The 209,028-nt window shown below is 41.8% G+C and overlaps 1 protein-coding gene, 2 long non-coding RNA genes and 1 pseudogene across 6 annotated transcripts; 3 read left to right on the plus strand and 1 right to left on the minus strand.

The window, feature by feature from the left end:
* Window positions 1–6,553: 6,553 nt before the first annotated feature.
* On the minus strand, window positions 6,554–173,467 carry CNTLN (centlein). 3 transcript variants are annotated; one of them, XR_014152056.1, is made up of 27 exons: window positions 173,303–173,467; window positions 158,019–158,107; window positions 145,963–146,047; window positions 138,258–138,392; window positions 137,445–137,624; window positions 131,832–131,965; window positions 125,021–125,183; window positions 118,967–119,158; window positions 109,329–109,502; window positions 105,497–105,622; window positions 103,963–104,084; window positions 98,887–99,012; window positions 84,445–84,545; window positions 79,325–79,416; window positions 74,080–74,621; window positions 71,077–71,248; window positions 69,429–69,501; window positions 67,564–67,781; window positions 46,696–46,887; window positions 42,195–42,292; window positions 40,272–40,398; window positions 38,726–38,863; window positions 36,311–36,496; window positions 19,858–20,052; window positions 18,218–18,295; window positions 9,980–10,204; window positions 6,554–7,640 (listed from the first exon to the last, which is right to left on the minus strand). XR_014152056.1 is itself a non-coding variant. In XM_081844811.1 (26 exons), the coding sequence occupies exons 1-26, from the start codon at window positions 173,420–173,422 to the stop codon at window positions 7,539–7,541; spliced, it is 3,960 nt and encodes a 1,319-aa protein (XP_081700937.1). In that variant the 5' UTR covers window positions 173,423–173,466; the 3' UTR covers window positions 6,554–7,538. The 3 variants fall into 3 exon arrangements, 2 of the variants coding, with proteins under 2 accessions (XP_081700937.1, XP_081700938.1); XM_081844811.1 differs by lacking the exon at window positions 9,980–10,204 and having other exon boundaries at window positions 173,303–173,466; XM_081844812.1 differs by lacking the exons at window positions 9,980–10,204; window positions 109,329–109,502 and having other exon boundaries at window positions 173,303–173,466.
* Window positions 7,651–9,521, plus strand: LOC309332645. The gene is made up of 2 exons (XR_014152279.1): window positions 7,651–8,287; window positions 8,333–9,521. It is a non-coding gene; the product is annotated as an uncharacterized lncRNA (long non-coding RNA).
* Window positions 173,468–174,902: 1,435 nt separating the features above from the next.
* On the plus strand, window positions 174,903–176,111 carry LOC309332664 (PSME3-interacting protein-like; annotated as a pseudogene). Its single transcript has 2 exons — window positions 174,903–175,274; window positions 175,544–176,111. The product of its transcript is annotated as a PSME3-interacting protein-like (transcript).
* A 29,221-nt stretch (window positions 176,112–205,332) lies between these two features.
* On the plus strand, window positions 205,333–206,168 carry LOC309332037. The gene is made up of 2 exons (XR_014152049.1): window positions 205,333–205,888; window positions 206,088–206,168. It is a non-coding gene; the product is annotated as an uncharacterized lncRNA (long non-coding RNA).
* Window positions 206,169–209,028: the final 2,860 nt, after the last annotated feature.

A 209,028-nucleotide genomic window follows, 5' to 3' on the forward strand; every position in this document is an offset into this window, starting at 1 on the left:
CAGGGAATGCCAGTCAATTCACTAAATGGAGACAGGATCACACTGAACAAATAAGTGATCAGTATGGGCAGATTGCAGTCTAAACCGCTGCGTACTGGTCAAGCCAGAATTATTCAGTTACCGGGCAATTCTTCATTTTGTACATATTGAGGAGGGAAAATATTTTAATTTTCCATTTATTTTTGCTTCCATTCCTCCTGCCTATTGCACGTTGGTTTGTTTTAAAAGAAAGAAAAAACATGATGTATTTGCGTGATACAACCAAGCATTGCGGGGGGGGCGGGGGGAATGACAACAATGAAGACATAAAAAAACATTTTTTCCACATTAAAACTGTTTTACTGAAAAAGCTCACAGGAAGTACTAAAAGTCGTTTTTGTGTAAAGTTTATTTACGGCAGGTGGGAACTTTCCTTCCACTAGGTGGAGCATCAGGAACACTTAATAGAAGATAGATTCAGCCAGGAAGCCCCCATTGTCTATATAAAGTAAGAGGACATTTTCTTTGAATTATTCTCCAGTTTCCTTGGTTATGTTTGGGGAGGTGTACATAAAATGTGCATTTAAAAACCTGTGCTATCCAATGCCATTTAAAATTGTGCTGTATTTCTTGGGTTGTTTCCTTTTTTATTATGTATTTTGTTTTGTTTTTTATATTGTGATTTTACATTGTAACCACCCCAAGACCTGTGGGTATAGGGCGGTATGCAAAATTAATAAATAATGCAAAATAATGAAATAATGATACACACAAAAATTAAAACCTTAAGAATCTGCTAGGCTCTATAAATCTTATTTGGTCATTTAATTGTCACAAAGAAGCAGCTAGCAGCAACCTGATCCAGCTAGGCCATAAGCAGGTCAGAATACTTATCTCTAAATTCAGGAAGAACGGCATGTGCAACATATGCAAACAATGTTATTCATACATTTCCGCCCCGTTCAGAAGGAGGGGCTTCAGTGGTTGTTGACTGCACCAATCACTTCTTCACAGTGCCATTTTGTATGTGTCCACTCAGAAGTAGATCTCATAAGAATTTAATCATCGCTTCCTGCTCCACACCTTCCTGGTAATCTCCTTAACAGTGGAAAATACATGACTCTAAATGAGGTGTGAGGAACCTTTGGTCCTCCTGCTGCTGATGAACTGCAACTCCTATCTGCCTCGGCGCAGGGATGATGAGAATAATAATAATTATTATTTATTATTTGTACCCTGCCCATCTGGCTGGGTTTCCCCAGCCACTCTGGGCAGCTTCCAACAAAGATTAAAAATACATTAAAATGTCACACATTAAAAACTTCCCTAAACAGGGCTGCCTTCAGATGTCTTCTAAAAGTCATTTAGTTGTTTATTTCCCTGACATCTGGCGGGAGGGTGTTCTACAGGGAGGGCTCCACTACTGAGAAGGCCCTCTGCCTGGTTCCCTGTAGCTTTGTTTCTCACAGTGAGGGAACTGCCAGAAGTCCCCTGGCGCTGGACCTTAGTGTCCGGGCTGAACAATGGGGGTGGAGACTTTCCTTCAGGTATGTTGGAAGATTGTGAAGCTCCTTGACATCTGGCAGGAGACGGGTGCCACCACCGAGAAGGCCCTCTGCCTGATTCCCTGTAGCTTTGCTTCTTGCAGTGAGGGAACCGCCAGAAGGCCCTTGGCGCTGGACCTCAGTGTCCAGATAGAATGAAGTGTAGTTCAGCAACAGCTGGGAGCCCAAAGCTTCCTCACATGATGTTTAGAGTGGAAAACTTGTCTGTGAAGAATTCAAATGGTATTGTACAAGAACAAAGGGACTTGGCTGTGTTTTTTAACAGGCAGTAGCTGTTACTCTCAAACATCTCAGCTTCTTCATTGATGGCTTCACATAATATGAGAGAACCCCAGTCCTCTCCCTAGCTTGTTGCATGTGGGACAGCATACCCTCCAACATTTCTCCAATGAAAATATGGACTTCCTATTCCATAATAATAATGATGATGATAATTTTATTATTTATACCCTGCCCACCTGACCAGGTTGCCCCAGCTACTCTGGGTGGCTTCCAACATCTATAAAAACATAATAAAACATGAAACTTTTTTTTAAAAAAACTTCCCTATACAGGGCTGCCTTCAGATTTCTTCTAAAGGTTGCAGAGTGACTTATCTCCTTTGCTCGGGGTTTGCAAAACTCTATACCCTCCAACATTTCTCCGATGAAAATAGGGATGTCCTAAGGAAAAGCAGGACATTCTGGGATCAAATCAGAAACCTGGATGGCTTCTGTAAATCCAGGACTAGTACAGTTGCTGGAAAATAGAGCCACTTGCGAGGGTCTGTGACAGGACTCTGGTACGGGCAGAGGAGGTCTCCTTTATTGTGCTGAGATATCAACCAGGAAAAAGCTTATACTTGCCCTGAAACTTGGCTTGACATGGGAGACCTTTCAATTCTTGATGAACTTGGAGGTAGAGATCTCTGTGCTGCTGGACATCTTGACCAGGGCAGGAGTAACTGCCAGAGGGTGAAGGGGCAGTTGCCTTCACAAGTACATTTGTGGAAGCTTGGTTGACTGATTGAACCAGAGGTGGCTGTTCTCACAATAAACACACTATTACAAGGAACAACAGGTTGTACCCAGCTCAGTTTTTCTTAAGAGTAGACTCAGCTGAAATGAATGGATCCAAGTTAGTCACATCCATTAATTTAAATGGGTCTACTCTGAGAATGACTAAAATTGGCTGCAATGCTTTCTTATTAGATCAATGGCTACTTGCCAATGAGTAATAAGGAATAACTGCTCAAATAATTATTATTAATTTTAAAAAAGAAAATGACATTGATACTATTTACTACAAACTAAGCTTTATTACTCATCTCATTTTCAAAAGTCTCAGAATTAATAGCCAGATACAATTTAGCGCAACCTGACAATTTAGAAACATTCAGTGCTGCTAAATGAATTGGTGATGCAGGAACATAACATTCACAAAGGGTATTAATTTGTTTTGTTTATAAACAAATTAGATTGGTTTATAAATGGATTCTCATTACTTCTTCCTTTGGCTGGAACCTTTTTTTTTCATTTCACTAAAATGAAATTTGCACAAAGCTAATGCAAAACATAAGACTCCAGAGAGAGAGAGAGAGAGAGAGAGAGAGAGAGAGAGAGAGAGAGAGAGAATATCTAATATCTAAGGATACGCACAGCACTTGGATAATTGGCATTATCAATAAGCCAGGATTTGTGTAAGAACAGTTTATACTGTATAGTATTAATTATTGCCTCTTTAGTCCATACCCACTGACAAAACTAATTCATTAATCAGTACAAGGCTGAGGCTAAAGAAAGTTGTAGAATCTTCACTAATGGATTTTTAAGAGAAGTTCAGAAGCTGTCAGAGATGCTCTGGCCAAAGGATATTCTGTTTGAGGACAGGAAGTTAAAAGCTGGCAATCCTGCCTTGAAGTTGCATTTTCCTGTAAAAAAATGAGACGAATGAACTGGTCTTGCTTAAATCCAACAAAGGTGGGGAATTTAAGCCAAGGATGGTAAACTTGCACTCCTCCAAATTGTTGGATCCTCCCCCTTGGACATGCCAGCTGTGGCTGATAATTCAGCAGCATCTGAAGGGTCACAGATTCCTCATCCACGGTTTCAGCTGTTCAGCCACTCCACCTGACAATTTCTTCAAGCTGTAAGCTCTGTTGCTGTGTGTAGTCAAAGGCATTTGCTCTAATTCTTCTGCTGCTACTGTAATTTAATGATCTTTCCTATGATCCCTGGGATTCCAATTCATTTTAAACTATTATTAGGGCTGGGCGATATCTGGTTTTCAACATCGCAATATACTGATACATCACAATGTCTGAAATGTCAATGTCAATGTCAAAATGTCAATGTCTGATGGAGCTACGAAGAGGCATTGGCTGACTTTCCTGGTTTTTTCCACGATGTGAGGTTTGCATAGCAAATACACAATTTGTGATATATTGCCAGGCCGAGAATTATGAAAGTGATATCACGATAAGGACTTCAAACCCATTTTGGATGATATGTCACCCAGCTCTAGTTTTAATGTATGAATTCAGGCATACTCTAATGCAACAGACCATAAGATAAGCTCCCAGGAGCCTTTTAGAGTAGGGATTCCTAAACTGTGGTTTGTGGATCACTGGTTGTCTGTGAGCTTCATTCAGATGGTTCATGGTATGTTCATTAAATAGCTGAAAATCAAATAACGCCAAGTACAGTGCATTGTGTGGGATGCGGGTGGCACTGTGGGTTAAACCACAGAGCCTAGGACTTGCCGATCAGAAGGTTGGCGGTTCGACGGGCTGAGCTCCCGTTGCTCGGTCCCTGCTCCTGCCAATCTAGCAGTTGGAAAGCACGTCAAAGTGCAAGTAGATCAATAGGTACTGTTCCGGCGGGAAGGTAAACGGCATTTCTGTGCGCAGCTCTGGTTCACCAGAAGCGGCTTAGTCATGCTAGCCACATGACCTGGAAGCTGTACGCCGGCTCCCTCGGCCAATAAAGTGAGATGAGCGCCACAACCCCAGTCGGTCATGACTAAACCTAATGGTCAGGGGTCCCTTTACCTTTACAGTGCATTGCAGTTTCTACAACTGGCAGAAAAACCATTAAATGGCTCACCAAGACCCTTAGCAATTTTCAAGTAGTTCACGGGGTAAGAAAAAGTTGGGGTGGCACCATTCTAGAGTTTTAGATCTATGATTGCAATCCTTCTAACGAATGGTCTACATGTTCAGCTAAATTATGTGGTGTGCCTGTTTCAGACTGCTTACCAGCTCATGGAAAAGCCTAGGCCAATTATTTGTTTCCAGTGTGCTAGCTGGAATCTATGCACAGGATTCAGATATGCAATCTCCCACTTCAGTGTAACAAGATTTTACTGAACATGCAGCTCAACTCTTAGATCCAACAGCAGATTTACAGTCCTCCTTTATAGAAGAGGTTGGGGGGGGGGTTACAGCTGTTCATCTTGCATCTCTCGATGGGTCTCCTTTTTTTCTCCATACTTTTTCAAAGTATGTCAGGAGGGAAGCAAACTTTTTTGGCCCAGAATTTATAATAATCCAAAGACAATATTTTCCCGCACTTTGTGGAGGAGCCTAGAATCAATCCGAAAAAGGATCAATTGGGAAAAATTTATAAGCAATGAGGAGGAAGGGGAGGAAAGTAAATCAGAGGATTGGTCTGCATTCTAGGTGAGGCCATCATTCAGGTGTGGAAATAATGAGAGGCGATGCACAAAGTACCTGTAAAAATGCAGCTTGCTCCAAAGTTATTTCAGCCACTCAACAAAAATATTGGAGACAACCGGAAATGTGAAAAGTGGTGGGTTGGGGTGAGGAAATGTTGATTTATTTATTTTTACAAGCAAGTGTAGATAGATGTTTGTACTAGTTCTAGCTTTATGGGAAAGTTGTGATTGGGTATGATCAGAGAATTTCCCATCATGCTATTCTTATACTCTTTTTACTGAGTATAAACTTAATTAAATAGCAGGTGTGATAACACATTAAACCGTCTGAAGGGTGTGCAGGTATTTCACATCAGTTCAGGCTTCGTGGCTTACAGGGTTAACTTCAGATAAGCTTAAGCACTCAAAACATATGTCTGCTCAATTTTCTACGCCACAACAAATAAGATCCAAAAAAATTATGCAGTGCTGAACAGCATTTATGGTTACGAAATTCAGTCTCTCTTTTTAAACCAGACAATAAAATTCATCTGTAGAAATAGAATCGTGTATGCAGCTGTTTATAAGTGTTCTGATGTTGTTCTAATTAAATAATTGAATGGGTGGCCCCATTCTTCCGTGCCAAACTCCTTGAAGAAAATACCAAGTGTTAAACCTGGAACTTCCGTTGACCAACCAACCAATAAGGCACACCACTGTTCATTTCCTTGAGCATATCTTCAAAGGCATTTTAAAAGAAAATACTTTATATGGAAGACTAGAACAAGTTGTCAAGCAGTCTTCAGAATCTTGTTCACACAGAAGCAATTTACCAGTAGCTGAATATTTTGTCTGTGCTCTAAGAATGTACCTTTGTTCTAAAGGGATCATCTTCTTTAGGAAATAATCGAACGGGTCTTTAAATATTATTGTAGTTGTGTGGGAGGCATTTTTTCTTGACCCAGCCACGGGTGTGCTATTGATGGCATGGGTCTCTAACATGGAATTTATTTCATGCCATGTGCTCTCCTGATTCCATGGGAAACAGCTCCCACATAACTAAGAGACCCTTTTAAGCACCTGTCCACAGTTGTAATCCCCTAAATCAGGGGTCGCCAATGTGGTGAGATGCCCCAGCCAGAATGGCCAGTGGTCAGGGAGCTAGAAGTTGTAGCTCAAACCATATGGAAGGTCCCACATTTGCTATCCTTGTCCTAAAGGTGTAAGGTTAATACGTGCTCATCTATGCACCTCTATTTTCAAGCCTATTACTGATAGTTCTATTATTACAAAACGTTACTACAGCTATGTGTGTGAGAGAGACAGAGGGACGGAGAAACGAAGAGAAACATAATTTTTCAGGGATTTCCTAGATAAAAAGTTCAACTCAAAATCATTTATTCAAACAAAATGTTTCTTAAATACAATTAAATACATTGCACACTTAATGCACTCTTTCACAGTAAAAAAACAAAACGAACAAACAATAGGAAGCACATGTTTGCTGAATGGTCCCTAAAAATGCTTCATTAACCATGCCTTGTATTCTTTTTGTTGTTGTTTCACATAAAAAGAGAATTTAGAAGCTGTCTATTAGGTTAGTCATAATCGAGGGTTTTCAAAGGACACTAACTTCAGTTTTAATGAATTATATTAAAATTTGTACTCCTGCTTTTCTGAATGTATGGCACAGTTGCCTAGGGGGTTTCCTGTGAACACACCATTCAAATGATCAGGAGCTGCGCAAGAAAAGAAGCTGCTCAAGTTCCTAATGGATTGTGCTTGGCAATGCCAGTTGTGTGATGCAGCCTCTACCATTTTTGGACTACAACTCCAGGCATGTTTGCTGGGAACTGCTCTTAAGACGACCTCTGCAACTGCATCTTGCTTTATCCAGACTTTCTACTGGCAAAATAAATTTTAATTTTAATTGCTTGAAGGCAATCTCTCTGCAAAATGCTTACACTATTTCCATTGGACTTGGGAGCATAACCAGTGTCAAATGGCTCTGCAGCTAATGCTTAGAAATGTGTTTGTGTAGAAGGTGGCTAGCAAACAAGAAGGGAGATCTACAGCCAAATCTTACGCCTGTTTACTTAGAAGACTCATTGACGGCAAGGTTGCCAATGGCTGCTTCACACTTAATGAGAACAGGTACGTTTGCTATGTCTACACTGGTGGGTATCTTTCCTTTTCATATTTGCTGTACTTTTTTGTGAATGCAGCAAATGCACCTGCTGCGACAGATTGTGAACTGGTCGTTAGTATGAGCCAAAATCGGGAGCGGAGTCAAAGTGCAAAACCAAAAACAGGAGGGGGAAGAGTCCCCTTTCTCTCTTTCAAGATTCTGTTCAACAACACCTAGGTCATTTGTTTCACAAGAGAACTGTATTCTTCCGCCAGTTTTTTCTGCTCATTTAGTTTTTCCAGCACTGCATCCATTAAATACGAAGCAAAAGGAAACTGAAAGAGAAGCAGAGTAAGAAAAATGATCAGCGAAGCCTATATTTTTCTTCAGCTAGAAAACATTTACTAAGTGTTCTGAAGCCATTAGATTTCACTTAGTTCTGACACTGGCACACTTGCCCACGTCCGTTCTCTCCTAAAACGGATCCTCCTGATTAGTGTGTGTAACTGTTCCTTATCATAAAAATGATAAAAGAGCAGAATAAAATGAAAAAAGATAAACGCCTTATTGAACAATTCATGGTTTACTGACCATGTTAATGATGTAATCTGCAATACCAGCAGCTCTGTCATTTATCTTCAATCAGCTGATCAATATGAGGTTACAGTCATCTCTGGGGCACTTATAAGTAGACGCAGCACTGCATGCTGACTGCTCTCAGGAGAGGGAGAGAGGGAGCTATCAATACAGCTCCTCGGGCCGGAGGCAAATGCTTTCAGAGGCATCCAGTGAAACTTTGGGGACTAAATGCAGGGGGGGGGGAATCCCTTCACAGATCAGGATTCTATTGGGAAACGTAAGCATAAAGGAAACTTCGGGGTGGGCGCAGGACAAGCTTGCACTGACTTTATTTATACTTTACGGTCAAAGTTAGAAAAACAACATTATTCACAGGATGGCTGTAATTCTCAAGAAAGCCTTCGTCACATGGCAAGTCAGCAGTCTTAGTCAGTGTCCTTAGAGCAAGTCAGCAGTCTAAGTCAGTGTCCTTAGAGCAGTGGTGTCCAAACTTTTTTCAAAGAGGGCCAGATCTGATGAAGGGCCCTGAGGGCCAAACCAAAGGGCCAACCAAAGTTGTTAACCTTTTTTAGGATTGAAGTTGTTGAGCTTTTTTTTAGGATTTTACTCCAAAGTTGTTGAGCTTTGTTTAAGGTTGAAGTTGTTGAGGTATTTTTAGGATTTTGCCCCAGGAGATAAACTGCCACAGGGGCCAAATTAAACAGACCGGCAGGCCGGATTAGGCCCCCAAAAAGGTCTTTAGTCATGACTGCCTTAGAGCAACAGTCCACAGCGGAAAGGAAATGTTTTTCACCACGTGAATGGGTTGCTTGTGAGCATCTAAATCTACACCAATTCTGTGAGCTCACTATGATGTTGAGAAGGAAGAAAGTGATTTCCCCAGCAGGCCACGCAACAGGTGTGAAATCTTGTGCTAAGTCTGGAAAAAGCCTTTCAGTTGCAGAAGGACTCCTGAGGATCCAACCTTTTCTGGCCCCAAAGGCTATGAACCTCAACAAAGTGGGCCAGGTTTCTGGTAAGAGCTAGAAACGGTAACTAGCAAATATGGCAAAAGTGACACCAGGGGCTGGATTTGAAATGCTCAAGCATGAGCCTAGGTCAAGGTAGATGCAGCATGTAATGACAGGTGGACATATCAAGCATATTAAGTCATTCTGTTGAGAAGGTTGGGTTTGGTCGACAGATAACACTCAGCAGTTAGTACTGTTCAACAAACAGAAGCACTAGCAGAAGACTTCACTCAACACAGACTTAGCACAAGCATCTTCTTGAGAGGTTTTGCAAGTCCTTGTGCAACACTTTGTACCAGCAGACGCTGTGGAAAATATTTCACAATGTCTTGTGCTAACAGAAGCACTCCACTGAATTTCACTTCTTTTTCACAAAGGTTTTGTGCTAAGTCAGAGGAAGTCTTTTCATTTGCAGATGAGGGCTTCTGCTTGCACCTGTGGAACCAACCCATGGTACCTGAAGATTGCTAACCTCAACAAAATAGGCTAGGTTGGCAAAGGGGTTTGCTTAGAAATCCCTATAGATGCAGAGGTATTCCCACAATGGGGGGTTTAAGACCTTTCCTTCGCTGCAGGCCACACATCCAAGTGGACCAATATCAGAAATAAGGATATGCAAGTTTGTTTGTTTTTTAAAGAAGTTTTCTTCTCCAGTTAAGTATTCATAGATGAATTAAGAACAAGAAAAAGTTGTATGTGGGGACATAAGCAAATGACTAACTCAAACAATCACAGATGAGAAAAATAAATTAATACAGAGAAAAACACATCAACATGTGTGCAGTTTATACACTGGTGTTAAGGTTTCTTGTGCCAAAGAATACTGAGCCAGTGGGAATCATGGAATGCAGTTCACATGTGACTTTGTAAATATCATTTCCCTACATTATGCTTTCCCCCTCTTCATGTAGTTATGTATAGGGTAACCGCCATCCTTTCCATTCTTCAAAGTTTCTCAGACCTGTCTGTCACCACCCAGACCACATTTGCTTTTCAGGCATCTTTATTTTTTCCTAATAACACTCCCCTTTAGATGAATGGATTACTTTACCACTGTCTTGGGCTCATATCATTCTATATTTTACCTGCTGTTCACTACATTCTAAGGCTCCTTTGTCACTGTAAAATGATTTTTAAGGAGGTGTTTCTATCTTAATCATTCAGTGCAATCAAGGATAAGAAAGCTTGAAATGTTGCAGATGTCTTGCACATTTATCAGCTTCTGGGAATGTGTCCATGTTCTTATCTGGCTCTCTTTATAGACATACATTCCACACTGCATCTTTGCAGTCTTCATCTTCAGTGGAGGCCTGCCAGATTTTTATTAATGGGTTAGTAAATATACAGATTTCCTCTGTGTGTTCATAATTCCTGAACAAAAAGAGCTCACCCTACAGAATCCTATCAATGGGGCCCAAATGTTTACTCTCTCTCATAGGAAGCTACATTATAGTACAAGCCCTTTTAGCTCAGTAGCAGAGGCTGGGGGGGCGGGGTTTCCAGTATGTGTGACATCACGTGTATGACCCGCATGCCTTGGGAACGGCTCAGGAGGCTGGAGGAACCAGCCAATGAACCTGCATTGTGCATGTCACATCACACACGCACAACATACACGGGGCACCTGGAGATTGTGGGGGCCTGGCCCCTTCAAACACATATTGAGGTGCCTTTGGCCCCCTAGAGTTGGCATGCCTGCTTCGTATGCATAGTGTAGGGGAAGCAGGCCATGAATAAAAACCAGGCCATAACTTTATTGATTAGGGTCAAATGTGTTTGGTGTGGGCACTGGGCATGTATCCAATGACCAACCAGCTCAGGTGCAAGTTGATTGACAGCTGGGGTTGACGAATATTAGGGCTCCCCCACAGTGCTTCTGGTGGAACCCCAATCAGTCAGTGGCCTATCAGCTTCCAAGCATCACCCTACCTGCATATATGATTTTTTAATTGACAATAGTTACAGATTATCCTGCCTGCAAGCTTGCCATCTACGATATGGGGCACTGAAGGCAAGAGCCACCAATTCAGGTTGCATAAATCAAAGAGATATGGCTCTTAAACAGCTGTTTGAATGGAAGGACCAGGCTGAATGTTGGTGGGCCCAGAGTTCATATATTTTATGACTTAGGCCTGGTCTCTACCCAGGGCATTTACAATGAAGGAATAAAAATGTGTATTCCTGTGGCAGGGAGTGACAAATTTTATAAGATGCAGCCAATGTTCCTGCAGCCAATCGGAAGCCGTGGAAGCACCGTCCGACGTTTGGGTTCCAAAGAACGTTCACAAACCAGAACACTCACTTCTGGGTTTGCAGCGTTCAGGAGTCAAAACGTTCGACTCACAAGGCGTTCAGAATCCAAGGTACGACTGTATATATATTCACCCTCTCCACCTACCATAAGCAAACACACACTTCTTTGGTTGAGGTGACAGAATGTAAAGGTTAGGCCTCTCACTCTGGTCCTTTGCTGCCCCCACTTCCCCTGCAGTTTGCCCACTTTAAGATGTTTGACAGATTAATTTGATGCAGGACAGGTTGATTTAGAGTCCGCTAGCTTTGGCAAAGAATAGTTTTCAGAGTTTCCCATTTGAATTAAAATTTTAAGTCAGTACAGTGGTACCTCAGGTTACAGACGCTTCAGGTTATACACGCTTCTGGTTATAGACTCCGCTAACCCAGAAATAGTACCTCGGGTTAAGAACTTTGCTTCAGGGTGAGAACAAAAATCGTGCGGCGGCAGCGGGAGGCCCCATTAGCTAAAGTGGTACCTCAGGTTAAGAACAGTTTCAGGTTAAGAACGGACCTCCAGAACAAATTAAGTTCTTAACCCAAAAGGAAATATCCCTTTCCTATACAGTTGCATGGCCTGACAGGGTCTGTCAAGATGGTATGCATATCTCCACTGCGATACCTTGTGCCTCACACTACAACCTGTTTATTCAGCTAATTTTGTGTGATGCAACGTTCAGTTGCTTTTCATAAGCCACATCACTGCAGAGCTCATATTACCTTATTGAAAAGACAACCCTGAGCAACAGAAAACAGTTTTACCAAAGTTTGTGATCGCTTTGAAGGGAACAGGGGTGGTGTTGTGTGCTGGGTGATGCCGATTCTTCACGAGCTGCCTATTGTACAGATTTCAGCTGCCTTTAATGTAAGGATACTAGAAGCTTTGCTCTCTGAGGGTTTCAAGAGAGCAAGGCCTCGTGAGAAAGGAGGCAGACATCAGAGAAGTAACTCTGCTAGCAAATGTCTCCAGGGACAGGGAAGTCCCGTGAAACAGCTCAAAGGGCAGCTACAACTAGGGGGCAATTTTTAATTTAACTGGCCCCCTCCCAATCTTTGATCTTATGAACTGTTTTGCTTACATTAAGCATTGGTGGTAGTAAGAAAAATGGCAGGTTTGGTACATAATAAAAAAACTCACATGACCCAATTCCAACAGTCATAGATTACAGTAAGCAAAGAAAGAAAAATGGAAGATTCATATGAAGTGGTCCTTAAAGATCCAGCAATGTTTGGTGTCTGATAAGACACTGCACTATGCTATGGATTTCCCATTTGTTATGGCAGGGGGGAACAGCAAACAGAAAGGAAAGAGTCACACAGGGAGTGCCGCCATGTTTGTGCAAAGCGACAGGGTCACTATGGGTATTACTGATATGTATGTATTTTCGTAAAATGTATATACCACTTGATGGTAGAAACACGCGCCCCCCCCCCCCCAATTCTTGCCACAGATCTGCCCTGCACCACTTTGCCTCCACCCTGCCCCTGACTTGGCAGAAGCAAGGGTTGACATTTGGTCCTCTTAACACACATAAAGAGCCTCTTAATTAGAGTGATGGCATTTTAGGCAAAGCAAGAATATTGGTCAGCCCTTTAACAGGTGACCTTTAGCTTCTGCTGCAAGGTAAGTTCTGCAGCGCTGAAGCAAGGGGAAAGGGCTTAAGCAGTGGACCATCTGTGATTTGGCTGCTGTGTCCTGGCTCCTGCATCTCAGCCAGGCATTATATTGCCAAACCCAAATATTTATTTACAAGTCAGCCTTGCAAATATCAATGGTTTAAATAGAAGCCGGGTTCTTTCATTAGGTTCTCATCCTCAGCACACAGTGCTATATTACACACACACACCCTGCCGCCCCCAAAGCGTCTCTTCAACAACAAGGGCTTACAAATACATATTTTCACTTTTTAAAGGACAGAAGTGAGACTATATAAAGGGTTACTTTGATTATGGATAGCTGGAGAAATGTACGTTGGACATTGTATATACGTAGGTATGCCACGTAATAGATCTCCTAACCAAGTCTTTCTCCATAAACTCTGTGTGCATCTGTGCCATGGGAGGTCATTGATTACTCTGCATTCCCTGTGCTTTAAGAAATGTTATGCATTGGAGGGACCCATTCATTTTTTCTTTCCTTCCCCAAGGCTTTCTGAGCTATATGGATACGTGTTTCCATTCCAGCTTGAAATTATAAAAACGATGTGACTTTAAGAATTGGTTCCAGTTTGCTTTTTCCCCTCTTCCTATTTTCCTTTTGCGTCATATCCTTTGGTTCATAAGCCTTTTCGGCAGGCTTCTTTTGACTATAGGTAAGCCGCTCTTGGAGACTTTTCAACAGAAGAGCAGGGCAGAAAGCCATTAAACCAGGGATGCAGAACTTTTCTCCAGCCAGATGTTGCTGAAGGCCAACTCCCATCAGCACTGGTGAGCAGGACCAATGGCAAGGATGATGGGGTTTGCAGTTCACCAACATCAGGAGGACCAAAGGTATTGTAAGTGATCCATAGATACTTTGGTGATGAAAGGCGCAGTCCTTACTGAAGGTCCAGTAGGAGGCTATAGGATTCTGCGGAAGCCCTGCTACACTGGTGGAAAGCAAGAAGCACCATTACTGTGACACTCCAGATATGCCAGTGGAATGTGGAGCTGGCCAAGGGAATGGCAGTAGAAGTGCTGTCGTTGGCTGAGACATTGGGACTGAGGATGCTGCAATGTCATCCTGCATTCAGTGTGCATGGGGATAGAGGCATGTGCGTGTCCCAATGCATGGATGGCATGCGCTGATGCCAGCAGAGACCCTGATTGAAGGCTTCTGGCAATGTATCCGGGGACGTTGTGGGTGCCTCTGTTGTGTTTATTCCACCGTCATATGTTCCGGTTGTATTTCCTTGGCCTCATACGAAGGTCCATGCTTCCTCTCCTCTCCTGGGCGAAACATGGTAGCCATTCCGCTAGCATATGTCGCCCCTGCACCCCCAACACGGGTAATGCGAGGATAGGATTGCTCCGTAGAAAGACTCTAATAGCCCATTAGGTGAAACAAGAGCTCGCTGGAAGCTTTCTCTCCACTCTGCCTGTAATCTCACTCATATGGGCCGGGGGGGAGGGAATCACTTTATGCAGATATATTTGTTCAGCAACTGCCCAGAGATATTATATTTGTTAATCAGCAACATTATTGATGATTTCCTTAGGCAGAAAAGATCCCGTCCCCTTTAGGTATCAGCAATACAGGAAACACAGGTGGAGATGCAACATCTACGAGGTGTGCCCCGGTTTACGACGCCTCTCTGGGGGAATCTTTAAATGACAATAAAGAACAACCAGTGCTCACCATGAAACTGCTCCCTCCCAAATTCTAATGTAGTACTAAAACGGTGCATGTCAGCAATAAAAATAAAACGTCTATGACATTTTAAATGTTATCATACTGTCACAGTGGAATAAAATTAGCTTGAAAAATGATCCAAAGGGATGTGATGTTGTTCATTTATGTATAACAGCAACAGCAGCAGTTTCCCTGTGTTCATAAAGGTTTCTCCATTAAATTTACCTCCAGTCAATAATTAGGAGTCCACAAATAAACCTAGGCAATTAAATCAATACTGTTGGGCAATTATGTTCTAGAGGCCAGGCTCAATGGCACAAGAAGACACTATATCAAACTTCGGTATTAAGTGATCTCATGTACTTTGCTGCAAGACATTCTGCGAGGGGGTGGGGAGGAAGTGGGGGTGGGGGGGAAGGTGGCCCAGCAGATCACAAAACGGACGTAAACATCTTGGATGGGAAATGCAAATGACACAAGAGGGCTCTAACTTTTCCAAGCTTATTGGCCTCCACAGAACGGGCAGGAGTTTTCATGTCAGCCTGGCTCCACAAAACTGGGCGGGTGCCTGCGGTACTGGTCCGCTGAGAGAAGGAGTATTCAATATCTTCTATGTGCACCTGCAACATATGATACTATCCTCACTTTCACAGGTACATGCCAAAAAGGCAGCTATCTGGCTTAGGCTTGTGAAGTTTTGTTGTGATTTAGGGTTGCCTTCCATTTTCTTCCATCGTCTTCCATCGTCAATGCTTCCATGTAGGACATCACATGTTCACTGGCACGCTTGAGGAACAAACGTTATGTTTGTTCTGCTATTTCTAAACATGCTGGGAAGCCATGGCAAAAAGACAGAACAAGGGCCATTGTAAATCCACAGTCAACTTTTGGAGCCCGTAGTTGGGAGTTCGAAGCCATGTGCTTCCCACTTGGTGGTGGTGCGAAATGAGCACAAGTATGATCTGAATCATCTCCAAAGGCTGCAATTCTCAACACACTTATGTGGGAGTAAGCTCTGAACTCAATGGGGCTTGCTTCCAAAGAAATAGCATTGTGCTATAAACGACATGAAGTCCCACTGGATTCAGGAAAGATCCTGCCTTTTCAAAATATGTGGATTCCAGCCGGAAACCTAAAACTTTGCCTAACTAAGTTATGCACTAATGGCCAGGTGAGAAGTTCAAAAGGAGGATACAGAAAACATTTTTTTTTTTTTGTATTTGATCTTTCTATCATATAGACTGGCAGAGGCACAGTTCTGGAGAACTTTTAACTATGGTTAAGAGTTTTTGAGACTACCACCTTCCCTCTTTTGTCTTCCCCAGATATTGTGTTACGTCAGCATTACTGTTAACTGGAGCCCCTGCTTAACTACAGTTTCAGATCCTGCTTATGATAGAAGCCTGCTTAGCATTGATAATGGCAAACATCAGTGACAGTAACACTTAGCCAGGGTTAAGGTGGTCAGAGGAAGGATGGCAGAATTTGTGCCACAAAGGAAGAAAGGAAGCAATGAGCAAAAGGGAAAGTATAGAGTGAGTTCTCAGTTGTGTCATCAGCTCCCAGTCTCTTAACCACAGTTAATGTATCACCAGAATTACATAGGCACCAACCCCATAAAACGGTTGCCTGATTCACACTTCCTATTGACTAGATATTTGCATTTCTGGGATTTTTGGGCAATGAAAGTATTGGCGCTCCTTTAACCTTTTGATAATAAATTAAATACCAGCCAGTCAATAAATAAATATCAGCCATCACTGTAACACTGGATTTTAAGTTTTGATCTCATTTATGGTGAAAATTTTTGCTGCTTTTAACTGGGTGCACAGATTGAAAGCTATTTCCACAAGTCTCCCAAACTGTTTTAAACACCCCCCTTTTCACTTTCTGAAGAGAAATCGCATGTGCATTTTACGACATTTGTGCAATAAATACTGCCATACATCTGTCATAAACAGACTCTTCTCTTCGTAGGACAGTTTCTCCCTGGATTAGGGAGACACATTAGCAGAACTGGGAGGATAAATATACTACACAGGAAAGAAGTTTCAAAACCCAGTTTATGTTGTCAGCCATCTTGAAACAAAAGCTGGCTATGACTAGAAAAGCAGGGCTCTCACCTGCCAATAAGCTGCCCTTGATCACTTACAAGAGGGGAGCATCCCAGCAGACTTGTGTGTGTATTAAAAAAAAAAAAGACTTGAAAGAGAAGAAAAAGTATCACACAGGTCACAGCGGCAGTCTCAATGGACCCCTCAGGGATTTCAGCTAGTCTCAGCCTTGTCATCCTCTATGCAGCCTTCCACTCTGCCCAGAAAATGTCGATAGGAAAATGTTTGAGGGGCCTCTGGTGGAAATTTTTTCATTCTTTCTGCATTGACAGGATGCCAAATCAATATTTACTTCCCACTAACAAGCTGCTTGAGGTCTCAGTAGAAAATATTGTAGAGAATGCGGGAAGACACGGTAATAAACAGCTGTCTGGCTGTGAGGAAAACATGAATTGACTGGAAACAGGTCCATAGTAAAAGGTCACAGAAACCCATGAACTCCTCAGGTGTCCATATCAACTACTAACTTTAAAGGCACATGATAAAAAAAATAATCTCTTTTTCCTAAGACGTATGAGGGAACAGATCCTTTTCTCTCCACCATGGATATAGATAGACTCAATAATTTAATTAATACGTTTGCCGAGATGTAGGCTTGTCTCCCTAGATGTTCTATTTTCCATATGTATCATTAGCTCAAACAAATATGGTGTTAACCTTTCCTCCATCTCATGCGAAGTCTCAAAAGCTTAAGAGAAAAGGATGTTTAGGAAACACCCTTGAAAATTTTCAATAGATTTTATTTTTTGTAAAAAGATACTGAAATGCGTTTTAATTAAATCTGTACTTGAACCTCTCAGACTTAGGTGAACTCTGCCTAAGGTATTTAACTTCCTTTCTTTCCCCAAAACGTAAGGAGGAATGGTTCACTTGGGGCTGAATTTAGCTAGGGTTGACATTTTCTTCCAGCCCCTCCGCCTGTCTTCCTTTGCTGTATTCACCAAGTGGCTTCTCACCTTGCAGGTGCCACTAGGAGTGGGGAGCAAGGTGACATCACAGGAGGCCACGTGAGATGTGCACTGATCACCGCTTTTGGCTTGGTCAATGCATCTTCCCATTGGAAAATAGGAAATCCAAATAGGGACCTCCACCTGGCATCATTATTATCAATGATTTCTCTGTAGGAAGGGCTCCCGGTAGGTGAGTGAGAAGCAGAGCTTTTGGACCAACCAGCCATTTCCTTGGAAGAGAAGCACTCTGTTTCTTACTCAGATAACGGGCTCCTCTCCCACCAGGAATTGGGAAATCACTCCAGATCTACCATGCAAATAGCCTTTGAAGAAGTTCTCCTTTTTCAATAGAAAGGATCCCCATAAATACAGGAAGGAGGTAAATGAGACTCCCACACTCTTTTGGCCTTCTTCACACTGGGAACTGAACTCTCCCCATCTTAGCTGTCAAAGGTGGGTGATAACAAGAGTGTTCTCTCCCATAGCTGAGGAAGTCAGCAAGTGTAGCATACCGGTATATTTTCTGGACAATATTGTGTAAAAACCGCATCTTTCCGGTAGATAAGCAATTGCATGCCATGAAATAAACAAATTATAGCCATGGTTATACTTGATGATATAGCAAAAACCAAGCACCTGTCCTTCAAGAAGCTTCTGTAAGTAGCCCATCCATTCTTTGTCGCTTTCATATTCCATTTTCATCTGTTGTGTTTCCTAAAAACACACACCAAAATAAATAAATATTGATGATGAAGAAGAAGAATTTGGATTTGCTATCCCACTTTATCACTACCCTAAGGAGTCTCAAAGCGGCTAACATTCTCCTTTCCCTTCCTCCCCCACAACAAACACTCTGTGAGGTGAGTGGGGCTGAGAGACTTCAGAGAAGTGTGACTAGCCCAAGCTGCATGTGGAGGAGCCGGGAAGCGAACCCAGTTCACTAGATTACGAGTCTACCACTCTTAACCATTACACTACACTGGTGCACAACAATTCCTCTATTACAGGGTGCAGAAGTTGGGGTCTGCCACCCCTTGTCAGCCAGATCACCCTGTCTACTAGCAGCAACATTTAAAGGGATATAAGAAGTAGAGAAAGAAGACTTTTCTGTCCCAGGCAATATCGAGCAGGGCTTTCTTCAATGCAGTCCCAACCCTCAGTATAGCTCCACCGTGTTGTTAACTTGGAAGTCAGGTCTGTGGCTTCTCAAGGCACAAATGGTGGACCTCCACAGCTGATGAGTCAGTGGTTACAGAACTTCTATCACAAAACATGTGGCTTTTGGAGCTAAGCATGGGGGATGCATTTGAGGGACAACTCCAAACTCCCCAAGGATCTGTGGAATAAGTTCTTTTAAACCTTGCCCATTTATTCACGAGCGGTTCACCCTTCCCAATAGATTTAGCCCACATCCCAAAAATACTGAAGTACTGTTTCTGGGGGAGATGGACGGGTAGGTGGGGGGGGGCCTCCCTGGTCCTGAATGGGATGACTGTGCCCCTAAAGGACCAGGTGTGCAGCCTGGGGGTGTTATTTTGGACTCAATTCTGTCCAAGGAGGCAAAGATCAATTCTGTGTCTGGAGTGCCATACTTACTACTGGGGGAATAGTTTACTTGGAATTGGAGGGTATGAAATATGTTGCATTTAAATTGTCACTCATTTCTGAGTGGTGGCAGGCAAGAAAAAACTAGGGAAGGGCCAGAGCACAGTGATCAAGAAAACATGCAGAAGGGCCCAAATTGAGGCTACAATCCATTACTGGAAGTAAACTGCATGCAAAGACGGGTTCGAGCAGATGAAAACAATAGTGGGTCCAATGATCAAGAAGGCAGTTTCCGCATGTGCTGTGGAGGGAAATGAGGGGCAGATGGGGCTTGTCAACCTGGAAAACTCTGGTCCTCAGCCTCTGCTATGCTCTTTCATGAGAAAGGCTTCCGGAAGAAACCCCAATGAAAAATCTGTACCCGCTGCCTTGAGGGACATCTTAGGGACAAGAAAAGGCAACAACCCAATACATACATAGAATCTTAGAATCTTAGCTAAAGAATCCATGACACACACCCAGTCTAATCTTGTTATTGCACTGGTGGAGCCTTATGGTGAAGGGTGGGTAAGAAATCAGAAGAGGAGGAAGAAGAAGAGAAAGAGGAGAATAATTTTATAGAGTCTAAGTGACACTGCTACAGCCCACTGAGTTAAATGGAGCTATGCCAATCCACACCAGCAAAAGACGCGGCTTCCTTTTAGCAAAACCAGGTGTTATTGGTAGCTTACCTCATCATCCTCAACATCAAGTAAATTGTCTAAATCAGTCTTTGAAATGTTAAGGATAGATGCTGCCACGTGCTGGGCTCGGTAAACAGACGCTTTGGAAACGCTGTTGCATTTTTTGTTTTCTTGCATTTTTTTAGTACATCTGATTCGCGTTCTCATCTCTTTCACACTAGATTGCAACTCTGTGGCCAAACTCTAAGGAAAGTGAAATAAAGAAATAAATGATCAGTACATTTCCAGATCACCTTTCAACGCCTTTGGTCTTCATATTGGCACATCACAAATGCTTTAAGGCATGGCTGCAGTTGGGGTAGAAGTCATAATCAAAAGAAAGTAGGCTGCACATGACATATAGGTATGTAACTGCACAAGCACACGTGTGTAATCGATAAACACCCCATTTGTTTGGCATATGTATGTTAATAACATCCCTAGAATAGAACAGAGCAGAGTTCTGGAATGACTTTGGACAAAGTTTGATGTGTTGAACAAGACAGTTCTACAAATAATCCACCCTATTTATTGTTTTAAAAGAACCTCAACATGAGAAACCACATGAGGTAATCAAGTTAAAAATAACAAAACCCTGCCTACAGTCCCCAAAAGCTGCCACAGCTGTTATCCTCTTTTGAATTTGCCTGAATATTAGACCCGTGTTTTGCTCTAGATGTTAAACTTTGGTTCCACAACGGGGTTAATGGTGCATACCTACTCATTCAATAGGATGAGTTCAATTGAGTTAGTTAGGATTTACTCCCATTTAAATAGATTGGCAGCCTAAAACCTGCAATAGCACCTAAGAAAAGATAATGCATCATAAACATGCACATCAAATGCCAGATGTTGCCTCATTGGAGCAAGCTTCTATTAGTGATAAGATTCATACAGTTGTTCATGAGTAAACAACAACAACAACATGGAATTTATTTTGAAATGAAGTTAAAAATTCAGGCGACACAAAAGGAAGAACACATGTAACAATACAAGAAGATCACTGATCATAGTCCTTGTTGTTGTTTAGTCGTTTAGTCATGTCCGACTCTTTGTGATCCCATGGACCAGAGCACTCCAGGCACTCCTATTTTCCACTGCCTCCCGCAGTTTGGTCAAACTCATGCTGGTAGCTTCGAGAACACTGTCCAACCATCTCGTCCTCTGTCGTCCCCTTCTCCTTGTGTCCTCCATCTTTCCCAACATCAGGGTCTTTTCTGGGGAGTCTTCTCTTCTCATGAGGTGGCCAAAGTACTGGAGCCTCAGCTTCAGGATCTGTCCTTCCAGGAAGCACTCAGGGCTGATTTCCTTCAGAATGGAGAGGTTTGATCTTCTTGCAGTCCATGGGACTCTCAAGAGTCTACTCCAGCACCATAATTCAAAAGCATCATAGTCCTTAGCCATCATTAAATTTTAGTACTCCAAAAATCCTAGTGTATCTTCACATGTTGAGACATTGGCAATAATGTTTGTTTGTTAAAGTCAGATTTAAGAAAGAATATGAAAAACAAAGCAAGACGAAAAGGGGACATGGAAGACACACACATATGGACAGCTTCAGACCAAAAAGTATATAGCACACTGGATACGGCCACATCATATGCCTCAACAAGCGCTTTTCAGCATTACCTCTCCAGCATCTATCTGTATTAGACTGCCTTCTGGTACAGGAATTGCAGATTCCAGTATCTCTTCCTTTCCATCTCCAATACCACCATTTCACAGGGAGTCCAGGGCTTCAGCAGCATGTCATCAAAGAAGTCCAGAAGAGCAATCAGGAGTCCACTGGATTTCATTCAGACTCCAGGGATGCAACCCCCTTGCCAGTGACATTCCAAATCCCACCAGGGAATGGTCCACCCTGACAATGGGTTTATTACAATCCACTGACCAACAGACCAGTGACCAACAGATCCTTGGTTTGTTGCAAAGACTTGTGCAAGGTTGTGTCTCATCACATGGATTGGGTCCTTGATAAGCTGAGACAGGCCCAATACCAGAAACAAACCCTTAAAACCAGTCCAGCGTAGATTGGCTTCCTGGTGAGAGTAATATGTTATTTCATACCCTCCAACCTTTCTCTGGTGAAAATAGGGACTTCTTTTTCTTTTTCTTCTTCTTCTTCTTATACCCCACCAACCTGACTGGATTGCCCCAGCCACTCTGGGCAGCTTCCAACATATATAAAAGCATAATAAAACATTAAGCATTTTAAAAAAACCTTCCCTATACAGGTCTGCCTTCAGATATCTTCTTAAAGATGTATAGTTACTTATCACCTTGGCTTGGGGGCCGCATAACTCCATACCCTCCAACATTTCTCTAATGAAAACAGGGGCATCCTAAGGAAAAGTGGGACATTCCGGGATCAAATCAGAAACCAGGGCGGCTTCTGTAAATCCGGGACTGTCCCTGGAAAATAAGGACACACTGTTCTTCGTGTAGCACTGTCTGGAATAGAAAGGGGGCAAAGCTATGGTCCCGTTACAATTCACTACATGCTATGGGCCTTCTGGGCCCATCGACGTCATCAAGGCCGCACTGCAAACTTCCAGCCTCCAACACTGAAAGTAAGAAACTAGAGAGAGGATTTGCCTCCAGGGATAAAGAGATGCATAATGTTGCTTCTGTTGCTAGATCTATAGCACTGGAGGGCAATGCTGCAATCCAGCACATTGATTTCAATTGTTCTTAAGCACCTCTAACTGAATACTGGATTGCAGCCCAAATGGCTAATCAGCAGGCAGGACTTTAATAACTCGTACTCCACTGATGTTTTTGTTTTCCCCTGTGCTGGATTCTCATGGTAACCGTAAAACTATCCCTAGTGTTCCCCGACCATCAGTGCCACAAGGGAAGCATTGCAGTTTTGAATATGTTTTTAATTTTGGTAGCAAATAATTAAATGGCAAAGAGCTTGAAGTTTTTACAATGAAGGCGCACATATGTTTTAGAGGCTCATGATCTATTTTCCCACTAGAGTACTACAGAAGATAGAATTCCCCCTGTGAAAACTCACCAACCCAATCCTTCTTAAGTAGCTAATAAGTTCAATGCTGAGTATGTAAGGGAATGATCAAACAGTTTCACCAGCAGCACTAGCTCATACTGGTTTGATGGAAAAGAGAGAGAACTACATAAATAACGGTGAATTTCTGCGCAGCTTTAGAGAGATCACACCTGAAATATTCAGTCGGCCTTAAACAGCTGGCATTCAGACATGATCAAAACAAAAGTATTATCTGTCAGCTGAAAGCAATGGCTTAGCATTGGCAGCAAATGAGAGCCAAAGTCTGATTAAAGAACGAGTAAGTGGTTTATGAAAAAGATTTAAGCAGAAAGGTGGAAGAATATGGTAGAATAGAGAAAGGGGAGTCACCACACACAATAATTCAGTGAACATCCAGCAGTTTCCCACTAATTCAATTGTAAACAGCTCTGAGAACATGGCTGATACGGAGGGGTATACACTTTCTTGAAATAAATAACTGTGCAAGATAGCAGACTATTTTTGCTATCTGTGATTTCTTTTTCAAATAAATATGTCAATAAGCACAGGAACAGCTTGGAGGTCTTCTGTAGCACCATTCCAAGCACAGGAGCCAACTGCAGGGAGCCGTGGCTGCTTGGGCACCCACAATAATCTAATTGTGAGGGTCAGGCACCCACAAAGTCAATGAGCAAAGCCAGCAGGTGGCAGTGGCACTGCCTCAGAGAGAGAAGAAATTCAGCTCTGTCCTCCACAGCCAGCCGGTGAGGCACCATTTCTGGGTTAGGGGCTTGGACGCTGAGACAGAGTCTCTCTGCCTCCGAGTGTGAGCCCCTCCCCACAGAAAAGGGTGCTTCGCTTGGCTGTGGAGAGTAGGAGGAAGAGGAACGGCTGCCGCAAGGCAGACATGCGACATCACATGCACTATGTGCAGGCATGTGCTTGTCACATCACACGTTCGTGTTACGACAGCGGGAACCCACAATCTTGAGGGCGAGATGGCTCCCCTGGTTCCAAGAGTAGCCATGGCTAAGGAAAACACGACCATCAACATTGCCAGTCGAGCGTCTGCATTGCTACACATGACAGAAAAACAGGCTTATGAGGGGGACTACTTACAGAACCCACAGGATGGAGCACCACTGAAATGCACCATTTCATATTTCAGGGTACACAGAGGGATTTGGAATAAAGGGTGAAAGAGTAACCAAGTTCCAAATCTTTGTTCCTGCATGCATTCAAGTTTAATGTGTCATAAAGGATGGTGTTCCATTACGTATTGCTCAGAGTAAACCCATTGGCATTAACTGATGCAAATTAACCAGGCTCATTAATTTTAGTGGGTCTACTCCGAGTAACATTAAGGGGGAATACCACTGAAAACATCTGTATTGCCCCTCAGGCCATCAGCAGTTGTGCTCTCTACTGCCTTCAAGAGCCAAATGGAAGGTGCCCTTTGAGGCAAGTTTCCTAGCACTTTTTCAGACTGGTTCTTCTCTGCTGGATGGTCCAATTTCAACAGAGCACTAGTTGCAAAAAATATAAATAAAAATAAATAAATAATAGCAAGAGCTTTTGACATGCATACACTTAGCACTGTTTATAACAGTAATCACTTTATTTATGGATGCTGTGAGCTAGCCAGAAGTAAGATGATAATAATTGTTTGCGGTCTATAATAGGGGAGGGGGTGACACTCACTCTAAATGTCACTCTTGGGATAGAGGGAGAAAAGATGGGAACGCAGCCTGAAGCTGGAAAACTCAAGAGAGCTACACTAATTTTTATTTCCTGCCACATGTAGTAGGTGGTCATTCTACAGACATTTTTTATTATTATTGAAAAGAACCAAACTGGACATTTTAGGGGGGAAACCTCATAGGCTTCATTTCCCAGTGGTTTCATAAAAGAGCAACAGAGAATCACTGGCTATACTGTTAGCCACTAAAATGACTGACCATGCAGATTATCTTATTCTAAGATGTGACATGTAGAATATGAGTAATACACAAAATTTGAAAGCTATACAAAGTTAGGATGATGCTATTTGCTCACTGACCTTAGGATTGACCTTAGGAGTATGAAACAAACAAGGATTGATCAATGAAGTTCTCCACTTGGGTGCCAAATCAGAGTTTGGTGATTGGGAGCGTCCATTGACTTATTACCTCCCATTTCCACGTCTTATGTTTTCGCCAGTCATAGTTTGCCATGACATCTACATTGGCAAAGTAGAATTAGCACAGTGTCTTCAAATAATGATTTTGAAACGAGTTTACAAACTTACAATTTGCCAGCTCAGATGTGGCAGCAAAATATGGGTAGCAAAAATCAGGAAGTGGAAGAGGAAATCCAAACACAAGGGAAAGAGGGAAGGAGTGTGAGCCCCAGGGAAGGACCCAGTTGCCAAACCACCATTGATTTGAACCATGGAGTTTAGAACACAGACTAACGGGCTTTTTTGCTCAGTACATTTTCTTCCCTAATAATGTATGTGTACAGAAAAACTGAATGAATGCCTCCCTTGTACAAAGCATGGAACCACATATAAAATTGATTACAGTATTATGAAGCATGGTTACTGGTGTGCTGAGCAAAGCACTCTAATTTCAAGCCTTTGGTTTATTCAAAACATGTTCTTCAGGGAGGAGTTGTAAACCTATTTGAAACATATCTAAAGAGATTTCTCTAATTCTGAAAATCCATTTCTTATTTCCCTTTACTCATTTCACAATCTGAGATTTGGGTAATCTGAAATCAATAGTTACAAAAGACTACTCCTATGGTAATTTTCCTACTACGTCTTGAGAACAGCTTATTTCTTTGATATTTTTGCAGTTTGTCAGCAGTTCACTATGGGCTGAAGAAGACAAAAGACAGCAGAAAACGGAGATCAGCAAACGGAAAGAGCAAGGCAGTGTTCTGATGAATTAATGGAAAACTAATGGAAATCTCTTCATTTATTTTAACATAGTCTCTTGTCTCTGAGAAACTTGTAGACCTGGATGAAACATCTTTGATTTTTTTTTTGCTCATGCATGCATTGATAAATGAGAGGATATCATTCTGTGGATATTGGGGCATGTTAAGGGTCTAGCCTGCATATTTCAATTTCTATCCCCCCCAAAACCCCTAAGTTTAGCTGTAATGAGGATCCCAAAGGGACACCAGGGCTTGAAATTGGAACTCAAACTGAGGCTGGGACCTTGGCCCGAGGCTGTGTACCCTCAGATCTCAGAGTTCTTCTTAAATCCAGAAAATCCAGAAGAGAAGGTTAAAGGAAAAGCACCCTCTGGTTGGTAGGCAATGTGGAGCCCTTGGCTTGGTCAGGCCTAGTGTAAGTACCAGGAACCTACAGTTATGCATTTCACTGGTAAACAAAGCAATACCTCTCAAACTCTAGCATCTAACTTAAAACCTCTACATTTAAATTTTTGAGCATATTTCTACTGTAGTCAGTACCCATCAAACTTTCCTTAAAGCATTTCAGCTCCCAAGAATCTTAAATGTCCTCAAAGACCTAGAAATAAAGGTCACACTTTTACTGACCTTATTTGATATTCTCTCAGAAAATACATTTTGAGCATTAGCTAAAGTCTGCTAACATTTTTGTTCAGCTTTGTCAGTCTGAGCTTTGATCTACTGGCAAATAATAAATTAAGAACCACTAGTCTTGTTCAGTGCTTGGAGAACAGCACTAAAACTGTTGGTACTGCAGGCAGCGGAGTATTTGTATAGCTAGTATACTATCCCCCGCCAGGTTACGGTTGAATGGCAAAGGTTTTGCGATTTTAGTAAGACATAAAACTCTACAAAAATATGTGGAAATAAATAAACAAACAAACAAACAAACAAACAAATAAATAAATAAATAAAATTTATACCCTGCCCTCCCCAGCCCCAATATAAATTACAATAAAACATAATGGGGGGGGGGAGTTAATTAAAATACGGCTTAAAATACGGCTTAAAATGCAACTTAAAATGCAGCCTCATTTTAGTAGTAGCCCATAAATCAAGACCATAAAGGGAGGAAACATCAGATACCGTATTTTTTGCCCTATAGGACGCACCGGCCCATAGGACGCACCTAGATTTGGGGGGGGGGGGAATAAAGGAAAAAAAATTATTTCCCCTCCCAGGCGCGGGGCTGGGGCGGGGGAAGCCCGAGCTTCCCCCGCCCCCAGAGCGGGTCGGACAGCGCAGGCAAAGGTGAGTGCATTTTCGCCATCGCTCTGGGAGCTTGCGCGGCTGGGGGCGGGGGAAGCCTGAGAACGGGTCCCAGCCCCCAGAACGGGTCCCAGAGCGATGGCGAAGCTGCGCGCAGCTTTGGCATCGCTCTGGGAGCTTGCCGGGCTGGGGGGATAGCTTCCTGAAGCCTGGAGAGCAAGAGGGGTCGGTGCGCACCAACCCCTCTCACTCTCCAGGCTTCAGCGAAAGCCTGCATTCGCCCCATAGGACGCACACACATTTCCCCTTCATTTTTGGAGGGAGAAAAGTGCGTCCTATAGGGCGAAAAATACGGTATTCACCCAAGCCAGCTATCCATGCTGGTCCTACATGGGCCAGCAAAAAAGCCAAGGGAAAATTTACATGACAAATCCCATACAAGGGGTCAGAGTGAGTCCAAGCCGAAGGCCAGGCGGAACAGCTCCGTCTTGCAGGCCCTGCAGAAAGATGTCAAATCCCGCAGTGCCCTGGTCTCTTGTGACAGAGTGTTCCACCAAGTCGGGGCCAATGCTGAAAAGGCCCTGGCCCTAGTTGAGACTAATCTAACCTCCTTGAGGCTTGGGACCTCCAAAGTATTGTTATTTATGGACCTTAAGGTCCCCTGCGGGGGATACCAGGAGAGGTGGTCCCGTAGGTACATGGGTCCAAGGCCGCATAGGGCTTTAAAGGTCCAAGCCAGCACCTGACCCTGTACTCCACTGGGAGCCAGTGCAGTTGGTAAAGCCTAATCCAGTTTTGCAAATGGTTCTGGGTGCTTTGAACTGAAGCATGCTTAAGCCTTACACTACTCAGTTCCAGAGCTTCAGCAGCATAATATTCAGAAAGAAACATGAAAATACTGTTTTTTAAAAAATGTCTAGGCCGTCTTCCTGAATAATAATAATATTCAGGGTGATTTACAATTTCAAAAAAAAAACCAGAAAGATGACCAAATCAGCAACAGAACATGCAAGAAGTTCAAGAACTAAAACCCTGATCTTCCAGGGTTCTTAACTGTGCAGGGAGCTCACCTGGGTAGAGCAGGCTGCAGAAGAGGTGTGTGTGTGTGTGTGTGTGTGTGTGCGCGCGCCAGGGACACCAATGGAAAAGTGTGGGAGGAGCCACTGTCCCTAATCTCCCCCTCACATGTTGGTAATCACAGGGTGGGGGGGGGATTGAATGACTAGGACTAGAGATCCAATGCTTAATGCTGGTAGTTACCTATATCTTTCTGTCAGGATTAGCATGGGTATGCTCAAAAAACCGTGAATTAAATAACTAGCGTCAAGATTTCACAAAATTCAGCTGGTATTGTCAAAATTCACCACATTTTGGACACACCCTGTAACGTAAGTTTGCTGAACTATACCACTGGGTAAAATAAGAAATCTTATCACAAAGCCCATGGATACATTTTTAAAATGTTATATATCCTATCTGTAATTCTGGAAATGGTGACTGTTAGAGGTATCGGTTGGTTGCTCGAGAGCAATCAGGCAATATGCCTCAGAAGTGTGTTCTAAAGCTTTCTTATTAGTGATAAAAACCTTTAAAATGCAGAGCGCCTGTATTCCGTGTCTTGCTCATTTACTGGCAAAATCTGAGAGTGGGCGGTCCTTAAACCTTCCCCAGCAGAGTAGTTTCTTGACGCCCAGTCTGTGCCTCCCCTCTCTGCACGGAAGCTTTCTGCACAAGGAAGACTTGGGTAACGGGGGACCTCCCTCCTCCCCATTTTCCTCAGGCATGGTGTCCTGGCACCGCCTTGCCTCCTCCACCCCCTGCATCTCCTCTCCACTACAGGTGGGGCTACTGAGGAAGTGCTGCTTCCCGCGATCTTCGGGGGCTCTCTGTAATCCATCCGGCTTTTCCCCTCTCGCCCCTGAACCAATGGCAGTTCCCTAACATTGACCAAATTATGTTTTGTCATCTCTGAGAGCCAGAAAAAGAAAAGATTCAAAAATTAAAGGTAGCCATGTTGACCCATAAGAAAATTTCAAAACCCCAAGTTTGAGCCAGTGCCTTGTGATGCCCCTCTCAAGACCACTTATGGGGATCCCCCTTCAGGTTATGGATCCAGTATCATACGTCCCCCCTGCCCAGTCATTTTCCTGACCTGTGGATGACCTGCATTCTCCTGACAGTCCCTTGACACATAATGTCTGATCATTGGACATTGGCTGGTGTCGAAGATTGATAATACCAAGCTAGATGGACCAATGGCTTGACTCAATATTAGGAAGCTTTCTTCTTCTTAGCAAGAAAAAACTCTCATTTTTGTTATCAATATTTAGATATGGTGGTGATTTAGTAGACCTGAACTTCACAGTATAGCACAGTCTCTGTCTTCACAATCAGCAGAAAAAAGCATCTCCTTGAAGAGATTTCCATATTTTCTTTTGCCAAAATAGAACTGGTTGCACGTACCATACTGGTTCTATGTGCTTGCCCTCTTGCCAAAACAATCTTGAACATCTATCATATACTGTATAGAAATAACTATGTGATTGTACCCAAAAGGCATTTGAAGAGCCAGAACAAATAGTTTCCCTATGCCAGCTCTGGATCAGCACACTACGTTGCTATATCGCAGCAACTCTTTAAAACAAAATGTGCTTCTATATTAGTTATGTGAATCAGGTCTATAGACACTTGCCTTTTCAGAATTATATGAGCAGCTGCTGGAAAGATGCTGCCCACTGCCATTTGGCTGCCATATATATATATATATATATATATATATATATATGCTTTCGTAGATTTTCACGGGTACAGGAATGCAGGTTTTGGTGTCCTCGGGTGTCTTCCCGTGTAAAAGTTGGCACTACAGATAAAATTAGCAAAATCCTCCATAAACACAATATCAAAACAGCCTTTTGCACCAACCAAAAAATAGCCAATATCCTCAGAAACCCCAAGGATAAAATCCAGTTGGAAAACCAAGGGATCTATGAAATACCCTGCAAAGTCTGCCCAGCCACGTACATTGGACAAACAAACAGACGAATAAATGCACGTATCGCAGAACACAAGAATGCCGTCAAAAAAAGAAGAAAAAACTTCCTCTCTTTTCCAACACATGAAAGAAACAGGACACGAAATTAATTTTGCAGATTCCAAATTGCTCTTTAACACGGAACATCACCACAAGAGAATAATCATGGAAGCCATCGAGATAGAGAAACACCCTCACAACATGAACAAGCGTGACGACACATCCCGCTTGCCAGACATCTGGAAATTAGCCCTCCCCACAAAAACTGACACCAGATCCAGAGGCACACAGAACGCCAACACCAATCAACCACACCAGACCCAAACCCAGACCCTCTCCACAGATGAATTACAGACACCATCCAGTAGCCAATCCATGGTGGCACCTCCGGATGCTGCACCCCCCTGCAATCCCTACACAGATCTGGCTGACACAAGCCACAAAACCACAGCTCGCCCCTATACACGAAGCCAAGCCAGAGCACAACTAAGTACAGTACAGCCATCTTCTCATGAAAACTCTTCACAAAGTTCAAGAGGTCAAGACACAAAGACTTTAGCAACTAATCCACACCTAATGACCCACCTAAGTGGTACTCAGGATATCACTCAAGAAATCACTCAAGATATCTCTCAAGTAATTAAGGAACAAAAGAAGAAAAGGCACACTAGCCTGGGAACTTCCTCTCTGCCCAGAACATTGGAGGCTATACACCACACCCCCTCTACAGTATTTATAGGAACTCAAACACTGAGATCCTGCTCTGTTCCAGTAACAAGAAGCCGAAAGCACCAGCCTGAAGATGACGAGTGAGACCTCGTCGAAACGTCGCCTAGACACCCCAACTTTTACACGGGAAGACACCCGAGGACACCAAAACCTGCATATATATATATATATATATATATTCTAAATTTCAACATAGGCTGAAAGATTTTCAAAGATTATAAATACAGTAGTATCCAGACACAGTTTGTATACTGTAATATTGAAACCCCCAAGGAAATGTGCTATCTGTGTCCAAATCATAAATGGAGCCTAATTTCCAGCACAGCAGAAGTTTTCAATTTTTCATCTGGAGCGATACAGAGTCTGTCCAGCATCTACATTATAGCTCCTGGTGTACTGTACGTATTTCTTACCATATGCTAACGCAAAACAGTGAGAATTCAGATATTCACTTCATTCATTAAAATCCAGATAGCCTATTATTTTCCCCTTGCACTCTAATAGATATTCACTGTCACCATCCAGGCTTCTGATTCAATTTGCCTAAATCCCATCTGAAGAGTAATCCTGATGGAGAATTAATTTAATCACCAATTTCTTCTCAGAACCATCAACTGTGGCTGTTTCTTAATACAAGCATCGGCGCCTGACCTGCCACCAAACGGAAGCCTGGTGAATAGAAAATAGTCAGCGAATCATATACATCAAGATTTTCCAGAGGCATCGTGAAAATGCTCCCATGAGCCACTTGTGGTAGTCTTCTAAAGAAGCCAGCCTATTGACCTTCACATGTTTGAACTATAGCACCACGGACAGCAGTGTGGGGAAGGCTGTTCTAGCACATATGAAAGTGTTTAAATTAAAAACTATTCTGATTTTGTTATCACACATATTATGGATGTCCACAGACTGGCAACCTCACTGCCTGGCGACAGTGGTGCAAATGCATCATACTGGATTTTTTTTCCAAATCTGAACTAAAATTACAACTGTAAGATTGAGCTAAAATGGACCAAAAAGTTCAGTCTTTGCTTTCAAACTGCTCCAACATTAAGCTTGTTTCCTGCAACCAAAAGCCTTAATACAAGGAATGGTGCTTCTAACCAAAATTGTATTATAACATCTATCCAGCCACAGCAGAGAAGCCAGGAAATCTTAGTTATCATCAGGCTACATCCTATTTAACCAGTATATTACTCACATAGTTCTAGGGCTCTGATCCTAAACATTTTCCCTGGAAATAGGTCCCACTGAACTCAGTGGGGCTTACTCTGAGTAGACATATTTCAGATTGCATGAATGTAGTCCCAGAGCAATAATTAAATCAAGATCTATAAAGTATGAAAAATTCAGCTTGTTAATTAAATGGTCGAGTATTTGGGGCATTTCTGCAGTATCTGCTGATATCAAATACCAATACGAAGCCCTCCACTTGTAAAACATTACAAAAGCTGCTTTATTTCCACCAGTCATACAATATAAATATGTTATATTAAACTTCTACTATAAATACCAAAACTGATATGAACATGTAGATGAAAACATCCCACATCCTTAAAGGAGATATTTGATTGAAATTACTATCAAACAAGTTTTCATTTTTTTAAAGAAAGCCTTTCACACATCCCATATTCTCCAGTATTCCCCTTCAAGTTCAAAATCTCCCAAACGTATCTACTGGTGCAGACATAGCTGACAAGAATCCAAGTTTCCTGTAGATAAATATGATGGCTGAAAGTAACTCAAGGCTGAAGGCTTTGGGGTTGACAGTACCGCGAACAAACGGATCAGATCACTCAAATGAAGAGAGAGAAAAGGTGAAAGCAGTATGGACAGCTGCTTGGCCAATAACCTGGGGACACATACTCTTATCTGTAGGATTGGGGTGACGGGCGGCTGAACTGAGCGCGTTGTAGCAAAGAAAAGGGCAGCAGTGTCTACAGTGAGCAAGATCTATAATGCAAAGTAAAGGCATAATGCAAATTACGATCAAACCGAGAAATGGTACCGTGTTTTGTACTGATGCAGCCCTTACAGTGCTGAAGGTCAAAAGCCAAGGTACGTTCGTACGCCTGGTGTACACTTCAAATGCAGAATGTGTGAAAAGGGTCTCTGTCATTCACTTGAAGATACAGCTGTCTCATAATAAGCGCCGATACAGGAGGGAGAGACATATCAAAGTGGAAAAGGGAAGAGCAGGGCGAGAATAGAAGAAAAACTGGCAGTTTCCTAGAGGGAGAGGGTAGAGATGGCGCAGAGTATACTTCAAAGAAGGAGGTGGTGCCTGGGGGAGGGGCACAGGTACTGCCTCATTGTGCTAACTTAATTTCCCTATGTGTGGTTTTAGTGGGAAATGTTTAAGAAGTAGTTTTTATGTGCAGTATATAGTGCTACTGATACCGGAGGAAGAATCTCAGCTGTTATTTTTTGGTAACACACTGTGTTTAAAAATGGGTTTCAGAGGACTCTCCTTGCATAAATATTTAGCACCTAGGTGAATTCAAGTCAATAATGGCTACTCTGCTCATCATCAATATCTGATTTCCAGACCACATCTTTGTCTTCTTGCAATTTATCTACCAGGCACAATAGATTAACAGTTTTCAACAAAATTATACTATCAAAAGCATATTGACCTGGGTTTTGTTTATTATGAGGTTTGTAACTGTGTACGTTTTAAGATTGTCACAGCACAAATATGTAGAAAAAGGCAGTACTCACAAATGACAAAAATGTGTGAAGCTGCTGATTCCTTGCAACAGTTAACCATGTAAAGGTGTAACCATATAACAGCATTTCAAGGGTATAATCTAAGGCGTTGGGAAGTCATTTGACATGTTGCCATTGTTAAACAAATGGGAGCCAGAAATCCCAGATGACCAACCTCAAATCACCTGAAGATCTCCCAGTAGATCCCAATAGACCCTTTGCCCACCCCTGCTATATATAGTAATAGAAAACTCATTCTATGAAGGTGGATTTGTATGTAGGCAAAATGACACTACACAAATGGAAGGCAGGAACACATCTGCAGAAATAAAATTTTAAAAAATCTGTAGGAAGCGAGGGGAAACGAAAGGATGAAAAGGCACAAAAACAGCTTAGTTAGGATTCAGCAGGCTTCATAGGTATGGAATGCTGACTGGCTATTAATTTTTTGTGCCAAGATTGGGAGAGAGATGCAAGCCTTGTTTGTAATAGAACAACCCTGGGGAAAGGGTTGTGCAAGGCTAGAACCTTGAACAAGAGCATTCTATGCTACAATAGGGTTCCATATTTCAAGAAGTAAAAATCCAGACACAAAAGTTGTTGAGCTTTTTCCCTCCGGATGCAAATTTCACCATTTCAATTGGCATTTCAATATGGCAACCCTATGCTACAACATTCTCTATACTGCTAAAGTAACATGCAGCAGAGCTCAGTATCTGAATAGTGTAGAGAGGATCTGCACCAGTGCTGCACATGACTACTTGCAGCTGGCACTGGCCTAGAAGATCACAGAATCATATGAGTTGGAAGGGACCATGGGGATCATCTAGTCCAAGCCCCTGTAATGCAGGAATCTTTCACCCAGTGTGGGGTTCGAACCTACAGCCCTGAGATTAAGAGTCTCATTATCTACCAACTGAGCTATCACTCAGGAGATATCCATACAATGTAGAAGAGCAACATGAAAAGCAATGAGTCTTGTGACCCCTTAAAGATTAAATACCTGTATCATGGTTGCAAGCTTCCGGGCACTACAGGTGCTGCATGCATTGTTATACTAAGTTGGTAGGTATGTTTATGCATGAGTGCCGTGTTAAAAATGTAAACAGATATGAAATGCCCAAAAATACAGATTGTGAGAAGCATGCAAAACTAGAAAGCAGTGTTGAGGAGTAACAGATATTCTGGCACTGGTACATTCCTAAACACACATAGTGGATAATACAAAATACTACGGGGAAGATGCCATAGGGGCAAGATGCAGTATGGGAAAGGTGACCTGGGGATGCTGTTTCAAGCAGGCTCCCTAACCATTTTATTATGTAGAATAGGACCTTGGAGTTGATTTCTGTGTGTTCAGTTTGAAGGGATCAATATATGCATGTGGTGAGGTCCTTGACTTTCAAAATTAGTGTTATCTCTGACATGATAACTTTGGAGCAATGCTCCCCTGATCTTGTTTGGTCTACTTCTCACAAATTGTGCTCAGCTAGAAAAGTCCTGTTACTATAAGCTCATTCCGTTGCATTTTGTGCAGCCACAGTCCAAAGCACAGCAAAATGTGCTTAAGTTCCGATGAAATCCATCAGTTCTAGGTGTGCATAGCAGACGAGAACTGTGCCCTGACCATTTTAATACATGCAACGACACATCTTTTGAGATAGCGTGCTTCCTCTTCTTCCTCTGAAAGCTACTCAGCTGTTTTTAGGTGCCGTGTGCTTGACTGTGTTTATTACTGACTATCCAAAGTAGTAATTAGCTTGTTAGGTTGTCAGCAAGCAAGTTAATTTCATTTAGTCTTTATTAATTTCACTCCTGCTGGCAATTTCTTTTTAGCTACCTTTGCTCTTGACAACTTGGCAGTGATCTTCTATTCAACAGAGGGAGGATACATAACTATGATATTTTGGAGATGGCACTTATTTGGAAAGGTCTATTAAATTAAATTTAAAATGTTGATAGAGAAAACAGGATGTTCTATTCCAGATTCATAACAGGTTAAGTCAAAGCAAAAGAAGCCCTATGACATTTATCTTACTTTACTGTGACCCACCTTCATAGATACTGCTGTTGCTATTAGTTCTGCGGGGGGGGGGGGGGGGGAGAGACAGCATCTGCACATGCCCTTTTCTGGCCTGCACAGCTAACAACCACTTTTTAGCAGAAGGCAATTTACCTTGGAGAAACTACCTGGGAGAAAAGGATTAAACAACACCTTGCAAATCAAGCCCTCCCCCAACCTTCATACACACCCCTCCCTTAATAGGACTGCTAATTAGCAAAACAAAATTCAGTGGACATCCTGTTCACAGATCTTCTGTCTGGTTGTGCTGTCTGGACATCACTTTGTGCTCAGGAGAAATTGGACAGTCACCAAAGGTTATGAAACAACAGCTTTGTCCATCTTTGTTCACAAGAGGAGAGGTGGTTTTTTAAATATATACATATTTAGGGGGAAGAGGAGTGGGATGGCAGTCTGGAAACCAATCTGAGGGAGGGTCCCAGGGGCTTGATCTGGATGCTGAGCCAGAAGAAAACTTCATCCTGGCAACAGTGGATGCCCCAAGTGCAGAGGCAGAGATGGCACCATTGGCCCGTCTCACCTTCTGCTAGAAGGACAATAGGAAAACCCTGAAGTCTGGAGTCCACAGGAATATTTGCATTAAATTAGTATGATGTAGGTCAGCCTTCCCCAACCCAGTGCCCTCCAGATGTTGGAATAGTACTTCTGTCATCCCTAAGCACTGGAGGGCACATCTGGAGGGCACTAGGTTGGGGAAAGCTGACCTAAGGCATGTCACTAAACCAAAAGACAAATTTTAAAAATGCCGAACCTTCACAAAGGTAACGAACTCTTCCACCTTGTCATTGGACATCATCAATTTTTTCTGCAGTACTTCGAGTGCCTGTTCACTTTGCTTTGCCAAGCCATGAAGTTGCTGAGAGGCAGTGGTTTCGAGTTCTGTCATGGCACATTCCGCCTCAGCCATTTTAGCTTCTAGATTGGCGAGTTTAAGCTCCTGAAATAAAGCCACATGAAAATGATACTGGTATACTTTTTACTCAAGAGCAAAATACCCCAAAGTGAGTCAATCAAGCCATGAGAGGGATTGCGAGTTTTGTGGATACATAGTGAGTCCACAAAGTCCATTGTGTCCCCTTTCTAGGAAGATTCCCTGTAGGGACCACAACTTGGTTCCTTCACCCTTAGAGTGGGGGCATTCTTAGTTCTTGTCTGATTTCATGAGGAGTTGGGATACTGCACAGTTAGAAGCTAGAGCAAGAACAAGAACATAAGTTAAAAACTGTATTCAGCTTCCTTTACCATGTTCATTTCTGTCTTCTTCCAGTGTCACATATCTATAAAGGTACCTTTGCTTGATTTGCTTTAGGTTACATTGATTTTGTACATTACTCTCTCCCAACGGAGCAGCCTGCTACCCTCTCCCATGTCCCCACCATTCTTCCTCAGCTGTTTGGGGTTAAACAAACTCAGAGAAAGGATCTATGTATTGGTGTGTCATACCTGGCTTAAACCTAAGTGCTGTTTCCTTTGGACTGTATCACACATCTGTGGATTTTCTACCACCGAGTGCCTTGGGCTCAATGAAGCCATTGCTGTCCTAATATGGGCTCAGGGTACGTCCTGTCCATAATATGAATGTAGGGTTTTTGACCCAGTAGGAGACAAGAGTAAGCTTTGAGTTCATACATGGCCTTCGTTCCATCTTTCTTTCCCCCTTTTTCCTAGGTACCAACCCATAAGACAAGGGGAGGCAGCAAGATCCACAGAGGCAGCAGATATGGAATGCATTGCCCCCCCCTGCTGCTGCTGCTGCTGCTGCTGCTGCTACCACTCCTTGGAGGCTGGGTCTGTGGACTTATTAAGCCCCACCCAATGGCACCTCTGCAATGACCTTTTGCTCCTCCCATCCTTGCTCCCGATGTAGAATTTTACCCCCCCCCCCCCCGTTCCTGATATACATCTTCCCTTACCTGTTCTCCCCTGGTGAGGGAGTGCCATTGTGCGGTTTGCCACAGGTGCCAAAACGCCTTGGGCCAGCCCAACTAGGTAATAGGTAATAAGTAAGGTGGGACGCAGGTGGCGCTGTGGGTTAAACCGCACAGCCTAGGACTTGCCGATCAGAAGGTTGGCGGTTCGAATCCCTGTGGCGGGGTGAGCTCCCATTGCTCTGTCCCTGCTCCTGCCAACCTAGCTGTTCAAAAGCACGTCAAAGTGCAAGTAGATAAATGGGAAGGCTCCGGCGGGAAGGCAAACGCCGTTTCCGTGTGCTGCTCTGGTTCGCCAGAAGCAGCTTAGTCATGCTGGCCACATGACCCGGAAGCTGTACGCTGGCTCCCTCGGCCAATAAAGCGAGATGAGCGCCGCAACCCCAGAGTCGGCCGCGACTCGACCTAATGGTCAGGGGTCCCTTTACCTTTAAGGTGGGAACAGGAATAACACTTAAAACCTCTGTCTCTACCTAAGCTAAAAGAACAACATGAATAGAAAACCAATGGAGAACCAAAGATATGCTTTCTACATAGAGCAGGGATGGGGAACCTATGGTCCTTCATATGTTGTTGGACTGCTGTAATTCCTGACGAGTCCACTTCTCCCCCAGCTTCCCAACATTGCATGTTGTTGGTGCTCTCCAGGGTGGGGAGGCATGGGGAACTTGGCACTGTGCGGTGTTGGGAAGCCCATCTGCCACTATTGCCATTGTGGCCCTGAACAGCGTCAGATTGTGCTCACACTGTGTTTGGGAGCCAGGAGAACAGTAGTGTCCCCCCACACCAGACCCTACAGGTTTCTCATCCCTGACCGAAAGATAATGATGGTGGGCACCACAGGAGCATGTTTCACATATTCCCTGACTGCCCCAACCAGAAGTTTCAGTCCTTGCTTCTTAAATTGCACAGGAAAAATGCAGCTCCGCTGAACCCATTTTAGGGTGCTACAAACAGGGGCATATTGAATTTCATTACCTAGGCTAATAGCACAGAACATCATACTGTGATTCGTTTAATTCATCTTCAAATATGAATTTTGCCATTACATTCATATCTTGTAAAGGCTCCAAGTCCAAGAGAATAAAGACCACAGAGATACCGCAATGGGTAGAGTGAAAATGCAGAGTTGCTGACCTCACCACTCTTTTCCTTTCGGTAATAAACACTGTACATGAAAAGGTTAGGTAGAAATTAAATATTCTGTGTTTAATCCAAAACAATCTGTAACCATGTACCTTTTTCTCCAGCTCCTCCTTAGCTTTGCGATTCATCTGCTCATATTGTGCCTTTTCTTTTGTAGCTACATTAAGCCTTTGCTTTAGTGAATCAATCGACGTTTTTTTGTTTGAACAATCTTCCGTCAATGACTTTACCTGAAGTAAATAGGTAAACAGAGAATAACTGTTATTAGGGAAAACATTTGCATCATTTCGAGGGGAAACCTAAAACCTTTTGCCAAAATAACAACTACATTTAATTGTAAACATTTCTTTTGCCAGTTTAGGTGAAAAGGCCAGCAGCTCTCTTTCAGCTGCTCCTGCAGGGACTGTATCCCATGGAAATCAATAGAACTTATTCACACATAACTGGCTACAGAGCTGCAAGTTTGTAGTTATTACAAAATTCATAGCATTTAGCAAGTAGACAGATATAAGCATGCAGAAAGTATAGCTACATGGAGAATTAGTGCTTTCAGGTTTTGATGGAAACAAATATTAACCACACAACCCTTCTGTTAGTATCCAGCACCTATAGATTTTGTTTGGATCAGCCTTCCTCAAACAACTGTAAAGGAAATGTATTCAAGTTCTATGCAATCTATGGTATGCAGATACTTTCTCTCCCTGAAATCAAAACATGCAAGATTTAATATCACAGCTCTTCAAAACATTGATTTTTCTAAAACAGAAACAAAATCAAGGATTCATTTTGCACCTTCCTGGTGTGATTTCCTCTCAACCCCAACCCCCCTCTTTTTGGCTGATGATTTCTTAATGACATCTTATCTCTGACATGGAGGGCAAGAGAGTAATTCTCTCTGGAACTGACAAGTGCTTAATGGCTGCCGGTGCAGGCTAGTTTCAGAGCAACGCAGCCAGCACCTGATTTTAAAGAGAATCAAAGTAGGGCTCGCCTCGAAAACTATTTCTGCTCTGAGGTTGTACAGTGTGAAGCCTCAGGGGTTCCTCCATGTGAGCCCTGTTTGCTGGGAATAAAAGGGTGCTGGGCAGATAGCGTAAGGAAGGCGCTATTTCACTTCTCGTCCCTTTAAGCATCTGCAAAATGCATTAAATATTTAGGGAGAAAACAACTTGCAGAATAGCATAAAATGGAATCATTAAATATATAACAGCGAAAAGGATAACATGTCACTGTTATTATAAAGCTAATTGAAATGTAATCTTTTCTTTCTGCTAGAAGTTAGATAGAACAAACACATATTTCACATATCAGGGATTTGAGCTGCATTTTTTTTTTTAAATTAACAAGCATAAGAAAAGCCAGCTTCACTATATACCATATGTACACAGCAAACCTTTCATTCTCACATTAAATTATTTTACTGTTTAGATAGCACAAATGTGCTCTATGTATGAATGGAATTATCACGACTGCTGCAATTAATCAATGAAATCTGATAGCATTTCTAAGTGGATACAAATGCAACACTTTTTTAAAAACAAACAAACAAAACCTCCCCAACGGTGTTAATATTTTGATTTTTGTATGTGATGCTCATTTTGGAGGAGGGGGATTAAACACACACAAAACAAGACATACCTTTTCTTCAAGAGTTTGTAGTTTTTCATTAAAGCTTTTTTCTTTTTCCTGATTTGCTTTCATGCGCAGCTTCCAATCTTCTATTAAATTTCTTTTCATACTTAGGTCTCTCTCCATTCGAGAAATCCTTCAAATAAGGTGGAATGCAATATCCACAGAATTAGGAAACATTAATACTGTGTGCTTATTTTGAATAATTAAAATGTATGACTCTGATGAGTGCTAATCTTTGTACATTTTGCCAGTGCAAAGGAGTTGAAAATCCATTGCATTTTTCTACACATATAAAGATACAAGAGATAAATTGTGAACTCTGTGGACTTCTGAATTGCAAGCACAACATTATTATACCAGCAATGCAAATACACAGCACTTCCTACAGTTAATCATACTAAGGTGAGCATACAATTATGAGCAAAGGGAAAGCAGAATATTGCATTATTTTGGTGTAGGCTGACAAAGTGAAGAAGAGGAAGAATGTAATTTACTAAAGTATCAATTTAAAAGTGCAAATATGTGGACTGCCCAGCCTGATTATACACCTTTATTTAGGATGTAGAAAGCTTCATAACAATAAAAAGGAAGGAATTAAAATATGTCTGTGGGTAATATCTCTGGAAAATCAATACACTGATTTCAAAGACAGCATTGCTTTCACACATAGCATCTCTGAAGGAAATGCAAACTTTTCCGTAGCAAATCTGTGGCAAAGGAATTTTAAAAACTGCTGATTGGGTGATATGTGAAACAAACAGGATGCCTATTTCCTTATTACTTGAAACTGTTTTCTTATGGTCACAATACTTTATCCAAATAAATCAAATCAGTATGTTGAATATACAGAATACATTGTTGTTGATATCATGTCACATAAAATCAGCAAGAAAATTATGGCATAATAAAAAAGGATAGAAGGAATTTACATTTGAATGGTCACCTAACAGTGTACTGGGAGCAGTCAAGCAGATCACCTCCAGCAAAGCACATTCAGTATTTACTATATAAAATAATGGTAGGGCACAGTCTTATCTAAAATCTAAAAAATGGAGGTGCTGGGTTCTTTAGGTGCATCTTAAGGCATTAATCAATGAAATATGCATTCCATGAATGCATTTTAAACATACTCCCATCTTAAAGGTGAAGGAACCACGTCAATAAAATATTTTTAATTTCCAAGATCACACATTAGTAGGTAACAGGTTTACTCATTTGGAGGTGTTTCTGTGACTTTAATATTTGACTAGATAATCAATCTGCAAATCTATAGTATGCACTTCTGGAATAAACCAGCATAGTTAAAATACAGTGTTATGTATGTAAAATAAATGAGATGTGGTTTTCAAAGTTAATGTTTTTCAGAGTTAAAACGGCAATCCTATAATAAACACTTACCTGGGAGTCAGCCCCACTGAACACAATGGGATGTATTTCTGAGTAAACAGGAATAGGGTTGCAGAGTTAACAAACATAAAAATGAATAAGCCTAACTGCCCTTTTGCACCTTTTACAGATGTAAAACTGGAGATTTAATCCTGTTTAAGCATCTAAACCTTGACTTGTCTTTAAGCCCTTAGGCATTTGTATTTGAAAGATTGCTTTTAGCTATGGTGAGGCAATCATTTAGATTTACATCAAGGGATAAGCAAGCCCACTCTGCAATCTGAAATGTGACTGTTGATACTCTTTTTGCTATACAGAAATTATAGTCAGTTAAGAACTCATCAGTTTTTGTCTTCTGCTTTTAAAGTCATCAGCATGGACTGCTGCAATAGTTTGAAATAGGCATCATAAAGGAAAAAAAGAAACTGGATGGAAAATATCACTTCCAGAAAAATGTCTCTACTTGATCCAAAATTCTGTTAAGTAATTACATTTCTGCCACTGGGGGGAACCAGACACAATGGAGAAGCAAAGTGAACCTACTTTTCCTGTAGTTCCCGCATCTGTTCTTCTTTTCGCTGGACTTCATATTTCAAAGATTTAATGGTTGATGACTGTTTAGTGATTTCATTATTTGCATTCTAGATTGAATAAAATATTTATTAAAGCCTCAATAGTGTAGATTTAGAATTATCGAAAGTATAACTCATAATGATCTTGTTTCAAACAAAAAAAATTACTGTATAATAGTTTATAGTCTATTTTGATCACTATTAAACAATCATTAGTGTACATCACAGCACAAAAGAATATCTCTTACAGCTTTTGCGCTTAGAAATTCTGCCCTTTAGAAACACTTTGCTAATGTTTCACACTGCTGACTTTATAACCACTAAATGCTTATTTATCAGGGCCAGCCCAGAGGTAGATACATCCCATCTTATTTGGCAGAAAAAATATTAAACTCTTACGATCGGCTTACAGAAATTTTCCATCAACTGTGTTTCCTCAAAGGATAGGCTTGGGAAACAAAAGGCATATGTCTGAGAGACCTGTGCTTCTTCTCAGCCTTTTGATCTTCAAGATTTGCATGAGACCTATGAGAAACATTACGTAGGAGCAGGAGTTGATCGTACAGATTTTTGGTCTGTTGTCCCATGTCCTCCTTAGGAGTAGTCACACAGGACACCAGCATCTGGTTCACTTCCTCTACTGTTACTATTTTCACCACCAACACATCAGAATTTTAGCAGCCTAAACAAGGATGTCCATAGACCTTGTCTTGTCTATGTATACTACTCGGAAGTAGACAGCACAACTCACTGTACACAGATGATCATACGGCCTTAAATCAGTTATTTTAGGCAATTCTGGTGGGAAAGGGAATGTCACAAAAAGAAACCTCTCAGCCGTTTGAAATAATCCTACCATATTTTCCAGAGTGATCAACAGCTAAAATTGGTGGCATGGAACTGCAACAATTAACTTTCATTTCAGAGTATTTCAGAGTAAATGGCATTCTCTTCTCCTCCACTTTTCAGGGCAGAAGTGGGAGATGAATTCACCGTAGGTGTGCATTCCTATTTGCAAGTTCAGCCCTTGTTCTGGCCTGGGGAATTTACACATTAGGTGTAAAACTGTGAGCGAAGAGATGGGATAGGCAGTAAAGCCAAACTCTGCTGGAATGTCTCCTGCTCATTGCAGCCTTCTAACTCCCATTAACATTAATGGGAGCCTTGCACATAGTATTCTTCCCCTCAAGGGAAGTATAGACTCTGATGGGTAGAGTATGGGGTAAACTGCAGTTATATTGAGCAGCCTCTTCTGCACTACTACACCCTTTTACTCACTGGCTTAAAAATAAAATGATAGTTGTTCCTCTAATTAAAATCCAATAATACTGGCAACCCACAGCGCCTTGAAATTCCGACATTTTCTCATGGCAGGGACTATAACGATCCAGTTTTAACATTCATATAATGAAATAAAAATTAAAAGCAGGTTTGCGAAGGATTCAGACGCAACTTGGTAAAGCATGCCAGGAAGTTGAACCTCTAATTACTTTTTTCTTTTTTTAAAAAAAAAATTAAGGCTGGCTCTGCATGTTCATAAACACAATCATACTGTAAGGGATGAAAAATAATGTCTAGTTTATACTCCTGAGCCACAAAAAGAATGCAAGTCATAATTCTTGCGTTACAGCGCACTTCAACAGGAGCTTTCTCTGGGTAAGGAAAAAGATTTTTCAGAACAGAGCTGCAGTCATTTATTACATTTACCCCCCCAAAAAAGGGGGGGGAGTGAAATGTTTTCATGTGGTCAAAGCATGCCTAGGATTCCAGCAGTTCTGCATTGGGCATGTCACCCCAACCTGAAATATATGAAGTTTAACCTGAGAGTAGTTAAAATGATAGATGGCAGCAGAATAATAACTGAAGTTCCTTAGGCCAACTTGTGCAGCATGACCTTCATTAAGGGTGAAGTGCAACACGCCGTCAGAGGCGTTTACATGTGCCAAGTGAAAGTGGACACTTGTGCGGAACGTGGGCCTCTGCAAAGAGCTACACAGCAGGGCTTGTGTCCGAGGGGGAAAGTCACCACTTCCTGTGGAAAACAACGCTGCAAAGAAGGGGAAAGGAAATGAAGCAAATCTCTTCCAGCAGTGATTGGGTAGGAGTGTTAAGATGCAGGAAGCCTGGTTCTCAAAAACCACTTATTGTGTGGTTAGACTTTGGAATTTGGAAAAGGGGGGAAAAAAGATACATGAATAAGGTACAATCTCGGACTATTTATTCTAAACCTTGCAGGGAAAACCGAGACACGTGCACAAACGATGATGGTTTTATAACAGGTTCCCAAGAAGTCAGATGCATCGTATAAGTTTATTGCGTTGCTAATAGCTTTCTTAAAATTCTCTTTGCTAAAGTTGTTGGGACAATGCAGGACACACTGAGGGGTATATTAAGAAGCCACACGGTTAATATGTAAACTTTGATATGTGGGTAGCCGTAGCAAATCATCATGTTGTGTTTTTCCATACTGCAGCAAGCTTCCAGGTGTATCCCTTGTAACTGCTTGAAAAGCAAGGCAGTCTTATGAACAATGGGCTATAGTAGGAAGCCATGTGGTGTAGGGAACAGAGTGATAGACTAGGACTGGGAAAATTCCCAACTCAGCCATGAACCTTACTGGTTGATTTGGCACCAGTCAGCATCTCTCAAACCAGCCTACCTCCTAGGGCTGTGGTGAGGATTTTTATTTTTATTTTATTTTTTGAAGGGGAGACAAAATATATGCTGCCTTGAGTGAACTTAAGGAAAGGCAGTATATAAATGCAATAAATAATAAAACAATGTTGACTTTGGAAAAGCACTGGGATACTTGATTAGGGTTTCCATGAGTAAGTACTGAGAGACTAAGGTAGGGTTCCACTAAAATCTGCTTAACTAAATCAGGAATTAGATTCAGGTAGGTAGCCGTGTTGGTCTGATGCGCGCGCGCGCGCGCTCTCTCTCTCTCTCTCTCTCTATATATATATTGTCCAGTAGCATCTTAGAGACCAACTAAGTTTGTTCTTGGTATAAGCTTTCGTATCTGAAGAAGTGTGCATGCACACGAAGGCTTATACCAAGAACAAACTTGTTTTATTTTTTTATATAAATCAGGGATGCCAACGCACAGTGCTATGAAGGTTAATTTGGCTCCAATTAAATATTTCATTATCCGCCATTCATGAGATAGGAAAATAACATACGAAAATTCACTACTTTGAAATAGTCTGTCCACAAAGATGAAACCATGGGCTTTCCCCTCCAGCCTACCCCAGGGTTTTTCCTTTTACCAAGAGGAGTCGTCTTGCTCTATCGGAATCCGAATTTTAGTATGTTATTTTCTGGGACCTGTGCATAGTACGGAAGCACTTCTGTGGCCGTCCGGTGCTGGGCTCCCCACCCCTCTCCCTCCCTGCCTTTTGCTCAGCACTGGGAAGACAAGAACGTAACTTTGTCCTGTCTGCCCTGCCAACGGCTACTGGGGATAGTCTAGGTCCTATTGGAATCCAGCTCACATGAGCCCCAGCCAGCAAGGACAGCAGTCAGAGATTATCAGAGCTGCGGTGCGACAACAGTATGGGAGGGGCACCATGTTGGTTACTCCTATCCTATCCAATTCCAGCTATTCTGCAATCTCATCTTGTAGCTGCTAATACAATGCCTATTCCATGTTGCTATCAACATTCAAATATCACAAAACCTTCAGCCTGCATGTACTCTTCCTTTCTGTGTCTCCAACCTGTGCTCTCTATGTACTTTTTGATATTGCCAATGTTTCCATTAAGATTAACCTCCATACTGCAATTCTAACTCCCTCCAAGAAGTCAGGGATGCAAAATAATCATTGTGATAAATGTGATTGGTGGAGTCATGCTGGTTTTTTTAAATGTTCACCAATACTGTTGAAAGTCGATAGCATTTTCTAATTAGGCTTGAGGCTTTCCCAGAAACATTAGAAAGACTTTCAGACAGGTGTTCCAGAAAGGAAGTTGTTTCTGGAAGTGGGCAGCAACAGAGGGTTGAAGAGAATATGACTACAGGGACCTCTTTCTTCTAGATTCTATTTTCATACTGTCCCAAAATGCAGGGAGGTCACTATCCTCTCAAACAGCTGTAATGGTGATTTATATCCTTCATAGGACACATATATCCAGTGAATATAGCAATTTTAAATCTCACTTCTTATACTGTAAGGACTGGAATCATATGATTTGTCTTAAACACAGCCTAACACTTTCAACAAGCCAGATTTAATCATAGTCCTGAATCTGATTTATTTTCTCTAATCTTTGAACAGATGAAGCGAGCCAGTTCAATTTCATCTGACTGAATGTTAAGTTATTCTTATTTAATTATGGTTGTGTGACCATCATTTAATAGCAAATTTACCTAAGCCGCAAGATGCATTTTATTTTTGGTCTTTCAGCGCTTGATACTCTCTTTAGGATATAAAAGTGCAAATTTCATAATAATTTCATAACGTGGACTGTCACCTTCAGTTTACACTGCAGCTGCTTCATTTCCAAATCTACATTCTTTAATGGAGTTGCTGGTGTCATTCCAGTAGGGCCAGATGTCACAGGAGACAGACCCTCTCTCACTTTCATAGACTGGGTCAGGTGGTCCAACTTCCCTTGTAAATCAGATTTTTCTCGCTGCAACTCAGTCAGGTTGGACGTCAGTGTCTGTTTTCCAAAGAAAGTAATAATAGCGACAGTTGTGTTCAATATGCAATAGAGACCAACGTGCTGTATAATTTTACAGTTTAGCATTACGAAACACAACATATGCACCGTGCATTGTCCAAATTGCAAATGGGTTGACTAATTTCACAGGTTGCAAAACAGACACAACCATATTAAAGAGGAAGAGAGAAAGGAGACAGGCTGCCTTTAGTGATATTTGCCCATCAAAGGGGAGAGGAAAATGATGCTTTAAAGAATATTTAATACTGTTCCCCACTGCCACTGATATTCCTTGTGATGTGTATGTGAAAACAGTGAAATGTTCTCAGATTTCACTTTATGTAGGAAATGTGGATTGAATGTAATGGCCGCTGGAATAAGTTCACATGAATATTCTATTGACAAATGCTATGGAGCAGTGTGCTTTGACTTATTAGGTTTGTAGGACTTGTGGAGGTTAAAGCAAAATAGACCATATGCACTGCAGAACTTCTGTTTGGCTGGTCTTTATGTTGTTGCTTCTTCCGTTCCTCATGTACACACAAGAGCCAGGAAACCACAAATTCCATAACCTTGACCCTGGGGCTGATGTAGTTAACTGGTAAAAGCCAAGCTGGAGCATGACAAGATAGCAGATGTTAGTTGTTTATTCCACTGGGTAGGTCTTACCACCCAACACTGCAGCCAAAATGCTTCTCATTTAGCAACATAAATGTTAAGTCCAATTAGCAGATGAGGCTTGTTAGGGATTTAGTTCATATGAATAGCAAGCAAATAAACTATTTCAGTCTTACTGAACTTGACTGACAACGGATCAGGAGCATTTATGCGATGTGAAATGGTGCTGCAGTGTGTGTCTTAAAATGTTAAAATGAAGGTATTCAGTATTTACCTTAATTTTGCTATGCTGTGGAATATAGGAACATGTTTTATTCTGTAATAGCTGGAATAATCTTTTACCAGTCTGTAGTCAGCAGAAAGCCACCAAGCTTTTAATGGCATAACAGCCGAAGGCTCCTTAAGAGCTCAACAATAGTACTATTTTAATATTCCAAAGATGCTTATAATATGGTAGTTTAACATAAGGAACAATTAGACAAAATGGTATTGCAATCTCTCAGAGGAGCAAAAAACTTCCCTTGTGAAGACTCCCAATTAGACACTGCAAAAGATGCTACCATTTAAAACAGCTAGCTGTAGCTACTTTATATTTTGTACTGAAATAAGGAGATAAGAAACAGATACACTATAATGTTAATCTGAAGGTAGAAGGCAGGAAATAGAAGAAAGGACTTAGGAGGCATGCACAAAGCAAAGAATGTAGACAGGAAAAGGGAACATTAAAAAAAGAATTGGAAGGAAATATTGGGGCGTTATTAAAACAGACAATGAGCCGCCCCAGAGAAAAATTGGGAGGCAGTGGGTTTGCCCAACATATATTTTCTCCACAAAGCCTTAAGACTCATGTATTCATTTCTTGCTCCTTTTCATTGATGTCTTCACTAAATTTGCCATGTCTCTCGCCTTAAAAACATCAGGACACCTGATAATGTTCATATTTTATCATTTAAATAATTTGTGTGTGTGCGCATGTGTGTATATCTCCTGTTCTCTACTACTGAACCTGAAAGACTAGAAGAAGATGGGGAATCACAGGGCTCGTTTAAAAGAGGGCAGTGCTTTCTTTTGAGCTGAATAATTTTACTGTGGGGTTGGTGGAGGTGTGTGTACAATATATGATCAACACAAACCAGAGCTATATGGTATTTATTTTTAATTCAGTGAGGTGGAAAGACACGCAGATAAATTATAGTATGTCTGGTGTCAGACGTGTTGTGCCGGCTGGGGTACTTTGCTCACCTTTGGTCCCCACCCTCATTCAGCTCTCTCACCTGTGGCTCCTAGAAGCTGTCAGCATGTGACAGCAGCCACACACACCGGGAATGGCTTCAGCAGGCTGGCTAACCCAGGTGAAGGTCGCTGATGGGTCTCAAACCCAGTGAGTTAGGGAGTTCCCCTGCATGCAAAGATAGGGTCCGGTTGATTGACCCATAGTGGGTCTAACAGCACGTTCTGTAGAGGGAAGTGAGTAGCAGATGGCACTCATCAACAATGAAAGGGAGCCCATCTAGGAGAAGGAAAACCCTGATCCTAAACCTCTCTGCCTTGTGGGATATCTTCAGAAGAAGAAAAGGCAAATGCGTAAACCCTACACAAATCTGGAGTGGTCACTGAGACTGTTGCATGACACTTTGTACGCCTCCTTCCACCAACTCCTGCAGCCAAGCTGGTGCCAAATGTATTGTTCTGCTTTCCTTTGAACGACATCAGTGAGGCCGAGATGGGGGTCTTGTCATTTGGGCAGCCTAGAATCTCCATACACAATGCCCTGGCTTGAGCCCTGGTGGGTCACTTCAGTAGTTTGACTTCACCCCCAGAGGCGCACTCTCAAGACAGATGGATGCCAACAACAATTCACACTCTATTTTACTTTGTATGATCCTGTGTATATGACATACACCATGTTGGCTGGAGTCGATAGGAGCTGTAGTCTGGGGGCACCAGGTTGGAGAAGGGTAACATACACATAATTATATTGAAAGCAACGAAGACAATAACTATCAATTGTAAAAGAAACCAACTTTTCCCTAAAAGCTTTAAGCAACAAAACCACAGTTGTTTAAAATGAGACTGAAAAACATTGAAACTTAACCTATACTCTAGTCACCCCAAAAGCCTATCCAAACGTCAATACCATAATTTACTTATTGAGACATTCAGTGGCCCAGATGCATCAAAGTGAGTCTCAACAAGGCTTCTTCAACCTTGGGTCTACACATGTGCTTGGATCAGAACCCCAGCTATCTCTAATAATTTTGGCTGGAGCTGATGGGAGGTCCACATGCTCCTCTGAGAACCACTGAAGACATCTCATTAATTATGTCCATGTACCAAGGACAGATCGTGAAGCTGAGGCTCCAATACTTTGGCCACCTCATGAGAAGAGAAGACTCCCTGGAAAAGACCCTGATGTTGGGAAAGATGGAGGACACAAGGAGAAGGGGACGACAGAGGACGAGATGATTGGACAGTGTTCTCAAAGCTACTAACATGAGTTTGACCAAACTGTGGGAGGCAGTGGAAGACAGGAGTGCCTGTTGTGCTCTGGTCCATGGGGTCACAAAGAGTTGGACACAACTAAACGACTAAACAACAACAACAACCAAGTTCCAAAGCTAGGGGAGCAAAGAGAAGGAGTGTCATAGGCTGTTCTCCAGTATGGAAGTCTCTCCCAGTATAAACCTTCCAGAGCATACAACCTACTTGTCTAAGCTAGCCTTTACAGCTCAAGAGTCAAGAAAGCTTGGGGAAACTTCACTGCATTTGAATATATTTTATTATGTTCTGATGGTGTTTGCTTTTGTAATCTGCTCTGAGCCTTTGAGAAAGGACAGGTTGTAGATCTAGAATCACAGAGTTGAGGCGCCGTCTGTTCAGATCTGTTACTCTAGATCTAGTCTTCCCTATCTCAAGGGCTCTGGACAGGTAACAAAAGCACCTTCCAGAAGAATTGGAACTAAATATATAAATAGCTATCGATTTATAGTAAAAATGATCTTCATGTCTACCCTATTTATATAAACTTGTAATAGCATTAAAATAGACCCTTCATATAGAACATACCTTGGGAATACTCTTTTAGCACTTAATGATAGGTCTTGTTATAATTTAGATTAGACAAAGAAAGGACTGGCACGTTAGTATTAAAAAAATAGTAGGGGGTGGTAGCTGAGGGCTTCTGCTTAATCAAGATAATCAAGATACACTTCTTTGCTGATCTGATGAACTCAGTAGATAATAGCAAAAGCCAGCAGATGTATGGATAAGCTGACTGAAGTTAGTGTAAACAGCATGCATTATTCCAAAAACTCTCTAGGTAACTGGCAGCAGGTTAGGATAGCAGCTGTAGACAAAAAAACATCCAATTTCTTTTCTGTAGATATATTTTTAATAGTGATCCTCAGAGGATTTTAATTACCTGTGTGTGTGTTTTATATTGTCCAGGAGCAACAGCAAAACCATAATTAAGGTACTAGAATTTAAATTGGAGACAGTGATATTATTAAGTAAAATGCCTTAAAAACGGACTCGATGCAGTAATGCTTTGTAAAAAGCTTCTGCATAACCGAGTATGTCTGTAGGGTTTTCTTGTATATCAGCCTCTCCTCTAAGCTCTCAAGTGAACTATTTTACCAAAGACTTCACCCCTAGAAGAAAGGCTTTAGCTTTGAATCATATCTTTGTGTAGTAGATTACATTGCTGTTTATATCATATTCTAAGAAACGCTGGAGAAAAATAATTTAACCAAATGCCACATTCTGCGTCATGCACCCCTATTCTGACACCTTTATGAAAATAATTGTCTGAAATGGAAAATTGTAAGTTTTTTTTAAAAAAGGAACATAAGAAAAGCTCTGCTTGGATCAGGCCAAAGCATAGGGCTGTCTAGTCTTGCAGTCACAGTGGCCACTCATGGAAAGCCCACAAGCAGAATCTGAGCTTGCGTCAGGTGGTCCTGTCCAACCATTTAGGCTCAGGACCACAATACCCCAAGGACCGCCTCTCTCCATATGAACCTACCCGGACCCCGAGATCCATCATTTGAGGCCCTTCTTCGTGTGCCACCTCCACGAGAGGTCCAGAAGGTCTGGCAACACAAGAACAGGCTTTTTCTGCAGTGGCTCCCGGTTTATGGAATGCTCTCCCCAGGGAGGCTCGCCGGGCGCCTTCATTATACACCTTTAGGAGCAAGGCAAAACGTTCCTCTTTAACCAGGCCTTTGGCTGGTTGACATCCAATCCCCTTTTAAAAGGTGGTGTGGAGGGGGGATTATTGGGTGGTTTTTTGTTTTTGTTTTTATTATGTATTTTGCATTTTTATACTGTGATTTTATGTTGTATACCATGTGTGGGAATAGGACAGTATACAAATAATAAACACAATAATTTATGCTTTAGTCTCATTGAAACTAATGAAACAAATCACCCAAACCACATAAGCTATCCAGAGGGCACCATGCTGCCTACCCCTGCTCTAAGGTATGTTTCATCTTTACAATGATAATACATTTACCAACACACTAAAAGCAATGTATTACAGGGAGAGTTCGGGGAGGTCATTGCACCTAAGTTGTTATTTGATCAAAGCGCTCCATCTGTAGTTGTAGACTCCAGCATTATGCGACTGAAAGCAGAACGCACCACTTTAAAACGTTTAGCTAACTTAGTGTATGTTATGAAATTCCCATCAACATCTGAGCATATTCCAATGCTGAGAGTGTAATTTCTCTGGTCATTCGATTTTCCTCCAGAGATTATCCTACTGACTCCTCCAGCATCACTTATACCCAGTCCTCTCTAGTTGACATCGCAGCTGGGATCATCTGTGCGGCATACGAATGGAATGCCAAAGAGGAACTGAGAGACTGAAAGTAGTTTTTATGGGGACAGGAAGGATGCAAGGCAGGCTGGAATGGTTAAGTGTTGCGGCAGTTATAAATTTACACAGAACTCTGCAAAATTATAGCACCAAATGGGACTAGGTAAGTATACCCATGGTCTTCTATTTCTTGCAGATTTGGAGCTTCATATAGGTAAAATATTTATGAAAAACAACAGATGTGGAACATCAGGCCACTCCTGCCTTCAGATAAGAGGCTATAATAATTTAATAACTTGGAATTCCAAGATGCATATTTTTTTTCATACAAGGAAAGGAAAGAAAGGAAGTCTTTCTTCTACCACATAACTACATGGAGAAAAATGGAAATGAGAAATGGCCACCTTGTCAGATAAGACGGACAGAGCAGGGAGGGAAAGAATATCCTTAGTTGCTCAGTTTCGTTAAGAGCTGCCAAGATTACACATTTATAAACTATTTCCAGATAGTTACTGAAAGATAACAGTGTATTTCGCAAAATGTCAAGCAAATGAAGGTAATGCAGAGGACTTTTTAACGAGTACTTTAGCTAGTTGCTAGACTTCATCAGCCTTTAGAGACCATTAAGTACCCTTTGGTTAATTGGCCAGTGGTAGATTAATCTTTTATTCCAGCAGCACTGTTTTAACACCCCTTGCACTCTGTCAGAGTAGCAGCTGAATGACAAAATAATATTGTGCATGAATAATAAGCAGAAAAGTTAAATTAACATTTCATATTTCATATGCCATACCTGTATGTCAGCGAGAGAAAAACTTTATTTTCAAGTCCCTGACATTCAACTCTTTTTTTAAAGCAATCCAATGTTGACATCTCATTGAGTTGAATCTTCCTAATTACTGCTAATTGCCTATCAAGATTTTGCTCCCCTTGAAGTTCAGTTGTCTAGTATAAATGAACACTGCTCTAGCGCATGCTGCATAGACAGCCATGACACTTGAGGTGTGCTACATTATTATGAGGTCATACTAAATATGGTTTGCAATTAACAAAGCAGCTTTTAAAGATGCTTAAAGGTACCGAAAATGCCAATCTCTAATGAAGTGTTTAAACTACATCCCAACAGAGAAATAGAGGTATGTTCCTGTTGATAATACTGCTTTTTGCCTAAAAAAAATAAAATCATTTGTAAGTATTTTTTCCTGCCAATGGGATTCACACTGTAGTTTCAGTTCAAAAGATCACACTAACGCGTTTTAAGGAAGATTTTGCAAACTGTCACCTCATGTGCGGAAATTAAATGCTGAAACTTATGACAAATCCTGTTATTATTATGTTCTTATATATAATAAAAGTCTCAATTTGGCAACACATCAAAAAATGTGTTAAGCAGGCCACCAACTGAAGATGACCCATCTAAAGAAGTCATCCATTAAGAAAATAATCCTGAAATTATCTCTCAAAGCGTCTCGCCTCTCTCCCTGCTTTTCAAATAGGGCCAAATCAAGTTCTTGATCACAACTTCATATAGTAGGGCACTGAAGGGAAGTTTAGGAATGGCAGAGCGAACTAATGTACGGCATTAATACATTTATGTATGTTCCACGAATGTGCAAACTTGTAGTTTTAAAAATCAAAACACTGTGTGTACACTTATGAACTGCTTCTGAGTGTTAGCAGAAAGGAACATCAATAAACTAACAAACTAATTAATGTAATAAAACTAATTGTAAGTTGCTGATTACCAGAGATAAATATAAATTAAACCAGTATCCCATAGAGCTAGAATTCTTTCAGATGAACTGGGCCAATGAATTCATCATAGCTACTGTGAACTGTTTACTTGAATGCACAACTGACTAGGGGCACAAGGCTCTTATGCTCCTTTTAAGAGGGCCTTTTCGGTAGTGGTGCCCACCCTGTGGAATGCCCTCCCATCAGATGTCAAGGAAATAAAACAACCATCTTTTAGAAGACACCTGAAGGCAGCCCTGTTTAGGGAAGTTTTTAATGTTTGATGTTTTATTGTGCTTTTAATTCTGTTGGGAGCTGCTCAGAGTAGCTGGGGAAACCCAGCCAGATGGACAGGGTATAAATAATAAATTTATCATTATTATTGGTTAGAATTTATGTAACTATATAAATCTGGCTATAGACATTATTGTATTTATCTAATGAATACATTTCCTGTAATCCAAGTACAGGCAACCCCCAAATTGTGCAGGGGTTGTGTTCTGGGTGATCATGAGTGATCATGCCCACCTCATTATGCTCCCATTCTACCTTCTTCTAGGTCCAAAAGGACCCACCCATTAGCGGTCACATGACAATTGGACACACCTAAAATGGTTGCTGCCTGTAGATGTATAATCACACATTTGGTTCTGGCTTATTGAGTGAACTTTTATAGTATCTTTTATACAAAACCAAATATGTACACTTATGTGAACACAGGCAAATGCGATACCTTTAAGCTCACCGTCCATTATAAGGTCAAAATCCTGTTGTAGGCACCAATGTGCCACTTAGGCATGACACGAGAGGATATCTTTGGATGTTACATTACAGTTCAGTTGCCCTACCGTTGCTGCTCACACCAAATATTGGAGGAAGGAAAACAACAGGTTCAGAATGGCAAAATTAGGTTAGCACGTCTCAAAGTAGAGGCTGGCTTTACTACGTTATTATCCAGCATCTTGCCACATCTAAGTGCTGTAAATGAAGTACTTATATGAGAGCCAGTCAGGGAATTTCACAGCCCCTACAGCTCATTACAAATTTAACAGCAGCAATGCTCAGTATTGATATGTTTCAGGTAACACACAAATATACTCATTGTGGAATGGGCGTTGGATACTTCCATCTGTTTTCCACATAGCTAACAAAAATATGGAGAAACAGACATTAACGTAATAGTAACATAATATTAAAGGTTTTTTAAAAATTGCTTCTGATTATTTAAATGGAATGTAACCAAAGTATATAGTCTTCGAAATGACTTTTTACATGCATAAAAAAAAGGGGATGCTGAAAATTCATTTGAAGCATTAAGTTCTCTTTTAGGAGTGGAAGCAGCATTTTCTCTAAACTCTTCTTGTGCAATGAGTACAATAGAAAAATACACAATATTCCCCCCCCCTTTTTTTTTTGCTTCCGTGCAGCTCAGGCATTTCACTGCCTTCTTCTTCAGCTGTAATAACGTTACACTGCATGGAATGTAGGAAGCTGTCTCCTATCAATGGCCCACGAAGCTCAGAATTATAGGTATTTACTTACTGGCATGAATCCTGTACCCTTTAGCCAAAAAGCCTCTCAAAGCAGCTTACAGAACAGTGGTCTCTCCTAAATTTACCTGGAAATGCTGGGAATTCAGCCTGAGATCTTTTGAAATGAAAAACGTCGTGTTCTAGGACTGAGCTATTGTTAATTTTCTCAATAATGTTTAACACAAGTAAACGTATACATACTACTGAGAAATCATGATAATAATAACACCTCTGGACAAAGGTAAGTGACTATTAACTGCTGGAGAAAGTACAAAGCTCTATATATCTTTGACTTTCATTCATACTAAAATGATGAGAATAAAACAGGATACCAAGCCACATAAGATGTTCTGGATGACATTTCTGCTACCATTATCCTGAAATCTGTGACTGTTCAATAAAAATGCTTTGAGACTTTACTTCTGAGGTCACCAATCCCATCAAACCTGTAAACACAAGTGCAAATTAAAATGGACACAATCATTTTCTTGTTAATTCTGCATCTGTTGTTCTCACTTTTAAAGGACTCCTGTTTATCCAACAGCTTGAGGAAGCCATTTAAATTTTTCACCCGTCTCCTGCAATGTGGAAAGGCCTGCGACAGTAAGCAGAATCTCACCAGGGCTAATAGGGAGGGAAGCCAGGCACACTTCCACTGGCAAATTATAGTTGCCAATCCTGGCCACAATATTGTTGTCAAACTCCACCTGTGCCTTCAGTTACCAGGCTTTTCAAGATTGTACTCTGGCTCAGTGCTGATGAGCCATTTGGCTCTGAGCTACAGAATTAACTCTCTGAGCAACTTAGCCTGCTCCCCGCTGAGTGCTTACATTGTCAATCTTTATCTCCTATCAAAGAGAGGGCCTGCCTAAATGGTTCTATGAACACTTCATGTGCCGAACTACATTCAGGCTGGGAGGGTACTCTTTATGGACTTGGCAGGGGATTTGATGGTGGGAGGAAATCACTCAGCAATGGATAAAAATCACTGCATGCACCGAAGTGCTATGATACAGTTTAGAAAACATCCGTACAGGCCAAACTAATGGCGCTCAAGTAACGACCAAGGGTGGAGGCTGTGTGCAAGCCAATCAAATCTTTCCCAAGCCATAAACTCACTAAGGGGGAAGGAAGAATACTCAGTGTCCAATATTCAATACATGGATAATAAGGCTTACTTATTGTACAGGGTTGTTGTAGTGATTAAGACGACAGAGGTGAAACACTGCAAATTATTGAAAAGTGTTATAACAACATACGGATTAAAAATTTGGCAAGTTTTAATTAGTAACGATAGTAATATTAAATGGAATTGTAATCAAACTTAAAAAATGATTGTTTTCTGCCAATTTCCCACTACTCAGGTTTTCGTTTATTAATATCAGTTGTGGCACATGGTCACATATTTGCGGCTTCAGTCGTTTGAATATTGGTAAGTTTGTTTGAAAAGTTTGTCTATTTTTTATAAAAAGCCAGAGCAAATGCTAGTTAGCAAAATCCACATTTGGGTGGCATATTCATTAGGCAACTAAAATGTTACAAAGTAGTGTGCCCACCTTGAAGCTTTCCTGAACACTTCTTCAGGGTAGATTGGGTTTTCAATTTTTAATTTTTAAAAAACAGGGGGAGGAGACAGCTTATGCTGAAGGATGTTTGAACCATGGCTTCCCTCAAAGAATCTTGGAGACTGTAGTTTGTTTGGGGTGTTGGGAATTGTAGTTCTTTGAGGAGTAGACTATTGTTCCCAGGATTCTATGTGTGAAAGAGGAACCATGGGAGGAAGCAGGCAGTCCAATGAAGCTACTAGGTGCCATGCAGGTTCCAGGTTGCACACCTAGAAGTGATGGAAAGAAGCATACAATAGTTGATCACCTACATTTAATCTCTGACTTTGTGTATACAAAGTTTTCTCTGTATTCCTGTTTATCACTTACCAATTAATTTATATACCAGTCATATGCTTATATAGCTTCTTAACAGTTTAAAACTATAAATAAAATCCAAATATAGAGCATCCCTAATATACAATGAATAAGCTAGTTAAAAAGAATGACAAAACACTTAAAACACTTAAAAGCAGTTTAAACAATAAGATCAGAAGATCTTAGAAGTGTGTTTTCAGCAGCCGACAGAATGCCAATAGTGATGGGCCTCTCATATTACAGCACAGAGGGCACTCCACAACACTGGCGCCACCAGTAAAAGAAGCCTACCACCATGTTACTGAAAACTGATCATCATCATCATACAGCTGTGGCAAATCTAACTGGGTACCATTTGCTGATCCCACTGCCCTTATCAGGCAGTTGAGAGAAATATAGTTTTCTATCTGGTCCAGTTGATTTAGGGCTGGCTCAGTGGCTGATAGGCAGCCAGTGGTGATCCCTCAGCACAGCCAGGATATGTGCCCAATGATGAGCATCCCTCACCACAGTTCCTTAGGTATTATCTGGGTTTTATATTTTCAAAAACAGAGGACCAGCCACTGCATGCTTCTTCTTCCCAGCTAGATTTATTTACCACCTTCTGGTCTGATGAATATTTCCAGCAACCTCAAAAGCTAATGCCCTATTAGTAACATTTTGGTTGTCTCAATCAAGGTACAGTGGTGCCCCGCAAGACGGAAAGCCTGCTAGACGAAAGGGTTTTCCGTTTTGGAGGCGCTTCGCAAAACGAATTTCCCTATGGGCTTGCTTCGCAAGATGAAAATGTCTTGCGAGTTCCTGCGGGGTTCCCCCCCCCTTTTCCTAAGCCCTAAGCCGCTTATCAGCTGATCTGCTGATAAGCCGCTTATCTGCTGATCCGCTAAAAGCCGCTAAACCGCTAATAGCGCTAATCCGCTAAGCTGTCAATGGGCTTGCTTCCAAGACGAAAAAACCGCTATACGAAGAGCCTCACAGAACGGATTAATTTTGTCTTGCGAGGCACCACTGTATTGCCCTAATGTGGAATTTGAAATTTTTATTCCAAGCCTTTGCTTCTTATTAGTTAACAAAAACTTGTTTCACATTTGATTTGACAGTTTAGTTTCTTGGAAAAAAAATCTGTACATTCTAAAATAAATAATTCAGTTATTTTTGAAATGCATACCAAAACATTTTGAAAACATGTACAGTGCAGGATTTTTTTTTTTGGATGGTATTACCATGAGATCAAAGCCATAGATTTTGTGACCACAGTGCATGTTGAGATTTTAATGAGACAGGCTCTCTCTCTTTCCCTCTCTCCCTCTCTCCCACACACCTCTAGGTGAACTGAGACTAGCAAGGGAATTCCTACAGGGAATATAAGCAGATTCTTTTATTCTGTGATGTATGAGAACTATCAATTTGCTACAAACAGAACAGAAATTATTGACTTGTGTTGTTCAGATCACATTTACTGACTTAAAATATTCTGATCCCAAGTGCATTTGAAAACAGAGTGGAAAAATAGTATGACTTTATTGGACAGGGTATTTCAAATGATAATCATACTTCTCTGAAACATAATATAAAAACCGCAGCCATTGGGTTAACAAATATCACTCGCCTGAGCTAGAATATAGGACATAGGGATAAGACAGTCACGTCCAATTCCACATAGATTCTCAGCTTGGATCCTGTTTTTTGCCCAGTTTACCTTACGAACATGATCCAAGTGACATTTCACAAATTCCTGGATAAATGTTGCTACACTCTGCCAGCAGAGAGACAGGCTGTGTCATGTACAGATCAATAATAGCACCGTGTTTCATCAGCCTCAAAATCAAAAGTGCTTCATCTGGCAAAAGCCATAGCCCTTGAGAACCCGACATATATATACTAAATATCCTACTAGGATTGTCCGCTATGCAGGCTGCCAAGTCAAAGTAAAAACAATTCAGGGGGTAGACAATGAAAAATTATATAAATAGGACTTTTCAGTTGTTATCACCAGAGTTGTACAAAGGAAAATCACAAACTAGCTGCCGAAAAGAAAAGCTGTTTTTCAGTTCTTAGCATAAATACTTTTGGAAAAGTTAACTGCTAGCATGAGGTGCTTTGTCCAGAAAATAAACTGTCCTGTTGAGTATGAAGGCCACAAACACTAAAAGGCATTCATTGGGCTATGGTAGTACATAGAAAAAATATCAGACCCCATATAGGAAAGTAAAAATTAAAAACACCTAGTGTAACATTTTATCAGAGTACAGTATTTAGGCAGGGCTTAGCTTCTCAAGTTACAGAATCTTGGAAAGCCCAGTTGGCAAGTCCATCAGTTCTTGGAAAGCTTTCAATAAACGCAACTGAGGAGACAACTAAGAATGGGGGCAAATGGCCATCTAGCTGCACTTGACGAAGGCAGGAGCAAACTGAATCCTGGGAGCCCTACATCAATCTGTGGGCAGAGCCAACATCCAATCTGCTGGCCTTTAGTTGTAAAGGTAAAGGTAAAGGTACCCCTGCCCGTTCGGGCCAGTCTTGCCAGACTCTAGGGTTGTGCGCTCATCTCACTCTATAGGCCGGGAGCCAGCGCTGTCCGCAGACACTTCCGGGTCACGTGGCCAGCGTGACAAGCTGCATCTGGCGAGCCAGCGCAGCACACGGAACGCCGTTTACCTTCCCGCTGGTAAGCGGTCCCTATTTATCTACTTGCACCCGGAGGTGCTTTCGAACTGCTAGGTGGGCAGGCGCTGGGACCGAAAGACGGGAGCTCACCCCGCCGCGGGGATTCGAACCGCCGACCATGCGATCGGCAAGTCCTAGGCGCTGGCGTTTTACCCACAGCGCCACCCGCATCCCTGCCTTTAGTTGTAGGAATGAGGAAATCACATGGGCTTCATTTTTGGTATAAAAAACAACAAGAAGAAACAAGAAGCAACAAAAATGCCTTACAATTTTGTTTCTACATGTTTCCATGCAAAATGAAGCTAACAGTCTTATTTGTGAAACAGAAACTGAGAACTAATTTTACAAATTTTTTGGTAGATGCGATTTTGAGCCAGCAGAAATGTATTCAGTACTCTGGCTACAATCCAGAATGACATACACACACACACTTGAAATATTTATTTCAGAAAATGTACCTGAACCTATATCAAATGCAAATATATTGACACAAATTGTGCACAGAAAGCAGGGAATGGCCTCAAAGCATTCCGACCGCACTTCGTTTTCAGAGAGCTACAGATTTTTTTTGATGGGTTGGAGATATTCTGAATTTCTTGGCAGTCACCAACACTGGCTATTGAATATAGTTGATACAGAAAGAACTTGAGTACTGAACCCTGCAAAGGAAAAGCCAACTTGTACCCACTTTGTGTCTCTTCTGTGAGTCTCACACACCAAGTAAAGGCAAAAGCCCTCTTCACAACAGTGGAGAAAAGATCTTAGGAAATGTTTCCTACCCCAGTATGCAAATATAAAGGAATTTATAAGTTTTCTAGAATGTGCAAACAGTTTCCATCCAGGAGACATTTGCTTCTCATCTTAGATTGTTTTAGTTTAAGTTTAGATGAGTTAAATTGTATCTATACAGGACAACTGCTTTTGTGTCTGGAATGCACACAGACAAGTTGTATGTAACTACAGAAGCAATTAAAAGCTTTTAAAAAGTGACTTTTGTACATGCTAAAGGTTTATCTAGGACATAGGCAATGTTGATGGTTTTAACTCCTGTTATCAGCGAGTAATTAGAATAATAAGAGATACAAATGACTGGTTCTAGAACACAATTTAGGAGTAGCACTCTCTAATCCTATGATTCAGGGATCTAGAAGGACTATTTCCTTTCTAGAAAACAAAGATGGGGAACACTGATTCTTCCAGACTTCCAGACACCATTTGCTTTTTCTTTCATGTGAGAGAAATCATTATTGAAAACAAAAATAAATAGAATATTCTAAAAATAACTAGTGCTTGGAGGAACGCTTATAAATATTACCAGTTTTAGCAGAACGCTTAAAGCGATTAAGAAATGGTACAAGTATTAAGTTACATATTATCAGCATTATGAAGTATTATGTGACACCCAGAAATTGTATATATTAAAGGAAGAGTTCTGTGTTATAAACCACTACCAAGAAAACAAAACAAAAACAAAATAAGGGATTTTTGTTGCACTGGAATGAATCACGACTGAAAACTTGTAATACAATTATAGCAAAATCATGCCATATGTACAAGAAAAAACTGATATACTATAGTTTGTATTAAGTTTGCAACTAAAAGGAGAGGGCTGTGTACAGTTTTAAACTCCCGATATTTAAATAAAAGAATATAAAGCACATACCTAACGGGCTCGTTGGAAATGGGACTTTCAAGTGCTGAACATCAGCTGAATTGGGCCCCTTACTTTATGCCAAAGAAATCCACAGGGATGTGCCTTTGTTTTCTAGGAAGGCTATGCACCAGTATTTGAATACCAGCACTCCCTCTTTGAGGATAATTCACTTGCCTTGCCACATTATACCTTTTTAGCATCTAGCATCTATCAACATTCAGTTTGCATTACAATGAATATAAGCACTCAGACAGGTCTGATTCATGCCAAACAGCTGCTGTAATTTATGAATAAGCCGCATTTCCAACATGCAGCCTATGTAAGTTCATTAATAATGGACGACTTTTTAAATAGCAATCCTGCTTTAGAGATCAGTAGAACATAAAAGGCATTTTGTTTGATCGCGGAAACACAAACCTACGGAAAGGAAAAATCTCCTACTGTATTGTGCCCTTGTACTTTTAAAAATATGTATGTCACAAAATGAAAAGAGTTACTAATTAGTATCATAACGCTGAAATGGAACCCCAAAAAAGGTCACCCAGACCCGGTCACCAAGGGACCACCCACCCACTAGCCAGAGAGCAATCCAATAATTATAATTTTATTATTTATACCCTGGCCATCTGACTGGCTCGCCCCAACCACTCTGGGCAGCTTCCAGCATATAAAAAAAGTAATAAAACATCAAACATTAACAACTTCCCTATAGAGGGCTGCCTTCTGGTGTGTTCTAAAGGTTGTATAGCTACTTATCTCCTTGATGTCTCATGGGAGGGCATTCCACATGGAGGGTGACACCAGGGAGAAGGCCCTCTGCCTGGTTCCCTGTATGGAAACCACCAGAAGGCCCTTGGAGCTGGACCTCAGTTTCCGGGCCAAATGACGGAGTGGGGACACTCTTCAGGTATACAGGGCTGAGGCTGTTGAGGGCTTTAAAGGTAATCTCCAACACAATGCCACCCACATAAGCAGAGAGTGCTGAACACAATAAAAGCGTTTGGGGCAAACAGCTTCAGATGGCTTCTACCAGACCTGTGCTCTTCCAGATATCGTTAGGCTCCAACTCCCATCAACCCCAGCCAGCATGTCCCAATGTCTGGAATGATACAAGAATCCCTGCACGCCCATGGAAATCGGCCAGACCTTGATAAAAAATAATAATTCCACACTGTAGACAACTGTATGCGTAGAAATCAGCTTCAACATGTGCAGCCCCATAGCCTAAATCTGCATAGTTTCTGCCTGGATTCTGTTTTTCATTCACCCTGTGTGATAGATACTAGGGCAGCCTTTCTCAACCTGTGGGTCCCCAGATGTTGTTGAACTACAACTCCCATCACCCCTAGCTAGCAAGGCAGAGCTCAGGGATGATGGGAGTTGTAGTCCAACAACATCTGGTGACCCGCAGGTTGAGAACCACTGTAGGGTGTTATGGAATGACAGGAACTGGTATACATTATTATTGTTCTTATTTATTAAATTTGTATACTGCTCTATACCCACAGGTCTCAGGTCAGTTCTCAACATAAAAGTGCAATATAAAATACACATAATAAAAATAAAAACAAGAACAACCCAATAATCCCCCTATACACATTTTAAAAGGGCATTGTATGTCAATCAACCAAGACCTGGTTAAAGAGGAACATTTTTGCCTGGCAACTATAGGTGTATAATGAAGGCACCAGGCGAGTCTCACTGGGAAGAGCATTCCACAAATGGGGAGCCACTGCAGAAAAGGTCCGTTCTCTTGTTGCCATCCTCTGGACCTCTCATGGAGGAGGCACACGGAAAAAGGGCTTAGGGTCCAGCTAGGGGAGAGACAGTGAATGAGATTGAGTTGTGAAACTGGGTTTTCTGTGAGATATAGCTGAGAGAGCAGAGAGAAAAGGAATGACTAGAATGGAATTGATGGCAGGGCTTTTGCTTCTGTGAATTCAATTTAAGTGTTTGACAATGATACAAGTAACTCAGTCTCTTCTAAAGACGTACCAAGTTAAAGCATAAGTTACCTCCCTTAAGCCAACAAAGCTCTGAAATGCTAAGGAGGTTTTCAGTGCAAAACACAGAAAGCACTGAACAACAAAGATTTTCTTTTACAAATTACTAGCATCACTAGAACTCCTTAAGAAACGCCTGCAGTCGTTTTTGAAATGCTACTGGAGGAATTCTTTAGGCTGAAACGCAGCAATCCCAAGCAGAGGCTTTAAGGAGAAACAACAGTTACACATCTGTAAGAGGAGCTGCTTCACAGCCTTTGTGTACTGCTGCCCAAAGGAGCTGCAAACAGTTGCCTGGCAGGTTGCAAGTCTGTTCCCTTTTTTTAAAGCCTGGCCTCTTCAGATGAGAAGGGTTTGCTCAGCTACTCAGTCCTTTTCAGATGTCAAAGGCAACCCATAAAACAATCCGATTACTCCTGTGGAGCCACTTCTGTAGCACTATGGGAATGGGAGCAAAGGATTCTGGGTAACTCTGTCGTGGGGGGGCTTTGTAATTGGGTCGCTACATTTAAAAGGCAATGATTACTGACTTAAATTACAGTATGGCAGTTTTGCATTGTATCTTGCTTCCCTTGCGCCTCTATGAGTTTTTGCTATGCTAATGATATATCTTACCCATGTATAATTGTCATTACCCTAGTACGTACAGCAGAGGATGTCTTAATCTGAGAAGACATCTGGTGATGGAAATTCCAGCACTGCCATTAGACACAGGGGGTGTAAGGGAAAAAACAAGCTTTTAAAAAGAGTTTCCCTGAATTTTGCCAATAATTCTTCCATGACATTTTTCTAAGGAACTCCTGAAATATCAGATCCCATCACTTCCACATTAAGTAACAACTCCAGCTGTGATTTCTACACACTGAGTGGAAAGCCTAACTACTTTACTCACAAACAGAAGGTCTTGTTTCAGTACTTATGATGAGTCTCGGAAACTGTATACCAAATCCCAAATGTGCAGTCACCCTGCGGTAATTTTGCTGGAAAATATGGGGGGCAAGGTTTTCATTGCAAAGATAACACAATATGGGCTCTGGAATCCTACAGATAATTCATGTAACTAAGAGAAAATATTAAATCCAACATACATATTATGAGATAGTTACAAAAATGCACTGTGTGTGATGGGGGGGGGGGGATGAATCTAGCCATCCAGGAAACAGACGCCAGCCAATCCTCGGGTTGCAGGAACTGTAAAATCAGTCTCGAAAATGAACATCTGGAACATTTACATCTTAAATCTAGAGCTGATCTTATACGACCAGAGTCCATGGGGATGATGATAAAGTACTGACTGAATGAACACCTGTTTGTGTTGATTTACATACCTTTTTCTTCAGTTTCATTCAGTCAAAAGGTTATCTTGTCTACGCATACTATGTTAACAAAAGCTTATTGTCAGAGCCACCCCTTGGTCCCAGCTCACAAAGGACCAACGCCCGGCTGTAGTTATGTACAAAAGTCTTTATTGAAGTTCAGTTTCCATTTCAAAGCCGCAGCATGCCGCTCTACGTCTTAAAGTCTAGACCGGCGAAGTCCCGTCTGAGTCTCCGCCCCCCCTGACACCAGTTTAAGACTCTAGCCTTGCCCCACCTCTTCCTTCGCTCCTTCCTCCTCTGGGCCCTCCTGCCCGCTGGGGTTTCATCCTTTCTGGACTCTTCTGACGCTGACCCCCCTGATTCTTGCCCCTCCTTCTGGCGGGCTTTAGGACCTGGTTCCCTATCCGGGCTACCTGCTGTGCCGCTCGCCTGTACATTTGAACTTGGCGCGCGCGCCCAGCCGGTAACCTTCCTCTCGACCGTTCCCTCGCTCTCCGATGGAGGCGTGGTCAACCCTGACTCATCTTCTCTCGCTGGTGGCGAATACGCTGGCCCTGATACCTGGGGCCCTTCCCCCCCACTATGCTCTGGTGGGGAAGCTGGTCCTGATTTCCAACTGCTGCTCTGGGAGTCCCCGCTGGCCCCTTGCTTCTGGGGGTGTCCCCCTTGGGGCCCCCCTTGCCCTGGCCATCGGCGCCCCCTTCTGTGAATCTTCCGATTCGCTGGAGAGGCTCATGGAATCTCTCAGGCTACTGTCCTCTTCTCCTATGCTGCCCTCAGATTGCTCCCCCTCGCTCTCCATCTCCTCCCCCGCTGCGTCCCTGACACTTATGTACTGGGCTGCGTTTGATCCAGGGTCATGAATTAGGTATACAAAGAATGTTACATTAACAAGTTTTTATGATGTATAAGCAGGGGTGGGGGTTTTTTTTGAGCTAAGAGCAACTTTCCCTACAGCTACTAACACCCACAATTTTAAACCCGTCCAGATCATTCCAGTGGCTTGTATTTTCACTTCCATCCTATCCTGCTTTGCAGCCTATAGATGCCAAAAACCATCTACATCCATTAAAATATTACGTGGGTGGGCAGTAAGCATGACAGCATGTCATTAAAGGATAATAGCATAAGAAAATATCTGCTGTTGTCCACAAACTTTTGTAATCAATAGATGCCAAAGATCATCTACATCTATTACAACATTTCCAGAGTGAATTGTAAGTGTAACATCACATCATAAAAAGCACATGTCAGTATCTCCTGCTGCCCACTAAGTTACTACATTACCACTCAGTGACCTAGTTCTCATATCACACTAAGCCAAACCTTGGCTTGGCACCAATGCACACAATCTTGGAAAGAAGCTTGCAACTTTCTTTGCTGATCCTAGCCAAGATTTGGCTTGGTGTATCACTGGAACCTAGACTCATGAGCTATAACTAAAGTTTGCCCATTGATTTACAGCTCGTGGATTGTTTGGGAAAGCTAACCAGCCAATTTCTTGATCATCGGCAGTACTAAAAATGTGTTTTTTCTATCACTTGGTCTTTTGAAACCCAAAGCTACCTCTAAAATGCATATGTGCCTGCAGTGACTACAGCGATGTTTTACCTCCTTAATTTTCACTGGAAGGTAGCCGAAACCTCTTCTTAAAGTGATTTCTCCTTTGGTAGCACTAATAGAGCACGTTAAGCATAACTGGTTGAAATCAGAAAATTAAAATTGGATGCTGAGATTTGGCACATAACTTGTATAGATATTTTGCCCAACTTTCTGCAACAGTTTTATCTCTCTCTTTTTTGGCTTGGAGAGAATTACTTTTTCTTGAAACCTGTGTCTAGTGTGTTTGTTAGTAAAGGCAGCAAGGAAAAAATGTGTGTGACTATTTTTACATGTGGTTTAGTTTCCATATTTTCTCAAAAGTTACCTTTCAAAAACTCTGGTCACCTAGGGGAGGAGAAAGGATGAAGAAATCTGAAAACACATTTGCCAAAATCCAGTTCTACCTGTCCTCAGAAGCCCTAAGTAGGCAAGGAGAATTTCTAGGCTTTGATCACATGCCAACACAGTCTTTTGCGGTTAGGTACATTACTTATGGCTTTCAATTAACATAACATCAGAAGATCGCTCAGGAGGAATATGCCAATATGAGCACTACCTGTATTCCTTTACCACAAGACAAACAAGTGTCAGGTAGGTGTCCATATTTTTTGATGCTTGGCACGGATAGCTAAATGGAATCTCCACATTCAGAAGTATAATGTACCTTTGTGAATTTCACAATACCAGTGTCATGCACCCACAGGTATCTCTGAATTCAGATAGATAGGTAAACAGATGTATATGATTAATTTGGCCACCAAACTTTGGTTTTCTTGCATGTCGAGACTACAGTGCACCATTACCTGAATAGTTTGCTTGCTGGCCTGAAGTCTTTGTTCAACAAGATGCAGCTGGGATGTTAATTTTTTATTTGTTTCCCTGGACGTTTTGAGAGATGACATGACTGTCTTTTTCGAATTCTGAAGAATGGCTAACTGCTGCTGTAAGGATGTAATCCGTCCCCTGAGTGAAATGGCACAGCCAGGTTTCTGACCCACGATACTTCTCTTCTCTCTGTTTACTAAATATTGGTCACAGAGATCAACAATTAATTTGATGGTTTCCATTGACCTTTGATGAAATGGTCATCCTCTCGTCACACTTTAATGCCTCACAACTAAACATTCTTTAGAATCAAGTCCTAATCAAGCCCACTTTTCTAGTTGAGACAATGCAGGATTTAGTATACAGTACTACTATGTCGAGGGACGCGGGTGGCACTGTGGGTTAAACCACAGAGCCTAGAACTTGCCAATCAGAAGGTCGGTGGTTCGAATCCGTGTGACGGGGTGAGCTCCCGTTGCTCGGTCCCAGCTCTTGCCAACCTAGCAGTTTGAAAGCATTTCAAAGTGCAAGTAGATAAATAGGTACCACTCCGGCGGGAAGGTAAACGGCGTTTCCGTGCGCTGCTCTGGTTCGCCAGAAGTGGCTTAGTCATGCCGGCCACATGACCCAGAAGCTGTACGCTGACTCCCTCGGCCAATAAAGCGAGATGACTGGACCTAATGGTCAGGGGTCCCTTTACCTTTACTTACTACTATGTGGGCATTAAATGCATGCTAGATGCTGTGCGCATGACTGATAGAAGACTATTTAAAAGTAACGTATGACAAGTGAAGAGGGTGTGTCTTCAAATTTCTCTCTTTGCAAATTTGAAAGGACATTGGTTATCATAGTAGAGACACCAGGCGGAGCAGGCCAGACGTTATTGTTTGATTTTGGATCAGACTGCGCTGAAGGAAATGCCCTCCGAGGTCCTAAACTCTGAGTCAATCTTCTTGACCTGCAAAAGCAACTCCAGAGAGTACTGGCTGTGCGCCCCCACCTCAGGATACAAGGCAGACATGAAGAATACTGCACTCTCCCAGTTAAGAATTTGTCCAGAATTTGACCATCTCCAACACCTTTCTTACTTCAACTGAATACCATAGGTAAAGGTAAAGGGACCCCTGACCATTAGGTCCAGTCGTGGCCGACTCTGGGGTTGCGGCGCTCATCTCGCTTTATTGGCCGAGGGAGCCGGCGTACAGCTTCCGGGTCATATGGCCAGCAGGACTAAGCCCCTTCTGGCGAACCAGAGCAGTACACGGAAACACCGTTTATCTTCCCGCCGGAGCGGTACCCATTTATCTACTTGCACTTTTGACGTGCTTTCAAACTGCTAGGTTGGCAGGAGCTGGGACCAAACAACGAGAGCTCATCCCGTCACGAGGATTCGAACCGCCGACCTTCTCATCAGCAAGTCCTAGGCTCTGTGGTTTAACCCAAAGCGCCACCCATACTTTTCCCAAATACTTGGGATTAGGTCATAAGACTGTACAAAATTCAGCACTAATGCAGTCATGAATTTGCTCATCCAGTTATCAGTGTGTTCTAAATTTGTTTTTATTTAGGGTGATTTAGGCTTCTGGTAAATAAGTAAAGGACAGCGGTTTGGTACTGCATGGACCACAGAAGGTGGTCTGTACTGTTCTGTTACTGCTCAAAACCCTGCTAATGTTCATGAACAGAAATAAGTTACAGAAATTGGCCTCAGATACCAGGAACAGGAGAAAAATACATGCATACGTGATATTTAACTGGCTTAGTTTACATTAAAAGTCACTCTACACAAATATTAGAGTGCAATGATAATAGGATGATAAATTTTACTTTATAAGAATTTTACCTTTACTTGGGATGAGAGCTGAATGCAAGATCTTCTTTCTGTGGAAAGGAACTACTTCTGTTTCTTTCTTTTGCTAGAGTCACCAAAAAAACAACAACATGTACAGAATAGTAGAGCATGTGGCTATACATGAGATAATTGGGTATTTTAAAAAGCTACAAATCAGCAAAGGAGGACACCTTCACCCTGGTGTGGCTTCCCTTTATCACACATACAGCACAACTAAACAATTACCTATCCCCCACAACATAATACAAATCAATATGGATAATGTGGCCCTAGCAAAACAACAACAACAACAACCCATACCATCAAACCACACTGTAACAAACTGAATGCAACCAACCAAATTCTGGACTCTCTAATCTCTTGCAATGCCTATCTATCTATGTACATATGCACACAAATAACCTACCCTCGTGATGCTGACACGAAAACCCTGCACAAACACTATGCACTAGGACGAAAGATCATTATCCCCCTACCTCCCTCGCTCCTTCTCTCTCTCTCTCTCTCTCTCTCTCTCTCTCTCTCTCTCTCTCCTCTCTCTTTCCCCCCAACAGCACAATATGACAATAGTGTCTTATACCAAATGTGAATGAACTATGAAATAGACTCTATGAAAGTGGAGGTGCTAGATGCACTTTTACTTGTTTATTTGTTTGTTTTGTAACACAAGGAAACAATTAATAAAAACTATTTTTGTTTAAAAAGGTACAGATTATCCTTCCCTTTGTAAATCAACAAGAGACTAATCAACAATGTAGAAAGTGAATCACTTCCCGTATTTACTGAACTCTGAATACATAAAGATTGGGATTGTGCATGTGCTGCTTAGTAAGGTGAGAGCAGTAAGAATACAGGAGTGGTCAATCGCACCCTGCATAACTGGAAGGCTGCTCTGTGAAGGAGAACAAACTTTGGGAATTCACCCGGGCAATCACTCAGACAGACCATCAAAATATACCTTAATGCAGATCAAGGCATCTTCCCAAACACACTTTATTATGATAAGAAACATTGCGAGATACCAAACAAAAAGTTCTCTGTGGAACACATATCTGAAATGCCAATGCAAATCTCATTCAGCTCAATCATGGCTCCTACTAGAACAGCATTTAACAGCTGTATATCAGGGTTCATATAAACTAAGCTCTCTTTGGACAACAAATAACGGTGTGAAGGGTGCACTGCCTGATGAGCCAAGCAGGAACACCTGGTAGCTACACAGATGCAAACAGGATTTGCAGTGACACTGTGAAAACAAAGAGATCCATGTTGTGAGTGACTTTAAAGAAATAGTTGCCACACAGCACAGGTTTCATACAGGGCTACTATACTTGTGACTGATTGCAAGATCTGTTGCAGAGGTAAGTAAATGCTTAGGATGTGATTTTCAGCTGCTGCACCAGTGCAATGTCACACAACACTAACAATATTTGATAACAGAGTGGCTGTTTAGCCAGCTTGTTCATGCCTTATCAGACTTGTGATGTTACCACTTCCTCAGAGTTTGATCCCCTGCCAATCTGTTAACATATCTTAAGAGGAACCACGATGTACAAGACAAATGCATTTGATCACGATTAAATATTTGTCACATACATTGAAGAGCAGCATGGTTAAATGTGCTCAAGTCCATTTTTACCTTTTTGTAGCATATTTTGCTTGGGCCTTCTAAATGCACACTGTTTGGAGGCATGCAATTATCTTCCACCTTATTTTGTTCCTGTTGGTCATTTTTGTCTGTCAGTGGAGTATGCTGTGCTCTTTTTGCAGTTATTGTCCCCAGATTCTCAGAAACTGGTATTTCAGAGTCACTATGAAGACCAGATTTGGAAACATTAGAACACTGGGATTTAATGATCTCCAATTATCCAATAAAGCAGAAAATAAGGCAACCACATAATGATCTAGAAAAAAACAAACACACAAACTAAAGTGCTATTATTATTATTATTATTATTATTATTATTATTATTATTAATACCCCACATATCAGGCTGGGTTTCCCCAGCCACTCTGGGCAGCTTACAGCATATCTAAAAACATAAAACATCAAGCATTAAAAAGGGCTGCCTTCAGATGTCCTCTAAAAGTTGTGTAATTCTTTATCTCCTTGACATCTGAAGGGAGGGTTTTCCAAAGGGAGGGCACCACTACTGAGAAGGCCCTCTGCCTGGCTCCGTGACTTCACTTCTCGCAGTGAGGGAACCAGCAGAAGACCCTCAGAGGACCTTAATCCTCCAAACCTTCACCCCATACCCTGAAATTTAGAGAAAGAAGTTATAGGAAGTACTGACTAGAAGAATGTAATTTCATCATCTTTATTTTGATCCCTTTTAAAATGTAATGGATGCTTCCTGCTTAAGGAAAGGGAATGGACAAAGGAAACAGCAGCCAGAAATCCCAACAACTGCTCTGATTCCATGCATTAGTTGCCCAGGACTCTGGGGGCCACTTATCACTTGACCCTTGGATGTTGCAACCGTATCTAAAGATCCAGAATAGAATAATTGTTCTGTTTTTCTTTAAGGAAATATGTGTATTGGGAAAATTCTGAGAAGCCATTAATTCTCTCCTCTAGACAGGGTTATGCATAGTTCAGACATTACATTTTCACTGGCATAGGCGTGACATTTCTGCATAGGCCACATGTGGCCTTGCTTGTCCCCAAATCTGTGGGAGAACTTTCCCCCCGAATTCAGAAAGAACCTAATGGTAACCATATAAAGGGCATAGGATCATTGATAAATATGAAAAGCAACGGTGCCCAGCTTACTTTGAGGTGACTTAAAGAATATGCCGACTGAAAGCCTTCAGTGATGGCAAGGGAGAACTTAATCTCAAACTTTTAAAACTGAATTAAGCTTCATCTGATTGCCTCTAAGGATACATGTGCCTAGTATGTTGTTGTTGTTTTTTGTATCCTGAGAGCGCTGATTTCGCATATCTGAATAAAGCAGATTTAGATTGTTGGTGCTTTGGACTACAATACACATTATCCCTGACCACTCACCATGCAGACTGAGGCTGATGGGAACTGTAATCCCAAACAACAAGATGAGATCAGGGTGGAGAAACTGGTATAAGACAACATGGATGACCTAACTCAATCCATGACAGCTTCCTAAGCCCTTAACATTATATACACAAAGACATACACACACACATGATCAAATACTTGAGATAAAAAGAAACCTCCAAAATATCCAAAGTTTCCATCATGGCCAAAACTACTTACTACCAAACAGTATTATGTTTCCGTGATATTGCCACCTTTAGTAGTGGAAGTTGAAAATGACCACTCCTCCTGTTGTGGAAGGAATGTGAAAGCTACAAAATTTATAGTCCTCCATATATTGCTGGACTCTAACTTCCATCATCCTTAAGCATTGGTAATGGTGGCTGGGGCTGATGGGAACTAGAGTCCAATAACTTTTGGCGGGCCGTGGGTTCCCCACCCACATCTAAACTCTTAAACATCTTATAAAGATAATGTGCAAATTGTTACAAAGGATCTTCAATTATTATTGGTTAAGACAAGCATCACATGACCTGGAAGATCCTTTGTTGTACCTATTTTTAAAATGGACGTTTCTTATTGCAGACTTATTCTGCACACATTTGGTTCATTTGATGAATACAAATAACTGTCCAAAACCAACTTTCCATAACTGCAGATTTACAAATGTACTATACAATTCAGGTTGAACATAAAAAGGGGTGTGATAAATTTGTTTTATTTTACAACATTCATAAGATTAAAAAACACACACCACACAAAACCCCCACAAATGAACATGAGCTAACCCCTTTCAGGAATACTGGGAAATATTCAAGGCATTATTCTCATGTGCAAATGGCAAGTTCTGAAAGTTGGATGATGCACATTATATGTATGAAATGAAATCAAGTGGGAAGCTGAGGAACTTTGCACCCATTGGCCTCTTACAACCTATGGAAACATCCTGAAGTGGCTTCATTTCAGGATCGGAAATAGCATTTGCTAAGGACTGTTTCTAAGCACCTATGCAGTTATACTTACCTTTACAGAACTGATTTTTCAAACATCATTCAATTAAAGTTAGTACAATGACTGCACATAAAACATACATGAAATAATTAGTGTGGATGATCCTTAATTTAAAGGACGTTAAACAGCTTGTAGACATCTGGTTGCAAGCTGAAATGGGTCATTCAAAATTTATCTAACTAAATTAAGGGGAGAAAATGTTTCTACTCCCGGGTCGGCATGTCACAAGATAACTAAACCGACTTCGCAAGGCTTGCCTGGGAATCCTTAGCTGTCAGTGGTGAATATGCAAAGGGCCAGCAAATTAAATCAACCTGCCAAACTGTCAATTTCAAGCCTCATGACTGCATGAAAATAGCATCACTGGAAGAAATCAAGCATCGCCTTCTTTTGGGTTTCCTGGCACCTACTCAAATACTCGTGCAGTTGTGGCTAATTTTGCATGCAAATTTCAGTCAATAAACTCAGAACAAGACCTCCCAAGATATTTCAAAGGCTCTGACAGTATTTTTTCTGAATACCAAATCGACAGTAGTTAAAATTCAATCTCTATTTGCTAGTACTTTACATATGCACAGTGTCCCCTCTACAGAGCGAAGTTAATGAGAGCCGTACCTGCTTTCACTCACATCCTCCCAGCCGTCCTTATTGAAGTTCTCAAATACACCGCTCATAACCTTGATGGACTGATTGAGAAGAGACTGGTGATATCCCACTAAGCCTTTCTTCTTCCCTGTTTTCAACTTAACTTTGGCACTTCTACTCTTACACAGACATTGCCTGCAGGATGCCTCCGCATTGGCCATGGAAGGCACTGTCCTTGCTCTGTCCAGCGAACTCTGCAATTGCCTCACTTGACTCAGTAGATCCTTGTTTTCATCTCTCAGCGAGTTTGCTTCTGCCAATTGCCTCTTCAAAGAGGCAACCTCTCTCTCTAGCCCATCTATCAGTAGCAGCAGGTCTGCTTTGTCCTGCTGGACTTCTTTGATTTGTTTCAGTAGCATCTCCAGCTCCTTCTCACTGGCCTCTGCTTCTTCGTTCTGCTGTTTGAGCAATCCTTTCAGATCACTGTTACCTTTCGTTAACTCTTTGTTGATTTCCTTCAATCTCCTTGATTCTCTCTCGAAACTCTTTAGCCTCCTTTCCAGTTCCAAAACCTAAATACAACAGCAAAAAAATAATAAAAAAATTCAGTTTTAACCTTTCAGACAGCAGTCAGTCTAGCAATTATGTCTTAATGTCCTATATACTCTCTATGAAAACAAAATTGCATCCAATGCAAGGGCAAAAGCTATTTAAAGTACCTAATCGAAAAATAATTCCAAGGTAGTGCAGATGAATGCATTTGAACTGCAATAATACATCTGTTATACAAAGGGCAGATGGTAAAAGGAAGTTAACATTCCCAACAAAGTGACACAGAAGTCTAAATATAGTCAGAGACTTTCAGCACAATCTTATACATGTCTGCTCAGATGGAAGTCCCATTGAGTTCAGTAGGGCATACTCCCAGGTAAGTGGGAACGGAATTGCAGTCAGGGGTGCCAACTTGAATAAAATATGGGAGGAGCAGGTAAGCCTGCCCTGCATAATCACCATTTGAATAATCACACACAATTTGAATGGCAACGTCCATCAGCTCTGGGAGTGTGCCCTCAAATATTTTATTGGGGGGGCTGAAGAGACCTCGGCCCTTAGAAGCAATATACTGCCTGGACACTGTAATGGGTTGTATATAGACTAACAGTAGACAGGAACGTGGGATGGGTTTTCCCTCGATTATGGAACTCCCTCCCTAGGGAGATTAAATTAACCCTTTCATTGCTCAGCTTCTGGATGACAGTAAAGAGATTTTTCTTCTTTTTTTAATAATAGCCTCTTTAGTCTTGTTGAGGTATAATTGCTCAACATTCAATTTTTGTTTTCTTAGTTATATTTCTTCTTTTTAAAATTGCTTTCACGTCTGCTTTATACACAACCTTGAGAGCCGTGTGTCCAAAAGTTATCCAGGATATCAGACATTATTAAACTTTAAAATAAATTCTGCACATTAAATTCAGACTGAGCTACACTGTCACAAGAAATAATATTTATAATTTCAGTTATTTTGATGCTTATAAACTTAATACAATGGTACCTCGGGTTACATACGCTTCAGGTTACATACACTTCAGGTTACAGACTCCGCTAACCCAGAAATAGTACCTCGGGTTAAGAACTTTGCTTCAGGATGAGAACAGAAATTGTGCTGCGGTGGCGTGGCAGCAGCAGGAGGCCCCTTTAGCTAAAGTGGTGCTTCAGGTTAAGAACAGTTTCAGGTTAAGAACGGACCTCCGGAACAAATTAAGTATTTAACCTGAGGTACCACTGTAGCTTCATTCAGATCTTTATCTGAATGTTCTTCAGCCAACCGTGGTCCCTGGAGTTGAATGTGACCAACTTTTAAAGGCTGGGTGCAGACTGGAGTCAAGCCTGCACCACTACAGTCCTCTCCCAAGCCCTGCCCACCCAGTGAGCCCAGTATTGCTCCCTGGGGATTGAGCCTGCCGCGTTGGGATGGCAACAGCTGCCCACCCCAAGCCATTATTCACATCAGTAGTGTGGTGGCCCTGCGTTCTCCACCCCTGCCCTTTTGACGATGACAGTGGTTACTGCCCGTCACTTATCAGGAATCTTAACTGCACAGGGAAGAGTGTAAGAACATTCCATGAAATGCATTGACAGGTGTGTCCCCCCCCCAATACCTTTTGGGTGAACATGGGGAAATCTGGAGTAAAGATGAGTGAGGCTGGGGGAAATCCCCAGTCACAACTGTAATGAAAATGATACTTCTGCATGGTCATAGCAGACCAATGCAGGGCAACCTTGGCCTATTAAATCCTTCATTATTATTTTTCAGAAATACAGACAAAACAGTTAGTGGTTCTGCCAGGATATTGCTTGAATGAATAAACCTCACCATCAAATTTGTCATTTTGGTGCACGAGCCAAGTGAATACTGTTAGCGTCAGAGCATTTAAACTTGCATAGGTGGTGTGTATTGATACAATTCTGGTTTCAATTAAAATCAAGATTGAAGTGGAAATCAGGGATGTTACTCTGACCAATTGTCAGTGCTTTTGAGGCTAAAAGAAGTGGCACTCTGCCTGAGTCCAGTTGGAGTACTGTCATTTATTACTGAAAATAGTTGGATGATGTTCCAGAAGGAATTGCTACAGCTCTCAGCTCTAGTTACTCCCCACCATAAGCCAGCTACAATTGCAGCAAATAGCAATGAAACACCACCCTGTATATCTGGGTAGTACATACACTATGGAGTTAGTGCCAGAGCTGAAGCCAGTCTGATAATAATTTACGTCAAATTATCCTCCATCATAAAGCCCTCCTATGTAAGATGCTTGCTGCCTTTTAGTTTTGTAAAACAGATTCTTCTTTATTTGGTGCAGGACTAGATCATTTACAATAGTTGAAAGGAAACAATGAATGTCTTCAAGGTTTATACCCTAAGGTCTCATGATAACACCTTTAATCCACAGAGATGGAATTTAGAGTGTACCTGGCAAACAAAATTACTCTGAAACACAGGTGATTGGTGTGACATCCTCTACTGTATCGCTCAAATTATTTCAATTACTCACTCTACCTTAAGATAAATGAATGTGAGCATTTCCTGTTCTGTGTTATTATTTTAACATGATGTTTGTCATTCAGTAATAACGAGATGACAGCCTTCATTACCTGACCATATGGCAAGTGTTAGAAGTATATGCAATCACATCATCTGCTGTAAATTACTGTACTTCCTACAAGCTAATTCACAAATATAAGATAAATGGACATAGCTATCCTGATATTAAGTCACAAGGTCTCGCCTATTCAGTTCAAGCATACTGTTAAAACTTCAGTTTAAGCAGCTCAAGAAATGGGGATGGAAAAGTGGAAAGACACTTTTAAATATATTTTTGGAGCAAACATATGGTAAAGCACAGCCTCCTAAGTGAGCAGCTGTTAACAAAATGAACTACTTAATATCAGTTCTAGAGGTGTGGAGGCTCAGGAAGAAACAGAAACATTTCACACCCTTTATCCCAGGCCTTCCCATTTCTTGCACCTCATCCAAATAGTTTGTTCCTCAGGGGCTGCCAACATGGTTTTCTGGGGCCAGTACATTGTATATGAATTAGGCCCTCCGCCCACTTGCAAAAAAAAGGGGGGGGGTAAGTCTGCATAAAATTTGCATATGATTTGTGTCATATCCAACTTGTGTGCACATGTGGATGGGGTGAACGGCCCCCAAATGGGTCACAAACAACTAAGAAGACAGAAGGTTGGTGGGTCAAGCTGTTCCCATAATTCTACTGCCCTACTAGCAAAGGCTTGACCTGCTTAATTTCCGCCTGCCATGCATCTGTTAAAGGCATAAGAGTGCAGTTGTCCCCCAAGAATTTGGTTTCCTGAGCTGAAAACTGGTTACGTCAATATACATCTTTCATCAGTTAATTTATGCTGGAAATATTTACTTCAATATAACACCAGGTGTGGTATTGTAGATTGCTGGGGCAGGTATCTAAAAAGGATTAAGATCTGCAGCAACCAAGGTGCAGATAAATTCTAGATTAAACTGTCAAATAGAAAGCACTATATTCTAAGAGCGATTGTGGTCATTTCTTCATGTTTCATAAGAAATACGCTAATGTTATCATCACCGATGAAACAGCCTTTAATTGTTGGCTTTGGTTTTTAGCAAAAAGATTTGAGCCTCTGACATAACTATGATTTGAAAGTTTAGACGAGCAGCAACAACCCAACAATTCCCCTCTTTCCTCCCCTCACGCTGTGGGCGGTAAACCAAGTAATATACACCACGCTGCTATGTTGATGCTACAATCCTCTTGTGCAGTCAGAGAATAACTTTGGAAAAATTTAGTTTCAGTTCAGTGGTGGTTGTGTTCAACCCAGGAATTGTGTTTTACACTAACCATCACCAGTTTCAAAATATGTCAACTTCGGCCATGGGTTACAAAGCTGGCTTGTTTAAACTACAAAGTTAATGTAAAACATGACCCCTAGTTTGGTCAGAATTAAAAGGCATATTTAAGGGAAACAAAGTCACTGTCCTAGCTGTGCAAAAGCAGGGGAGAGTGAACTTGAGGATGACTGCAGTGTGTGCACAGCACTAAACCATGGTTTACTGCAGCATACAAACTGGGCCAATGAGAAGCCTATATACAGAGGGGTACATTGGGCTCTTGGAAGCCTTTGATGATTTCATCCATTTATTTTTCACATGTTTCCTTCATGCAATATACCAATGTGCCTCTGGCCCCATACATGATTTGTGAATCAGCAAACCAGTGGCATCATCTTAGAGGTACCACATATAGGCATAAAACCAATTACATTGGGTTTTTTTAAAAAAAAAATAGCACTATTTTGCACTGTGAACTTACACACTTATGCATACACAACCGAGTCTTGAAATTGTCCTTTCTGCAAGTATAAAAAGCCATTGGGGTGTAGTATTTACGTGCTGTACTATACAAAAGCAAACCGCGGCACACAAAATGTTTACTAAAGCTTCATAAAACAAAGAAATGCTTCCATTTACAACTAGATCTTCCCTGTCTCTTTAAATACATTTTAAAATTTTTCGTCCCCTCTACAAGAGACACACATATATTTTCCACAAGCATTGATTTCTGACACAATTTTGGCAGTTAGGGTTATTTTGAATTATGGGTGGTAATTAAAAAAAAGAACACATGACTTACATTCATCAGTTCTGTCTTTTAACTTATGATCCCTTACACTGAAATTGAGATTTAACTTGCTGGACTCAATATCTTACAGATTAGGGTACCTTCAGTAATGTCTGTGCTGGTATTTCTTTCACATTCTTCTTTGGAGTACTGTTCTTGACCCCATCCTCTTCACCAAGTCTAAAGAGCAGCTCTGGAAGGGGAAATAAATAATATATTTTGACACCTAATATCCTAGTAAAACAATACCAAGGCATTTTAAGGATATGGGTCCATTGGCTTCCCAATTATGAATAATGTGGTCTATTTTCTCGTCAAGCCATTTGGTCAGCCTCAAAAGAGTGACCTTTTTTTAAAGTCTTATGCTGTATAATTATTAATCCTTGTAGCATCACCATGTTTTCCCCCCCAGTACAAGCTTTTCAAAGGTACAATAGATGTGCAGGTTAAAGATGCTGTACTTTTATTCCCATCTTCATTCTTTTATAGACTATTCCCTCTGTGCCATAAAAGGCAAATTCACAAGTCTTTTTATCTACACAGTCACTAGCAGTTTTGTTCTCTGGGTCTTATCCCCTGCCAGGAGGATCAGAGTGATTGGCGAACAAAGCAAACAGAAACAGAATTAGGGTGGACGGAACTTTAAACTCCCTTTCTTGTAAGGTGAAAGATCAAGTACTTTACAGGATAAGTCGCACATGCCATTCCAGTGAAATGCTGGAGATTCATAGCAATTAGAAACTCCAGCAACCAACTGGTGACCCATCATTCTATTCACCACTCTGAAGATCATCCACACGCTTGATGGTTTCCCTCAACTGTACCTCCTCCTCGCTCTAGCCCCAAAGTTGAAAACTCAAAACCTATTTTTTGTCACATACTAACCATTGTTTATAAAAGTAAAAACATGCGTTTCAAATAGGCAATCTGGAACCCGCCTTGAAAACACGCCCCGCTGCTCCATCTGATAAGCCAATTCTGCGGCCCAGTTCCAACCATTTCCATCACATCATTCCAATGCCTTTTCGGCGGTTTGTGCTGGATATATTCATGACCACATGGGCAGAAACTCACTCACACAACTAGCCAGTGTGGTGTAGTGGTTAAGAGCAGTGGACTCGTAATCTGGTGAACCTGGTTCGCTTCCCTGCTCCTCCACATGCAACTGCTGGGTGACCTTGGGCCAGTCACACTTCTCTGAAGTCTCTCAGCCTCACTCACCTCACAGAGTGTTTGTTGTGGGAGAGGAAGGGAAAGGAGATTGTTAGCCGCTCCTTAGGGTAGTGATAAAGCGGGATATCAAATCCAAACTCTTCTTCTTCTTAGCTTGCCCAAAGGACCAAATCATAGAATTGCAGAGTTGGAAGAGACCCCAATAATCATCTAGTCCAACCCCCTGCAAATGCAGGAGTCTCAGCTAAAAAATTCATGACCGATGGCCACCCAACCTCTGTTTATAAACCTCCAAGGAAGGAGAGTACACCACCTCCCGTGGGAGACTTTTCCACTGTCAAATGGCTTTTACTGTCAAAAAGTATTTCCTGATGTTTAGTCGGAATCTCCTTTCTTGTAACTTGAAGCCATTGGTTCGAGTCCTACCCTCCAGAGCAGGAGAAAACAAGCTTGCTCCTTCTTCCATGTGACAGCCCTTGAGGTATTTCAAGATGGCTACTTAATGAATGCAGCATGAAATCACGGTTTGCGTGTCTGAATGGTTCACTCCAGACCAGTCCTTCTCTCCCAAAATATGCAGTGATGCACCCCTTCCAATTGTCCATTCCCATATTTAAATTAAATTCATCAAGTGCCCATTAGCCAAGGGCACAGAAAGTATGTTTGTGTGCATATACTAAGCCACAGCTGTGCTTTTAACTGTGAACTGAGCTTTTTAAAAAATGTTATATAAAGGAAATGGATTGCAGCAAAACTGCTCAAATGTTGCAAAAATATTTTTAGGGTAAACAAGACGTGCATCCTCGGAGAATAATATCCACTATACCGGCTAAAGGTTTGCTTTAGAACCGTCATTCAAAAGTAAAGCAGACATGGCAGGTCACTTAAGAACTTTCAATTCACAAACAAAGGAGGAGCAGAAGAAAAGCCTGCTACTCTCTGTAGGTTAGCAATCCTCTTGGCATAAACAGTGACTAACAAGTTTGTTAGAGAGAATTAGATCTTTCTTTTGTCTTTGGAACATGTCATGGCCAATTAAAACTTCTGTATTCACAAAATAAATGGAGCACCAGTCTAAAGATAATAGAAGCTGAAAAAAGTAAAATTGTGCAGCTGGGGAATATGTACCTTTACCTTGATATTAATCTATCAGCTCCCATGTTAGTTCCAAGGCTAGTCCCTCAGCACAGTGGTACTGCATACATTTGCTACTTCCTTTAAGTAACATGCAATGGTAACACATAGAGGCTTTTCATCTTTTTCTAAATATTCACTCATTTGAATGTCAATTGTAGCTTTTACATCAACATTTACTTTTGAGGAAGTTTTTTGTTTTGTTTCTAATAATAAACTGGTCAAAGCACTCAGCGTTAAACCTTATAACATGATTAGATATATGAAGTACAACTACTGAATATAAGACTTACACGCACTGAAAACAAAGGTGATTTAAATATCTTTTTTTTCCGGTGATCCCGAATTTAGGAAAGCCACAATGCAACAAATGAGAGAGAGAGAGAGGGGGGGGGGAGTTACAAAGGTTCATTGCTACCAAGCAAAGTATGCAGAATTCACTCTAGATTCAGGTGTCGATTGTGAGGTTAACTGACACAACACTGACTAAATGTCCAGATTACAGTTAAAATTAAGCCAGAGCCGGCAGTGTATCTCCAGTCCCTCAGAGGAATGCTGCAGTCCCTCCAAGTGTCCCGGTTTTCCAGGAACAGCGGATATAAGCCACACCTGTAAATAAGCTGCACCTTTAAAAATCAATAGGAAAAAAGAAAAATAGATATTCCCCTACACTTCTGGACTGCCTCCTGGCGGGGGGGGGGGAGGGGGGAGCCATGCCACTTTGCTGGCAGCCTTCCCCCCTTCCCCCTTCTTTCCAGCGGCTTAGGGGAGGCTTGGGAGCGGCAGGTGGGCTGTGCGCCATTGCCCTGTGCTCCCGGTGGGGCTCCCCACCCCCCGCATAGGGAAGTTTGTTAATGTTTAATGTTTTATGATGTTTTTATATATGTTGGAAGCAACCCAGAGTGGCTGGGGCAAGCCAGTCCGATGGGCGGGGTATAGGGAGTAAAATTGTTGTTGTTCTATAGGACAACCCTATTTTCATTGCAGTAATGTTGGAGGATATGGTCTCCCATTCCAGGCCCCAGCCAGTCTGGAAATGGAACCTCAGAATACTAGGATGAATAACAATAACAATAATTTTATTATTTGTACCCCACCCATCGGACTGGCTTGCCCCAGCCACTCTGGGTTTGGAGTGTTCAAAGTTTTGGGCTGCGCACATCCACAGGGATGTTGCTTTCCCCCCACCAAGGGATTCTGCTTCTGCACTCTAAGCTAGAGGGTCAAAATGTGCCAACGTAGAAAAAGAAAAAAGATAATGGCAAGTATTTATGGGAGGCAACGTGACTCCTTAGATGGCTTTAAAAGAGGACTAGACAAATTCAAGGCTATCGATGACTACCAGCTACAATGGCTATGTTCTACCTCTACTACCAGAGGCATAATAATAATAATAATAATAATAATAATAATAATAATAATAATTTATTATTTATACCCCGCCCATCTGTCTGGGTTTCCCCAGCCACTCTGGCGGCTTCCAACACAATATTAAAATACAGTAATGCATCAAACATTAAAAGCTTCCCTAAACAGGGCTGCCTTCAGATGTCGTCTAAAAGTCTGGTAGTTGTTGTTCTCTTTAACATCTGGTGGGAGGACGTTCTACAGGGCGGGTGCCACCACCGAGAAGGCCCTCTGCCTGGTTCCCTGTAACTTGGCTTCTCACAGGGAGGGAACTGCCAGAAGGCCCTCAGCGCTGGACCTCAGTGTCCAGGCAGAACGATGGGGGTGGAGATGCTCCTTCAGGTATACTGGACCAAGGCCGTTTAGGGCTTTCAAGGTCAGCACCAACACTTTGAATTGTGCTTGGAAACGTACTGGGAGCCAGTGTAGGTCTTTCAAGACCGGTGTTATCATGGGAAAAGCAGGAGGCGAGAGTGCTGTCACACACATGCCCTGCTTTTAGGCTGCCCACAGATACCTGGTCAACCAGTGTGAGAACAGGATGCTAGACTAGATGGGCCACTGGCCTGATTCAGCAGACTCTCCTAACGTTCTTATGGTTGGAAACCAAATCCCCTTAACAGCTATGCAAACACTTCTTTTGGATCCCAGATGCCAGCCTTTTTTTTAAAAAAAAGCAAGCACTGAAATGCATGATTATGGTAATCACAATAATTTGAAGTTAAATTCAATTAATGCAATAGGGCACACATTAGAGCCAATGCCTTTATGACTTAATTATGGTAGAGTGCCATTTTAGGAGAACTGTGACTCATTTCTTACTTATTGAAGAGCTTCACAACAAAGAAAGCACTTGAAGCAATGTATATCTGAAGTGACTGACATAACTGACACAGACAAGTTGCTAGATGCAAGAGGGACAACTGCCATAGATATGGTTTGATAGGCCATTTCTTATATCTATGTATGTGATCCTCATGATTAAAAAGGGAGAAGCTGAAAAATTATTACAACAGCAAACCTCTGCGTAAGTAAACTGAGGGAAATTTATTACATTTCTTCTAAGAAGCTCAGGGCAGCTGTTTAGCTTTGTGACCTCCCTGGCAATTCTGACATCATACCAAGCTATAGTTATCACCAATTGTGGTTTTTGAATTATGGTTTCGCCAGCCAGCGTTTTAAGAAGCTTAAGTATGTTTTCAAGTAATTTGTGAATTGACAAACCAGTTTGCATTTGGCTGGCAAACCAGCATCAGAGGCCATGATTTTAATAGTGTTTGAGAATACAGTTTGGTGTGATGTCTGAATTAACACATCATAATTATACAGCCATCGCTCTGTTTCCCACTGCAACTGTACCATGGGGCCTAGAATGAACCTATGAAGCTGAGCGTTGCGAGGACAGAAAAGAAAAGCACAGAAACAGATCTAAAACTCTGGTTTGGGTTATAAACTATAATTAGCACGACACATGGTTTGTTTGACATTATGGCTGAAATAAGCCTACCTTCTCTTTCTTGTTGCAGGCATATATTCAGTTCTTGTATTGTAGCTTTATCCCTAGATGCATACACTTTCATCTGATCCAATTCTTCCTCTAAATTCAGTCTAGAAAAACACACACAAGAACTGAGCGCACAGCAGAAAGAATGTGGGGTGAGTAAGTCAAAGAGACATACTCTACAAAAACATGGCACTTAAAATACTGAAAACTTTTATACTGAATTTCAGAAAACACATATCAGCACTTGTGTTACCTGTATTTACGCGAATCTAATGTACCATTGAATTGAATGCGTACCTCAATTTTCAAATCTTTGAAATCAAAGAAGTATTTGCTGGCAAATGTAAATGTACTGTCAAATCTAACGTGCACCCTAATTTCCACAACATAATTTGGCCAAAAAAGCACATTACATTTGAGTAAATATGGTAACTTTTAACACTAGTATGTTATGAGCAGTCCTGCTCCAGCACAGTACGATCAGCAAGAGAATCTATTGTTCCATTTCTAGTCTCTTTAATTGAAAACATGTACATACATCCACTCTCACGTTTAGCTACAATGCCAACTTTTGGGGAAATCAGTAATCAAATCACAACCACGTAAGAAAAGAAGAGATTTGTAAAATAGAAAGCATTGTCACAACGGTCTGTATTTGATTTGATTTTCTTGAAATGCAATATACTCTCTTATTATGATGTTATGCTTTCAAGTTTGAGTATTTGCCCATTGACAGATTTCACAGCAAATGAAAAAATTAACTAGACGGTACTGGAATAACTGTGACGCTGGTACTCTCAAGCTCTGCCAGTGAACAACACAGCCCTTATAAATGCAGATCTCTTTTTCTTTCCTGTGTGTGCTGGTTTCTGCTTCCATTGTAAGTAATCAGGGTTTCAGCTAGAAATAGCTTCCTCCTATGATGAGTCAAAGTCCCATCAAGTCATCTGTCCAGCAGCAGATAGCTCAGTTGGTAGTAGAGCACGAGTCTCTTAATCCCAGGGTTGTGGGTTCGAGCCTCGTGTTGGGTGAAAGATTCCTGCATTGCACGGGGTTGGACTAGATGATCTCTGTGGTCCCTTCCAACTCTACAGTTCTATGATTCTATATGAGAAGAACTGTGTGGCAGGAGCAGCCCTGTCCTCTCAGCGTAGAAACCTCTTCTTCCCGAAAAATAGCAGTGCATTACACTAAAACTATTTTAATTATATCCCTTGCATTTGAAGAATATTACCAACCAGCATTTAGCTAAATTAAACCAGGACACAGAAAACGGGGGGGGGGGGGGGGGAGAACGGGACTAAAAATTCCAGCCTAAAAAAATTACAAATAAGTAGGAAACAGAATAATTGTCTTTATGAAGACATCATAATGATTACAGATTAACCAATTATCATGACCTTAGGCAAAGTACCAGGGATACATGCAATAACCAGAGGCATTTATGTAAAATCTTATACACAAAGCACCTGAAGCACATAAGCAATTCCAGGAGGATACATCAGAAAACTTTTTAGATCACTCCTTACAACTTCTCTATGATCCGTCCTTATGAAATAGGTTTCATTTCATTTCATTTTGCATTGTCTTGGATCAGGTGACAACTCTGATCCTATATTCTGTAAGCAGTGCTGTTTCTCTAGAAAAAGAGGTGCCGGAGCTCACCATGAACATCTCCGTCATTCTCTTAGCATGGCAATGGGGCCCACCTGAGAGGTGCCAGAACTGAGCTCCTGTAGGCTCCGGCTGAAAAAAAGCCCTGTCTGTAAGATATTTTACTACACATAATTGCTGACCCTTTAGATGAAGGGGTGTACATAATTTTTCAAACAACCATTCAAACAAAATCATACAGATATAATCATCAAAATCCTACAGATATATTCATCAGAGAGCTAGGATTGGCTGCACTTCTCATTTAAGAATACATTTAGTGGTAAACTCATTTCCCCCTGCATTTTGTGTGAAACAACCCTTCAGTGAGGAGGGTTTAACTTCCACCAAAATAAAAATCTTCAGTCCTGCGAAACACGATAATTGAAGCTTTGCAGCCATCCATTTTTGCCTGAAAAACATTGTAAAAATCAGGATTCAATAGGACATTAACAGATTGGAAATCAGGGCTAAATCTAAGAAAATGAATCTCTATAGGGACAAATGTAAGGTTCTGCACTTAAGCAGGAAAATCAGCTGCACAAATATAAGATGGGGGACACCTGGACTGCCAGTAGTACAAATGATAAGGGATTTTAGTAGACTACAAGTTTACATGAGTCAGGAGTGTGATGCAGCAGCAAAAAAAGCCAATCCTATTCTAGGCTGCATCAACATAAGTATAGTGTTTCGATCAAGGGAAGTAATAGTACTGCTCTGTTCTGCCTCGGTCAGACCATATCTGGAATAATGTGTCCAATTCTGCTGACCACAATTTAAGAAGGTTATTGGCAAGCTGAAAACGTGTGCAAAGGAGGGTGACCAAGATGATCAAGAGTCTGGAAACCAAGCCTTATGAGGTACAATTGAGGGAATTGAGTATTTTTAGCCTGGTAAAGAGAAGACTGAGAGGCGATATGATTTTGTTTAGTCGTTTAGTCATATCTGACTCTTTGTGACCCCATGGACCAGAGCACAACAGGCACTCCTGTCTTCCACTGCCTCTCACAGCTTGGTCACTTCGAGAACACTGTCCAACCATCTCGTCCTCTGTCGTCCCCTTCTCATTGTGTCCTCCATCTTTCCCAACATCAGGGTCTTTTCCAGGGAGTCTTCTCTTCTCATGAGGTGGCCAAAGTCTTGGAGCCTCAGCTTCACGATCAGTCCTTCCAGTGAGCAATCAGGTTTGATTTCCTTCAGAATGGATAGGTTTGATCTTCTTGCAGTCCATGGGACTCTCAAGAGTCTCCTCCAGCACCATAATTCAAAAGCATCAAGGCTGTCCCATGAAGGATGGAGCAAGCTTGTTTTCTCCTGCTCCAGAGGCTAGGACCCAAACTAATGGATTCAAGTTACAAGAAAGGAGATTTTGACTAAACACCAGGAAGAACTTTCTGACAGCAAGAGCTGTTCGACAGTGGAACAGATTCCCATGAGAGGTGGTGGACTCTCCTTCCTTGGAGGTTTTTAAGCAAAGATTTGATGGTGATCTGTCATGGGTGCTTTAGCTGAGATTTAGTTGCATTGCAGAGGATTGAACTAGATGCCTTTGGGGTCCCTTCCAACACTACAATTCTATGATTCTATGATTTTCATTAAAAATCTTAATGGATTTTCAAATATATAGTTATGTAATGTTTGGCAGAAGAATAGTCCAAAGGGGTGTGCTGTAATTAAAATGGCATTCCATGCATATTTGTCCAGCTTGCCAGAATATGGAAAACAGCTGCAGTGTAGAAAAGTGACACCCCAAGTCAGAATTGCAAAAAGGGAACATAGAAAAATCTACTTTTCCTATTGTATGATATCCTTCTGATACATATGTAGATAATTCCACTATTAAGAAGTTAGTTCCCCAAAAGTATAGGAATACACTTCTGCTTCTGAATGTCACTGATCTTTTACTATTTATTTAAAGTATTTATGAATCACCCGTATTCATAGATTTCTAAGCGATTTAAATAAAATATAAAATAACTCGCATCATAAAATAAAACAGCAGAATATTAAAAGTGACTGGATAAAATTAACATTCTGGAAAGGCTGGCTGAAATATAAAAATGCTTTCGCAGCACGTCGAAATCCATACAACGCTGGCGTCTGCCTCATCTCCACTGGGAGAGTGTTCCATAATGCAGGGGCTACTGCGCTCAATGCTCTCTTCTGAGCAAGCTTAGAGAAATTTAATTTCTGGGGGCATTAGGCACCTGAAGAAGCTGGGCCTCTGATTATCTCAGGGATCTAGGTGACCTACAGCGGGTGAGGTGCTCATTAATATACCACGGTACCAAGTTGTTCAGGGCTTTGTTCACTGGTACTAGCTTGAGGTGTGAGGAGGGTGAGGAGACTCCTCATGGGCGATGGGTTGCGATGGGCTTGCTCGCAGGCGAGAATGTGGAGCAGATGGGGCGGGGACTTAATTAGCCTTCCAAATCAGAAGTGGAAGGCTGGGCAGCTGCGTCTGCAGAGAGAACATCAGTGCAGCTCATGAGCACATACCTAGTGTGACCGGTGGTTATTTTGTGGTTTTGCTTGTTTTATATTATAAATTGTTTTATATTAGGGACGCGGGTGGCGCTGTGGGTTAAACCACAGAGCCTAGGACTTGCTGATCAGAAGGTTGGAGGTTCGAATCCCTGCGACGGGGTGAGCTCCCATTGCTCGGTCCCTGCTCCTGCCAACCTAGCAGTTCAAAAGCACGTCAAAGTGCAAGTAGATAAATAGGTACCACTCCGGCAGGAAGATAAACGGTGTTTCCGTGCGCTGCTCTGGTTCGCCAGAAGCGGCTTAGACATGTTGGCCACATGACCCGGAAGCTGTTCGCCGGCTCCCTCGGCCAGTAAAGCAAGATGAGTGCCGCAACCCCAGAGTTGGCCATGACTGGACCTAATGGTCAGGGGTCCCTTTTACCTTGTTTTATATTGTTTTGATTAATTGTATTTATTGCACTCTTATTGCATATCCTGGTCCGACAGCATATAGGCAGGCAATGCAGATCCTGCAGCAAGCTGTTGAAAACCTGCACCTGTCTGCAATTGAGCCACAACATTCTGTATCAGATGGAGCTTCCAGGGCACAGCAAAGGTAGCCCCACATAAAACAGACTGCAGTAATCAAGTCTGGAGGCTATCCATAATCACCTGCTGCAGAATCTTGTACAGTTAGACTTTGTTTGAGGGGAGGGGCTTGGTAGCCATATTTGCTTCCCATGTACAAATGATGTTGATAACACTGATCCTTTATCCTGTATACTGCTACCTGTTCTTTCAATGCTTCTCAAACACGGGATAAAAGCATGCTTCTCAAACACGGGATAAAAGCATGATAAAATATTTAATAAAAACTGCATTTAAAAACTGCATTTAAAAAGATGAATGTGACTACTGTTAATCCTAGACAGAATTTATGCCACTGCTGGTCTACTCATACAAAGCTGAAGGTTCCTGTTCAATGCTTCTAACTGGCCCTGTTCCTCCTCCCTTTCGACATAAGTCCTTTGTATAACATAGCCACCATAGCACAGCCAATAACAATTGGTTCACTAGGAACTCATTAACTAGGGCTGGGCGATATCTGGCTTTCAACGTCGTGACAGATTACCAGCTAAACATCACGATATACCGATATATCATATTGTCTGAAATAAGGATGGAGCTCAGTGGAGGCATTGGTTGGCTTCATGCTTTTTCCCACTTGGTGATTTTTGCATCACACACACACACACACACACACACACCATGATTCGTGATATATTGCCAGGTCAAAATTATGAAACTGATATCATGATTTAACTTCTAACTGGTATTGGACGATATAGTGATAGATTGCCCAACCCTATCAATAGTCTGTTTGTGCTACCTGACAGTAACTGAAAAAACACGAAAGGCTGATGGGCAGCCTTTATTTATTTATTTTTCAGGTAGCATGAGGGGCTGGAAGTACTGAGGAGCATGGCCAATAGCTGCCTCTTCACAAATAAATAGCATGATTCATGTTGGTACGTGACTTGCTGTGGCGCATCATAATTTCTTTATGCCCCTTGACGGAAAAGCAAAGACCCCACAACACATTACTTAAAATACTATGGTGTCAGCCTAGTGGCTCATAGGATTATCACTTAGTTGCATAAACCAGAACAATTGTCATACTAAAGTGCTTTTCATCATGACCCAATGAACCAGAAATATTCTTTCACTTGCTGTGAGGAATGCTGTTATGTGAATATAGGAGTGTTACTAGGGAAATAAAGCTGCTTTTTGTTATTAAGAAAAAGGAAACCTAACACCAATTTTTCCTCAACGAATCCCTGTAAAACTGCTGAAAAACCTGCCCTTTAATTCTGCTGTCAATACAGATGTCATAAATTAAGGCTGAAGAAAACAACATGGCTCAATGTTCTCTTATTCTACTTCGCCAATATCCCCACCCTGCCAGTCTTTAAAGTTGTAAGATCTGAAATAAGCTTGAACCAGATCTGACTTCTTAAGCAGTCAAATACTAGTATGACAAAAGTTTTCCCGTTGCTCCTCCAATGTTAAGATTCAGGTACATCTGCTTGCAATAAGGGCAAGATATGCTCTTTCAAAAGGTCTGTATATTTGTGTGTCAACTGACAGCTTTGGGAGGCGAGAGCAAATCTTGGAGCAGGTGTTTGATCTAGCCTGTGTGAGAAAGCAAAAAACCATTACATACATTGGGGGATAAGGCTGCCAAAAGAGTGTAAAGCAAAAAAAGAGAGAGAAGTACAAGCATTACTTACATTTTAGTCATGTTCGTGCTACAGAGAATGATTTATTGAATTCCTTGGCCAATTTGGACTATCTGAAAGTGATTGCAGTTTGATAACTATCAGCTAGCCAAGGACAGCTGTTCAGCATTTTCTGGATCTTCCAACCAGGGTTAGGTGAATAGCCATTGCAAGCACATCAAGTTTCAGATCGTTGAAATGCCCAAATAAGGCATATCATAGAAACAAATGGTGCCTGGATGTGCATCTGTTTGAATTCTTAATGTCTTTCCTGGATATTTTTTTTCCAATTAATGACCGAGAAACATTTGCATGTTCACAATCGTGAACTGGGCCAGTTCACGGTTTGCAGCAGCAGCAAACTATGGTTGGGCATTACATAAGTGAACCTTGAGCTTGTGCACGCCTCCTTCCAGCCCCACCACACTTTGTGCTCTGATTCTTTTAAAGATTTCTCGAGTGTCAGCTGGAAGTGAAACATTGAAGAGTGAGAGTGAATTGGCACGCCTGAGCCTATTATAGCTGATTAGTATCACGGGGAGGGAATAGCCGGCTGGCACCCTAAATAAGAGCACTTCTGCTAGTGATTGAGATACAAAGCAACATTTTGTTGCAAGTCCCATTTGTTTCAAATGTACAGTGGAACCTTGGTTCCCGAACGGCTTAGTTGCCGAACAAATCGGCTCCCACAACCCTGCAAACCCGTTAAGTGTTCCAATTTGCGAACATTTTTCAGAAGCCGAACATCCGACGCAGCTTCCGCTTGAGTGTAGGAAGCTCCTGCAGCCAATCGGAAGCCGCGCCTTGGTTTTCGAACAGTTTCGGGAGTCGAATGGACTCTCGGAATGGATTACATTTGAGATCCAAGGTACCACTGCAAAGTATGATTTGTCCAAAACTGGCAACAAAATGTTGTGTTTTATCTAGGTATTTGGTTAAACTGCATCTTTTAATTGTCCTCATTACCTTATGATGACAGAATGCTAATTTGCTGTTTATTGAAAGTGTTTATAGGATTTTGTGGTTTTTACATATTGTCCCTCCACACCGCCCCCCCCCCCCGTTTATCTTTGGTACTTTGTTCTCAGCTCTTGGATTTAAAAAGCTGAACAAAGAGTAGCCTATATATACTGTAAGTAAATAAATAAGCACATTTTAATCTGCCATTCCTAGGGTTAATTGGCTCTTGGGAGTCCCTTCAAACATATCTGTGTGAGTTGGGAAGATGACAGCATAGAAAGCAATTCTGCCATCCCAACTGCCTGCCTATTGCATCACCAGAGCAATGTTGGAGGGGACCATGCGACTCAAGCAACTCCCATGTTGCAAAGGTAGCTTCTGAATGAAGCCTGGGCTCAGTCCTAACAAAAAAAGAAAAGGGAAGAAGGGAGTTTGCATTTTATCGCTGCCTTCCCTCTGTCATAAAACACAACCTTGACTCCCTTTGAGTGAGTTAGTCAGTGATAAATCATATTAATAAGTTCTCCCAACCACAAATTGTATGCGAGGAGTATTACATTCCTCCTCATTATTTCAATTTGAGAAAGGAGGTTATTGGGCAGCATGTAGGTATTAATCCACTTAAGGACCTGCATAGAGGGAAAGTGACTGAAGCTCAGAACGCCTTAATTTTTAATAACAGTCAGCATTATTAAAAATAATTTAATGTAACAGGCCTATCTCTATTAACCTCTGTGAAACACCTTATTTAGATAATCATTGCCTCATTTGTACATAAACTTTTTCATAGGAGACACATCCCTTCCAGGCCCTCGAGAACCTTTGGCAAATCTAAAAGCACAATAAAATTACAAAATCAATCAGAGCAGCAGCGGTTCTCCTTCTCTGGCTCCCAAACATCTCTCATATTGATCACCAGCCAGAAGATCCAATAAAATAGCCGCTCCCTTTCCACATCACATTCCCCCCCCCCAAATAAAAATTCCAGTCTCATCTGTAGCAGCCTTTCTTCAAAACGCTGCTTAACTAAATGGGCTTCTATAAATGCCTGGAAGGTAAGAAGAGGAGGAGGAGGAGGAGGAGGAGAGGCCACAACAAGCTAACACAGAAAGGATGTTGACAGAATTCTAATTACGGAAACAAGGCATTGATATGGCCACTTAAAGTTAAATTCTGGTGCTATTTCCCTGGTATGTGCTCTTGGAAGAATAGCTGCAAGAAAAATGACCCAATTAGAGACAAGAAACCAAGAGTTAGTTCACCTGGGCCTTTTCTCATTCCGACGAAAAGTCCCAACTCATCCTTCCTCACACTCAAATGTGCAGAGTGTTGGTGTGTGTTTTATTCTGTTTTTAGTTTATCTCTGCTGTTAATTTTTTGATATGTTTTAGGCAGCTGTTCATTTCATTCTTTTTGTGAAGCACTTTTGAGTTGTTGGGGGGGGGTTTACAACCAAGCGGTGTATAAATTTTATGAAATAAATTTATAATAAATAAAGGTAGTGTATAAATTGTGGCACAGGGACCTAGCCCATGACAGTTTCTGTGCCCACGGCAGCCTTTTTCCCCATCTGCCCCAGACCTGCTTAACTGCTTTTTAAAAAAAGGATGTTGAGAGATTTTAGCAACACAATCCTACAACTTGTCCAAAGTAAGTCCCACCGATGTACATCACAGTGCTAAACATGTCTACTCAAAGTAAGCCATATTGAACTCAATGGGGTTTACTCCAAGGTAAATAGGATTGAGGTTGCAGCCTTACTTCCAGAAAAGTAAGTACAGGAACAGGATACTGGAAGAAACCAGATTCAGAACAGGCTATGTATCAGACAAATAAATTGCCCTGTTCAGTAGCTCTGGGGTCCTTTATAGGAAGGTCACGGGTATAAATCTAATAAATAAATAAAAATTATAAATAAAACACACCATCAACACTTTTAAGGACATCATAAACTATAATTCTGTTGCAGCTGTGTTCATGCTAGATGTGTACAACAGAGGGGGCAGGCACACCTGCTGCTGCTGAAAGCCATAAAATCACTCAGGTTGCATGCTGCAAACATAGACACACCATCAACCAATGCACAGTGTCTGAGCTGGGCAGCAGTGAGACAGAGGCAGAAAAGGCAGCTCTAGTCATTCACAACATTTGTGCATTGGCCAAAAAGATCATTTGCCAATCACAGCTTTGACTTTATTCGCCAGCTATAAACCTGTAGTATGCTGATACATTTTTTAAAAAAACGATAATTAAAATTACTTGCTTTTAACACTTCTTGTTGATAATTTTAATGTTTCTTATAAAAAAAAATCAAGTAGTACAAAAATGTTGTTAAATAATAGTAATAATAATGCCTCATTGTGGCATATGATGTGAGAATGTCCAGTGATATATTCATTTTGGTCTGAAGTTGTTGTCCATATTAATGTTGTCCTGGTGAAATCCTTTATCTTTCATGTACTTTTAAACTACATTATTCCAGTATGGGGATTAATGGAAGGACAACCAAAGGGTATTTCATGAACCCTTTTATAGTTGCTAAGAGAGTTCTACGTTGCACATGGAAGGGTAAATACCTGCCATGGAAGGGTCTGAGGACCTCACCGCCTTTGCCACATTTGAACACATTTCTTATAAATGTCAGCTTCATGTGGATACCTATCTGGACATTTATTTGACACATATCAATTTATATGTTTAAATTAAGATGGCTGTATCAATACTTATTGTATTCTTTAATGTGAGCTAATGGGTTTCCCCACATTGCCTACCTCTTTCTCTGTTCTTTTTGCTTGCTTTGCTAAATTTGTTAATAAAGGAGGGGTGGTGACTACAGATGCCGACGATAGTGGTGCAACTGGTCTGAAGACGGTGTACACTGTACAGTTCATTTAAAATTGTTGTAGACACGAGGATTTATACAAAAATCTCGAGAAGAACATCTAAAGTATAGTTCTTAGAATAGATGTGCTTTTTTAAAAAAAAGTGGCTGTAAAGATATGCAGCATAAAATGTACTTTAGTTCACATGCACTTATGTCTCAAATTAGGGAAGAATAGACGTGGGTTTGGATGCCAAGAAAGGTACAATCAATTAGCCCAATAAGAGCATCAAGTTCCATGTAGAAGCATAATCCCAAAGAAGTGTGGAAGCAGTCATAAGTGTGGGATCAGCAAATTTAGGGCTTTTCTTCCATGAGTGATCAAGGACAAAGCTTTTGATGCAGATTACATTAATACACTGCCATCCCTTCTACCTGGGAAGAAAAGGAGATGAAATACTTTACCCATGATCGTGTGTGCGTGGCTACACTGCGAATGTAACCGAATTCCTAGTAGCTATTGACAATTCTTCTTCTTCTTCTTCTTCTTCTTCTTCTTCTTCTTCTTCTTCTTCTTCTTCTATTGCAGCTCACAGTTCTTTTTCAGAAGAGCTAGTGGCTACGCTAACTGCCGTAGTGTTATTTAAAATATGTATCTATGGCATAAGTGTCAGCAACTGAAGGAAACATCTTTGCCACCATCGTTGCATCTACAAAATAGCACCCAGTAGATTTTCTCTGGAGGCAAAAGGTGGAATTGGATTCTTTAAATCCAGAGCCACAGGAAGATCCTTGTCTCGTGAGATGAGGTTGATGTTTACTGTACCCCTGTGCTAATGGATCTGTTTCAACCGCTATGCCATCTAAAGCAGATAGTGAACTGTGCTATACATTTCACCTACAAGAAGCCTTAGTTTGAAGTAATCAAAGAAAGGCTGCTACAATAATTGCTTTTGCTAAGATGGAGAAAGGAAGAAATACGACAATTTCATCCTTTTACCCCCGATAGAATAAATGTTTCAGAGGCACACAGTGGAACTCCTGACCACTTCCCCATTAGAATGCCTTTTTAAAAATCATCTCCTGTCCTCATGCACATGATCATCATATTTATATCCCACTGCTAAACTTTTGCTCCCAGAACAGCTCACAACAGTATGAAACAAATAAACAGGTCCGTGCATCTGAACAGGTCATCAGCCAAACACTACCAATAAGATGAAAGAAGGAGAGCTCCTTCCATCAGCTCAGCACCTCCTAAACTGTTTTCCATTCCACTTGGTCATTTTAAGAGCTACTATTTAACTTTAAGAACTGGTGCCTGAGTGTACCTTTTTTTGCTCTTTCCTCCTTGTCGTGTCTGTGTATGTGTGTGATGCCTTTTAGAATGTAAGCATGCAGGCAGAGACTGCCTTGTTTTAATTGCTTGTGTGTAAGCCCCCTTGGGAGGTGATTTAGCTGAAGACTGGGGTACAAATGCTCTATCTTAATTAATTACTATTTTGCCATGTGTTGTGTTAAAGGTCTGCTGAGTGTGTCCTGCATAGTAGTTTCTTTCCCTGGAATGTGAATCATCACAGGATGCATGCGATAGGGGGCTTTATCACAAACAGCGTACCTGATCAATTCTTTACATTCCATACAAGAACTAACAAGACAAGCTATATAAAATCTGTGGGGGTGGGGAGCCTTTAAGGAACATTAGTTGACCATTTAGTCATAGAATACTTAGATAACCATGCCTGGTACTGAGACATCTTGGACACAGTGCTACACTTAATGAATTGGGCATCTGTACTAACTGCAAATGTAAACCAGTAAGCGTCTGTTGTTAGAGCAAAGGGGAAAACATTTGCCTGTCACCTCTCAATATCTTTATTTTAGAAAATGATCTTTATTGTGTTCTCCCCCCCCCCCCTTCAGCTGACTCTCTAGCAGACATAGGCAACTTTTTAAATACAAACTATCAGCAGATGCCATTGACTAAAAACATTACTGATGTAATATGTACATCAGAGAAGACTGGTACAGTCTTACATCTTACCCAATTTTTCTGCTGGTGATACTGATGTTCTAAGAACATGGCTTTATCACTTGAAGCCTTCACAGGAAACGTAAGAAAAAGACCAGTAGGACCAGTCAATTTATGATCTTCCTTGTCACTGAACAGCATTTGCTTCAAATCAGAGGTAGATTCGATGACTTTGAAGATAAAGCATTTGAAAAATGAGCAGCTCCTTTTTTGCAAATCTATCACAGCACAGTTCATAATCAGAACTTTGTATAAGTCTTTTAAGCTTTATTTATTTCTTCCAGTATTCTATCCTTAACAAACCCCAGTCCATTTAATATTGCTTTTTCCTTGAAGACCAAGGTTACAAGGAAGCTCAAATGTGGACTGAACTGGGACAGGTTTTTACAACACTACACTATGTTAATTGGCCTCCCAAAACAGAGTAATCAATATTTTTTATTTTATTTTATTTTTTGCAAATGGCCACTGTTGATAATGCAATTAGCACCATCTGTACTTTTTTGCATTTTATTTCACTTCGTTTCTTTTGTGATCTCAGTGTTTATGTTTCTCCTTCTCCCAACCATGCAAACCTCATAAGACAGGATAACACTTCCTGAATCTGATGAAGTCGACTGACGTCTGTGAAAGCTTATGCCATAATAAATGTGTTCAACTTTAAGGAAGGAGAGGATGGGGAAGTTTGGTTGCACTCATGGAAGTTGTTCGGAGCAGGCAATTGTTTGATTGTTAGATACAAACCCCTGTTATATTTGCTTCAACCAACTAACATGACTATCTTTCTGGAAAAAGCACTACCTATGTTTCTTCCCATAGCGTTTTCCTAAGATGTCAGAATAATGCTGAAATGCAACTGGCCAGTGTAGCGTCTAGTGCTTGGAACAATCGAGTAGAATCAGAATTCTAAAACACAGCAAGATGCAGTAAAAAAATTGTAAAGAAGATCTCCAGCTTTCAGAAGTTCTATGGTAGAATCCCATATGCTACTATCTTTATGTGATGATACAAAAACCTATGATGCCAGTAAATGTGTCAGAAAATCATTATCCAAGCGATCATAGTGTCATATATATATTTTTAAGTGGCCAACACAGACAGAACCAAAAATAGCTTGCACTATGGATACAGCAGTATTTTTGTAGTTCCAACAGTGAAGTTTTAAAGGTAGGCCCTTCAGCATTTTACTACCAAGATAGTCACTGGCTTTTGCCGCAATAAAACTTGACTTGACTTGACTTGACTACCAAGATAATATTCTAGATGTTCTATCAATGCAGGCACACTTCTGACAAATTTGCTGAAGTCTCAAAAGAACAGGGGGGGAAAACCTTCAGAGTTTTAAGCACACTCAATGCTAAACAACAAAATCAACTTGACAAAAGACATTTTAAAACATAATTAAAAGAATAATTATGCAATCCCTACCAACTCCCTTTTTTCTAGTATGAAAGGGAAATGCTCTTACTTTACCAGGGTGAGTGTAATAGTCTATGAATTATAAGATCAAAGAGGCAAACTGTATGTTTTCTAAAGTAAGAATTCCTTCTCCAAGTTTTACACTTACCACAGCTAAAAGAGCTGTGTGAAGGGATCAGTACTAAACCCAAAGGACAGGCTGTGCATGGCAAGAAAGAGAGCAACTCCCTCATGCCTTTCGCAGGTCACTACGAAGGACCATGTTAGCAGATCCACTCCAGACCCTTAACAGGCAGCTCTGCTGCTACCAGTAATTAGCTTGGACAGCTCTGGCTCCAAGAGTAGCAGCAAGGCTACACCATAATGAGCTCAGCTGGGATTAGCAGGACAGGGCAGGGAACCAAGAGAGCTGAGGCATTCTGCATTGCGTATGTATCAAGGAGATCAAACAAGGATGGCTGGCTAGGTTATCCCCTCACCACCTCATTCCAAAAATGAAGCACGGCAGTGTGTAAAATACAGGCTAATGAAGAGCGACACCTCCAACAGATGAGAGCCACATTAATTAACACAATCCCTAGATCATGTAATACAGTTTCTGTTAGTGCTAGCAAACTTGTTGTCACTGATTTAAAAGGAGGGGTGGGAGGTGAATGGCGCATTCCTCTCTGTTTCTAGGAGAGGAAGATGATTTAATTTTGGTATTTGAAAGGAATTCCTTCGTGTAGCCTTCAAACCCCAACGAGAAGAAGATTTAGCAAACTAGCAGCACGTTTCTCAATGTATATGTATTTTAAAAAGAAAGAAACTCACTTTTCAATCAAGAGCTTTTTGTGTTCCTTTTTGAAATACGCCAGCTCGTTCCACACAGCATCAGAATCTTCTTGACACAGCTGCCGGGGATGAGAACGCTCTGTTCCATTTTTACCGCTTCCAGGCCTGTATTTAAACAAACAATGACAACAACAAAATCTATAAAATAAATTATTTTAAATGTCTCTGAAAAGTGTAATGTCCCAGCACTTGACATGTAATGGCATTACTGAAACATAGCCCCAAAATTTTCACGTCAAGAAACTGAAATTTCCGTTAACTAATTTCAGAAGGATAAACTGCTGATGTGGCACTAGAGTTCAGAAATGGTGTGTGTCAAACTGCAACGTTCGCCTTCGTTTGCACAGTCAGCAGGGAGAAAGTGAAAGGTAGAGATGTCAGACACGTCTCAGAGAAAGGTGAGGAGCCACCAATTCTCCCAGCACCCAGTGTCAACTGATCCTTAAGTAGCACAAACACTTGATCTGAAGGAAGTAGCTAAGCATATATCAACACACAAAGACAAGAAGGAGGAAGCTCTTCTTCATGATCTTGGCAGTTCCTTTTCAGACAATCAGAACTTCACAAACCATGGTGTTTTCATACACAGCCCTCATATGGAGACGCTGGTTCCCGCAAATGGTGCTTCGACATTAGTGGTGCTAGTCACAAAAGCCCACTGTCAGGCCTCTGTACTCCCAAAACCACCATGGCGATGAAGTCTACAACTTCCTGTACAAAGATTCATGACATCACAGGCATACATGAAACCTCTTTTCTTAACTCATTGTGCTCCACAATCCAACTGGCTGATAGTCAAAGCACAGAATTCTGGTAAACTGAGATCAGGGCTCTGCTTAGCCAAGAGACACACTGGGTGGCCTTGGATACATCCAAGCCTTTCAGACAAACCTACCCCTGCCCCAGGGTTGTTACTAACATAAAATTATGTAAATCCACATAGTGCCAGTTTTCTGTTTGGAGAGAGTAAATCAATTGCATTTGAACAGAATGTTGCTGTTGTACAAGACACTACAACTAAGCTCGGGATTCTACTGTCTTTCTTCGTAAGGAATTTGGAGATGTGAATCATAAGCATGCCACAACACAAATATTACATGAAAGGCTTTGTGGCAAGAACTGACATATGACATTGTCCACTTTCCTCCCAAGAGAATGCTACTTATGACCTTACTACATGTTCAATTTACATTCCCATTCTGCTGTGTTTGGGGAGGTTTGAGCATGATCCCACACAGTGTGGACAGAAAAAGACAAATAATCAACAGACAAGAGGAGAAAACCCCTCTAATATATGCCTTGCATAAACAACCTTGCTGACTATGGTGAGTCATAAGTGCAAAACCAAATTGAAATAACAAAGTGGTATGGGAAACATTTGATAGGCAGTAGTGTGCAAAAACTGTAACAGAAAAAGGACATAAACAGAGGTCATATTAACAGTGATAGGAAGAGAACCAAGCAATTGAATCAAATTATAAAGCAATTGAATCAAATTATAAGCCAATACAAATGTATTTGCACATGTTCCTGAAAAAAAAATCTATGTCATCTATATTATTCATATATTTATACACTAATATTTGAATTTTGAATACCATCTGTTAAGGTATTATTGATTTATTATTAATTTTATGAGATTATTATTCCTATTATTATACCTATTTCTAACCATTAGAAATTGTAAATTAAAATCATTTCATTTTTAGAAAAAGAAAAAGCCTTCTAAAAATAATAAATTTATAGAACAAATGTTCTCCATTAAAATTATATATGAACAATGCATAGGTTTTAAAAGTGCATGCAGTGTCCTATATTTTCATTTACCCCAGAAGGACAGTTTACTGTGTGCGATAATGCCAAGCAGAATGACTTCTGAGAATGAGTCCTAGGGTAGTACAATGCTTTACTCACATGCTGCCCTTTGATGTCCCTGTAAAAGCCACATGGCGAATTCAAGGAACATGAGATTCCTTTGTTCCTGCAACTCTGATTGGATTTCTTGTGTCTCAGGTAAGGTATGAATGTGACGGTTTGTAATCTTCCCTTTTGCATCTGGGTTGACAAAGTCCTGGTCTAATTATGTCTTAGAATCACTTCTCTCAAAGTGACCTTGCAAGTTAACAAAACATCTTTTATATTTTAAATAGAAATATTCAGCTTGATCCAATGTTCTGTGGGTGCTCTGCTGCATACAAGGAGCTCCTTGCAAGAATTTCCCATTCAAAACAATACTGAGCTTCAGGTACATAAAGGGGATGGGAAGCATGGAGCTGCCCCAAACACTGACATGAGTATGCAAAGTGCCTCACACCTCCCCTGAACAAAAGCCAGTGTGTATGGAACGATTCTTGGCATCCTTTGGATTCACCTTCTGTGCAACCAGAGCCATTCCTGATTACTAATTTACTTCAGAATAATTGCGTACAGCCACCATTCCGTAGGAAAGTGTGTTGGTTGCAATGGCCTCACATTTTCAAATAGCAGCATTTTCTTTATCAGAAAATGTTATTTCTAGCAGTCAATACTACTTTGTGGAATGTGTTTGTGCATCTGCTTTGGACACCTAAAGGATTGTGATAAATGACACAACTCTTTCCCTTGCCAGAAGCTTATATTTGATTTAGATTTTTTTTTTTTTTAAGACTGGAAAAACCCTCTTTATAAGCTATGCCTCCCTTTATACATGAGGAATCAAGAAACCCTTTAAATATTCAAGAAATGCAACCACTTAAAAGTCTCTCCTCCTCTCTCCACAATAATGAGGAGACCTGTGGCTCAGTGGCATGGCACATGTTTAGCATTCAAAAGGTTCCAGGTTCTGTCCAGATCTCTGGACATGTCTGGGAAGGATCTATCTGAAATGGGAAAGTCAGAGCTATCCGCTGAAGCCAGCACTGAGCTACAAGGGCCAATGGTTGGCTTTGGTATACGACCACTTCCTATGTCCCTATACCATGTTATTTCAAAAATAATTTCTTTTCACAGTTTAGCCATCCAAAGCCTTCCCAGTAATGTACTGCTCAGAGCATATGCCTCCTGATTTAAGATAATATAATTGCTATTCCCTGCAGCATGTGGGAAACCAGGCATGATAATAATATGTATTATTAGTATTATTTATTTAATTTGTATACCACCCTATACCTGCAGATCCAAGGGTATCCTGATATTGGATCAGGGCTAGCATAACTGTAGTCCTAAAATAAATATTTGAGGGGTTTTTTAATTGTCCAGAAAGTTCCATGCTCAGTGATACTACAAGCCCTGTGCACAGATGACAAGTTTATAACATTAAATTTATTCATTATCCCAGTGGAAGAGGCATATTCAACCAACATATCAAAACTCCTCCTATTGAAGACTGGGACTTTTCCAGGGAGAGGAACATCCATGCTAATTTGCTGTGTTCACTGAACACCATCCCTATGTGGTTGTGATTCTGGGCTAAATAGCTCAACAAAAAGTACTTTTATTTAATTTGGTAAGTGAACCCAAGTGTCTCAGAGTGCTCCACATCTTAAAACAGAAAATAAAAGATCGTTGTGTGTGGTTTTTTTGTACCAGTTCAACATACCTAGAGCCCCCATGGAGGCTCCCATTTGGTTAGGGCAGGGGGAGGGAAATAATGGAAGAAGAAAAGGTGGTCATTTCATTTCTTTTAATAAACCCAGGCACACAACAGCTATCTACGGGGAATTGAAAAACCAGCAAAGGCCCCTGAAGAAATCAATACATGGCCTTGATTCAGAGTTATTCCTAAAAACCCATTCAAAGAAGTAGCAGAATCTCAATTAGTTTTACTGTTATTTTCACTACCATTGCTTAATCCGGGTTTATGAATTGATCACCTTCTTCCCTATAACTTAAAAGCATAAATGATTAATTAGCAACACATTCTGGTGTTGAATTAACAATGCAATCTGTGCAAATTAATTGTGGAGCTACCAAGAGAACCCCCTCCACTGACCACAACACTCAAGAGGGTCTGTAAGGAAGGAGGCTGACTTTCAGATATTTGGGGCCCAAGTCATTTATGGCAAATATCTACTAACATGAGCACCTTGAATTGGGCCCAGAAACGAACCGGAAATCAGTGCAGCTGTTTTAAAACGGGGGTTATTCAAATTAGAGATGGATCCCCAACCAGTTATCTGGTTGCTTTGTTTCAGAACTGTTGTCTTCAATTGTAGCCCCATGTTCAGCATGCTGCAATAATTAATCTGAAAGTTATAGAGAATGGAGAACATAGAAATAGGCACTCCTGGTCACCAAGCTATGGACCTGCTTAAGTTGCCCATAATTTAAAATCTAAGCTGTTCTTGCCCATTGCTCATAGACATTATACCATGTGACCTAACAGTAAAACTGGAGTATAACTGCATATATTAATAAATGTTTCAGGTGTTTATAATAATATTTCATACTATGCAGAATTATTTGGAGTGTACAATGAAAACTACATGTAAACAAACAATTAAAACAATGGGTGATATTCTACACTGAATAAAGTTGGTTGAATATCCCCCACTGTAAACTCATTAATTAAGAAGGATTTTAGGAGAGGTGAAACAAACCATTTGACAACTTAGAGAAAGTAGTCATACTCTGTTAAGTTCATTGCAGCAAAAACAAAGGGGTGGTTTGGCATTACTCGTCTGAGCCTTTGCTCATGCCCTCTCCCCAAGCATATGCACAGCCTTCTTCCTCCTTTCTTCACGAATAGAGAAAAAATGCTATATATAAACAATGGAACTAAATGCCCACCAAACACAGGTACAAGGAAAGGACAGTGACCATTCACAACAGAAGTAATTGGTGGCTCTGTTCATTCGTGAAACTTATAATGGGATCTAAACTTAAATGGCATTCCAGTTTATGCCACGTGTTTATACAGTAACATTTACTCATATGAGCCTGTGCAATAAAGACCAACAGTATCAGGAAATTATCTTTTCCCTGCTTTAATCTCCTTCTTTTCTAGAACACCTAAGCAGCAAAAGTTACACTCAGATTTAATACATATAATGGTTTTTAATGAGCTGTGTAACTTACTTGCTATAGCCTTCCTCCCATTGTTTTAATTGCTTTTTTACTGCTCTGTAGTTGGTCTGTAACATCTGCAGCCTCTTTTTGCGCTTTTCATGGGTTTGCCTCAGCTCATCGTTTTCTTGGATCTGCATAATACCAAGGTGACGTGATAAGATACAACTGAGTAAAATGCAAGCACTTAAAATGGCAGTCTGCCACAGCTAAGTTTTTTATTATTACTTACGATCAACTGACAACACAATGTTCATACACAGTGACAGAAACACCCAGGGCATTTAGAGTTGGAAAAAGAAATGGGCAACCGAATGGTCAAAGGGATGGAGAGACTCCCCTACAAAGAAAGGTTGCAATGTCTGGGACTTTCAGTTTAGAGAAAAGGCGAGTAAGGGGTGAGATGACAGAAGTTTATACAATTATAAACTTGGCATGACATGAGAAAATGGATAAAGTTTTTCCCCCTCTCTCAAAATACCAGAACTCGTGGACATCCAGTGAAGCTGGACGTTGGAAGATTTAGAAGACATAAAAGAACATAGCCAGTGAATAGTTTTGTTTCTTTTGTTTTTGTAAACAATAATTGGGAATACAGATTCTTAGAAATGGATTTATTTCACAAACTTTCTTACAAATATTCAAAATAGTTGTGACCCAACACAATAGTTTAATTACTACAGAAACTGGTTGACAAGAAGCAACTCATTACCACCTCACTGTATCCTCGAAGCACCTGTGGCCTCTTTGAGATAAAGAAGACATCAGAAAAATTCAAGTTGTCCTATGCAGAGTACAGTATTCCTGGGACTAACAAGTCATGTTCGTTCCTACTAGTAGTAACACAGCCAATACAGATCAACTGTGCGTTGCAAAAAAGAATTGATTCTTAGCACTTGACTCCATGGTTTTGTGTCGATGAGAGTAGCCAAAACCTGAAGCTGTGCTTTTACCCAGTGCATAGTTTAACTATGGAACCCCCAAAGGAAGTAATGATGGCCACCAACTTGGATGGTTTTAAAAGATTAGACAAATGCATGGAGGGAGAGGTCTATCAAAGACTACTAGCCTCAGTGATTAGGCTCTGTCCTCCACAGTTGGAGGCAGCAAAGCTTCTGAATACCAGTTGCTAGAAACCAAAAGCCTGCTTGATGGTCTCCCACAAGCATCTGGTTGGCCACTGTGAGAACAGGATGCTGGAACAGATGGGCCACTGGCCTGATCCAGGAGACTCTTCTTATGGCAATTTCAGACATGAGGATATAACTCTCTAGGGTGGACAGATAGATTTGCAGGGATCCAGCCCCACAATCCTTAATTCAAATTCTATTTAAGTAGCTGCATTTTTTTCCAATTTTTTTGTTGCACAGGACTGACTGTGAAAATGGTAAAACTTTAAGCCCATGAAAAACACATCTTGTTTATTTCAATTTCCAGTATGCATTGCTATGTATGCTGGGTTTTATAAAATGACATTGTGATTTCTGTTTGCCTCTGTCTATGCCAACTGAAAGCTAATTCTAATAATAATAATAATAATTTTCACCTTTAGCTGCAGTGTCTTTTCTAAGTTTTCAATCTTTCTTTCAGCTATTTTAAGCCTTCTTAATTCCTCTGACTCTTTCAAAATGCTCTTTGGGGACAGAGACCTTGAACGTTTCACAGGTGGTTCCTCGAGAATAAAACAAGGACATGGTTGAACTGGTTGGAACACCGGATTATGAAAGACATGCAAAATTAAAGAACAAGTAATTTTGAATACTAATAATGAATTATAAAGAAAAAAAATCCTGCATGGAATACCAGAGAAATAACAAGCAGAATTACCACAGCGCTACCACTAAAGGTTTCTCTGTGACTCGTTAATGAGAATATTCATTTACATTTACATTGTTTCTTTCAGAATAATGATGTCCCATTAGGGAAGACTAAAGGGTTATAGACTCAGAAATGCAAGAAACCTCATTACAAAGGAGGGGATAGAGGCTGATCTAATTGCTCTATAAGGGTCCAAGGTTACACTTGATAGGACAACCAGAAACAAGAGGGAAAGGATTTTTTCCCCTTTGAAATAGTTTAACACACTGTGAAGTTGAAGGAACAATATGCTTGAGGAATATAAATACAACAGACAGTAGATCTTATACCATAATGACCATATGGTCATTAACTATAATATGCCTAACTAGAGACAAGAGTGTGTGTTTATATTATGTGCAGCTTTCTACGGCAATCTGGAGAAAGGATGTGTGAAAATAGCACTTAAACTGGGCAACCTTCTTGCTCGTACCATGTCATATGCCTTTATGTAAAAGGCATGAAAGATTCAGATCAACTTCACTGAATTCCTAGATAATTTTGGTTAAAAGGCTGGGCAGTATCTTAATACCATTATGGTGCACTTAATAGTTTAGCAGCCTAAGATATATAATGCTCCTTTAGCTTCTCCAATTCTTTTATTTTGTAAAACAAGCAGCAATTGCAGTGCCTTCAAAATTCATCAGTTTTTTAATGACACAAAAGAAAAGAAATAGTGTTCTGCTGTTGTGAAGGCAAGTGGCTTGTGGACATGAGTACTGCCCGGCCACAACCGTAGTATTGTCTCCAACACTCCACGAGAACTGTTGAGTGTGAACTGGCCCACAGATCAAAACAATAAAAGTTACATTGATTTCTTTATCTGCCTGTACTGAAGGCTTAGGATGGCAGAAGCACTTCTCTTGCTGTCCCTAACCTGATATTCTATGACCACTGTTCATGTTTTCTCAGCATCCCTGGTCCCTCTGAAGGGGGCACTCATGACACCTGGTGAACAGGGCTGAACTCTAATGCCTACTCTACATCTTCCAAACATTTGCATCTTCCTTGCCACTTCCAGGAACATAACTGCAGTCTAAGGTTGATGCCCTCTTGCCAAGTGTTCAAGGTGGATGTTGCAGAACTGTACCACCAACTCACCACCCTTTCTCTGACTCTAGTGAATCAATCCACATTTCAGTAGGAATTACGTAGAATTGTACTTAAGGTAACAGATGACATCAGGTTGACTATTCTGGCAGAGTGCGTTTCTTGCTGCTAATGCATTGCTACGCTATATAAATCTTTAAGAACACTTTTATGCTTGTAGCATTGTAAAGGCTATTATAATAAGATCTGTAAAGTGCCATGTACATTGATGGTGCCGAACAGATTATAAAACACATTGCACAGGCCAAAGAGCACAGGAATGGAGAGAATTCTGAAGAACATTTATGAAGTCTTCAATAGAATAGAAAGGTTGACGCAACAAAACGAGTTGATGTCGGTGCAACCCCCGATGAGGTGCAAATGTTCCATGCTAGAGGCTTTCCGGGAGCAGGTCAGAAGTGGGGAAAAGGTTGCTAATAGAACTACTGTATAGTTTATAAGGGTCGCTAGAGTGGCATAACTAAGTAGATTCTGTTATACCACAGCTACTGGGCCACTTCAAACATTAATACAGTGTGAGACAAAGAATGGCCCCCAAATTTGTTGCCCCATTTGCATTTTTTTTTCAGGCAGCAGCAGCAGCAATGGCAGAGGTCCTCTTGTCAGGTGCCTCTTGTGGCAGATGCTATCTCCAGCGGCAACACCAAAAAGATTCCAGGGGGGTGGGGGTGGGGGTGGGAACAGAAAAGGCAATGTATATTTCTGGGTGAGGAAGTTCACATGTTAAAATCTCTGAACTAAAAGTATCAGTATATGTTAATGGCAGGAGTCTAGTAACAGGAGGTGGCAAGTGAGGGCGAGCTCCTTATTTGGGGGGCACTTGCCTCCTGCCCCCTCCCTCGATGCTACCTATTTCCTACCCAGAATGCCTCAGATACAGTGTTGTCCCTGAGCATCCCAAGCAGAAATGGCAGCTTACCCCAGATCCTGGGCATTCTGGCGGGATAGGGCAGTCATTGCAAAAAAAAGGTGAGTCTTAGTGCAGGGGAACATTTTCCTCCAAAATTGTTTCAGAATTACTCTGTGTCCACAGCATTTGTGGGACGGGGTGACAAGAGGACATCCATTGCAGCTGTATGTTCTACCTTTAAAAATAAAAAACACCGTCGAAATGGTGCCTGATTCACTTCGCCCACAGTTTTTAAACTGAACCTCCTTCTACAGTATTTCAGACATAGAACCACCTTAATTGTGTCTAATGGTTCCAAATTAGAAAAATTTGGGATAGTAGAAGGCACCACTTCTTTCACGGGGGTCAGAATGATGAAGGAGTCCCTGTTTGACCACATATTTGTATCTTTACAAATTTCCTAGTTTCAAAATACCACAGGATGTTGTTGTATTGGCCATCAACTTCTATGGCATTAATATGGGAGTAAAAAAATTCATGGTGGGTAAGGCTATCAGTTATTAGTAGTCATGATGGCTGTATGCTATGTCCAATGTCACCAGCACGACAGAAGGGCTCTTGAGCTTGTATCCCACTTGTGGTCTTCCCATAGGCATGTGGTTGGTTACTCTGGAAAACATGATGCTCGACAAGATAGGCCTGGTCTAATCTACCAGGGCTCTTCTTGCAAGCTTCCAGGTATAATTCAAGATAGTTGTTCTGTTCTGACCTATAGACTGCTATAATCATTGAAGCCCTGTATCTGAAACATATCTTCCTTCCTCATGATTGTGATTAATATGACTACACAAAACTACTTTATTAACAATACTATCCATGCAAGAAGTGTGAAGACTAGTGTTCTGTGGAGCTGCTTCACAATTAAGAATAATCAGAACCAATGAAAAGACATATTTTGGCGGGTCTCTTGAAATTAGTGTTATACAGGTATAGGTGGGATTATTTTGATGTAATACATTTTGTTTTTATTTTTAAATGACATGATGTAACAAGCCCTGAACATCTAAGAGCAGAGAGAAATACAAATTCTAATAGGTAAAATAAATGGAAAATAACTGAGTTCAGATTCAATAATTAATTCTAAAGATAAAACAACACCAGTTGTACAGAACTCCTAACTCAGCATTTATATTAATTGCAAACTTTTAAATCTCAAACTCAATTTCTTAAGTTCATCTGTCTGAAAAGAATGGGCATCCTCACAAACAGTATCAAGTAATAAATATTCATCTTAAGAATCCTACAAAGAATTGAACCTTTAAATAATTTCATTAAATTAACAATCCTTTATTCAGTGTTTAATAAGGTAAAACTTCCTACTCCCAACAGTTATTTTAACAAGTCTTTGGCAGATAATAAAAACACTCTTCGATCAAGCTTCCAGAATTATAAGTAGCATCGACAGTTATTAAAACTGGTATTATCCGAGTCCCAGAGCAAAATGTCAAGCTTTGCCAACCTCATTTTGACACAAATACACAAGGCAATAAAGCTTTCCTACCTTGTATTTCTTCCCAGCCTTAACACTGATGCAATCCAAGAAATCTCTGCTGCAAAGGCTATGATCTGCTAGTGTATGATTTGCTCTTTTCAATTTTTCTTTCAAAAGCTTTATTTCAGATTTTTGTGATAGTATGAGATATTCTAGCTCACTTAAAGAATACTGCTGGAATTCCTAGAAAACAGAAGGGCAAGTACTTTGGAATATTTGGGGATAAAAGCAAAATATGAATACTGCTGCCAACATACTATGCTTCACATATTAAATCAAAAAGTTGCACACCAAAAGACCACCTTTTATAGCCGGGGCTGGGGTGGAATAAAATAAAATATTCAAGTGCAATTGGCCATAGGGCTAAGTTCACTAAAACATTTTTTTTTGGATTGTACCTGTTATGATATGAACTGTGCTCATAATGATTTGGATATTTCCCACAGGCATTTAATTTATTTAATTCAATTCCATAGCCTTCCTTATCCCAAGGGAACAGGACGGATAACAATATGCTAATTATAAAACACTGAATATATATTTTTTAAATCCCACCTTGATCTATACTAACACTTTCACCTATCCTATCTTTGGCATCAAAAGTCAGTAAAAGAAACACTTTACTGCTTCTGGAAGGCACTTAATCACGGGGAAGTGTCTAAGGAAAAGGAGGTCCAAAGTTACAGTGCAACTACTGGGAATACATCTCTTAGTGCCTTTTCTGTCCTGGCTTAATACATAGATGACACAGTTGATAGGAGCTCTTAAAGGCTTCAAAAGCAAATGGGGTGAAGATGACTTCCTATTTTGGGCCCATGCCACTGAGGCCTCTGTAGGTCATTGCCAAGGGACGCGGGTGGCGCTGTGGCTTAAACCACAGAGCCTAGGACTTGCCGATCAGAAGGTCAGCGGTTTGAATCCCTGCAGCAGGGTGAGCTCCCGTTGCTAGCTCCCTGCTCCTGCCAACCTAGCAGTTCTAAAGCACGTCAAAGTGCAAGTAGATAAATTGGTACCACTCCGGCGGGAAGGTAAACGGCATTTCCGTGCGCTGCTCTAGTTTGCCAGAAGTGGCTTAGTCATGCTGGCCACATGACCCGGAAGCTGTGCGCCGGCTCCCTCGGCCAATAAAGCAAGATGAGCGCCGCAACCCCGGAGTCGGTCACGACTCGACCTAATGGTCAGGGGTCCCTTTACCTTTACCTTTGCCAACATTTTTAATTGAAAAGCAAAAAGGCATTATAACACTGGTGTAATGCACTCATAATGCACCCCTCACCATGGCCCAAAAGATGGCATAGCAGTTTTTATCAGCTGAAGTTTCAAACCATCATCAAAACACAGGAATCTGTGTTGTTTTGATGCACAAACTTATAGATATACCATGGGAGCCTTGGGATTATTCACCATGAAATGTGTAACACAATTCTAACATGTTTGCTAGCAAAAGTTCTAAACCTTCTCCATGTAGCCCATTATGACAATTGCAACTCTAGAGAATACAATCAGTTACAACGTGACAAAAAGTGAAACACAAAACTGCACATCTTCCCAAACCAGAAGGTGACAATAGTGGATGCCTCAGCAAATGGCTTTGATTTTCAAACCCTTAGCAACTATCAAGCGACTCAAAAACCCCAGCCCACTTCAAGGGTTGGAAGTGAGTCTTGGGCTTACAGAAGTAACCACCAACTCCCTCACCAGGCAAAAAAAAAAAAAAAAAGGTTGCACAAAGAGACTCTACTCTCAATATGGATTTGTGCAGCACCAAGGCAGAAGAAGTAGCATCTGAGAGTGTGGTGCTGATAATGCCAAGGTTGCAGGTTCAATCCCTGTATAGAACAGCTGCATATTCCTGCATTGCAGGAGGAATAGATGATCCTCAGGGTCCCTTCCAACTCTACAGTTCTCTGATTCCATGAATGGAGCCCCTGTCTGACTACCATGTATTGAAAATGGGTGAATAAATTGTTCCTACTAGTTGGAAGCTTGGCAATGCATTTACTTCCACTGTAGCGTATGAAAAATCATTATGCAAGCCTCAATTTAGTTCTGCTTAACTTGGGGTTGTTTTTCTAAACTTATTCTTTGTCGTTGGTTCCTCTGACCTGGTTCACTTTTATCTGCTCTCTATCTGTGGCAGATTTTAATCTGGATATTATTGGCTGCATCCATAAACCATTCTTGTGCGTACAGAATTGTGCTGCGGCACACAGGTATGGACTATACAAATGTCAAATGTTTCCATGTACTGCAGAATTTGCCCTTCAATTTTTTCTTTATTAGCATGCTATGTCCAAAGAACTCAGTTAGCAGCTACTGGATGAGACATTGTAAGGTTTAAGGTTTATGTAACTCAGGTTTGGATTACGTGCTCAGATTCCTAGGCAGCAAAAGTAGATATTTACTTAATTAGAACTTCCTTGTAAATGAACAAATGCTACCACTATGCTAATATATAAAAGAAAAAATGAAGTTACTAGCCTGCAAAGGAAATTACTAACCTGCAGGGCTGGCCCAAGACATTTTGGCACTCGAGTTGAAACAAAAAATGGGTTCATTCACCTGCAATTAACTCCATGCACCTGACTATACCGAATTACTATAGTGTATCTACCAGGCAAGTTGTGAAACACAAAACAAGTTTGTGTTAAAATCCTCCATCTAATTTGTACTTGCATGTGCAGTTTTTTCCAGTTTGTGGTTCGTGGAGGTGCAGCAGGTAACAGGCTCCTCTCCCTGAGCCACCATCTTGCTATTTCCCTCCTTCCTCTGAAGTTCCTGTGTGGCTCTAGCATGTTGAGAGCCCCGCCTCAGTGTGATCCCTTCACTGGATCAAAAGTAATCTGTAGATAGTAGTCTTTCCATCCATGGAAGGCAATCTGGATCCACTCCAATGTGTAGCCAACAGGAATACACATTCATATGTCAAAAGTGTGTTTCTTTTCTCACAGGGCAATACTGCCAACTTGTCCTAATAGCTCAAAGTAGAATACTAAATAAAAAATAATAATTCCCAAAATAGGACAATTCTCCTACTTGCTCATTTTATAACATGAAAATCTGCCTCAAAAAGAAAGCCTATATGATCACACTGCATTTTGTAAGACTAGATGGACTAATGTGGGTGATTTGCCAGAATTGGTTGAATATACTCTTGACTTTCAAAGTTGGCACCTGCCTGGCATGGGTAAGATGCATACTTTCACTAATCTATAAGGACTCTTAATTGGATCTATGAATCTGAGTGCATGAGGGAAAGCAGAGGCATGTGAACCAATGGTAGGTTGTATGTGAATCAACCTAATAAGGAAATGACATTAACAAGAAATATGCATATAGTTATGTGTACAGCTCACATGGCAAGTTTGCATTGAACATATAGAGAAGATGCATTGTATCTAACTGTGCTAAGATAAAAGGAAAAATCTCACTAATTGTTTTTCTTAGTTAACACTGCAGTAACTTAGTTTTTATACAAGTGCAGCTAGCAAGTTCGAAGGAAAATCAATTTTTATAAACATCGTAACAGTATTTACTACACTATATAGTGAGGAATAGCATCAAAATTTGTAATTACTAGGCATAGCATACAAGCTGTTCAAAATATAAGGCCCAGCTATAATGTAAGTACCATTCTGCCTTCCTCCCCCAAAAATTCTTCTCCATCTCAGAATGATAAATCAGATTTGGTGATTAGGTGATCTGAAAAGCTGGAATGTGTAGAAATTATTTACTCTTAACTTCTTTTGGGTCTTGCAAGCCCTTAATGTGGTTATTAGGAGGGGAGAGAATATGTCAATTTTGTTTTCTCTTGGTTTGTCATTTTCCAGTCTTAAGTTCAGGTCTCCACATGCAAATTTTTGAAACACATATGCACATCCACATCAGGATTCGAATGTGATATTCTGCTAATATACAAACCTGTATGTATCATTTTCCCCAATATACACATTTTTGCAGAGCAATTTCCCCAAATATTTTATATATGCATTTCTGTACACATTATTACTAGGTTGGATAATTGTGTTGTGAAATTCGGGGGAAATGCAAATGTCAAAGGATGGCTAGCTTCAGTCTACTTGTTGTTCCAGAAGATACAACTAGGTATGTTCACCTTTAAATGAACTCTGAATTTAGGGGAGGCTGAATTTTCAAGGTGCACTCTTGGTACTGTGGAGTGAAAACAAGGCAACAAGGATGGGGATCACACTACAATTCCTAGAAGGCAATACAGAATTTTCAGAGAAATGGGGCACTCATCAGGGAAGCCACAGCAACACAACTTTATAGACCATGAGAACATTCCATAACACAACAGAGCTCAGCCTTATTGAGCCTAAAGACATCAGGATGTGATGAGCTTAGCCAATTTTCATCTACATCTTGGAATCTTCCATGTCCATGATGAAGAATGCCCAATGCAGACAGAAAGCAGGGGCGGGGGACGACTCACAGAGCTCTAATTTCATAATGAATTCTGTATGATTGTTGCATATGGCCATAATCCAGAGTCCACATGCCAGACAGTTCGGCAATACTTGGACACCTTTCTCCTGTTGTAGCTTAAAGCCCCATGTTAATGTATGGGGTGCCATCTGGACATTTGTCTGTGACTATCATTCTAAGTCCTTTCCAATGCCTCACTGAAATCAAAACTGCAGCATTAATTTCGCGCTAAACTGTTCTACATATTGCTGACCATATTATCAGTGCTAGAGAAGACTTTCAAACAATTTTGTTGAATGCAGTCAGTACTTTACAGAGACTCCAATTAAACGCCTTTCCACGCCATTTTAAGTATATTTTGCACGCTCTTTCTGCAATCAGCACACTGACACCTAGATTGTGTTTTCTAATCCAATATAGTAACACTTGTGTATGGAGCATCTTGCCTCATATGCAGAGTCGGACCTGGTGACCTTAAGGTTTCCTCTGGGGTTACCAGCATGCAGTTGTGTGATACGGTTGTATATTAGCTTGGGAAGGCAGAGTTAGTTTGATTAGGAAGGAAAAGGTGTTGTTTGGCTCTTCCGTCTTACTGTTGCTAACAAACACAGCCTTATAAGCCAGCTACCCCAAAGTGTGCAAAACGGTTACACTTCTGTCACCAGTAGAAATCAAATCTTGCACAGTAACGGAGTAAACCAGGAGCGACGCTTGTTATATATTATCATCTCTATACATTAGAATCTCAATCATACTCAAACAAATTCACCAAAGTGTGGTTTTCAATCTGCTAACTATGCATTCCATAATAGCCTGTAATTATTAAAAACTGACAAGAAAGCTACGCCACCTGTGTTTATGTGAAGCCAGGTAATGAAAAAAACAACAACGCTGTCATCACCTCTCAATTCCTGATTGCATTATCAAAACTGTAGCTGAGTTTGGCATCTGGGTGTGACCTTGTTAACTGCTAGGGTAATTAAATTTATTCTATTGGGAAAAGGGATGATAAATTATTAGCAAGAAGATTTTGTTCACATTTTATTAAATTGGCCTGTCAAAGGGTCGGCCAAATTATCAAGGGCCTCATTTATTGGAGGCCAGCCATATTGCCACATCTGTTACAATTATTTATAATTTCAGCAGTTGAAAACCAACTGAGTTAGGCATCCGCCATGTAAAGTAATTTACAAATTATCTGATGAGGGTTTTAGCTTCTCCCTCATTTCTAGCCAGCAGAAAGCCGCACTGTAATTACAGAACACGATTAGGTTCTTTGGGGAACTTATCTTGCACTCATAGCCATAGTAAGATGCCGCAAGAACATATGGAGGAGCTTGTGCTGCTACTCCCTGAAGCTCGTGACCCGCCTGCCGCTGAGCCCTCGAGTTGAATTTGAATGAGAGTGCCATGGCTAATGTTCTACACATGCACCATTTATGCCACAAAACAAATCGGATCACTGTTAATTATGAAGCAGCTATAATCAGGTCTTCACATCTGTGTAATGTGAAGCGCAGTAGGCTCTATTCCAATAATGTATGACTACCTTTGGGTCGCAAATTGTGAGCCATATTGCCTCAGTAGTAGTTACTGAATTCAAAGCAACTCCTTTGATAAAAGCCCATCACAGGGATATTTTTATCCAGATTTGTTTTTTAACACAAGCTCCTCTTTATCAGCTATTGACCAGAACTGTTAAAGCATATGGCAAAAGTTCATTAATGAACGGGAGCACACAGCACTCTAATTTAATGAAACCACTTGAGCCATAAAATCAGATCTACTTAATTCTCTCTTCCTTTTTAGTTCCTCTTCTGCATCTAGCCTAAACCCTGAACTCTTAGCACAATATCATGAGCAACCCGAATGGGGAAAAAAGCGAATATATTTATAAAAGCTGATTTGTAAGAGGATCCATGAATTCAACAAAGCAACACTGACAAAAAAATAAGATGTTACAAAAGTTCTTTTTCCGCAACATTATTTTTAATATAGAGCAACATAAATTATTAGGGCACACATCATTTGTATTTTAAAGAGTATTCTCTAGCAGCTGCTTTCTAACAACAAAAATGCTCTTTATTCCGTGAAAAATCTTTCTATGAAAAGCAGCTAAACAAGCTGCACCCAGATGGCAAACCAGCTACAGTTTAATTAATCCACTAAAAGCCATTCAGTTTTCAGTAAGGGTAATGTAATTTTGAATAATTGTAGGGGAAAAAATTACTAAAACGTTCTTAAGTTTTATTATAGCGGCATGAACACTGCCACTATAGAGTAGTTAAAGTTGAGTTGCTGTTTCCATAATAAAGCCCTGCACTTTCCCATTCTTACTGCTTGCCTTTGCTTTGAGTGGGAAATGGATATTCGCTTTGCTAGCTTATTAAGCATATAAACATTTAAGCTTCACCAACAAGTCCTGAAGACAGAAACTTCGGATACGGCACTTTGCTACTGGCTTGAAACTTCTTACTGGATAACAGAATTCAGTCAAAAGGGCAGGGGTGGGGCTTGCATGCTAAACCGCTCCTAGGGATGGTAAAACCCAACACTTGCAACCTTTTCAAACTATGTTTCCTATTGTGCACCTTTCTACATACAATAATATGTTGCTGATGCACTGCTCCCAGCAGCCCTGTTACCAGAGACCCTCCGCATTTATTTGAACATGGGATGTTCCTTACCTTGCAATAGAGAACTGTCTATGCATTCCACCTATGCAAACATACCACGTTGCTGGGTTGGGAAGCTACTAAATTCAAATAAAATGGTTCTAAACATCACATGGCTGCAACCGTAAATAAGAGGCAAAGGTCAGTAATGCTTAATATCAGCCTTGTATACAGCACATTTAGCTGAATACTGTCTCTGCAAATATTTTGCTAGCAATGTGAATGAAGTTACTGAAATGAAAGCTAGAGATGATAACTCTTTCTCTCTCTCACACACACACACACGGGTTACTATAGGGGTGCTTATGCAGAAGATAAAATGAGTATGGATTACTCAAGAACATTATCCTAAGAACTATTATTTGAATCAACAGGATTATCATTTGCATTTCTCAAAGGAAATAAATACATAAATAATACTCATTCCACGTGCTCACAAACCGCTGAGTAAATTTCAATATTTAGGTTTTTTCCAAAAGGACGGGGTTGAAACAGGAAGGACAGGGGGCAAGAATCATAGTTGATTAATCTTATGGGTTTAAAACAATTGATTAAAAGAGGCACACAATTTTACCTGAAGAACTGACCACTTTGAAGAAGGGAAAGGTATTTTTGTTTTTTACATTAAATTCCCATAACAACCTTTTAAAAAAAACAAAACAATGCAGGAATATGCCAATTGATCCAGAATTTCAAAATTATTTCAGGAGAAACAGCAAGTTTGTTCGCATTTTGTGGCCAGCGCTGCTAAGCATGGGCCAACTCAAGCGGAGGGTGGGGGGGTGGCAGGAAACTGGACCAGGGAGAGGATGGTGCAAGTCAGGAATGGAAACTCTGGATGACCACCACCCAATGCTGTTAAGACTGCAACTTCCATCATCACTGACCATGCTGACTGGAAGTTGGAATCCAGCAGCACTTAGAAAGCTACAGGTATGTTATCCCTGGTGGAGAACAAAATTAAGCCTGGAAAATTGCTGTTTGTCTTCACAGCAAAATGCCGGTCATGCCTAGTTCTGCACCATCACAGAGCACCAGCAGGTGGAATGTCCTGTCTTAGAAAATGCATTCCCTTCTGTATGAGAAAATAAGCGAAATGCCTCTCCAACAACAGTGTCCATTCTTCTTGATTTGCATTCAAATTTTTAAAAAGCCAGCTACCCAATTAATTGGAAGAACACTTGAACGGACTGAAGAGTGCGTAATCAACCAGTTGGTGGTATTAATTGACCAAACGTTACACCCGCAGGATTTAAAAAGTTGGTCTTCCATTGGAATGTGGAGGTCTCTGGCCTATATGAACTATGTATGAACTATGCAGCTGTGCAACCTTGGTAATGGATTGGATGAGAGCCAACAAACTGAAGCTCAATCCGGATAAAATCGAAGCACTGTTAGTGGGTGGTTCTCCAGAGGGGAGCTTGCCTGCTCTTGATGGGGTTACACTTCCTCGGAAGGAGTGGGTACATAACTTGGGGGTACCCCCTGGATCCTTTGCTGTCCCTTGAGACTCAGCTAGTGGCCCAGCTATTCCCCATTTTGGGCAGGGATAGCCTAACTTCTGTCACCCATGCTCTGGTAACCTCTAGGTTAGATTACTGCAACATGGTATATGTTGAACTGCCTCCGAAGGCAGTTCAGAAACTTCAGCTGGTGCAGGATTCGATGGGCAGGTTACTCACTGGGGCAAGAGTATATTACAGTGGTACCTTGGGTTACATACGCTTTAGGTTACATACGCTTCAGGTTACACACTCCGCTAACCTAGAAATAGTGCTTCAGGTTAAGAACTTTGCTTCAGGATAAGAACAGAAATCGGGCTCTGGCGGCGCGGCAGCAGCAGGAGGCCCCATTAGCTAAAGTGATGCTTCAGGTTAAGAACAGTTTCAGGTTAAGTACGGACCTCCGGAACGAATTAAGTACTTAACCCGAGGTACCACTGTACACTGATCCTGGCCCAACTGTACTTGCTACCAATTAGTTTCCAGTCCCAATTCAAAGTGTGACACATGAAGCCATAAATGTCTCAGAACTACAATACCTCAAGGACCGCCTTTCCCCATATGAAGTGACTCAGACCCTGCAATCATCACCTGAGGCCCTTCTTTGTGTGCCCCCTCCATGAGAGGTCCAGAGGGTGGCAACATGAGAACAGGCCTCTTTTATGGTGACTCCCTTTTGTGGAATGCTCTCCCCAGGTAGGCTCACCTGGCACCTTCCTTACATATCTTTAGGTGCCAAGCAAAAACATTTCTCTATAACCAGGCATTGGGCTGATCAAACATTTTATGGCCTTTTAAATGTGTTTGTGGGAGTGAGGTTATTGGTTTGTTTTTGTTTCATTATGTATTTTGTGTTCTCATTTTTTGTGTGAACAACAACAACAAAACAACGCAAGTGCTGCAGAAAAACTTAATTTAGTTGATGCTTGATTGTTTCATGGGTGCATGGTGTTATATCTACCAGGTTGCTCACTTGGACAGTGGGATAATTAAAAATACTATTTGCCAACAATTTTTCTCTCACCTCTTTTCTCTGTTTTGAAGGACTTTCAGGTTTTGAAAACAGAGAGCTGAGAGCCTGTTGAAGTTGTTCTTCCAGCTGACTGATATGTCGTTCTTTTTCAAGTAGTTGGTTCTGGAGAGAAGCTTGACTTTGCCGGAGCTCCAACTCACTTGCTTTGAGTTTCTCAAAACATATGGTCAATTCATTGTAAAGCTATTTTAAGATTTAAGAAATTTAAGAAAAATTTAAGATTTAAGAAAAAGTGTCATGAACAAGAGCACATGTTCCTAAATATGCAACTACTAGAGTGTGAAATCTAGCAACAAAATTCAGAGAACAAGTATAATTAAAACCATTTTCAACCCTTGTAAATGCTGATCCCACTCTGCCAGATTTCGTTTGAGACAGAGTTCCAATGCCTTTCATCAACACATAGAAAGAAAATGCTTGACACTGGAACTGTAGTGTACTACCTATAGTGTACTTACCTATATTTTACACTAAGTAAATCTACAGAAGCTATTCTGCATAAAACTATCTTAGATGTAACAGCTCGCAACAATATTATCCCATAAATCTAAATTCTACACTACTAAATGAAGGCTATAGGCCAAACAAAACATGACAGAAGCAACCATTTCTATCACATTGACATATAAATTGGGTGGGTCTAGTTTTTATATCGAAAGGTGACAGCATGTGAAAGGACCTGAATCCACCTGAACTTAAATCTTGCTGTGCTCTGGCACACTTCCAGTATCAGAACTGCCCTGGGAAAAAAGAGCCGGAGATTCCTAGAATGCAGGGACGGAAGGAAGAGGGAAAGGGACAGAAAAGGAACTTGCCTCTGCAAATATCTCCTACAGAAATTAGACCACATCTACTTTATTCATGAATGGAACAGACACAGCAACAAGACAAAAGCAACCAACATTTTTTGCCTGCCAGAGCTATTTTGGTCCTAAGAACATGAACTCAGCTTTTGCTCGATGGTTACAGTTTCACATGTCACGGGTTATAGAAAATGGATGGGTAGGGTTTGTGAATGCAAATGATTTTTTCTAGTTTCTATTTAATATTTGGCAAAAATAATAATACAGTTCTCTGTTAATTGAAGCTACTGTATAACAGAATACCATTTCCAAGTTCTTTCCTGCACCACAGCAGCTTACTGTTATTTACATAGCAGCTAAGATGATCAGGTTTCTCTAAGCCATCTAACTTGTCTGGATAAAAATATTAAAGAGAACAAAACAAAACAAAACCTGCAGCCACCCAGCAATGCAAATGTCTACATTTGCAAAAGGTCCAACAAGTTTTCATCCTCCAAATGGCTGAAACCAGATAACAGACTTTATATTCCCCTAACAAATCAAAAGTGCAGTATTCCAAGACAACTGTCTCCCTTGCATTAGTGTGCTGGCTGGAAGAACTAGATAAGGACTTGTCAGCCACTCTATAGGCAAATTCACAGAGGAAAAGTCTTCTACATTTCCAAATGGCATTGAGCCTATCAGCATGTACGTCCTATGATATATCGTCCCTTATAGCAAGATCAATGACCTCTGTTAGTGGTCAGATAGCTCATATGCCCAGAACCTCAGGTCATGTGACTCACTGGCATATCATTTAGGAAATAATGGAATTTGCACAGACAGACCAAGTTTATTAGGTCACACTTGATCCTGTGGCTTAAAAGCTACTGCAAGCTGCCTTGAACAAAAGACGATAGGGTATAAATTGAAATAAATAAAGCTGCTCTGACAAACTTGCTGCACAATTCTGCATATATGCCTACTCGGATGTAAGTCCCAATGAGTTCAATGGCACATACCGTAATCCCAGTTGTGTGTGTATGGGACTGCAGCTCCAGGAGTGAAGGCAAATGATTGATAATCTCATGTGATATACACAGACACAGAAAGCTGCCGTATACCATGTCAAATGATTGATCGATCTTCCTTTGTATTGTCTACCCTAACTGGCGGCAGGTTCAGGGTTCAGATGGGAGGCATTCCCAGCCTGACATAGAGACACCAAGAGTGAAGCCCTTCCCTGCTTCTGAACAATACAGTAGTAGGCTGTAATCAGGCTGTGAGTAAGCAACTGAACGTTTGAACATTCCCATATGCCCAACATAAAAAAAAATGAACAAACAAAGATGAACAAGCAAACCTTACATGTCAAAAAGAGAGGCTCTAGTTACCCGAACCTTTTCTATGATGTGTTAGTATTTATATATCCAGGATTTGTTTTTTGTTCTTTTAAATATAGGAAATATTCAGTCTAAAAGTTTTTATGCATTCAGACATTTTTGGTAATCTTGAATTCTTGAAATGCACGACATAAATGCATAGTATGATTATTAATTCTCCACCTATATTTTAAATTTGGACAGTCTTGCACCAGATTAATCACATGAGCCCATTCACGCTTGTATCATGCTCTTAGATATAACATCTTGAGAGGCTTATAAATACATATCCAGACATAACTACAATGGAAAACATCTCCAAACTCTCAGGCGTTTTTGTAGAACACAGTCTAACCAATGATCCCAAGTTAGAAAAACTGGATGTAGGCATTCACTTCCACACTAATATCAAGATGGGCTACACAACACTACTTCCCCTCAGTCCAAATATTTCAGGTTAGTGGGTTTATGGAAACTCATTGACATCTATTTTATACTGTATTTATAGCTCTTCTTCTCAAGAAAAGGAATTATTTTCTAAAAATGTATACCAACTATTTCACTGGTCCCAGACACACCAAGTGCTCCAGTAGCATGCTGGTTTTAATGAGACTCAATAGATTTATCCTCACCTAAGACTCAAGGTGGTGAGTCTTAAATCAATACTAAGGATAATAAGACAACAAGAGTTTCTCGGTCTCCAGACTACCTTATCAGCACACTCTGAAATTTACAGTTTAAAAGTTTTGTTTCAAAATGCAGCACTTCCCTTCAGCGAGGTCTTGGCTGCCTAGCTATTTATTAATTGGTCTGATTGAAAATCTCATAAAGGAAAGCTTTCTCGATGGTCCAAAAGTAACATTGTTTGCTCCCAAACAGGAAACTAAGTTTAAATCCTAGACCACATCTGTGTTTCCTCTATCTACAGAAATTGGGACCAGCAACACGGATAAACAAAGTGTCTTCGGTGTACTCAATCAAGTATTGTTTTTCAAAGCTTGCTCAAATGAGCTTGATAAACCCGAAATGAACTTGACCAGCTCTCCAAATATAAATCCATGGTCACATCATTAGCTTGAAAGGACATCACACTTGTTTGTCCGAAGCCTAGAGAAAGAAGGAGAACAAAAACAGGCTTGACTTTCCAAGTGGATCAAGAGAGCAGATTTTATAAGGAATGAAATGGATAATTAAACAATCGGTCTGTAAGCACTTAGAAAAGGATGCTGTGATAACTAAGAGCCTGAAAGAGTTTCTCAAAAACAGGTCATGTCAGACACATCTTATTTTTTTGATAGCGTTACCAGCTTGGCTGACAGGGGAATGCAGTGGATGTAACGTATCTTGATTTCAGTAAGGCTTTCAACAAAGTCCCCCATGACAGTCTTGCAGAGATGGTGGTAAAATATGGGCTAGATGATATTACTATTAGTGGATTTGTAGCTGTTGACTGACCAAACCCAAAGAGTGCTCACCAATGGTTCCTCATCATCCAGGAAAAAAGTAAGAAGTACCACAGGGTTCTGGCGTTGGCCCAGTGTTGTTCAACATCTTTATACAGTGGTGCCTCACAAGACGAAATTAATCCATTGCGTTAGGCTCTTTGTATAGCGGTTTTTTCGTCTTGCGAAGCAAGCCCATTGACAGCTTAGCGGATTAGCGCTATTAGCGGTTTAGCGGCTTTTAGCGATCAGCTGTTAAGCGGCTTATCAGCGGAACAGCTGATAAGCGGGTTAGCGGCTTAGGAAAGGGGGGGGAGGGGAAAAAACCCACAGGAACTTGCAAGACATTTCGTCTTGCGAAGCAAGCCCATAGGGAAATTCATTTTGCGAAGCGCCTCCAAAACGGAAAACCCTTTCGTCTAGCGGGTTTTCCGTCTTGCGAGGCGTTCGTCTTGCGGGGCACCACTGTAAATTACTTGGATGAAGGAATAGAGCAGATGCTAGTCATTATTATTATTTTTTACACTAAACTGGGAGGGACAGGTAATACTGCAGAAGATACAATCAGGATTCAAGATGACCTTGACGAATTGGAGAACTGGGCCAAAACTAACAAAATGAATTTCAATAAGGACAACTGTAAATGCAGACAGTTACGCAGGAAGAAGAAGAGTTTGGATTTGATATCCCGCTTTATCACTACCCTAAGGAGTCTCAAAACAGCTAACAATCGCCTTTCCCTTCCTCCCCCACAACAAACACTCTGTGAGGTGAGTGGGACTGAGAGACTTCAAAGAAGTGTGACTAGCCCAAGGTCACCCAGCAGCTGCATGTGGAGGAGCAGAGACGCGAACCTGGTTCACCAGATTACGAGTCTACCGCTCTTAATCACTACACCACACTGGCTCTAGGAATAATCAGTTCCACAAATATAGGCTGCAGGACACCTGGCTTGGAGGCAGGACATGTGAAAAGGATCTAGGGGTCTTAGTAGACCACAATATGAACAGTGTTGATGCACCAGCAAAAAAAAACAACTAATGCAATTCTAAGCTGCATCAACAGAAGTACAGCATCCAGATCAAAAGAAATAATAATACCATTGGGGAGGCATGATTATACCTTGCATATGAAGACTGCTGATTTTGACAGGTATTTTACTTTTCAGGCTGCTGACATATTTAGGTTTTTGTAAACCTTCATTGGCTTCTAACCTGCTGTCTCTGTTCCTAATTTTAATTTTAATCAGTTTTACACTGTTTCTTGTATGAGATGAAGTGCCACATAGTGTTCATTCTGCAGGAAACTGAACCTTTTAGTGTGGTAGCACCGAATCCTTGGAACTCCCTTCCCGTTAATATTAACCATGTGCCTTCACAATATTGTTTTCAACGCCTACAACCCCCCCCCCCCCACACACACACAGCAAGCCCACCCAAACATGTAATTTTGGTGTGCAATTTTAAACACACAATTTTATTAAGTATAACTGCTTTGAAAATTCTAGGGTTTTTTAATGTAAGTTGTTCTACATGTTCGTTTTATTTGTTTTGTAAATGAATATTTTAGATTGTCTTTTATAAATCTCTGTTCTATGTTGATCAGACCACAACTAGAATACTGTGTCCAATTCTGGGCACCACAATTTAAGAAGGATGTTGACAAGCTGGAACGTGTGCAGAGGAGGGCAACCAAGATGATCAAGGGTCTGGAAACTAAGCCTTAGGAGGAGCACTTGAAGGAGCTGGGTATGTTTAGCCTGGAAAAGAAGAGACTGAGAGGAGATATGAGAGCCATCTTCAAATATCTCAAGGGCTGTCACATGGAGGAGGGAGCATGCTTGTTTTCTCCTCCTCTGGAGGGCAGGACTCAAACCAATGGCTTCAAGTTACAAGAAAGGATATTCCAACTAAAAATTCAGAAAAAACTTTCTGAGAGTAAGAGCTGTACAGCAGAGGAACAGACTCCCATGAGAGGCGGTGGACTCTCCTCCCCTGGAAGTTTTTAAGCAGAGGTTGAATGGCCATCTGTCATGGAGGTTTTAGCTGAGATTCCTGCATTGTAGGGGGTTGGACTAGATGACTCTTGGGTCCCTCCCAACTCTATGATTCCATATACATTTTCTTAATTAAAATAAACAGACAAAATAAGAAAAAGAAACACAGCAAACTGGTGCACACTGATTGTGCTATATTTTTCCGTATGGAAACAGGAGTGTCAAATTATTTGTCCTCCCTTCCTCAGCTGTAAAGAGAAAGATGTCAATAACAGTGTGGTAGCCATGAGGCCAAGGGCAGTGATGGAACAAGCTATTTGCCACTGACCTTCAATGACTACTCATACAAGTCCAACCACATATTGCACTTATAGTGAAGGTGACACTTTTGCTAAGCTTTCCCCTTGTAAAGAAGGAAACGCACTTTCGGAGCGCCTACATACTTTTTGATATGATATTGTTTCAGCTGTGTGAGCATCTTCCTGAGTTCTCAGTACTTTTTGCGTATCCATATTGAGAGCCTGAAGCTGCTGGATCAGCTCTGCCTGCTGTGCTGCATGTTCAGTGTTTTGTTTGTAGAGATTCTGCAGCTCCTGCAACTCCTTCCTGTGCAAAGCAAGCAAGAAACAAGAAACTTGAGTAAAGAAATATTGCAATCATCTCATTTAAACAGTTATGTTAGCTGTTTTTAGGTGAAAATCTTCCACTCTCATCTATAGTTTCAGATTTATTGAGTGATAAGAAAGAGTGATAAACTAAAAAGAAAAGAAATGTAAACTGTAATGTCAGTTTTCATTTTAATTCAACAATATGAATGGTAACATAAATGGTCTTCAACAAGTTCTCACAGAAACACTTGCAGTTCTCCTTTCATTATTCAATATACTTTTTAAAGCAAAAACATAAGAAGGGATACATACAGGTGACTTTCACTGTTTTTATTCATACCTTTTTTGATTCCTGATAAAATATGCTTGCAGTGAAAATGTCCTACTAAGGAGTTTATGTAACAGAACACATAACAAGGGGACAGTAAGAACTAGTCCAAAGAGGTGTTGTGAAACTTCTTGTGATGTTTAAGGAATTTGAAAGACCCACCTTATATCAGGCCAAAGACGGGGGTAGAATTCAACGTAGTGCTAAGCAGATCACTCTGCCAGTGCAAACATTTCTACTTGTCTGAAATCAATAAACATGACCATGCTAGACCGAATAATATTAACAGGTCTATTCTGTGTAAAACTTTGTTGAATACCACTCAAAGAAGGCTTAGCTTTTGAATTTCTGATTTTCCATTCTACTTTATAGCAAAAATGTTTAGCAATTCAGAATTTCCTATGAGAGCAGATATGTGACCATTAAAAGCACAGCTAAAAACAGTGGTTCAGTTTGATTTATATATTTTGATCTTGCTTTTTATTTTCAGTATTCTTTGTATCTATTTAGGATCTTAAGATTTTAAAAATTTAAAATCTTAGCTTCTCTTTATTACAGAGGAACAACATTTTGTGTAGATTTACCGTATGAATCAGATACTTAATGCCATTAAAATGGCAAGCTGTTTACAGAAACAAACAGACAGAAACATTGTTATGTGTCCATTTAAACCCAAAGGAGGAAAGAAATTCAGATGACAGGGACATGAATTATGTAACAGAACAAACAGAAGACTCAAGAGAATTAATATGCTAACAGATAGTTGACAAAATAATGCCTTTTACTACTGGAAGAATGGAAACATATGCTAGATGCTCAGTAGCATAAAAGCAGCCAGTGGAAATTATGACTCCCTACTAGTGCAACTGTTAAAACCTGTGCGGCAATGTTATGCACTAGCTACAGTTTCTAGGCTGCCTTCAAGGGTAACCCATATGGTGTGCATTACAGTACAGTGGTACCTCGGGTTAAGTACTTAATTCGTCCGGAGGTCCGTTCTTAACCTGAAACTGTTCTTAACCTGAAGCACCACTTTAGCTAATGGGGCCTCCTGCTGCCGCTGCGCCGCCAGAGCACGATTTCTGTTCTCATCCTGAAGCAAAGTTCTTAACCTGAAGCACTATTTCTGGGTTAGGAGTAACCAGTGTATTGGTGGTGCAGACTCTCAGTCTCCCTGGCAACCTCACCCAGCTCTATATCTAGATGTTACATGGTACTGGGGACAAGGAAGAAACCTATGGGACCCCACAGCGTAACTGCCACGAGGGCCAAGCAGAAGTAATCCAATGCTATTCTCTGGAAGTGGCCCTGTAAGGAGCAGCAAAAACACCTTAACCCTGTGACCCCAACCATTGGATGGGGGGAAGGGGGGTGATTGAATCAAAAGCCGCAAGGCCAACATACTTGAACTCCCCCATCTCTCACAAAGCAGGTGATCAACCAGATTAACCAAAGCTGTCTTGGTACAAAGCCAGGCTAAAATGGGTGAAGATAACCTGTTTTTTCGTCCAAGTACATCTGAAGCTGCACAACCACAACCTTCTTGAGGTACCTTGCAAAAGTAGGACTGCATTGCCATGTAATACAAGAGAAACTGTCTCCGACAATTCTATATTGACTATTTGGGATGGCTCTTTTCACCCTTGCTGTGGAACATCTTTCACAGGGAGGCTAACTTCAGGATATCATTTCAGGAACAGGGAAAGGTCTTTTTTATTTTCCAATGCCTTTTAATTGACTGCTAGTTTTTTAGGCAATTTATCTTTACAACACATTTTTAATCTGTTCAGTTTTACTGGATGAATTTTTAATTAAACTTTATTGTAGGCTGTCTTGTAAACCTACAAATAGGAAGGTCTATAAATACCAGAAAAGAGCACTTTGTGCTATGAAAACTTATGCTACAATTAGTCTGTTAGTATAGTATTTAAAGTGCCACAACAGCCTTTCTTTCAAATAACCAATTCTTCAAACTTGTATTAAACTTTGGGGTGTTTCAAACTCAGCTGGGAAGTCCCATGGTGCTAGCAGATGTGAAAGCAACACAGCAAAAATCTGCCTATGTGCAGTCCACTCTGGATTATATTCATGGCCCAACTTGTACGGTGAAACTATCTTGTGCACAAACTGGATGTGTTATGCCAGTTATAACTTCCCCAACAGTGAGAGGTCGCTTGCTTAAAACACCAATTACAAGTATATCATGTGCTGAGATTCCTGGCACTGGTATAATGTGGTCTGCCCTGCACTTCTGAATGTTTCCATTCTGTATTGCTTATGATCTCCTTGGGGGTCCCCTAAAGAAATGCAGGTAATAGAATGGAGGCTAGATTAGCGTTAGCTATTGATTTGAGAATGATGAAACCCACTGGACTCTATGCTGATCTCAAGTTTTCAATATCCCCTCTCCTAATTTAACTTTGTGGAGTTACTTCAAGCATCTCCCTGTTTAAAAATGATTATTATCATTTCTCACAAAAAAACCCATGTATTATAATTTGCTCTTTCTGAAGCAAGTATCTGCTCTCAGGTGCTACAACAATGCACTTTAATTAAATTAACATTTCCCTGATGCAGATACCAATGTCAGTAAGATCTGATACCTAAAATGGAATTATTGCCCTTTCTCCCCACTTCTGAAATTTGCCATGGAGGGCACCAGACTGGTGGACGAAGTGAGGATTTTCTATGGTGTGTGTGTGTGTGTGTGTGTGAAAGAGCTTTAGGTCAGGCAGCTGCTCTGTTCGTTCCCACAGCTGCTGAAGTCAAAGCCTTCTCCTGCCGAGCGAACTTTCATAGAAAGCACAGTCATTACATTGTAAGAAGAGATAGAGCAGCCAAGCAGCAGGGATGCTGCAGTTGATCACAGGATACTTTTCAAAACCTAGCAGTTTTAATGGAGCCTCGCGAAGACTATAAAAGGAAGAGACCTCAAAGCTCACAATTCCAAGCATTTATCTGCAAATTTCAAGGTTAATGCCCTACAAGTAAATGTCTAAACAACAAAGCAGAACAAAGGACCTGAGCATAAGCGACAGGGTTGCCAGTAAGTGGTTCGCTGCTTCAGCTGTAATTCTGCTCAATTCTGCAGGTTTCTGAACATGTATGGACTGAATAAAGTAGTAATTTTGCCAAAATAATACAAACAAGAAAGGGGCACACTTACATTTATCCCAGTTCCTATTATGCAAATACAGAGACTAGGGGAGGTAATTATAAGCGATGACGTCATTCTTCCCCTATTAGTTTTCTGGCCAAGTAATAAAGGTAGGCATTGCCATTTTGTGGTGTAGCCAACGCAACACAATTTTAGCAGAGGAACCTCCCCGCAACATATTGGAATAATACCAAAGATCACTGAACACAGATTAAGGTCTTAAGCTTTAGTCATCAAGCGGTGTGCACAGTCTAATCCATGTGGGTGACTGAAAAAGTGGTTTCAAGCGGTTTTGAGAACCCTGGTGAATTTAGCCATAGTTAACTTAGCCATAGGCTGGGGCAGTGCTAATGCCAGCACTTGAAGTGGAGTGTTAATTTGCAGTAGAGGAAGGAGCATGCATTCCTGAGGCTGATTTCAGAATCTGCACATTGTGAGCTGTAGGGAGCCAATAATAGATATGAACCACAGACAATGAAAAGATACTGCAAGAAATAAAAATAATTTTAAGTTGGACAATTGGAGAAGCAATGGGGGAGGGTTCAGAAAGAAGCTCCTTTGCAGCTTCTTTACAAAGCAAGTATGTCAGCATTTCGCTTAGGCTCCCATTCCAAGCACCCAGTTCAAAGGAACATTGGTTTTCACACCTGAACTGAATATCAAGTCCTGTGAATCTTAGTGGTTTCAAACTTCAAGTGCAACTTTCCAAAGTTTAAGTAATATAAGCAGCTGCTGCCAATCCAGATGCTAGATGTGGCAATTATGAACATACATCATGCCCATGGTATCTGTCATCCTCAGAATAACCCTTGCTGATATTTTGTAGATTTGTCTTACTGGTATACTAACAACAAGTATTGTAGATCTTTCATGGTCATAGTTGTATGTTTATTTGTAGGTACAGAATAAGAGCCTTATAGGGTTATAAACAATGAATATCATGCTAATTTCTTCAACACTACTCTCAGGAGATTTTTTGCCCCTTCCTACTTGCATACTGAATTGCATTATCTTTTTCTTTGCTTTCTGCACTGTAAAGACGGACAATTCTGTCACCACCACACAAGTTCCTTGAAGGCTATTTATTGCCATGGACATCGTATAGAAGAATTACTGCCTAGAATATAAAGTGCAAATGTTCCAGAGGGGCAGCTGTGTTAACAGTGCAAACCTTTGCATGTTTTGCTTCTGAGTCTCACGATGTCCCCAATGGGTAAACATTCCAATGCCGGCCTGAGGACAAGACTGTTACCGCAGAAACAAGGAGGAGGTTTGTGACACATTAAACGAAGACCTATCGTGGCACAATCTTCCACGGACAAGAGCCCACTTCATCACTGCATGCATGTAAAATTGTTCTGAAAGAGCTGCACTGGCTGTCAGATACTTAGCTAAGTTTGAGGTTTAAGTACAGGCTTATAAAGCCTTAAATAACCAGGTGATCTGAGCGAACTTCATTATCCCACAGTGACCAGTCTGATTGCTGTGAACTGTGGAAGCAGCCCTCTTAACCAGACCACAGCCTGCAGATGTCTACCTCACAGGGGTGCAGGGAAGGGATTTCACCGTGTGGCACCTCCCTTACAAGTTGATCTCCCTCTGGAGGAGGCCACTGATTATTGGGTTTTTATTCAGGTAGGTAGCCATGTTGGTCTGACGCAGTCGAAATAGATAAAAAAATTGTCCAGTAGCACCTTAGAGACCAACTGTTTGTTCTGGGTATAAGCTTTTGTGTGCATGCACACTTCTTCAGATACACTGGTTTTTTGTTGTTATTGTTAAACGTTGTCATTTTTACTGTCCTATAAACAGCTTTTGTATTTACTTGAAATGAAAGGTAGTATGCAAATAACTGAAATCTATCTTCTGTGTGCATGTGCATATATGTTTAAATTCATGCACAGAGAGAAAAGGTACAGAAAGGCCATGGGAGGAAATAAAACTGCAAAATAAGGGTGGCCAACCTGTGACTCTCAAGGTGTTGTTTAACTGCAACTTCTATCACTCCCAGATGCCATAGCCAGTGTGCAGAGATGTTGAGAGTTGTAGCAACTTGTAGTAAAGAGAGGAAGCAATCGGTAGAGGCATCATGGCATTTCTATGGAAAGCTAAATGTATGCTAGATAAGCACACTGGCCATTCAGAACATCAGTATTTGGAGATGGCATAAGCTCTTTCCAGGCATTATGCCTGAATAGATAATGCCAACTTGAGCAGGGAGCAGCAGCAATGTGTTGTACCAGCACTACCCAAAAGGTTCCTGCATTGGTGGGATAGCTTCAAGGGGTTCTGAAGTGTGTCCAGCAAAGCTGTCTTAGGTTTGGTCCCCTGCTGTGAGGTAGAAAAGAGTGTGGCCCAAGCACAAACTAATTTGCCTAGCAGTTGACTGCCAGCTCACATCCAAAACATGGCCACTGTCTGCACAATCTATGCACACTTAATACGGGACATCATCTGCAGGAACACTGTGATTGGTGATTGAAAGACAGTTCCTAGGGGTTCTGAGTGGCTGTCATCATTAATACGTTCCCTCATTTTTCTACTGCTGTTAATTGTGCTTGGACATTTCTTTGGGGACAGCATAAGATTCCAATTATTTACACTGATCTAAGCTCCTGCATAGCAACAGTCATATTAGCTGAAACGTAAGTTTGCCCCGCTTGTGCTTCTTGGTTCAGACTTGCCTTACATGTCAGTCATATTTCATACATGCAGTATTAATCCTCATGATCCAACTTAATATGTGAAACGCTCAGATAAAGCTAAAATCACAACATTTTAAACCTTTAGTAGCAGACTCCTGCTGACCTGTCAGACTTAACTCTAATTAAAAAGTGAAAGTTAGGCTTCAAACTTTTGTCAGTTTCGAGCATTTAGCCTCTCAAATTAATTGCTTATGTTACTAATCATATTGATGTTTTGTGACTTGCAGCAGAGACTGAGAACTCTTTGACCCAATGCTAATTAGAGATGTACAATTTTTAAATAATGTCCATAACAGAAGTCAAAAGGCATTGAGATAGTCAGCGTAAACAGTAGACACTCTAAACTTTTCTCATAATGTACAAAACATACTACAAAAAGCAAACCATTTGATGTTGCCCCATATTCGTTATCATGGGAATGCTCACAAACCCTTTATAAAAACATTGCATACATACCTAGTTCTGGCCACATCCAAATCTTTTTGTGTTAGTTCAGTCTGCTTAACACCCAGCTGAGATGCCAGATCATTGCATTTGCTGTGTAAGGTTTCCATTTGCCCACTTGCCTCTGTTAAATCAGCTTCCAAATTCTGGAAAACATATATTATGCTATAGACAAAATTAAACCAGAAATGAAAGGATGCACACCATTACAACAGGATCAAAAATAGTATGGATTTTTGCCCCTTTTTAAGAAAACAACACCCTGCTTTTCTGTATTTAGAAAACTCCAAGCTGCGTAAAAGAATTTTTTTAAAAAGTAATTCAAATTACTAAAATGAGTCATAACCAACAGCAGGATAAAACAATTCAACATCAATAGGGTGGTGGAACTTCAACTCACACTAAAAGCTTAGCAAACTAAAATGGTATCTGCAGATAGATTAAATAATGGTGTAGGCAGTAAAACTACCCTCATCACATCATGGAAGCTTGGCTCTTTGAATTAAGTTCTGTCTACTAAGAAAACTCTGTGACTCCAATTAATTCATAGATAATTAGCTACCGGCTCAAACTAAGAATGGCAAACTCATGACTCAAAAGTTTCATGTGGGTGCCAAAAAAGAGCTGCTGTAGATGGTACCTTTTTGTTGTAAATGAAATTAAAACCTAGCCTTTTTGCTGCAGAGCCAAAACTGCTTAATACAGGTCTGCTATTCATGATGCAATTATAGCATCCACTTCAAAAAAATAAAAGTAACATCATCACACATAAATTCAGAGCATAACATCAGCTCATAGAATCACAGACGTGGAAGGGACCACAAGGGTCATCTAGTTCAATCCCCTGCAATGCAGAAATATTTTGCCCGACGTGGAACTCGAATCCATGACCCAACTCTACCAACTGAGCTATTCGTTTTCAATGTGATACCTGACCATGTAGACACATGTGTTTTTACAGAAGTCACTTCCAAAGCTAGAAGGTTAAAACCACAATGTTCCTTCCATGAGGAGAAGGACTCTCTCTGTTTGTGGAAAGGTCGCAGAGGGAAGGTGGAATCAGCAAAAATCACTTCCTCCCTTGCTTCCTCTAGTAGGAACATCCCATGAGGAAAGTTCATGGTAACTCTGCATTCAACCTGTAGGAAGAAGCAGTAGTAAACAGATGTGGCACTAAGATTTTTGTTGTGGATTTGATTACTGATGAAAAATTATCATTGGAAATACAGTATCTGGCACTTAAAAAAGGGGGGGGGGACAGGGGAGCCTTAAGTAATACCAGGATTGTGAGGAACAATATCAAATTAAATTAGTTCAACAAGAATGGTGCCTCTGGACACCACTGAGACCTGTCAATAGACAAATTTTGGAAAAACTTATTTTTTAAAAAACAAGGTACGAGCTACCCATGAGAAAACTTGAAAGTGGAGCAATAAACTCTCTCCACCACCACCCATAATCAGATCACATAAATAAGATCAGTACGGATGCACCCAGAGTAGACTGTATTTAATGAATAAGTGCTAAATGAAATCATCACACATTATTTCTCAGTGGTTTCAGAAATGTTATTGGCCTTGTTAAGTTTGCTGGACATCACATAAGAACAAGTCACTGTTGTGAACTGGTATAAAGTCTCCTGGTTTGGGCTTCTTAACTTGACTCACAATAAGAAATTATGTCTTGCTTGGATCAGGTGGGACTTATGGAAAGCTGAGGTGCAGCAGGCATAAGAATGCACAGACTCATGGGTTCTTGATGCTCTAAATGCTGACAGTGTCAACTGGCCAGAGGTTCTACCAAGTGCCCCTAGAAAAAAAGAAAAATTCTCTTCTTCCTCCCTGATTCCAGCATATTTCTTACTGTTCCCCGATCACCGTCATACACAAACCTTGCCATGAGGCTATAGAGTTTTCATATTTCTAGTAACTGCACTAGTTAAAAGGTACGGGCATTGGATTTGGGTTCTCCACAGTTTAGAGCAGTGTTTCCCAACCTTGTGCCTCCAGCTGTTTTTGGACTACAATTCCCACCATCCCTTGCCACTGGTCTTGCTAGTCAGGGATGATGGGAGTTGTAGTTCAAAAACAGCTGGAGGCACAAGGTTGGGAAACACTGGTTTAGAGAACAGCTGGCTACAGGAAACAGTAAGGCATGGAGTCTGTTGCTAATTTCTAGTAGTCATGACTCTTACCTATTCCAGGGCCACAGAACAGTAGAGAGATTTTCTCATCGTTTATTATGAAAAAGGTTACAGTAGTGTGAGAATGCAATCAATGTGAATTGATTGCCTCCTTGGAGCTTGCTTTAATGAGCCGGTCATGTATACACAGATAAATGTATACATCTTCTTTTACAAATGAGCAGGCAATGGGGTCAGGCATTTTGTGAAACCCTCTAATATCGTAAATAGTTCAAATTGCAGAATTCCATTCTGGGAAATAGACTGCTAAAGTAAAATAAGCTTTCTGATTTAGATCTCTAGGTTGTCAAGCATATTAACAAGGGGAAAACATCAGCAGAGCTGATAAAACTTCAGATGTCCCAAAAACACAAAATAAGGAATGTGACTGGTGAGGAACTCTGAAAAAATCCATCCAACATAGCATTCAAAGCATGCTAATGTAGAAGTTCCTTCAAATTACACTGTTTCTTCCTGGAATTGTTTTCCCATATAAGGCAACAGGTTTCCAAATGACTGTCATGGACACATAAGAGGAAACAAGCAGAGACTATGCACAAGGAGGAAAGCTGACGAGAGATCTAGAAACTAAGTACTGAGAATCAAGGGTTGTGTACATTCAGTCTGGAGAAGAGACAATTAAGAGGAGACAGGATAGCCATCTTCAAATATCTGAAGGGCTGTTATATGGATGATGCAGCAAATGTGTTTTCTATTGCTCCAGAGCCTGCTAGGTCTCTCTTCTCCACTTGTTTGGGGAAGCTGGGGAAGCTTCTGGAGGCAGTTCTCCAAGTCACCTAGTGTATCTCTTATATTTGTGTTTTACTTCTAGACATGGACTATTTGTACTTCTTATATTTGAAGATGGTGCCCATAAGAATTTCCATCTTGGAGTTCAGTTCTTTGATCTGTTGCTCCAAGGGAGTCATTGGGTTCTTTTCAGGTTTTGCATAGTCCATGAGAGAGCCTTGGATGGCTTCTTTCAGTTTCAATTCAAGTTCCTCCAGGTTCTGTTTTGGTACTGTTGCGTATTCACTATCTGGGGAACTTGTCTCTTTGGTTTCTGTCTTTCCCTTAATCGATGCCATTTTGGTCTTCTTGTTGACCTTGGACTAGATCTTGTGTGGTGTCGATCTGGGGCTGGGTGGTTTGGTAGGTTTCTTTGTGATTGTTAAGAGTTCATTCAGACTGTGTTGCTTGATGGCTTTCTAACCCTAACCCTAGGTTAGGGAGAGCCAGTGTGGTGTAGTGATTAGAGTGGTAGACTCGTAATCTGGTGAACCGGGTTCACGTCTCCGCTCCTCCACATGCAGCTGCTGGGTGACCTTGGGCTAGTCACACTTCTTTGAAGTCTCTCAGCCCCACTCACCTCAGTGTTTGTTGTGGGGAAGGAAGGGAAAGGAAAATGTTAGCCGCTCCTTCAGGTAGTGATAAAGCGGGACATCAAATCCAAACTCTTCTTCTCCTTCTAAGAGCTCCAGGGATCAAGCAGCCATCAGGCCAGCGCTCGCTTGTGTCTTTCTGTTGGTAAGCTGGGTAACTGGGTGGTCTGAGTTCCCCACAAAAATCTGTGTCAGAGTGTTCTATAAGTCATGGTTCTGGGGTCAGCTTGGGCAGCAGCCATCACCACTCTCTCCTTCTCCTTTTATAAAATGCTTTACTGATGATACTGAAGAATGGCAACTACCAAAATCACAGATTAGACTTTGGAAAATTTAACTAGATTAATCTGTCCTGGGGGAGGGAAGGGGGCAAGTTGGGATTTTGTTTTTGTATCCTTTTCTCTCCTTTTTTGTAATTGTTCTATACTGGAAATCAATAAAACTATGTATTTAAAAGATGAGGCCGGCAGAGGGAAAGCTGGTGGGAGCGACAGGAGCAGCAACAGCAACATTTCAAGGCATTTGTGGTATTGGTTTTAGGACGAAAGGGAAGCTGAAGTTATCAAAGAGACAAAGTAGGGGATGCACAGAACGGATTGAGTTGAAAGAGGGGAAAACAGACAGAAAAGATGAAGTGAAGAAAGCCAAGGAAGAGACAAGACATGAGAAATGGTGATAGAAAGAAAAAGATTTAGGAGGCAAAAGAGCATAAGAGCAGGAAGAAATGAGGAGGGAGCGAAACAAGGGAACTAGTTTGAAGAGGCAGAGAGAGTGCAAAAGGTGGGACTTTGGGAGAAGCAAGGTGAGTGAGAAGGAGATTAGAAGAAGCAATTGAGGGGTTCAGGAGACAGCTAGGGAGTAATTAGGGAAATGTGAGGAATAGTATGAGGTGAAACCTAGGTCACTGACACTCACCCATCGACACAGCCACACTCCTCATGCAATAGTCATTTTTTCTCCACAAAGAGCCTTGGGAAATGCAGTTCTGAGATTGGGACTAGGAATCTATTAAAGAATTATCCGCAGCAGCACCAAACTACAATTCCCAGGATTCTAGGGGGCAAGCCTCATAAAATGCACTGACACATGTCTGAAATATAGATTATGTCCAGAGAAATAGCAAGATTCACTCAACAACCGCACCATGCCTTAGCAACAAATCTCTATGAGAAAAATACAAGGGTTTAAAGTGCCTAATTTATAAAGCATTCATAGCTTATCTATCTGTAGATGTCTCATTTGTGCAAAAGCAACAAATATGCTATAGCTATGTAAGTGGCATTTAGTCTTAATAATTTCGATCTCACAGAAGTCTAGATACATCACACGACATATTGCTATAGATATGCACAAACAGACGTCGAAATCTGTATATGTGAGACATCCTAACAAAATGGAAGAGTCAGCATATTTATCAAAATCACTCCAAAGAGTTGTTTGTTTTGAAAGCAAAATGATACAATATAAAAACTCAACATGCATGGAGCTCTCTAAAGAATGATAGAAATGTATTGCAAAGTTTAAGAACAATTAATTACAACATGCTGTAATTCATGACATTAACATTAGAGAAATGAAATGACCACTGCAAACCTTTGCACACTTACCTGGAAGTAAGGCCCATTGATTGCAGTGGGTCATACTTCCAAGTAAACCTGTTCTGGCTGGTGACTGCTGGGAACAGAATGACCCACCTTTGGGTCAGATCATTTTTATGCACAGGACTGGGCTGCCAATCTCACCGAGGGGAGAAATCTTGGAGTGATAGGATAATTTCTATTTATTTTATTTAAAAAAAAACCCTACATGTTTATATTTGAATGAAATATCTTTTATTATTTAATGATTACATTTTAGGGTGGCTATTTGAAGTCAGCTTCCTGCTTTGCAACATCAATTTTTAAAAAGCTTTGGGTCTTAAGTGAAGGAATGTAAATGAATGTCAGTCCCCATTGGTACTTATGAATATATAACTTGTTATTTAAAGAAAATAACATGTAGCATAAAGCCTGTGAGAAGCTGGTGCCGAAATCACATCCAGGAGTCTCTTGCTCCTCATACCTTTATTTTTGCTTCGATGCCAGATTTTTCTATTCTCCATTGTGCCTCCCGCTTCCTCAGTTTCTCCAGGTCATTTAGCAGGTCAGCATAGCGTGTACTTAATCCCTCATTTTCCTCCTCCAGGTTTTTTATAACCAGTCTGCTTTGCTCTTCCTTTCTCAGTGCACACTCCTTAGTGTCCTGTACAACAGTACCACAAGGGCCGATAAACAAAAACAAAACCAAGGAAAAAGGGAAAGGAAGGGGGGGGGAGAAAAGTGAGAACTAATCAGCAAATATAAACTGTGCAGTTTTACCCTCGCAGCAGCTTCTTCTATATTTGATGGCCAAGGTCACCTGTGTACTTTTATTGGCCTCTTTCATGCAGGTGGAAGGGTCATATTTTTTAGCTGGATGACAGCTTTGATGAGTACACATTTGCAAAGAGCCCATTAATTGATCAAGCTGCCTTTGATGCTGTCCCCAGCTATTTTTGAGACCCACACAGACATATCCTCCCAGACCTCGGCTTTATCAATTAATAATGCCAGTCCCATCAGAATCTAATTACACGAAGCCACATCTTCACACTCCTACTTTCTTTGCTCCATTTCCATCATTAACTATTTATTCAAAAGTTACAAAGCGTGGATTCTTCACTTTAAAGCATCTTTCTCCGAGTTTTGCGCGTGAGAGAAGACTGGAAGGTACAGCCTAAGGCCTAAGGCTATATTTCCTCTGAGCTTGTCACTTTCCATGCCACAAAGACAGATGCAGCTCAAAGAGCTACTTCAAAGCTGTGGCCATCTTAGTACTATGTACGAGTCAATATACCTTAAGTTCCTGGATTTTATCTTTACATTTCTGTTGGAAGATGTGGAGCTCTGTCTTCAAGACTGTGTTTTCCTCATCCACAGCAAGCTTTCTCTGTACCAGGTTGTTTATCTCCTCTTGTTGCCCACATGTTCTCTAAGAAAGATTGTTTAATAATAATGATGATGATGATGATGTGAAAATCAACAAATTTCAAAATATCATTTTCCAGGCAGCAAAACATTTGCAGTTTTATCTAATCTGCCTGTACCTGCAGCACAGCTTTGTGACAAACACATTTTATCAGTAACCAAACCAATTATTACATTACTATTTGGCATATCAAAAAGAGAGGGATTTGAAACTTGCCTGAATGTAAGGATCCATTACATCATAAATTTGTGCAAATGAGGAAGATTTTCATTTTGCTGAAGATTGAATACCCAGGAGCCAGAAACATAGGATACAGATGTTCATCAGGCAATGTCCTAGTCCAACTCAAGATTTTTTTTATTTAAAAAAATGTCAGTGGCAGTCGATGGGTATCTTGGGTTGATGGAGTTACTTAGGAGCGTACTGCCACCGGAACACTCCAACCTGCACCAATTTTGGCTGGCCACACTAGGAGCAGCATACAGATTTCTGCCCAGGCAGCTCCTGACCAACTGAGTGGGGAACAATTTTGGCCTGGCAGGTCAGATCTTTATCTGTCCCCATTCCACAGTCACTTGCTGAAAATGAAAGCAATGTTGGAGCATGAAGCACCTCAGAGAGATGGTCATTGCAAAGCTGTGGAATGCCCTGCCACCTACCCCTGCACCACAGCAGGTCTTAAAGCACAGGTAAAGGGACCCCTGACTGTTAGGTCCAGTCGCGAACAACTCTGGGGTTCTGGCGCTCATCTCACTTTACTGGCCGAGGAAGCCGGCATACAGCTTCCGGGTCATGTGGCCAACATGACTAAGCTGCTTCTGGAGAACCAGAGCAGCACACGGAAACGCCGTTTACCTTCCTGCTGGAGTGGTACCTATTTATCTAGCACAGGTAGGCTAGTATATTTCACATCTTTGGGACACATTACTTTAGACTTCCAACATCACTGTGAGCATTTTTAGTGTGGATCTCTGTAAAAATTGGGGTTCCAGAACACAATGGAAGCCTCCACAGAGGAACACGGAATTTGCCCTAAGCATAGCTTAGTCAGTAGAGCACAACACTCTTAATCTCAGCGTTGTGGGTTTGAGCCCACATTGGGCAAAATATTCCTGCAATGTAGGGATTTGAGCTAAATGGTCCTCAGTCCCTTCCAACTCTACAATTCTATGATTCTGTGATCTATGATTACTACACTGCATGTCACATGCTACCTCCCTTTTTCTCTTATCCCATATCACCCCCTTCCAAGCTTTTGTTCTCTCCACATCCTTTTTGTATCCCCTTTTTCTTCTTCTAATCTATTCCTCTCCCTGCACCCCGTTTCTATTCCCTCCCCATCCCTATTCTATCTCACTAAGTTTAGGGACAACAGCATACAAAATTTCCCCTCTCCAAGCAATGCACACCAGACACATTGCCATGCAACATTGTTAGCTGGCAGCAATAAGATGAAAAAAATGGCACTAATTCCACCATACATTTCTAAATCCAGAGAGATTAAAAGCTCTGCAGATACAGTTGTACCTTGGAAGTCGAATGGAATCCATTCCAGAAGTCCGTTCGACTTCCAAAACGTTTGAAAATCAATTGGCGTCTTCAGAAGCCACAGAAGCCCCGTTGGATGCTCAGGTTCCAAAAGAACGTTTGCAAACCGGAACAATCAAAATGTCCGAGTTCCAGGGCGTTCGGGATCCAAGGTACGACTGGATAGTGAAGCAAGTAGGATTAGATAGATGGCCCTACACAGACATGAAAAAGCAAACAGGCATTCCAACTCCCCCCAGAAAACTGCAACAGATGGGAAAGGGTCACAGTTTGCCCCCATGGGCCTTATCCTGTGGAGGCTTGGACTAGACTCTAAAGAAGAAATCAATGATGAATAGCTGTGAGTGAAATACCCTTTTAAGCAGAGGCACGATCAAATTGGGAGGGCCAGATAAGGTTCCCCACTCCAATTCCGGCCACTCAGCACTTCGGCTGATGATTGTTCAGGCCTCTTTTAAGGCTTCTAAAAATCATGTTACATTTCTTACAATTGCTCAAGAGTTGCATGACACTTTGCAACTGTCTCTTTTTATCATGATGAAATATTCCCATTTTGCCAGTAACGTTTTATTGAGGTTCCATCTTTCAAAAAATATTAATATTTCAGTAATTTCTTCTACAATATGATTTTAATTTAATCAAGGTATAGAAAATTGAATTAATAAATAGGCTAGGTAAAAGTTAAGAACGAAATGTATTAAAGTTAATTAATGCTCGAAGCTAGAGTTATGTTTCTTTCAATTGGACCTATTAAAGGGGGCTTTAATATAGATTTGCACAGCAAGCCAAAGATTTTCAAGTGGAGATAATGAGGCAGCTAGTACTGTTTTAACCCCTCTGGAGTATAATTGGTTGATAAGGTTTTGAAAGATTACAAGGTCTAGGACAAAAAGATTAGCTTTAGTCTCTTCAGATCAAAACTGAAAGCTAATTAAATAACAGCGCTATAAAAAAAGAAGGTAAAGGTTTACTGTACTTTTATTCATCCTTAATTTTCATCTCCCGAGAAAAAACAAGTGAGCATATTTTCTTTACATTTTATTTCAAGACTACTGTGTGGACTACACAGGAGGAACAAGATTTACATTGTCACCTGAGATAGTATTAAAGCCACCAACAGACATGGACAAACCTAAAATGTGGACATGATAATTTCTGTGTCACCAGGAATTCTTTGTATCACAAAGGCACTGTGTAGTCATTTTGACTTTTTTATACTGCATCAGATTGCTACTATTCATGTTTGATACTTTCTTATGTTTTTATACATGTTGGAAGCTGCCCTGAATTGTTGTTGTTGTTGTTGGGCACAAACATTGCTGCCATTTATATGTTCCATGGTTCGCTTATTGCATTTATTGATGGAGACACATAGCTTAGCAATGGTTAGGGTCTTTTGCATAGATTAAAAATGTGCGGTTTGAACTAATCCTAAAAGGGAAAACCTTTGAAGAGGTCAGAGTCAAAGGTATGGGTAGGGCTTTATTTAGTGCCGTGTATGGGAACAGAGTGTGGGACTCAACAAAGCCAGATCCAAATTCAAACCTTTAGGCAGTCACAAAGCTCAATGGGTGGCCTTTAGCCCATTTTACAGGTCTTCATGGGTATAAAATAGGATAACCACAGCTAACAAAATGGAAATGCAATAGTTACAATCTGCACATATATTTATGTGGTATTTTCTGCTAGAGGAAAGCCAATGGGAGGGCCATGGAAAATCTGCCTCTCCAGAGAAACACAATTTGATGCATGCCAACATAATTTTTTTTCCAAACGCCAACTTAGATTCCAACACACACACATCACTGATTTCCAGATGATTCCAGTGTAAGCAATGTGGATTAGCACCAGTTTCAAGTATGTGATTACCTGTATTAAACTAATTAACATTAACAAGCCCTGAAACTAATTCACAGAACTTAACGCCATACCACATATTACATTCCCTCCATTGGTTTTCTGATCTGTGTGCCTGCAATGATGACACATAGTCTGCGCAACTGTGCAAACTCTAAAGCTCATGATTTTGCAAGCACAGAGATTGAACTACATGTCTTTTTTTTAAAAAACACACCCACAAAATTAGTATTTCAAGATCTAAATATGTGTTCATTTTAAAGTTAAAAAATAAATAAAAGATGTTTCCATTTATTTATTTTGAGATTTATAACCTACTCTATCCCAAGGGCTCAGGGCAGTTTTCTGTTGAAAAATGAGAAACTGATTTTAATGATTTTGCTAACCCACATGTCAAGACGACCAAATGGCAGTTCACAAATAACAAATGCTAATTAGCTACCCAAAAGATGTAACAGAATATTCATCATGAACTGTGGGTCAGCATGCATATACAATGTAGTATTCCTGATGCTACTAGATATAACCCAATCTTCTGTACTACACCTTCGGAACAAATCTTTCCTCACCAATTGCTACAATTATAACCAATAGTTAGATGAAATTAATCTGAAAAATAGTAAAACTACCAGAAATGCAGAAACTACCAGAACTAATGAAAGCCAGTTCCTACAAAGCTGCAGTTAGCATTCCAGTTCCCTACACCGGGTGACTATCACCTCAAGGAAGAACATCAGCTCAGGGGAATTAGTAAGTGAGTGCACATCCAGAGTTAGGAGCAAGGAGCTAATCTGAAGCATGTAAAAGAGAAGAAGATCCAAGCTGATAACATCCTCTCTTGCTTAACCTAACAATTCCTAATAAGCACCCAGTTATTATTATAATAATTGTTGTTTCAGCTAATGAACATGAATCCAGTAGTAGCTGACAAGGTACCCTCCATATATTGTTAAACTACAACTCTTATTGTTGGCTAAGCTGGCTAGAGCTGATTAAAGCTGGGGTCCAACAACATCTGGAGAACACAACACTGGTGACCTCTGCACTACTTGCTACCAACATCATGGGTGTCTTGTTTCTCCACAAACTAACTGCTGTTCTCTCTGTCATTGGAGAGACAACTATAGTTCAGGATGTTAAGGCACAAAGTGTCACTATCTATAGTGGCTGCAGGTTGTCTCCAGGTACAACCACAGTTTTCCACCAGCAACCTACACAATTGCACCCAACTGTAGCAGCAATAGTTCTGGATCAGGGAGACCCAGATTGAGACCCCTGCTTAGCTACAAAGCTCACTAGGTGACCATGAGCCAGACACTCACCCCCTCTTTTTTCTCTTAGCCTTATCTACCTGAGAAATAACCTCAGGGTAAAAACCAGGATAGCCATAGATGCTACTGAGCATCCTAGAAAAGAGGTGAAATGAAAATAAAAAAGAAGACAAAGTGTCTTACTGGATTTTGGTAAACCAGTGCCTCAAAGTGGGTAAGCCTAGGCTGTGTATATGGATGAGAATTAGTCAAATGCATCTCAAACAGCCAATTGTACAGGATGCACATGAGGCAAAAGTGACATTGCCCCATGTGGTTGACAAACAACTAGCTGCACAGCTGATTAACGTAAACCTGCATTAATTGAAAAGGTCACTTGAAAGACATGATGTGGGAAAATATCCTTAGTATTTGATGATTTCAGAAACATGGTATAAGTAGAGAATAAAGACAGAAAAATCAAGATAAGCAACTCTTTTAATGGTTTTTGAGTAGATCTTCTGCTGCATCCAAGTGGCCGAGCTCAGCACTGACAGGTTTTCTGAAAGCTGAATGCTTATAACAGAGAAAAATGTACTTACTCAAAGACGTATATTAATTTTTATGTGTCCACCGCTTCTTTCACTATTGTGATCTGAAAATTATTATATTTGTGTTTAAGGCTTATTAAGGAATTGCCTAAGGAGGAATCTAAGCCTGCAATTCTATACCTACTTTCTCAGAAGTAAATCCCATTGAACAGATTTACTTCTGTATAAACATGCTCAAATCGCTCTTATCTGGAACAAATACAAATAATAAATGAAAATATTGCTCTAAAACAACTGCCAATGATTAGAACTCACCACCCACACCAACAACCCATGCCCCACAACCACATGCACCCCTCGTTCCAATGACTATACACAAAAAATAAGCACACAAACAAAAATAAGAATCCACCTCCCACATACACAACCCTAATACTCCAACAAACCAATGAACATTACACCCAACACAAGCGCCACAAAGGTGCTTGACACAGTCTCACTGACCCACCCCTATCACAAGCGAAAGGGGGGATGGTCTGTTCTCAGACAAGGCCATCCATGCCAGCTGAGACACAGGACCAACCGGCTGGGAGCCAAACAGACCAAGCTAACAAACAACTATATAACAAACAAACTAACACCTATATAACTACATATAGGCTACTCTCTATAACCTGCCCCTCAATCTTCAGCCCACCCCTAACTCTTAACCCCCTCTTCCCCCACCCACCACACTATATGTCAGCACAACACACTAGGTTTGATAGACAATGTAAGGTGAGAAACACAGGACAACCCAGACGGGTTGGCAGGGAATCATCCTATAAAATAGACATGCAAAATGTCTAGCTTAAAAGCAATTACATTAAATGTGAAGAGATTGGGAAATCCTACCAAAAGAAAATGCATCACCTCATACGTAAACACCATGAAGCTACACATTGCCTACCTGTAGGTGATACTTAACACCACAGAAACTGGCGCTGATATGCCCAGGAACCTCACCAAGATGTTGGAGAGGATGTACCTCCACAGGCACATACCTCCACATGTGGTAGGAATGCCATAAAATCCAACCCTTCTGGACAGCAGTCCTACAAGAGATATGCAAAATACTGTATTTTTTGCTCTATAAGACTCACTTTTTCCCTCCTAAAAAGTAAGGGGAAATGTGTGTGCATCTTATGGAGTGAATGCAGGCTGCGCAGCTATCCTAGAAGCCAGAACAGCAAGAGGGATTGCTGCTTTCACTGTGCAGCGATCCCTCTTGCTGTTCTGGCTTCTGAGATTCAGAATATTTTTTTTCTTGTTTTCCTCCTCCAAAAGCTTGTGGTCTTGTGGTCTGATGCGTCTTATAGAGTGAAAAATATGGTAACTAAACAGGTATTAGACCTCACCCTAGAACTGGCCCTACTAAACATCTTCCACGATCATAATGATCACTCACATTATACAGAGCTTATAACCCACCTACTCCCAGCAGTCAGAAGCCTCTTAGCCAGACACTGGAGAGACCTGTCAGGCGTAAACATGGACCATGTATGGGAAATGGCCTAACTATAAATGCTAATCAATAAACTGAAACTGACACGGGGACAAATACAAGAGGACACCTTCACTCAAGTATGGCACCCCATTATCACATACACAGCCCAACAAGACAACAACAGGAATCCACCAACACCATACGAATCAATCTGGCTTACCTGACCCAACAAGCCCTCCCCCCTCACAAATGCAAACAAACCCCACTGTAGACAACCACAGACAACCAACCACACCCTGCCCCCCCAATCCCTCTCACTACCAAGGAAATGTAATAAACAGATAGAAAGAGAACCTACCCAGCTGATGCTGACACAAAACCACATGTACACTATACAAAATAATATAAGCCTCACCACACCACCCCTCCTCTCCCCCCCTTCTTCCCCAACCTTATACTGTACTCAACACTAATGTCTCACAACCAATGTAACTGATTTGTAAGAAAGACTATGCAACCTGAAAAAAGAGACAAGGTATATGTACCTTTGCAAACCAAGAAAATCTTTAATAAAAATATATTTTTAAAAACAATGACAGCTAGTTTTACAGGAGCTGTGCCTTGAAGAAGAATTAGAGTGAAATGCTCTTGCCAACTTCATCAACTGCTACACTTTCTTCATCTCTGGGTTGAAAACTGGGAATGAAAAGTTGGAAACTGGAAACAATATGGAAATACAGTAGGGTTCAGGGAGCTGGATAAGCTCCAGAGCCCTCTAGTAGCTCTTTACACTTTAGGAAACAGAACTCAAACAATAGGGATTAAGCCAAATTAGAAGAAGCAACATTATTCTCACCTGTTAGTTTAAATATAACACTAACCTGTTCCAATGTCTGTATTTTGTCGTCTTTAACTTGCAAAATTTCTAAAACCTTCCTGTCCTTGAGTTCAGCTTTCTGCTTTTCTCTAGAAACAACAAAAATATATTGACACTTATTAGTCATAATTTGCTGCTAATCATTTGAATTTTTCATGTCCTGATAATGAATGTCATTTTAAAGCATGGGAAATTAAATTATCTGAGGCTGACAGCCCTTGCAGAATTAATCATGGAACATATGGCAAGTGACAGCAAATTTTATCTGCAAACAACTAAGACAACTTTATTCTAAATGAAGCAGCATTTACGATACCAAGTCTAGATATGCTTACTTTAAAAAAAAGATATATGGAGTATCTTGCAAATGAAGCCTTTTTTATGAGCACTCCCCCGCTTCCTCATTATTGATATCAAATAAAATCTGGGTTTCATTTTAGGGATATAAAAAGAGCAACAAATTGAGGACCATCGCCATTTTCCCACTGGTAAATGCAAAAAGTTATATTGTGCTAAAACCGTCAACAATTGGTAAATTCAGGGCTGAGATGTTTCATTCCCTAATGATTTATTCTCCTCAGTCAAGTTCCAAATTGGCAACCATCCCAAACTGTGTATCATAACTTCAACTAGGATGATAATATGGGAACAGAAAGAGAAAACAAATGGTGCCAGCTTCTCAGCTGCATTCATCAGGTTTGCTGGTTTACTCTTCATTTAGTTACTGCAACCTGTTTATACAGTTCTTAAACAAATCCTGCAATCAATTGTGCCTCAGGAGTTTTGATTTAGTTGTGGGTAATGTTTGGAGGAATTGTGAAAAAATTCCAAATGAAGACTGGCCAGCTGGACAAAGAGCATCTCCACCTTCACAGTTGTCATTTCTCACCTCGCAGTTGCGAGGCAATAGGTTAGAGACCTACTCCGTTCACTGATGGAATCATAGAACTGTAGGAAAGGACCCAAAGGGACATCTAGCCCAACCCCCTGGAGATGCAGGAAGGGTCATCTTCTGGCTGAGGGGAAAATGTGCAAACAATGCTGGGTTTTTTAGCCTGAGAAGCCAAACTCTCAGTCAAGCACCAGTGAGAGATTTTTTTAAATATATATATATATTCTGGAAGCTGAATGACTTAGCCAGTGAGGTTCTACTGTTTCAAGCTGAAGAAAGTGGTCATTGCTCTTCTAAAACACCAAGTTTACTCAACACATACATACTCAATATACCATACAGAAAGACTAAAACCACACACATTTGCCTATTATTCAGTAGATTTGGACCAGAGAGCTTTAGCAACCACATCTTTTATTCCAATAAAGATCAAAATATCATCCTACACCTTTTCTTGGCTTGGTGATGTCACTGCTTTCCAAAGTATATAGCAGTAAGATAAAATATTATTATTTATAAAGCACCTACAATGAGTGGAAAGAGGGCATGGCAAGAGTAAGATAATTAACTGTATTAATTAAAAAAGAATGCACTGGTAAATCTAGTGAACCCTGACTTAGCAACTTTTGCCATTATGAAGGGTAAATGACAACAGTGTGTTGAAAAATGAAAGGTGATCAAAGGAGCGCCAAAAACTCCATCAACAGTTGGAATCTGTAAGCAGACAAAAAGTAGTAAGCATGGGTACAGAATCTGTCCCTCACAGAAAAGAGAAACCAGGAGGAAAAAATTGAAAGGATGCACAAAGTGGCCAACCCTCGAAGAGGCACAGAAAAAGCATCTGCATCTGAAGAGTGTTTGTTGGTTCTTCATACAAGGCTTTATACAAGTCTGTTCCAAGCCCAACCTCTGTGGCGTGGGTGGCACTGTGGGTTAAACCACAGAGCCTAGGACTTGCCAATCAGAATGTCGGCGGTTCGAATCCCCATGATGGGGTGAGCTCCCATTGCTCAGTCCCTGCTCCTGCCAACCTAGCAGTTCAAAAGCATGTCAAAGTGCAAGTAGATAAATAGGTACCACTCCGGCAGAAAGGTAAACAGCGTTTCCGTGTGCTGCTCTGATTTCGCCAGAAGTGGCTTAGTCATGCTGGCCACATGACCCAGAAGATGTCTGCGGACAAACGCCGGCTCCCTCGGCCTATAGAGCGAGATGAGCGAGCAACCCCAGAGTCGGTCACAACTGGACCTAATGGTCAGGGGTCCCTTTACCTTTACCTTTAAGCTTCACATACTTCAATGAGAAAGTTCTTTTTGTTTCTTCTTTTTAAACAAGAGGTGTATAAATTTTAAGAAATAAATAATAAATAAGGGCATACTTATTTTAGGAATAATTTTTCAATAGAATTTTTTTTTTAATGTATTCCGTCTGCTTTTTCTTTTCTTTTTTTCTTTTTTAAAGAGCATGCTATGACTAGACTAAACATTTGGGGAAAGGAGCCATAATAAATGCGATGGGCACCTGATGAATGCCTCATTGCCTTAAATTAATAATAATCCCAGAATTGTAACTTTCTGCTGCAAAGTCTCTGCCATCCTGTTCCCTCTAGCTCCAATTTCTGCCCTATTTTGTCTCTTGCACACATGAGCTCTCTCGCTTTCATAGCAAGCTGTAAACCTGGGGGGTAGCAGGGAAGCCCCATACAGTCATACCTCGGGTTACAGACGCTTCAAGTTGCACGATTTCGGGTTGCGAACGTGCCTCCCGTACGGATCACGTTTGCAATCCAAGCGTCCACTGTATATACAGCCTGAAGTCTGTTGTACAAGTAGAACGCCACAAATTAGATATCACTCCCAGTGTCTAACAGGGTCACAAATGAGAATTCCAAGAATGTATCTACATTCCATTAAAGAAAAGGGAGAAAATTAACACCTTCGGGGGGGGGGAGAGTTCCTTCGGTAAGCAGCCTTTAGTAGAGTAGTTGCAGTACAAACTACGTCAGAAATGTGCAATCATTGTATATACTGTGTAAATGCTCCAATTTTTGCATACAGTGGGTGCAAGTAGATGCTGCAGCATAAATTAAAAACCTGGTATAGAATTTTATCACCAGCTCCTCCTGGTGGTATAGGATAACTTCCAATACTCATTACAGGGAAGGTCCCAGAAGAGGCGCTAAGTAATATTGCTGTATGCTTCAAGCTACTAGCATATCATTGAACCCACTGCTACATTTTAAGTATGATAAACGGGAGGAAAGGGTAGAAGCAGAGGAAAGGCTTGCTTATAAAGGTAAATGGCACAGTCGGAAAAAAATATGGTTGATTCAATTAATATACACTGTACATGCCTACAATACATTAAAAAGTGTTCGCCCAAATAAGAAAAAAACATAATTCAGGCACTGTCAAAGAGTTGATGATGATCAATGACCGAGACAAACTCCAGTTTAGCTAATTAGAACCACTGATGAGCAATAATGATGTGAGCTAAGAATATTTGCAGACTTCTTTAGGATGAAAAATGGAGTGAAGAGAGGCTGTCAATTTGTACAAGTTTTAAGCTCCAATCACTTTTCCCACGAGTACCGCCTATTTTAAATGTTTAACAGAGCTGTATTTAACCACATGGATTTTTCACAGTCAGTTTTCACCAGCCACCGAAAGCCAAAAAATCTGAGAAATTATACTAAACCATTAACTAACAATTTTCTATTGCATATGGCCCACGCTATATATTATACAACATGACAGGACCATATTTTCTGGGATTTGGCCCATTTTTAATGAGTTGTCAAAAATGAAATATTGGATACGACGAGGAAGCATTTAACTACGAATGAGGTGTGAAAATAGAACCTGCAGTTTCTAAAAAACCGCAAATATTTTCAAAGGTGCCCTGCTGAAGTTTATAAAATATTATCTTTTCTATAATAAATATGCAAAGCAGTGGTGTTGAAGAGAAATTATGGGCAGGAGGACAAATAGAGATCTGTGGTGGAAATCAATTAAACTTGTTCATAACATAAAGTGAAACACAGAGAAGTCAAAAGCTATGCTATTTCATATTACTGTAGCAAAAGTGTAAGTGATAAAAGACAGTGGCTACAACCCAACGAGGCGCCAACAAGTGTAGGATTTGTTTGTAATTTCTCTCCAGAAGCCCCCTCTGAACTGAAAAGCTGCATTTTGAAATGCCAACACAATGTTTGGGTTTGTCAAAGCAGGATGCTGAAGAAAGGAGTCTGAAGGCATAGGAGACAATTTAGCTTAGGCAAAGTAAGTGTGGTCTTGAGCAATGCCTAGATGGGTGATGGACTGGGCCCTATGCGAGCCACTCTAGGAATACAGGAAACGACCTTACACCAAACAAGGCTTTACCTTTTGTGTAGATCACAGTTTATTTAGTTGCTCGTTGCTTTTCTCACATGTACAAACAACCCCACTTTGACAACCTCAACTGCTTTGGACTGCTCATGGGACTTCCCATTCATTTCATTGAGTCTACTCAAAACCCTGTGTTACTAGGAAACCTTGCTATTAAAATGAATGGAGGTTGTGCAGGTGAGACTTGTGAGACCATTTAAGGATACCAGAGCTCACATATACACATATGTGTTGCTTTGACTATCCTTCTCCCACCACTGTCCACAAACAGACACAAGAAACTTCCCCAGGATTTCAAAAGCAGTTTACGCTACGGCAGGATTTTGCTGATGGTGCCTCCTGGTGCAGTTTACCTTGCAGAAGTGACAATATATTTCATTCTCTCCCACAGGAAATGAAGGCTGGGAGGGTCAACATTTCTCTGGACATAGGGCTTTGGAAGAAAGCCTTCAGCGCTTCCTAAACAGGAAGGGTGGGGGAGACAGTGAAACTGGTTGTGTTCTCTCCATCCATAATTCCACCCCACTTCAGTGACTCTGCCAGCATAGTGGGGCTTTTGTGGCATTATACAGCCCCTCAGCCAGGAGATCTCAAGTATAGGGTTGCATCTAAACCTCAATACATGCTAAGATGTGTGAAAAATGGAAAACGTGAGACTGCCAAACCAAATTTTACATGCAGTTTTTGTTTTATTTAACAACCTAGAAAGCCTAATTTGCAAAGTATTAAAATATCTGAGTCTCCATATCAATTATTTTTATAATGAAAACAATTAAAGAACATATGATCAATATAAATTACATTTTTCTAACATCGCTTAATTTAAAATTAAGTAACTGCTTAACTGATTATGTCTTTGCTCTGTGCATTATTTCACTACATATTGCTTTGTCTACTAGAGAAGCTTGATTCAAGGAAAGAAATTGTCTTGTACTTGTAAACTGAATGACTAAAATCAATCATGATTTTTATAGCTATGAACACAGATGACTTTTTATGCATTCCTGTACATTGTGGAGGTTATGGCTTAAAGTACTAAGCTGAACACTTTAAGTATCATATTTCTTTCTTAATTTTGAAAGCATCTTATCATATAAAATGCACAAGTTTCTTACAGTGCTCAAAATATCAGCACTTCAGAACAGACTGGTCTAACATCTGCACATCACCAGGGTTTCCCCCAAGGATTTTTAAATGATGCCTGCCTGTGCTGAATAAAGTGCTAACTTGCACCTTGCATTTCAAACTGTGTCCTGAGCAGCCATCCAGTTGGTACAACACCAGCTGAATTCCCATAGGCCACTGTTCACTCAGGCTTGACTGCAATTATCATGTCAATATTTTGTGCTCCGATATGCAGATATGCACACATGCAAGCTGCGTAATACTTTCTTCTCCATGGAATGTTGACTTATGTTCAATGTTCTGAGAATTTTTAATGAAACAGGGTATTAAACTTTCATCAGTTGTGGACAATCACAATTATTTGACCTTAGAGGCAAAGGTTATACACCTCGACACCCCACTATTCTTTTCTGCGTGCCAGTCAGCGATTGCGTGATCTGGCTAAAAACAAAATCCTTGTTTTAAAACCTTTGCTGCTATATGTTCACTTAAGAAAATATTAATCAGCTTACATTAAAGGTTTTAGAGTGAGAAAGAACCAGGCATTTACATTTTGTTTTACTCCAATCCACATCTATAGCATAATCTTATAGTTTAAATGAGTGCCCATATGCTAAGCAGTCTATGACGGTGCTCTGTATGCCTTGATTAACTGAGGAAGGAAGCTGATAAATGACAAAGTTGCATTGATTGAATTACTCTGCCTATTGGCAGTATAATCAATGAGCATTGCTAAATGATTTAATGCAAACAAGTTCATTTGATATTGCCACCAGAAGATCAGATATAAATCACTTGATGTTTAAATCCTGCCATGGTGTTATATTTCCCCTCTAAATAGAACACTGAAGAAGGCTGTACAGACAATGTAACACACAGCTTCAACTCAACGGGGGGAAAATATTATGGTTTATTCCACCTTCACCAGTCTGAGCCCAACTGTTGTAGTCCATGCTGGACATAATCCACAATCCCTAGAGGAAGCTGACACTTGAAACCAACATAAATGCCCTGCTCATGAATTTAAACATGTAGTTACAAGATTGGCATTATTCCGTAACAGACTGGAAACCCAACAGACCAAGTAGTTTTAAAACAGATTCCGGTTGCTTAGATCTTTACCCATATGTAAGTGAAGGAACAAAAATTTATTTTATAACTTATAACTGAAACAGAGTAAAGCTTCACACATTTCTTTAATAAACGGAAGCACATTAGATGCACAGGGCAATCTTTGCAAGCTGTCTGGATAAAGGAACTTTTTAAAAAGCAGGGTGGGGGGAACCAAGATATGAATAGCCAAAGCACTGCACAATGTGACTGCACAACTTTAAGAATATTTGCTCTAGTATTTGGCTTAAAAATATGTAGTTAAATTCATTAAATTATTTCTCTGCCCCCAAGAGTTTTTTAGTTTTTGTTTTTTTAGAGGGGAGTTGGCCTTGCATGGCAAAATCTCTATTCTGATCCAGAATAAAGAAATTTGTTACTTGGGAATATTCCGATTTAAGGCATTTGCTCACCCAAGTGAAAGATCCATGTGTAAGCCAAAGGAAAACATGTCTCCTCCAGCTGTTATGAAACAGCAGAAGTTCATTATTAGGTCCTTTTTCATATACAACATTAAAATGGCCACTCCCAACAGGACCAATGTCATTTTATAGGAGGTTTGGAAACTTAGCGGACATCATTGACCCTTGCACTCTTTGTCACTGTGGTAACTTATGTGCATGAGTTTTCAGGGTAATTCTCTGGCCTTGTCTTCAAAGTAATTTTTTTCTTCTTTAATTCATTTCTATACCGCTTTCTATTTTTAAAAAAGAAAATCTCCAGGTGGTCTACAACCTACGTTAAAACATCAAATAAAACAATCCAGAAAAACCACACACAAAAGAAATACAATACAAAGTATACATTAAAAGCAACATAATTAACAGGAAACAAAAATATTATCTTAAAAAGTCAGGGTTGTTTGTTTTCACAAACATCAGGAAGAATTTTCTGATGGCAAGAGTTGTTCGACAGGGGAACAGACTCCCTTGGAAGGTGGTCGCCTCTGCTTCCTCGGAGGTTCTAAAGCAGAGGTTAGATTGCGATCCATCATAGCTGCTTTAGTTGAGATTCCTGCTTTGTGGAGGCTTAAACTAGATGGCCCCCAGGCTCCCTTACCATTCTACAAAGATTCTATGAAAAGGAAGCAGAACCCCCACCCCAAGTCCTAGTAGGACCAGAGTTTGCTAGCAAAAACTATATATGTGGGTCATGCTTTCCATCTGCTTCTGATTGGAGATTTGTCACACAAGTCAAAAACTATTGCTCATAGGCACCTGGCATATCATCCGGCCACAGAAACCACCTAACCACACAGCCTCCATCTTCCCAGGATTCATACGCATTCAGACCAGCACTGCATTTGGACCTTAGGTCAGAGCTTCCACAGTGTCTTCTGATTCAGATGTTACGAAGAAGTAGAGTTGCAGGTCACCAGTGTAACCATGGCTGTGTGCTCCAAAATGTCTAGTGACAGCTCCCCAGTGTCTCCATGTAGCTGTTAAATAGCATTGGAGTGAATGCCATGCGGAACCCCATAGCACAGTTGCCATGGGTCAACAAGCACTCCTTCCCCCAATCCTATTCTCTACACTCAACTGTGCAAGTAGGAATGGGATGACTGCAGTACAGTGTTTCTACGCACCATCCTACACAGCCAATCCAGAAGCTGCTGAGAGACCGAGTAACAGTAACACGGTTGCATTCCCATTGGCTTTCTCCCAATGCAGCTCATTCCATCCAGGCAATGGAAGCTCGTTTACTCCCCAAACCAGGCCTAAACCCAGACTGAAATGAATCTAGATAATCAGGGTCATACAGGAACACTTGAAGTCGCTCCGTCACCACCTTTTGCACTATGCTCTTGTGCAGGCATGTGTTAGGGATGCGGGTGGCGCTGTGGGTTAAACCACAGAGCCTAGGGCTTGCCGCTCAGAAGGTCGGTGGTTCGAATCCCTGAGACGGGGTGAGCTCCCGTTGCTCGGACCCTGCTCCTGCCAACCTAGCAGTTGGAAAGCATGTCAAAGTGCAAGTAGATCAATAGGTACCGCTCCAGTGGGAAGGTAAACGGCGTTTCCGTGCGCTGCTCTGATTCGCCAGAAGTGGCTTAGTCATGCTGGCCACATGACCCAGAAGCTGTATGCAGGCTCCCTCGGCCAATAAAGCGAGATGAGCGTCGCAACCCCAGTCGGTCACAACTGGACCTAATGGTCAGGGGTCCCTTTACCCTTTACCTTGTGCAGGCATAGGCAAACTCTGGCCCTCCAGGTGTTTGGGACTACAATTCCCATCATCCCTGACCACTGGCCCTGTTAGCTAGGGATGATGGGGATTGTAGTCCCAAACATCTGGAGGGCCAGAATTTGCCTATGCCTGCTCTTGTGCTTTTGCACTGGCATCTGGGTAGCCACTGTGAGAAAAGGATGCTGGACAAGATGGACCACTGCCCTGATCCAGCAGGCTCTTCTTCTGTTCTTACAACCATTGGTTCTAGGTGGGTCACACCACCACCTCTATAAGGGCAGCTGGCACCTCCCCATCACACAACGGCATGTTCACAACACCCTGGGCACCCTGCTCTAGCTAGCTTTAACCAGCCCAAGAAGGGCGGGTAACAGGGGAACATATGGTCAGATGGACTGCTTCAATTATCCTGTCCACTTTCTCACTTATTAAATTATGCTGAGTTTGTGGGAAAACATTGATAAAAGGTACTCAAAATAGCTTAAAAGTTAATTTCAAAACTCCCTACAGTTGACTTGCTCCTTCTAGAAACATTTACAGAGCAACAGAAGCATTTCCAGGTTTTTACCTGATAAACACAGGTATTCAAAATTACTGATTAAGTGTTTATTTGTGCTTAATTTTATCAAAAAAAAGTTTCAAAAGGCATATGAACTAGAAATAGCATACCTTTTTTTTACATAATTCAGAGATCAATAGTATTTAAAGTAGTTGGAAAGTACACTAACATGGATATACTTTTACAATGGCTTGTTTGAAAATACCTGGAGGCTTTAACATATCCCAAAGGCTTTTCTCATTTGCACAGTAAAGATATTTTTTGTTTGTACCTGAATATTAAAACAGAGAATGTTGTTACAGTCACCAGATAAGAACTGCAACGAATGCTGAAAAGTGAGATCTATTTTGTGTATCTCAGGAATCAACGTTACAGACAATGAGGTTCCAGTTTCATTTTGAAATTTTTAGGGCAGTTCAATCCCTATTTGGGAACATGAAAGAATTCTGAAAAGGAAAAAGTTACTTTCTTCAGTTGCAAAATATTTCCACATCAAACCAGTACAAAGGTATAATTCCCCAAAAGATTTTTCAACTGCACAGCTTAATTATCATAGTCTCATAAAAATGGATATTTAAAAGTGTTGCAAATAAGTCTACTGAAATATTAATTGGTTAAATAAAAACAATTAAAGAATGCCTAAAAGAATGCATAAAGAATGCCTAAAAAAGACAGGCCTTTTTTTGGTGGTGACCCTCTCAGGTATTGAAACATTAATATAGGGCCAAAAAAAATCCTAATTTCATTTGTACATTAAATAATGGGGTCTGAACAAACACAATGAGATCACGGGGTCATAGAAAATAGTTCAGTTACCCAATGTGCAGCAACTGTGAAAAGGGCTAATTTGGTGCTAGAGATCATTAGGAACAAAATTGAAAACGAAAGTGACAAGGCTCATGACCGTTAGAGGGAGGTAAACCAGTACAGTATGCTGGTTCAGACAATGTGCAAACCAAACCGTGGTTCAGCTCAGTGTAGTGCAGCAGAAGAGAGACCAGGGATGAGCAAAGCAGCCATAACCTCTTCTCTCAGAGCCCATACATTTGAATTAAGCTATGGTTTGGTTTAGCATGTGTGAAGCAGGCCAATGTCTGGCCCAAATTCACCCCATAAGATTCATAGTTCAGTGGGATTTTGATCTCAGATTTCCCTAGTCCTAGTCCCACACTTTACAACTATACCTTATTGGTTCTCATATTATTTCTTCATACCTTATTGGTTCTCATATTATTTCTTCACTCAGGAAGAAAAGGACTATATGTTTTCAACAATTAAGGTCCATATATTTAACAAGCAAGTATTCCAACATCTCAGAAAGTGGCATTCTTAAGTCATTTTAATGATGGTGGTGGTGGTAGTGGTATTTATTTATATCCTGCCATGTTCGCTGATGGGAAAAACAATTATTAACAGAATTAAATCTCTCCCTCTATATATAATTACTAAAATCATACTAGATGACACTTGGGATTCATTTCAACTCTAGAGTTCTATGGTTCAACAACAACAACAACAACAACGTTTTAAAACCAACTTTTGTCACATTAAAATTTTTATAACGTATCTAAAACAAAGTATCAAGAGATGAATGCTACGGCTACAACATTTATCTGGCTGATAGGCTAGGATAAATCAGGTCAAAACCTTCTGATCAACTGAAAAATTAATCAGGCAGAAGATAGATAGATAGATAGATAGATAGATAGATAGATAGATAGATAGATAGATACCGTATTTTTCGCTCTATAACACGCACCCGACCATAACACGCACGTAGTTTTTAGAGGAGGAAAATCCGTAGGCATGCCACCCGTAGGCATTCCCTCCATAACACGCACAGACATTTCCCCTTACTTTTTAGGAGGAAAAAAGTGAGTGTTATGGTGCAAAAAATACGGTAGATAGATGATAGATAGATAGATATAGATGATAGATACACACACACACACACACACACACATACACACATACACACACACTGCAAATGGCAAAAGTATCGACCCTTCGCTTACACAATAGGAGTGCTTCTTCTAAGATGAGATAGTAGAATGATGCCTGCTGTGAGAGATACATGCATCATCTTACCTTCACCCCACAACTGATTTCTGTCTTTAGACGTATTGTTGATCATATGCAAATTCAATTTAATTAATCAATCAATCAACTAACACTCATGAAATTTATGGACTAAGATTCCTTTAACCAAATGGCAGCCCTAAATATAACTAGGCCTGTCACCTTCAATAAGTCAGCACTGATCTCCTGAATACATGGAGAACGGAGTTATTCTACTGTATTGTACGACATCATTTCTGCCCTCTCTGTATGGCCAGCTACCTAGGGCAAACCCTTGTGATTTTAAACAGTTTCCTCATATCTGAGAAAGGAATGATATGTTCAGGCCTGAACATGCAATATCTAAAATAAAGGGCAGCCAGACACAGCATCCCTGCGTGCATGAGCCCAGACCTTCCTGTGTTGAGCACGAAAAGTCTGAAGAAGGCTTTTACTCACATTCATTTAAACGGGACTATAACTCTCCATCCAATGGGAGACTGTGCTTTATCAATGTCTCAAACTGTGCAGAGTTTTTACCACTATTCAAGCAAATCTAGGCAAAAGCCTACATGGGAAGGTCAATGTTAATGTGCATGAGGATGAATGAACACGAGGATGTTTTGGCTGCGGCTTGCATGTGCACCCTGTCCTCACTCTTAAGCATTGCATGTTCAGGCGAACACTTGAACATGACTATAATTAAAAGAGAAAACAACACAAAGAGAAAAATCGCCCATACTCACCTTTCGACAACCATACTGACTGCTTGTGTCAGATCTGGGTTTGCGACCTGAAGACGTTTCCATAAAGACCACACAAATTCTTTATCAGCCTAATAATACAAACATAAAATGAAAGCGTGAAACATGTTGACACTACATTATAAGCCATACAAAACCTCTACTACACACAGGTCCTGGTTACTAAACACAATGTGTTCCTGGAAATAATTCATTGTGTGAACATTCACATATCAAATCCATGGTTTCCATTGATTCCTATGGGAACTTTTCTAATCAAGGGTTTGTCCGATCTCCCCCTGCCCCACTCCAGTTTCTTCATCCCCATCATTTCAGTTCCCTACATCATTTGCTGAACCCATCCTACTTCTTTTAACCAGTCTATCTCCTAAGAGTCTTTTTTATTTTTATTTTTTAAAAAGAGGCATTTACAAGACTTACAAGGTAGCCAGATGTAGAAAAGCTACACCTGCTGAAATTCCCTCTTAAATACAAAGGCTAAAGGTCTGTCTGCTTTTGTGGTGGGCCACCATACTCTGCCTGCCCAGCATTTCAGCTTACTCCATCCCCAACAATAAATATCATTTCTTAGAATCACAGACATCCTAAGGATTCTAAGTTCTAATGGCTAGGAACTCAGGAAGGCAAGCAACAGGGCACATCCAGCCAGTGTGGTGTAGTGGTTAAGAGCAGTGGACTTGTAATCTGGTGAACCAGGTTCGATTCCCTGCTCCTCCACATGCAGCTGCTGGGTAACCTTGGGCTAGTCACACTTCTCTGGAGTCTCTCAGCCTCACTCACCTCACAGAGTGTTTGTTGTGGGGGAGGAAGGGAAGGAGATTGTTAGCCACTTTGAGATTCCTTAGGGTAGTGATAAAGTGGGATATCAAATCCAAATTCTTCTTCCTCTTCTTCATATGTATAGAGGGCATGAAAAATTTGAATATCTGAACTACGTTCTAACTGAAAATACCCAAAACGTTTGCTATTAAATATTCTTAATTTTATAAGAAGCATTTGGACTAATAGAAGTAGCGATATTAGCTGGCAATTGTTCAGAATAAAACATTGTAAAGGCTTTTTATAAAATTCCTTGCACAATTAGCCATCTTGGTAAGATGGCTCTCTAAACGGTTTTGAGAGCCAACTAATTTTTTTCTGAAGCAAGACAAAACCTCCCGTCTGAAATTGGCACAGCAGCCCAGCTCTACAGCTGTCAATGCCTGGGATATATCAATCTTCAATGTACCCAAGGACTGTTCTGTCCTCTGCGTATGTTAACGGCACAGAGAGGTCAGCTGAGGTGTACCTTGAGCAGCTGAGAACTTATCTGTGCAGGACAGAACACAGATGTCATTCAGAGGTTCCCTCAAATTTCCTCATTAAAAATAAAATTACCCACACTACCACTGTGTGTCAGAAAGAGAAGCTGCTCACTTTGGGAATGTGTGTGCAGGCTGGAAAGAGAGATGTATAAAACATAAATATTTAGAGTGCTTTGGGAACTATATTGAAAGTGAGATGCTCTTCCCAGTGCAGCAAAGCATCTGCAATGATTGCAGGTCAGGCCTCGCACTGGAAAAGTGACAGTTATGAAAGAGAGAGACAATGGGATTGTGCTTCAGTCAAGAGTGAAAATAATTATACCTCATCATCGTCATGTTAGCAGACATATGGAAATGCAGAACAACCCAGCCTCTGATCCCTGCTACTATTGAATACGGTCGTGTCATAATAGGAACAGAGCAGATCCCTACATGCAATATTCAGACATATACCTTCCCTCCCGCCCTACGAAAAGCCCATACGCTATGAAAAGGTAAAAACATCAACATTTATTTAAGACTTCAGTTTAGTACTGTAGGACTATTCAGCCCTCAGCATTTGAGCCCTGGCCTTGAAAACATTTCAGGAGATGCTCACCCTAGACACACATTTTCCACACTTCAGATAGCCGACACAAATTCTTCTCGTAAATTAAAACTGGAACACTGTACTCTTTCAGTTGAAAAGATTTTGAGTGTCAGCACCGGAATGACTCGCCTTCAGAGAACTACACACATGCATGCAACACAAACATGTTTCTGTGGTGGTCCCTATTCTGAGCGGGCCTGTTGCAAGAACAGGTAATTCTACTGTGTCCAATCACACCAAAGGAGGACATGAGAAGAGGCCTGCTTTAAGGACAAAGGCCCATCTAGTCCAGCATCCTGTCTTGCAGTGGTCAACCTGATGCCCAGAGACCTTACAAGAAGCACATAAGTGCAGCAGCTCTCTCCCTACTTGTGCTGCCCAGCCTCTGGCAGTGGAGGTAGAACACAAGCACCATGGTTAGCAACCTCATCCTCCATGAATGTGTCTAATCTTCTTTTAAAGCCACCCAAGTCAGTGGCCATCACTGCTGTTTTTTAATACATACATATATATATATATAGATAGATAGATAGATAGATATAGATATAGATATAAACACATACAAAATACTGTAAAAGTAATAAGTGTAACCAAAATAAATGCATGCAGATAGAAAAAATAAAATGGGGTGGAACAGGGGGTTTAGTGGGCTGTTCAATTGAGTTAACATAGGGAAAAAGGCTTATACCATGTTGAATAAAAAATAACTGCTTTAATAAACCGTTATGGACTCTCCGTTTGTGTGTCAAATATTCAGGCAGTGCAATGTCCCATACTTGTGCTAGCCACTTCTCTTGGGAAGGAGTTGGACTTCCAATGGGAGGTCACCAACAATCTGGCTGAAGCAAGAAGCATAAATACAAGAGGTTTGTGCACAATAGGCTCTTACTTCTCACAGGAGCAAATTCCCTAGTTTAGCTATGAACTGTGTGAAAAAGTACTTTCTTTTGCCTGTCCCAAATCTTCCAACATTTAGCTTCATTGGGTGGTACCAAGTTCCATTGTTACGAGACAGGAAGGGAAAAACTTCAGCCACTGGCTGTAAGGAGGGGGGCCAGAACAGAGATGGGAAATCTTGGGTCTGCGGGGAAATGCAGCCTTCGAGCCCTTTCTCTCCAGCTCTTGGGATTGTCCCCAGCCCGTGGCTCAATTGACAAACCCTGAGCTTTCTCCACAGGCCACAAATTACAACACCTCCCTCCTTGAATCCTTCTACCTGGCTGGAATGTGTCCCTGTATTATGAAGTTCTCTTGTAAAGAAGGCAAAGCTTGCTGTTTTCCTTTTACATGCATAATTCAATGGTGATCAAATATTCAATCTCTGGAAAGCCCCTGCTTCCATTCAGTACAGTGCAATTGTTATTGTTTTTTGTTATTTTGAATTTCCTGGCATGTTCTGTATTTTGTACTTTTGTACATCAAATGTTCTCTATTTTGAATGTTTTGAATGTCTGCTGTAAGCCGCTTTGGGCACAGCTCATTGTAGAAAAGTGGTGTATAAGTGAAACAGACTGATCCATCCTCACTGTATACATTGCAGCAGCCTTTGGCTATAAGCAATAAACTTGACTGGCTGACTGACCCATCCATCTTGCCTATCTGAATGAAGAAATGGAAACGTGTGAGAAAATCTCTTAGTTTCACCTGGAATGTAGCCTACAGTACAAAGAGTCACATCAACTGATTCACTTTTGCCTCTTGCCCCACCAACCCTTCGAAGGTTCCCCTGGAGGGAATGCAGGTTCTCACCTTGGTGAAGTTGGCTGCTATTTATTCACTTACTTCCAGCAGCACAAAAATCCCTCCGCCTGGCACAAAGTTTTGGAGCTAGACCAAGTGAAAAGCACAAAGAGTCATGGCTATGGTGAATAGCATTCTAAAATTAAATGCAGCTCAGAAGCACACTATTCTATCAATTTCCATTATTCCTGAACACGCATACACACACTACTACTGTTTTCCTACAAGAAAAATGTGAACTGTTCTGATACTCTCTCATCAATCCGGTTTCCCGGTGTGCTAATTGAGCCAAAAGCAGAATACTGATACCTCTATTCACATAGAGACACTTCAGAAGCAGAAAGTATTATTTACATTAATATCATGCCCACACTTATTCTACTGAGGATGCCAAAGATCTCGGGAGGCAACCCTTACACACAAACACTCAGCCATGAGCTCCCTCCAGGCCTCTTGTTTTCCTAAGCTCAAAGCATCCAGGTCCCTTCATTTTTTTTAAATTTGCAGCTGCTAAGCAAGAAACCTAAGCAGCAAAGCCTCCCAGGAGCAGCATGGAGACCTTCAACAAGAGCAGTCTCTTTCAGGGGCATGCAGGCAACACTCTGTCCCAGAGCCAGCGTTAGTCCCAGGCACATAGCCCAAGACATACCCAAATAAACTAAAATTCCTGACCAAGTTGCAGTCAATGATATTCCAAGATACGCAGGAATGAAATCCAGCTGGTGTCCTCAGGCTCACAGAAGGTATTTTCATCCAGCAAGTTATTCATTGTTTTATTCCATTTCTGTCCTAGCCTTCCTCCACAGCAGCTCTGCTAACACTCCCTGGTGTCAGGTGTGTGTGCAGGAGCCAGGCCCTGTGACCAGGCCTGTGGCCTTCCTAAGTTTGTTATAAAGAGGCAAGGCACGGCCGCACAGGTGAGGCCGATTGGTTACTCACAGCACCTGGTGGCAAGAGCTGGGAAGGGATATAAAGTCAGCATTTCCCTTCAGCTCTTTGCCACAGCAACACATTTCCTGCCTTGCTGTGTTTGGTACCTTGACTCCTTGCTCCTCTGACCCTTGCCTTCATGACTCCTTGCTCCTTGACCCTTGGCTTCTTGACTCCCAGCTCTCTGACCCTCAGACTCTTGGCTTCCGGACTCCTGGCTTCCGGACTCCTGTTCCTGCTCCAACCCCGCCATCTTGCCCCCGGTCCTGACCCTTGGCTTCTTGACTCCCAGCTCTCTGACCCTCAGACTCTTGGCTTCCGGACTCCTGGCTTCCGGACTCCTGTTCCTGCTCCAACCCCGCCATCTTGCCCCCGGTCCTGACATCCCCAGCCGGGACTTCGATTGCCTGTGAACTGGACTGTGACACCTGGAACCCCTTGAAGGTTGACTGACACGCCAGCATAGGATGGAAGGCAGTGGTGGGGCTGCAGGGGGAATGGCAGAAAATGCCTTCCTTCCTCTTGTGTTAGTGGAGGTGTCTGCTGTATCCAAATCCTTCCTTGAGCATAAGGATACCAGCTGGAATCCACCCAAGGCACATGAGCAAAGCCCAGAACTCCATAAAAACAGAACAGCTGGATCAGACCAAACGCCTATCTAGTCTAGTACTCACAGTACTACCACCCAGATGCCTCATGTGGGGCATGAGTGCAATAGCACTCTCCCAGCGTTTGAAATTCAGCAGGCGCCAGGCACATTTTGCACCTGGATATCGGCCAATAACAACCAAGATGCCCAGGTGCCAGGATGGGACCTGACATTTCTACCATCTGGTGGAAATGTTAGAAACTGGGATAGAAAAGCTAGGAGACAAATGGCTTCTGGGACCTGCCCTGGGTTGTGGGCAACAGACTGTCTAGTCGCTATTTTGGGGGGGGGGGTGTTGCAACACTTTCTATTTATTATTTTGATTAGCATGAATTAATATACAATTCACCTAAGTGACACATTGTTGATATCACATTTTAACAGAAATTGTTAATAAATGTTTAATTTGGTGTTTGCAATAAAAATATTGGTACCATACTTCAGTTTTCAAAACACTCTTTGTTGTTAAACTCCTTAACATATACTTTGAGGCTTCAAAGAACATACATTTCAGGAATACCCGAGTGTCCGCCAGGCGCAGAAAATGGCACCCACTTTTTTACGTGCACGCAAATGGAGAATCTTTAGGTGCAAAATGTGCCTGGCACCCTGCTAATTTCGAACCCTGTCTGGAGGTGCATGCCTGGAGATCATTAGATCTTGACTGTTTTCACACACGAGCAGCACATCCTGTAGAATTCTATTGGTTATATTTTATCTGCACAATCAGAACGAATTTCAGGAACCAAAAAGTTGTACTGAAAAATATGACTTGCAAGCCATCTGACCCCAAACTGGCAACTAGGCATTCCATTTTTGCAACTGCAGCACTGGTTTAAGGAGCCATTTGGCACCTATCTTGTATATCTGAGTTTCTAACATTGCACTCTCCTGGAAATCCAGCCACTTTAAGATTCATTGCAAACAGGCAGGGAATTCTTGGCTGCACAGAACAAATATCCAGGGGAAGATGGAAAACTTGCAAAGTCCTGGTATCCGGGCTGGCCAACTGAATCAGGCTGTATTTTGTTGCCCTTTTTCCTGACCTGATCCCAGAAAAAAGTGAGGACCAGGCTAAGGGACCATCTCAGTGTAACTTATCTTACTGATTTATTTTAACAATTTATAACCCACCTTTTCTTTAAAAAAAATAAATAAAATAGTCCAAGACAGCTCATCTAAAGCAATATTTTAAAAATAATATTATTACAGCCAGTTCATATTGCTGCAAATCTCTTAGATCCAAGATTCAAACGTAGCATGTTAATTAAGACAGCACTACTACTATGCTTGACTGGATTACTAAACAAACAGAGCTCTTAGGACTTGATCTTGAAAAAGCACTTTCAAATGCTGCAGAATAAAGAACACTTTCAAGTATTTACTTCAGGAGAGCTAGCCAGGAATTTGGCAAACACATTGCCCCTGCAACATAGCTGCAAGGTTTGCTCAACACAGCTTGATTCCTCTTGCTTCTCACTTGCCTCACTGAGTGAAAGAAACTGATGAACATTTGAAAAAATACACAAACAATTGAAACAAGCCACCTGTGAAAGAGCTGAGAAGCACATTTCAGTTCATGTAAATCTTCCATTCTAAAGTCTATGAAGCTTCAAGTAAATGCTCAGGCCCACAAGCAAATGCGTACATCTTTCAGACTGGTTTTTGTTAGCTTCCACTCCCTCGCTCATCTATTTTTCTATGTTCAACAAGGCTTGGGATAGTTTGTGGAGAATAAGGCTATCCATAACTACTGACCATGATGCCTATACTTCTGAATACCCGTGGCTGGAAATCAAGCAAGGGGAGTATGCTGTTGAGCTCAGGCCCTGCTTACAGACCTCCTGGTTGAACACCATGAGAACTTGCTGCTGGACTGGGTGGGCCACGGGCTATTATTATGCAGCCACCCTCCCATTGATGCACATTCTACTCACTTGTGACCGTGTATATGCACGGCATCAGGAAATACTTCAAACCTGGAAATGGTGAGAGAGCTGGAGAGTCCTCGTAGCTCATGAGAAGACCCTCCCTGGAGCCCAAAGAGAACGTTGGTGAGGGCGGATGAAGCCCCAAAGAGACCAGAGGCACAGGGGAGCTTGTTTACGCTGCTCAGCCTCCCTGCCTAACAGATGATGTGCAGGGCAGTGCAGCAGCAGCAGCAGCAGCAACTGCTTTCCCCCGCATCTTCCACCCTCCTGCCAGCCCCAGAGCTCCAATTCTAGTTGCACATATTTTTGGATACAGTATTTTTGATATGGATTGAAGAAAGTGTGGCAGAGAGGGCATTTAAAACATGTTTAGAGGGTGCTCCCAACTTTATGCAATTTCACTTATGTGCGTGGGGGCCCAGAACCTAACCCCTGTGTAAGTGGGAAGTGGCCTGTGTTTTGATTTGGTTTGGACAAAACACTAATCCATAGGTTGTAGTTTATCTGCACAAGGCTCACATACATTCAACTTCCCCATCTCCTCTCCGCCTTTGGCACAGCAGCAAGGAAACCAGAACATAAGGAGTGCCCTGCTGGATCAGGTCATAAGCCCATTTAATCCAGAAAGCATCCTATTCTCAAAAGTGGCCCAAAAGAAGCTTGTGGGATGCTTTTACTTCTGTTGTGAATTAACAGTGGATTATTGTCATGTCAGGACGCGGGTGGCACCGTGGGTTAAACCACAGAGCCTAGGACTTGCCGATCAGAAGGTCGGCGGTTCGAATCCCCGCGACAGGGTGAGCTCGCGTTGCTCGGTCCCTGCTCCTGCCAACCTAGCAGTTCGAAAGCGCGTCAAAGTGCAAGTAGATAATTAGGTACCGCTCCGGCAGGAAGGTAAACGGCGTTTCCGTGTGCTGCTCTGGTTCGCCAGAAGTGGCTTGGTCATGCTGGCCACATGACCCGGAAGCTGTACGCCGGCTCCCTCGGCCAATAAAGCGAGATGAGCACCACAATCCCAGAGTCGGCCACAACTGGACCTAATGGTCAGGGGTTCATTTACCTTTACCTTTATTGTCATGTCTGGATCAAAACTATGCTAAGTCTCTACCATAGCTTAGAGAAATATGTTACACCATGGTTTGAGGTTGTCCCCCCCCCCCCCGCAAAAAAAATATAATAGTTAAAATTAACCAAAGTTGCCCTAGTGCTTCCACACACTGGCAGGGCCTGCCCATATCTTGGATCTTAGGTCAGCTGGGCTGACTCAGATTACGGCACTTACGTTTTGGGGTTGTCATTTTGTTTCTATTTTCTTGTTCACTTTAGCCATTAAGATAGGCTATAAGTTTTTGAATAAAGATGTGGATTGTATCCTCAATGAGTTACTGTTTCAGAGAACTCAGCATGAACAAATGAAACCTAGTGAAAAAATACATAGAATACCGAAACCACATACATCCCTATGGGTTAACACAGCTATCTTCTAGGTGAGCATAACTTGAGAAATCAGGATTTCTGCATTTGATCACTGGCTCAGGGAACGGAGTAGATTCTAACGGTCAGAACATCCATCGGACTGATGGGAATCTTTTATTGTTCCTTGCTTCCTAATGATGCTCAGCATTTGCATAGTGTTCATCTGTCTGTAAATTTCAAAGCTGTTTTCAATGTAGAATTTCTATGAAATCCCAGGATACAGATAGCCTAGCCAAACATATATACTTGGCACATTCTTTTGAGAGTTGATGTGGCTAAATAGAGAAAATTTAACTGTTAAGCACTCTGTAGCTCACTGCAGTGTTGGAACATCATTTATCTGACAACTAATTCAAGAGGCAGTAAATCTGCATTAGGATCTATAGAGAGCCACAGCTTTGGTGATAAGCCACTGATAGAACCACTGATAAGCCTCATAGATCTCAATCCACTATAGCTGCAAAACCTAGGATCAAAGACACAAATCACTTTAGGAACTATGTGAAACAATCCTACGTACTTAGATTGTGCTAAATGATGGGCGATATTCAATTGCGCAACAAACTTCTGCTCAAGCAAACAGGGCTTCCTTTCCCCCTCTTGTAGCACCCAAATTCTGCTCTAGAGCATTGGGGTATTTTCTGGATGGGGGAGAGGAAAGCATCAATAGGAAGAGAGGGAGGGGAATGCCTTATAACCTTATAACAATAGGATTAGAAACTCAGAAAATAAGCTTGTATTGGCTTAACACTTCACAGATTTTTTTCAAGAATAAAATTGGGGACCGGTTGTCACACTGTGTATACCAACTTGTGCTCCTTGGAGGAAAAGTGAAATTTAAAGACAAAACTCATTCCATCAATATGAGAAAGTCAGGTTAATAATTTGGGACTAACCCTTTCCTCACAAGTGTTGGAGAAAGCCACTTCTGTCCCACACCCTTCCAAGCATATAATTCCTTGAATAGGCTCGGAAATGACAAATGACAATATTCCACAGGTCTTGGCAACATACTGAAAATATCTGAAATACTAAGGAGAAGAAAAAGGAAATTGGAGGAGCAGTCATGGTAAAAAAAGTAGCTTTCAACTCTAAGGACCCTGGAAACCAAATGAAAACTATTCAAAACCGATAATCGTGTTGTATATATCTGTATTTTGGGAGAAGAGGAATGAAGAAAAATATTGCAGGTGCTTTGCCACCGTCTGGCAAGTGACAATGGTGTACAGATAGAATAAGCTACTTCAAATTTCAACTAGCTTTTCATAAAAATGTTAAAGAATTATGAGCACTGAAGAGTTTATGATCTCACTGCTGAGGTGGTCCTTGTTGACATCAATTTTGTATCAAAGTTTCCATATTTTTAAAGCTTGCATTTGCAAACATGTAGCATCAAAGACAAATAACACTCCCAGTGGGTTCAGGCTTGATGTTCAGCTGTTTCAGAAAGAGAACATGCATGTTTCAGGGGATGGCTGAATATTCATCATTGTACAGAGCCTGAACACCAGGGTCAATTTGTTTGTATTTAATCCATAATGCACTTTTTTTGAAGGCTACTGGTAGTGTACTAGTAACTAGCCCAATGGTTCCCACTTTTCAAAAAGCCAAGCCATGGACCTCCTACTTTTGAAAATGTTGATATTTCTATGGTAGTTTTTGTTATGTAAATGGTGTCATCATATCCTCCAACATGTCCCAAGGCAAAAGAGGGCCATGCATTTTCAGGGCCGTACACCTATGCAAGTCACATGACACCCACAAGAGCACAGTGCCAGTCCCAGGTTGGCCTAATAAAAGTATGCCCCTAAACATGTGTGTACAGTGGTACTTTGGTTTAAGAACAACTTGGATTAAGAACGCTGCAAACCCAGAAATAGATGTTTTGGTTTGTGAACTTTGCCTTGGAAGCAGAACATGTTCCGCTTCCTGTTGAGTGTATTCCATTTGTAAATTGAGTCCCCCGCTGCTATGGGAAAGCACGCATTGGTTTAAGAACACTTTGGTTTAAGAACGGACTTCTGGAATGGATTAAGTTTATAAACCAAGGTACCACTTTATAGGGTTGCAGCCTTAAGATACATGACACATATTTTAAAAATGAATAAATACTTGAGTAGATCAGAAGCATGTAAACCCTGAACATCTGAAGACTGTTGGATATGTCTAGCCAAATATTGTCTATTCTGGCAGGCAGCTGTGCATCTTCCCTATAGGAACAGGACTTGCTTCTTGAGATCTTTTAACTGGAGATGATGGGCACGAAGGTAAAAACATCTGCATCCAAAGCATATGTTCTATCACTGAGCTGTGGTTGCTTTCCAGTATACCAGTTACAAGAAGACAAAGGTACAATAGCAGGATGTAAGGAAACAGGGAAATTATAGAAAGGTAAATCACATGTTTGCACATAGCCACTCATCTAGCTGCCTGTGAAGAATAAGTATATCCTTCAAACAACCATGCAGAAGCTTTTCTAAACCAGAATCGCGGCAAATAGCATGCCAAAAATTACTAATGAAAGCTTTTTGAAGGAGGCAGCATTGTATCTCTTGTGGTCTTATCTGCAAGTCAGAGCTCAACGGATTATTTTCATCAGTCCTTACTGAAGATGCTGGAAGAGATTCCTACTTTTGAACAACCACTCCAATGAACTGTGTCAATTGGAGGTGACAAAGGAAGCTGGTTTAGAACTAAATGACAAGTTAAAAATAAGTCACCAGGGCTGGATGGCATTCACCCAAGAGTTCCTAAAGAGCTCATATGTGAAACTGCTGATCTTTTAACAAAAATATGCAACTTATCACTAAAATAAATCTTCTTAGAAAAGGACTGGAAGGTAGCCAATGCAGCATCAATTTTTTAAAAAGGATCCAGGGGGGATCCACATAATTACAGACCAGTCAGCCTAACATCTGTCCCAGATAAATTCGTAGAAAACAGGGGGTCCCCTAAGGATCTGTATTGGGACTGGTGCTATTTAACTTATTCATAAATGATCTGGAGTCAAGGGAGAACAGTAAAGTAGCCAGGTTTGCCGATGACACCAATTATTCAGGGTAGTACAGATGCTGGAAAGTTTGAAAAAGGATTTCTCCAAACTGCTGGATTGGCCAGCAAAATGGCAAATAAGACTGAAAAACAGTAAGTGCAAAAAGCGACGCACATAAATTCTGACGGCTGTGCATACCCAGAAAGTAGGTCTTTAAAGGCATAGCAGAAAGCTCACTGAAAGGGGCAAGTAAAGAAAGTACTAGGAATTATTAGTATATGGGTTGAAAATAAACCAAGAATCACAATGCTATCAGAGAATTGGAAAATATACCCAAAAAAAGACTTAGATGAAGGAGCCCCCAGTGGCACAATGGGTCAGTGTGTCTGGCTGTTAACCAGAAGGTTGGTGGTTTGAGCCCAACCAGGGACAGCTGTGGGCAGGATTCCTGTATTGCAGGGGTTGAACTAGATGGCCCTTGAGGTCCCTTCCAACTCTACAATTCTATGAGGCCAGCTGAGGGGAGTGGCATAAATGCCACTGTGCTGTGAGAGAGGATGTGCCACTAGTGGACTTCTACAGATCGTAGGGAAGGACAAGGCAAGGCAGCCTAAGATTCAGAGGATCCAAAGACCCAACATTATCCTGACACATCCACAAATCAGGCCGGGAGCTGACATAGTTAATTTTCCTCATACTGGTGGCAATTGGGAGAAAGGAGGAGAAAAAGAGAGGGGAGTAACTGGACAGCAGATTCAGGGAACACAAACACATTAGAAGACTACATGCAATGCATAAATAATGTAAGGAATTCAATGACACACAATGAAGCAATAGCCACAAGATTGGCTTTTTTAATTCACAGATGCATCAATGGCTATTAGTCATGATAGCTTAAAACAGAAGCTGCATGTTCAGAGAAAGGTGACCTCTGCCTATGAAATAAAATAGGGGATGATCATCATCAAACACTGCATTTGAGATTCTTAGATGCATCTAGCTGCCCTTTGAGAATATGTTTCACCAGCTAGGATTTCTACTTCATCCAGCAAAGGAGTTATTACTGACTTGCAGTACCAGGCTGTCATAGGCAGCAATGTCACACATAATACCAGAAGGCATTTTACATACACCGCTAAAATAAAACGTGGAATTTAAACAACCATACAGAGAGCTTGCAATATGAAAGTGGTATCACATATTTGTATCAGGGAGCTAACATTAGGCTGAGTGAGATGGCAGGTGCAGGGAGCAGTGGTGAAAATGTGGAGGCGCAAGTCACATGTGCCACCTGGTCTGCCTAAGCTACCCTGTCGTCCCATCATCAATACTTACTACAGTGGTACCTCAGGATGTGAACGGGGATCCGTTCCGGAGCCCCGTTCGCATCCTGAAAAGAACGTAAGACATGACTGCGCGTCTGCGCAGGTTGCGTTTCGCTGCTTCCACGCATGTGCACGATGTCATTCTGACCATCTGCGAATGCGCGAGCGGCAAAACCCAGAAGTAACACACTCCATTACTTCTGGGTCGCTGCGGAGCGCAACCCAAAAATACTTATCCTGAAGCGTATTTATCCTGAGGTATGACTGTAATGAGGTTCCATACCTGTGATACGTGCATTTAATAATATTTAACTTTTTCAAGTTGCTCTAGCAGCATTCACATGTAACATTCACCAAGTGGTGGAGTATCTGTGTATACAACAGTGGTGGTGTACAAATCAGTCAGAAGACACTTGCACACAAGCGCAAGTGTAGAACACAGCACCTGTGTTTGGAATAATGTGTGAACAAGCCTTTTGTAATGTTCATATGCAGGGGAGTCAACGAGACTGCAAGGGAATTTGCCTCGGTACTGGATTTTCTCAAGCAGTGGAACCAAAGCTGCAAACCAAAACGTACTTATGGCAGGCTTCTCAGCTTCCATATGAAAAATCATAAGGCCCTTACGAAGAAAGAAGCCGTCACAATAACTACTTCTTGTTTCCCTTCCTTATAGTGTGTAGCTTGGCTTACTTGCCTGAGTCATCAGGGACTACAGTGGTACCTCCGGTTACAAACTTAATTTGCTCCGGAGGTTCATTCTTAACCCAAAACCGTTCTTAACCTGAGTTGCACTTTCACTAATGGGGCCTCCCACTGCCGCCGCATGACTTCTGCTCGCATCCCGGGGCAAAGTTCGCCACCAGGAGCATCCGGGTTAGTGGAGCTCGTTACCCGAAGCATTCGTAAGGAGGACAGTATGTAATCCGAGGTTCCACTGTATTTGCTCTGCATTCACTTTTTTGTTCTCCTGGCACAACTGATCCCTCTTCAGCGTGTGGCTCCTACGGCATGCCTGATGGGGCATGCCCAGGGTTCGAGCCCCACAAGGAGTGAAAGATTCCTGCAAAGATAACCCCTGGGGGTCCCTTCCCACTCTACAATTCTAGGACTCGTAAATTCTAGGACCAGGCAGGGGGCCTTCTCGGTAGTGGCGCCCTCCCACCAGATGTCAAGAAAATAAACAACTATCTGACTTTTAGAAGACATCTGAAAACAGCCCTGTTTAGGGAAGTTTATAATGTTTGATGTTTTATTCTGTTTAATATTCTGTTGGGAGCCGCCCAGAGTGGTTGGGGAAACCCAGACAGATAGGCGGGGTATAAATAATAAATTGTTATTATTGTTGTTATTATTATCATATAATCTCCAGTCTGGAACGAACAAATTCAAAGAGCCGTCAGTCAGGGATGCTTTAGCTGAGATTCCTGCCTGGTATTGGGGGGGTTGGACTAGATGACCTCTGGGTAGATTTCCCCACTCTACAATTCTAGGACTCATAAATTCTATGACCAGGCAGAGGGCCTTCTCGGTAGTGGCGCCTGCCCTGTTGAACGCCCTCCCATCGGATGTCAAGCAAATAAACAACTACAGTATCTGACTTTTAGAAGACACCTGAAGACAGCCCTATATTGGAAAGTTGTTTAATGTTTGATGTTTTATTGTGCTTTTAATTCTGCTGGGAGCCACCCAGAGTGGTTGGGGAAACCCAGACAGATGGGCGGGGTATAAATAATAAATTGTTATTATTATTGTCGTTGTTGTTGTTATCATATATACTCCAGTCTGGAATGAACAAATTCAAAGGTTGGATGTCAGTCTGTCAAGGATGCTTTAGCTGAGATTCCTGCCTGGCAGGGAGGGTGGGTTTGGACTGGATGACCTCTGGGGGCCCCTCCCCACTTCAGAACGCCATGATTCCGTGAATCTCCTTCTTTGGAGATTTTAAGCAGAGGTTGGATGGCCGTCTGTCAGGGATGCTTTAGCTCAGTGTTTCCCAACCTTGGGCCTCCAGCTGTTTTTGGACTACAATTCCCATCATCCCTTGCCACTGGTCTTGCTAGTCAGGGATGATGGGAGTTGTAGTTCAAAAACAGCTGGAGGCCCAAGCTTGGGAAACACTGCTTTAGCTGAGACTCCTGCCTGGTCGGGGGGCTGGGGTTGGACTGGATGACCTCTGGGGTCCCCTCCCCACTCCACACAAAGCTGCGATATCTTCCCCTGCTGCCTACCTGCCGAGTGGATTATGTGTCTAGGAGTGAGGGAGGCCCTCCTCTCCCCCGGCCCCCGAGGCCCTGCGCCCCTTCCTCCTCCTCCGCCCCGGTACCCACCTGGCACTGGCTCAGCTCCTCCGTCAGGCCCCGCACTTCTTCCTCCAGGGCCAAGACCCGCGATGCCGCTGACGCGGCGGGAGCTGGACTCTTCCTCCCCCCTTTGGAAGAAGAAGCCATGCTGAGGAGAAAACCCTTCCTGGGGAGGGGAGCGGCAGTTGGGGGGGGGGAGGCTACAAAGATGAACCTTCGCCTCGCGCGCCACTGAAAATCGAAAGCGCGCCTGCGAACCAATGAGACGAAGGGCTCCGTCGAAGCCCCGCCTCCTCCTCGTTGTCGTCGTCCCGCCTCCCTCTCGCGTCCTTCTGCTCGCTTTTGCTTGCTTTCGAAACGTGTTTCTCCAGAGCGGGAGGGAGGGCGGGCGGCGATAGGAACCACAGGAAAAAGCACGCCGCGTCCCGCATCGCCCGTTTAACGGCTGCTGAGCGGGGATTGGGGGGAGCGGAAGGGGGAAGTGCTTTCTGTCTTTTTTTATGTCCTGCGTCGCTATAGCGCATGCGCAAGTTTTCGCGCCTCAGACTCCCGCTCTTTTTCCTATGCGTCTCCTCAGTCTGTGCTTTCGGCGCTTCTGTTGCCTCTGAAGAGATACTTGGGACAGAATATTTTTTGGGGTGTTCTGTTTGGAAATAAGCCCAATTTACACTAAGAGGGATTTGGGGAAAAAGTTGTTATATTCTATTAAATTTCAAAAACTTTCACACATACACCCAAAAACGTAATAAATTTTCCTTTGGTTCTTTTTCGACTTCCCCTCCCGTGTTGTTTTTAATTTCCTCCCCCTTGAACAATTCGTTATCTCAGAGCTTTCCAAACAGTGTTTCTAGGTGTGTCCCCACACATTTCAATATTACAATGTATGCCTATGTCCATATCTCTTATAAGGGGTTAGTTTATAACCTCCAGTTGGCTTGTAAAACCTGAAATGCTTGCGTGTCTAAAAAGTCTGTCAAAAACGTGAAAAGTTTGGAAAACTGCCTTACCTGCTGGATAAGGTATATCTGCATATACACACTGGGGTTATAACTTTTAGACTTTTTCCAAAAAAAAAAAAAAAGGCCTGATTTCCAGTATCATAAAGGGGTGAACTTTTGCTTAGAAACACTGAAAGGGTGGCTAGTTCTCCTCAGCTGTGAAAAAAGGTCACCCTGAAATGAAAAGTCAAACTCACCCTATGTGTAACATTACAGTGGTACCTCTGGTTACGTACTTAATTCGTTCTGGAGGTCCGTACTTAATAATAATAATAATAATAATAATAATAATATTTTTTTATTTATACCCCGCCCTCCCCAGCCAAGGCCGGGCTCAGAGCGGCTTACAAGCAATAATAAAAACAAGATGAATGATTACAACTTAAAAACAAAAATAAAATACAACATTAAAATAATGGAACATTAAAATCTGAAACTGTTCTTAACCTGAAGCACCACTTTAGCTAATGGGGCCTCTTGCTGCTGCTGTGCCACCGCTACACGATTTCTGTCCTCATCCTGAAGCAAAGTTCTTAACCCAAGGTACTATTTCTGGGTTAGCGGAGTCTGTAACCTGAAGCGTATGTAACCCGAGGTAGCACTGTACTCATAAGTGTTTTCACTTGAAGGCCCTGCTGGAGGGGTCCATGGCAGAGAGGCTGCTCCACAATGGATGGAGGAGAAGGTAGTGCCGACCTCGTGATTAACAAAAGGTTTGTGTCTGAAGCGGAGATAGGCAAAGGCAGGAAGAATGGGAGAAGGTTCGGAAATCCGAAGACCCTGAAGAATGCCCTGAGGAGGTGTACAACCCCCAATCGCTCTACAAAAGGCTCCAGGAGCAGAAGGACAAGAAGCAGCAGGAGCTTCAGGAGCAGTTCAAGTTCAAAAACATGGTCAGAGGCCTAGACAAAGAGGAGACCAAGTTTCTCGATGAGGTTTCTCGGCAGCAAGCGTTAATAGAGAAGCAGCGGCGGGAAGAGGATCTCAAGGAGCTGAATGAGTACTGTTATGTACTGAAGTTCTCACCCTGGGCCAGCAGGGCAATACTGTAGATAGTTTTCACTCAGGTCTGCATATGCAAATAAGGAATTAGAAGTGACGTTCAGTGATTGGATATGTACAGAAAGTTGTTACTGTTGCTTTGTAGTTGAACTCTATATAAGCAGGTTGGCTAAACCCTTCAGCTCAGTTCTGTTCTGGCCTGTGAATAAACAAGAGATGTTTGAAGAATCGCTGTGTCGTCTGATATGTTCGCCCACAACTTAACAAGTACAGAAGCACTTTGTCAAAGGTGGGGGTCAGTGCCGACCTGAAGAAGGAAGCAGACAAGGAACTGCTGGTGAAATCAGCAGAAAACAAGAGCAAGTTCTCATAGGCAAAGCTGTTGGCTGGAGCTGTGAAACGTCAGAGTTCAGAAGGTGCCAACAGTGTGAAAAGACTGAAACTCGATCCAGATCCTGACCATGACAAGACTCCAGAAAAGCCGCCCTGTGTTCCTCTGAGCAGCGGCTCCATGAGCAGCTCTGCCCTCCACTGGCTGCCATCTGCATTGGGATCCTGCCGGGCCTCGGGGCCTACTTTGGGAGCAGCGACTCAGAGTCCAGCTCGGGCAGCGAAGGGACCATCAACTCCACCGGGAAGATCGTCTCTCTGTGTTTTGGGGAAGCAACTTCTTTGATGCTCTGCTGTAGGCGTCTCCCCAGCCCCTTAGAAGCATAGGTAGGGATGCTCGTCATTTCTCTATTTCCATCCCAACTGTCCCCTAGACTCGCGACTTCTCTTCTCCTGTCTCTTTTATTTTCCAGAGAATACCAAAATAATGTACTGAATCAGTCTTAGTGCGTGTCTCGCTTCATATCCCCTGTCCTTCTCTCCGCTCTAAGACTTGTGTTCAGTTTGGGAGGGAGTACAGATTAGGGGCATAGCTGTCAACTTTCAGATTTGAAAATAAGGGATCAGCAGCCTCACCTGTCCCGGGGACAGTCTATGGGATATCTAACAATCCGGGATAGCAGTGGGAAACGGCGCTGGAATAAGGGAATTTCCCACAAAAAAGGGGAGTTTGACACCTATGATTGGGGGAGACATACATCTTCAATATCCATAAAATCTAGAAAAGTATCCATTGTACCAACGGCAACAAAAGACTTGAGGCTTCTGAGGTTTACAGATGAGGACAGAAAATTCCTTGTATTTTTAAAAAGATTCCATGAATGAAAAGATTGTTTGCTGGGGGTGTTCCGAGCTGGTTTTACAAAGAAGCATTTTTAAGGTGTAGCTGTCTGGCAGGTGCTGACATATGGGTTGGATCTCTCTCTCTCTCTCTCTTTAGTTTTTAAGTATTGGTTTTGTTGTGGGGAGAATGCAAAATCGAGCAGATGGTAATGTGGATTGTCACGACACTGTAACAATGTTTTAGTGTTGCATCTGATTAAATAACTCCTAAAAAAATAAAAAAAATAAGTATTTTCACTTTTAAAAACTTTAGGGAACTGTCCAGAACTTTTACTGCTACCTGGAAGTTCCTAAAATATTTGAGGAATTTAATATTTGATGAATTATTGCATTTTAATATTTTGCTGGAAGAAGCGTGGTTGGGGAAACCCAGCCAGATGGCTGGGGTTATAAATAATATGTGTTGTTGCTGTTGTTGTTATACTGTTTAGAATGTTTTAGAAAAATCCAAATATTGGTATTGAGAAAGAGTGTGCCATCCAAGTGATCCAACTCTCCACTATGACCTGTCCATCTTGGGTGGCCCTGCACGGCATAGCTCATAACTTCTCTAAGTTATTCAAGCCCCTTCGCCACGGCAAGGCAGTGATCCATGAAGGGGGCATAACTCCATACCTTCCAGCATTTATCCAATGAAATTAGGGATGATCTATTCCATAATACTAATGGTGGTGATGATGATTTTATTATTTATACTCCTTTTAAAGCCATCCAAGTTGGTGGCCATCATTTGCACTTCCCAAAGCAGCATTTGCTCTTAGCGTTCAAAATGGAGTAAGAACTAGTAAAGATGCAAGATCCATTTTCTGAATAAGAAGGGCAATGCTTTGTCAACCTGATAGGTACAAAGTGGAATTAAGTGTGTGTGCTGGCAGTGTTCCCCGCTTAACTCCGTGAGGCTTTTGAGTAGGGTTGCATGGCACTCACAGGATCTTGCCTTGTAATCTTAATGCTTCCAAAAAAACCTGAGCTAGGTAATAAATATATACCATTGCAACAGATAGATGATGACCTGCCAGGGAACAAGTTTTCCAAGGTCATGCCTCCAGTTCATGGTTACATAGAGATTTCGCAGATTTTGTGCATCAGCATTTTGTCTACTAGACAACATTTGTGTGAAGTTAGCTCAATATCTACCTTACAGTTACTTCGAAATGCGTTCATAAGGGACATAAAGGTGTATGGGAACAACGTTTTAGGACAAAGAAGAGCTGTTTCGGTAGTTTTGAAAAAGAGAAGGTTTAGAGCAGAGGTGGACTTTAAACCATTTGTGGTCTGAGGTCCATAACTGGACCTCCACTCCATGTTTTATAGGCCACCCACTCAGCTGTGATATAAAAGAGAAAGTGCTCTTGTGTTCAGGAGAAAGCAACCAGATTCCAGACACACACCCTCCGCTACTGCTGTTGTGATTTTTATGGACCTTCATGAAATTTAATTGCATGCCCTTGGCGTATGCCAGAATTCAGAAAACGAAGTTAAATTTAGACAAGACTACTATTATGCTTGATAATAGGAGGCTGTTTTCATAATGGCTGCAACCTGAAATACATTTTAGTAAAGCTGCACAGGCAAGGCATAAGGATGTTTCAAGTTACAGCCTCCAACCTTGGCAAGGCTTCACAATCTTTAAACTAGTCTGCAAGGCTCGTTCCAACATTCAGCTCTGAAGGGAATGCAAGTCTCTGTAGCCTTCAATGATTATTGTCCTACATTCCAGACATAAGAGCAGGAAGAAATGGTTACAAATGAAAGTGTCGTGGAATGGTCAATAAACCACACAAGGCGGCTGGGCTGGAAGGAAAGAGGAAGATAAGTTGTTATTAGTCACTTCTAGATCAAAGTCTGGTGGTACCTCCCCATCCTACATACTTGTCATTAATACAAAGCCTGGAGGGAGTCCATCAGCTGGAGGTAATTAAATGGAGGAAACAAATATCACAACTGGACTGTCCTAGCAAAAGTATTTGTGTTTAAATGATCCAAAGGAGAGAGTAGGACAGAGTTTGGGAAGTGCTGTTTATTTGCATTTTAAACACAGTCAAGCTTAAAAAGAGGGTGAGGTTTGACCCTGCACAGGATGTGTAGGCTGTCACAAAAAAATAAAAATGAGAATGTTACCTGCTAGGGAAAGGATTGGTCGGGAAGTGGAACAAATTAGATTACTGTTCTCTGAGGAGTCAAAAGTACATGGCCACCCAAAAGAACAATGCTCTTCTTAACCTAAGGCGTGTACTTGGAAGGGACAGCAAAGTCCACGGCCACCCAGGCTTGATGCATTGTGCAGAGGACACCCCTAAGATCTGCCCTGCCCTTAGGGATGCCAGCTGAGAATGCACACCCACACATCACACCCTCACTATCCCCTTCTCGGGGGACTAACAGAATTCAGAACACACAATCCATAGAGATCCGCAGCCCCCCACATGGATGCAAGCACACAAAAGTAGTGTGTTCCTACCGTATGAACATTAGGATGGTAGCCAAGTTCTACACACTTGAGAGCTGCTGTGTACAAACTGACCTTCTCAAGCACAGTCAGATTCTTTAATAAATTTGGTGCCACATCTGTACACATGCTTGGGGCCAAAGCATATGTGATGTAGGACATCCATGATCACCCACTTTCTTTGCTTTCATTAATTAGCACATCCCCACAACCGCTTTGAATAATGGGGAAATTGCCCCGATGGGTACAGTGTCTTAATCTGAATTCTTTTCCCAAACTAAATCATCCCGCATCCCCACAAAACTGCTGTTGGCTATGGGAAATCCTGATCAGGATCAGCTGCATCACATTTGGTTTTGTCCTGGATATATTTGCATAACATACAAATATATGCAGTTGCACATTGTGTACATAATCAAAGATTAAGACGTACCCCCATATCTTACAACTGAACTGTTTTTCTATTCCTTATAAGTGAAACTGTGGCTGCAATAAATTTCTGCCATACCTTGATTAAAAGTAGGACAATCACGGATCAAGCACAATTGCCTTGGGGACCGCAGATACCAGTTCACCATTCTTGGCTTAGATTATATCAAGGCATACAGATATACAACCTAATGCACGATACAGGATGGGGTCGTTTTAGCCAAACCATGTCCACCTGCCCGTCATATGGGCAAGTAAAAACGTGTCTGGACTGGGCCAAAAGGCATGATTTTAAAGCAGGGCTCTTTGCAACTCCAAGCCCCGCTGTGCAGTTCCAATAAGTTCCAACAATTGTCAGGGCTTCAAAGCACAGTGTAACTTAGCATCATTGTGATGTCAGGTGATGGGAGCCCTGCCCACCTGTCAGATTTGGCCTGCAGAGTCAGAGGCTCCAGCTTGCAAGGATGACTGGGGGTGGGGAGGATGTTGCGTGAATGGCATCCTCATGTCACGTATGTGAGCAGCATGCTTCCCCCCCTAAGCTGGGCAGAAGTCTCTAGGAAGGAGGTGTCAGGGCTCTAACAGGATGCTGGAGCCCTCCTGTCTACTTCCCAAAGTTGGGTGGACTTTGGGAAGATGGCAGAAGAGCTCTTGAACCCATCAAAGAATCATGCCTCCCTCCCTAAGCTGGGCAGGCAGATGCTTCCCAGGCTTTGGGAAGAAGGCACCAGGCTTTAATACTTTAATACTCTAATTTACTGGGAACATTTAGGGGACTAGCTTAGTCCCCCTAGTCCACTGATTGCACTCCACTGTGTGGAGTGTAGGGGGAGATTAGGATTTGGCCCATCAGCCAGATCAACTTCCACACTTCATACTAACAACTTTCCACGCAGGAAGACTATCATAACAGGGCTCGTCTGACACGAGAACAGAGAGACAGAAATACACTTACTGTATTTAGGATCACTCACTGAAGCTGAATCAAACATCACAATGACATTAGTAAGGTGAACCTCAAGTTACTTTTGCTTCCCCTTTGATACTACTATTACACTTGAAGTATAACCCACATATTTCACCCATTTTGAGAAATTTACAGGAAACCACAGAAAAGATTCGCAAGTCTCATTTCACACATTATAAGAGAAGTGCTTATACCACATCTAAAGCATTGGCCACTCTGTCCTTCATATAAAATAGTCACAGTTTATCCAGCTCAGATTTATGGATTATGGGGAGGTGACCCTGGAGATCTTTTTCTCTGCATTGTATATCCAGTTATTTATTTAAATACAATCTTAATTAAAATTATGTTTTACAGGTAGCAGGGGTTGTGCCCCCAAAGATCTTTGCCAAGCTGATTTGGAATTGGTTTATCTATATATTTTTTTAAGTGCTGCTTCCACAAATTTAAATCCTTCCAGTATATTTAACATGACCCCTTTTAATTAAATCTGACCAGTTTAAAGCTGCTTTAGATGAGCCAGCAAAATGCTATTTTTGTTTTGCTGGCATTGTTCTACTAGTAGCTCTGAGTTACAGGGAAGCTACTTTATATTGCTGTTTCTCAGCTGCTAACACAGTTCCCCAAAGCAGTGCTTGCTATAAATTCCCCACCTCTGGGGAATATACAAGAGAGATACTGTACATTGCATTCCAGGGTGGTACTGCGCAGTCAGCCCAACCTGAACTCTCTGTGCAGCCCGAACTCCATCATCACAGTGGGACTTACATGACTCAGTCCAGCGAGGTAGGGCTAGTTTTTATTGGCAGCAGCGTAAAGCAGAAATGTTCCAACTTTCCTGTCCTACTGTGCCTGAGCTCAGATAGAGTTAACAAAGTGCGAGCCGTATAACTGTTGATTCAAGTGTTTAAGCCACACTGGACTGCTTCTAAAATACAGTATGTGTAATATATGAACTTATTGGGGTGTTAACACTTCAAAAGGAATACTTAAACTCCAATCACAGAGGAACACGTGCAAAGAAATTCACACACAGGGCTTCCATAGACAGCAATGAAATACACTCACAACAGAGCAGGATACATAATGGGGCAGGGGGCAGGGTAGGGGATGTTTGCCTTAATCCTAAAAACATGGGCTTCAGTCCAGATCTCTGCAGGTGCTTCATTGCACTTACAAAGCTCCAATATTATTATGTCAGGGATACTACAGTCTCAGGCTGCAACAGATAAGCCATTTATTTCACAGTCATACTATTAATATCAGTTCAACCACAGATGGATCTCTGCTGGTAGAGATACTGTTAAAATGTCAAACATAGGGTAGTAGTGGGATGGATCCAGGGATGCCTTTCTGCCAAGAGCAGGATCTTTGCATTCCCAGGTGGGAATCCAATCCACCAAAGGAAATAAAGGAAACAATTTTCACAGATTTCCCCCCTGCAAGTCCCTGTATCACCTCCCACACTGTTCTGGGGGGTCTCCAGACCCTCTAGAGTAGCTTTTCAGGGGCCTGCCAGGGGAAACAGGAGCCTGGGAAAATGACCTCCTGCAATTCTGCCTGCAAATGCATTTCATGAGCAGAATTCCATACCCTCCAACATGAAAATAGGGGCGTCCTAAGGGAAAGCGAAAGGGACGCGGGTGGCGCTGTGGGTTAAACTACAGAGCCTAGGACTTGCTGATCAGAAGGTCGGCGGTTCGAATCCCTGTGACGGGGTGAGCTCCCGTTGCTCGGTCCCTGCTCCTGCCAACCTAGCAGTTTGAAAGCACGTCAAAGTGCAAGTAGATAAATAGGTACCGCTCCGGTGGGAAGGTAACCGGCATTTCCGTGCACTGCTCTGGTTCACCAGAAGCGGCTTAGTCATACTGGCCACATGACCCGGAAGCTGTACGCCGGCTCCTTCGGTCAATAAAGCGATATGAGCGCCGCAACCCCAGAGTTGGTCACGACTGGACCTAATGGTCAGGAGTCCCTTTACCTTTTTAAGGAAAAGCGAGACATTCCAAGGTTAAACTCAGAAACCAGGATGGCATCTGTAAATCCGCGACTGTCCCTGGAAAATAGGGACACTGGAGGGTCTGGACTTCAGTCATTTCGGAAGGGGGACCAGGGATGTCATCTCACCCCTTTGACCTTCCTGGAGCAGAGAGCCTATGGGGGGCTGGGAGCGGGGGACTTTGATCAGCCAAACAGAAGACAGCAGCAACTGAGCAGGAGGGTGCAGCCTTCTCATCTTGAACCAGATGCTGCTCTCTCAGGTGGCAGCAGACCCAGCCACCCTGACAGAGCATCCACTTGCAATCTTGATATCCCCACAAGCTTGGTGGGAAAGTGGGGGACATCTTTGGCACTTAGCTTCATTTCTGAAGTACTTGCCCTGCTCCTGAACTCCTGAATCATGACTCCTGGGCACTGTGTCTGCTGCAGGGCCTACACTGTTACTTGGCTGAATAAAGATCTCTTTCTTGCTTACAAGTAAGAGCTTCTGTCTGCGTGTTTTGGATGGGAGCCAGTCCAGCAGGGACATCAGAGAGCAGGGCTAGCTCAGGGGTGGGATGTTAAGAGCAGGGCCAGGAACGCAGTCCTGCTTCACCTGACAGTTTTTGTGTGTGCAAAACATAAATGGGGTTTCTCCATCTCTGTGCTTAATAATAGATATGAAGGTTTGTATCTCAGGCTATGGAGAATACAGCCATTCTAATCACAGTGATTCTGGGAGGCTGACTAGGGGCAACCCTTAGTTGTAGCGATTAACATTTTTGTTGAAACATCTGCCTCTCTAGCAATGTGCTTGTTCTCCTTTTCCAGAATAGCAAGGAACATAAGTTAAGGATGAAAAGTCTAATGCTAAGAGACAACAAGAGAGAAACCCCAACAGTAATGGGAGGGTGTTTTGCCAAGGCTAGAGAAGTAATTCCCTCATAATTCACTGCAAGAACTTCTAATGTGTCATGATTCATTCAATAATTCAGGTTCCTTTGGCCCCATAGCCTCAATGCAGGTTACTCTCTCTGAGTAGAGGGAAGGCCAAAACAGTAAACTGGGGACGGGAAGTTCAGACACATCCCTGCATTGAGTGTGATGGGGTTGTTCTGTGCTCTGGATGAAGAGATGCAGCAGAATTGCAAGTTCATGGAGGAGGCTGCCTGTTGAAACTCTGAATGCTGCTATGTGCTTGCCTTCTGCATGCCCACAGACCCTCAAGTGTTCCTCTTTTCCAGGGACAGTCCTGGATTTACAGACGCCATCCTGGTTTCTGATTTGATCCTTGAATCTCCCACTTTCCATTAGCCTTATGAGGAACGGTTAAGGGAGTTGGGTATGTTTAGCCTGGAAAAGAGGAGACTGAGAGGAGATATATGAGAGCCATCTTCAGACACCTCTAGGGCTGTCACATGGAAGAGGGAGCAAGCTTGTTTTCTCCTCCTCTGGATTCAAACCAATGGCTTCAAGTTACAAGAAAGGATATTCCAACTGAATATTCGGAAAAAAAACTTTCTGAGAGTAAGAGCTGTACGGCAGTGGAACAGACTCCCTCAGGAGGTTTTTAAGGAGAGGTTGGAAGGCCATCTGTCATGGATGCTCTAGCTGAGGTTCCTGCATCGCACAGGGTTGGACTAAATGAACCTTGAGGTCCCTTGCAACTCTGTAATTCTATGTCTTTTTTGGCACCATGCAAATATATTTTCTACTCACCCAGGCATTTTAAAGTATTGCTTGACCTGCTTGCAGTTCTACTGCTTGATGATGTTCTTAATGCTCTACTGGTTTTAACTAATTTTGAACTGTTGGGATGTGTGTGTGTGTTTATTGGTTTATATTTCTGTATACCACCTGAGATTCAATGAGATATAGAAGCTTGGGGAGTAGCCCTTTTTGGGCAGGGGACCAGGTCTTGTTAAATATGGACCAGTTTGCACATTCAGCAGAATAAAGTGGTTTTTAAAAATTCCCAGTTCAGGATGCAGGTGGGTGGTTGCCAGGTTAAATGCTCTCCTACTTGCCCCTGCAAAAAAGAAATAAAAACAAAAAGTCCCTGAATATTAGACCATCAAGGAGAACACCAAACTGAGCCCTATGCAGTGCTGTTTTAATAACCCGTTTACTACGGTATTTTGCTATCCGACAGCACAACCTTGTATTTGACTACTGAGAAGAAAGTCCCATTTATTCCAATGAGGCTTACTCCCAAGTTAGTATGTATGGGATAGCAAAGCCATTTCCGAGCTTGGGAGGAGAGGGGGTTGTGGGCTACCCCCTCCCACACACGTGGGGGCTGACCTTTTGCCCCCGCAAGATCCAGGGAATCCCCGGGCGTGCCTTCGACCCGGCCCGCCAATCGGCGGGCTGGGGAGGTGTGGCCTAGCCTACTTAAGGCCAGGCACGCCCGGGGACCGCCCTCTTTCCCCTTTCCAGCTGAGCGGTTTTGGTTATCATCTTCGGCGTCTCTGCACCATCGTGGTCCACCGTTGCCTCGTGGCCAGTCACTGCCAATTTGAGCTGAAATCACCTCAGAGACTTCGGTCCCTGTGCGAGCTGAAATCACTGTGTGCGCGGTGCACGGGCGGCTGGCCGCAAAGAGGCGGTGGGCCGGGGAGCTGGGGGTGCCGCTGGCCGCCGAGAAAACGGAGGGTCCAGCCACTTCCATGGTCTATCTGGGCATTGAGTTAGACACCGTGGCCCAAACGTCTAGGTTGCCCAGGAATAAACTGATCGCCCTTAAAGCACTGATACAACAGCTACTGCCCCCAAGGAAGGTTACCCTAAGGCAAATTCAATCCCTGCTAGGCCACCTAAATTTCGCTTGTAGGGTAGTGGCGCCGGGTCGCCCCTTTTGCGGCCGCCTGGCCAGATTGTCGGCAGGTCTCAGGGCACCACAGCATAGGGTGCGCCTCTCCAGAGAAGTTAAGGCGGATCTGGGAGTTTGGCTACAATTCCTCGACAAGTACAACGGTATACCCTAATGGCAAGATTCCATGGCACTCAATGCTGACTTCCAAGTCCAGTCAGATGCGGCAGGTTCCTTGGGCTTTGGAGTTTATTTCAGGGGCCAGTGGTATGCCCAAAAGTGGCCTGCAGACTGGCAGGGCCAGCCCATTACTCGGGACCTTACATTCTTGGAATTTTTCCCTATTGTAGTGGCAGTACATCTTTGGGCAGAGCAGTTCCGCAATCATAGGATTTGTTTCAACACAGATAACCAGGCAGTAGTACCGGTTCTTTCTAGACAGTCCGCGCACTCCACCAGGGTGGGGAACTTGTTACGGTCCTTCGTCCTTCTGTGTCTGGAACAGAATATATATTTTTCAGCCAAATTCGTACCTGGCATTAATAATGACATCGCGGATGCTCTGTCTCGTTTTCAGATGGAGCGCTTCCGCTCGTTAGCGCCGGATGCGGAGCAATCATCGATGCCTTTCCCGGAGCATCTCTGGAGTCTTGGGAGCAAGAAGTGATGAAGGGAGTATTCGGTGCAGTCGCCCCTTCCACAATGAGATCATACAAAAAGGCTTGGGCTGACTTCTTAAAGTTCCACAGCAGAATACCCAGCACAAGGCAGAATTCCATTCCCTCAACGAGGGAGGTCCTCCGCTACTTAGCCCACCTGAAGGAGCTGGGCAGGGCACCAAAGACTCTCAATATTCAGTCCGCGGGGATTTCATATTTTTGTAAAGCCTTTTTCGCCACCGACCCGTGCGCTGAATTTATCGTGCGTAAGACTTTAGAGGGTTGGCGCCGGCTGCAGCCCCCCAGCTCTGACAAGAGGAGGCCCATAACTTATGATATTCTGACCCAGATACACAAAAAATTACGAGAAATATGCTGGTCAAAATATGAAGCTCGCCTATTAACTGCCGCTTATTCCATAGCCTTCTTTGGTGCCCTGCGCATAGGGGAGGTAGTCTGTGAGGGAGGGGTTGCCCACTGCCAGAGGGGCATCCTCTTAAGTGATCTGACCCTATCAGGGACTGACCTAATCGTTCAAGTACGGAGCTCTAAGATGGACCAACAGGGTAGGGGGGCCCTCCTTCAGTTACCAGCTGCACAAGCTAGTGGTCCCTGTCCGGTTAGGGATACAAGGCGTTTCCTCTACTTAAGACCCAATAGCCCCGGCCCCTTTTTTATTCACGCAGATGGATCGCTCTTGGCCAGACACCAGTTTACGCGGGTGATGCGCATGGCGTTGGCAGCATGCGGACTGCCCGCGGCTGAATTTGCGGCTCACTCCTTTCGGATCGGGGCAGCTACCACTGCAGTGCACCTTGGGCTCTCCACAGAGAGGATAAAGGACTTAGGGCAGTGGAAATCTAATGCATACAAAGCTTATGTGAGAAAGAATCTATGACTAGTGGTTGTTCTCCTGACCTTGGTTTTTTCTGTCTATTTGCTTTTCAGAATACAAGAGGGTGCGCATTTGGTTGGTGGGCCACAGCATTGTGCATTGGGCCAAGAATCGTGCCATGAGTACCAGGTTGGGACTAAACTTTAACTTGCCTGCAAATGTGGAGCTGGCGTGGATAGCGCGAAGAGGGATGCGCTGGAGCGAATTCAAGCCAGCCGTGATGGCGAGAGCTGCCTCTGAGGGCCCACCTGATGCCCTGGTTATCCAGTTGGGGGAAAACGACCTAGCGTACTGCAAGGCTATTGACTTGAGATGAAACATTGGAACATTTTTGACGATTTTGCTGATCTGATGGCGGTTTACCCAAACATTACTATCTTGTGGTCCTCGTTGCTTGAGAGGAGGACATGGAGGGATTGTGTGAGCCCGGTTGGAATCAATAAAGCAAGAAAGGTCTTGGAGCGGGCTGTGGAACGTAGAGTGGCGGCTCTGGGCGGGTGCGTCATAGGACACCCAGGCATCCAGTACAGCAACGAGGCCCTCTACAGACAGGATGGCGTGCATCTGTCAGATGCTGGAAACGATATTTGGTTGGGGGATATCATAGCAGGCATTAGGAGTTGGTTACAGGTTTGAAGGTATTGGCGGCAAGCTTTGCTCGAGTCGCGGTTAGGCATTGGCAGGGGTTAATTGTTATGCAAATGAATGGGGGGGATGGAAGCACCATCTCCTTCCCCCAAGGAAAAGGGTAGTCCGGTAGAGGACTCTGTGGGGCGTTGCCTTGTCCGAAACCTAGGGAGGTAAGGGCCTCCGGCACGCCCCCGAGCGGTGACACCCGTGGGATCCTAGTTGGCGTACTTCAACAGGACTCCCACGGCTTGTGGATAACCCTTCCCGGTCTCCATGCCGGGTAGTCGATAGGAGCCAATGCCTAAGGCCAATATCTTTCAATTCTGTAATCAATAAAGTTGTGGCCTTTTTATGCCCATTAACCTTAAATAATGTGTCCAGTGTCTTCATTTTACATGGGGGAGGGGGCTTGCCACGCAACCCAAATGGCTAGAGCTCTGGGTGGAATCTTTCAACAGTGTTAACGAAACTTATGATGAAAAATGGATCCTCAGATTTACATCAAGCAATATCTTAATGCATGGCAAAACTTGTTTTCTGCGTGGCCGAGTGTCAAAATAGTGGGTAATTCACAATTAGGCGTGCTATTTATAATTAATGTGCCACCTTAACCTTCAGCAGGATGTCACTGACAGCTTACCTGCTCTCACTAGAATTTACCGCTGCAATCTTGCTGTTATTATTGCATTAGTATACATTTATTTTTTAGTGTAGCTAAACCAGGGGTAGAGAGCCTGAAGTCCTCCGGACATTGCTGTGGTCTCACCATCCCGATCCATGGGCCATGCTAGCTGGGTCTGATGGGAATTGGAGTCCATGACATGGGGAGGGCACTGGTCCCCCACCCCTGAACTAAACGCTTAGAAATGGAAGGATAGATTTGTGAGATATTTTAAGCACACTTACAGAGAAACCAGTTTCATGAAGCCCTTTAGATTTTCGCTTGACTAAGGGTGCGTAGAATTATAGCCATAGAGAAGTACTTCCAGGGCTTTTTCCAGAAGAAGACAATACAAAAATAATGATAGCATTTAATGCATTTTTTTAAAATAAAGAGTATCCTAGAGAGAATAGTAATAACATACACACAAACATTTCTCTGATGAAAATAGGGATTTCCTATTTCATAATAATATTAATAATAATATTTTATTTATACCCTGCCCATCTGTCTGGGTTGCCCCATCCACTCTGGGCATTTTCTAACATATATAAAAACATCATTAAACTTTTTTTTAAAAAACTTCCCTATATAGGGCTGCCTTCAGATGTCTTCTAAAGGTTTTATAGTTACTTATCTCCTTGGCTCGGGGGTTGCATAATTCCATACCCTCCAATATTTCTCCGGTGAAAATTGAGATGTCCTAAGGAAAAGCAGGACATTCTGGGATCAAATCAGAAACCAGGACAGCTTCTGTAAATCTGGGACTGTCCCTGGAAAATAGGGACACTTGGAGAGTCTGTAAAAAGAAAAATCTTAGATTAAATATATAAAGTGGGCAGATCCCACTGTCAAGCAAATAATATTCCTAGAAAAACTCTGTAATATATTCTTCCCCTTTCTAAAAAGGAACTCTAGTAAATGTTAAATCTATATTTAAACATATGGAGAGATGGTAAACTGTCAGAACAGAGGAAATTCAAGTGTAGTCTTGGAAATGTTACTTGAAGAGTGATATAATTCATGCCATTATATGTGTTTCGCACAATTTGTATGAGTTAAGGATAGATTGTCAACATAAACCTTAAAGAGATTGGCCTGTGTTGCTTTAATTCAAGGCTCTTCACATTATTTAAACATAGCTCTTGCACTTAATATTCACATGACAGAATACATAACATTTGGATGAGAAAGAGTGCAAATTCATTCTGTTAGTAGTCAAACTTTAAGATACACAAGTACCATTGTTTTATTTTGTAGTGGGTTGGGAGTGCATTCTACAAATCTGGAGTGATTTTAATAGCATGGCGAGGTTCATAATTCTGCAGCTGTTAAGTCCAAATTCTCCTTTGTGAGACTGCAAACCTATGCATGCTTTTTTGAAAGTAAGCCCAACAAGACTCACTCAGCTTATTTCCAAGGAAATGCAGAGGATCAGACCTCATGGCTCTCATCTTCACTTTAAACCAGACTCAAAGCACACAATCATAACCATACACACAGCTCAATTCATGATTTTTAGATCGGTGCTCAAATCATAGGGGGACAGTTGGGGGCCCATTGATTCTTTCCAGTTTTAGCCAAATCATCTCCACAACCACCGCCACCATCACAAAGGAGCTTTCTTTTTTAAAAAATAAAAGATCGTAAATATTAGGGGTTTTTTGTGTAACATGGGTGATCAAAGTCCTGGCTGGGGACGTCAGGACCAGGGGCAAGATGGTGGGGTGGGAGCAGGAACGGGAGTCCAGAAGCCGGGAGTCAGGAAGCCAAGAGTCCGAGGGTCAGAGAGCTGGGAGTCAAGAAGCCAATGGTCCGAGGGTCAGGAAGCAAGGAGTCATGAAGTCAAGGGTCTGAGGATCAAGAAGCAAGGAGTCAATGGACCAATGCAGGAAGGCAAGGGAATGTGTTGCTGTGGCAAAGAGCCGAAGGGAAATGCTGACCTTATATCCCTTCCCGGCTCTTGCCACCAGGTGCTGTGAGTTACCAACTGGCCTCACCTGTGCAGCCACGCCTTGCCTCTTCAGAACAAACTTAGGAAGGCCCTAGTCCTGCAAAGCCCGACAGGTCACAGGGCCTGGCTCCTGCACGCACACCTGACCCAGATAAACGGTACATCTATTGTCTCCACTTTCAATTCATATTCTTTTTCACAGTTTGTTTACGTTTGGTGAGAGACATTTTTGTCATCGACATCCTGCACTTGGGGAAGGGGGGAGAGAGATGAGGATATTGTTCTTTCGTTCTACAGTATTGCCTATTCTTAGTGTAGGTTGGGGGTTGTGTCAGCATCACATAGGTAGGTTCTTTGTTTGCGTATTTATTAATTTTTATTGACATTGCGAGAGCTATGGGGTTCCCAAGCTTAGTTGGTTGTGTTTAGTTGATTGTGGTGTGGCTCATTTGTGTGGGGGAAGCATGCTACGTTGTTGGGTAAGGTTAGCCATATTGATTTGTATGCTGTTGGGGGGGGGATAGGTCATTGTCCTGTTGTGCTGCGCATGTAATAAAGGGGCCCCACACTCGGGTGAAGGCATCCTCCATAGCGTGTCCCTGTGCTAGTCTGAGTTTGTTGGTTAACTTTTCTAGTTGGTTAGCTTTTCGTTTTGGTACCAGTGGTCTATGTTCACCCTGATAGGTCCTTCCAGTGTCTAGTTATGATATTTCTAGCTGCTGAAAGTAAGTGACTTATGAGTTCCTTGTAGTATGCATGTGTATCGTTGTCCTGGGAGATATTTAATAGGGTGAGTTCTGGAGTTGCTTCTATGACCTGTTCTGTTATTTCGGAAATTTAAAGGAGCTTTCTGAAAACTATAGCTAAGGGACATAGCACATAAAGGAAAGAGGTTGTGCCCTCTCTGCTTCCCCCAATAAATTGAGCACTATTTTTTATTGCAAAGAAATGAGAAAATGTATTAATTACTAATACCGAAATGTATCGCTTAATAGGACATATCCTCATGCCTTCATGGATTCCCTCCAATATCCTACACAATACCATTGTGCTGTTTTTCTAGAAAAAGAGGTGCCGGAACTCACCATGAATGCTTCTCTTTTTCTCTTATAATGGCAATGGACCTGAGAGGTACTGGAGCTGAGCTCTGGCTGGGAAAAACCCCCCTGCTTTTACCTATTCTTAGTTTGTAATGTACCAGGGTTACATTCCCACACTGAAACAGATGCCAGGGTTAAACTCTGGCAGAAATTAAGCTTTGATTGATACCCATAAGATGGTATTTCTGCTCTCAGACTGTTCTCTATTTATGCTACAGCTGTAACAAGCATGCCTTCCTTCCACTTCTCCATGGAATGCCTTTGTTTGGATAGCCAAAGGAGCAAAGGAAATGGAAGTTACAAAATGCACCCACATGTATAGCTTTTGCAAGGAGCATATTTATTTTGTGTATTCTATTACTAGTGTTGGATTTTAAATATATTCCCAGAAAAGAATATGCCTGAAAATTTTCAGCTACCAGCAGTGAAGGCAAAAATGCTGTTTTCTGTTATTCTGTAGGACACCTTGATACATCTACCTGAGCATAATACATCTACCTGAGCATAATACATCTTCTGTAGGACACCTTGATACATCTACCTGAGCATAATACATCTTGATACATCTACCTGAGCATAATACTAGTGAATGCAAATATATTGGTGGGTTATTTGTGATTTTGTGTCATTTATTATCCAAGGTTCCTTGAGACCAGAGCTGACCATTAAGTTCTGAGCTGCAGCAAGCCTTTGTTTTTCCTAGAAATGGAGTGTATGTGTTGGATAAGTTTGAGAAGTTGCAAACATCTGCAACTCCCCAGAAAACACATGGAAATTATCAAAAGTCAGCACTTTGGAAAGCCAAGCTGCTCATTGGAAAAGGACCTCCAAGGTCTTCTAGTCTGACCTCCTGCCATTGCAGGAAATCTTTTGGTATGGCATCCCTAAAAGGTGGTCATTCAACCTCTAATGAAGGCGAGTCCACCACCTTCTGAGGCCATCTGTCCCAGTGTCAAAGAGTTCATATTTGTTGGTGTTTGGTAAATATATCAAAGCATACCCCTCCCAACGTCCTGCTGATCAAAATTGGCCACCTGGCTCACGCTAGAACTCCAGACAAAAAAATGAGATCTTTTGGTCATGTGCTCTGTAATGAGCCAGGACCTTCCGGGATCCAATCAGAAGCTGGGGTGGCTTCTGTAATCCCAGGGTGTCCCACTTAAAATTGGACAGTTGAGGGGTATGCCGCAGCAATGCACAGAAAGATATAGTCTGGCAGTACTCTTGGTTGAAGTGATAAAGAAAACGGGAAGTTTATTACTGATGGCAAACAAAGCCATGTGGCCAAGATGGAGTCAATAACACCTGCACATGCTAACTAATACTGATACTGTACTTGAACTAACTTGGAAAAGGGAAGGGAAGGAAGTAAAGCCTGAGAGGAAGTGATCTACTTTCTCAACAGGTAGTTACTAAACAAGAAGGAATCAGTGGTGGAAGAAATGGTTACTTTTCTGTCTATCGCCCCCACTGGTTCAGGTAACTTACTGCAAGCCTTGTTGCTTTATTCCACAACAACAGTGGTACCTTGGTTTACAAACTTAATCCGTTCCAGAAGTCCATTCTTAAAACAAAGTGTTCTTAAACCAAGGTGTGCTTTCCCATAGCAGTGGGGGACTCAATTTACAAATGGAACACACTTGACAGGAAGCGGAACATGTTCTGCTTCCAACGCAAAATTCACAAACCAAAACACCTACTTCTGGGTTTGCAGCGTTCTTAATCCAAGTTCTTCATAAACTAAGCTGTTCTTAAACCAAGGTACCACTGTATATTGGCAGGAAGTTCTTCCTGAGGTTTAGTCTAAATCCTTTTTCTTTTAACCTTTTGTTTTGCATTCTACCCTGGATGTGCCTGACCTGCAGAGACCCAGATTTCACAGGGTGCAAATGGAATAGTGGTCCCGGAGTTTATAAAGGTTTTCGGACAGAGAACTTTCCTATCTACTCCTTAGGATGCTTTCTTGCTTTCTGTCTAGTGCACACCCAAGCATCCGTGTTTATTTTGAATTGTAGTTTTAAAATGTTTCAGCAGAACATTCCCCAAAATAATTAGCAAGTCAGCCAAAAACCATGCAGACGCCTTGTGACTGCAGAGCACATCCTCTCCAGATGGAAAACATCAGACATTTCACACCTGATATGTAGTGATTTTGGCACAGGCTCAAGATAATGTGCTTTTTAGTAAACTAATTGCTATGTTAACAAGCAGTAGGTGGGGGGGGGGAGAGATCCATTTTACCAGATGAAGGGCCACTGTCTGGCACTTCAAAGCACTGTCTATACAAAATGGTCAAATATAGATCATGTAGTACTGATATTTTGTAAGATTAAACTAGACACAGTAGCTCTTTCTCTTGCCTCTATGCACTGAGCAAGTAGGTAAAAATTGTATAGATCAGTGCTTTTGCTCTGGGGGTACTCAAGGGCAGCTTTGACCCCCAAACATTAAAAGTGTGGCACTTATTGTAACAACTTCATGGTGAGTACAGGCACCCTTTTTCTATTAAAAAACCCCCCACTGGTATGGACAATGGAATATGGCAGCCTTTAGCAGCCTGGGGCAATAGGAACTTGAGTCAAAAATCAAGTTGGCAAAAGCTAGAAGAAGAGAGTGTGTGTCCATGCATTCATGCACAACTTGCCAAAAGAACACAGCACCTCTGCAAACAGGTCCCCATTCATATATTAATAAAGTTCCTTTTTCTCCTTAGAGCAGGGTGGGTAAACTGACACCCCCGGACCAGGGCTTTTTTTAAACTGGAGCTCACCAGAGTTCAGCTCCGGCACCTCTCAGGTCAATGCCTGTGCCATTCTAAAAAAACAAGAGAGAAGTTAATGGTGAGCTCAGGCCCCCCAAAATATAGCACTGTCCCAGACGTTGTGGTTAGCTTGTGGCTCTCCAGACTACAACTCCCATCATCCCTGATTAACCGCCCTGCTGGCTGGGGTTGATGGAAATTGGGGTGCAGCAACAACCAGGGAGCTATAGCTTCCCTCCTTGGTGGGTTGGTTTGACTTTTGCTCTGAAGTTCTTCATGTAGGAAGTAACAGCCTACTTTAAAAATTCCACTTCTGGAACACCTACCCTGACACAACAAAGGAAGTGTAGGATCTCAGCTTCTTTAACTATGAAAAAACTGTTCCAAATATTGCTATGCCTACAGAGCTCCCGAAGACCGTGCATTTCTCTGACCATAACATCTGCAGCAGGAATGCGGATTGTGTACGACCAAGTGAAAGTGCCATTTGCAAAGCAGGTTGCATAACTACTGTGGAGAATGCAGGATTAAACGCTTTCCCTTTCCCAATGGGTAAACAGCCACACCCTGGAGTGGCATGCTGGGACACAGAGTCTAATCACATGCCCCAGCTGCAGTTCCAAACTCTGTGCCAGAAGCTGATGGAAAAAGCTCTCCACAACAGCAGGAAGCTCTGGCCTGGCTAGATGATTTCTCATTTCATGTTATCCCATAAAATCATTCAGATGTTATTCCGACATTCAGTCTGTTCATGCAAGTGCTATCTTCTGCAGGAGACATATCTGGGAGCCAGTGTGGTGTAGTGGTTAAGAGCGGGTTCGCGTCTCCGCTCCTCCACATGCAGCTGCTGGGTGACCTTGGGCCAGTCGCACTTCTTTGAAGTCTCTCAGCCCCACTCACCTCACAGAGTGTTTGTTGTGGGGGAGGAAGGGAAAGGAGAATGTTAGCCGCTTTGAGACTCCTTAAAGGGAGTGAAAGGCGGGATATCAAATCCAAACTCCTCCCCTTCTTCTTCTTCTTCTTCTTCTTCTTCTTCATCTACTAGGTGGAGTTATCACACCTCTCCTTTTTTTGCTGGTCAACAAATTAAATTGGCCATAAGAATCACCCACAGGCTGTAGGAAGAAATGTGGTTGTGAATCAGTCTGTACAGGGCTGTAGTCTAAAGTTAACAGTGACTGCAGCACACCACTGAGCTCAATGGGAGTTACTAACAGGTTATTGCACGTATAGGATAGTAACCTTAAGTGTGGTGCAGGAACTAGAATAACTCAAATGTGGTAATCAGAGCTTCAAACCCCCAGCCAACTAAGAAGCTCTATTAGGTTGCTCAGGGCAAGTTGCCAGAGTCAGTCTCAGATCAAACGTTTTCTTTGGAGTTCATTTCTTCAACATTTGATTACCATTTTGGTTTGCAGCCTGCCTTACAACTTTGCTGCCCAATTCACATGCATGATTTATCTCTGTCATGTAAGACAACACATTTGCATACCCTCCAATATTTCTCCGATGAAAATTATGGACGTCCCATTCCATAATGATAATTTTAAGTGTTTATACCCCACACATCTTACTGGGTTGTCCCAGCCAGTCTGGGCAGCTTCCAACATATATAGAAACATAATAAAACATTAAACCAGGCTTCCTCAACCTCAGCCCTCCAGATGTTTTGAGACTACAATTCCCATCATCCCTGACCACTGGTCCTGCTAGCTAGGGATCATGGGAGTTGTAGGCCAAGAACATCTGGAGGGCCAAGGTTGAGGAAGCCTGCATTAAACATTAAAAAAAAACCTTCCCTATACAGAATTGCCTTCAGATGGCTCAGGGGTCAGATAACTCCATACCCTCCAACATTTCTCCAATGAAAATAGGGACATCCTAAGGGAAAGTGGGATATTCTGGGATCAAATCAGAAACCAGGACGGCTTCTCTAAATCAGAGACGTCCCTGGAAAAAAGGGAGACTTGGAGGGTGTGCATTTGCAGATTACACTAAGATTCATACTGTTGTTGCACACCACCCCAATCTCTGAGTGATGCGAGATTCCAGGGGATTTTAGACGATTACCCAGGGTTCCTGTTTCCTTTTGGAAATGAGGCATAGCAGAGTGTGGTGTCTTTATGATATATGGTTTATTTACTCCTGTATATAAGCTGAGCCTGTGATGGCGGGCCTCACAGCATCAGCACTCCAAAAGGGTCTTGTTTCTCCCACAGCCTTGGATTCAAATAGATACCAAACATTGCTCTCAAACATTGCTCTGACACCTCTGTTTGCAGCGTTAGCTCTAGGTTCCATTACTGCAAACTCACAACTCTAAAACTCAGGCTTCATGAGGAGCCCAAAGCCAGCTTTCATTTGTTCTCTTATTGAGCCATCATCCAGGTGATTCCCTCATCACTTGCTGGATCCAGGAATTAGAAGGGCACTCACAAACTAATAACACTATACACTATTAAATGTTTATGCTTTTTGTTTCAGCCGCCAAGTGGGTAATTGCATTGTTAGCCCATGACAGATATTTTCCCTCTACCCCAAAGCACAGTACCCCTTGAGCCCAGTGCCCTATGCCTGCTCCTTTATCCAACGGGTAAGTTTGCTGTCTACCACACATGGTCATTGTGAGCTCATAGAAATGAAGTTATGAACTCAGGGTACAAATGTAACCAATAAGGAGAGAGAGATTTCCAAAAAGCATTCTAAAGAGCTTTCCAAATCTTCTCAACACACTCTGAACAATCGTAATATAATTATGCTGCAAGTGAAGATCATAGTCCAACTGTTTTAATATGTAATAAAATGCCTAAGGAAGGCTCATATCTTTGGAGCAATTTACAATTTTTTAACCAAGGAGAAAAATTAGCAGAAGTCATGACTTCTTCAATTTAAATATCACTTACTCTTCCTTTGCTATACTAAACTGGAATAGAGAGAGAGAGATAGAATGCCCTCTATCCTGATCTAAATATTTCAAATCTTGATAGAAATGATAAGAAAAAATGGGTAGAACTTCATGAAACCTGCTTTTCATTCAACATTTCTTGGAGAAGGATGATAATGATAGAGAACAGATTGTTGTATTCCTTGGGGTTGCTATCATACGAGCTAGCAAAATTTTTGCCACAGCTATACCAAGGACCCAGAGAACCAAGATTTTGACTGTGAATCTCATCAACTTTGTAAATCTCATCAAGAATACTTGTCTACGTTCAGATCCTGACATAGAATAAGCTGAAAGCCATGCAAATCCACCTCTTGGGACCTGATCTCACACAAGGAGAAAGATCCATAAAGAGCTATTTTATTTACTAACATTCTAATCCTAAAGGATAGAATTAAATCCCCTGGATTCCAGTGGGGCCTCCTTCCATATAATGCCCAGATTCCCAACAGCTCTGATCATGCACATGAAATCCCGCACATGCTTCTCGTTCTTTTCCACAAAGGGAATGGCCAGAGTGTGCACCGGGGCAGGGGAGCCTGTTAATTTACACACTTCCCTTTCACAGAGGTAAATGTGAAGTAATACACATATTTCTTCTATTTGTTTAAATAATAGACTCGTAAACTGCTCTTCACCATTTGTTACAAAATAAGCACGGTGCACATAGTTTATATAATGACTTTCTCCGACACTCTCACATTCCGGGAAGCAGAAATGAAAACACTGAAGCATGCCTGGAAGAAAGAGAAACTGCAGCACTGCAAGGTCTTGTTTATCAAAGCTAATCCCCTACATTTGGTTGGAAATGAAATGAAATTCTATACCAATATCCTTCCCGTAATCACTTTGCAAATCACTTCCAGTGGTGGGCATTATGACCTTGTAGGACAATAGTATTTACTTCTAGACTGCGCACTCCAAGGAAGCTCTACAGAGACTTATCAGCCATTTTGCCCAAGCCTGCATGGAGTTCGGCCTCCCCACCAGCCTAATGAAGGCCAACATCCTGGGCCAGAACGTCACCAGTGCTCCACACACCAGCACTGGTGACCAGACAGGTGAGGTGGTAGATGATTTTGTCTATCTGGGCTCCACCATCACCAGCAACCTTTCTATCAACACTGAGCTGGACAAGTGTATTGGCAAGGCAGCTGCTATAGCAAAGGTTTGCATTGCCAAAAAGTGATGGGAGAATGTGATGCTACCGTCCAATACCAAGATGAATGTCTACCAGGCTTGTGTGTTGAGCAGGCTGCTTTATGGTTGTGCGTCATGGCCAACTTACACCCTCCAGGAGCAATGCCTCAATGCAGTCCATACGCACTACATCAGGAAGATTTTGGGCATCACATGGCAGGACACAGTCTCAAACAAAGAATGGAAGATGCCAGAAACCCCAAGGATGTGCTCTATGGGGAGCTGACTTCAGGCACTAGGCCTGTCGGCAGACCAACTCTGCATTACAAATAAGTCTGCAAATGTGACGTGAAGGCTGGCAACCATGTGGGAATCCCTCGCAGACAACAGCAGTGTCTGGAGAGAGACAGTCAGGTTATCCACAGCAGTGACCAGAGGAGGAATGACCACTGGGAGGAGTGCAGAGAGAAGAAACATCAGTAGCAGGACCAGATATAGGTTTGATGAGGCCCTAAGCTACTGAAGATAATGGGGCCCTTTGTATGTCCAGCTGTCCTTTGTCAACAACAAATTGTCGCTGTTTTTGTGTGTTGAATATATTCTATATGGGAATTTATGGACCTAATAGGTATCTAAAGCCATTTGCACATAGCAAAATATGTATTTTATCAAAGTAACATGGGCCCATTACTTACATCATAGGAGCCTACACAGCACAAAACACTGTTACTGTATATAGGTTTTATTTTATTTGCTTTTTATCTTATATTTTGGAAATGTACACCCAGGTTTTTTCCCCCTTTAAGTTTTTTTGGGGGTCCCCAAGAGAGTGGGGCCCTAAGCTATAGCTTGTTTAGTTTATACGTAAATCCGGCACTGATCAGTAGCAGCAAAACTGGATGCCTTTATCTGCCCCTGCTGCAACAAAACATATCTCTCCTGTATCGGTCTCTACAGTCACAGCAGGCACTGTAACTCTCCAATGGTTTGGCTTCACCCCTAAAGGCACAATCTTCTATTGTCACCTGAGACAGATGGGTACAAACAACCAATATGAGATCAGACTTATTTAACTTTTATCCAATTCATATGAGCAAAAATGGCTGGATCCAGATTTAGTCATGCTTAGAGAAAACCCATTGGCTTGGATCCTATTCCTAACTCAGCCTTTGTGAACAGAAGCTTCTTCTGTGACACAGAGGGAACTTGGATGCTGCAGAGACAGGATGGCATTTCTAGCTGATCTCTTGTCCTGCCCCCACCTACCTGGAGGGGAAGGGGAGACAGTAGATAAAGCACCTCCTCCCACTGGCAAGATGGGACGGGGGTGGTGCTATGGGTTAAACCACAGAGCCTAGGACTTGCTGATCAGAAAGTCGGCATTCGAATCCCCACGACGGGGTGAGCTCCCATTGCTCCGTCCCTGCTCCTGCCGACCTAGCAGTTTGAAAGCACGTCAAAGTGCAAGTAAATAAATAGGTACCGCTCCGTCGGGAAGGTAAATGGCGTTTCCATGCGCTGCTCTGGTTCGCCAGAAGCGGCTTAGTCATGCTGGCCACATGACCCGGAAGCTGTACGCCGGCTTCCTCAGCCAATAAAGCAAGATGAGCGTCGCAACCCCAGAGTCAGCCACGACTGGACCTAATGGTCAGGGGTCCCTTTACCTTTACCTTTACCCACTGGCAAGAGTGTACTCTTAGTGGAATTCTGCCTACAGGATGCTGTCACCAGCTAAACCACTGGCTTGTATCCAGTGTAGCACTCAGTAACTCATTCCATCAGCTCAAGGACACAAACTTCAGCAGTGGAACTTTCCACCTCCTCTCCCCACCACCACCACATGCCCCCTAAATCTGCTGTATGGGTTTGCCCAAACTTCTGGAGCAGATTTGATACCCAGCATACCCAGCAGAAGGAGAGTGGGGGGTGGGTTCCATTGCACAAGCCTAAATCCTTGCAACTAACAGAAGGAGTGAGGAGATTTCACCCCTCCCATACCCAAGAATCTCCTGAGAATCTCCTGAGGTCTCTGCTGACTCTACAGAGAGGAGGAGCAATGTACTGCTCTCTACTTAATTAGTCAAGTGAGTGAATATGTGTGAGAGAGAGTCAGTCAGTGTGTCGGAGAGAGAGTGCAAGAGATCGTGTTTATAGATAAGATTGCTGCTAAGAACAGCTGCAGGCACTCAAAGTAGCATTGATGTATGCTTAGAATTTGTAGCTCTGTATATAGTTTGTATCATAGCTGTAGTTATAGAATAAAAGGAAGATACTCTACAGAGCTGCTCTCCGAGTGGTTTATACTCTGCAAGACTCTGCAAAACGCTGCTGCGCAACGACTGTATAATTGAGACAGTGAATCCGCTGCTCTCAGCTCCAAGCTGTGAGTCCACAGCACTGTGACCTGTTCCTGTGGGAAAGGAGGTCTCTGGCAGTGCTACCCAGCTCGCCTAGCCCAGTCGGGGCTGTAGTGCATGAGTCCAGTTGGTACACTGGCTCAAGGGCGATGCTGACAAGGAGTGCATTGAATTCCACCCTTAGTTTGGATCTAAGCCATTGGAATCAATGGGAATGAGTTATGATTGGCTTAAGCCCCATTGATTTCAATGAGACTACACCATGCATGACTAAGTCCTGTTCCAACCCATGCAAAATTATATTTAGTTTTCACTAATGTGAAATTTTAAAGATGCAGCTTTCATCCACCCTAGAGAAGATTGACAGCTAAAAGGCGAACAACTTGCCTCAAAGGAAGCTCCATTGAGATCACTTAGACTAAATGAGTTCCATGCAAACAATTTTCCTTGTTGGAGCCAGAGTGAGAACTGGCTTTTATCCCCACTCAGCCACCAAGCATGCTCAGTAACTTTTGGTGAACCACTATCTCTCAGGTTAACCTGTCCCCCAGGTGTGGTTGTGAAGGGAGGAAAGGAGATCAGTTCATGCTTGCCACCCTGAGCTCTTTGGAAGAATGGTGAGATACAAATCAATCAGTATTGGAGCATTAGTTACTCAAACGTTGTTTTTTAATTGGTTGCGCATTTTGCTGCAAAGCCTGAAAGTATCAACCAACCGTTATGAGTAGCTATGCACTGAACATGTGCGGTTTAAATTAGTACCAACTCTTTATGAGAGATAAAAAAGTATCTGAAGAAGTGTGCATGCACACGAAAGCTCATACCTAGAACTAACTCAGTTGGTCTTTAAGGTGCTACTGGAAGGAATTTTTTTATTTTGTTTTGACCATGGCAGACCAACACGGCTACCTATCTGTAACTCTTTATGAGAGAGTTACACTCTTAATAGCATTCTTGTGAAAATGGTTCATTTCCATCTTGGGCTGGCGTTGGAGTTGTTTTATTAACTGAGAGAAATTGTTGTTTTCTTTCAATATGAAACAAGGCACCACTGTCAAAATCGCCTTATGTTTCTTGGAAGTGTCCTGTGGAATTAAAAAAAAAACCCCATATTGTCTGATTTGGTATGCTCCCGGACTTGCCATCTCTTTCTTCTCCAGTGACATTGCTCCCACAGGGCTGGAAGTTGGGAGTTAGTCACCACTTTCCAAAGCTATGCCGTTTTGAAGAACCAAAGCACATTTATTTATATAGCAGAAACCCAGCCAAAACAAAGCAAGAGTGCACACTCCCAGACCAATCGTCAAAAAAAGAAAGGGGGAAAAAAGGGGGTGGTGGGAGTTGAACAATAACAGTTCATTGACAGGCCACACACAGAGTACAACACTGTTTTTCTCATCTAAAAGGTTTGTGCGCTGGAATAAAGACTAAGAGAAAGAGGGTGTTTGTTTTCCATGCGATCGGGATGCCTCCAAAGCTTACTTGACAATTACTCTAATTATCACCTGCAACCGTTGGATGATGTTTCTGCTGTTTTAGTTCACAGATGGCTTCTTCACATTAGCCCTGGAGTCCACCCATAATAATAATAATAAATAATTATTTTTTTATTTATACCCCGCCCTTCCCGGTTCAGAAAACCGGGCTCATGGTGGCTAACAACAAATTTAAAACACTTAATTGATGCAACAAAAAACAGCATAAAATACAGTATAAAATGTGAATAAAAATAAATTCAGAATTCAGAAATCAATTTAGGGGGGAAATCCATCCAATAAACATTAGATGATCACCAAGGCTAGCTGGCTGAATTAGTCCTATTTGGGCCAGCGAGGAGACCAGGGGAGAATTAGCTGTGGGATCCCAGAGTGGGTAATCTTCATAAGTTCAATGGATGAATAATATGTCAAATTCATTTATTGCACTAATATTTTTCCTCCAAGGAGCTCGAGGCAGGGTACGTAGAATGACGGCTGACTGTTTCTGTCCAGCAGCAAAACAGGCCGCATTGTAGAGGGGGCCTTCATTCCCTGCAGCCCCTCCATCCCCGTCCCCCACACGCTCTGATCTAGAAGATTGAAGAACCCTCCAAAGAAGACTGGGAAGGCAAGGAGAGGAGAGGAAGGAGTTAAATTGTGCAAATGGAAACCTTCTTGCATGACATCGGGTGTCACCCTCATTGCTCCCCACATGCACAATTTAACCCTCCCAATAATCCTGCACTGTGGAATAGGTTGAGACAAAGGACTCAGCTATACAGCTGCAAATACAATGTTTTAAGGGTGTTTTAAGTGCATTATACAAAAGTGACACGAGATGGCGAGCTTAATGGCAAATTCAATATATATTTTACAACATTTTTTAAAGCATTTTCAGTGACTGGCCCAAAATCAGCTAGTGACCCTCATGGCTGAGGAGGTCCTTTATTGAACATATTCATTGCGGGAATGTACAAAAACATCCAGGGCACCTTTGTTTCAGCAATATTGCAGAAATATCCTGAAATATTCCCGAGGCAGCCAGATCTCACCTATCCTATCAGTATTATTCAGTCTAACACCCAAGTGCCCCTCTCGCCCCTTTCTGGGCAAAACTCTGACGGATCGGACCGGAGAAGGCTAGTAGAAATCCAAAGGCAACTAAAACCACAGGCAACTAGCCTGGAAACTAAAACCACAGGCAACTAGCCTGGAAACCACGGGTCTCTTAACCCGGAAAAACCATGGATCCGGAATTCACTCAGCGCTGCTCACAAAACTAATACTCCAAGGGAAGACGTTGAGGAAAGAGGAAAGGAGACTTTCCACGGTTTCTCCGGCCATACTCCGAGAGAGAAACTGGGAGAGAGAAAGAGAGAGAGAGAGATTTTTAGGACTTCCAGGTTAGCGCCATCGACTAATGGCGGATTCCCTCTGAGCTCCGGAGGGAACCGGCTCCACAGGATTGGGTCTTGCCGCTGCGGCGACGCGGGGACCCTTAAAAATCACAGGAGCAGATGCCTGTGAGTGTGGTGACTCAGCGGGCACCATTTGCGCCCCCCCAAGCTGCGAAGGAGCCTTTTTAAAGGCTCCGGAACGGGGACGGGGTGCGGTGCGGTGCTGAGAGTAGACTGCTTCTTCTGCGGAGTGAAGCCGCAATGCCATTGTTGGAGAGCGCTGACTTTTTCCTTTGAACAATTGGACTCTAAAGCAACAACCCGTGAGCAGTACGGAAATTGGAATTTTCAAAGAAAATTTTGATGAATTAGGCACGAGCGGGGAAGGTTTAAAAAGGAAGTCCGCCCCCCCCTTTGTAAATAATTTAAAGCAAAGGACCTGCTAACTAAGGTCGAGAGAATCCTTTTTTTCTTTCTTGTAAAAGACTTTAATTTCACGGTTTGGCATTATAAGAAATTTTACTGGAGGATGAAGAACTAATTTTGGGAGCTCAAGTTCCACCCCACCCCACCCCGGAGCGTCCCGCGAGAGAGCCTGTTGACGAAGTATTGAAGAGTTTGACAGCTGTCAAGTTAGCTGTCAAGACGGAAAAAGAGAAGTTTTTTTCTGCTGCTTCTGCTGGCTATATTTGTTACAATTTGTTGAAAATAAGGAAGGGCTGATACAAACTAACTTGTTTTTTGGATTTAAGCTGAAAGGAACATTAAGGAACCAAAATCCCTCTAGAGGGGGTTTAGGGACACTACAAGAATGGCTGGAGGAGGGAAAATCCAGGCTGAATTGAACAAATTGGAATTTGTTCTCTTGGGAAAGTTACAAGGCCAAATTGATGTTTTGGCTACAAATGTTACAACTCTGGACTTAACAGTAAATAACATTGTTGAATTTGATAAGGATTTGAAACAGGAAGCCTATTCAATTGGACAAATAGAGAAACTTGAGAGCTTTGAGAACATGGAAAAGGAGACATATGTTGCCCCTGAAGAAAAGGAAGGAGGAGCTGTAATTCTGCAGATGTCAAAGGAGAACTGTAATTTGAGGCCTGACATGATGGCAGCAAAGGAAAATAAAAACTTGATGTGGAAAGTCTGGCCTGAATTGGAGAGTGAAAAATTGAGAGATCTCCTTATGTGGAGATCTGAAGACCGAAGGATTATAAATTTGATTAAGGTGGAAGTTGGAGCTTTGGGGACATTTGGACTGGAAAGGAGCATGAAACAAGAGTTGGAACACCCCATAGGCTTTACTTTTAAGTATGGAGGTCTGGCTGGAAGAAACATGGATCCTGTTGGGCCGGAGCCTCTCCGAGATTTGGGGTTCAACATTAAGGACTATCAAAAAGGCCGGCAGAGAGGAATTGAGAGAGATTTAAGAGCCTCGGACGTGAGATCTCCAGGCTAATAGTATATTGAGACTGATGGACAATTGCTGGGGACTGAAACCGGGAAAGGGGTGGGTGGAGTCTGGGAATCCAAAGGGTATATAATTATAATTTGTTTTGTTTTTATTTTGTTTTGTTATTTGTACGAAAATTGGGAAAGTTGTGGAAGGGAATTTTGGTCGACTTTAGGAAAAAGGTTTAAGAATGAGTATTGATGTATAAGTATTGATGTTTAAGTTTGGATAAGCTAAAACTGGTCTTTAAAACGATCTAAATTAAATGAAAATAAGGTTTGTAAAAATAAATTGAGGAAATGGATGAATGAGAAAAAATAAAATAATAACATGTTAAAATAAATTATCAAGCTAAAGTTGAGAAATAAGTAATAAGGATTTGCTGAGCTAATAATTTGAATTGGAATACAAGAAGGGGAGGTGCGAGGAGGTCTGAGAAGCAAGTTAAAAGAAAATAAGCAATTGAAATTTTATGTGTTTTTAATTGTTTTTAAGTTTTGTATTTTTGTATTTTTGTCATTTTTTTGGTCTATTTTTGTTTTTGTGTTGTTATTGAAAATGCTAATAAATATTCATTAAAAAAAAGAGAGATTTTTAGGACGCTTCTGGTCAACTCCGAGGGAAGACGTCAAAGAAAGAAGAAAAATTCAGCTGTCGTGGAGACGTTACTTTTCCACCCCCCTCCCAATGTATTAACTTCAAACCATACTCACGTCCATAGATGTCCCTCGTGGAACCCGGGATCCTTTCTTTGGCTGGCTTGACCATGCCTTTGCTCCCCTGGTTGAGCTTTCTGGTGACGATTGATTACCGCCCGCAAAGAGGAGGCAGGGAGAGGAAAAAGGATCCCTGGGCTAAGGTTGCCCAGTGGCGCCTGATCCCCTCTATCTCCCCCCCTCACCTTCACAGGAGGACCAAGAGTCCCTGAGCATGGTTGCCAAACTGTTACCGGAAAAATCCGAGGGCTCCCTTGGACAAAAACAAAGACACCAACCAGGATAAATTGGAGCAAAACAGCAGCCTGTAGGCTTGGCCTTTATTGAACTGTTGCAACAGGGTGCTCCCCTCACTTGCAGGAGAGAGGAAGGACCCAGAAAAATGGTGTGCAAGACCTTATAAAGACTTTTGAAATTGCCACCCTGTGGATCAAGAGCACCCCCAGAAACATCATACATACATCACAGAAGGGGTGTAATCTAAGACCACCCCTCAGATACATACATCACTGAAAGGAGGGGTTGAGGGAGGAGTTGTGGTGGTAACCTGAGTGTCCTGTCACCTGGCTGGTTCCCCCTTTCCCCCTCCCCATGAGTACTTTCCAGGTGACAGAGGGGAGTTTGCAGTTTCCTGCCCCCAGAGGGAAGAGCTGATTATTGTCCTTTGTTCCAGTCTGTGCTGAATCCACTCCCATATGCAAGTTCTTTGTGATCTTGATGGTCTTCTGTCTAGGACCATCAGGGTTGGCATAGCAACTGGGCAGGGCTCCTGTGTATGTACTGGTATGCTCAAGGATTATGGCTGCCCTGTATCAAACCTTCCCCATTTTGTAGTCCTTCCTTCATGGAGTAAAATAAAAGTGGAACAGTGCAAATCCGATGTATGGTTGCTTTTCTATGAATTTATAACAGAAGCATAGCGTATGTAGTGTGTGAGTGTGAGTGTGTGTGAAGTTTGTACAAACTGAATGATGGGGGGGGGGGGGTTTTCCTGCTACAGTCTTAATTCGTTCTGGAGGTCTGTTCTTAACCTGAAACTGTTCTTAACCCGAGGTACTACTTCTGGGTTAGGGGAGTCTGTAACCCGAGGTGTTTGTAACCCGAGGTACCAGCTGTGGTTTAGCATCAAAGGATGGAATCAGAGAGAGAGAGCTGCTTGCATAGGGTCCATGTATCCAATGACCATCCAAAGGACTTGTGTCTACTCCTGGGAGTCCTGGCCCTCTAGCTTTGTGTTCTTAATCTTTGGGTCCCCAAATGTTGTTGGACTAGAAGCACCATCATGGCCAGCCAGCTTAACTAGTGGTCAAGGGGTGATGGGGTAGTCCTGCAACATATGGGGATGCAGGGTTGAGGAACGATGCGCTAGATAAAAATATCTTTTTAGTGACATCCTATAAATTCAACAAGAGCTGACTGGAATAGTTTGTAGTCATCTGTCATAGTTGCACAACCAAATCAAGCTGACTGCAACTTCCCAGTAATTACTTCTCTTCCCAGGCAGTTCATGAGTGGTCGCACTGCCTCTTCAAGCACCAAGTGCCATTTCAAAAAGGGCACCGTATTCATTCCACACAGGTAGCTTTCCTGTACGAGGTTTCCATTCAAAGTGCTCTTTAGCTTGTCATCCCTATCAAGCCCAAGCTATGTGTGATGGCGCATGTTGGTGCCACACGTCAGGTTTTTTGACATGTGGATTTATATGTACATATGCTATTTGTGCAAATCAAAAGCTCCATGAGATAGAAAATGCAGGAGGGAGAGTTGGGGAAAAGGGGAGAAGAGGGCATTCCGATGACAGCAAGAACTTACTTGGGCTCTGAGTAGAAAGTGTTTCGCTGCCCATGCAAGGTAAGAGGAAACTGGACGTAAAGGATTTAAACCAGCCAATGTTGCATTCCATTCTGCATTTCATATACATAAATAAATATTGAATACCACTTGATGGTTCGTATAGTCGACACTGATCCATATACTGATCCATATACTGATCCCCGAGAATGTCCTAAACTCCTGTTTAAATCAGAGAACCTGTGGCCTTCCAGATGCTGTGACTACAACTAATCCAGAATGCGGCAGCTAGACTGGTGACTGGGAATGGCCACTGGGACCATATAACAGTGGTCCTGAAAGACCTACATTGACTCCCAGTACGTTTCTGAGCGCAATTGGTGCTGACCTTTAAAGTCCTAAATGGCTTCGGCCCAGTTTACCTGAAGGAGAGTCTCCACCCCCTTTGTTCACTCTGGGCACTGAGGTCCAGCTCCGAGGACCTTCTGGTGGTTCTCTCACTGCAAGAAATGAGGTTACAGGGAACCAGGCAGAGGGCCTTCTCAGTGATGGCACCCTCCATGTGGAATGCCCTCCCATCAGATGTCAAGGAGATAAGTAAGTAGGCAACCTGTTATGTACTGAGTTGAATAGGATCCAAAATGCAACAGTCTGATTGGTCCTAGAACAATAGGATCCAAAATGCAGCAGTCTGATTGGTCCTAGAACAATAGGATTCAGAATGCAGCAGTCTGACTGGTCTTAGAACAATGCAGCAGTCTGTTCGGTCTGCAGGAGCCACCCAATCCAGCTCCAGATGGAAGTTAATCCACAACCTGATTGGCCTACAGGAGAATTCTGGAATTAGCCAATCATGTGCAGCCCATTGTGTAAATAATGTACCAGTATATAAAGCAGATACTTTGGGGAAACATTCATTCCTCCTCACCACTATGAGCTGAATAAAGAGCATGAAATCCACTCTTGACTCTGAGTATATTTCACAACCTTTAGAAGACACCTGAAGGCAGCCCTCTTTAGAGAAGTTTTTAACGTCTGTTGTTTTATTATATTTCTGTATATGCTAGAAGTTGCCCAGAGTGGCTTGGGCAACCTGGGCAGATGGGCGGGGTACAAATTTGTTCTTGTTCTTGTTCTTGTTCTTGTTCTTCTTGTTGTATTGCAGGCTCCCAACTCTTATCAGCTCCAGCCAGTTTGGCCAATGACAGGGATGTTAGGAGGCTACAGATTCTTCAACTCTGGTTGGGGAAATAAATTCCATGGAGCTCGTTGGGGATGGCTTCCATGCAAATGTGCAAAGCACTGCACCCTTCATTAGCCAAGGAAAGAGTTTCATCCTGGGAGAAGCTGCATAGGGTGTCAGAGTCAGTTTAGCGCTGTGCAACCAGTCCCCCCTGCCCACTGGGCTCCGAGCAGAGAGGAAAGCCCAGAAAGCACTTGCTCAACTACAGGAAAGAGGTGTGAGCTGCTCTGCAGGGTCCTAGCATCCTCCCAAAAGTTTAGTTAGCACTTGGTCAGCTTTTGAGGAGGAGGTAGAAGGGCTCTAGGGCCCTGCCAGAGCCCTTGCACCTCTGTCCCAAAGCCTGCCATGGCACGGGGACTGGGTGCAGGACAATTTTTGTCCTAGCTCAGGGTGCCATAGTACCAAAATCTGCCCCTGGGGGTGTGATGCAACTGGCTCAGACCTATCTTGAGGTCCTATCAACATGAAGCGAAAAAGGCTTTATATGCACTGCCTCTTTCAGTGGAAGAAAGCAAAGGTAATGAGCTTAATTAGGACTTGGAAAGAAAAGAAACCCTACCAAGAGTGCCTCTTCTCTAATCTAATTCTGGGTCCTTATCAGTTAGTCCTTTGTTTTATGAAAGCAGGTCCCTTTGTCCACAGCTATGTTGCGGGTTAGAATACTTCATGGAACCAGGAGAGGTCACTGTGAGATGAACCCC

This window comes from Podarcis erhardii (assembly GCF_964252035.2).
Source record: "Podarcis erhardii genome assembly, chromosome: 17".
Lineage (NCBI taxonomy): Eukaryota > Metazoa > Chordata > Lepidosauria > Squamata > Lacertidae > Podarcis > Podarcis erhardii.

What these genes read in the sequence shown, in the direction of transcription:
- CNTLN (XM_081844811.1), bottom strand. Translation starts at nt 173,422, where the DNA reads ATGGCTTCTTCTTCCAAAGGGGGGAGGAAGAGTCCAGCTCCCGCCGCG. An exon ending in AGCTGCAGTGTAAACTGAAG is followed by an intron (nt 42,293 to 46,695) that starts GTGACAGTCCAC and finishes TATTCAATCTAG; the next exon opens with AATGCAAATAATGAAATCAC. An exon ending in TACAAACTCTTGAAGAAAAG is followed by an intron (nt 38,864 to 40,271) that starts GTATGTCTTGTT and finishes TATTTACTTCAG; the next exon opens with GTAAAGTCATTGACGGAAGA.